General features: G+C 35.3%; 1 protein-coding gene and 1 non-coding gene across 6 annotated transcripts; one reads left to right on the top strand and one right to left on the bottom strand.

The window, feature by feature from the left end:
• The first annotated feature begins 8,510 nt into the window (after window positions 1–8,510).
• LOC105381510 (rho GTPase-activating protein 7) lies at window positions 8,511–206,769 on the top strand. Of its 5 annotated transcripts, XM_048622183.1 has the most exons (22): window positions 8,511–8,809; window positions 13,664–14,070; window positions 167,769–167,840; window positions 178,955–179,103; window positions 188,301–188,414; window positions 188,836–188,978; window positions 195,669–196,278; window positions 196,580–196,722; window positions 198,858–198,998; window positions 199,263–199,372; window positions 199,827–199,994; window positions 200,295–200,407; window positions 200,514–200,766; window positions 201,140–201,243; window positions 201,481–201,608; window positions 201,942–202,101; window positions 202,505–202,599; window positions 202,771–202,794; window positions 203,545–203,682; window positions 203,955–204,095; window positions 204,350–204,526; window positions 205,919–206,769. In XM_048622183.1, exons 2-22 carry the CDS (start codon window positions 13,875–13,877, stop codon window positions 206,031–206,033), a joined length of 3,294 nt encoding a protein of 1,097 aa, XP_048478140.1. In that variant the 5' UTR covers window positions 8,511–8,809; window positions 13,664–13,874; the 3' UTR covers window positions 206,034–206,769. The 5 variants fall into 5 exon arrangements, with proteins under 5 accessions (XP_048478140.1, XP_037962573.1, XP_048478141.1 ...); XM_038106645.2 differs by lacking the exon at window positions 202,771–202,794; XM_048622184.1 differs by lacking the exons at window positions 8,511–8,809; window positions 13,664–14,070 and adding an exon at window positions 25,919–26,428.
• LOC119690916 lies at window positions 24,441–24,559 on the bottom strand. The gene has a single exon (XR_005253767.1). It is a non-coding gene; the product is annotated as a 5S ribosomal RNA (ribosomal RNA).
• Window positions 206,770–212,321: the final 5,552 nt, after the last annotated feature.

Below are 212,321 nucleotides of genomic sequence, written 5' to 3'. Positions count from 1 at the left end.
CCTAGCGTAGTATTGGTGGAAACGGTCACATATTTTCGTAGCGTAGATATCACATCTTCGCAGCATAGCTGCATAGCACATCTCTGGTGGAAAAGCACCCTAAAAATGATTTGTTTAGACAGTCTATCTTCCTGTTCAACCGCAGCCTGAGTGCCAGTGACTCAATGACTGAAAGGAGGCCATTAGTGCTCCTAAATAAATAAAGCAGGCCTGTAGATTATCTTTCAGTGTACCGACACATCTGATTGCTGTAAGAGCCTGATAAGCTCTTTGAACGAGTCATACCTCTGTGGTGGTACGGTTTCGACCTTTCGGACAGTCAGTTTGGCATCCGAAATGCGGATTCGAATAGTGGGTACAATACTTTGCGTTCGTTCACTGTCGGAACAGGATAAGAACCACGGGCAAGTTGTTGCGCTGGCTGTTTGCTTAAAAATAGTAACCGCGTTCAACTCTATCCCCTAGAGGGCGAACCTTTAGGGCGGCTCTTGTATACCATCACTTGTCTTCTCTATCTCGTCATCTGCAGAAAATTGACAGAGGTCATACGTGTCTAACAAGTACATTAAGGATGCGAAAAGAGAGGGTTTGTTTTCACTGAAGAAGTTCAGTTGCGGAGTTCCACAGCGGTAGGTCTTGGACCCCTCTGCTGTGGAACTTGGCATACAACGCGGTCCTGCAAATCAAGCTCGCAAACGGCGTTAGCACAGTGCATTTTTCTAATGTCACACAGGTCGTGAGGTAGGCTGAGAGCCTCCTTCGGGGATGACATCCCAATGATTCATTACGAAAAAATTGCTGCAGCTGTGCTCGCCATGCAGTGCATGGGCTACTTCCGAATCTGGGGGGCTGTTGCAAAGGAGTCCGTTGCCTCTATACGGTACGGGTTCCGTGCGATCTATGATCCTTCCGGGAGCACCTGTCTTGTCAAGTCGAAGAGAATGGCTCGTATTCGACGCAACCTGCAGTACTGGTGGGATTGGTTGGAGGACAGGACAGCAGGAAGCTGCAGCAGCCGTCATGCTGTGATTCGACGCATAGATGCAAAAAAAAGTTGAAAGTAACTTCATGTTAATAAAATATTAGATCTTAATTTAACAACATAACATTGCAAAAAAAAATTAACATTGTTGAGTATGTTATTGTAATTTACTAAAGTAGTAATAAAAACAAAGGCTTATTGCATAGTTTTCGTTCACGTTCGCCTACATCGCACGTTGTATATGAGAATAAAGGGTATAATTACTAAGTTTTCTTGTTTAAAAATCACGGTTTGGGGTTTAGAGGAAAACAAATGGTAAAATGCGGAATACAGTTTTTTTTTTTCGAATAAAGAGGAAAACATGTGAATTCAAAAAACGTTTCTATTGACACCAAAGAGTACTTTTCGCCGAGAAAAGTGGAGTAACAATGTTTGCGATCTAAAGTGATGATAGAACTAGAACTTATTTTTTCAGTTCACCTGCTGTTGAGTGAAATCGTAATTAGGTAAATGGCTCCTTGACATGAAAATAACTTTTTTTTTATAATCGTTATAACAAAACCGTTTTTTTTAATACAGCAATATTTGTAGGTGTACTTACAGTGAGCAAAAAAGCGCAGCAAGGTGTAAATTTTTTGGTTTTTAAGAAACAAAAATATTATTTCTATCATATCCCAAATACACATAAGTACTTAAAAAAAATACACACTCTCGCCTTGTACTAATGTACTCCCTTGCGGGGGTACTTACATGTTATTATTTTTCTGGTGACCTCTCCATATCCCTTTGCCAGCTACGTAACCTTTTGTGACACCCTGTATATGCAGAGTTCTGCAAACTACTGTTCTGCTTTTGAAACACCAAAAAAAAACAGGTCGTCTAACTAAAAGGTCACGTGACCAAAAAAAAATTATATGAAGAAGCGTTTTTTTCATGAATATAAAAAATTACGTAGGATAAAAGTTTTTCAGAGTGACGCCTGAGTAACGCCCTTTCGGCTAACTATACTTTTTTTATTACACGGGGGCAGAGTTTAATACAACACCCTGAACTATTAAACTCTGATAATATTTTCGCGATTTTTTTACATTCTGATTTCATTTCCTGGCTTAGAAATAACATCAATAACATGCTGCACACGTAGGTTTCGGCATAGTATTAAACCCTTTTTGCAACAACCTGTATAAATATCGGCACGGGTACGACTTTATATATAATTAATTATTAAATATTAAAAATACTTTCAAATAAAAATAAATATTTTCGTATCACAAAACAATATTACTTACTTAGTATATTTTTAACAAAGTGGCATGTCTTCACTTTTATGTTTTCGAGTACTATGTTAAAATTTCATGTCATTGTCCGTAGAACGCCCCGCATACCTCAACCCCCCCTCACTAGATTTGACAGATTCTGATTTTCTTCCAGCTTTAGTGACAGCCTTAAACCGGTTTTTGCAACAAAAACTTGAAGGACATAGCTATGACAGGTAAAATTTGCGCACGGGATGAGAGAGATAGCAAACTTGGGTATCATGCGTTATTGTTATAGGTCACATCCCCTTTTGCCTCATTCCGCACTTCCAACATAGGCTTTATTGTATCTTTATCGCGAAATCAAAGCATCTTCTTTAATGGCGACTGTCTAGTCGGTACCTTCTTATGCTAATCAGCCAGGGAGACAATATTTAACTATATTTTTTAGTTTCAATTCGTTTGCATCTGACCGTACTTTACATGGGCTCGCGAGTTGATGATATAAAAAAACAGAAGATGCCAACTCGCGTGGCGCGCGACTTGACGAGTGGGGAGTGGTTGATCTTGATCCGTTCCCAGTTGACGCACTGCTGCTGCTACACGGGTTCGTTATCGACGTAGCTAAGCATCACCATATAGCGATTCATCATAAATACGGCGCTGTGATATGTGGAACGTGCATTAAATGAGTGTAACGATGTCGATAACGAACCACGCGCTAGTATGACTTGCGTAGCCCTTTGAAAAGTCTTGCAAAGTATAGAATACAAAGTCAAAAATTATAAAAAGTCAGCATTTGTTTGGTTGTTGGTGTAACACTCTATTTCCGTGGCACACGAACAGAAAACCCAAATCCGACTCATATAAAAATGATTGATTAACGAATATAAATTATGACAAACTGTCTCCTTTGAATTTTAGTTCTTTTTATTTATAAACGACACACATTTTCCTGTTTCTTCACACTCGGGATTCTGGATTTAATATTTTTTCCTTGATCGTCATAGGCTGCTGCTGCTACTGCTAGTCCCCATCATTACCTCTTTTCAAGGCGATCGAAACTTACGGACAATAGCTAGTATCAATAACCTTATGCCTAGTTTCACCATAGTCTGTTAGATCATTAACACCCATGTTACATTGTAATGTCATCAATTATACGTCATCTCCATATTACATTCTTGACAAATGTGTCAAAAGTCAATAACTAATCCCTTGTTATTATGTATCTAACAGTTAGGTGAAACTGGGGCTTATCATATGGTATAACATGCAGCATACTAAAATAAACAAAAATTAACCAAGGATTACCTACATTACTCTGGCTTCACTCACATACTATAAATATAAACGAGAACTTACCACTTTTTTTTGTATTCAAATAACTAACTTTTCTTCCACCACATTTTGCCTTCATAGCCTGTCTTGAAAATCTCCTTTTGGCAAACACGCATAATATCAGGAAACGTTTATTACTAAGCCCCTGTTTCACAATGTCTGGTTAGTCGCTACCTGTCGGATAAAATACATGCTGTCACTGTCTAAAAAATAATAACAGAGAGTGACAGCATGTATTTTATCCGTCAGGTAGCCACTAACCAGACATTGTGAAACAGACCCTAAGTGTTACATCAGAGAATTATCTTTTTATCCCTGAAACAACTTTTAAATCTACGTCCGGTGTTTAAATATATCGCGTTAGTACAGTGAGGCGAGAGTGTGGTTCAACGTTGACTATCTTAGTTAACGTTTTGAGCTATAAGCTCAAAAACTATCGTAAAGCTAAGAGCCGATAGTATCGATATTCAGTATAGGTAACTATAAAAGCAATATCGCTGTCTGACAAAAGAAGACGTCTAGTGGATATTTTTGTTAAATCGGATATGAGAAATCAGAGAACGGGCATCTGAATAGTCTGAATACAGTAAGAAACTCAATAATAAATAGGTAATAACTATTGACTTCCGATTTTTAGAATAAAGGTTTATATTTGTAATAAAGTGTTGAAAGTTTTGGTGGGTTAGATATTTGTATTACTTATACTATATTATTATATGGGTGTTTTAATATAATAAATGCACCTGGCTCTCTCGAATGGAACCTTTGTACAATATGCATAATCCCTTAAGGTCTAAATATGCATATTCCCTTAAGGTCCTTAGCTTGGACCATTTCCCACCACGCAGGTCCACTGTGCAGGTTTCCTCACGATATATATATTCCTTCACCATAACAGCTCGTGGTATAGTTTTGCTGTACTTACTTTATTTCTTTAACCTATTCGCATATATTTCGTTAGGGCTTTTACCAACACGATTTTTTAAAGGTCCAATTGAAGTACTTTAGGTTTATTTCAGATGCCTGGCTTTTTTACACTCAGCATTCCGAAATTCCCTCTCAAAGGCTGAGCGTAATGTACATAAAATGTGTAACGAAACGAAAATCCTAAATACATTACGTCACACCTTCAAAGTAATCAGCTGGGACTTCAAAAATGTTCACTCTTGATCGTCATCCTCAATATACGCTCGTAATAAACACTCAAAACTAATTTAGGTTCTGATTAAATGGGTCAAAAAGCAGCTTTAATCGACCATGATAAGGTATAAAATGTATTGGGGTTTATACCCAAACATTATTCCAATCATCACTTCAGTTAGAGCCAGGAATAAAGCGTCCGATATAATTCGGTCCGCGGTTCCGTTTAAAATTGTTTCGTTCTAAAGAATTAAGACGGAAGAGGCGTAACATAAATTTTATTATTAAAGTGAAAATGAAAATGGAAAAATTCATTATACAATTGTTACAAATTTTATGATGCACATTAGGTTGCCCTGTGTCGTAAAAGACAGACTCCTCTTAGCATTAATGTAAAGTCATCGATATGAGTTTTAGTTTTTCCAAAGTAAGTAGAAATCCTTGTGGGTTGATACTTTTGAAGTGCGATGGTGAAAACTCGAAATAAGGAATGAAAATGAGAGTTTTTCGTTCTTCTCGATTAACAATATTATTATTTAGTACACCTGACCCCTCTTTGATCATATAAATATTCTTCCACCCTAAGGTTGTCTTGAAAAAATCGCTTTAAGCGATAAGGCCGCCATTTTTGTACATATGTGTTAGTATTTAAGTTATGTAACTTTATTTCATGTGTGTTGTGTACAAATAAAGGATATTCTATCTTTCTATCTATAATACGCACGCGAGCAATGAAAATGTTCCAATTTGGTGCTTTTCTGGAACACACTGGGACTTTTTCATTGCTCGTTATTAATGATATTTATTGTGAATGTATTAATGCGTGATGAATACATATAAAATTACATACCTACATCTACCCAACTCTTGAGAAGCATCGTAGTCAGAATTCAGAATTGATTCATATCACTATGAACCTTCTGTCTAAATATAAACACTCATACCAAATTGTATGTTAACATTATTTAAGATTTGTAAACATTGTTGTACTTCTAGTCTTCAATCGATATTTATAGTTTTAAAGTTGAACTATAATTTTAGAATCGGTATCTCTTGCCGTTAATTTACGTTCATAGTTGGGGTCATTCAACACTTTGTCCTCAACTCTCCTCATCCAGACACAGTCAGCCAAGGTCAAGTGTGTTTAACCCATCACATCCCCAGGAAATCAGAGACAATTAAAAGTATCTTCACTGGGACGTAAGCGGGTGCCACAAACTTATCTGTTCCGGTGACAGCTCAAATAAATCTCTAATATTTCTTAATTCTATAAGATATTAAGTTTGCTCGTATTGTTATTTCACTCTTGCGGTGTTAATAAACCCATCTAATGTTTTAAAATATACAATTCATTATTAAGTAATGAGATATGGATCAATTTAGTTCGCTGGCACCGGAACAGGTAAGTTTGTGGCACTATAAATACATCAAACAATAAAGTTGCTTTACAGGTGATGCAGAAGTGATATAATGAGTGGAAAAAGAGTGCTGACTCGCGCAAAAAAAGGTTTTCCATAGAACCTTGATTTGATTGATGGTCTAGTTAGACTTCTTACATACTTGCCTACTATGAGAAGTTAAATTTTATTTCGGTGATTTTCAAGAGTCGTTAAACAAAAGATGTTTACCCCCTGAAGATTTTTCGGCTACACTTCAGCTAAAATTTATATTTATTCAAAAGTACATCATTTCTCATTCTCCTACTGTGAAAAGGTTATTTTCTCCTAAAATTTCCAAAGCTAACAACAAAGTGGATACACTTATGTACATGTTATTGCCAATTCGTCATACTAATAAGATTTTTCGACAATTTATTGTTACCGTTACAACCTTATGTCGCAAGAGCGAGATTTCCACGTATTATTATTCTGAGAAATAAGTAATTTTCATGCGAAATTGAAAAGTAAGACGATGTGAAAAAGCATTTATGTTGGTTTAGGGTTATTTGGCTTTTACCTGCGACCAACAAAAGGGGTATTAAGTATGAGTTTTATGTATTGGTATGCAATATATGTATAATAATTATACTTTACTCGTTTTGAATTTGGGACACCGATCTACAAAAGGGTAGTTATCATTGAGAAGAGGGTACACCCGAGTCCGCGTTGTTCTATAGGTAGATTCCATAGTATGAAAATCAAAATTAAATTTAATCCGCATTTTATAGAATAGAAACATGGCCGAAACGTATTTTTCCCATTTCAATTAAAAACCACTTTACACTTAGATAAAGTGCATTAATAATGTTTCGTGGTGGGGGCCAGTGACGTCAGTCCTTCTATTATTTTTCACACAATATTTCAACTTATAATATAGGTAAGTATAATATCTTTATAATTTTTCACTTATAAGTAGTTAAGTAGGTACCTATTTTAAATGTTTCTCATATTATTATCTTTTTTTTAAATTTAATTTAGGAAACAGGCTTTTTGTTGGACAATTTCAGTAGGTTTGTTACCACAAAACTATATGTACACCAATACAGAGTCATGTAGGCAAACTTTATCAATTACCAAAAAATTTGTGAAGTACTTAATAACTTACACGTAGATTTATCATCATCCATCTACTAACTGTCCTATTAAAATTCAGAAAATGTCCTTATTCCGCTGGTATTTTAACGAAATTCAAAGTTTACGAATACTTTTAATTAAAATTCCTAGGTTACAACTTTGTTGGCACAGATGGAAATTTACAAGTGGTAGTATTATAAGTTTCATTGTGTGTGTGGCTGTTACCTTGTTACCATTCTGTGGGGTTCTTCTTGGTTGTTGTCAGGTCTTGTTGTGGTCCACCAACCCGCACTAGGCCATCGGGGTGGACTAGGTCTAAAATCTTTCCTACATATATACATATACGCAGATGCTGTTGGTTATCCATGAACAATAATTATAAATAAAAAAGTAACCTCCCAAAGCAGAAACGTAAATTTTAAGGGAACATAAATATTGTTAATATGTATCGATAAAATATTACTTGGTTTTTATACAGGCTGTGGCATAAGTGGTAAACTAAGCCAAATAACCCTGTCGGCTTTGTATACCCCTCTGCAACACCGTGTATAAAATATCTTCTATTATACCTATGAGTCTTATATAGGATGACACTATTTGCGCCGCGGGGGTGGGTCTTGGTCTTTTGGTTGACTATACCTACAAGGTAATCATAATGTTTGTACATCATCCGTAGCTCCATCCGTAGGAGGTCCCAGGAGGGGTAATCAAATGAATAATAATGGGTCAATTACCTTCATTAGGGTTCATACCTAACGTAGTTATAATAAATAGGTACTTAAGTATGTACGATTGTACGTATAGAGGTTAGAAACGTATTAGGTACTTACATACTTACATTTTAACAATAAGGTCTCTAGGGTTTTCCATGTACATTATAGATAATCTTTATTTACAAATAATTTAATGAAAGCGATATACAATAAAGGAAAACATGTCCTTGTAAAACATAAGGGTGTTTTTTACCCTCAGTCTTTTAACTCGTAAAAAGTTTACATGCTAAGAATATGGTTTACAAAATTTACATTGTATTCAGTTAACCATCGATTGCATATTATGTCATAATTAAACACCCATCATTCATACACCTGTAAACTCACACATGCAATACACTGAGCTTTCATATTTTCTACTCTTTAAACGTTGAATCATAAAAATATGGCTTGCTCTTTCTTTCAGCTGGTATAAAGCATTCAGTGATGTGTAGCTATCTCGCTCCCCCATTGACGCGCGGGAAATTCAGCAGTGCGGTTCGGAAATTTAGACCTGTAGATTCGCACGGCCCGATCAGACGCTTTTCTCGGGTTTTCCGACGAATTTCGGACGCATTTATTGAATGTAGCATTTCTAAACTTTTAAAAACTCTTGTCTCGTGAGAATGTGGAAATGTATAAATAGTTGTGCAATAAAATTTGTGTCATGAAGTCGAGAATTTGTGCGTAAATTTGACAGTGCAACGCGTGAAGTTTTTCCATAGTGTAAATAAACAATAAAAACATTGTGGGTGTGTGTTAAAATTATGTGTTAAGTTGAATGTGTTATTGTTAGTTTTTGCGAAAAAAAACGTTGGTTATAAGGTATGTATTTCAGCTATTAGTGTAGTATTCGTACTTATTTATTATTTTATGTTAATTCCTGTAGGTTAGTGACAACACTCATCTCACGAATTTAGAAAGGATTTTTATATAGATTTTCATCACTTTTACTTGAACAAGGTAGGTACACTAAGTACCCACTTACCCATTTAGGTACCTCAATTTGATGACGAAACAATAGCGTTGTGTAGGTAAATAGAACGGTAGCTAGGTACTTAGTACACGCATTAAACTATTTCTATACTGGCTGTTGTGATGAACGATCCTAAATAATGTTTATTGGTGATTAATAACCTAATCTTAGTACATGAACGTTGAACGTAGTGCTAGTGTAGTGACTGATTTTCTCCTATATTTGGTAATGTAAAACCTGTACTAGGCCTTTTGTACTCAGTATGTATGTATATGTAGGGCTCGCAAAAATTTGCTCGTTCTCTATAAATTTTTTATTTGTATGCTTCAGGATCCGTTTAAACACCGACGCGATTAAATTTTAATTAGGTAAGTTTTTTTAGAAAGGTTTTAACTAAAACAGTCCTAAAACATTTGACAACAGCCTATGTTACAAAAAACTTAAACATTTAATAATTAATTATGTCTTGATTAGGAATACCAAAATAAGTAACTATTGTACTTTTAAATGAGATCAGAAAATATCTAAGAAAAACTGTAAATAAACAGATGTGATACTTACATACTTATTTTGGTGGTATTATTTTTATTCTTATTAACAATTCTAGGATTCAAAAACTGTTCACTCTACTTATTTCAAATAGTCTCTATTGACTGAAATAGTTCCCAACAATAATATAAATGTAATAATTCCAAGAAGCACTCTATCGTAAATACTCAATATTGTTAATTTCAATTTCGATATTAAACAGCATCGGAATTATTAATTGGAAACTGAAGGCGTAGATTTCCGATACATTCATTTGAGCACTTTGTCTACAGGGCAGTTCTTCTTTTTAACCTACATAACTGTGTCTCCACCAGTTGTGAGGAAAATATCATGAGTTTTACAAATATTTATTTATTTATTTATATTTCAACGTGCATTGAACTAAAAACACAACGGCTGTAAACGTTTACAAAAATATAAATTTATATTTTTGTATTTAAAATTACGTTACAGAGTGGTAAATCCGCGTGACAGAGGTGTATTTCATACGAATCTTGGCTGTCTCCTGCCACTTCATCCTGCGTATATTTCATAATGTTAGAAAAAAAATATATGACGAGATAAAATATAAAGTTTTATTTAAACTCCAGAAGGTATTACTTATTTAGTAAAACAAAATATATATTTTTAAAATATTTCTGAAATATTTAAAAAAAATTTGAAAAATTGTCTCTCACTACCCAATGTTTTAGTAGTTACACTCTGTCACGTATGTTGCCATTTAAAATATTTGTTTGAGCCACTCGTCCTTATTGCCATCGATCAGAGTTTAAGATCTCCTTTTCCCCCTTGGTAAGATTTCCCCTTAGAGATCCAGACACCGCGTATCGGCCACCCGCAAAGTGTGACAGGAGGTGCGTGTGTTTATTCGGCGACAGCTTCGTCACGTAGATAATTGTTAAAATAAAATATATTTAAATTATTATTTTGTTATTTACTCATTGGTAATAACGATTACTTTGCAATCAACATGTGAATAATACATTTTATGTTACTGTTTAAATACTATTCGACTTTGCAATACATTTTACCCCTCTGTCACACGACAAATCTGTCACATTCTTACCAAACACTCCAACCTGAGGATATTCATCAACGAAAAATTGAAGAGAAACTACACGTTTTGGTTAAAGTACGAAGCGAAAGGAACGTCCAATACACTTGCGCTGCGGTAATAAAAAGTTTCGTTAGTGAAAAAGGTGATTTCGTGCTATTGTTCTCAAGAACAGACGATGAATGTGGTAGACTGTTTAATATGGTGGAGATTGATTTATCGGATGTTTGATGATTACATTAAAGTCCTTCCAGCTTCTAAGGTATTAAAAAAGTAAAAAAAATAGTTTTTCAAGTTCTAAGAGCCACTTCTGTACTTTCGAAATATGGCTGATTAAAACTTTAAGAAATTACGTAATTTTTCGTTATATTACTTAAATTTTAGTTTGTCGAAAATATTATTTGTGCAGATAAACATTAATTTATGTAGTTGGAACAAATTTGTCCTTTAAGTTCCTGAAATACGGATATTTCAGTCTCCAGAGGTTCTCAAGTGTGATTTTAATTAGTTATACTAATTATAAAGATATCTCCAGTTAATTCTTTGACTAAATTGAAACCATAATGATTTATATGTAAGTTACTAAATTATTCTTATTAAATAAAACTGTTTTATTCTAAAACCCTGCCTAATATTTAATAGAATAACAATTCTGTCACATCGTTTACCACTTTGTAACGATTGGTGTCTCCTGGTAGTCAACTTATTTTTGGTCGTTTATATGTTATGTTATAAATAGTACAACTTTGGAAAAATCATATTAAATTTAGTCATTGATGTTAACGTCTATGCTGTTAATTTTTTACTGTAATTAGCAGTGAAAAAATATTTATAACAAAAACAAGCTTCATTTTAGCTGAAATTGTGACAGAGTGGTAATAACTACTTAATAAATATTTTGTTATTACTAAAAATCCATTCCTTCATATGTTTTCTAAAATGGTATTTTGTTTATTAGCGTAACATAAAAGTTTCATTTAAAACGACGAAGACTATCTCGTTAAAAAAAAATAAAAGATAATGTGACGAAGGTGTAATTTTTTGTGCCTTATCCACGTATTATGTCCTTAAAATATTGAAAAAATTGGTAAACTACGCGGCCAACCACCTTTTTCGATAGAATAGACATGAAGCTATCATAAAAATTATAAGAGTTCACCAAAAAGCTATAGTTTTTTTTTTCGAATTTGGGATAATTTTTTACTCATTATGTAGGTTAAAAAGAAGAACTGCCCTACATCGAAAATATAAAAGTTATGATAATTATATACAAGTCTTAGTAATACATACATATTAGGTACATACTGGCTGGAAAGTATGCCTCCGTATATTATATTATAGCATACAGGTTGGTTTGAAGAAATTGCTTTTTGGCAGCCCGTCTTTGTATACCTACATACCTTATTTCTAACTTTATAATTTCTATACAATAGGTGTTGTAAATTAAATAAATAATGGATTCGAACCTGAGACTTATCACAACAGTCACTAATATCGATGCCATAGATTCATTGTGTAATACAGTCATTTGTGATACTAAAATACTAAAATATTTCAAAACATATTCGTAGCTGAATTGGCGCCAGAAGACGTATTGGAAAAAAAACTAAACGAAAAGCCTTTTAAATAAGAGCGTAAACCTTTTGTAAACTCCAAATCTAATATACTTTTCTGATGAATTGAATTCTGTCCCTTTCTGAGCGTATTTTGCACAATTACCTTTAATAAAGGATCCCAGTTCCACACATAAGAGAAAATAGCCCTTATTTATGCAATACCTAGACTTTGAATTTATTGTTAACTACCTGACCCGCGAGCTTCGCTTCTCCTTAAAAAGTTTACCCGTGGGAATTCCGGGATGAAAAGTAGCCTATGTTCTTTATCAGGGTCTAGACCATATGTATACCAAATTTCATTTAAATCCGCTCAGTAGTTTTGGCGTGAAAGAGTAAAAGACAGACAGACAGACACAGTTACTTTCGCATTTATAATATAAGTTAGGATAGAATTAGGATTAGTTAGGATGATTAAGCTTTTTCTTTGTCTACAGTGAACTTACGCTTTGGAATTGTAATCGTTCTTAATTTGAGGGTCATAAATATCATAACTGGACTGTAAATTTTAATACAGGTACATTGAAAATTAGTGACTTAATTTACACTCACGAGCAGTTAAAAAAACAAATGACAATAGCACCGAATTATTCCTAAATGGAGAATATTTCAACAATATTGAAATACATTTAACAACTCATCACAATATTACCAACTAAAAACGTAAATATATTGATCAAACTCAAAATTTAATAATTTATTTAAGAAATGGGGTCATTTTGGTGTCGACATTTTGTGAGTGGAACTTATTCATTGGTCGTGAGTGTACTTTCCATACTCTCAGTTGTCTCAGTGATCGATTCAAAAAGATACTGTTCATATTTGCGTGTAAACTGTAGGGTACTTCTCGTCCATTTAGCTTATCTAAGCCATACCCATACATTGCTATCAGCCATTCAAAAAGATCTGTCAAGGATCACCGACAAAAAAGCTCTACAAATATTCAACGTAAAGTAGTATTGTGTTTTAGAAACCGGCTACCGTATCACCACCGACACATTAGTAAAAAACAATACATAAGCAGCGTCACTCTGCTATCAAAAATCTGTCAGATCCATTCAAGTTATGTCTATATGCTGTCAGATCCATTCAAGTTATGTCAGATGTTACAAGCGAGCGAGCGAGGATTGCTAATGTTTGGTGGTGGTAACATGTTATATGAAGATTTAATTTGGCAACAAACAGTCATACTGCATAAGATGAATAAAATATTGATTTCGAACATGTTAAGGCTATATTTCTTCAGACAGCCTCAGCAGTTTACACAAAAGTACCTACTATTGTAATAAGTCAGACAGACTGACTAGACAGACAAGAAAAAAAAGACACTTTATTCTTTAAAATAATTAAATACCATCTGGGATTAGTCTGCGATCATTCTGCGATATAAACTTTATTCATTTCGTTTCAAAGATTTGTTATTTACTATTTCATCTTTAGACTCAATTTTATTAAACACAAACATTAATGCAAACTTTTATTTTCAGGTCAAAAGTTGTTGATACAACTAGTGTGCAAGTACTGAACACGCAGAAACATTATTATTTACGATTAAAACAGTAGCTATGAAAAAGAATGTGCCAGCTAAGTGAATTAAAAATCAAATCGCTGGTAAAGTGGAAATTTAAAGGCCAATAAGAAAAAGAAACAAAAGATTTGAAATTTGAAATTTCGAATTCGAATTTTGAACAATCCAAAATGGCGTCTCCATCGGCGGGAGCTGTCAAACCGCCATCGCCACCGCCGCCCGGACACACCCCGAGCAAGATGGAGCGACGAATGTCTCATTTTAAAGAGTACAAGTTCTTCAGGAGTTTCAGCGCCAAGGTTGAGAACTGGCCCATGAGAAAAGCTGAACAACTATGGAGGAAAATGAGGGAGAGGAAGATTGCAGGTGAGTTTTTTAGAGTATTTATTTGTATTTGTAACTTTAAGGATTACTGTTAAAGGATGATTCTCAAGGGAGTTACCAAATGATGAGCAGGTGATATTACCTATATTATGCTTGGTGCTTGCCCGGTCTTATACGAGTATAAGACCTTATATGGCATTATAAGTAACCATTTTAATTTATTCCGCCTTACCTACTCTTAAACTTAGCGTACGTAATGCAATCTTTTCCATACAGTTTTTTTGTAGAGAAGAGTTGGGCCTTTTTACCGTAGGAGGAAATGTTGCCATCATCATAAAATACTTTAGGGACAGCTTTTGTCGCTTGTATTATATTTTTAGGTGTGAATATTTTAGTAGGTATACATATTATCATATTATTTTATATATACCAGTTAGCTATTACTTTTTTAATCTACGTAAATTTAAATTGACCATCAGTTTATAATGGTGTCAGTAGTTTCGTGTTAACTTATTTTTTATTTTTCCATTTCATATAGGTACACTAGTAAATCTGTATATTAAACGATTAAAAAACTAGCTACCAAAATAAAATACTCCATAAAGGGCTCTACAGCAATAAAGTCCAGTGAAAATAATTTAATCTCGAACCCGTTAACCCTCCGAGTTGGTTTATACTTTATACGGCCATCAAACTGAAATTGAGATTTTTCAGCGTTTTCATAAACGACAACTGGGAATTATTGTTATGAACAAGCTAGAGACATTAAAAATTTCAACTCGAAATATTTTATATTATTTTTTAATTCTACAGGATAAAATTTTATCAGTGATTATAATGACCTGCCAACGGGAATAACCTACACTGATAAAACTATACCTGCCCCGAACAGAAAATTTACATAAATGTGAAAGCACCAGAAATAGGAAGGGAGCTTTGACTAGTTAACCTCTGTTACACCTTCTACTAGATTATAGCAACACTCAATTAAAAAAATACCTAATAATAACTTTTTTTTTCTAATTTTTGAACAGTTTTAAAAGTGGAGTTTGTAATTTTTTTATGTAAAAATAAAGCAGGTTGGTACTTTTGTATACTTATCTTAAAATAAGTCTTTTAACCTGATCAAAAGCTTTCAGTATCTATCCTCTCTTCCTGAATTAAGTAAAATCTCCCGGAAAACATCTGGCTTACTTAAGATAATGAAATTGATTTCCCACCCATTACGTTGTTATTAGGGGGAAAATATTAAGATTTAAGTAATTATAAAGGAAATTGATAAGTTTAGTATACAATGTATACGATCCATCGAAGAAAAATCTTGTGCTTATGCGACTGGAAAATGGTATGAAATTCTGAATATAATAAATGATATATAGACCGCTACCAGCGGTGCAGTATCAGTGGCCCAGTTCTGGGCATGTATTATTTAGCGACTTTGTTGGTTTGCCATCGACACGATAAGAAGAAGAAGACAGAGCTGGGAATTGAGATTCGTCTCCGAGTCCGTCTCTACTAACTTCAGCTACATAGTCAGAATTTTCGCTATAACTGCTATAAGATTAGATTGAGGGTCCACCTATAAAGTCAGTAATAAAACTGCGTGCTAAAACTTATCCTAGATAACAGCTCAGTTTAATCGTAAATGTGCTGAATAGTTCTGTTCCTCAACCAAAAAGTGTTGAAATAAAATACATAGTTTAGGTATCTTTGTATTGTTTAGGTATCTTTGTATTGCAGGGTAACCTGCAGTAATATAAGAATATAACCAAATACATAAAAAAATTGTACGAAATATAAGTAAATTTGTTATTTCTTGTGCGAGTCATATCTGAATATTCTTTGGAGATAGCAGAAGTGAAAATGTTGCATGCTGTTTAAAATAATAAATGAATCATAATATCGTAATTGTATTTTAGATATTATAAAACCTGTCATCTAAAGACATTAAACACTGACGGTGGATGTATTTACGATTATTACGAACTCATTCATTATAATAATAATTATTAACGATAAAATTTATCACTATTAAGGCCAAGGTAAATCCATATGCTACTGAGAAAACAATGATTAAACCTGAAAATAATAAAACACATTAGACTTTAAATTAGTTTCTATATTATTAGGTTATTATATAGGTAATATAGGTATACGTCCACCAACCCGCAGTCCACCAACCCGCACTAGGCCAGCGTGGTGGACTAGGCCTAAACCCTTCCTTCATTGGAAGGAGACCCGTGCCCCAGCAGTGGGGACATGATGGGTCGTGATGATGATGATATACTTAGGTATAGATAGGTTGTTGCAAATTGCTATATTAAGCCGAAAAGGCACTTCACTCTGAACCTCTGTCGTTCTAGGACTTTTGGAAATCCGCGACTTAACCTTTAAAGGAATAACGAATCTCGTAAAATCGAATCTCGTCTATTGTTTACAATATTTTGACAAAGAAAGTTTTCCATTGAAGCCTGAACCAGCAAATGGGTATGAAGTATTTTTTTTATGAATCATCAATCATTACGAAAGCTTTGCGGTAAACAGCAGATTAGCCAATATAAACATAAATAAAAACACAACATACAAACATCATCAAAGAAATAATTGGACACAAGCCAAGGCTTCTGGAGCTGGAATCTACATATTGGAAAGAAAACTGTGGGGTTACCACCACAGAACATTAGCAATTAACAATCCTTGCAACGACGCTTGCTAGCCAAATGCTGTTCACCACAATACTGCTTACTGGCGTAACTTGTATGGATCTTGCTGATGCTTGACAGGCTAGCGACGCTGCTTATGGATTTTTAATTGCTAATGTGACGGTGGTGGTACGGTAGCAGATATTATATCCATTATTATTATATTCAGTCGATCATTTTTATACTTTTTGTGGTTGATTTTATATGCTCCTATATGTTGGGTACCTTTCGAGATATGAATAAAACAGCATTTAGAATTATGAATAGGTATCATGAAAAGTTTAGGTGTCGGACTTTTTCCAATCATCTTGTCCCAATTTAATAAAATATGATAAGAAACTTAATAATAAAGGTGATTTCTACACATTCAGTCCGAATAACGGGAATTTTTTATCTAAGAAGTAAGGAGACTTCACAAAAAAGGTATTGTTTTAAACCCCAAGGAAAATTAAAAATAAAAATTAAATAATTGTACTCCCTAACGCCCTCTGTCCAACATCACATCATCAGCTGATCGAACATGTAAAAACAGTTCCAACGGTTGCCGAGAGATGGCTGTACTAGGCAAAAAATACTCTTATGTTTTATTTGTATTTTACGATCCGGAAAAAACATACAAAGAACCCGAATGACTGCTAAACAGATTTTGATAATCAGGGAAAATATCCGTTTCGGACATAATTAAAATCCTTCATGCTACTACTCTAATCACTTTGTTGTACTTACCTACTTCATCACGACCCATCAAGTCCCAACTGCTGGGGCACGGGTCTCCTTCCAATGAAGGAAGGGTCTAGGCCGTCCAACACGCTGTACCACTTTGTTGTACTTAATTTTGGTTTTTGTAAGGTTCTTATTAGTTATAAATATTTAAAAGAAAAACGTTTGATAAAAAAATACGTCTACACACCATTAAAGGATATGTTACTGAATGTAAGACCAGATATCAGCCCGTAATCGTCCACTGCTGGACATAGGCCTCTTCAGCAGCGCCACGCCACGATACTCTTTACCTCCCTGTATTTATCTGGAGGGCGTCCCAAGCTTAATTCAAAGCCACTCGAGAACCCTACGCGAGTCGTAAAACTCGAAAACCTGCAAATAGCTCTTCAGTAATGGAGTAATGGATGAGTAACATGGAGGTCAGCACACACAGACACACAGACACATGGATAAACAGCGGGGTGATCGACCGAGTATCCCGCCGCTCGGTGTGGGGTGACCATGAAGACGGCTCTAGCTGGGAATTGGTGACGTTTTTGCTGTAGAAAAATCGGAGTGGTCAAAGTTATTCTCAGTGGAAAAGCTTTTATAATTTTTAGCTCCAGAAGCTGTAATGTGATTAGACGAATTCATGGTTAATGGTTGTATAGTTAACTATGGATCAAAAAACTGGCCTATAATTTGAATTTTAAACGACCTGCTGTGATTAACTTTTATTATTATTTTATGTTACTCACTATGGGTTTATGTATTATTATGTACGGGACGATGATGCCTTGTACAGTAAATGTGTTTGTAAAGAGCCGACCTATGTATATACCCAGGCACTCCCACTCGGAACCTTCAGCATAGCAGTACAGTATAAATACGGAAATACTTAAATGTAACAAAGTAAAAACATCAAAGGTGACTTGCACCAAACATTTAAACAAACTTGCTGTCCTGCTCAATCAGTATATTATCAAAGCAAGAGAGCAATAGATTTATTTTGTTTTAATGTCCACCTTAAATTCAGAAACACGTAAATCATGGTTACCGCGCGTTCCCCATTGATGCTTGCGCGCACGCACTCGCATTGTATGGTAATTGTCATCACGAGTTGACATGCTCGAGGAAATACATGCTTCTTTACTAAATAATGTACTAAATAAGTGAGTAAGCGTATGCAGTAGTGACGTTTCCTTGGGGTGCTTTGTTTGTATCGGTTGTAGGTAAATAAGCTGCTTTTAGGTCTTCGCTTCTCAACTTGTCATAAAAGTTTATATTTCGCTATATTAGTATAAGGTACTTTTTAGTAAAAAAATTATACACGGGCATTATAATATCTATTAAGAACATACAAAATATACAAACTACCTACCTACTTAAAGATGGTTCTAATTGAGAATTAAGTAGAAACTATAAAGAGTGTAGTTGTCGCAGTAAGATAGTTATAGCCGTAATATAGTTATATCCCTAGGGATATGATTATATATATACGAAAGCGATTCATTACTATCTCACTAGGAATATAGTTATAAAACGGACTAAGTTTAGTGATATAGTTATATTACTAGATTAAGTTCATCGATACTGTAGTTTAGATTAAGATTTAAGTACATTTGAAGATAAGACGGGGTATCGCGAAGTCAAAACGAAGTAACATTGACGAAGTAATTAATGTCAAATTCAAAATTTTGAGTCCGGAAGTAGGTAGTTGTCAAAACAAGTTTGCGATATGAAGGAAACACATCATTGCATGACGTGAAATTCATGTTCAAAACTCTGCTCCAAAATCCAATTAAATATCCTGTCCAATGCACAAAAATAACAAAAGCATGTTCCATTTTACTCCGGTAACAAACTTCTGTAAATATTTCGTAAATGAAAACATTGTTGTGTTTCCAAACAAACTGAAAACGGTACGTTATGAATAGCAAATACCATCAGTGTTTATTTTTTTAAAGTTAAAGGTTTAATTTTAAAAAAGTGCTCGCTTAAATAATGCTTGAACAAAATTAGAATTTATGAATTTAGTCCAAAAAATACCTTCTGTAATAATAAGATTAATTTATTAATTATGCTTGTTAAGATTATTATTATTACAAAATTGTTGCCTAAAAAACACTCGTTTAACCCTATGCAAGCTTCTGAGCTAAAACTTTTTTAAATATACTTACATACTCCAGTAATGACAATTTGTAAATAATATATTTCCGCTGTTAGTAGACTCATCAAGAAAAACGGATTTTTCGGAAATCCAAAGAAGCTATAATTCGAAGCTCGAGTGAAAAAGCTGTATGATAAAGTTACAAAATAACAAACACAATATGATACTGTAGTTTGATAATAATTAATAACATTACCTAAGTGTTTATAAATAACTACCTACTTGATACTGACGTGAAACGACTATTGTAGTTTGTGACCTTATCTTACGCAATAATCAATAAAACAAAAAACATATTAAGTATAGATATCAATAAACGATCATTGATTAATAGAAAGCACAATCAATAAGACATTAATCGAGCAATCGAAAAATCTTTATACGACAACTTGACATGCCACTTTCTAGATAACGACCCCCCAGTCCCAACTGATCATTAAATAGGATCACTATTTTATGTAACGGATTTCCTGGCTTAAGTAAGTATAATGTTTTATTTGTCACTCAACTGTCACGAACTTTATGTCCGTGATTTTTTATCGTTTTACAGTAACTGTAGTTACTCTAACTCTTATCAAATAAAGTAACAGAGCTTTAGTGTAGTAAAAACTACACTCCCAAGCAATGAATAAGAACCACCCACAAAATGCCACTATTGCCCCAATTTGTTTTAAACTTGTAGTATTCTGATTCGCTTTTAAATGTACCTAATTCAATATTTCAAACTACAGATTTATTACTATTTAGTTACCACTGGTAGTTCGTAATCCTTATAATTATGTAGATCAGTTGTGCTTGATATTTTCAGGCTAAACCCCCCCAACAGGTGACCCAACACAGCATACCTACCCATTACCCAAACCATATTATGATTATGATCAGAAAGGAAAAAACTACAAGTAAATTGAATGATCAGTTAGTCAGAGGTCGGATGGTTGCGAATTTAAAATTAATTTAATTAAACTAGTCATTATTTATCAAATACATTCAAGACACGGCCATTTAATAAACTAAGACAAAGATTTATGGATTTTCGATTACAATTTATATAATTTGAAAATCGCAAAGTGAATGTCTAAATTAATTGTCAATTTCTATACTGGTTACGACATATATTTCTTTATCTTGGTCTCACAACAAACTGATGAATTTATTATGCATAGGTAAGTACGTTTATGTAAAATTAAAGTAAGAATATTTTTTGTATTTATAAAAAACGTAGTTTAGTCAGAGAAATTTAAAAAAAAAAAAAATCGGAAAGTGTGCACAATGTTATATTTAAGTACTTAAGTACTTGATGTCTTTTACATACGAAAAACGAATATTACTTATAATTTTTTTATCCTCTAGTCAATCACGAAACTGTTAAATTAATTTTAACATCAAATGCCAGCCGTCTAGATTCGCGCCTAAGTCGATCTTGATTGACAGAAACGACTATAAACTTACCGTATCAACATAAAATATAAAATCAACACTTTTAAGTGGGATAAAGGCGTTCTGTATAATCAAACATTAGCCAAATCTGGTTTGGTCACATTTTTTCGCGAAATTCCATCGGTCCCCTTAATGAGTCACGCACGCGAGCATTTCTGAAGGTCACTCGTTTTATTGGTTTTAAAGCAGGACTAGCTTTTCCATGACATGCTTTATTGACATTCATCAGAAAATTTTATATTTTTACGATGAATAAAAATATTTGACTTTGACTTTGACTTCCATCTACCTACCTAACTATAATTATATTTAAAACGCTTGAAATGTATTTTTTAACATTTACTATGTACTACTGAATTAGATTACCCTCTTTTTAAGAATTCATAAAAGTCATTGGTAGATCAGAAGTGGTTCAAAATGTGCTCCATAGTAACAGACTCTTACCTTCGCTTTACTACACCACATTTGCAACAACCTATGTACTCCGCTCAGAAATCGACCAACAAAACCCCTATTCAGTCTCACTTAATTAAAACCCCGCATTCAGTATCGGCTCGGGACTGCACAGTGGGTCGACTGTTTGTATAAAAATATCCTTCTAGGCCGGAAGTGAGTTTTTTTTTCGTCGACACAGTGACCCGGCCCACTGTGTGCGCTGTAACATGAGTACAAACATGAAAATGTTTTGTTTTTAACTCTTATAGAGTATGGAGTGTAGTTTTTAATGAAAATTTGTGCTGTAAAAGTGCTTGTCGCGGGATGAGATTGCATTTAATGAGTTCAAGATTTACTCCATAATAACCAATAGATGATGTATCTCTATCTTGTTTTATCAAATACTCTCGTTCGTTAGTTTTTTGTAAGATAAAGTAGCCCTCCTGAAAAAGTTGGCGTACACGAAATGAGGCCTACACCTAATAATAGTGAGCGATAGAAAGCTGATGATTATTATGATAATTGTAGATAGATAGATAGAGTACTTATTCTTTATTTGTACCTACACCAAGACATAATTATTATCAATTTTACGTTATAAGTAGTCATAACTGAATTAGGGTACAAAAGGCGGTCTTAGCGATCTCCAAGGAATGCTTGCAAGGATAGGCTAAAAGAGACACCAAAAATACTTAAAATAATAGTTTATTTTGCGTTCTTGTAACAATACACATTTTAATAAGAATTTTAATTAATATAAACAATATTATTTAATATGTAATAGATATTGATATAGGTACAGCGCACGCGTCCCGTCCATCCGTTTCCTGCAGTTATTTGATATTACAATGTCCATGATTGATTAACCGACGCACACAAAATGACTAACGCCGGATATTAACAATCAAACTAAATCTGCAATTCATAAATTTAAGTCTAACACTTGCAACTTCTGCAGCACAGTGTACCGATAATTTCTGAATAATTGCAGTTTTTAACTTATCTGCCGAATAGCCTAAAAATTGTTATGAAACTGTGTCAAATATAGGCTCTTTAGGCCAAATTCCAAACATTGTGTAAGAGGCACTTAGGGCCTGTTTCACAATGTCTGGATAATGGCTAACTGTGGGATAAAAGACATGGTGTCACTGTCTAAAACATAATTACAGAGAGTGACAGCATGTCTTTTATCCTACAGGTAGTCATTATCCAGACAGTCATAGTGAAACAGGCCTGAGAGTTTTATGGTATACAGAAGGGCTAGTACGGGGCGCATTTAAGACGTGATAAGAGTTTTGCATTGCGCTCACTCGCATCGCGCAGCCTCAAGAGCGAGCGCGACGGAGAACTCTTATCACGTCTTAATAGCGCCCCGTGCTATAGGGCCAGGTTGTAAAAGTGTACGGTCCGGACACATATAAACCACATATTGTACCCATCAAACTGAACGACTTTGCCAAAGAAACATCCCCTCACAAATGAACTTTTTCTTTAGGTAACTACACACAAGGTTTATACCTAATCCCTTCTGTAGAATTTTCTTACGGGGATCAGGGTAATGATTTTTTTACGGGGAATACGGGGTTACCATCATTAAATTTAGCAATTATCAATCCTTAGCAGCTTCACTCGCTGTCTGATCCGATGCCAATTGCAACCTTTAAAATATTAAATTAAGTTCACACAACATACTCAATTGTTTTTGACATTTTCAATTACTGTGCACAGCGGGTTTTCTGATTTAAAGCTCATTCTAACGCATTGTTATAATGTTCATAAATTATTATTTGTTTGGTTAAACCATAAACACTTTTTTACTACATGATGAATATAAAATGTACCTACTGGTATCTTATCATTATCTGTGTTTCTTAGTAACAAAAACAATTGTAAATTGGTATTAACTAAGTATACATTAAACTTTCGAGGCGGGTAAAAAAATGTCGTAAAACATTATTTAATAAATTTATAATTCACCTAACATTCAGTAATTTCACACAACATTTCTTCTCACTACACACATTACACCTTGAATATATCTTCATCAATCATGAGAAGAAAATAGCACCCCAAAGGAAATTATCTCTAATAATATCCTGAGAAAGTGTCATCTCTTTACTTGGACATATTGCTCACATCGCTCGTAAAAACAGAGCTGGGTAGGGCTGCCACTAATGAAAGTTAAGTAAAGTAAGAAAGTTCCAAAATAAATTCGTTTGTTCTTTAAAATTATAAGTTATAAGTTTTTTTTTAGGTAGCGCAACTAAATCAAAATGATAATCAATGTTAACAAAAAATATATGATAAAACCATAAAGTTTTAGTATTCTGCTACAGAACTAGGTACTTATCGGTTATGGGTTCCGTGCTATGCTATTCAGCTATGGGACCCTAAAAATCTGTTGAAATGGGTACTTGGACAGTTATGAGGTTTTTGGATGCCCTAGCCGTGTGTCAGCTGTCAGTGACATTATTTAAATCTTATTTTAATGTTTCCGATATGAAAGAAGTAGGATTTGATGTGGTTTTACGGGTTTTAGGCTAAATTATAGAAGTCAAGTAAAGGAATACTTTTTAATAAAAATAAAATACAATACAATATAAATATAGCTAAGTAAAGTAACCTAGTAGTCGCTGGACTGACGACCTTAGGCGGATAGCCGGTAGTGGTTGGATGAGGAAGGCCGAGGACTGAGTGTTGTGGCGCTCCTTGGAAGAGGCCTATGTTCAGCAGTGGATGATTATTGGCTGATGATGGTGAAGTAAAGTAAGTAGGTGTGGGAATTCCGTCTCCAAACGAAGTCATAGCTTCAGGTCTCAATATGCTTTTCACTCCTACACAGCACATAGGTATTGTAAGGACACTGAACAGCTGTTGTTTTACACTCGTATATTATGGTGAGATTTTGATGTTAAATATCAAAGTTATAAAATAAAATGGTCTTATTCTATTAGGAAAAAATAAAAAGCCAACGACACGTGGTGTTCCCAGGCGGTCACCCATCCAAGTACTGACCACGCCCGATGTTGCTTAACTTCGGTGATCGGACGAGAACCGGTGTATTCAACATGGTATGGACGTTGGCGATATAATGGTGCCAATATCGAAAGTAGATACTTGTGCTCGGTAGCTGAGTGGCTGGCTATGTTCTGCCGTATGTTATATCTATTTTAAGTACCTATTAAACTCGCCGGATTATACCTGCCCACTTCCCCGCAAAAGCTTGCTTGTGTTGGGGTCCACCAACCCGCACTAGGCCAGCGTGGGGGACTAGTCCTAACACTAAAACCCTTCCTTCTTACACGGAAGGAGACCCGTGCCCCAACTGTGGGGACGTGATAAGCTGTGATGATGATGACACCTAGTTACCCATTTTAAATTACTGTTACGAGTACATTACGTATCCAAAGAAATAGGTCGCAGTGCTCGTATAAAGTTGTTGTTGGCCATTGTTGTAAAGTGTAAACAAACTATTACAGTTGGGCTCTAATTAAACTATTCTAATTAATTCACCGGAAGTACCTAGTGGTAATAGTAGAGTTCACTATACTGTTTACGACTAAAAAGTTAATTTATTTTAAGTGTTTTAATTACATGTGGTGGTGATAGTTGGCAACATACCATTAAGTTTGCAATTTCAATGAAAATATTATTTACCATGCTTGTGCCCATAATAAGATGCCTAATATTAATTCTATTTTATGCTAAACTTTCAAAAGGCAAAATATTGGTTTTCATTCAACACAAAATGTTATAGGTACTTAAATAAGTTATTTAAGAAATATAACTTACATAATTACTGTATCATTATTTAAACACGTGATTGATAGTAATAATGCCTACTTGATACGGTTTTGAAGTAAAATTTAATGAACTTTAAATCATCTTGTCGTGTCACTAATTTTTATCTGTGATAGTACTTATTATTATGTATGATAACTGTATATTCATGAATTTACTTACTTTTATCTAAACACATTAAACGTAAGATAACAATACATTATAATGAACCCGTTCAAGATTATAATTAGACACTTTGTACACAATTAACTTCTATGATAGCCACATTATCACCCATACCCATGTTTATTTCGTCAACTTTGCCTTAAAGACCTCAAAAGCACTTCACTCTTTTAAAAAGCAGCAGCACGTTACTTTAAACATTTTATGGCTCACTTTACCAAAGCAACAAAGTTGTGCGACAAAAAATATCGAATAAATATATTTCATTGCATAATTGCCGGCAATACTTGCGGCACTCAATCGTGTCGTAAAAAGCCCAATTTCGGGTTCACCTTTACATTTAAAACGCAAGGTAGCGACTTTAGTGCCGTTAAATTGTCGATTTTTCGGCTCGAGAACAGAAGTCATCGATAACGTATCGCTGTGAGTAGGCCCCCCCGCCTTGTTGTGTAGTCGGTACTGCTAGCTACGCCATGCTGGCTCGCGCGGTAACCTCAGTCAGCTCCGAGCATGCGCAGAGAGTGCGTGCCCCCGCGTGCGCCCGCGCAACCTCGCTCACGATCCCGACAACTGTCAAAATTTGACGTTTCGTAACAGATCACGAACGATTAAAGCGTGAAATCAAAACGGAATCGCCACAGAAACACGTGCGGTATTGTTTGAAGTGTATCCGCCGCTGCGTTTCGGACGGTAAACAAAACCAGCCAGTTATGCACATAATGTTATGGCGCGAGATTTTTTATGAATAAAACTCCGAGTGTGTTTTGACGTTCGCTGTTTCTCGAGTTTTTGTAGTGATGTGATCATCTAGTGGTGCTGTGCGTGTTGGAATGATCTATTGAATTGTTTGGCCTTATTTGGTGAATATTGTGTTTGTGGAGTTGTTATCATGTCGCCGCTACATTAATGTCTTTCGACGCTGATATGTCTATAATTAGCGAGTTGCGATGGCTGCAGGACGACGAGTTATTCGCGCTTTCGATACAAAACGGTAAGTTTCAATAGCCTTTGCGACTGATTAGATTGCCCAAGTTCTTCTTACGTTCCTTTATCTGGTGTACAGCCTTATTTGTAAGCTATTACACTGAACACGATTTCGCATTTAGGAGAAGAATCATGTTACACTTCATCATCTCATCATCACTTCTAAAAACTGTGTTCATCCGTTGCATAATCTCAATCCTTATTAAACTCACAATCAAGCTCTTTAATTGCAAGTTCAATGCACTCTTAGTCATCAAGGTCATTTTACTCAACTCCTCCGTATTCGATTCCTAAAGCGAATACTGGATTATCACTTGAAATATCGGCAACGCGAATTGTTATCCCAGCCTCAAGTGCGAAATTCCATCTATTTTCAATTCTAAAGATCATGTGGTGACCGCTCCTTGCAAACCGGTGCGCAGTCAGCAAGCAAGGTAGGTGAGTTCAGTAGGAAATAATGTCCAAGGCAAGCGAGATTCCTTGCTTTTTGCCGCGATCTCGCTCGTTTGGTTAAGTGCGACGTAATCATATAATTTGGATGGTCGGTTCGAAGACTTTGTTTGTTTATCAAGGTTTCATCTCTGGGGAGAAGCATTTGACTTATTAATAAGTTAAGTATGGACTTACCTACCTATTTATTATTAGAATTGAGTTTTCCATAAATTTTAATCAACATTATTAAAATTTTAATCCTGATGGAAATCTTAATCTTCCCTTCATTTAAATGAGAAGTATTATTAAATCTTTTCTTAGGAGATTACTCCTTTGAAGTTTGTAAGTAGTGGAAATTAGATACTCTTTTGGGACGGTTCGATGTTATAAAACGTGTTGCTTATTTTGGAATGGGTACCTTTTTAAATGTAACTGCTACATTGGGTATTATGACACTTACATGACATTTGGGCTCGTAGGATTATATTAACTATCGAATACACAAGATTTTACGAATATGGTGTAAAATACTCTTAACAAAATGTTTATAAAAATGCTGACTTTAAAAATTTGAGCTGAATCGATGTGAATTAAGCATGTAAATTTAATAGTTAATGTTACAAGGGATAAAAATAAAATAAGTAAAGATAAAATAGCAGAACAAATTGAAACAAATCACACACAGCCTTCATGAAGCCATCAAATGTATATTTAAATAGTTGAAGCAGACGAAATTACGGAAGATGATAATTTATTTAATGACAACACTAATCAGCAAACTGCACTAATAAATAACATAACGTTTCCCCCAGACGGGTTCTCAGTGCCCAGGGGGGTCACTCTACATAGACGAACGAACGAATCAGAATTGTCACGCAATCGACACGCTTAATGCAACAAGATATAGCCGTGGCGTGTTTTGAAACTATACAAGGCCAGAATGCACCCATAGTGTACTAGCACTGTATAGTTTCAAGTGAAAAAAAATAATATTTTACTTGAAAATATACACGATTTGTGCGTACTAATCGCGTATACTTTCAAGTTGGGATTTTCTGAATCGTTCTTGAAAATATACATTGCTATTACGCATATTGCTTGATTGGCGTATACTTGTCGCATATAATTTATACTACATGCTGATTCTGATTTACTTAACTATTAAGGTAAATGTACATGACTATAATTTACTTGTTCTGCCTGTCATACCTATAGAATGTTTATAAATAAAGATGAAAAAGCTCTAATTTGATTGATAAATTGATATTTATAACAATCATACTTGCAAGCAAGAATACTAATCTCTTATTATTTATATGAATTAAGAGTAATACCTACTACACTCACGAGCAATGAAAAAGTTCCAGTGACGATAGCTCCTGAACGGAAAAGACTAGCTTAATGAAGCCATCGGCAATATTACATTACATTTAACAACGCATCAAAATATTATAACCAACTAAAAACGTAAATTTTGATCAAATTCTAATATAAATGTTTTAGTCATTTTGTGTTGACTTTTTGCTACTTGGACTAATTCATTGCTCGTGAGTGTAGTAGGTATTAACTCTATAGACCTATTACAAACATATTTTTCATCAAGTTTTGAATTCACCGTAAGTAATTGTCTTTTATGAATTGTTCAACACCCTCTTCTGAGATAATTTTGACTATTAAAAACAGTTTAATTTATATCAATTTACTTTTAAACTATACGATGTAAACAAAAAAAAAAAGTTACGAAAACAATGCCAAGTGCGGAATGATGATGCAATGTTTAGAAAGCAATAGACTTATTACTATTTCGCATGAAAGAAAGAGAGAGCAACAATTCAAAAGGGCTACCTGGTAACTAATCACGTATAGTTTCAAGTGCTCGCATTGTCGCTTGGCACTTGAAAATATACACGATTAGTACGCAGTGGTAACTGCTGCAGTATATTTTCAAGCCATAATTTTGGCCCAACTTACTTGAAAATATACGCGATTAGTGCGTAATGGCCTTGTATACTTTCAAGTAAATCATGGCACCATTTTAATTTGAAAATATACGCGAGCAGTCCCAACCTCTGCGTTCTGGCCTTGTATAGTTTCAAAACACGCATAGCCGTGGTTAGCGCAGCGCTCCGTAGCTTAAGAAAAAGGAAACTGCTGTGAGATATAAAGTGACCCCCAGGTCTAATGATGATGATAATGACCACCACACTTCAGGAGTTCGCGATGAACCGACCACCGTCGACAACCTAATACTTACAGGGTGTTTCAAATATGTACATAAGAATACAATACATAAACAGTAAGCCGCGTATCGTGGCAAAAAAGGTTTCTATCTATGCAGAAAACAAACCTTTTTCTGTCATGTTTTAAAAGTTCTACAACAAAAATTGATTAGAATAACCCCCTGTGTAACCCTTTTCGGATTACTATACCTTTGTGACACCCTGTATAAAACTGGCTATGCGGACGTACCCACTTGCAGGGCAGACCACACTGGGTGAATGTGGGAAATAGTAATATAATAATACCCATTGAATCATACGGGTGTAGAGTTACTTAGACATCCATTACCGCGCCTTTTGAAATTAAATTCGCGTCTGCATAATCATGTTACTGGATTTGCCACTTGCTTTCTGTATCTTTTACAACTTTCATTGGTTTTACATATATTTTTTTAAATATACATGAAAATAGCTAAAGTACGAGTAGCATAAATATGACATATATAACAAAATTTATAATTTAACAGTGCACCTGAATTAATCTATATATTTTATTTATATCTTTAGTTACGTAGGTGTATTATAAATTATCTAGGTTCATGAAGTGAAGAATGCAATAGAAAATTTTAATTGACGTTGGATATTTTAAACGTTAACCGTCATTATTTATGACGAAAACGTATCTCATTCAAAAAATGAATAACTAAAACAAACTACCTAATTCAAATTAATTGACTAAGACGTCATAATATAGTTATTAATTGAATTAGAGTACAGCAGTTAGCAATTGAATCACCAGGAAGATGCTTGTTGGTTTGTTTTGCGATAGCGCGTTTGATGTAGGTCAGCACTGCTAAAGTATTTGCTTTGCTATGTATTTTATGTTATTTATACTCACTATTGTCTCATACATTGTCATCGAAAACGTGCTTATAAATGCTGAGATTTTTCGTGATGAAGTTTTCAACGTCATGGTAGTTAAAATTTGTTTTTTTTATTATTTAGGTTTTTTACTATATGAGGGCAAGATATTAGTATTCATATTACACATTTCCAAAGATGTGTGAAAATTCAATAAAAGGAGTCTCGTAAGATTTTGATTGAATTATTTGATAGTAATTATTCGTAATATTTTTTGATTTTAAAGCGAGATACCAATTTAATTTTAAACCAACTTAATGTTGTTTTCATTATTATTCAGTGAGTCAGAGTGGTCATCACAATTCATAACCATTAGGTACTACTACTACTTAATGGATGAGATCATTGTGTTGTGAATCTATGTACTTATGTACATATTTATTAAATGTAATAATTAAATACGCGAGTTTCGTTTCCCGTTTAAAGGTTTTCTTGATAATTTCGTAATGCTAAAATAGATAGAAGTCTCTATTTTGTAATGTAGGGTTTCAGCTTTCTGCATGGCTAATTGTATAAAAATCCGTAGGTATAATAAATAGTCTTTACTTGAAAGCATACAAATTACACACATCTATTCGTCCTTACCAACTTTCGCGTTTAACTCTCTTCCATCCAAAGGTTCCGGTTGTCCGGTAGACATTGCTATAAGCAATATCTCTCTAGCTTCTAGCCTAGCTATATAGCCTCTTTGTACTGTTTTATTTTTAGTTTTTGTAATTTATATTCTTGGTGCAAATACACTGTACTTATAAATAAATAAATAAATAAATAAATATGTGGGGACATCTCACACACGGCCATCCGACCCCAAGCTAGGCAGAACCTGTGTTATGGGTGTCGGACAGCTGATATATTTACACAAATACATAGATAGATAGATACTAAATATAAATATCAACAACCAAGACCCGAGAACAAATATCTGTGTTTAAACAAATATCTGCCCCAGCCGGGAATCGAACCCGGGACCTTCGGCTCAGTAGTCAGGGTCACTAACCACTACGCCATTCGGTCGTCCAAACTTATGTATTGTATTATGGTGGTAGGATGAGATGAGATGTTTTTTAGGTGTCTAACATTGTAGCGAGTACCCGTTATTATTACGTAAGAGCATTATCAATCAAGTTTGTACGGAATGCGTCCACGATAACGTACACACTGCACTGGGGGGTTGCTCTATACTGACGAAAAATGAAAGAACAAGAGCTGTGTAATGGACACGTTTAATACAACGAGATGGAGTCGTGGCTCGCGCAATAGCGCTGCGAAACTTTTTCGGCATGTACGGTGGCCTGCGCCTAAAAGTATACAGGCGGAGTTTTTAAAATAGCGATCTCAAGCTCACATGCTGCTCAAGCACATACACATAAACACCACTGCTACACATATCACACACAACACGTCCCCGGATTTGTGACAGATTTAGCTGGTCCCTTCATCATCAGGGATCGCTATTTTAAAAACTCCGCCTGTATACTTTTAGGCGCAGGCCACCGTACATAGAGTGACCCCCAAAAATGGGTCTGCGCTGTCGGTAGTTTTAAGTTTGTAATAATAATTGTAAAGTTTAATTACCTAAGGGTGTTTCGTTTTGTTGACTTGTTACGCCTAATATTGAAAATCTAAACACTTATCGAAAATCAGTATATTCGATATAAATCTCATTCGATATAAATCTCGACGTTTTGTATTAAGATTTAACGTAATTACCTAGATTTCCGATATTGTTGATTTAGATAATTGTCGAACCTGTCTGTTAAGGCTATTCAATATTACTTATACCTTTACCTATCCCTTCCAGCAAAACAGAAGGTGTGAGTAACAAGCGCTAGGGTGACCATCAATCATTGCTGGCTTGTGTTTACAACGGAATGTGACACGATAACGGATGTTATTTATTTATATACACTTTATTGCACACAAAAAACAATTTTTACACAGAAGCATTTTAAAAACATAGCTTATAATTTGCGCACAAAGGCGGACTTATTGCTAAAAAGCAATTTCTACCAGCCAACCTTTGATTGGTGGTTATCGAAAGTATGTAATGTAAGCTCTTAAAATGTACAATAATAAATTTAGGTATGTAAACAATAACAAAAATAACAACTTTAATTTAAACTAAACAAAATGGGATATCTACCTATAATTTACAAACATTGATCTACCTACCTACCTACCTACAACATCTGCATCTTAGCTCTCCTCATTTGTAATGTATTGTTTGATTATGATAGTTTTCATTAAGATATTTTTGTTTTGATTCTTCTTGTTATTGAGTTGGTAAATAATCATATAAGACGACCGAATGGCGTAGTGGTTAGTGACCCTGACTACTGAGCCGATGGTCCCGGGTTCGATTCCCGGCTGGGGCAGATATTTGTTTAAACACAGATATTTGTTCTCGGGTCTTGGATGTGCCCGTAAAATGGCAATAGGCCCGCCACCTATTACATTGGGACTAACATAACACTCTGGCGAAAAGTGGGTGCAGCAATGCACCTCTGCCTACCCCGCAAGGGAGTACATTAGTGCAAGGCGTGAGTGCGTGTTTTTTTTTTTTTTTTTTTTAATAATCATAAGAGGACGACTAGCGTTTGTCACCGTGGTGAAAGATTCGACAGTCAGATTAGTTGTCGGTTGCTGACTGCCCTGCACTAAAAGTATATTAGGAACAGTTGTTAATACGTCGCTCGGGGAGGCTTATTTCGTACAGCTCACGGTTTACAACACAAATTCTTTCAAACTTACGTTTTTGCCATTAAGTTTCAAAATAAAGGCAAAAAAAAACGAAAAAAAAATCGCGATAATTTACCAATGCAAAAGTCAAACACTTAACAAAATTATTTTAGTAATTAAAACAAACTCGATTTTTTTACATAATACGGTTCGGATTGTCATGTGCGAAATATAATATAACCCGGCAGATTTTAAAGGCCGTAACTGGACGCCAATTAAACCGTACGTATATTAAAGTGTAATATTGTTATACGGTATCTGTTTCATTTTAACGAGATTCCTCCATACGTTTTATCTAATTAAGAGCAGGGTTCACTGACCTAGCTAATAAATAAAACATACACGAAGTAACGTACACAGAAGATAGCGTTGCTTAGTGTGAAGCGTGACTTATGAAAAGTATTCTTGCTACTGGAAGGTTACTCTTCCTTGACAAAAAATAAACAATTAGAGCTGTGAAGCAATCTGTACATTTAATGCAATAAGATAAATGAATATGTGGGGACATTTCATACCCGGCCATCCGATCCCAAACTAGGCAGAACCTGTAATATGGGTGTCGAACAGCTGATATACCTACACAAATGCTTACTTAATAGATAAACCATACACAAGGTAGGCACAAATGCTCATCACACAGATGTTTGCCCTGGGCGGGATTCGAACCCGCGGCCTCCAGCTTCGGAAGCAGCTTCACCACCGCCTTAGGCAACGGTGCCGTCGCGATAGAGTCGTGGTCCTGAACTGTATTTTCGTAAGGCACAGTGACCCCCTGAGTCTGTGGCTTCCAACATTTTATAACATAAGTAAGTGCCTACTTAAACATAGTATGAACAATATAGTGGTAGTTGGTAGGACTACTAAGTAAGGGCGGGAGTTCAATAATGTGACACATGTTTTTTTCTTTGTGTAATAAACAAAAATAATTAATTAAAAGTTTCAGTAAGGTTTATAGTGAAGTGTCGGACTTTAAGCAAATCATAAAAAGATCGTTAACTTAAAACAATTTTAAATTAAGCAACAATTTAATATATTTTTTTAGGGAGGAGAAGGTGGTCATTATATTTTTTTTTATGGTTTGAAACGTGATTTATAACGTATCATAATATTATTAATAAAACATTCCAAAAAAATGACTCAAAAGTTTTCAGAATTTTATTTGATTGCGTTATGAATTCGTACACATTTTATGGAAAACATGTTGTCTGTAGTAAAACACTTGAAAATAATGAACACAGTTTTACCATTTGTTATAATATAGGTAAGTATTATGAATGTAAAAAGTTTATATCTTCCCATCCCACATACTAAATCAGTGCAATATCCAAATTCAAACTAAGTAGGTTGACCACAAAGACTTGCCATAAAAGCCGGGACAGTTATACTTCACCTCTGACCGCTCTCAATAAGGCCGGTTGCACACCACCCGTCGCGATGTCGTGAAGCCAACTGTTCTTCTTAGGGCTTATTTTTCAATAGTCAGATAGATAGAATATTCTGTATTTGTACACACACATGAATTAAACCTACACTTATAACTTAAATACTAACACATAATTATGTTATGTTATTGGGCAATAGGCCCGCCCCCTATTACATTGGGACTAACATAACACTCTGGCGAAAAGTGGGTGCAGCAATGCACCTCTGCCTACCCCGCAAGGGAGCCCAAGTAACATTTTTGGTTTTAGAAAGGTTTTGAAAAGGTTCTAGAACCTTTGTATGGAAATCTACTCGTAAGTCTTAGAAGGCTCCATAACGTTATATTAACCTTATATTAACCTCCTGAGTGCAAAAAGGGCCCACGTTTTAGAACCTTTCTGAGAGCTACAGCAAAACCTATAGCTCAAACCTAGAACCTTTTGAACTACTAACACAGAACCTAAATATAACCTTCACAACCTTAATTTAACGTTAACCTAACCTTGGAAGACAGCTTTTAAGTTCTAAATTAGTCCTGGATGTAACTCTATAATGCCTTTCCAGGACTCTCGGGTTCTAAAATGTTTCTGTGTAAGATTTTTCCACAGAAAATCAATGGTATAGAATATTAATAAATGGCGCCATTACCTGACACTTTCCAAGATTCAAAATGGCTAACATTTAAGTTTTGTATTCATACAAAATAATAAGTAAGTAGTTAGGCTGAAGTCAGGAAATATGAAAAACTTGTGCGACTAGCACTTTATTGTGATACTTTAGGAAAATAGTGCTGTATACGTGAGGGGCCTTCTGTAAATAATAAATTTGAAGATATTTTAATTTAAAAAAATTTATAAAATTTTATGTTTGGTGGAAAGTTATATTAAAAATAAAAGTACTGTTTATATAAAAACACATAAATTTGGAATTGTATAGCACACGCTACTGATTGTTGCCCTAATTCATTAAAATGTATCATTTTCTAAGTTTTTTTTTTTTATTTAAGTGAAAAAATATGGCGGACGTTAGGGAATTACCAAATAGCATTAAACATATTTTGAGGATGCCTCTAAAGCTTTAAAATATTCTTGAAGGACTTAAATCATGCCTTTAGCTCATAGCCAGTGACTTAATGCTTTTGGTTTTCACCACGTAGTCCTAATTTGTTTGCCTGGACAACTCTCATCAGCCTAAAGGTTTTAAAAATTACTTATAAGTAATTTCAACATACCAATAACTTTATGGTTGTATCGAGGTTGAAAATTTAACCTTAAACTCTCACTTTAGCATAATGCTAGCTTTTCTAGAACTTAATCAGGAGTCTACGACAACTACAAGATCCTAGAACTATATGCTCTTGAAATACAAGTTAAAATAACGTTAATTTAAACTCTTATCAGCAGCTTCAAGGTTGTATTAATAAACAATTAGTTTTAGGACTTATTAATCATTCTCAAGTACTCAATATGACCAAATAGCAAAGCATTAACCTTTTCACGACCCTTATAAAACCTAAAGGCATTTCTTACAACCTAAGCTCGAATGAAATGTTACTTGGGAGTACATTAGTACAAGGCGTGAGTGCGTGTTTTTTTTTTATATATGTTATCTGACGAATAAAATTGATGCTGTCACTGTCCACTACATACATTTAGATGCGACAGCATCAGAATTATTCCTCAGATAACTTTTATCTGGCTATTGAAAAATCATCCCCTATTCTAGTTTATAACCCAAAGAAACAATTTAGAATTTGATTTCCAAGTTTCGAGCGGTTTTTAACATGAGTGCTAATAAATTATGATAACAAAAAGCGGGTTTCTTGAAAACCCTTTTGAGTCTGTGGTGGTAATAAATATTGGCGCAAAATTAACAAAAACTGCAGGTAACATGCAAACGCAAAACTTATAACTGGCCTCGTAATTTAAAATAAATGTTTCATATGAATTGTTTATTTATGATATTTTTATTAATGTTTTTAATTTGATAAGTATTTCCTCTATATACACACTCACGGGCGTTGAAAAGTGCTACCTGTAATTGCATATGGTCTATGGTCCTTATTAATTGCTCGTGAGTGTAAATTGTGTACTTACACAAAAATCAGACACCGAACGTATAACACCCTCTTTACGGGTCAAACGGCGGCACACATCGTGTGCCCTTCTCCTTACGAGTCCTAAACAGAATCACACGAAGCGATGCCGTACGGCGGCACAGCGCCCTCACGATCTGACAATAACGTTGCCTTTTTGAAGGAAAGTCCGCTGGTTGCCTCAAAGTATGGTCACCGCAAATGACAATCTATTTGCCATTCGTTCTGTTTGTTTTGACACCGAGAAAAGGGATGGTTTTATGTTGAATTTGGAATCCGTTTTTTTTTATTGATTTTGCAATTGGTAGGGTTATAATCAGTGCGTTATAATTTTGTAATCGGTAAACCTGTTAAGGATTGATTCGCTAATCATTAATTAGAAGTTCTTAATTATTTTTTTAATGTAAGAAATTATTATTAACATCAGCCAACAATCGTTTATTCGATAATTATAATACGTGTCAATGAATCTCAGCAAAATGTGCCCCTTTAATCAGTAACACTGGTTATGAAATAATAACAAAGAGTCTTACAATAGATGTGCTATCTCGAATGATATAATTCGAACTCCGATGGCAAATTCATCAGTTATTCTGACCTAATAATAATAGTTACAGATAAGGCAGTTAGATCTAATTTATAACATTCGTATAAAATGAACTTCTTACTAACGATAAAATATGCCAAAATAACGAAGAAAGTTTGTATGTAGTATAAGTAAATTATCTATCTTAAAAAAGCATTTAAGGGTGATATTCATTATTTCTTATTGTACGGTCGCCTGCGCCTAAAAGAATACAGGCGGAGTTTTTAAAATAGCGATCCCTGATGATGAAGAGACCAGCTACATCTGTTATAAATCCGGGGACGTGTTGTGTGTGATGTGTGTAGCAGTGGTGTTTATGTGGATGTGCTTGAGCAGCATGTGAGCTTGAGATCGCTATTTTAAAAACCCCGCATGTATACTTTTAGGCGCAGGCCACCGTACATTAATTCTCTAGTTGTAAGTACCTACATAATTTTGTTAATGTAAGTAGGTAGGTACATATACTCTGAATAGGCTGTTGAACGTCGGAACTAGAGTAGTGTTATGAATAATCAAATGTTTCCAGCTATTGTTGTTCAAAATAAAACTATGCCTCATATTTTTCCAGTTCCCAATTAAGATAACACTGTAGACTCATTGTTCCCAAGATATTATAACAAAAAGTCCTTCACATGACTAGAAGATTTAACTGTTTCATTGTTCTTAACACAAACTGACTGTAAAAAAATATTTCTAATCAAGCCCGGTTTCTCATTTGAAGCATGAATCCGTATGAATACGTAAGTCGTCCTTGGTGACAATACAGTCGGTAAAAGCTCTGCCTTTCATACCTTAGTCCTGCTTAATTTAAGGTTCTCAGCGCAGAAACTGGCTGCCAAACACAGTACTTATAGAAGGCATAAGATAATACTCGTAGTCATAAGTGTAAGATCTTAAATCAATATGTACCAAACTAAAAATGGCTCGAGTTTTTGCTCATTTTCAAACGAAATCCTTCTCCAATATGGTGCTCTCTTCGTGATCATTGTATTATGGGCTTCAATCAGTTATAACATTCTTATTATTTTAGGGTTCCGCAGAGGAATATGTTAGTTTTTGATTGAGGCCTTTTAGATGGATGTATGAATGTTAGATGTTTTTAAAAATAAGTTAGACAACTGTATCTAAATTTTTGGCCTTAGTAAATATATTTTTTAAATTTGAATTAACTTTAACTTCAATTAGAACAAAAGTACTGAACCACAATGATTAATAAGTATTCACAACTGTTTTTATAGCCATCTATTCAACCTAGGCAGTTTTTATAGCCATACATCTTATTAGTTGTTTTATACCTATTATAATTTATGTTATATATAGTTTTTTTCGTGAACTTTGAATGTTGATAACATCGAACAATCGAGTTTTTCAACCGATTAAGTATCGTGACAACATTAATCTATATAATATAGTTGATCAGTTTGATCACTTCACAATATGACAGTAATACTGTCTTGTCTCATTTGCATGAGATTAAGTATGACTAAGTATTATTATGCCTTCAGATAAATAATAATAATGTTACATAGTAGCAATGTTCTTTGATTATAAATAGATTTTTTGAATTACACTGTAAAGATAGTCTATCATAGCATGGATTCATTATATTATCATTACGGGTCTCAATACTCTCATCATCACGACCCATTACGTCCCCACTGCTGGGGCACGGGTCTCCTTCCAATGAAGGAAGGGTTTAGGCCTAGTCCACCACGCTGGCCAAGTGCGGGTTGGTGGACCCCAACACAAGCAAGCTTGTGCTGAGAGAGTCGCTGTGTTGTCGGGTAAGTGGGCAACCTGACTGTCAGATGTTTTCAAGCCGCCCGAAGGCCTCTGACTAGGCTTAACGACGATACTCTCAATACAATACAATACATTTTTGGCAGATAGTGTGTGGGCGATGGGGGGTCACTGTACCTTACGAAAAACTATGCTTCCAATAGCTGCTGTGCTAACCACCACTCTATCTTGTTGCATTAAACGTACCGATTATATGACAGCAGATATAAACAATTACAATAACAGGATTCATTTAAAATTTTACACAGTTGAGCCTTATCACAGCAGCAGTAGGTATCTTCCAATTCCAACATTTAGTAGGAAAACGCGAAATAAAACGTCACACGTCACAGATTTGTCAAAGTTGACATATTCTTACCGGATAAACCGTCAACTGTGACAGTTGAGCTGTCAGTGCTCAAAGCAGAGTGAGACAGGTGATCGGATAGTCGTGTTTCACGCCTCGTTAACTCTTTGCAACTGTCTTTGCGATACTCGTATCCGGATTATTGCGAATTGATTGTCAAATTTGGAGGCGGTCATTTACCTTGGTCTTATCTAGTAGGTTAGTATAAATAGACTAGCTGTTCCCGCGAGCTTCACTTCGTCTTAAAAAGTTTTCCCGTGGGAATTCCGCAATAAAAAGTAACCTATGTTCTTTCTCAGGGTCTAGACTATCTGTATACCAAATTTTATTCACATCCATTCAGCAGTTTTGGCGTGAGAGAGTAACAGACAGACACAGTTACTTTTGTTTTTATAATATTAGGAAGGATACCTCACTTGACTGACAGCACTATAACAGTTATAACTATTACTAACATATAACTATTACTTGTGTTACGGTACTTTTTAACTTAAGTTACATTTATTACGTAATAGACAATAATTATTACTTACTGAAGTTGATATACCTAATTTGCTTAAGAATACCAACAGTTCTAGGTATTTCAAGCTTTAGTCATCATCTGTGTTCTCGGAATTTGCCTTTAATTTAAACATATTGGTTGTATACGCTCAAATACCAACACTTAATATTCAAGGTTATGAGGTACAATACATTGGAACGTCAAATTTGACTTTATTTGACATGCATTGTTATAATATTCAATGGCTTTTCAAACTAAATACAACGTAAGTACTTTACGTACCTATATTTAAATGTGAAAAAAAGTTTAATTTTCCGTGTACATTTTCTCGAGTGTCTCACATTTAAGATATGAATACTAAAACATAAGGAAGGCGCGCTTCTTTGTCGCCGCCGCCTCGACTCCGCCTCGGCTCTAGCAGTAATAGAAGCGCCTTAGAAGTTAGCTTTGCGTTTGCTAAGTCACAATTTATATAAAAATAACAGCTACATTAATCTATATACAGGGTGTTGCAAAAAGAGTATACTAAGCCGAAATCGACATGTGCAGCATGTTTGTTGGTCACGTGACTTTTTACTATGGAGATTTTTTTTTTTCGCGAATTTTGAAATTCTGATTTCAGTTTCGTGCTATATATGCCTTGCTGCACATGTAGGTTTCGGCTTGGTACACCCTTTTTGCAATGCCTGTATATTGATCTGACTGGCTATAAAATCTCTCACCAGCACGTTGAAAAACTTTTTTACTTAGTGTTTGTCACCGACATGGTAGCAGAAGAAGGTTAGGAGGGAAAGAACGGAATTTGCAAGTGCAGAAACACATTACAAAGGAACAGGGGGTCACTACCAAAGTCGAATTAACGAACGAACGAACAAGAGCTGTCATGCAATTGGTACGCTTAATACAACTCGATAGAGTCGTGGTTCGTGCGTTTCGAAGCTTACGACTCTTTCCTGTTGCATTAACCGTATCGTCATTGTCATCATCATTAGCCTATAGCAGTCGACTGCTGGACGTAGGGCTTTCCCAAAGCACGCCACTGGATCCGATCTTTTCCGCATCCAATCATAACCAGCCACCTTTCGCAAGTCAATCAATCAATCAATCAATCAAAGCAATATCGGTTGGTCTATAAATCATGAGTGTCTTGATCTGCAGCCGTCTAACCTATGTGGTGACAGTCAACGTAATTTTGTGGACACACTAAATGCTTGCCTTTTATCACAATATAACCACGTTCCGAATACCAACAACCGAATACTAGATTTAATTATTTCTGACCTACCATTGGATATCTCACATTGCGATGACCCATTGACTAAAGAAGATTCACACCACCCCTCACTAATAATTTCTGCGCCCTACTCTCTACCCAAGATGGCCGAGGTTAAACCTAGACTTAAGTTCTTTTATAATAGTGCTGACTGGGACTCTATAAATTTTGAATTAAATGAAATCGATTGGAATACTGAGATTGTTTCTAGATCCCTAGAAGATGCAGTAAACTTTTTCTATCAGTCAATTTACAATATACGCCTCAAATTTGTACCCTCCAAGGCAATCTCCCCATCAAAATTTCCTCCCTGGTATAGTAAGCCTCTTATTAAAATTTTAAAAGAAAAGTCTAAGTTTTTTAGAAAATATCGAGTTTATGGTAACTTGAGTGACTTACTCACATATACGCTGTTAAAGGAACGTGCAACGAAGTTGGAAACTGAGTGCTATACAGCTTATGTAGCGCGAGCAGAAGAGGCTATATCAATTAACCCTAAGGCCTTCTGGACTTATGTTAAGTCCAAGAATAAGGGGTCATCTTTACCTTCAGCTATGTCTTACAATGGGATAACTGTAGAGTCCACAGATAAAATATGTAGTCTCTTTTCCGACTACTTTAATTCCACTTTTCTTCCTCCAACTAATGCTATTTTTAATAACCACGGCTGTGACTTTTCCTCAGTAAACTCAAGAGATACCCTAAGCTCCATCGAGGTCTCTGAATTGAAACTTCTCAAGCTATTAAAGACTCTCGATATATCAGTCTCGGCTGGACCTGACGATATTCCTCCTTCTTTCGTTTCCAACTGTGCATCAAGCTTAGTTTTACCATTAACTTTACTCTTTAGACGGTCTCTGAGTGAAGGAACAGTTCCTAGTCTATGGAAAATGGCTTTTATTACACCGATTCATAAGAAAGGAAGCAAGTCCAATGTTGAAAATTATAGGCCCATTTCCAAATTATGCGTTATTGCAAAGGTCTTCGAGAAACTAGTGTATGACCAGGTTTACTCCTCTCTAAAATCCTCTTTTTCCACTCATCAGCACGGTTTTCTGCGTGGTAGATCCACAGTATCAAATTTACTGTTATTTAACGAGTTTTTGACGAGGAATATGGATGGAGGTGGTCAAGTGGATTGTATTTATACTGACTACAGTAAGGCTTTCGATAGAATAGACCACTCTTTACTTTTGTGCAAGTTACATAGGTTGGGAATTCATGGCGACCTTTTTCGTTGGTTTTCATCTTACGTTACCCGACATTCTCAGGCTGTTGCTGTAAATGGATTTTTATCTCCGTTTACTGAAATATCCTCAGGAGTTCCCCAGGGGTCCCTTCTCGGGCCTCTCCTCTTTGTAATCTTCATTAATGATATAACATCTTGCTTTCAGCACTCTCAGCTTTTCCTTTTTGCTGATGATATGAAGATTGCAAAGAGGATCTGTAGCGCAGACGACCAAACTGACTTGCAGTCTGATCTATGTAGATTAGATAGTTATTGCTTGGCCAACAAATTGGATCTTAATGTTTCCAAGTGCTATCTGATCACATTTACTCGCAAAATCCACCCTCCTCAGTTTGGTTACTCGCTGAAAAACACCGATTTAATAAGGGTCAATCAGGTCAGAGATCTGGGAGTTGTTCATGATGAAAAACTCTTATTTGATCATCACATTGATCAACTTATATCAAAGGCTAATAAATCGATGGGGTTCCTAATTAGAATATCTAGGAATTTCACTAAAATCAAAACTATAAAAATAATTTACTGTGCATACGTTCGGAGCATACTCGAGTATGCCTCACAAGTGTGGAATCCTAGGTATCATGAATACATTGACAGGGTCGAAAAAATACAAAAAAGATTTTTACGATACTTGTCCTACAGGACCGGTATAGCTGATCCCAGCTATGATGATCGCTGCAAGCGTCATCACCTACTTCCATTATCCAACCGCCGTCAAATAGCTGATATCATATTCTTTTTAAAAATTATTCACGGCTTAGTAGACAGCCCTGAGTTGCTTTCCTTAATTAAATTTTTCACTCCATCCAAGCAAATTCGTCAGCCGTCTTTGTTCTATGTCCCCCTTGTATCAAGTAACTACAGGCAGAACTCTTTCTTCTGGCGTGTACCTAATCTTTTAAATAATATATTGCGTGACCACAGTGACGTAGACATTTTTATCAATAGCATAGCATCTATTTCCAATGAGCTGGTTTCTGACTACTTTGGTTCTCATAAACCTAGTTAGTTTAATTTAGTTTGATTTCTTTGTAAGTCTTTGTTTTTTGTTTTATAATTTAACTCCCTCTATTTGTTATAAAGTTATGTGTATTTTTTAGATTAAGTCTAATTATAGCTTTAGTTAACTCTCTCTATACTACCTAACTAATCTACCTAGAGGTGGAAACTTGTGAAACATAAGCTACCCTGACATTGTTATCTACAAAATAAATTAGTTAAGTTTTCCTAATATAGTAAAATAAAAAAAATAAAAAAAATAAATAAATAAGTCGGCGCCCCATCTAGCCGGAGGGCGTCCCACACTACGTTTGTCTAGTCGCGGCCTCCACTCCAGAACATCGGTCATCATGAACCGTATCGATTGCGTGACAACTCTTCGTCGATTCAGAGAGTGACCCCACAGTAGATAGTAAAGCTAGTACAGATATACGTACAACGTTTCAATAAGGCGCGGCGCACAATGCGCTCATTGATTTGTGCACTAGAACGCCTTGACTCGGCGCGTGGGTGTCGCATCCTGTGGTAGGGTCACCGCGAGTACTGCAACTAGTAAGTACCTAGTTCATCGGCTAGGGTATATAATAATATATTGCACCCTTCATAATATTTAACACAAAAAAACATACATACAGACGAATTGAGAACCTCCTCCTTTTTTCGAAGTCGGTTAAAAATAAGAACACCTAGGTGGAGACGGGTGGGATGACGTCGACAAGTTCCTACACTTCAGTGGTCCAAAGTTGCGGAGGATCGCGATCGTTGGACTAAATGTAAGGAGGCTTTTGCCTAGCAGTAGGATATGCTTTAGGCTATTAAAAAAAAGTGGTTTGGAATGTTTATGGTTGATTCAATAATTATTGAACTAAAATCACTAAAATTACAAACCTCAGATTTTTGAGTTGTGTGTATAGCATGAAAAGTCGATATAGTCTGATACTTTTAAATGATTTGCTCTAAGCCTCATTATTTGCTATAAAGAGTATGAAACATCCTACGTTTCCAATTGCCGACTAATTAGCGTAAAGGATTCGACAGAAGAACAAGTCCATTTGTAAGTTTATGTATGGAAATTAGCAAGTTAATTTACCTATGTATGTAATTCTATACTACGAGTATACTATGGCCCCCGCACCTATTACTTACGACAATAACTAGAATGAGTCATCAGTCATTCGCACGCGCAGATGGCAATCTCGTGGTAATTATTGAACGCTCACTAAACTTGTGCAATACTAACTAAACATCATTTCGACACTAAGGTACTACGCATTCTAGATTTCTAGCTAGAATATGTACGTTTGTACGTATATTTATATCTGTAAGGTATATATGAAAGTGATGTCGAGGTTAGCAGCTTACAAGTTACTTTGCAAGTATAAAATTTGACAAAAAAAGCATGATAATGAAGTGTCAATATCTATGTACATTATGTACTCAAACAAATTGTATAATAATGCTTCGGATTTTGGTGCCTGGAAGGAACAATCTCATTAAGTATGAAGAAAGTGTAGTGCCATGAAATAGAAATCATAATGTTTCACACACACGCACGCACTCACGCCTTGTACTAATGTACTCCCTTGCGGGGTAGGCAGATGTGCATTGCTGCACCCACTTTTCGCCAGAGTGTTATGTTAGTCCCAATGTAATAGGGGGCGGGCCTATTGCCATTTTACGGGCACATCCAAGACCCGAGAACAAATATCTGAGTTTAAACAAATATCTGCCCCAGCCGGGAATCGAACCCGGGACCATCGGCTCAGTAGTCAGGTCACTAACTAATGTTTCACCCGCGATCAAATTTGATGGGATAGATGGGCATATGTGTTAATATCAGTAAACCGTTGAAAACTTTGCTAAGACAGGGATGTGTAACACGAAACGATTAGTTAAGCAAACGCAAAGGCGTTAAGTTTGATGTGTTAAAATTAATTGCTTTTGTACAAACTTTCATAACAATGTCAAGCGGTTTTTAAACTGCCTTCTTATAATGTAGGCAAAAACATATAAATTCTAAATACATATTTATCGAATCATCTCCGAATTATTTACATAAATTGACTCTTATATATTCAGTTAGCGTCGCGTTATCGTTTCAGAAACGGCGTCATAAGCAGGAAATTTAATATTTTTATTGGCATTTAAAATTAAATGTTTTATTTACAACATCACACCCGTATATTGTGGGAACTAGAAACGTTATTTGACCTAAATTCTTAAGTCAATTGACACTTGAGACCCATAAACTTCGTTCGTAGCGGCTCAATGCCGTCAAATGTAAGTCAGAGCCATGTCTAGTGGCTCCTTGATATTGTATTTCCGTTCTTAAGAATACGAGGATAGGGAATTGAAACGAGAAACAGTTTTATGGCTGATGTGTCCTTGAGTTTACTATGCTGAAGTTAGATATTCATGAAGAATAATAGCCTGCTTAATATTTTCTCAATTTCATTGCCCGTGCCAATAAAATAAGCCACGTTAGGAATTCTATCTGCAAACATACGGCGAATGCCGACCCATTTGTTATGAATAAAACTTAGTTAGTGCCCATTTTTGTTTACGCTATTTCTGTAGATGTGCGGTGTTTTATGCTTTGATTTTGACATTAGCATTATCAATTATCGTTATAATGTGACAGGTACCTACTCTATATTGGGTAGGTAATATGAGGTATGAAAACGCACGACAACGTATCTATATGCCAATAAGTATAACGTTCGCTGTGCACACCAAACGTATTAGTACAACGAAAGTATAACGTTTATACTTAAAAAATACATTTATATGTGGTTCTACCTAAAAATTACATAATAAAAAATCCGGGTAGGTAGGTAGGGTTATCAGGGTATTATGGTCAATTTGTGCAAAAGACGTGGAATAGATTACGATACGATACCCAGTTTACTGAGACAACTAGTGTCTGATAAAGGTACATATATTATCTTAATAGTTGTTAGCATTACTTAATCCTCACCCGCCTACGTTCATCCTACGGAAAATAATTGTTCGGAATAATTTGTCCTCCCACAGGTTACACTAGCTTACAAAAAGCGAAGTTTCGAACATTGCTGCGTTAAAAACGTCTCTATCTCGTTGTAGTAAACGTACCGATTATATGGCAGCTCTTGTGATTCCGTTTTTCATCAAGTTAGAGTAACTCTAGATAGAGACGACCTTATCAAGACATTTTTACCACACACGGAGTGGGTTCGAGATTTGGAATTAATCACTCTTTAAGTTTTATCTACACCATCTACATACATCTCGGGATGATGGCCTGAAGTTTATAGTGATATCTACTTTTATTATAAATATAAGTATGATTAAGGAACATCTCTCAGCACAAGCTTGCTTGTGTTGGGGTCCACTAGGCCAGCGTGGTGGTCTAAAACCTTCCTTGGAGGGAGACCCGTGCCCCAGCAGTGGGGACGTGATGGGTCGTGATGATGAAAGGAACATTACTTATTACTATTTTAAGCGTCCATATGATTTTCTTAAAGGTTAAGTTTTAGGCTAGTTTAACAAAAACAAAGTATTACGATTATTTTTTTTAACTTTTAGACAGAGTTGACACATCTACAGCATCAAAAAAAAAATTATTTAGCTTTTTTAAAATCAAACGGCTTGTTACTCAGAATTCTGCCATTCACTTTCAATAATGTAATTTCCTTTCGAAGGAGCCCCTCGGCCACTCTCGTCGCCTCCTCTCAAAATTACTCGAGAACGCATTTAAATAAATCTGCCGGACAAAAGTTTTGTTACACAAAAAATGAATAAAAAATCTGTAAGCACGAATATTATTATCATCACGGCAAAAGCTCTGAGCTTTTATTTAGCGGACTTTAACTTTGTATGTTGAACTTGGATTCTTTTATTTTGGGTGTGGCCCGTCGTAAAACAACAGGTAGGACGCAGATCTTTTGGCGGTTTACTCTTAACATCAGTTCATCAGGCTTAATTTAATCAGCAGGTACAGTCAAAATTTCATACTAAAAAACCTTAGGTAAATTGTTAGTTAAATTTCACAAGTATAAGTATGTAAAATAAAAAAATTAAAAACCGACTTCAAAAAAACCACTAAAAAGTAAGAAATAATTTAAGGTTCACCAATTCTATGTGACAGTACAAATATACCTAAGCAGGAACTGTGCTTTTATTGATGTTGGTGCGGTGACAAAGTAATCCTTAAATTATTTCTTACTTTTTAGTGGTTTTTTTGAAGTCGGTTTTTAATTTTTTTATTTTACATACTTATACTTGTGAAATTTAAGTAACAATTTACCTAAGGTTTTTTAGTATGAAATTTTGGCTGTACTGCTGATTAAATTATGCCTGATGATTTCCCTATTTTACTTTATTATTTTTAGTTTATTTTCAATCAAAAGTAAGATGCAAATGATATCAATAAGTCCTACTAGTCAATACGAATCATTCAAGCCTAAACACGAGGTAGTTGCCTTGTAGTAGTACCGTTGAGGAGTTCCCTTGACTGCCTTCCGTTTCCATCATCAGATCAGCTCAAGGTCACTATCATATTTTTTTGTTATAAGAAGTATATTTATGTTCTAAATTTCATTAGAATCGGTTAATAGGTGCCGAAAATGGAAATTCATACCCAGTTTTTACCCCTTTACCAACCCTTGGGGGTGGAATAAAATTCTGAAAAAAAAATGGGACCACCCCTGAGCTCAACCCAATACAACAAAAAATAATTTTCAAAATCGGATATTATAAATGGCGGAGTAATTGGTGAACATACATAAAAAAATACACACAGACGAATTGAGCACCTCCTCCTTTTTTCGAAGTCAGTTAATTAAAATTATTTTATAAACATTCTGTAAGTACTTAATGTAAATAATATACACACTACCGCTACATAACATGTTATTTATTATGCATGTGTATTATATGTATATTTTATCTTAGCTAACTCATTCTTATTGTGATCAATTTGACTATGTACCTACACCATCAACAATGGGCTAAGATTAGTTTACCTAAAGATGTGCGATATTATCTACAATTGATTCCACGAGTAATCCTTTATTTCCCAGAATATTTCTGCAACTTTTAAGTAATGAGAGAAACACAAATTAAGTTTTAAATATTAGTCGTTGACAGACATGATTATTGTTTTTGGGACCTCTTATGATCTGTGAGACTTGTATCTTTAGGTATCTTTAGTTTAATGGCTAATCTGGGGGCACGGCAGTAAAACGGGCACGGCCGTACCATCTTTTCTCGAAGCGATTCGTAGCTGTTTCGCCGCCTCACATCGAAGATATAGGCAGCAAGCAGCATTTAGTTTGTGCTCATTGCCAAGTCACTGTAATCATAATATAAAGAAAACTGTAGATAAAATTACTAAATTTCGTTTTATAACTACAAAATAATTTGAGTATGACTTGGCTTCTATGACATCTCATAACTTTTTACGATGGAAAGACTGCATCAAGAGATTAGAGTAACACCTTATCAATCAATATTTTCACCTAAAAACGCAAATAGTGTGTGCGTTCCTCTTATACCTATAACGTACATATTGGTTATCATAATACTGATCCTGAAATACGGATTAGTGGGTAATTGAGATTAGCATATTGATTGAAATCTGTCCGTGATACACGATGTGAAATTGTGATTACACAGGATCGGTCGCACAAGCTATTACCTGCTATTTTGAACCCACAAAATGAGATTTAGGGTGGCTTGCACCATCCTCAAAACGAGGCATATTTTTGTATTGCACTCATGCTTTGGAAGTAAGAAGATGCCAGTAATACATTTAGTGTTGATATGGAGCCAGCTAAGACGCTTGTTCGTGGTATTTTTTTAACTATTTGCATGTCGCTGTATGCATGTGGAATAAAAAATCGTATATTATGTTTGTAAGTTCCTTTTTATTTTTACATGAAAACAATGAAAAATATTGTGTAGAAGTACCTTAGTCAGCACAAAAATGGCTACCACTTTAATCAGCCATCTGACACATCCTAGTTAGAAAAACCTGGCATACGGTGATAAATAATTCAAATGCCTTAACATTGAACTTCCAGTCTTCTCTATAAAGTCTTACGCCTTGACGCCAGTCGTGTTAGCACAGATGTGCCGACTTCTGAAGGTCTCCACAGATGTATGCCGAGCCTTGTTGACAATAGAACAACATGAACATTGTTCAATAGAAAATTAAGTGAGAGAATTACGTAGGTATTGTTTTCCAAGTTATGGTGACTGAAATCCATGCGGTCTTTCTGTTATGGCTTCCATTTGAGCTCGTTAATGTACAAAATGATCGTAAAAGAATGTCCCATCATGTTTCTAGCGTATTTTTCTCGGACCATAAAATTTAAAAATATTTTCTTTCGATGTCATTTTCAGTTAAATTTTTACTATGATGCGCAGCTATTTTAAATATTAAAAATCAAATTTACGTTTCATTGGGTAATTTTGGTTACGTCTGAAAAACGTACCTAATCATATCTATGAATACAATTGTATTGTATTGGATCTGCACAATTGTATTGGCGGTAATTGGCAATGCGGTCCGAAAAAAAAACAATGATAATTATTATACACTTTTCCGAATAGTAATCCTCAAATTCATAGACCGTATTGTAAATTTACAACAAGGTTAAAATTTACTTAGATATACATGAGTTTCGACTTCGACTCTTTACAGTGCCACAAACTTATCTGTTCCTGTGAGAGCTCACTTAAATGTCTAATATTTCTTAATTCTTTAAGATGTTAAGTTTTCCCGTAATGGTAATTTACCCTTGGTTTTAATAAACCCATCTAATTTATATCAATATTTAATTTATTAGTAATTAATGAGATATGGACCAATTTAGTGAACTGTCACCGGAACAGATAAGTTTGTCGCACTATATAGTGCCACAATCTTATCTGTTCCGGTGGTCAAAATGTGCAACTAACGAGACGTCATTGTCAAACGTCATTTCATACTCTGTGCGTTATTTCAGTTGTCAATTTCTGCGAAGAGGCTGACGCTACGTTATTTAATTTGTTTTGTGATTTTCTGCGTGAACATATTGCCGAAAGCGCTAAAATGTGATGCAAGAAAAGTAATACTAGATATATTGGCTTTTATGCAGGAAGAATAACGTATTCAGACGCCTTTAATTCCGTTTGAAAAAATTGGAAGAACGAGTTGCAGCGGCTACAGGTTAGTGTTGCCAAATATGACAAATAATTTTACCCATGTACTCACTTGTAATTTTATTAATATTTCCACCCCATCCCGTGCCCCCCCAGCAGTGGGGATAGAATGGGTCATAATGAAAATTAATATAATCTTTATTTTTCTTTGATTACAGGTGGACATGTCACTTTAAATCTTAGGGAGTATACCAAGAAGAATTTCGCGCACCTGCAGCGATTTTGGACGAAATAATTATGATTAATGACATCTTCTCCCAACCTATCAAGGGTTAGCTGGAAGAAATTGCTTTTTGGCAATTAGCCTTTGTACATTGTCTGAATTTCTTTTAATTTTATGCTCTTATTTCTTATTACTTTAGAAAATGTAAAATAAAGTGTTCATAAATAAATAAATAATAATTAATAGTTTTTTTTAAGTCTGTCTATCTCGGTATTCCACGACCCACAGATCTGATATTACCTATACCTACCATTGTAATTTAGATTTAATCTCCTATATCAGAACATAATTAGAGCTTATTTTATTTCTGTTCGCCGTGTACAAATTTTCCATACAACAAAATGTCGTTTGTTAGTTTAGTTAGTTCGTTTAATATCCTCTTTCATTTACTATCGACCCAATATTTTGATTTACCTATACTTATGAATGTACCTAATTATAAAATAGGCAATAGCAGGAATGCATTATCGTTTAAACCGCAAATAGGCAAAATTTAATCGATGGCAACACTGGATTCATCACAGCGACGTCGCCACCGGAACAGATAAGATTGTGGCACTATACGTCACTTAAAAAGTTGAAATCTTAACGTCATTTTAAGCCTATTGTAAAATGTCAAAAAACTCTATGAATTTGTAGGTTAATCTCGATTTACCTATCAACGATATTATTACGAGAAAAGTATTATTATATTAAACGTTAAGATAACCTAGAAACCTAGCTTCACGACAGTTACGCTCAACGGCTGGAAAAGCCCAGTCAACTGAAACATACAAAGCATCACAGTGCAAGACTTGTACATAATACATGCAGGAGGTAGAAATGTGAGTGAGATACCTGCCACGAGTATATGAGCACATGCTTACGAACTGTCGTGTATTCTGTACAGCTATTCAGTTCAAATGTTATTATATAAGTTACCTAAATTTTATTGGTAGTAATTTCCTATTTATTTATTTAGTAGGTAGGTACTGTGTTGAGACACGTCGCCAAATATGAAAACACGTTTCATGAAATAAATTAAGTTTTGTTTTTGTCTATACTCTGCCCATTATATTATTGGTTTATTGACATTCGAAATCCCATACATATTCGACGAATGCGAAGGAAACCAAATTTTGGACACAATATCGTTAAGAACCGACTAGCTCTTTCGGTTTATCCTTTCCTAAACCATAGAATAACGAGATGATAAAACTCTCTACTTATTAGATATCAAATAATAATTTATTATTATCTTTTTAGGATTTAGTTTCTTTCCAGAATTCGGAAAGAGCTTTGCTGTGTGATGTCCTTAGTGACTTTGTACGAAAGTATCTTTAACTTGAAGCACCTCTTAGCTTTTGGCAAGGGAATTCAGTGTAAGTCATGAGATTCTGTAGAAAATATTGTAATTTACAGCTACTACATACACTATTATAATTGACACTTTAATTTAGTTTAGAAATGTGTTTGACATTTCATTAAAATGACTTATTAACTTTCTAACTAATGAAATTAGTGATAATGTAAAGGTGAAACTAAAACGTAATTATAATACCTATACGTTATCTTTAAACCATAATTGTATGTATTTTGACGATTTTCAATATACTTTCATTTTTTAGAATATCTACAGTATTTAGTAAATAGACTAAATAGTAACACAACTTTTTACCTCTAGTACCTACGTAAAAGAATTACACTTTTTTCTTGGTAACTCCATACATTGGTAACCCTAGATTTTTTTTCCACTTTTCTAGTCCCCTTACCTTTTAGTAACATGCTGTGCATTTAAACGCTTCCGCAGCCACCATACAATGCATTTTAATCTCAAAATATCCATTGTCGCTGGCACAAAATACAAAAGGAAATGGATTCATGTACCAAATTAATTATTACCACAAACTGTACCTCGGTAGCGGCCATTGTGTTGAAAAAACAATGATAAGAGAGAGACAGGAAGAAGAATGAGGTAAAATTACGTTGCGCCTAAATCTCGGATGCTTTGTTTGTCTATGGTGCAATGGTGCGAAGGAATGCAATGTTCCTGTACTGTTGGGGACACATCTACATAGCATAATTATACGCTCACGAGCAATGAAAAAACGCTGACACTAAATACAAAACGCTGACACTAAATAGTCCCAATTTATTCAAACATTTAATTGAAAATATTAACAAAATATTTTGCGTTTCATTGGTTATATTCTGATGCGCTGTTATTCAATACTTCAATATTGCGGATGGCGTCATTAATATTTTCCGCTAAGGAGTAATTTGGTGCTTTTGTCACTGAAACTTTTTCATTACACGCGGGTGTACTTAAAAAAAAACTTTTGATGTTTGAGATGTCACATTTGTGAATAATTTAGCAACTCTAGGTACTTTACAATCTGTACATTTGTCACAACATATACGTAGGTAAATAATTGCTCTGGCTTCAACAATACCATCAGTTACCTCAATCTCAGGAACCCGATTCATTAATAAACCCAAGAGACGAACAGAGCAGATTTCCTTTTTTCTGCAAATTGATCATTATTGTCTATAAATCAAGGATCTATTCACCTCGGCTTTAATCCTCGGCCTGTCCGTGGCCACATTGAGTGTCAAGGTTCTTTTTAATCCGAGATATTTTTTCTTGCTTTTTCTGAACAGGGGTCACTCTATGTAAAGAAAAACTATGACTAGCGACTCTTTCTCATATTAAACGTGCCGATTGCACGACAGCTCTCGTTCGTTCTTTTTTCGTGAGTATAGATTAACCCTTCTGTACCTAGTATTACGGTGAATAGGATGGTTACAAAACAGTTATTACCTACTTCACGTTTATAATCATTATTCTTATTTATTTTCAGGTAAGACATTTCATTGCTAGCACACAAAAAACAATGAAAAGTACGAAAAGCTACGTGAGTACAAACTTTTTTCTTTTATATTATTACGCCATTTACGTGCCTCAGCTGAACCCCATTTTCAGGAAAAATTGCTGTTACTACCAGAATAACCTATTCATTCACGTTGAAAGCCCTTCATTGAAGAACCGTGGTGCTATTCTGGTAGATTCACCAATAAGCGAACGATTTTAAAACGATCGATTCAATTTCATGGCTAATTAACAGAAAAGCATCAATGCTGGAGTGTGCAGGTACAGCAAGCCAAGGCCTTGTAAAAAAATAACTAATAATCATTACCTTATAAGGAATTTTGGTGAAACCATTAAAATTGAGAAGAAAACGGGATTAAAATAATAATAATTTAAAAGAAAATGGGATTAAAATCCAGATAACTTTTACACAGACTCGACTCTTCCATCAATAGTTCATCCAGAATCAGCTTCCAGCATTTTAAAAGCTTTTTTCTATTTATGTTCGTAACCACCAACGTATCTCTGACCTATATAGGGGTGCATTACGTACATATAAACATGCACATATGTGCCGTGGATATTTCACTTCCTTATGAATGCTGAATGGGAACTTATAGTGTATGAAATGAAAACTCATTTTGACATAATTACTGCAGCAGCGCCATTCTAAAACTTCTTCTTAGCGTATCGGTGACTGTAGGTATAGGGTATATGGCCGTGGACGCCCGTGGTTTAAGGATTAGGAAGTCAGATTAGCGTCAGTGGCTGCCTGCTCTGGGTGAGCTGCGGGGTTGCCACCATCGAACATAAGCAATCGACAATCCATAAGCAGAGCCGTACGTTTTTTAAATCTGACATAACTTGTAGTGTGGATCTACACGACCGAATGGCGTAGTGGTTAGTGACCCTGACTACTGAGCCGGAGGTCCCGGGTTCGATTCCCGGCTGGGGCAGATATTTGTTTAAACACAGATATTTGTTCTCGGGTCTTGAATGTGCCCGTAAAATGGCAATAGGCCCGCCCCCTATTACATTGGTACTAACATAACACTCTGGCGAAAAGTGGGTGCAGCAATGCACCTCTGCCTACCCCGCAAGGGAGTACATTAGTACAAGGCGTGAGTGTGTCTGTGTGTGTGTGTGTGTGTGTGTGGATCTAACGGATGTTTGACAGGTGAGGGACGCTGCTTATGGATTGTGAATTGCTAATGTGTCGGTGGTGATACACCAGCTGAACAGTTAGACATGGGTCGCTTGCGTACACCCTATTCTAAAACTAAGAAAAGCGGTAAATTAAGATAAAAGATAGAGATTATCTGCCCGTAAATCGTCTCTTCCAAGGAATTCCTTCCATGTTGATGATTGTGATACTTAATAATATGGGTTTTCTCATTAAAACTTATTTCTAAGTTGACCATACTAGATAGATATAAGAAATAAATTATATGATAATCTGCCCTTAAAAAATCTGATAAACTCAAACTCACCGAAAAATTACGGTTTAAAAAACTGCAGTGAAAACTTTAATATAATCACGCTAAAGAGATGGTATTTAGGACAAGTTGAATTTATAAACACAACAATTACATTTCATAACTTCCTTGTTTCTTTTAAAATGAAGTCAAAACAAAAATGTATCTGGTAATGTTAAAATTCAATTTTCTCCCAAAATGCAGTATACTTAAAGCCAATTTTAGGTGATTTTCAAAGTTAATTCCACATATTTGTGAACATAATTCGAGCATCAGTCAAATTACGATTCGTTTATTTTACTTCTTTCCGAAAATGAAAGCGATTTTACTACCTTTACTTCAAAAAAAAAATTTGTTCAGTTCAGCAAAAATCTTTTTATCATGTACTCCTTAGCAATGCTGCTTGTTTGTTAAAAACTAAATAACGAATATAACAGTAAGCACTAGTTCTATTAAAATATGTATATAATTTTAATGTCAATCATATCAATAGCAATTTCCAAAACAACACACTGTTTAAGTTGTTCAGTACTCAAATAAGAACTTATTATGAAAACAAATTAAATACTTCAAATACGATGGTACACTTTAAATGGCCTATGTAAATTCGACTTAGGCTTCGAATCCCCTATTAACACGAGAATAGGAGTGAAAATCCACTAAACTTTTTGATAGCTTTAATTACCCAATTGAAATTTTCGGGTCTAAACGTTTTCCAATAACTGCGAGCGCTTACAATGAACCAAGATGTATGCAAATTAACGAATAATACTTATACTCTATAACCTACAAATAATCACATTATCTACCTATATAATGTACCTATAGTTAACAAATAAAATAAATAAGTATCTCAAACAGTGTCAAGCTATAGATACATTCTTGCACATTTATACTCTTTTTATGAACTACCCTACAAACCTTTAACTCATTACGATACACATCTAAGTTTCTTGTTTAAATGTAATAGTACTCCAAAAACAGTTGCATCTCTTTTGTTTTCTAAAGTGTTGGGTGTAGATAATTTATTTGCAAATTATGTATATAGGTACTTTAATATCCCTTGAATTTTAATTCTTCAAACATCAACTTCCTCAAGTGAGCATTGTCTAACGAAACACTCCACCCATCAGAATTCTGACTACACACTCACATACACACATTACAACACCTCTATGTTAGCATTGGGATGTAAATTGACAGATTCAAAGAAGCGATAATTGACACCGTGAATGCAAGTTGTATCATCGTATGACCTTCGCTCGTGTTTTGACTTCACACAATTTTTGGCCATTTTTGATAGATTAGACATGCTTAACCGATCACCATCGATCATAAGCATAATGCTGGATTGCTATTGCTACAGCGTGAGATGAATAGACTATAGTTGATGGAGGATTTATTGATTTATTTAACTACTAGCTGTTCCCGCGAGCTTCACTTCGCCTTTAAAAGTTTTCCCTTGGGAATTCCGGGATAAAAAGTAGCCTATGTTCTTTCTCAGTGTTTAGACCATATGTATACCAAATTTCATTCAAATCCGTTCAGTAGTTTTTGCGTGAAAGAGTAACAGACGGACAGACAGATACAGTTACTTTCGCATTTATAATATTAGTTAGGATACTATTGGCTATAGGCAGTTGTTGATTGTGTATACTATGAATGTGCCATCACGTTGCTTTGAAAGGTTTTTATACCAATCTTGATTTCAGGCCTTGAGGGTAAGGAGCATTTGATGAATTTACCTCTTTGATGTTCTTGACTTGACAAGTTGACATTGCACAATAAGAACAGGCCTCTTCTAAAACAGGTTTATACTTACCTGGAGAGTCCCAACCCGTGTACAACTCTAAATTCCCAATCTACAATTTGTTTTCTGAATTAAAAATTATGAATTATGAAATCTTTATACTGTTTGCAATATGTGGCTTTCTATTTCTTTTATGTGCTTACTCGCATGTTTTGCTCCAACCATTTATTTTATTTCAACGAATACCTACCTACCATATCTCAAATTTAGAACCTAAATCAGGAAATCATAACTTTTAGCTTGAAATTTTTGATCAAGTACGAAAAATATAAAAAATAAAGACAATGGGAAATGTGCGGAATTTACACAAAACATACAAAAATATTATATTTTGTAAAGAAAAATGTACAATTTGTTACTAAACGTATACGGTCAAACACTCTATAAATCTATACATTCGACAAGTGACCGTTGCGTTGTCAGTTTGATGGAGTTACAAGGTTAGACCAACAAAGGTCTCGATGGTCAGCGTACATTGAAATATGGCTTTAACCTCAAAATGTTATGTTTATCTGCGATTCGAATTGTGTTCTTGTGTGGGATTGTTTGTCTATGGCTGAGTCTAAAATATTGTGATGTTATTTTTCAATCTTGATTATTTCAGACAGGCACTCTATCGATGAGATATCTTACAGAATTAACTATTGCTGTTGAGTAAAATTATGTTTGTAAAGAGCCATTCTGTTCTAGTGTAAATTATTTTAATGCATTGTTTAAAAACATAAAAATGTTTTTATAGACTTCCAAAAGACTAAAAAGGAATCTTCAGTTTGACCTGTACTTATGATTGTCGGCTATTATCTCGCTTCGCTAAACCTATTTTAAAGCATCAAAATGGTTGAAGCCTCAGTTTTTGTAACTTCCTGCCTGTTGCTAAGCTAAACAATTAGTGACGCCTCAAGATTACCGTGACGAGGCTCAACATTGCATAAAATGACACGCTTCCGTAGCACACTGTGTAATGTAAACAAATTATTACCGAAACATACTGGTCTTGTAGAAACTTTGTGATGTGTTTTATCAAGACGCGTCAGGGTAGCTTGTAATTGGAAACACAATCACACTAAAATTGTAAAGGTGCATGATTAGACGTGTGTTTGTATTTACATTCATACTCATACTTTCACTTTAAAACGACAAAACTATTTAGATTAAATTTGGTATGTCACATGCCATCCTGGACCTAAGTCCTGAAATTCCCGAGGTAAAACTTTTAAGGGCTCTGGGCAAAGCTCGCGGAAATAGCTAGTATTGGCTGCCTTCTGCTGTTTTACCATCAGAGTGTCATGGTGATTGGCAATAGCTATTGGTAGTGTTATGTTATGTGACAACAACTTGACACTATTCACTCGCAATGCGCACGCGCTAACGATGGTAGTATGCCCTCATACTTAATGTTATTGTGATTTCAATTGCATTTATTAAGTTTGTTTTGGTTATATATGTAGATTGGCAAGAATTTTTTCTACAACTCCGAAGTAGTTTGCCAAGACTTATGTAGTAAGTAGAAAAAAATTAAAGATGGATGAGACATTCTAAAATGTTCATTCGTACTAAATTAACAAAGTTTCAATAATTGATCTTTTCTTTGATGTATAATTCAAGATTATTATTGTTTCGAATCACTCTCACTCCAGCTCATAATATTATAAACTTGTGGACATAACAGGGCTACAATCTCCACATTTGACTGAAATGACCAATCACAGGTATTCAAAGGTCAGTGAGGTTGCTGCATGGAGTAGTTACATGCTCCAGTCGGCCATGTGATTGTCTCTGAGTCATGTTGCTAGCAAATTGTACGAGATTATTCGTGTATGTGTAATAGTTCAAGATGCTAGATTAGCTACAAATAACCAAGCGAAACTGTCGGCTTACGTAGGTCTGTAGGTTCTATTATTGAATTCTCCAGCATATTTAAGTTGAAAAAATGTATATCTATATTTGAGTATTAAAATAAATTTAGTTTTCAAGCTGAAATTAATTATTTTTCTCACTTAGATCTCGATTATATTCTAGCGAAGTACTTAATCTAAACTACGCATAATTTCTAATTGAGATAAAGTGGCGTGTAAATGAAGTCTCAACAAATTGAATGAAATTACGCAGCGGCCTTGAATTTCAGGATCAGCCGTATAAGGTTCATTACGTATGCAAAACACGCTTTTGAATTTCTTACACAAACGGCGACGTAATTTCTCGGTAATATTTAAAATTTGACACGTTCAAGTGACTTCACAAAAAGGCGCTATCAAATTCTTTTAAAAGTCCCTCGCCAGCGGCATTCTTCGCTCCCGATACACTTATTTTTTAATTTTATTACCAAGTCCTTTTTAACCGAAGTACACTATTCAATTAAGTTTTATGGCTGCGAAGTGGCAACGTAGGTCGCGGAATTTGCGCTTTGATTTATTACTTCGTTTATTCTTATGGTTAAGCAAATTTCTCCTTGTTGTGATTATGATCCAGTAAGATTGACTGCTATTTTTGATTGTTTGGTTGGATCTACGTACTAAGTTTAGAATAGAATAGAAACGAATAGAATAATATTTATTTCAGACATAAGTCCATAGTTGTGTTAGTAACAATTTGGCTTATTATCTAGGTTAGTTACATTATTAAATTGAAAACAATAATATTATTACATTATTAAATTATTAAGTTAAAAACAATAAAATTATTAAATACACATTTAATCCAAATGCTCTTTGCAAACAAGTATTATAAATACTTATTTACAAAAAACATTTGGATTTTTAGGGCTATGGATTTTTACCCAGTGACACAAAACAGGGCCATCAACCCTCTCACTAATTACCTTCAGGGCTCGACAGGAGCCGCCCCGGATCCTGCGCATCAGGGATTAGATCACATAGTCACTCCATACACTTTTCACTCCATGCAATTATAAAAAAAATACTGGGTTTGCTCAAACATGCCAATTTATTCTTGAAGTGGAGTTATTTTGTCTAAGTAACTTTCTATTCATTTTTATAAAGTTTCTTTTGTATGGTTTTCATCTTATTAAAGCTTTCATTGAAACTCTTAATAATATGAATATGTTCCTACTACTACTTTTTGTTTTCGAGTCTTTCCACTTACATAGATAACATTTAAAGAACATTACATAAAACACCCTTTTAACACAAGAGAACTTGAGGAAGGTTTTAAGGCTCTTTGATAACTTTGAAGGTTAATAGATTACTCGTATGTAGGAGAGTATAATCGCTTAAGTAAACATAGGTACATATACATGACGACCATATGTTTGTAACGTCAATATCATGTTCTGACCATCTGTGAAACCAAATATTTGTTGGCATGTTCATGGCAATAATTCAGATGAAATACCTCAAAATTTACCTTTATTGAGAAATCCCAGCCACCACATGCATAGTAGTCACGATCGTATGCATTCTGAATGTTAATAAAACAAAACCGATGCATTTGGAATAGTATCCATAAAATTAGTCATCTAACCTTTTATGCTATTTTGAAAATGTAGCGACTTCCATATGAAGTAGCGAGCTTAGAGCACTTATGCATTCCTTTTGGCTTTATCTTTTAGTTTGAGGCATAAGTGGAAAGCGATTTCAATGAAAATATCTGTAGAAAATATTTAAGTATGTACCTATTTATATTTTTCAATTAATAGACACAATTATAATTTATTGACCAATATTGATGTAAAATGTTGTCTTCTGTAAAAACGTTAAATATAATAAAATTCATAAATCAACGATATAAAATCAATACATGACTTTGTCACAATCCAATTAAATTGGTATTAGCGATGAGCTTACCATGATTTTATTTAATTCATTAGTTTCATAATTGTGTACAGCTTTTTAAACACTCACGTGCAATGAAAAAGTTCCAGTGAAAGAACGGCAATGGCAGGTCGAACTTCTTCATTGCTCGTAAGTTTATTTCCTCTAATTCCTTTTCCGCCTGCGCCCATGCCCCAACTCGACGCGTCACGTCCGCGGTGCGTTGGCCGGCGGCGCGTCTGCAGACAAATGTACCGAACATGGCTGCCATGACGTCACGCGCTATTCAAGTGACACACATCTGTTTACATCTGCCGCGGCAGGATTATTGACTTTAGCAATAGTGTTTGTTTCTTGAGGTTCTGCGGGATGTTTTGCTTTTGTATCTTCGTTTGTGGCTTTATTTGTTTCTGTGTAATTGCTTTTGTTGCTAGTGTTATAGAATACATGTTTATTAATACCTGTAACAGTAGTTTGTCCATTATGATGGTGAGGACATGTCAACAGAAAAACACGTGACTATGTTGGAAACGAAACACTACTGTCTGTTTTCCCCGGTTCGAGATTTCGATTAAGACCTGAAACCAGGTGGATAGACGTAGTGCTAAAAGACCTACGACGCCAAAGTCTCTGAAGACGACGTTGGTGTTGGAGACGGGGCGAAATGGAGAGAGAATACAAGGAAGGCAGACCCCACCTACATATGGGATGCATAGGTTAGTGACCGACGACCGAATGGTGTAGTGGTTTAAAGCCGATGGTCCCGGGTTCGATTCCCGGCTGGGGTTGATATTTGTTTAAACACAGATATTTGTTCTCGGGTCTTGGATGTGCCCGTAAAATGGCAATAGGCCCGCCCCCTACATTGGGACTAACATAACGCTCTGGCGAAAAGTGGGTGCAGCAATGCACCTCTGCCTACCCCGCAAGGGAGTACATTAGCACAAGGCGTGAGTGATTGTGTTGTGTTGTGTGTTTTATTTATAGCTAGTAGTTTTTTTGATTTTGTTCTGTAGCTGGTTTTGGTGATGCGGGACTTGTTTATATTAATAATAAATATTTTGTGAATGATTCCTCAAAAAACGTGACTCACTCCTTTAAAGATGATTTGAATGTAAACACGTGTGAATGTAAAAAATATGCTAAATTTTAAAACGTCTTTTATTACCTTTCTGTTTCGGATAAAAAAGCAGACAAAAACTTTACTGTTATTTAAATTTCTATTCCGAATAAATTCAGGAAGGGAATTTTAAGCTATTATGTTTGGTCACAAGAACCTATTTTTGACTCTGCTTTGGTTTGTTCTTTGATTTTATGCCATTTATAATTATGTATAATTCATATTTTCAACTAATTTATACGACTTAAGTATGGGCTCACATCATCATCATCACATAAAGTCACATACACGATTACACTTAAATAAAAATATCCCGACGAATTGAGAACCTCCTCCTTTTTTTGAAGTCGGTTAAAAATATATTTTATTGACGTTTTCTGTTGCTACATTAACATAAAGCATCCAAACAAATAAAAACAAAAAAACTACTTTTATATTATTAATCAGGGTCGTAACCTCAAACACAACGGGCCCACCACCACCTCAGGACGATCCACAAAAGACCGTCAAGTCGGAATGTGACAACTGTTGAATTTTAATTCACATTCAAATCTGTTGATCGCCGTGTCGGCGCTCGGTGGAATCTGCTCTAGACGTGTTTACGTGTTTAGAGGGTAAATGCCGTGTTAAGTGTTCGCAGCTGTGTGTATGTGGCTGCATGCAAATGCGTTTGTTTTTTTTTGTTGTCGAGATGTTTCCTTGCCACTTCCGTTGGTTCTAAATTTTTAACGTATGATCTCTAACTCGGGTTTAAGTTTACACTTTTTGGATGAATCAGTTCATTGACATAAAATACCTATTATGTAATTTTGCAACGCCTAAAGAGGAGTGTAATAAACTTTACGTGTCTGTGTAGCTTCTAAGCAGCTGAACCGATTTTTGATTTGTTTGTTTTTGGGTCATAGGTAATGTTACCTCGAGTGTTCTCAGCCATTGGTATTTCATCAAAATCGCCTTAGCCGTTCCAAACTTATGCGACTTTAACTGTCGAATATCGTTTTTTTTTAACGTCGGTTAGGTTATTCTCTACAAAGGACCGCCAGCTGTACCTACATGTTCAATATGCCCACAATATACTTACTGTCGGCTACTAGTCTCACTAACGGCACGTAACACAAACGGTTGTATATTGATTCGATCGTGCCCTAAAACTAAATAACAATGGCAAGATGCAGACATATGTTATATAGAGGGTGTTGCAAAAAGGGTATACTAAGCCGAAAGCAGCATGTGCAGAATTTCAAAATTCGCTAAAAAAAAACATTCTCCATAGTAAAAAGTCACGTGACCAACTAAGTTTCTATGGAAAATGTTTTTTTTTTCACGAATTTTGAAATTCTGATTTCAGTTTCGAGCTTAGATATAACATGCTGCACATGCTGGTTTCGGCTTAGTATACCCTTTTTGCAACTCCCTGTATATATATGCGCGTGCGCCAGGCAGGAGAGAAGTTGGGGCTCGGCTATTTATACTTCAGTATTTTTTTCTTCTATTTGACCCATGGAAGTTCTTAACCTACAATAGGTCGTTTGCGGGTGGGTTCATTGTGTCAATTTCAATAGTATGGATGTCGGATAAGGGGTCTGGTTTGTCTGTTTTTTTAAGTTTTGTGGTTGAATATATAGGTAAGAGATCTTGCTAGAATGGAGTATTGCATGATTATTAACATTTTACGTTTTAGTATTTTGATTTTCATTGCGATGATTTTACATAGGTACAAACTAGTCAGTGTATTATACTATTTTAATAATAATATTAAAATAACAAATTCAAAATATATTTTCATCCGACCAACCGAACTCGATAAAACACACTTTGCCAAATTTATTATACGGATTGCCATTTATCATACGGCAACAACTCAGGACTTGTGGATTTAGCAACCTCAATAAACAATGCGTTACTCACTTGTAATCTTACTAGAAAGTTATTAGTTTGAACGGGATGTTTAATACACACCGATCCAGTGTAACAATAATAATATCCGAATAGGTATAACCTCTTTAAAATAAATACCGAGAAATCATAATAAAACTAGCTATAGTTTTGTAAGGAATGGTGAACAGAATTTCATGATATATTTATTTACTTAACTAGAACATGCTCGATCACTACCCATTCTTAATTCATCCATTATTATATCTGAGATCCGGTGCAACAGAAGGACACACACATTTAGGACTTATAACACCAAAAATGAGAACATGAGATGGCAAAACAGCGATGCAACCGAAGTGATAATCTTAAAGTTATTTTTACTGAATATATTATTAAACACTAGATTATTGTTATAATTAAGTACCTATTAGAGATATATTATGGAAGAGCGGGGCCTCCTGTCACAGGTTATTACATAGCCTACTAGGTTGGTCTCAGCACTTGATTATAGATTGTGTAAACCATTACTGTTAACAAAATAAACATTTTTTTTTATTAAATAATTGATCGTAGGTGTTCAGAGGCGCGAGCATAGGATTCGATACTATTTTCGAATCTACACGAAGGGTCGCTTTTACCAAACGCTAAACTATTTAAATCATATTTTAAATACATTTTGTACTAACTGACAGACTGTATGACAGGCTACTAAGTACGTTTAGCGTTTGGTGAAATTCAACTTAACATGGAAAAAACAAATGCCACTTTTGGGACTAACACATTTTTGCATTTGCCTTACATTTTGACAGTGACATTTGACGATATTCAACGTAAACGGAGGTTTCGAATCCTGTGCTCGGGCAACAGGAGTCACATTGTAGGTAATACCAATAAGATTATGTGTAAATGTGGCGCCAAATACATAGATTCCTACACAGTTACAGAGGTCATAACCCGGCGTTGACATCCATTTTTCTCAGGTATAACTCCCGAAAGACCACATTACAAAGATACCCATGAAGCCTTTATATACAAGTGCGTAAAGAGCATTTTGTGTTGTCCCGAGATCTACATTGAACTGCCACAGTGTATTGTAGATCAGTTGCTTAACGGACAAAAATGAAACTGCATCTTTTAAGTTTTGAGAGCAAGCGTTAAAGTTAAATTAAAAGACTTGTAAAGTTTCTAGAAAATAGTTCTTTTTTTAACACACTAACTACCTACTTACTACAAATATACCTCTGCTGGAAATGTTGTAACAAAAATGTCGCTGCTCGTAGGGAGATCTTATTTTAGATATTGTGATCTCGTTTTGTGTAAATAAACAGTCCAAGTCAAAATATATCATAAAACTCACTGCGTCAGCACTTTTTCGTTACAACTACCTATGTATAATCTTAATCTCTTATTCCTTCCATCCAAAGGTTGTCTGGCAGAGATCGCTTTTAGTGATAAGACCGCTTTTTTACCCTTATTATTATTGTTATTATTGTTTGTTGGTGTACAAATAAAGTGTATTCTATCTATCTATATACTACATAATAATACTAGTGATAAGACCGCCTTTTGTACCCTTGTGAAGTTGCAATTTGTTAATCTTATTATTCTTTGTTAGTGTACAAATAAATTGTATTCTATCTATCTATCTACATATATAAGTACCTATATACTACATAATAATACTTAACAATAATAAATGTATTCATGCCGTTTTAGTTTAAACAAATACTATCTTAGCTTGGGCCATAGATCAAAAGCCACTTTGCTTTGATTCTTTACATGAACGAGTAACGGTAACGTTATTGCGTAACTGTTTTTATCGTTTTTTTTTTCTTATTCGCTTCAAAACGGTTTGTCGGCATCTTTGTTATTTGAGCGATTCTCTAAAATACCTTTATTCATTGTACTGAGATCATTGAAACGTTTGTTTGTTGTTGTTATTGCTAAATACTTATTGGTTTTGGGTTGGTAGTATTGTTTTTGCTGAAGGCAAATATACTTAGTAGAGAATTACTCGCTAGTAATAATTAGTTTAGTTTTTAGGTAAGGAGTCTTAGATAAACCTGTCTTATATCCCTTGCTTTAAACAAAAAATTATTTGAGTGGCCGTAAAACGAAATTGTTTTATATTAAATTTATATTGTATTGAAGATTTTTTTGAACAGTTTTTTTGTATCATCCATAATGTTGTAATGGCCTCTATGAAAATACTGACTACAACAACACAATCCTAACTAATATTATAAATGCGAAAGTAACTGTGTCTGTCTGTCTGTCTGTCTGTCTGTCTGTCTGTCTGTCTGTCTGTCTGTTACTCTTTCACGCCAAAACTACTGAACGGATTTGAATGAAATTTGGTATACATATGGTCTAGACACTGGGAAAGAACATAGGCTACTTTTTATCCCGGAATTCCCACGGGAAAACTTTATAAGGCGAAGCGAAGCTCGCGGGAACAGCTAGTTAACTATAACTACAAACAATAACAAGAACTAATCTACACGATACATGTCGTGTTTAATTTCATACAACATCAAAGAATTACAACTAACGAAAATAATTTACTGCCATTGTATTTTCGTTCATATTTCAATCGCTGTAAAGCATAGTTAAGTATTTCTAGTTTTCTTACTAAATCCGTACGACGGGCCACACGCGTTGGAGACACACTTATAGTTTCTTTGGATTGTATTTGTGGTGCGTTTGAACCGATCGGTGTTGTTTTCTCTTAATTTTTAGGGATGCTTTGGAAAAAGTTTACATTTGGGTATCCTTTTTCGCTGTACAATTATACTCAAGTGATAAGTCGCGAGCCGGATCACCGTTTTGAATAAGTACAATGTACTTCACAATAAAATTATATCCATGATATCCATGGTAAACATTTTTTGAACTAGGAAAACAGAAAATAAGAATTATGCCATGTATATTGTACATACAGTCACACCTTCGTGATCGCATCCATATTGCTCCCGTGGGTTACATTGCGTCCCACCATTTTCACCAGTGTGAAGAAAGCGAGTTATCCTAGTCCCAATTTTATGGGTAGCTTTTGGGCACATTAAGAGACCAACAAAAATATCCTTATAAGGCGGTTTTCACACTGCCTTGCACGACGCTGCATTTTGAGGCAACTGTATGAACTCACTTAGATGCATTTTGTGTGTGTTTTAATGTGCGTGTTTTCTAAACAAACGTAGACACTTACGTGCAACGTTCGGACATGCATTCACGCAACATACATCGTAATGCGTGGCAGTGTGTGAACTACCTAACCGTCCCCGCCGGGAATAGAATCTGAGCCCTCAGCTCCAATAGATAAATACGTACGGAACTCAAAAAACAAAACAGTTGCTCTTACTTTGTTTTAAACTTTTAGAAATAAACATCAGTAAAGGTTATGATAAGTTTATTTATTTCGGATGTTATAAGGATTCAACAGTTTGTTTTGATTGTAGCTATTTTTCATTTGATTATTTTAGAGTATAATAAGTACTGCGGGGAAAGCGTTTTAAATCATCATAAATTAAAAATGTATGTACTTAATATATTTTTTTGCTGAAGAACCCTTGCCGGTTAAGTATTTAACTACATTAACATAATCTCTCATCTAAAAAACCATTTAAGTATTATAGGTACGCATGGTAGGTAGTATAAAAAGAAATAAGTTAAAATATCAAAACGAACAATTTTAAACTCATATTATCCAAGCGACATTAACCTCACAGTTGGGTACTCGCCATTTCTGAAAAAGTCGCAACAGTAGTTTTTAAACAAACATAAATGCAAGTAACATATCGGAGCTTACACAAAGAAACTCCGCAGTAACTTAACCCATTACAGTTAAGTGAATCTCCCGCGAAGAACCTTTTAGCAAACCGCAGGGTACTTTGTCAACTTTAGTTGAAATAACTTCGCTGCTAGATTCAATAACATTTAATAAGGCGGTAGTAGAGAAAGTCATACTTAGTTTAAATATTTGAACGCAACATCGTAAGAAGGCATTTTAATAAACATTGATAATCAATCAGCAGATTTTTTCAAATTTGTGCAAAACAGACGTCAAATAATTCTAAACCGCTTTTTTGGTGGTATAGAAGTGGCAATGTAATTTGGGGAGCAATGCTAAACGAAGACTCGAAAACAATGAAAATAATCTGTGTTCGTGAAAAAGCCATGAAATCGAACCCAGGATTTGCCTCTTTCGTCGAAGTACACCTTGTGCTTCATCTTGTTGAAATAAAGTAAACATCACAAAACTTTACTGATCCTCGTACGCACGTACACTTTAACACAACTCATTTCCATTTCATTACTCGAATCCTAAAGCAATTTCTAACTTTGCCCCTAAAAAGTTTTATAATTTTCACAAACCCACCGTGTTATACCATCTACTTCGTTATACCAAAACAGGTACTCCATATTACCATATAAAAGTGACGAAATTTGAATAAAATCGCTGCACATCCAAATACGCTGCGATTCTGTAACAACAACCACAGTATTTAGAAATACGATTGTCCATATTTGTCTCTCGCGACCATTACGTAAACACACAAAAGAACAATAAAACAAACAGATAGAGACTTGTGTGGCATGCCCTGCAGGGCTGCAGCCTTACAAAGCCTTTCGACAGTTCGCGTTTTATTATCAACGCCCACATTTTCAACAACAAACGAGGTTACCTTACCTTATGGGCCCTTTGAATAATAGCAAGCCCTGAGTTCTTCGAAGCTACTGAACCTTGGTTATAGCTAGCGATTTGTTATCCGCTAAAAGATCTAAACTGTGAGTGCAATAAAAGTGGTCCTAGGTACCTGGCCTTGCGGTACTCCTATTGATAAACATGATTTTATAGACAATTTAAGTTACAATTGCAAAAGTTTAATATATTATAGATATCTTAAAATGAAAAGAAATAAATTCAGTGATATTGGTGTCTAATAAAATAAAGGAAGAATCTATTAAAATTCCAATTTCTATTGAACCAAACAATACTCCATCCAATAAAATACTAATTTTAATTATCCAACGGCATGACATCGCTAAGTCTTGTCATCCTTATTATGTTTCCCTGCGGGATGCGCCGCCGGCCCTTTGCCCTTTCTATTAGCTGGTCCCCGATAGACCTCAAGCACTATTGAAATATGGCACTATTAATAACTTTACAATGTTTAAAGCATCAATAAATTAATGCCTCAGTAACTAATTTTGTGTAATTAATAAACAATTTGTTGCTCATTTAGCCCGGCAACATTGAACGGAATTTGTACATTTTGTTTGAATGAGTATTTCAATTTTGAATTTTATTACTGAGTTAAGTATATTTTGATTTAATTAATTATTCTCTTTGAATCCCATAATTATTCGTGACTATGAACAAAATATATTCCGTAATAAATGAGAAAAATAATTATTTTCCTGGGCTTATAAACAGCCTGCATTAGTCCCACTAATTATATAATTAACTAAACAAACGGTAGACCTTGTACCTTTCTCTACGGGGGCTCAAATTCCATGACGTATAAAAAAAACTATTTACCTATGTTGCATTTTAATTAACTCACACTTTTGAGTAATGATGTTTTTCTAAAGCAGCTGCTTTCATGATCCGTATCCTGATTAACAGACGAAACCCGTTTATTAATTAAAAATAATGATTTTATCTCTGTGTCACTAGTTGTGTCTTTATTAATAGTTAACAAGCTACTAGATTGTTAGTGTTGTTACATCATTATCGTATGCAAGAAAACATGTCTTCCTTTTAAACTAATGTATTTGAATCAGAAATTAAGAAGCATAATTATCTACCAAAATATACCGATCGTTCTTTAAACAGTACAACCATGGCCTTGCAAAAGGGGACAATAAAATTATTCTCCATTTACCAGGATGTTCGTAATCAATATGAATGACAATAATAGCGGTGATGTAACAAAACATTATACTTAATATAACAAGAATTTATAACAAAATGCACCACGATAGGCCCACATCCATAAGAATTACACGGACTCTGAATCATTTCTAATTCTAAGCAAATGTCTCAAAGCCCATAAACCATTCCGTCTTAATGCCAAGAGTAATCTGCTCTTGACCGTAGTACATTACGACATTGAGGTCGCAGCTTACAACCGATTTTACAGTTCGGACCGTTTTTGGTACCACATCATATAGTGGAGTATTGTCCTCAGAGGAATGAATAGCGGACTTTGTTTTGTTAAGGTTAGGAAACGTTTTCGGTCCAATTTTTGGGCCAAGAATTTGGGTTTTGGTAACGGGAACTGTTCTGGTTTTTTGTCAAATGTACTGGTGTACATACCATAAGGACTTTGAATGCAAGCCACATTATGTTATTCTACATTTTTAGAAACAATGAAGACAATATTATATTATACCCCAGCCAGTATGACTTTATTTCATATTTCACATCGGAAGACACGGCAAACATCCACAAAGTTTTCCTTTCCCGGTTTCCCGCATCAGTTTTTGCCAGCAATGGAATCCACAACTTTTACATAACTTAATTAGTTATTCAAAAATACTTTCACATGACAAATTATTATTTTATAACAGCTGCGGCCGTGACCAATCGATGTAGAGGCAATTTATTGTTATGGTTATTTAGTTATTAATATATTTGACTGTTAAAACTTGTCGTGTGCAATCAATTTATATTAATGAGAATAGAGGACCATTTAGATGATAGTGATGTTTAATGTTCAGTTTTCTTATAAGCGAAACCATTTCGAGAAGTTATTGAGAAAGTGTCTATTTAAATTACGATTGAGGCATTTTATAACCTGCAGATTATTAAATAAATAAATAATCGATTCCGAGATAAGCAGTACAGCTGGGCTAGATTCAGTAAGAAATTTATGGTAGGCTTCATTCAATTTATTTTACTGAATTTCAACTATGAGCTTACGATGATTTGATAAAATTTATATATTTTATCGGTTGCAACGAGTTATATTTTTCTGAAACCAAATCTAGAGATACCTACATAGAAGGAGTTGTTGATTTATTTCACCAGTAATAGAACGCTGCTCCAAATGACTCTCAATTTGGGTCACCAACGTTTTCGGAATTGTTTTTAATTTACATTTTCATCTATGACATCAGAAAAAGAAGGTATGTACGCTCAATGATGAAGAACTGACTCCGCAAACTTATTTGGCCCATGAAATTTGTACAATAATCAGCCGAAAATGGCCCTAATAATTAAACACAAATTAGACTTCATCTAAAGTCTATTCTTTTTTCTCAGATACTGCTTAAATTGACTAGTGGAAATGAAAATTCGTGAAATATTAGTACCTACCAGATTTTATTGAACTTATCAATTTAGTATCTGTCGGAGATAAAAGGATAGACTTTAAGGTGACTGTAATTCATGGCTCTATATGTACCGGATAAACGGATAAGAATTTTTTTTAACGAAGCGCAAAAAGAGACGGTAGTTCCTTTTCCTTTTTGCAAAAAAGTGCAGGAAGCTAATAGTGAAAGGCTTCGATGCACGTGTCGCTAATCAGACAATAGAGGAGCCTCAATAAGGTTTCTTGATCAATTTACTGTAGCTGCACTCATTTCCGTTTCATAAAGGGTTTCATTGATAGTTGAATCAATAGGTTTCTAGTATATCTTTGATGATGATAAAATCGAATCGCCTGTCAGAGGCGCGTTACATAATAAATAACGCAATAATAATAATACCTATTACCCATTTTGCAATGATGAACTCGAAAGTCAAGTGGTTGAGAATTGATTTGATTCTAAACTTAAATTTTATTTATGTACCTCGGTACAAGGTCTAAACTACCACACAAAGGTAATCCGCAAATATTATTACTTATACATTATTCCATAGTGTAATGGCCTATGGTATTGCTATGACGAAAAATGGCAATCATTCTGAAGTAGATAAAAAACAGCTGTTCCATAGTTAAGTAAATTCATGAAATCTGACTTAATGCATCAGCTGTGTTTTTTTGGCGATTCCAGAAGTCGGAAGTTATCTAACGAAATATAAAGCTACCACCCTATAAAGTAGTCAGTTAAACAACATTACAAAAACAACCAGATGCTTTAAAAATAATCTCTAAAATTATTGTATTGATCTCTAACACCCTCTCTAAGCAACGTTTTTTTTCTGTTCCAGGTGAGTTCACCATCCTCATACTAATCCGACCAGCGCTATTGTAAGTACATACATCTCTCCATCTGTTCTGTGGAATCTCTTTATTAAGGAACTTGACCCACTTTGCCACGCAATTCTGTGCCTTTATCATTGACAACAAAGATTAACCTTTCACACAGTAGAATAGACTTTGCCGTAAAATTTGCCATCGATCATTTGTTTTGTCCAGGCTCACTATCTGATGGACCATCGATGCATTCTGTTCCTTTATATTTTCACTCTACTGGTACAGATTTTTGAATTGATTTTCGCGGTACGCCTTCTGTTCCTTAGGCTTTTTTTATTTTAAGTGTGGTGCTTGCAATTGGAATGAAAGCGCCACAGTCCCATCGGCACGTGGTTCGAAAAACATCTGCCTTCCTAATTAAGGTTCCTTTGAAAGCGGCTTTTGTAAGATGTTAGCAGCCGTATTTGTTTTTATTTTATTGTTCCGTTTCGGGTTCTGTTGAATGAAAGGAAGTAACTGGAGCACGGATAAGGATCTTGATACTATTTGGGGCATTTATGCGGGTGGTTGTTTATAGGGGTTTAGGGGCAGCTAAACCCCTGAAATTTTTGAAGGTCGCAAAGAATTGGCGACAATGGCGAAAGGTGCTGTTATTTTTTAGGACCCTCTTAACGCGTGGTGATTTCATAATAACACACTGCATGACGACTTTAAGTTTGATAAAGTGACCCTAAATTTTTCATTTAAAGTACAAAATAATATGATATCTGCAACATAGTCCAAGTGCCGGGTATATAAAAAATATGTAATATATAATGTACCTACTTATAGTAAAGTTGACCCTAACGCTATCCGAGACACGCACAATGACACGACTTTCGTACTAATTAAATATACCTATTCTGTAAGGATGTGCTGTGTAATTCTCTATCCTTATATTAATAATAAGACTGTATGTATTGTGTTGTGTGAGAGTGTTATACGCGTGGGCCTCGAAACAACGGATAGTTAATATGGTTGTTTTATTGTTATCGATATAATACAAACGTTATTTGATTTCTGGTGCATGAATAGCAAGTTATTTTACATTTTAGGTACAGGATTGTTTTAGAAAGTAGGGAGGTTCTAAAAATTTTAATTAACTAGCATGAAGAGCACTTACAAACGAAAGTTATGCTTTTTTTTAATTAGCGATGTTATAGTTGGCCTTACACTTCACTATTCTATTCTATTCTCTGTGGGGGTGAAGTACCTGCATCTGGCTCACTCGAATGTAACCGTTGCTTACACTTCACTTTATAGATAAATATTTTTATAAATTGGTTATTATACCTCCCTTATACCTGAATATTTATACTACTTGATAACTGAACAGAACTGATCTGTAATTTACAGAATGATAGCATAACCTGTGTTGGACAATTCATCAGAATATATTCCCAAAAAGTTATATTTATTGCCAAAATCATTTGCAAATTATCTATCGATAAAACTGCATAAGATCGCACCACTAAGGTATTTGTACACATAAATACACAGTATGTAGTAAATATCGCGTTTCATTTCACAGCGTGGGTGAAACATTGAACTTCTTCCACCGATTTTATACAAAGTTTATCGAAGAAAACTGTTTTCTCAATACTGGTATAACCTAATGTATATTATATAGGTGTAACCTCTGCAGAGGATCATGTTTCATCTAGAGGTAATCTTAGGCGCTCCACCCACTACTAGAGTCGAGGCGGTGTCGCGGTGGTGTCGCTTCGGCTTTCCTGTCTGCACAGCGAATATTTCGCCGCACGAAATTAATTAGCACGAATTATATTCCGCGCTCAAAGTTCGCCTGTACACACCGCGAATAAAATTTCGCACGATTTTTGCCACTTCTATGCAGATTCCGGCTGAGACGAACGTCTAATTTTTTTTCGCCGATTATTTTTTCTGCGCCAATTTTAGTTTGGAATAATCCTAATAGGTGTCGCAATGTGATACAGAATTGCTTAAAACAAATTCGCGCGGTGAAATATTCGCGGTGCAGACAGGGCCTAAGGCGTAGGGAAAGCGAATTATGTCTCATTTACAATGTCAAGTTCTCGCCTCGTGTGCACCTCGCCCGCGCCGCGACTCCACCGCGCCTCCGCCTCGACTTCTTCAGTAAGCGTCGCCCTGCGCTTGCATATAGAACTTATAAAAAAATAAAATATTATCTGTAAGTACACCTAAAGGCCCTTTTTATGTTTAGTTCTTTTTTTACAACGGTTGTCTGGAAGAGATTGCTTTTAGCGATAAGACCGCCATTCGTGCATCACTGTTATTTAAGTTTTTTTATGGTGTGCAAATACAGATTATGGTATTGTACCTTTTCTCTACAGCCCAGAATTAACAAACAAAAGGAGAGTAGATAAAGTTTGCACAATAAAAACAACCAAACATGCATTAACATCTAGGTTTTACTTGTTCTTGGGACCAATCCTTTACAATAGGTTAAATGCTAAATTGGTCCTTTACCCGTTAACTTACACCAAGTGTAAGAACGCTCTCCAGAAATCTCTACAAGAGATGTCCTACGAAGATACAGAGAACTTATTAACTATTGTCAAGTGAGAATTGTTACCGTTTAATTTAACTTATTATTATTAATGTATAACTAAACAATACTTTTAACCTATATAATTACCTACACCTAACATAAATTGCCTTGTTTATAATAAATCTAACATAAAACATTTAGAAAGTAAGATTACTTAATATTTTCTGTTCTAAGAGTATTTAATTTAGATTCTAAAATTGTTTAATTTAGAGCTTTTCCATCTGAAATACAGGAAAAACTCTGTTATTTCCTAGTTCAGATCAGCATTTTAAACTACCTTAGCATTAAGAGTTGACCTATTATTGTAAATAACATTTAGCATTAAGTATTTTCTGAATAAATATTCTATTCTATTCTATTCTATTCTACCTATTGTATAGAGAAGGCGCGCCTCTCTAAATCACGATAGTTTTCACTAGAGGCGCCACTTTATATGTTAGAAAACGTATTTTTTTTGTAGTTTCAACTACCAAACCTGTTCTAGACTTACTTTAAAATAACACCCTGTGCACAATGGCTGATTAGAAATGCAGTCACAAATCTTGCGGCCCTCTAGTATATATTATAAATTATGCAAATCTATAAAAAGCCCGTGTTTAACTAAAATCTCACGTTGTTGTCATTTTACGTTATCAGCGCGCGTCGCTGTTATGTGCTATAAAATGTTTATTTACTAAGTGCCCAGCTTTTTATTGGGCAATATACTTCCACTTGATATCCTAGTATTAGATTACCTAGGTGGCCGGGAATTTTTAAAAGGTTATGGGAATATTAACTTGAGGGTAAAATTGGATTATGTTGGCATAAAATAAGAGGATCGAGCTTGGTTATGCAAAGTTCAGTGCTTGCCTTAAATAGTTAGATAGTACAGAATATGTAGGGTGTTAAAATAACCGGTGAATTAAGTCTAGACTAGGTACTCAGGAGGGCAGAAATTTCGAGAATATTTTTTTGTTCCTTCCTTTTATCCTTTAAAACTAACACTAGTATAAGAACATTGTTTTACTAACACATCTATGAACTATGTTGTTTGATTTAATAAAGATATAATAATATAGTGGTAGAAAGAAATTTTGTTGGTGGAGTGAGTTATTACAATAGGAAATTGTAATATTTTATCACGAATATGCAAAATTGATTGAACAAAAGTTAATAAATACTATATACCGTAACTTAGACAGTGTGGTGTGGACGTTGGGGATATGCACATAATGTTCATTATTTGAGAGAGCCAGGTGCAGGTACGGTCAGGTGCAGAGAAACCTGACCCCCCTCTCATAGTAACAATGCTTCTGAGGGGGGTCAGGTTTCTCTGATTCTTACTGTACTCACACTCTAACAGAGAATAGAATAGAATATCGTCACGTAACGACGCAGTAGGCCTATCCCAATGCACGCCACTGGATGCGATCTATAGCTATCCGCATCCAATCATTAGTAGCAACCTTGCTCAAGTGGTCACCCCATCAAGCTGGAGGGCATCCCACACTACGTTTGTTACAAGGTTAATCCTTAGTGAAGCTTAAGGATTCCAATTTTATTTATTTTAATGCTAGTACCTAACTCCCAACCGAATGTTTGAGAGAATTTTTCCTTTTACATTTTTCTTTAATTTCGTAAGCTTTCCGAGTCTTGGGAATGAGAAGTCTTTTGATGAAAACGAGACTAGTTGGGTACGTAAGTACTTTTAAGTACTATGTTTGACTTTAATACTTTTTAACTTACTGTGTCGGATTTTATATTATTTATAATGGTAGGAGATAGTCCTTTGTTCGATAATACAGTGTTTACGATATATTTTTCTAGTCATTTTAGGTATTTTAAAATTACGATTTCTGCACTATATGATTATTCTTTATAAGTTAAGTAAATATTAATTCATTACTATCTAATCAATGATACTGTAACAATGCGTATAATTTAGCATAAATACTGTTTCGCAATGTCTGGTTAGTGGCTACCTGTGAGATAAAAGACAAGCTGTCACCCTCTGTTATTATTTTTTAGACAGTGACAGCATGTATTTTATCCCACAGGTAGCCACTAACCAGGCATTGTGAAACAGGCCCTTAGTATTGTAAATACCTATTATACCTATAATCGACACTTCGTAAGGCTCGTAATACCTTTAGCTTTGAAACAAACTGAATTGGTTTTGAGGTCAATTCCACAGCGTTTAATTAATTAATATGCCTGTAATTATTTCTGCGGTAACTTTGGTTAGTTTGACGGACACAAACGTGCTAATTTGATATATCTACAGGGTGTCCGTTTGACCACGTCGTGATTCTAATAAATTAGTTGTATTGGTACCTACATGGGGCAATTGGGTTAAAACCCACTATACTAAGATGTATATAGATATGGGATTATAAATAATTAAATATAATATAATTGAAAAAAAAAACTAATTCTTGTGATTCATCAATTAATTAACACTAACATCATCGTATCTAACATCAGATCAGATCAGATCTGACTGAATCATGCACATTTTAATCAAACGCAAAATCAGACCATACTGAGCATATTATTTGATTACCGATTTGTTAGAAACACCGTTTTATCATAATGAAAATCACTCGTCTCTTTTTTTTTTATCACCATTCATAGCTTATTACGTATTTATTTGTAATCTGTGTAAAAAGCCTGCTAATCAGTTAGGTATAAGACATAGGCACATTACTTACGATTAGGGAATACAAGCCCGGGATCCCGCTCCCCGGGATCCCGGGATCCCGGTCATTTTCCAGTCCCGAAATTTTTGGGATTAAAATTTGCCAATCCCGGGATTTTCGGGATTGACAAAAAAGCGTAAATTTGGATGTAAGCATTGACATATATATTACTAGCGTAAGGACAGGGCCTCCCACTCAAAAAAATGGCACCCGCGCGTTGGCCCTAAAATCGTAATTTTAGGGCCAACGCTCCTCAGTCGACAGTTGTCTGTGGCCGAGAGATGGTCTTGTGAATCTTGTGATAAATATGTAGTTGTGTTGTGAAAGGCTGCAAAAACCATTATACGAAGGTCAAAAAGAAACATCGAATATCGTATCATCGGTAATTACCATTAAATTAAGTAATAAACACATTATAAAGTGATAATTATTTTACTACCAAAGTCTACAATGGCCGCGCGCTGTAACCTGTAACCTTGTGCGGACGTCATTTTTTGTTGACTATCCTCCGAGAACATTTTCTTGTTGCACACACTTACGTTTTGGAGCGTGATTTTTAGTCCATTTGTACGGGACGCTCTACAGGCCTACAGCCCAAAACAGTTTTAATTTTAGTAGTTGGATTTGTCTTAAATTATTGATATGGCGCCTGCAAATAATAAAACAATGTTCGGGATGGTAAATTATTAACGCACATACAAGGTTACGTCGTCAAGATAGTTGCTAGGCACTGACATAGTTCAAACAAATTATGACAGATACGAGTAACAGTTATTTTGCTTGAGTAAAATGTTCTGAAGGGCCTATAGAAATCCTTCTTTTTGAAATCATTCAAATTCAAAATTTCAAAATTCAAAATTTATTTATTTAAAAAACACATGCAACACATATTACACATAATTATGTTAGTTTACATTTACCTTAATACTGCGTTATTAACATAATTTAAAACAATTAGAAATCTATAGGCAGGTACTTACTACAATTTTTTATGAAACGCTGATAGGTACACAATTTAAGACTTAACTTAAGTAAAGTAGGTACGTGTAATGGTTAGAATATGTTGGATACAATTTTTATTCCACCTAAACTAGGTCTAGCCTGTACTATAGGAGGAAATATGTTTTTAGTCCAGTCAGGTTACATGAAGTGTTGACAATAAATATATTATGTGAGCTAGTATCACTTGATTATATTAGATGATAAGTTTTGAAATTTATAAAAGCCTCATTGGATGTAAGGGTATTCTCGTAGCTTTGTTGTCATTAGTTAAATGTCAAATGATTGTTTTTTACCCGTGTGACGTACGTCACAGATGTGATAAATTATAAACAAATATGGCTGACACCGTTTTCGCCTGTTTATGAAAAGTAGAGCTTTTAAGTTAAAGTTTTGCAATTGGCAAGGTCCAAAAAAATTATAGATTATTTTGTTTGGTCTAATGGAGCAATTATTAATCATATTAGACCTACTTTAAAAAGAGTCAAGTAGCCTATTGTTTATTTTAGGGTTCCGTAGCCAAAATGGCAAAAACGGAACCCTTATAGTTTCGTCATGTCCGTCTGTCCGTCTGTCCGTCTGTCCGTCTGTCACAGCCGATTTACTCGGAAACTATAAGTACTACAGTGATGAAATTTGATGGGAATATGTGTTGTATGAACCGCTACAAAAATATGACACTAAATAGTAAAAAAAAGAATTGGGGGTGGGGCCCCCCATACATGTAACTGAGGGATGAAATTTTTTTTTTCGATGTACATACCCGTGTGGGGTATCAATGGAAAGGTCTTTTAAAATGATATAAAGTTTTCTAATAAACATTTTTCTTAAAGTGAACGGTTTTTGAGATATCAGCTCTCAAAGTCGTAAAAAGTATGTCCCCCCCCTCTATTTTTATAACTACGGGGTATAAAATTCTAAAAAAAATAGAGGTGATGCATGCTAATTAACTCTTTCAACGATTTTTGGTTTGATCAAAGTATCTCTTATAGTTTTTGAGATAGGTTGATTTAACTGTAATATTATATTTGCTGCTACGGAACCCTTTGTGCGCGAGCCCGACTCGCACTTGGCCGGTTTTTTATTATTTAAGAAGTAATTTTATTTAACTAAGTATGGTCTGACAAAGTTAAATTATAAATACTGTGTCTCCAATAAACCTAAAAACTTTGATTCGTTAGACGTGTTTTTGTTTGTGACCTTAATCCCGGGACTATCCCGGGATCCCGGGATTGTCTTCATCCAGTCCCGAAATCCCGGGATCCCAAATAAAGGCCGGGATTGTATTCCCTACTTACGATCCGCATGACCGATTTTTGTTTTGAAATACTCACCTCGAACTCAACATCGCCTTCTCGGTCAGTAAAATACTAGACCAACCTTAGATTAACAATACACCAACAGGATGGTATGTCATCTACAAAAAGAAAGCGAAAAGCTGTCTGCATTTTTTCATTTTCTAACCGTTGCATTGTAAGTTCCTAATGCCATTGTTCCAATGAATAAAGTCACAAATCTTTTAACCGAACTAATTCATAATCTCAGAGCTCATTGGTAGAATTTGGGTATTATTTAAAATAAAAAAATAATATATGTGGGGACATCTCACACACGGCCATCCGACCCCAAGCTAGGCAGAACCTGTGTTATGGATGTCGGACAGCTGATATATCTACACAAATACATAGATAGATAGATACTAAATATAAATATCAACACCCAAGACCCGAGTACAAATATCTGTCTTTAAACAAATATCTGCCCCAGCCGGGAATCGAACCCGGGACCTTCCGCTCAGTAGTCAGGGTTACTAACCACTACGCCATTCGGTCGTCGCCATTTGAATCGTTTCTTTAGCACAGACACTCCATCTAGTCCGTATAAAAATATCGTTGAGACCGACACAAGAACTCCAATGAGATTCTTCAGCCTGCAATGGCGGTTGTCGCTATTCTACGAGTATTGACCGATCGGTATAGCCATGTCAAGGTGAGCCAGTAGGTGTATAGCGATACAGTTTGCCAATAGTTCACCTCAATAGCTCAGTAGTAAACATTGCCAATGAGCTATAAGTCTTAGCTTCGAGGTTGGGTAGGTACCTATGTGAAGTTTATAGGCTGGAAGTTTATCAGTGGCATTCCCGTTGGCAGCACTTGAGGGTTATGATGACATCAAACTGTAAATGATTTTACCTCCGAAAATCCATCTTATCTTTGCGATCGTTAATTATTACCATTACCATATTTTTTGTGAAAGACAAACGACGCAGAAAATTTTAACCACAGAGTTTTTTTCCTCCATATAACTGCAGGCCTCACAGCCATACCATAAATGTTATCAGGCACGCTAATATACAGCTTTATATTCGAAAACATGCTCCCTTATCTCAGAACACAACCTAAAGGAGCATTTAAACGTGAATGTGGGAAAATTGTCGTGCGCGATCAAGGAAATCGACATACGCATCAACATCGGTAGCATGAGTAGCATTATAGACGGCTCATCATCATCATCATTAGCCTATAACAGTCCACTGCTGGACGTAGGCCTATCAAAAGTACGCCACTGGATGCGATATTTAGCTTTCCGCATCCAATCATAACCTGCCACCTTTCGCAAGTCGTCACCCCATCTAGCCGGAGGGCGTCCCACACTACGTTTGGCTAGTCACGGCCTCCACTCCAGAACACGTTTGCCCCATCGACTGCTCAGGTTATAAAAAAATAAAAGTATTTACATAAACAATACCTAAGTCTGAAAAGTTCACGCTTAGCATAAGGTCTTCATCGCCGTCTATCATTATAACTCCCATTTTGTGTGGTCACACTCTTAATAAATTGAACTCTTCCAGTTCAAATTAAACACATCAATCACGGATTCACTACAAAATAAAATTTACAACATCATCAATGCAAATTTACCATTATAAATTAAACTAATAAAAAGCTTGATAAAAACTTGTCTGCTAAATTATTGAACAAATTAAAATCTAATAAAGTGTCTATCAATAAATTTTATGAACCGGTTAGGGGTTTGCTACTTTTCAATCAATTATGTAGCTTACTAAATGTTTAAGTCTTGTCCACTTTAGATTTTGCTATAAAAACTGCTGATATTGATAATAACGGGTGTAGGTACTAGGAAGGCAAAAGAACTAGTTTTTGAACTGGACTGGAGAGTGTTAAGGGCCCATATCCATAATTTTCGCGTTAGCGACGTTGTAAATACCAAATACGATAACCGAGCTTTTAGTAAAGCGTCATTGGGAGTTGTAAGAAATTGTTAATTTTGAAACAAATTGTTTTTTTTATCAGGAAACAGTATTCCATCTTCTTTATATTAAGTACCTACTAATACCTACTTTAAATTTAATATTACTTTAAATTATCTAATTACTATTAAATAATTGATTATTAGAATGTAAAAAATATGAATGAACACACATTGTGCAATACAAGAAATAATTAGGAGATTTATCATACCTAATTATTTTATTATTTAAAATTTCCTTTCTACCATACAGACCTTGAATTTAAGCCAATAAACCTGCCAAAAATTTCAGAAATATCACGATAAAAGTAAAAAAATCAGATCCCTTTACCATCTTTTGGTCCAGTGACACGATTTTGCGTAAAAAATGCCGTCCGGGCATCCGCCTTTTAAGGCATAATATGCGCTTTCGATAGTTATCGCCCAGTTTAAGGGCTCCCACACACGGGCCACCGGCCACAACCACAAAACGCCGCCACTGGCATATTTCCTGTAATTTTCGTATATTTTATAAGGACTCCCACCGTTGGCGCCGGTGGCGGCCACACGCTACAAATCGTTTTCCTACAAAAGCTTCTCGTGGCGGCGTTTGTGGCTGTGGGCGGTGGCCCGTGTGTGGCGACACTAAAGTAATTTGTGGTCACTGGGTGATGTCACTCGCCGGGTAATGGGCAAGGAGTGGACCTTGCACTTGTTACGGACGTTTTGCGACCTCCACAGTGTCGGTTGCATATTTTATGAATATAAATAGGTGTATCAGGACAGGTTGAATTTTATTTTATTGCAATAAGAATGGAAAAACTTTTCGGTCGGTATCATAACCACAATCGTTTAAATACTCAGAAAGGTTCTAATATAAAAAGCGTAACACCAAATGGCCCATTTTTTTATATATTTTGATTTAAATTTTGACTAGAATACCTATAATTTGCTACAGGAATGTTAAACGAGTGTGATAGTGCCGACATTGGTCAATAATAAAAACATATTCTATAATATCCGTCAATAAAGTAGGTACTTACTATCGTTTAAGTATGTTTGTCTTGAATAATCATATTCCGTATTATTAAATGAATATCCATAATTATGTAAACAGTTTCCTTTTTGGGGTGAATTGTCCGTAGCCCGAGCGTGCGTGTAAAATTGGCTCACAATCACGATTTTAACAACATATTCAATTAGGAAAAATATCTGTATGGTTGCCGCACTTCCATTTTGGTATCCATAATTCAAAATCATTCAGGGTTGTCAGTATTTTATATAGATAGATAGAATATTCTTTATTTGTACACACACACATAAAAGAAACTTACATAAATTAAATATTATATCTTTGGTTTGTTGTAGCGAATATATATTTTTTCACTACAAACATAATATCTACTTATATGCTTTTAAATTTTGGAATTAGTTGTAAAAATTAATTTCATCCATTAATGTCTAGATGTAAAATGTATTTTCAAAAATAACAAAGAAGGAAGTACCTATCATCATTGCATTCATTGCATTACTAGTAGCAACCAAAACTGAGGTAAAAGGGTTATTTTCCGTAAAATATCAGTAATAATAATTATGTTGTGAAGCATTTAATGTAAATGAGGGATGATATTTCGACATAAAAGGGATTCAGGCAGTGCCAACCCTTAAAACCCTTCCGCACGAATTTTCGTCGACAATCTCAGGTACGCCAGTGAAAGTATATTTCGCGCGAAATGAGTTAAATATACTTCTTGCCTGGGGTATTCTTTTTGGGATGCCAGATGTTTGAATTTTCTTACATTAAAATATGTGACGGAAGCTATGCGGAATGCTGTAATTAAAGTACTTTACTTAACAAAATTTTGTTACTAATAACAATTTTTTTCAAAGGCACATGTTTATTACTCTTTTGAAGATGTAAACTGTCTTCTAAGGTGAAATTTCACCAAACGCTAAACGTATTTAGTAGCCTGTCAAACGTCTGTCAGTAAAAAATGTGTTTACATTTTTATTTAAATACAATTTTAAATACGTTTAGCGTTTGGTAAAAGTGACCCTAGGTCTGCGTGTAATGTTATAAAAAAATAAGTCAATGTAACATAGGTACCTACCTAGTAGCTTCAAAAAAATCCAAACAAATTATGAATGAATTAGAGGTACTTGTTTACTTAATATTAAATTTGTTACTTCCAGAAAATAAATAATATGATCGCCTAGGACTCAATTTGAGAGGATTACGACCTCAATTACCTCAAAAGTGTTTGAAAAATGGAGGCCTTTTTTGTATTGGCCATCTTTTTTTCCATCTAGTAACACAGGTTGAGCGGCGTACCTTGTTATTACAGTGGAAGCGATATCTGCGCGACGCCATCCGTGCGGCATACCGTCGTAAATTGAGTAGTCTGAACTGTTATTATTGCATATTGTAGCCGAGACCTTGCCCATTGATGGATCGTGTTTGATGTTGATGACGGGAGGTTCACAGGATTTATTAAAAACCTTAGCTCCAATTTCACAATAGTCGGTTAAATCGTAACCAGGGAAAGGTCGATCAATTATACGTCATCTCCATATTAAATTCTTGACAGATGTATCAAAAGTCAAGCAATAATCCCTAGTTATGCTCTCACCCACTATGGAGAAATTGGCACTTAGTGTGATTATGAAGTCAAGTGAATAAGAAATGTCAATTTTCACGCACAGAAACGCACATGATTTCCATGACTGCAATTTAGAGTAGGAAAACTAATTGGTGATCCTTGGGGGTTGAACCAGAACCTCTGCCGCTAGACCACAGAGGCACTTTACTAAGCAACATTATAAATTATGTTATATTAAATCAACGCGATGATTTAAACTGCTTCGCGATCAAACCAGATCGCAATCAACAAGTAAACAAGTCAAATGTAAGCAGAGATTTACATAAACACGGAGTTCCGCAATCAGTCGCGGCCGCCGCTGACAACTACACGCTAAATATGAATAAAATCCAAGATAAGCTCAGGTACAAATTACAGGGAGATAAGTAAACAACCAATAATGATAATGATAAGGAACTTGTTAGTGAAGAATGTTGCGAAATATTGTTTAGTAATGCCACTTAATCGTGAGAGATTTTAATCGACTTGTTTTTTACATAAAGGTTTATTGGTAATATTTAAAGTAGAATACTCAGTTTGTAACTATATATGTACAGTAACTGTACAAAAATAGAAAAACCATTTCCAATTATGGTGAATGATGATTGAAATAATTTTTGCACGTATTTTATGTGATCCAATAACATTTAAAAACTTTCAATTCGCAACTAACGGACACTTCTACAGATGTTTGTTGGCAATTAGCGTAACAAGAAGTTTCAAGGAGCAACTTTTATTCGATTTCGAATCGCGATTGCAATGAGACCGACGATTCGATTAATGAATCAACGATTTGTTAACGGACAAATTGCCCGCAGCCATCCGGCCACCATTTTTTGATAAATTTCATCCAATATTTTTGTGTCATCGATCGACGGAAACAACGTATCTTTTTCCTGTGTTAATTTTTCATGTCAAACATGAATTTTGTTTTCCTTGCTGTCTGTGTGTTGAAATAAAATTAATAACAGTTTTTTTGAAAAATTATTGTACTGTCTTCGTATCTTGGGAAAGGCAAAGAAATTACACGATCGGAGTTGATAGCCGTGAGGTACGATCAAGAGATTGTAACTTTTATATTGTGATTAATTATTTCTTTAAATACACTGTCACATACGTCGTTAACTACAAGAATGTCACTACTGACGTAAGAAAATAATGTTTTGTTTACAAATAATATATTATGTAAATAAATGTTTTTGGAATGGGTAAAATTCCATTCAAACATCATTGTGGATGATGAACCACATCGAAATTTGTAGTAACAAAATATTAATTACTTTAACTTCTATCGAAAACATTGAAGATTGCCATTCCGTATTGATATTCGGTGTTTGAGCGTCACTCTAGTTAATTTAATGAACTAATTTTTCGAGCGCTGCTGCAGTCACCTCATTCTTGCTTATAAAATGTATTGATTTATATATACATGTTATGACAACTCCAATTTCAGTTTAAGATTTAGTAAGTCGTTTAAGTTTTTCGTGAATCTACTAGAGACTACCCTCCAAATTCATAGAGCTTTTTGACACTTTATAATAGGCTTAAAATTGACATTGTGATATACGAATTTCAACTTTTTCATCGACGTAAAGAGTCGAATGTCGTGTGTTTCGAAGTAAATTTTAACCTTGTTGTAAATTTACAATACGGTCTATGAATTTGAGGGTACTACTACTAGAGTAAACTGGAGTAGCCCTTCTGATATGAGGCCGCGAGCATGCAATCAGGCAGTTCGATAACCATAGCGTATTCTCGTCAGAGGCAGTAACCTGGTGCGATCACAGGATTCGATACTATTTTCGAAACTACACTAAGGGTCACTTTTAACAAACGCTAAGCGTATAAAATAGTATTTAAATCAAAATTTTAAATACATTTTAGACTGTGACGTATGACAGGCTACTAAATATTTTTAGCGTTTAGTTAAATTCCACTTAACATGGAAAAAACAAATGTCACTTTTGGAACTAACAAGAGTAACAAGTTTGCCTTACATTTTGACAGTGACAGTTGACGATAGGCAACGTAAACGGAGGTTTCGAATCTTATAATCGCTGCACTGCTAGAGGTGGCTGGAACCAGCCGGATCGCGTCGATACATATTCAATAACAATTATCCAGAATTAGCAGTTCATTATGATTATTTATTTTGCAAACATTCGGCCTGCAACGGGTTTATTTATACCTTTTCTTTTGCATGTTTGCTTTGGTTATTGTATCTTGTAAAGTCTATTATTTTATTTCAGATACCAAATTTACAAGTGCAAATGTTTTTTTTTATATTAGTACAGTGCGACTAACTTATCTGTTCCAGTGAGAGCGAACTAAATTGATCCATATATAATTACTTACTAATGAATAAATTATATGTTTATAGGTATAAGTTAGATGGGTTTATTAAAACCGCAAGGGCGAATTACCACTATAGGCCAACTTAAAATCTTATATAATTAAGAGATATTAGACATTTCCGTGAGCTCTCACCGGAACAGATAAGTTTGTGGCACTGAACCAGGTTCTATTCAACTTGACATTTTGTACTTGTCAATTTAGTATCTGAGATTAAAAAATAGACTTTAGTTCTATTTTGGTTTGGATTAAGTTTTATGTAAGAACTCAAGAGGAGGCAATGACCGATTGACCCTTTAAAATGGGTTATTTATTCATGACAAAACACGCGGCTGTGTTCATTAAAGTTTCTGTTCCGTTAATGCAAGCTTCATTTGCATTGCTTAATAACTTAATTTTCTTACCTGTTTACTGTAAGACCGCACAAGCAGTCTTTCTTATAAGGATGTGTATAAATAAAAAATGTTCCATCCATCGATTATAATATTAAATCTTTTGTTCTCGAGACGTTTTGAGGCGGGTCTCAAAGATGAGCGAAGAAATTTCCGTTCGGGGAAAGTTGGCTGTTTATTTAATTTACACACAAAAGACGTTGTATAACTTTACTGGATATTCTAGTTGAGAAGTTGCATCATAGTTTTTACACCTCTCCTTTGCATATAAACTATCGTTTTTCAAACAATCCGCTACTTCCTTACTTGCATAACTTTTACTGGCTGTAAATAAATAATCAATATTCAACCAACTGCCAAGCCATAAAGCCTATAATAAATTTCTACAAACTGATAAGTTCTCACACTGTACAATTAAAACACCTTTTAATTTAAACCTGTGGCTGTCAATAAATCTAATCAATTCTAGGTTAACACGTTGCTAGCCAAAATACCAATTATAAAGCTTTATTTCATATATATCTCCAGTCAAAACTATAAATCTGTCCCTTTTAACGCCAATTACGTAGCAACAGTCGACCTAAATCATTAGGCCAATGTATTTAATGATTTAATGACAACTGGTGAGGCTAGTTGAAGATGTGATGAATTATACATATATAGGTGCGGTTGTGGTGAAGGTACTTTGAACAGGGGGGTCAATTTATCCTAACTATAATATTATTATAAATGCGAAAGTAACTGTGTCTGTCTGTCTTTCTGTTACTCTTTCACGCCAAAACTACTGGACGGATTTGAATGAAATTTGGTATACATATGGTATAGACCCTGGGAAAGATCATAGGCTACTTTTTATCCCGGAATTCCTACGGGAAAAATGAGAAGCGAAGCGCGCGGGAACAGCTATTATAAACTAAGTTTTGAAGCGCTGCTGCGCGAGCCACGACTCTATCTTGTTGTATTAAACTTGCCGATTGCACGACAGTAGAGAGTGATTTTCGTCAGTATAGAGTAACCCTCCAGAAGGACAGACTGCATCGCCACTTACTGTGACCAATAACGGTAGAGGCGGGCACGATACGTGTGAAAAATGACAGTATAAGTTTGAATTGTCTTTGGAATGTGTTTCATTCTAGACTTCTAGATTCTATTATCTAGGCATACCTATAATATTATATGTATTTATAACATAAAATATTGCAAGTTTTTTAAGTATATATAACGTTACATGAAGTTGTATAACAATCTGACACAAGGCAACGATTGCTTGTGTCCCATGAGGTAGGTAGGTAATTAGTGAAAATATTTTAATCGACCATTTCCCCCCATTGGTTCTTGCGTCAAATACTTTCCCACCGCCGTCACTGGTCGAGTCACATTGCACGGCAGAAAACGGCCGAATTGCCACATTCGATTTATGATGAACTAATTAATTTAATTAAAACGTCTTAGTTTATTTTAATTAGGGTTAAACAGACTGCAAAAAGTACAAGACCACCAAGTAGGGTCAGCGGTTGTCGAGTTCTGAGAATTTCAAAACATAAATTTGTCTGGCCTTGTTTATAGATTGCAATTCTAAGAAATGTCTACATGTAAGTCTATATATTTCTTATTATCACCAGCTTTTTAGGTATTTATGGTCATATAGAATATAGAATCCAAATAATTTTAACCAAATATTGATAATATCATGGGAGTGATAATATACTGTATATTTTTTTCTTTTCACACAGCAAAACCATATATACAATGACTTGACACTTCAAAACGACTATTGTTGTCAAAATCACTAAAGTTGTCCAGTCATCAACCCATCGTCCGCCCATGATCCTGATTTGGTCAGTAACAAACACGACTAGATCAACTGCTCATTCACAATCAGTGCATCAATCAATCAGTCAATAAAAGAACCGGTTCAAGTATGTAGGTCACACGACACCTCTAATCTTGATGCCAGAACTACAATAATAAAAGAATACACGTTTTATGTACGTATGCAGTTGCAGCAATAGACAAAACCCTTCATGATAGGTAATTTGCAGCTTGGTAATTTTATTGTGACCTCGGGCCACTTGCACCAACATGTTAAATCTAGATTTAGTGTTAAATTTCGATTTAGTGACAAATTTTATATGGACTGACGTTTCTTAAATCGAGATTTGACACTAAATCTAGATTTAATATGTTGGTGCAAGTGGCACTTAATGTTAGATAAACAATATACGAACGACATCATGGTGTATCTGTGTCACATACAAAATCATATGCGGGTTGTTACTTTTCGACATCTTATTCGACCAATAAAATGAATAGATAACAAATTAACACCATAGTTGAAAATTGTTAGCTGTTACGAAATTGAAAGAAACTTGTTAGGTATGCATAAACCATTTACACAAACTTATTATCAATGTGATTTGATAACTTTATACATTATTTTCATCATCAGCTAAACTGAAATGACTGTATATTCAACATAATAATTGAAATATAAACAATACTTGCTTGCGCAGCTTGCACTAAGCTCCACAAGCTAATAGCCAATCAGCGTTCCCCGAGAAACAATAGTGGCCTGTGATTGGCTATTAAAATTTAAGCTAAGCCTACGTATTCATTAGGGTTGAGACTGTCAGTTCCAACGTGTAATAAACAATATTGTTACAATAATGGACTACGTTTTAATTTAATTTTACTTTATTTTATACAACTGTGTGCCACCTATCCTATCCTAATCCTAATCCTAACTAATATTATAAATGCGAAAGTAACTGTGTCTGTCTGTCTGTTACTCTTTCACGCCAAAACTACTGAACGGATTTGAATGAAATTTGGTATACATACGGTTTAGACCCTGGGAAAGAACATAGGCTACTTTTTAACCCGGAATTCCCACGGGAAAACTTTTTAAGGCGAAGCGAAGCGCGCGGGAACAGCTAGTTACAAATAACTTTAGTTTTTTTGATTCATTTCATTTATTTATAATACAATACCTACATTTATTGGTTAGCTGTATAAAATCAGTTATATCTGCTTACTGAAGTACATGACACAGGCTCAGTGTAGTGTAGACTTTACTGAAATTTCGCGTGCCCTACGATAAAAGGCCGTTAAGCGAAATTCAGTCAATTCATTCAAACTATTGATAAGGGAAAAACAATCAACTGAATCAACATCTATTACAAAATCATCGATATAAAAAAACACGCTCATATAATAATAATATCACTATTACGAAGACTACCTATTCAAGTATTCGACCGAATGAAATAACTCAACGAAAAATCGATTCACTCGATCTACTACATGAAATCAATTTGCATATTACGATGTATCGGCATCGGATCAAAAGAGCTGACTCGATTTTACCGATATATCGACATTGTGGAACGTTATTCTTAGATCAAAGAGCAGTAGAAGTCGAAAGTAATAATATACTGAACGTTGTTAGTCGAGTTTTAGGTTATTGAACTCATTATTAATAATCGCTCACAGTCAAAAGGATAAAAGACTAGTTAACTCAACTAACAAGGGCGTTTTGCTGTTTAGCATAAATTGAATCTTTCGGTATTTCTGGCTGCATTCTTATTGTTCTTTTTAATTTTTTTATAGGAGATACATATTTTTTGTCCGTTCAGTTAAAACGTATTATATTTAGATTTAAACATCGTCTAAAACTTAACAATGTCTTTATTTATTATATACTAGCTGTTCCCGCGCGCTGCGCTTCGCCTTAAAAAGTTTTCCCGTGGGAATTCCGGGATAAAAAGTAGCCATGTTCTTTCCCAGGGTATTGGTATTTCCAGGTATTTCCCATGTTCTTTCCTAGACCGTATTTATACCAAATTCCATTCAAATCCAGTAGTTTTGGCGTGAAAGAGTAACAGACAGACAGACAGATAACACAGTTACTTTCGCATTTATAATATGTATTAGGATTTAAATTGAAACACCAGCAGCTTAAACAGCTAACATTAATGAGACAGTCTTTAAGTATTTCCGATTACTCCACTCTTAAGACAATGAAACAAATATATTACATCACAAAAAACTATCAGTAGCTATATGTATAATATTTTCGCACTTCATACAATATGAAAGAAAAATCAAAGAAATATGTAGAAGCGGAAGCAAATGAAAATACGTGTCTTTAAATTATAACAATAAACTGCAACAAAGAAAATGCTACAAAAACACTAAAGCAGTTCCGGGAACATAATATCCTAACTAATATAATAAATGCGAAAGTAACTGTGTCTGTCTGTCTGTCTGTTACGCTTTCACGCCAAAAATACTGAACGGATTTGAATGAAATTTGTTATACAGATGGTATAGAACCTGAGAAAGAACAAAGGCTACTTTTTATCGCGGTATTCCCACGGGAAAACTTTTTAAGGCGAAGCGAAGCTCGCGGGAACAGCTAGTATAACATAAAACTAGCTTCAGAGAAAGTCTTGGAAGCTGACTCATTGGCGTCAAACAAAATAATGCTATGAAATAGATGATCGCCATTAATATTATTTTTAAAGTGAAAACGGTCTAATATTTTAAAAGTTGGGAAATATAACATATCTACCTACCTGCTAGTGAATTATCAAACTGAAATGATGAGATTTATGCGGTAACAGCTATAAAATAAGACAAATAATAAAATAATGTTTTACTAAAATTTTAAGGGGTAGATTTTTTTTATAATTCCGTAAATCTGTCCCATAACTTTTACAAAGGAATGCTGTTATTGAATTCATTGCTCGTAGGTATAATTAAGTTTACTATTATTTCGCTTGGCCATTATACACCACTATACAGGATATATATAAATTTAAAGAGTTATACAGGGTGTTGCAAAAAGGGTATACTAAGCCGAAACCTACATGTGCAGTATGTTATATCTAAGCTCGAAAATAACACACTGTATACAAGTTTAAGAAAAAATAAAGTTTTAAGAGTGAGTAAATAAGATATTTCTACAAACCAAACAATTTTAAGATTGGATCGTATTTCTGTGAAAGCGTTTCACTCTTAATACGTCTATCAGATTTTGACAAGAAAATTGTGTTGTCGATCTCTCACGCAGATACAACAAGTTCAAGTTCAAAGTCAATGTTAACAACACCTCGGGATTGTTATCAGTTGACCTTCTCTTGTGTAATGGGTTAGAGGGAGACGCGACAGACATCTGATTCCATTGTCGGAGGGAGTATTTGATTATGTGATAGTATTTGATTTTAACATTTGTTTGGTTATTAAGGTGGGTACTGACCAACGTTACGAGGTGTAATGTAACATGTTACACAGCGAGCATTCGTGCAGTAACAACGTAGTGTTACGGAAAAATCAGCGATCAACGATCCGCTCGTTGCTTACTCCACCTTTAGAAGTATATCTAAACTGTTGAATAATTTCAGAATCAGCATCTTTCAATTTAATGTGCTTTTCTTGAGATAAAGATTAGCGTTATTGTTTTCACTACCCCTATTCTATTCTATTCTCATAGGGGGTGAAGTTCCTGTACGTAGCTCTCTCGAGTGGAACCTTTGTACATATCTCCTTGATTTCAGCTCAGCCAGCCTAGCTCCCGAGTAAACTGGAGCAGCAAGCCTGGGTGTTGTAATAGCTGAGGTAGGCGCTCTGTTGGTCCAAGAATAGATAATCTTGTTTCTGTAGTAGGTGGACAAGCTAACAGAATATGTTCAACCGTCTCATCTACTTCCTTACATGTCCTACATAAGTGACTTCACTACCCCTATTTTATACGAGTATCTGCTGGTGAACTACACTCGTTGATCTTTTCTCCAAATACAACTCACAACTCAACTCAAACCCTCAACTTAGAAGCAATGTTTACATCTGTTATTTAACTTGCCAGTACTCTTAGATCCCACAGCAAAATAAACATGACAATAGACATGGACGTGATGGCTGAAACAAAGCCTATCCTCGCCCATCAGCCGCAGGCGAGAACAAAAATAATATGCTTAAATACTCACCTTTGCAAATATCCCGCGAATGTCCAGTGTATCAGGAAGGCCTCTCTATATTACGAAAAACAAAGTTTTGAAGTGCTGCTGCTCGAGCCACGACACTATCTTAATATAATATAATAATATACCTATAATATAATTTTTATTTGCACACCAAAAAGAAAAACACATTACAGATCAAACTTAATTTAACAAAATGTACAAATGACGGTCTTATCGCTAAGAGCGATCTCTTCCGGACAACCTTTGGGTGGACGGAGAGAAGACGTTGGATAGGGCATTCTGGTGTTATCTTGTCGTAATAAAGGTGCCGATTGTACGAAAGCTTGGTTTGTCCGTTGTTTGGTCAGTATAGAGTGACCCCCCATAACAATGCACGAGCTAGCTCGCGGCTGCGAGAAATAATCAACGGAGATACGACCTGTCCAGGTCAGATTTGTAAGCAAATAAAGGAAACCCGGAGATATTGTTGTTTTAATGTATGCAAATGAAAATTGATGCTGACAATGAGAATGGAAATTCAGCCAAACCGACAGGATCTGGTGGATATTTTTGAGCTTGTAGTGGATTTGCAGTGTGATGATGAAGTTGTACCCATAAAATTTTAATGAATTTGCCAGCCAGTGGGTGTAAATGATATAATAATAATAATAATATAATATGTGGGGACATCTCACACACGGCCATCCGACCTCAAGCTAGGCAGAGCCTGTGTTATGGGTATCGGACAGCTGATATGTACACAAATAGATAGACAGATGCATATAAAATATATACATAAACATCAACACCCAAGACCCGAGTACAAATATCTGTCTTTAAACAAATTTCAGCATCAAATTCTGTAAACAGTGAAGTTTTTCCTTTCTATTAAGGTGAAGGTATAAACGCTCAACTAGCGCCGCCAATTGAAAATATATTTCACCTCCCAAAACTGCCACGTTTCAAGCCCTCTTCGTGCCAATTCCAATTTGTATACCTACCTCCTAATACCCAGTGCCTGGAATGTATCTACCACAAAAAACTTAAAACACTGTTTAACAAGTGTTTAAAACGAAATTTGAGGTGTTTTAAACAGATTTTGCAGGCATTTGACAGCTCTAAACTCCTGTTAAATACTGTCTAAGTTTTTGTGGTAAGGCCCTAGAAGTTTACATCGTTTCCGCCAGAAACGGACGTTTAGCGTTATTTACATGAACTTGTAGTCCCTAATAAAAATAAAACTATATGATAAATTTCTTTCTTCTAAAATAAACTTACAGGAAAGTACGAACTGTGATACCATCAGATTCAGATAAAAAACACGAAAAAGTTACTAAGAAATAAAGCTATTTACTTCTATTATGATACCAGATCAAACAATTCCGATTACACAGTAATAATTGGTAAGCTCGATGTAATATCATATCGAAAGCGAAAGTTGATTGAAACAATAGCCATGTATTTTGACAGGCGGCATTCGATACTGATCTCTTTGTTAAATATTTATCGTGCTTAGGATGACTTAGGGTGCTTACATAGAGAATCGGGTTCCCTGTATCTACCTCTACCGGTAACCTGATTATGACAAGCGCTCTTGACATTTAAAAATCCGGGAAATGCTCCGTGAGTGAGCGCTTTCGCATAATCAGGTTACCAGTACAAGTAGATACAGGGAACCCGATTCTCTATGTAAGCACCCTTACTTAGTTATGTAGCGGTGGTGGTGGCGGCGCTCAGTCGGGTAAGCGCAGATTCTCAAAGAAGAGATGCGGGTTCAAATCCCGAAGGTGAAGTATCAATGAGTTATTTTTAATTTTTGTATAATGTACTTGTACCATTGCTCTTTCAGGGGGGAAACCTTAGGAACCTGAGGAAACCTGAAAATATAAAGACACATCTAGGTGGTATGTGGAAATGACTCAAGTCCAGGATGGGATTTCTGACTTTGGGGACATGCACAAAAGGTTCCATTATTTTTGTGTAGTACTTATTTACTACCATACCATTATATCACTGGTAGACTTCTGGTAGAGGTGAACAAATGAGCATAAACCTCTTTTATTTACTTGAGCACTTAATAACTATTTGAAGCGGTTAATTAAATGATACATTTTTGACCCCACCAACACCTTTTACATAGTCCTGGCATAATACATTGTCTGGGCTATTTTTAGAGAAAGTTCCTTAAATAGGGCAATTTGTTACATAGCTTGTCTTCCATGAAGGGTGAGTATCCAATATATCTTTGAGGGCCAATCTTCTTACAATTATTTATTATTGTATTATATCTACGAACGGATATTAAAAACATTGAGACATATTGTTTTTTTAACTATTATTAGATGTTTGGATTCTTTCTTGCTATGGCTTTTGGTATAGAAATAGTATAAAATACTAAGGTGGAATTCCACCAAACGCTAAACGTATTTAGTGGCCTGTCAAACGTCTGTCAGTTAGTACAAAACGTGTTTAAAATTTAATTTAAATACAATTTTAAATACGTTTAGCGTTTGGTAAAAGTGACCCTAAATGTCATGAAAAAGAACAACAAATTAATATTTAAAGTAATTAGAATTTGTCATTCGTTCAAATGTGTTACGATCTTCTTTTAATGATACCGTACATTATAAATAATTGCATGTTTGCTTGTGTATTAGTTTTAAGTTTTAATTCGTATATGAAAAATGAAATTGAAATTGAAATTAGTAATAATTATTGCGGTAACTTTCTTTGTTTTTAAATTGTAATTTTATATCTATCAATCCTGTAACTAAATCCATGCCTTAACAATTTTATTCTGTTACGAAAATAATGCCTTTAAAATGTTAAAAAGGTTTTAGTGAAGTCATTATCTGCATTTACGCCAACAACCATTACTCCATTAAACAGATCAATTTATTTGCCATTGAAGCGGTCTAGTTGTGTATGTTCGACTGATTGCAAATAGCTGCTGGTCAATTTTCTTGTCAGAGATAGCATTGTTCACTATATTACCTTTGTGGTTGTGTAAATCTGGAATCAGATCTATTAGATTATCTATATTGTCTTGTTTGTTTCGGCCTTCATTACAATTTCGTAAGCTTGATTGCTTATTGTGCAATCTTAATAAAGTTCTGCGATTGTATTTTGTATTGATCACGTAAGTATTTCAAGTTCGGCAGCTTTTCTTGTTACTTATCGATGAGTACAACTTAACTTTTGGCACTAAAGTTGTCTAGCTGTTATTTCGCCGCTTTTTATGTTTATTTTTTTTAGTAATTGATGCTAAGAGAGCGTTATGTATTGGATTGTATTGTATTATGTGTTGAATATAATAACTATCTGATTAAAACTTGAGTGTATCAAAAGTACTCACAACATCATAATTAGCTGTTTAGTTTACATGTAAATAAGCTATTATCCACGCCCCATTTAGATAAGAACAGATTAGTTCTTACGCTTCATTGAGTGTACTATCTATCTCTGTTTTATTCTTAATGTTGCTTTGAGTTCATCATTAACATTTAGGTATGTACTGTATTTCTGTTTGTGTGCAATAAAGAGTATTTTATCTTTTATCTTATGTATTTTGATAATTATGTTATTTATTTCGGACCTATCTAAGTTTGCGTTAACTGTGAGAAACTTTACTTTATCACTAGCTTTTCCTTCTAGATGTAAGTATCTAATTTCTACAGTCTGTAGTTAATTTGCTGCCACTTTACCTATAGTCTTTCTTTATTTCAGGTAAGTTTCACCTTCACCACACCCAATAGGAGAAACTAAAAGATAATTATTTATCTCCTTCGTTGCTGCATAAAGTTTACAGGCAAGTAACTATGTACGTACATATTTTTAAAATTCTTAAACATAAAGTCACATCAGTATACATAAAGTCTGTATATAAATAATAATTGAGCCGTAAAAGAAATTACTGACTTCGTTTTACACCCCATTCATAGGAAATCCAATCATAAAAATTACGCTATCGTCGTCTGTTGTAACAGATCCATCAACTGCTTCACTTGCAATGCATTAATCGGACTACATAGTGGGGCAGCCATGAATGGTGTACTCAGCAATTCAGCTGCAGGATAGATAAGTAGTTTAAAGTCTACTTACGTTGTTGATGGACAAGTCTATACGGGGACTGGTTTTTGCCGCAAAAGAGTGATTTGCCAGTGACGCGCGTATTAACACTTGTGGAGTTTTAAAGTAATGACAACTTGGCGTAACCAGTGGTTAGAGTAAGTGGTATCTCTTAAATGTTAACGGGTATTTTCTACTGCGTGAGCCGTCATTTTGATAATCGTTAGACCTTTAAGTAGATTCTCGTATCTACCGCTGGTAGGTTGGTTGAGCATGCCACTTATCGTAACCATGTTTCCAGTTGGGAATTATCTGGAGTATTGTTGGTCTAGTCTAATGTAGATTACAGTGTATTGATTTTTGCAACTACTCGGTGTTATGACTCGAACTTACGCACATAAAATGTAACTTTATTTCTTTAATGACCAGGCCAGGCAAAAATTGATTAGTTTCATCATTGATTCAAAGCCCAAATACAACCTAGATCATAAACTCAAACTCAAAATTTTTTATTCATCGAAATATATAAAATTTTCTGATGAACGTCAATTTTTACAAACTACTCTCCGTTCGGATAAGGGGGGCTCTCATAATTATGTACTTAGTAAAATATTACATCTATCCAACATTATAGGTGTTTTTAAGTGATTATTTTTTTATCAAATAGAAAATGCTTTCAAAAATGAGTCTATTTTTTTAATTATCACATTTTCAGCCTTTATATGAAACTTATCATCATAAATAAAATTGGAACTTTGTTTTGAATATAAATTAAGTTTTCATACTTGTTGTTGTACGTAGACAATCGAGTTCGGCTAAATTTCCCAAGAGAAAGGAGGTGATTGACGAAATATTACGATTGCCTTAATCCACTTAAGTAATTAGAACTTAGCACTCATGGAAGTTATATATTAATTATTGCGTTCATTTCGTGCTATGTTAGGCTGTTCAATTTATTAGAATACTTTGGAAAGGGAAATTTTAGTGCCGGTTTCATCACATATAAAAAGTCGGAAGGTTAGAGAATGTGAGCTTTATTTCTGACAATCACAACCTTATCCGTTAATAACTAGGCACGATATCATAGGTTTGGCCACAAAAAAGCTACTTTTTATTAAGAGCCTATGTATTTTGTATACAATAAACTGTTTTAAAAATACACTATAATTTTTATACTACGTTAATGTCTAATTTTTAAGCAATCAGTGCTCATTAGTAGTTTTTATCGACCTTTTTCGTTGACGTTTGAAGAGTCTTCACGTAACGCGTGAGGTCAAACTTGAGGTGGTTGAGACTACTTAAGTTTCGCAACATAATTTTGGTTACTATTGTAGTTTGATGTGTGGGAATATTAAATCGTCTATTAGCGCCTACAGGCCTTCCATGCAATTACTTACTCTAAGAAAACGCGATAAAGTAGTAGTTACCGTATGCTATATCCGTATTTGTAAAGTGTAAGAATGGGCTTCCGAAATCTTCGCTTAAAATTCCACTCTATATTTCGTTTCTGCTGACTCATTGTTATTTATAAAGTTATACCTTTTGTATGCAGACAATTAATTTATTTCAAGTGCTTCATAATGAGTCTTGACTTAATTGAAACCGAATTAGAGTGGAAACCGTTGTTACATTGCGCGGGACTAAATTAAATTATTAAACGTTTCTGAGATTATTTACGGTTTAGTACTTACATTAAAAGCGTAAATATTCTTGACAAAGGTACTTTCCCTTGTCTAATATTTTATTAAATAATATTTATACATATATACCTAGGTAGTACCGAGAGCGGTGGTAGCTCAGTCGGGTAAGCGCCCGCTTCTCACGCCAGAGATGCGGGTTCGAATCCCGGCGCTGACATGTACCAATGAGTTCTTTGAATTTAAGTGCAATGTATACCATCGCTTTTACGGTGAAGGAAAACATCGTGAGGAAACAGCACATATATCTAGATACGTGAACCCACCAACCCGCAGTGGACCAGCGTGGTGGGAAATGGTCCAAGCTTAGGGAGGCAGTTTAGACCCTGGGGATATGCACAACGGTTCCACTCGAGAGAGCCAAGTGCAGGTACTTACACCCCCACATAGAATAGAATAGAATTAGGTAGTACCTATCCAGTGTGTCCAGTACAGCAAATTGCGTTGGGTTAAATATTTAAATTGATAGCCTACGTTAAGGCCTACCTAAACAATATAAATAAAGTATGTTCCGTAAATATTAGGGGTTCTCCATCTACAGGGTCACCCTGTGTATACCTACAAGTATTATAAAAAAAAGATAAATTATGTCACATCACTAGTGCTACAACGAAATTCCAAAGCATCATGGCCTCAGCTCGCTGGTCAGATACAACGGTAAAGGCATCTTCTTTGAAGTTCTTTCACGTACATAGTTTAAACCTTCTACTGCAACAGGCTCACTTTAGCTTGCGAAAAACTAACTTTCTGAGAGCAGCTGCGATAAACACGACTTTGTCACGTTCTTGTCTACAGGGTGTTGCAAAAAGGGTAAAGGTACTAAGTCGAAAGGGGGTGACTCAGGGGGCTATTCTGAACAACTTTTGTTCTACGAGTTTTGGATATTCACGAAAATAAAAAAACATTTTCCATTGAAACTTTGTTGGTCACGTGACTTTTTACTATGGAGAACGAATATTTTTTTTCGCGAATTCCCACAACTCGTAGAACATAAGTTGTTGAGAATGACCCCCTAAGCCCCTTTCGGCTTAGTATACTCTTTTTGCAACATCCTGTACATATGGAGATTGAATGACAGCTGCCGTTTAGTGTGTTATTGCCAAGGTAGAGAAACCCCCCTGTTCCGTGTGTAAACTGACTTTATGTGTAAGTAGTACCTACACATACACACATATTCAATTACATTTGCAGATATTTAAGGCATATTGCTTATTCTTCCTCACAGCTCAGTAAGTACTTGATTGAAATCAGATAAGTATACCTAAACACATTTTTGTAGAAAGATTGTTATGGGACTTTATTGTAGTCATCTCACGTTATGTAATACGTATCTGAAAATGATAAACATACCTAATCAAAACTGACATCTCACATTAAACTTACAGCAGCAGTTTTAATCAATAAGAAATAATAAGTATTTTCTTATTCCGGATGTGGTAATATAAAGGCTCTTTTTATAATTTTTTCTTTCCATGAGACCTAACTCTTTTTGTTTATGACCTAATTTGCCTTTAAATCATGCTACGATTCAGCAAACAAGATTTAAAATCATACAAAATAATGAGAAAATATTATTATTATACTCAGATATTAGCCCTGCCCTTAGAAATACTACGTTGTGATTGCAAAGAAAACGCTTAATAAATATGAAAAGTAGGTCAAGTTTCCAAGGAGAAATATAAAAAGAAAATATGAATAATGAAACCTGGGAATTAATGAGATTATCTGGACAAAGAAATATATTGTAGGTCAATCTTCATTCCAGTGAGAATGGCATTCTCATATTAATTATTATTCTACTGGGATTTTTTTATCCCAAACAATTTATCTAATAGGTACCTATTACCTGGTGATAAGAAAGCACTACCTCTGCTTGAAAAATCTGATTGAAGTATTTTAATCCTTTCAGTCTTGCAAAATCTAACAGGTATCCGGTGGAAAGATGTTTGTGAAAAGGTAGAATTTTATCAAATATATAAGTATAAAAAGAAAAAAAAAGGTTTGAAGATCCGCAAAGCCTACGTCCGTTCCAGTTTGATAGATGAGCAGTGGTTTACGACCACAAGCGCTAGTCTCACTCATATTTTTCAAATTATTCAGTTTTTTTAACTGTATTTTTTAAAATATTTAATAAGTGTCAGCCTTGACACAGCTACGTGATGTTGAATAAATGACACTTAATTTGTTTTTTCGTGAAATACGACTGCGTGTTTTGAATTAAGAACATACCCGGAAAACCCAATGAAAATATGCTGTTTTTATTAAAATAAATATATTTTTTAAAAGGGTAGGAATAGTTCACTTTCGGTGAGAAATTTCTAACTTTATGAAGGAAAACATAAATAAGACCATCCACATGTCATTTTCCATTTTTAAAATCTGAATAAAGACTATAAAATTTTGCAGACTTTCGGACCAGTTGTTAGTCGCCGATTATCTAGGGTGCGCCGGTCGTATAAAAATTACCGATGATACGTCACGCCTTCCATTCAAGCTACCGTAACCGAACCAGGTGGGCTCGTAGATTTGGATATTATAAAGCCGTCAATAAAGTCAAGGTCATTCCTCAAAATCGCGTCATCTCATAAAGAACGCACTGCATTGATAGTAGGTATGAGCTGGTAATTAGCCGTAGTGATGTTTACGACTGACCTCGGCCCTGCGCCTGCGAGGCAATCTGCGCGCACCGGTGTAGTGTTTGCGCTGCACCATTATAGCCTTTGTAGTAGAGCAAGCTTCAGTCATCGTAACCTGATAATTAAAGCAAAGAAGAAAGAAAGAAAACATTTATTTGACACATTGAACAAAGTAACACATATGAGTGATTTCAAGTGGGGTTTCTGGGCGCTTCCGTGCTTCGGACGGCACGTGGGTCCCGGTTGCTGTTTCTACAGTATCAAAGTCTAGTCAGAGGATTTCGGGCAGCTTGAAAACAAATGACAGTCGGATTGACCCGACAACTGTCTCAGCACAAGCTTGCTTATGTTGGATTCCACCAACCCGCACCACGGCAGTATATGGTACCATCTATGTTTTGCATTTCCTTGTGTAATTTCTGTTTGTGTGCAATAAAGAATTATCAATCTATCTTTTTATGATGTGGTATTTTCGTGCACCACAAGTGATTGTAGGTAGCACAAACTATGTTCGTAGGCAGATATACTAAAACTAAATAGTGTGCACTTACCTTAGGAGTGAGTTGATTCATTATAATTGTTGTTTAGTTCAATAGGCTTCGATGCGTAAATGGTAAACTATTATTTTATTACACTGAAAATAATATCTGTGAGGAAGCACTTTACTAGTAGCGTCTACATGAAAAGTTCTATCATTTTGAAGACTTAAATTTCACCAATGATCGATTCAATGGTGGTCAATGTACTAAACATAATGATCAATATAATGAATGATCATATAATAACTATCGTCCTTTCTTTCAAGACTATCGTAGATAAAACCCCGCCCTATCAAGCTGTTAACTATTCTGACATTAACCTATTTCGTAAAACCCCTTTTACGCTTTAATGCATTTTGTTCCACCTTTCTTTTACCCCTGGATTTTTAATGTATAATCTGGTCAATTTGAATTTCATGAATAAATTTATTCAAGTAGAAAGCTAAGCTTTTTAAGCTGTTGAAAATTGAGAAAACAGCTTCACTTTATTCATACATTAATGAAATTACACATAGATACGCTCTCTGCCTGGCCTGCTGAACCGACGACCTTAGTCAGGTAGCCGTTAGTGGCTGGATGAGGAAAGCCTAAGTCAGAATGTTGTGAAGGGAGGCCTATGTCCAGCAGTGGATGATAACGGGCTGATGATGATAACATACACGTACACAAACTCACACTTTGTGCTACTGCTTTGTGAAAGCAGAGGTGCATTGCTTCACGCACCAGCGTTGCCCTTAAGTCCAGTGTGATAGGAAGGAGGTGAGCCTACTGCACGATAATAAATACTTACTTACTTACTTATTCCCAATCTCCGCTGGGGAGCAAAGGGCCGAAGTGAAGCGCCGCCATTCTTTACGATCTTGGGCCAGCTCAGAGACATCCGCCCAAGACATCCCCGCCTGGCCCATTTCCTTTTTCACAGAGCGCTGCCATGTCTCTCGCGGTCTGCCGAGTCTTCGTTTACCGTCCTCGGGGTGCCATGTCAGCGCTTCCTTTGGGACGTCTTCAGTACGCCTTGCACGATAATAAATAACTGTATTTAAACAAATATTTGCCCAGCCGGGGACTAAACCCGGAACCTTGAGTACAGCGGTCAGAGTTGTTAGCCACTGCGCCAACCGGCCGTCTAACATGCTTGGACAAATAAACACATAGTAACAAATATACCTACACATAATAAACACATATCCGCATTGCTCTGTTATCGACCCATCGGTTTTCACTGCAATACTTCTACATCGCTAGTGGTGCGATGATGAGGCGTCGATTTACAATATCGATAAACTCAATAATGTAAGATATACTCGTATGTTCACTAATTTAATACAAACAAGTTATTACAGTTACAGAAGTTATTTACGTACACAATATGATAAGACATATCGATTGAAGCATTTTTTTTTTCAGAGATAGCCATGTGGTGAGCTAGAGAGAGAACCATAGGGTGGAAAGTTATTTTGATATTGTAATTTGAGACTGTTGACATTGATCTACCATATTATACCTATATTTTTTAAAATACAGCTATACTGATTATGATAAAATAAGTCGATCATACTCGTTATTAATTTTGGACGATAAAACACAGCAAAAAAGTCGTACCTAAACCTAACCCTACTTATCCATTCCTCCTTTATGTTTCACACAATCCTAAGAGCATATTATTACACGCGAGTGTCCCTAATTTGCTGAACGCCACTGCGCATAATTCAATCGGCTCAGATATCGATGAAGACAACAAAATGGAAATGGAAAAGGCTATCGGACTGTATCGGTGGCGATGCAATAAGGTTGTTGAGGCTTTGGACGCCTGATAAAAATAAGGAGAGTTGTAAGTTTAATCACAAATCTATTTTTTTCGCAAATTTTCAAATATTTTACAGAATCGATTTTCAGCTTACTACCTCTTTAAGTACATGCTTTATAAATAAATTTGCTTTATATTTAAATGCTTTAAAAGTTTTACTAATAGTCGTAGGTACCTATTTCGCAACTTCATTTCTTTATTTATATAAGGCACATCAACAGTACATGTTACAATTACAATACACTTACAAATTCATTTCCAGCACTTGTTGTGTAAATAACCGGAGGGTTACTCTATACTGACGAAACACTAACGAACGAGAGCTGTCGTGCGATCGGCACGTTTAATACAACGAGATAGAGTCGAGGCTCGCACAGCAGGACTCCGAAACTTAGTTTTTCGTCTTAGAGAGTAACCCCATGGACAGAGGGGACATGGCTACCGGATATTAGTTTTTTTGCTCTTATCTATACGTATGTCAATGGAATATTATTTATATTGAATGCTATGAGCTAAGGTGAAAGTGGCATGTGGTACAATTAATGATCGGTACGACTGTTATGTTGATTCATAGCGATGAAATATGTAATAGGTAAATACCTAACTACTACAAGTTCATTCATAATCAAATGATAAGTATTGGATTGGCATTTCCTTGCAAGCGTAGCTAAGCGTAGTTAATATTGTTAATTTTTAACAATGCTGCAATGCACCTAATGACGCTTTATAATTTTTTATCACCTTTGAGGAATAGAAGTGCCGTTTACTAACTAAAAAGTACTTAACGAAGGTCTAAATAATTTATACAACGAAGGTACAAAACAAGCTCTCGGATTTTTAAAACACAGTAACAATGCCAACTTATCTGTAAAACTAATTGTTGCCAACGTACTATGTTGGCCGCATACAAAACAGCATTGAAAAACCCTTGACATACTAAATGAAAGAGAATCAAATGCGAAATCGGGACGCCGGTGTCGTTACAATAGAAACCTAGTTTCATTCATCCGACTACCGACATTTTCTCTTCACATGAATAAAATTGGCATTACTGTGTGACTGATGGTTTATGTGCGATAGACATTACTGTGGAAGAATGTACTCGTATTTATATTGCGTTTGTTTCCCTCAAGAAGGAAGGTTATTGCGAATTACAGGGGACGTCTTCTGGAATTATAATAATTATTGTATTATTACAATACAGGGTTTAGGGCAGACAATAAATAGATGCGTATCGAAAAGAAAATTCACAAAAATATATTCTACTAAATACAACATATGTTGTTCACGTGACGTGATGTGTTCAGTATGATGTAGGTTAGGTGTAGGTGCACGGTCATTTAGCAAATGTTTAGCGGAATGGCGGTTTAAACAGTAGTCGGATGAACACCTAATCACCCTGTATATTGAAATTTTGGCACTGTCTCCTTGACCTTTTATACATATTACGTACATATAACTTATGTGTGTAATAAATGTCGACTCACATTACAAAGTTAAAGAGAAATTTCAAATACGCGGCTGAGCATAACTTACTCGACCTTTTATAATTAATTTAAGGCCTTTAATATCCGTTAGATCCGCCCAATTTTCACTGGAATGATTTCAAGTAATTAATTTTAGTTGTAAATCGAAAGCTGACCGATGCTATCGATATATTATGTAGTTACTAATTTTCTAATAGGTACAACACTACTTTGTTTGACGTGTCATTCTTGTCGGAAATTATGTAGAGCAGTCATAGCGTTGAAGTATCGATACAATATTCATATCGATATATTGGCGATGTCGACGTCGCGACGAGTTTCATATTACATGTCCTTTATTATACTGAGACAATCTTGTAACATGTTTCAAATTCATAAACCAGTATGATATTGTTATCATAGTATTAATGCTGCGATGTGGCTCGAGTTTGTTTATACACGTACTTTACTTTACTTTGATAGCAATTTTGTTCAAGGTATCGTAGGTTTTTAGAATATTGCTTAGGCATATTTTTACATAATATGGAGTACTTACTTACATTTTATATTTTAAAACTATTTTTTTTATTCTGTGTGTCGGTGACAAATTGTAGAACTATTTACACAAATCCTAGAACAGTAATTATTGTAGCTAAGGCTAATACACATTAAGCTTTATTACTTTTAATATTCATCAGTTCAAATATATTTCACGTGTAGCTCTATTCTATCTATTCGACCGAATGGCGTAGTGGTTAGTGACCCTGACTACTGAGCCGATGGTCCCGGGGTCGATTCCCGGCTGGGGCAGATATTTGTTTAAACACAGATACTTGTTCTCGGGTCTTGGATGTGACCGTAAAATGGCAATAGGCCCGCCTCCTATTACATTGGGACTAACATAACGCTCTGGCGAAAAGTGGGTGCAGCAATGCACCTCTGTCTACCCCGCAAGGGAGTACATTAGTACAAGGCGTGAGTGTATGTATGTTTTTTTTTTCTCTATTCTTTTTCTGTGGGGGTGTAAGTACATACACCTGGCTCTCTCGAAGGGAACCTTTGTTCATATTCCCAAAGTCCAAACTCCCTTCCTAACCTTTGACAATCTCCCACCACGCTGGTCCACTGTGGGTTCACATAATGTGTTGACTGTACCGCGTTTGAATGCAGCCTGCAGCGATGCTACTACTATTCCAAAGTGAATGTAAGAAGAGCGATCCTGTTTTGTTTCGATCGCGTGATACTTCAACGTTATTCCACCAACGTCGCGCTATCTCGCACTATTTATCTTATACTCGTCGCCAATTACAACGAAGTTATGGCAACGTTGGCAACGTTGGAAATAGAATAGGACCGTTTGTTTTATTGTTGGCAACACTGGCGCTGTTTGGAAAGGCTTCCGTTGCGTTTGAATTTATTGTTGGTTCAGTTGTATCTGCTTTGTGAAGTGCATTGTTTCTTTCTTATCGCGTACAGTTGGCTGGCGATTCCTGCAGCAAGAAAATTGTTAAGGCGTCTACAAAATAACTTTTTAGGGAAAATGAAAACTGGAGATTAAAAAATACTAGGTACTTCTACTTAAGTCAAATAGATATAAATTTAGGTACCTACCTCCATTTAAAAAGTACTTGAAACAACTTTTACACGAACCCTAACTATAAATAGGTAACATTCTTTAAACTGTAAGAATAAATAAGTTTGTAAGTAGAACTAATAAACTTTAGTTATCATGAAATAAGACAGACATTTTAATTTCATACTTTCTACTCTATTCTAGATAAACGAATAACAGCAACTTCAATCAATTTCATTGTTATTGTTTTCATAAATCAACAGCTCTTACCGTCCGTAATAGAAACATTAATTTATTTTCGCGCCTTTAATGGACCTCTGTAGTAAATAATTTCCTTGAGAGAATCTAGGATCTAGGGGTAATCAAGAAAACATTCATCATTCTACTTAAGGTAGGTTTTGGGTTCCTGTTTAGGGCATAGAAAGCAGAGCCTTAAGTCTTTTAGGGTCACTACTGACGTGGCTTTGTCTCCATCTTATAACGTCATCACAGTTAAGTGGACATAGACGATTCAAGGAATAAAATATTTTAATAAAATTATGCACAAGTCTAACATAAATTTGAAAAAACAAAAACTAAATTTACGTAGCCAATAAAAATACCTCATTAGTTAATTTGCCTAATCCTTTCAACAAGGTGACAAACCTAGTTTATAGTTCTAGTATTTATCACTTTAAGATGATAAATTTAAAGTTGGTGTCTTCAAAATCGCTGCCCCTATAACACACCATTGTAGACGTCGACACACAAACATTGCTTAAACTTACAACACCCCTCTTCCTCAGTTGAGGGGTAATAAACAAGCTAGACTAATAGTAAAGCCTCGAAGTAGAAATGCGAAGCGTACCCGTGAGAGGTTTAATATCCTGTGTTAGATGTCTCTGTTTGTTCGTAGCCAACGTCATGCTTAGATTATCAATATTCGAACAAGATGGATGGTTGATAGATGGAAGATTTTTAAAATAAAAATGTATGTACTCCATATTATGTTCTCGAGTGGAGACCACGAACAGGCAAACGCAGCGTGGGACGCCCTCCTGCCCGCTGGACTGACGACCTTAGGCGGGTAGCCGGTAGTGTTGCCCAAATGCAAGAACAAGACGAGACTTAGCCAGTCTTGGTCTTGGTCTTGCGCCAATACACCTGGTCTTGGTCTTGGTCTTGGTCTTGCGCCAATACACCTGGTCTTGGTCTTGGTCTTGGTCTTGCGCTCCCAGTCTTGGTCTTGGTCTTGGTCTTGCAGCAAGAGTCTTGCAAGTCTTGCAATTACCTATTAGTCTATTACTATTTATTAAAGTTTACTTTTTGATTTTAAGAGATATTTTTTTATTCGCTATGTTTATGGTATTAGTCGTAATGCGCATAGGTCCAGTTTTTCATTTTCTTTGATACAGTTTTTTGCATCTCATAGAATTCCTAAGCGTACTTACCTATACACCGAACTGTTACACCTAACTACTCAGTGAAATAGCGCTCTGCAAGACGCAAGAGTCTTGCAGGCTATGTCTTGTTCTTGCTCAAGTCTTGCACGGTCAGTCTTGGTCTTGGTCTTGCTAAAAATACGCGGTCTTGTTCTTGGTCTTGGTCTTGCAAAAACGCAAGAACAAGACCAAGACTGCAAGACCAAGACTGAATTTGGGCAACACTAGTAGCCGGTAGTGGTTGGATGAGGAAGGCCGAGGACCGAGTGTTGTGGCGCTCCTTGGGAGAGGCTTATGTCCAGCAGTGGATGATTATTGGCTGAGGATGAACAAGATGGTGTGTCACATAAAAAAACCAAGCAAATAACTTTTCGCGTTTTAAGTTCAACCTAATGACAACCATTTTACTAATAAATCAAAACAACTCACAGTTGGGTGTTATTTGTAAAGACATTTCTTTTGCACTGACACTCCATCTAGTTTGTAGTAAAATATCGTAGACGTCATGTCATGAAAAAGGGATGCGGTGATTTGTATAGTACCTATGTAGTAGGTAGGCACATTTTATGTGGTGATTTCTGATTTGTTTGAAGCTTTCCTTTGTGTGAGCTTTTTATTCCCGTGATTGGGTAATATTATGGAGAGGCAATATTGGACAAGTTATCGATTTTTTTCGATGCGATACGTTGAAAGAGTCAATCTTTTTCAGTTCACAATCAAATTGTGTCCATCCGGTAAAGATACTTTACCTTGCATTATTTATTTATTTAATACTTTATTGCACAAATATGAGATATGAGTGTACAAAAGGTGGACTTAATTTTACATTTTCTACCAGCTAACCTACAGGAGGTACCTACAAGTAAAAAAGTTGACTCTACAATCTACATTCACAAAATAAACCCAATTATTTAATCTACACACACGCGGCCTTGCAAAATCACCACTCTCACCTTTATGCCTCAAGTAATTAGGAACAGCTTCCAACATGTTGAATATTTCAAACAAGTTTCAATCTAAATCCAATGGGAATAAGGGTTAAATTCAAGCGACAGGGTTTGCACGTGCTTTTGATTTTCGTGGAGCCCGAATTTAGTTAAGAGTACGCCAAAAGGACTCGAATTTCTGTGTAGTTGTATGTACTGCATGTGTTTATTAGTATGTAGAGTCTTAATGAGTGGCATAAGACTAGGAATCTGAAGTATTATATTTGCTGAAAGAAGCAGACAACCGAATGGCGTAGTGGTTAGTGACCCTGACTACTGAGCCGATGGTCCCGGGTTCGATTCCCGGCTGGGGCAGATATTTGTATAAACACAGATATTTGTTCTCAGGTCTTGGATGTGCCCGTAAAATGGCAATAGGCCCGCCCCCTATTACGTTGGGACTAACATAACACTCTGGCGAAAAGTGGGTGGTGCAGCAATGCACCTCTGCCTACCCCGCAAGGGAGTACATTAGTACAAGGCGTGAGTGCGTGTTTTTTTTTTTTTTTAAGCAGTGAACTGCGATAACGAAACTTTTGTCACATATCGCATATATACTGGATGAGTCTGTTATAGGTGCACATCCGGAGGTATGTCACACAGCTTTTCATTCTGAACAACTTATGTTATGATGTCCTTGGGATATTCCCGAATAAATATATTTACTCCTCACACACAGTGCATCATGCAGCCTCAAGATCGAGCGCGACTGAGAACTTTTGTCACGTCTTAAATGAGCCCCGTGCTAGCCCTTCTGGTGAGCTTATATGTCACAAATGCTTAAATAAACAGATGGATAACAGATAGATGGGGTGTTGGTGGTGCAAAAGAAACGTCTCAAGCTCACCTTCAAAGTGAGCTTGGAAGGTGAGCTTTGCATGGAAATAAAAGCTCTCTTAAAAGGTCACTTAAAAGGTGAGCTTTGTAAGAAAATAAAGGAGAAAGGAAATAAGGGGTGAGCTTTTATTTTAATGTACAATTGAATCCCGCATGCCCGCACCGACTGACTCGTTTAAAACAAACTTAAACAAATCATCAGATTCCCTACGTCAAACGTATAACACCTTACTTTGTGAGGCCTTTCTCCCTCGAATGAGACCCCGCTTCAGATAAGGATCCTGGAGATAGCCCCGCGATTGCGAGGTGTCACGGGTGCCGGAAGGTGCCTTATCTCCGTCAACCTTATCTCCAAGTGCAGTGCGCTCATGTTCGCTTGGCTTTTTGGTGTTTGATTTGAGTGAACTTTGTTGCGTTTTAGGATGTGGTATAATTAGAATGGCATAGGGCTTTTTCATCATGTTTTCCACTGAAATCCAGCGCTGCCGCTGTGCTGTGCCCTTTTGGTCACACGCATAGCAAATGTTGAGCCTATCCCTTTTATCATAACTAAGGCAAAAATATTGTGACCTCGTTATCGACGTCAATAAACTCACAGCGCCGTATCTATGGCGATACGAGATAGGGTATATGAACGTTTATCTACTTCGATAAGAACCCGTATAGTATCAGCAGTGTACTAATCCTTCAAATGTTGAATCCAGATAAAAATTAAAATAAAAGTTGAGTCAATTCGTACCAAATATTTCCACATTCCCAGGTCAAAATGTAATCTGAAGGTGACAAGCGGCAGTGCTCGGACTGTACGTGGTCACACGGAGAATGGTGACAGAGGCTGAGTATTTTCCTACTATTGTGTCGCGGCGGCTGCCTACCAGTATAGTACCTAGTAAATAACTACAATTTTCGCCATTGTCCATTGACTTGAAAGTTTATAGAGGTACTTGCTGGCGGGACGGGTCTAGTAAATTTAATTTTGTTTTTTTTTACTATTTCGAAGCCTGATAATAGGTACCTAATACATAATAATGTATGCAAAACGACAGTCATACAAAATAGTTCCATATAAAAACTTACGTAGAAATGTATCGAGCATTGATTTGAATATCTACCTACCTATTTAACTTTTTTCTCCACCGACAAATTTGCGTTATGTTATAAAGCTGTAGCCTAGCTTGCTACCATATATTTGTTCTCGAGATTTATTTTCATAAGAACATCTTAACAATTTCATTTCATAAAGTTAAAAATACCTCAACATTTTTCAGACTTCATAATATAATACAATATATGAAAGCATTAAACTTCAAAAGATAATATTACACGTATAAACCCGGTTTAAGCTATTTCAAAGACTCTAGCCTCACTAAATGAAATTTTTCAGCGGTTCATATACAGTATGCTCTTGTGAAGCTAACTTGTAACTAAATTGCAATACGGAATCGTGGAATATCAAAGGAAATTCAAAATCACGGCTCCTGCTTCGCTCTTTGACAGTCTTTACTCATTTGCTTTACTTTGTACGAGCATTCAATCATGAACTAGGTATTACCTTGGTGGACCTTCACCAAATGGTAAACGTATTTAGTCGTCTGTCAAATATCTGTCAGTTTCAAACACGTTGAGCGTTTCTTGGAATGTGATTTCTATTGAATAAAGTAGTAGTAGAAGAGATAGCAGTAAATTCAACGATTAACTTTTCAATAAATTTGAGAAGTCATGTCTTAAACAGTAGGTATAGTACCTCAATGGCCGAAGGAAGCACATGATCGGGAACCGTAGTTATAGTTTATAAGGAGACCTTTTCCCAGCAGTGGGGAACTAAACAGGCTAAATAAAAAAAAGTATTTACTTACATTCAATTCAGTTAGGCTGTCTAAATAGGTATACTGTACAGTAAATACTAATGCGTTTGCGCAACATAAATCGCGTGGCCGAAGCACTTTATTTATCCGCCGCGGTAGCCACTTGTCGACAATCCGTAGCGCAGACATCGGCCACCATTCTACTAATTCATTTTATTATATATTTAGCTATGACTGTATACACGACACAGAATATAACACAAGGTACACACGTGGTGTACTAAAGCCTCTGTATTACATATACGAGTATGTAAGTGTGTCCCTGACGATAATAAATTATTATCTTTATACAATCTTGTCACTAGACGGTTACAAACCGCTATGTAGATTTTGTTTTTCTCAGCGACACGATAAGAAGTACAAAAATATACCTATGTATTTAGGTACTATTTATGATATAAGCGACTCCCAAGAAGCGCCACAACCTGTCCTAGCCACTAGCGGCTACTTGTCGAAACTACACTCACCAGCAATGAAAAAGTTCCACTGACAATTAATAACACCAAATTTAAACGGAAAAGACTAGCGTTATGACGCCGTCTACAATATTGAAGTACATTTAACACCGCATCATTATATTACCAACTAAAAACGTAGAATTTTAATGAAATTCTACTTATAATGTTTTTAAAAATTGGCTTCATTTGGTGTGATCATTTGGTATGTGGAAATTTTTCACTGCCCGTGATTGTACATATTGGTCGATTACGCACGAGAGCTCCCGCCAAGCAAATCTATTTACCAGAAGCGGAGCTCTTTTCAATAATAACTGACAGTTCCCACAATCATCGCGTGAAATCGCATGCTCGACTCAGAATGCCGTCTGGATCACTTTCTTGCCATACACAGCCGCCGACGGACAATCGAGCCCCTTTCTCGATTTAACCCGTGAATCGATCGATTTGTAAAATTACACAGCCGCTTAAACACCTCTGTTGGAAGGGAAATTCAGTAGGGATTTGACTTGGCTGTGATTTCACGAAAAATGCCTCGGGCACCTCGGGCATCTATGTTTAAATGACTTAATATACGCTTTTTGAATGCGATCTCAATGACTTGATTGACTTGACAATCTCTTGATTCGACACTATTATACCTACCTACCATAATTTGGTGAATGATTCAGGAATCTCCTTTGGTTGATAAATTTTCAATGTGGTTTTTACTTAGAAGCTTATTAAATGTGTTTTTTAGGGTTCCGTAGCCAAAATGGCAAAAACGGAACCCTTATAGTTTCGTCATGTCCGTCTGTCCGTCTGTCCGTCTGTCCGTCTGTCACAGCCGATTTACTCGGAAACTATAAGTACTACAGTGATGAAATTTGATGGGAATATGTGTTGTATGAACCGCTACAAAAATATGACACTAAATAGTAAAAAAAAGAATTGGGGGTGGGGCCCCCCATACATGTAACTGAGGGATGAAATTTTTTTTTTTCGATGTACATACCCGTGTGGGGTATCAATGGAAAGGTCTTTTAAAATGATATAAAGTTTTCTAAAAAACATTTTTCTTAAAGTGAACGGTTTTTGAGATATCAGCTCTCAAAGTCGTATAAAGTATGTCCCCCCCCCCTCTATTTTTATAACTACGGGGTATAAAATTCTAAAAAAAATAGAGGTGATGCATGCTAATTAACTCTTTCAACGATTTTTGGTTTGATCAAAGTATCTCTTATAGTTTTTGAGATAGGTTGATTTAACTGTAATTTTGATTTGCTGCTACGGAACCCTTTGTGCGCGAGCCCGACTCGCACTTGGCCGGTTTTTACTATATGTATAATAGAAAAAAACCTCAATTGTAGCTTTACAAAAAAAGTAAATAATCCATCGTATTTGTAGAACACAATTTGTTCAGCATACCTAACTGGTTCACCCCTTTTCGGCCTACCACTTTTGAAACACCCTATATAACAAATTATCGATATTTTTTATATGTGTATCCATATTTATCGATAATCGGTGTCCCATCACTATTTGTTCTCCGCACGACTGATTGATACAGATGGCAATCGCGGGCGGCGCGCTGTCTATCGCATCAACATCGTACTTTTTAACCCCGACGAAAAAGAGTGGTGTTATAAGATCAACGTGTCTGTGTATCTGTCTATGGTAGGGTAGTTAACAAACGTCTAAACCGATTTTCGTTTTTTTAGGATCGTAAGTTATGTTACTCTTAGTGTTCATGGTCATGTTTCATGAAAATCGGTTCAGCAGTTCAAAAGTAAAGCGACTTGTAGTGTTGAATGTCTACTTGGGGTTTATGTTGCCCGCTATACATAGTGTTGCAAAACAAGTACTTATAGTAAGCCGAAAAGAAACCCAAGTAGGCAGGCTGAACAACTTTATTTCTAAAAAAAAAAAATTGCCAAAAAAATCTGCCCCATGGTAAAAAGTAACGTGACTAACAAAGTTTATAAATGGAGAAGCAAAATATAAAAATTCGTAGAACAAAAGTTGTGTGCAGGATGACCACCTGAGCTAATTACTTTTTTTGGGCTTACTGTAGCACTTTTGCAACTTCCTGCATTTGTGTGGGGAACTACAGGGTAACTACAACTAGACGACCGAATGGCGTAGTGGTTAGTGACCCTGACTACTGAGCCGATGGTCCCGGGTTCGATTCCCGGCTGGGGCAGATATTTGTTTAAACACAGATATTTGTTCTCGGGTCTTGGATGTGCCCGTAAAATGGCAATAGGCCCGCCCCCTATTACATTGGGACTAACATACACTCTGGCGAAAAGTGGGTGCAGCAATGCACCTCTGCCTACCCCGCAACGGAGTACATTAGTACAAGGCGTGAGTGCGTGTTTTTTTTTTTTTTTTTTAACTACAGGATCGTCGTTTAAACGACCTATTCATTCCTCAGTAATTGTTCATAGCATAGTTTCCTCAACTCGCATACTTGTCCATAAATAACTGCTTTGACTGAATAGTTAAGATGGTCGTTCAATTACCGGCTACCTTTTCTAGGAAATATCGTCTCTTCTTCAACACTCAAACCCCTTTCTAGTGGGTATTGCCATAAACATGAATTAAAATTAACTAGACTCTGTACACAGAACATAGAGTATATAATTCTAACGAAGGTTTTTAAAATGACTGTACATAATATACACTTACGAGCAATAAAAAAGTTCCAGTGACGCCTTATTCCATCCCAGTATACAATATTCTTATCACATAATACAGTGTGTTGTTTTTCGGACCCGACAAACTTTAAGGGTGTATCTACGAGTAATTTCATCGAGAAAAAACCCCCATATGTGGGGTCAAATCTCAATATTCTAGAAATGGCGGCCATTTTAAAGTTGCTTTGAACTTTTTTATGTAACTTTTAAGCAGTTGTGGATATTGACCCTGTATATACTAACATAACATCTATTTTAACTATCTGGCTCTAGAGATTCTTGACCCCGTTCTTCTACGTAGAATATAAGAGCCCTTTTTTCCAAATGGGACTCTACTTAACTTTCGATGGGAATGTTTTCATTCTACAAGGAATAAAATATTTAATTTTTCTAGCCCCTCTGTAGCACTGACAACTCTGTGCTGTTTGGTGTTCCCATCATGCACATGACTTAATAGGCACTTCCTCATTTATCGCACTTCTGTATGGAGCAAGAGGGTTACTCTATACTGACGAAAAATTTCGAACGAAATCTGTCGTGCAATCGGCACGTTTAATACAACGAAATTGAGTCGTGGCTCGAAACTTAGTTTTTCGTCATGTAGACTGACCCTTCAAGTGTTTATGGCAACATTATTCTGTTACGCCGCATTAATTTTATGTTTGCCTACAAAGGCAATTACTAATTTACTATAAATAGCCGTGTCCTCCTTGTTACTGATAGTTGATAAGGGGACATCCTGTGAAGGGTTTTAAGCTGGTTTGAAGATATACGACTCAAACTTAGAGACATTAATCACTACTCTCTCACGAGCAATGAAAAAAATCCACTTACCCTGAAAAGCCCCCAAGATTTTGAAACATTTAATTTGGAATTTCATAAAAATATGTTTGCTTTTAGTTGTTAATATTTTGATGCGCTGTTAAATGTACTTTAATATTGCAGGCGGGTCATTAAGCTAGGCTTTTCCGCTTAGGAGTAATTTGGTGTTAGTTTCACTGGAACCAAGACTGGAGAGTTATTGCCATAATCTCCACTGGCAGGTGGGTTGACACCACACAATACAAACATTTAACGCCCAAGACCTCCTCAGTACTAATATCTTTCTTTACACGAATGTCAGCCCCGGCCGGGTATCGAAGCCGATACATACGGTATAGCAGTCAGGGTCACTAACCACTACACCATCTAGTCGTTCTTTCCCATCGCCATATTGCGAAAGTATGATACAATTTGTGTGGGAGGGCGGTTAATCTGAATGATAAAAATAGACGATGTGAAGACACGAAGCCCGCATACGGAGCTTGCAATATAGGGATGTGTTTGTGTCGATAGAATTTACGACAGTAACTTGCAGTTTGGCCAGACTTAATGAGTATACATATAAAAGCAAAAGTCATATTAGACAGAATATTTATTAAAGAACACCATTTAGGTAGGTACCATAGATTAAGTAGGTACCTACATCATCACAACCCATTACGTCCGCCCTCCTCTGCTGGGACACAGGTCTCCAAAGTACTTTCAATGAAGAGAGGGATTTTAGATTAAGTACATACTACACTGCTGATTCTATTTCCTATCAATATGGTTGTCTGGAAGAGATTACTTTTAGTAACAAGGCCGCCGACTGTACTATTTATTTTCATTTCATGTTTGTAACACTGTTTCTGTTTGTGTGCAATAAAGAGTTTTTATCTTCATACTACACTGCTGATCCATTGATCTTGTTAATGTATAGATGCATATTAGGTATTAGAGGTAATTTATGACAACGTCTGATTACGTGTGTAATTCAAAAATTACACCAAACTATAATTTTTAACCATACCTACAATTTAGTCATACCTACCTTCATACTTTTTATAAGAAAGGAATGCTATTTTCAGTTCCTTTTCATATTTCCTTATTGTGAGAGTAACACAGATTATTCCCACTCCGAGTAGAGCAGACCTGTTGCAATGAAACCTGTTGATCTGAAAAGTCAAACGATGAACGACGATAAAAGACTTTCGTCCGAGTAACTTCGTCTTTGAAACTTGAAGAGAGATTCTTTGCCCGTACTGTACCTAGTATTAAAACTATGTATTACTTATGTACTGAATGGCTATTCTATTCTATTCTCTGTGAAGGTGTAAGTGCCTGCACCTGGCTCTCTCGAGTGGAACCTTTGTGCATATCCCCAAGGTCTAAACTGCCTTCCTAAGCTTGGACCATTTCCCACCATGCTGGTGCACTGCGGGTTTGTGGGTTCACATATCTACATGTACTAAATCTAGATATGCAGGTTTCCTCACGATGTTTTCCTTCACCGTAAGCGCGATGGTATACATTGTACTTAAGTTAAAAGAACTCATTGGTACATGTCAGCGCCGGGATTCGAACCCGCATCTGTTGCATGAGAAGCGGGCGCTTACCCGACTGAGCTACCACCGCTCCTAGATGGATAAAATGAATGGCCATTTTACTTTCCAGTATGAATTGCGAGTTCATAAGATTACACTGGAGTCCGCGTTGAATTATTGGTTTTGAAACATCGATGTTTGTTCTCCCATCACTAGTTCATACAACAACAGTGGGATAGTCCACTGCCCCCTATAAATTAAATAATAGGGCGAAAGATAAAATTATGAAATAATCATAGCGCACAGCTGTAAATCATGACATGGAGGTAGTACTAAAGCTCGTAGTTGACACGAATAATACACTCCCGGGCAATGAAAAGTTTCCACTGATAAAAGCACCAAATTACTCGTAAACGGAAAAGGATAGCTTAATGACGCCTTCTGTAACATTAAAGTACATTTATCTAAGTATTAGGATATTAACAACTAAAAACGATAATATTTCGTTCACATTTTAATTTAAATATTTGACAAAATTGGGGCTGTTTGGTGTCGACATTTTGTGTGTGGAACTGTTTCTTTGCACGTGAGTGTATTAGGCGTATATCGGAAAATTTGTTGAGCATGTTAAGCTGCAATTTCGCCAGAGTCGGTCGGATCGTAACCAGGGATTGGTTGATCAATTATACGTCATCTCCATATTAAATTCTTAACAGATGTGTCAAAAATCAACCAGTAATCCCAGGTTATGTTCTAACCCACTGTGGCGAAATTGGCACTAAGTAAGTTACTATGTCAAGGAAAAACTACGGTTAAAATGTCACTTAACAATAATATTGCAACGTAATTAGGTACCTACTTATACCACGTTAAATATCCTCCTACAAAAATCCATCCATACTAACAAAATTTCATTTTTATAACCTTAAGTAATATCTAATATAATTATTTTCTTCTCAACTCGATGTTCATTGCGCAAGCGCATGTCGGCAGACACGGCGGCGAGTTACGACCGATTACTAATAACTAAATTTATGAGTTCTCGATTCTAGTTCTCGACCGAGAATCGAGTAGCATCCCGCATTGGTGCATGAAAGTAAAAGCTATACTTGGAACAGTCTATATATCAAACATATGAGATAATAATGAACGCTTGTATTTCTTTACTATGTATAGTTATACATTATGAAATGAGTCATGGTCATGGCATGGTTTAGTAGTATACAGAGAGTTGCAAAATCTGTAGAATACTTAGTAAGTATGATGTGTTTGATAAAATAAGTAAAAAAAGCTCTGTAAATAATATGGTTGGTCAATCGACTTTTTAATAATTATGATCATGATCATCCTTCTTTCCCTTTTACCCTGTATAAATGTGTGTGTAAGTATATATGTCGCAGGCAACTGGTTTAATCTCCTGTTTGATTGAACCACTAGCCCGTTCATTGGATGGCGCTGTTCAGTTGTATGACTAGGCCGAACGTTGATTGTACAAGCGTCACAAAACGTCTAACTAGTTAGCTGACTTAAAATCAGTCAGGTGGTGAATAAAACAAATATGGCGTCTAACAGCTAACAGCTGACACAAAAAGCACCTATATTGTTAGTTTTTTGCAAATAAATTAGCTTTAAGGTGCGTTGTTTGTGTTAAAATAGTGTGACAACATGGATTTACCTATTATGCTGCGGGCGGATAGTTTCAAAGAAAAAAAGTGGCGAAACTGGATAATTATGAACAACAATATGAAGGTACGTTTATTGTTATTGTTTAGTTAATTTGTGAGATAAGAGCTTTGTAACATAGTCTTTTTGTTGACTCTTGTCTGGTGATGTTCACCCTAACCAGACATTACAAAGTTGCTATACTATATCCCATTCAACGACTTCGCTGAATGACGTTCAGTCAAGACGTCGAACGTTACAATCAACGACTTGACGAGTTGTCCTTTAGTCATACAACTGAATAGCGCCATCCAATGAACGGGCTAGTGGTTCAATCAAACAGGAGATTAAACCAGTTGCCTGGGACATATACACTAGAAGCGCCATTTAGGTAACATAGGGTTCTCAAGAATTAATAAAACTGATCAAACAAAAAAGGCCACAGATCTATAAGTTGAAATTAGGGCCACTATAATTATAATATTTTTTTACTATACAATCATTTCAATTCATGCTTTTTTGCACAACATCACCGGTGTATGATTAATTGATGTTTTAGTGTTAGATTTATGCTCAGTAATTATATACTCCGAAGGCGTATTGTATGGTTTCAGATGGTGTTATTAGACGTAATATGTATTGTTAAGCCTGGGGTGAACGGCCAGTGTTAATAAGCAAGGCTGAATTATTTTATTGCTGTCTATTTCAATATATTCATTCTATGAGCGCTTTTGGCGTAGTTATAAATAATTTTAAAGTGCCTACTTACGTAATTATATACCTACCTATATACAAGGGAATACATAGTAAGCCAAAAAGGAGTGACTCAAACTTGCAAAAAAAAAAGAGCTAGGTATTTCCCATAGTAAAAATTAACGTGTCCCACAAAGTTTCTATAGAGAGGCAAACTTTGCGATATAAACTTTTATTTTTTAAAGAACCCGGTCAACAAATACCTACATGATTTGTAGTACTCGTTGTTCATTTCATCGACCTTCAATTATAGTTTGGACACAAGAAACGTAATCATAATCACACAAACAACAACAAACCAGCAATTTTAGTCTAGAAAGCTACACCCACAGTCAATTTGCAATTTAGCTTTTTTTCTTCGTACCATTCTGGGCACTTATGCCATTACTTAGAAAACCGATTCTAACTTTAGAATAAATAGAAAGTTACCGGCATAATAACTATGCGCTTTTGGGAAGTGTAAGGGAATGCAGCGATTTCTAACGAACACATTCTTTTCCACAGCCTTTGCTTGTGGCTAGGCATAATCAGATAATTTTAAACAAAGAAGCACAGGATTGGGAACGGTGGTCATTTTTTAAGGAGGCCTTTGCCCAGCAGTGGGACACTATCCTGAAGGGCTAGTACGGGGAGTATTTAAGACGTGACAAAAGTTTTGTATCGCCGTCACTCACATCGCGTAGCTTCAAGAGTGAGCGCGACGGAGAACTTTTTTCACGTCTTATTAGCGCCCTGTGCTACAGGGCCAGGCTACATAAAAAAGTGTTGTTAGGTTGAAGGGCACAAGGCCGTGTATAATGTTACTGAAGTAGGTATATACTAGTAGAACATAATAGGTACTATATAATGGAAATTATAAAGGTAAAAATTTAATATGAGACACCTTTTTTATACCAAGGAAAGCCCCTCATTCCAAAATTAGTAACCCTTCTAGAAAGACTTGGTAATATTTATTAATAAGCGGCTAACTGTTCACATAACTTTACACCACAAAAGAAAATCAGACGTATTGGAGTGTGTCAGATCGAATGCGCAAAGACAATGGCTCGCCATATGCACCGAGATTGGATTCTGACGCAGCCGCGCGGTTCAATGGGAATATTGAATGTGATGGGTTGTTGGTTGTCTGTCAATAACTTGGCTGAGGGAGCCAGTTCTCGCCCGCACGCCTACAATATTGATTGTCTAGTAACTTTTCACTTACTAGATTTTTTTGATTGGCGGCGCTTTATATAGTATTTAGAGTAATAGATATATGATAATAATAATAAAATATAACGATGATGAAGTCCTGTTATCCCTCATCAGGGACATAGGGAGGGCTCGAATACTATCGAATAAATATAATGATATGGGGACATAGTTATACATTTATAACGCAGTAGTAATATTTAGTAACCATTTTGCAATAACTTTTGGCACACGCCTCCAAAGCCGTGTGCCGGAATGTGTGTAGGCAGACTATAGGCACTTAAACAAACCCTACATTCATGAACACATCTTCAATACAGCCGGTAACATTACTCATACACTATCTTATATCACGATAGCACGAAAGAGTAGTAAAAAATCACATCAACCAACAGTACCGACGACAAAAAATAATAACAGTCTATTGTGAATCTTCAATAGACGGCGCATCTCTTGCGCAGAAAATCTGTACACAGAGATCGTTCGAAACGATTTGCATAAAACCATTTGGTAACAATTGATTACTTCCCGTCATTTGAACAATGTAAGTACATAAAGTATTACCTTTTGTTCAAAACTACGAACGATCTATCAATTTGCTTAATCGACTATGTCTTATTTCTTCTGTCAGGTATGAAATAAGTGTTACGAGAAAATTATGGATCTGTAATGTATGTCTATGGCTATATTAAGACATTGCTATTGGACACGATACGCTTGAAATACTGTAATTATTTACTATTTAATGTGTTATTATGATTACGCTCCTTAAAAAAAGTAGGTGGTTTTTGGATGAGTAAGGCCAATATCAGAGTTTTGTGGCGCTCTTTTGGAGAGGCGCTTTGAGGTAAGAGTCAACCTATCGGTATCGTAGGTACGTATCGGAGCCGACAGATTTTCGATAAATTTTTATTATATTTAGATAAATGTATGGAGAAACGGCATCGGCAATGCCGTGAAGTGGACACACTTGTGTGAACTCTATACAAATAATACTGAATGCGATGCGTCCGTTGCGTAAAATGCCGAAATGTTGTCGCATACCTTTATACAGCAGTCGATTACTGTTTAATTATGATAACTATGGATCTTCTCAATTTGGCTGCTTAATCCCTGAACCACTAGTCCTTGAAAACTTCTTTGCAATAGGGTTCAAGTTGCTCTGAATGCGCCATGTGCACTGGAGCCCGATGTTTTCGACGACATTAAGGTTGAGCATTGTTAGTGCGCTCTGTACGTGCAGTCAGCGAACCGAAGCGTAGTAATTACATGGCAGCCAGCAGCCCTGGCTGGTAGGGTTGCCACCCGCGGTATTGGCTTATTATTTACCTAACATTGTGTCATTATATCTTATGCTTCGATTGTGTAAATAAAATAAATAAATTATCACTGCTCAACATTTATCTACGCTTCCACAGAACCGATGATCTTATACAGGGTGGCCAGAAGTAGTTGGATGGGGACCAAGGACACAGTAATAATTTGAGTGGGCGTGAATTTGATGCTTAACACAAAATGCACAGCCTCTGTCAAAACAATCTGCTAGTAATAACAAATTATTGTTAATAAAGCGATATCTTTGTTTAATAAAATACCCGCTATCGATCTGTTTCTCCGGAGGAAAAACAGATAATTATATTTTGTTTTTTATCATTATGGGTGGCAACCCTACCCCAGCAGCTACTGACAACCAACTAAAGGACGTGCGAACACCGCTGCACCGTGATTGGTGCTCCGTAACTTTGCACCAACCGAAGGGTTACTCTATACTGACAAAAAACGAACGAAACAAAAGCTATCGTGTTATCGGGCACGTTTAATACGACGGAGTAGAGTCGTGGCTTGAGCAGCAGCGCTCAGAAACTTAGTTTTTGTAGTGTAGAGTGACCCCCAACTGTTGCTATGTTAGCGGTGCTGCCATTTGTCCTCAGCTATGTTAGGGTTACGAGCATGTGTTTGCTGTGAGATACTGTTGGTTTTGCCAGAACGCTCAAAACTATATTTCTAATGAATATGAACGACTTTGATACTAAATCCTGCTAATATTATAATTAAGCTCGCCGGAACCGCTAGTAACTCAAAATGATTATACTACTAGCTTAGCTATACCCGCGAGCTTCTTTTCGCCTTTTTCCTTGGGAATTCCGGGATAAAAAGTAGCCAGTAGTATGTCAGCTAACTCCATACCAAATTTCATTACAATCGGTTTATCCGTTTTGACATGAAGAAGTAACAGAAATACATTGACACACACAATACTTACCAACTTTAGTATTTATACTATTAGTAGGATTAAGACAGTCAGTCATTACTAGTAATTACACTGCTTAAAATACTTAAAGCCACATAATATTATGGCTCAGGTATTCGTTTTCTATGGAAATGTTTTCTGTTTGTGATGACTTTTTTTACATACCTAATTTACGTCTTTTTCATTACAGGTAAGACCAAAATGAAATGCCTGCATAGATTCGAAAATCTTCAAAAATCCGTAAGTTAAAACTAAAAGAAATAGGTAGGTACTACTGATTTTAGAAACTGTATTTATTACTTGCCTACTTAACAGTTTGATCCAATTTCTATTTAGGTACCTACTACTTAGTTAGTTTATAATTTTCTAATTAATTTATTACTATGTATAACATCTATATTGACTTGTTAAGGGCACTTGATTTTCTTGTTTAGAAATCTTATTTCCCTGCAATAAAATAGTTAATTGGAATTCAATTCAGTTGCTCGCATACATTAAGCTTTATAATTATAACCAGCTTTATATATTATAATATTTAATGATAAGATATAACGAATTCATTTTAAGAAGATATTAGGGATTTTAATTTTTATCAGTAAGTACCTAAGTAATTAAAAAAATACTTTTCTACAAACAAAAAGAAACAAGGAAGTATTTCTCTTCATAATTCTTATAATAAGTAACAATTATTATGTAAGTTAGGTAGGTAATTGGTGATTAAGTTATAAAATTGTAAAAATTACTTAATTTTTTTGTAGCTTCTCAGCGCGTTATAAAACGTTGGATAACCATTATTCTTTCAAAATTGTAGCAATAAACAACTGTTATGAGGCAATTCCTTCTATGAATGGACGAATGTGTGAAAATTTTCACTCTCAATAGGATTTCTATTAGAAAACTAGGAAAGTGACAACTTTTACTTGTTTCTATAACTACATATATGTACATAATGTTACGTAGGTCGTATTTTGTACTTCAAATGTTTGCCTATTACTTAGTGGATTTGCCTCACAAAAATGTTTGTTTGCACGCTGAAGTGCGCTCTTCTTGTATTTGCAGAGATTTTGTGCTAAACTATTGATAGATTTTACATAAGCTGATTATTTGCTTTTTCTGTGTTAAACCTTTTACTTTAGATAATACAAAGTGTGCTATCATGTGCTTTTTCTTTTTTGTATGAAACAGCTTCATCGTGATAATTGTATGAATGCATTCTACTTTCATAATATGTACATTCATAGCTTGATGTATATCGTGCTAACATTTATAGCCACGGTATTGTTTAATAAGAGTATGTGTGATAAAAGTCACGCTATCACAGTCTAAAACGTTACATGAACGAGTGCCAATATAACTTTTATCATATATACAAATAACGCTTGTTTAGACATTGTGAAAAAGAGAGCTAATAATGTATCTATCTATACATCTACCCTAATCTCCACCAACGGCTGAATAATAATATTCATCAGTTATCTAAAGTATGTATATCTTATGGCCGGATGCATATGTCAATATAAATGTCGTAAGTTTCCATTTTGAAAGAGAAAAATCTAGAACAAACATTTTAAATATCGATCAACATCTTTATCTTATCTTTAAACGGTGCATTTGAATTATTATGTATGTGTTTTAACTGTTTAGTATTAGCGTATTCGCATACGAATTGGCCATTTAATCGGCTTTTACTAGTGTTGCCGATCGATAGGCCAATATAATAATTCGATATAATTTATCGATAGAAAAAGAGTACATGATAGTATAGATACCAGTCTTAAACAGCAATAGTATAATATCTATAGTATCGTCGCTGCCAACCATTGAACAATCGATTGAACTTTTTTTATTAAATAAACTATTTATACATCGATAGTTCATTGATTGTAGTCGATGATAATATCGTCAGTGTTGCGATATTTCATCGTAAACGTATGGATAATACCGACCAGCTACCGTGCCACCACTGACACATTAGTGCATCGTTGCTGGGCTTGCAAACATCTGTCAGCTCCATATACAAGTTCAGTAAGATTTGACAAGCGAGCGACTCTGCTTAAACAGGCTAACGTAAAACTAAAGACCTGAAAACGGAAGTGGATAATTGTTGAACACCATATTTAATCGATCTATTATACCTATTTATTAAAGGACAAATCCGCCAAAAAGCCATTATCAATCGGTAGGTATTTTGTTTTTGATATGTATGTAAAAGTAAATAAATATCTAACAATGATAAAAAGTCTTAGCATAATCGCATTATTTATTGTCAGGACTTAATAGTTCGGCTGTAAGTGGCGTTTACCAGTCAATTGCAAAACTATCGACTATTCCCAACACTACTAGCAGCACAGCTAGATATCTCAATGATAGTCACATTTCCACACGTGGGCAGTATACGCAACAGTTACTGTATGTTCAAGCGAAACATGTGAAACTCGAGCTTGTTTGTATAGGATTAATGGAAGGCATGAGTTAGGTCTCGGAAGTTGGAATAGATCGCTAAGTTAGTAGACCTATCTCTGGGTTTCGCAGTGAATCTTGAATGCAAATATTTGTGGAATTTTGTGGAATTCCAATAGGTAGTTGAAGTAAAGATTTCTACTGTTACAAACTTACAAACGATACATGATCGAAAGTGAAACTACAATATAGAACCTCGATTATCCGAACAAGCGGGGTTCGCATAATAACAGACATTCGGTTATCCGGACTTAGTTCACTATTGGTTTACGACGACGGTCAGCATTTTTCGGTGTGTTCTTTTTCCATAAAAGTAACTTCAAATTAAAAAGTTATTTGGAACATCCTATTTTGTGGAGAATCTGAAAAGATCCGTAGATATTTACCAAAATCCCTCCAACACTTTGTTCTTTTTTGCTAAATCCCTTTCCCTAAGGCTCTTGGAACAAATTGAGATTTATTTTTTGTTCTTACCTAGCGCTTTTATATTTTTACATGTCTTTCGTTAATAGCGGCATTTGTTTAGAGATGTAAGTCGGTTAGAGGTTACTTAAGCTTCAAAACGCCTTTAGCTAATGATGTTACTTAAATCCTATTTGGGATATTCAAAGAAAGCCTTAGTAAGTTCAGAAAAAAATTAACCACCGTTAAAATATTCGCACATGATTTTATCGCACCAGTTTAAAAACACGCGACCTGCAAGCGGCATTGCTCAGTAACCATTACCACTTACCATCACCCTTATAAGACCCTTATAGAGCTATAAGAGGTAGCTGCCAGGAAGCTTCGTGTCCACATTTAGTTGTCACGATGGGGATTCCAACTAGCTCTGCGTATCGATATCCGCTGTCGATGTGTCGATAAACACGCTCGATGGTCTTTCGAGAAACGGTAGCTTCAGATCTCAGAACAAAATGTGAAAATGCTTACCTTGTTTCCCATGCATCTATAGTATTATGTAGGTACATTTATACTAGGGAACTAGGTAAATAAGTAAAAATGAGTGGATCTTAATGACTTATATAATATTAATATTTTGAAATCATTGATCTACTCTTCTTGTTTGGCGTAAAACTCAGTTACAGTGAGTTAGCGTGGCAGTGTCTCTCTATCTTACAAACAACGAAGTAAAGTGACTACGGATATAAATTTTGATTTCGACACTTTCAACTCTATTCAATATTCTGTTCACCGTTTAACACCTCCGTTTTCTAGCAGGCAAATAAACTTCTAATGAAACCATTCAACTATTTTACCACGTACGCGCTCACGGTCGGCTAGTATACAGGGTTATTGGCAAGTAGACCTGATCCTTTCAGGAGGGGATAGATGATCCTTTCAGGAGGTGATAGAGGAAGGCATTACCAGTCGATTGAACCCTATAATGCTTTATGCGAAACTTAACCATTTCTAAGATATTTAATGTTTAAGTTATTTTAAATTTTTTGCCAAAATTTTATGTTTAAAACCGAAAATAAAAAAAACTAGTCATATTTCAATAACTTTTCTGATTGTTTTGCACAAGTAACACCTTAATAATGTAATTAAAATAATCAAATGTACATTATTTGACTTAAATTAGACACAATACCTACCTCAAAATAGTTAAACATTTTTAAAACGTAAAACAAATAAGTTAAATTAAAAAAGAATGTCATATGACAATTTTTTGTGCACTTTAGCTTAAAAACATGGTCAACTTATAAGCTTTCAAATAAGATAATTCAAATATTAATATAAATAAGATGTTTTCACCGCCTTCTCTGGTTGTTTTGGCCATATCTTGGTGATACCTAACCGAAGCCGAAACAAATTTATTCTTTTACATAGAAAGTTTGTTGGTCACGTGACTTTTTACTATGGAGAATGTCATTTTTATTTCGGGAATTTTGAAATTCTGATTTTATTTTCGGGCTTAGATAAACCATGCTGCATATGTAGGTTTCGGCTTAGTATACCCTTTTTGCAACACCCTGTATAATACGATACACATACACGGTGGCCCTGGTTAAAGTGCACAACCGATAGTCACACAACTCGACATTCTGAACAACTTAGGCTGTTGGAAAAACAATATCATTAAGTATTATATTTTTTCGCTGGATTTCTGGGATAAATAGTCCACCTCCTGTCCATACTTATAAACGTTAAATTTTATATTATTAATAGGATTGCTGATCTAAATAAGTCTCTTCCAAGAAACGTCGCACTTTATCCGTCTTGAATTATTTATAGGTACTATTTATAAGCTTTTCCAATCGGAGTTGAATCCAAAAATAGATAAAACTTTCCTATTAGGTATTAGCTATTTATAATTTATTCGTAATTTAACCAAAATGAATTCCTTGAAGTGAAGCAACTCACCTTAAGGGTAAATAGGTACATTGTGCCATTGCATACTTTATAGACCTGCATAATATACATTATGACTAAAACCTCATTCACTTTGACCCATCACTCACCGTTTCATACCATTCATTAGAAGAACCTTTGTTACTGCAGCAGAATAGAAGCTACTGTGGAAATACGAGTAACATAGTTAAGGGACAAAGTTAAAATGAATGGTCAATAGTTATTGCCGCTTGATAAAACACTATCTATAGGCTATCTATAGTTGAATGAATTTCGATAGTCCAATATAATAAATTTCATCGATACTTGAGCAAGCTTATGCTGAGAGAATTGTCGGGTAAGTGGTCAACCCGACTGTCAGATGTCTCCAAGCTGCCCGAAGGCAATAATCTTAACGACTGCTGCCGAAGCATCAACAGGGGCCCACATCTTAACGTGCCGTCCGAAGCACGGAAGCACCCAGAAAACAACCACTAGAAATCCGTCACCCATCCAATGAGTGACCGTGCTTCAATGATCAGTTAAGATCACTGGAGCTAGCTCGACTGCGTACGACGAAGTATTGGTGATAACTATAGATAGATAGTTAGATAGATAAATATTCATTATTTGTACACAAAAACATGGACAACATTACAAAAAACTTAATCTAACACATAATATGTACAAATGGCGGTCTTATCGCTTAAAGCGATTTTTTCCAGACAACCTTGGGTGGAAGGATATTTAGATTAGGTACTATAATATTACAGAAAATGAGATATCGCTTCGGTACAGTACGCTGATGGGGTCAAATAATCGATTGTTCGTGCGATCGATTTAGCGGCAAAACTTAGTCAGTAAAATGTTATGAAATCGAAACCGCTACCTTCGCGCAAATGGGCAGCTTGTGACCTCTTGATCTATCGACGCCCACCGCCCATTGTCTATACTAGGAATGGCGGTATAATCCGTACTTGGTTTCATTTCGTTAAGGCTTGAGCTGCATTGTTGGTTGGTAAATAAATTATTTATTTGACAAATATTACTAGGTAGGTATTATATTAACTGTATTATATTAACTGATTTACAAAGAAGGTTCTTAATAAAATTCGTCTGTACCTACCTAACTATGTTTTTAGCAAAATTTTAAATATGAAATTTAATGCTTTTGGTAAATAAAGCATTAAAACTTTCCATGAACCTTTAACTAAAACTGTTAAACTGTATTGTTGACAGTAAACTTTATTCATTTAATATTTTGCAGCATCTGTTTGTCCTGCCGTCTGCCCCGAAGAGAAATGCATTTATTTAAATTTAGTTTCCTCTATTTTGATCTAAATTCAAATAACCTCTTATATTTATTTAAAGATAGGTGTAAGTACAGCCCACCCCATAAATATGTTTACAGTTTGATACTACCTAGTTCTTTTTAAAATATTATTATGGGACTTAGCTTTGGTTTTTTGTTAAACGTTAAGCTCATTTGATTATATTTGGCCAAATAATTCACTGTTCAACTTGCTATAGGTACCTACATCTGTTATAGGCACTTTGATCTCACATCGTAAGAAAATAATTGTACGTACGTATCGCAAAATATTATTATATTTCACAAACAGAGAACGAGTTCCTTTTGATCAACAACATAATTGGAACGGCATAGCTTTTATTACAATGTTTCTTGTTATAAGTCAGCATTTCCATAATTGGGTAATATCATTCGGCCCTATTTGATTTATAAATGTACAATCGAAGGCAGAGCAACCTGCTAGCCTAGCACAGTGCGCAAGTTTTACACCGCTCTCGCTCTCGAAGCGCGAAGTGAGTGAGTACGACGTAAAGCTTCACGTCTTGGGATACGCTTCTAGTTCCCCGTGCTAAGTCTTGACCATTCTCAGAGTGACATAGCTACCTAAGCCAGGGGTCAGGTTTGTTTGTCCCGCGTTACACACATAAAAAGTTATAAAGTACCTGTATGAAAATCACTTTACAATCATAAACAGCCTTCGGCCCTCTGTAGGATACCGATGTCCTTATCTGTTTCCACTTTTTTCTGTTCAGTTACGCTCCGAAAATTCATCAATTTCTTAACCATATCAAACTAAACAAAAAACCTGTCTTGGAGTAAAACCTGACTTACCAACACCGTCTAAGATTTTATTACCATAAGAATCATACGCACGAGAAAAGAAACAATAAGAGCAAAACAAAAGACGGTCGATCGCACGATGCGCAGAAACCGTGACGCGGGTTGCGCAACCGCTCCGCTAGTGACGCCGGCGCATGCAGGTTTCATATGTACAGAAGGTACAGCATCATACTATATTTTAAATAAAATAAATAAATAAACACTCACACCTTGTTGGTAGGCAGAGGTGCATTGCTGCACCCACTTTTCGCCAGTGTTATGTTAGTCCCAGTGTAATAGGGGACGGGCCTATTGCAATACTATATTTTATACAATACAAAACAGCAGACGAGATCCACATTTTGAGATATACGGCCTTACTCTGCTATGTCTTCATTTGGGTCTTATTTTAAACATTTTCCTTGTAATATAGTCTTCTATCAGGTCTTTAGTCGAGCTAACTGCTGTGATCGTAACTGGTCATTGAAGTATAAAATATTATGGGATTGGATGGGTGACCGATTTCAAGTGGTTGTTTTCAGGGCGCTTTCGTGATTACGTTAACCGTCTCGGTTGCTGTTCCAACAGCAGTTATAAAGCCTAGCCTTCGGGCAGCTTGAAAACATCTGACAGTCGGGTTGCACACTTACCCGACAACTCTCTCAGCACAAGCTTGCTCGTGTTGAGGTCCATCAACCCGCACGAGGCTTGCGTAGTGGACTAAGCCTGAATGAATGCAGCAATGGGTACCTGATGGGTTGGGACATAGACTAATTCTATGGTTGTAATGATGTACAGATAGCACGTACATTTTCGGGTCCTATCTATATTCAATTTATATTTTGTTTCTACTATGGGTACGCACTAGCAGTACCTTCTCTATACTGTACCAATTTGATCAACAAGATTTGAAGCACATTACAGTTGTTCAACTACCGCTTACTTTTATCGGGCATAAAAAATAAACATTATCACAGAGCTTTATCCATTAGAAATAAAATGATTAGGTATTGCATAATATGAAATATAATTTTGTATGTACTTATGTGTAGTTAGTTATGCTGTAGTTGCTGTGTAGTAACTGCATTTTCACGTGAGGAAATGTATTTTAAGTTATTTATCCGCTTTTGAGAAAGACAGTTACTTATTAAAAATATAATTTTTACACTTTAATAAATTCGAGGGGGTTACTATTTCTAATCGTAGCAAATAGCAAATTAATTTATTTTGTGCAATTTAAGGTTAAACTAAACATCTCATGAGGAAACTGTACAACCGACATGTGAGTGCAGCAATGTACCTCCGCCTACCTCGCAAGTCTCATTAGTTTAATACAGGTTTGATTTTTATGTTTATGTATTTACACTGTTATTAGTAATCTTACGGAATTCTGACAGTTATCAATTTTAGACAAATCAGAGATCACAAACCTTTTTGGGCTGGGCACTTTTTCAATACGAGTCTGGACATCTGAGACTATAATATATTTTTTTTAGTCCCTGTATCCATTTTATTAAGTGCGGCGCTCCAAATTAAAAGGGGATTTACCTACGGTGAGAAATAATTACCGTACCTACCTAAATATATTACAAACAGTGAAAAATACAATTAAAGATAATCTCAATTATCTTATATAATTATCGCTGTCGTAGAAAATATATCTAAAAACAACTAGTAATTATTTTTGAAACGGTAGCCGCGCCGATGTCAGGGCGATGTTGCGTTCGTATTTGAATAGAGGTAAAAAAAAGAGATGTCGCTCTATAAAATTGTATTGTGTGCACTGACTGGCTTGCGTGTCGTCACAGCAAACTGTGAGTCTAAAATGTGCGGTGGAGGTACCAAATTAGCGATACAGGTGAAATTGTGTCAGCGACTCATCGCTGGGAGTAAGACAGCAGAACACGTTTACCCCATCGGTCATCGGTTCTTCGACAGATGTGACCAGCCCATTGCCACTTAAGCTTACTAACTCGGTGAGCTATGTCGGTGACTTTAGTTCTCTGTCAGATTACTTCGTTCCGGATGCGATCTTTCAAGCATAGCTCCAAGCATAGCTCTTTCCATAGCTCGCTGAGTGACCTTCAGTTTGTGAACCAGTCCCACAGTAAGTGTCCACGTTTTAGCCCCATAGGTCATAACCGGTAGGACACACTGATCAAAGACTTTCGTCTTGAGACTTTGTGGTATGGGCGACGAGAAGACTTGACGAAGTTTGCCAAATGCTGCCCATAGCCCAATTGTATTCTTCTATTGACCTCTGATTGGAAGTTGTTTCTACCCAGCTGCAGAGTCTGTCCAATCCAGTGGCGTGCTTTGGGAGGGAATACGTCCAGCAGTGAACTGCTATAGGTATGATGATGGATGGATGATGATGGATTTGTTTATTAAAATCTCTACCTAATCATCACTATTATCATCATCATCATCAGTATCTTCATCACAGATGTTTTCCTTCTCCGTAAGAGCGATGGTATACATTGTACTTAAATTCAAAGAACTCATTGTTACCTACATGTCAGCGCCGAGATTCGAACCCGCATCTCTTGCTTGAGAAGCGGGCGCTTACCCGACTGAGCCAGTTGGACTCGCGCATTGAGTGTTCCGTACAAGTATACTTAATTACCTGAGGTAGTTTTCCTTTTAATTTCATCATAATTATGTACATCTATACGAAATATCAGCTTGATATCTTTACCCGTTTCCGAGAAAAAAGGTGGTGACAACAAAGTGTGATCATAAGGGTTCCTTTTTTTCCTTTTGAGGTACGGAACCCTCAAAAAGAATAGTGACAATCGGATCAATCGTTTCGGAGATATGCGTGGACAAACATACATACCAACAAGCATATAAACGTACATAGGTACATAAACATTTATAAAATTTTGAATATTTGTTTATTAGCCCTAATACTTGTATATTGTCATATGTCAATATGGTGCAGTTCCAATAATCTTACATACATACCGAACATATTATATGTACTTACCGAATAGACAATCTTTTTTTGAAATTGATTAAAAAGGTTTATTATCCCTGAATTTAGTAGGAAGTGATGCCATGCTAAAGAATAAAATAAAGCAATTAAAATTAATTCGATACATGGGTCGTGAGTCGTGATCCTACTTCATATTATAAATGCGAAAGTTTGTAAGTGTATATGTGTATGTATGTATGTATGTATGTGTGTATGTTTGTTATTTCTTCACGTCAAAACGGCTGAACCGATTTTAATGAAATTTGGAATGAAGTTAGCTAACACCCTGGATTAACACATATGTTACTTTTTATCGCGGAATTCCCACGGGAAAACTTATTAAGGCGAAGCGAAGCTCGCGGGAACAGCTATTATATTGAAATATTTGTTATTTTTGTATTAGTTTACTTGAGCAAGTAAATATTTAGATTTATCTTTTTGTATAAAAATATTAAGAAAAAATTATTGCCCAGAAATGGATCGCAATTTTTCATTTTTTCGGTAAAGAACTTTTTTAGTAGCATCACTTATAAAATGTCAGAATTCTTTCCAATTAAAAATCAGTAAGTAAGTACTTATATCAATATTTTATTGTTTAACAAAGTAAAGACGCACACCTACCATGTAACGTATGATAAATGAGTAGGTTTCCAATATTAACGTATGATTTATTACTGTAATACATTTTACTGACGTAGCGTAGTAGGGGCTGAGGAAATTATACATAGTAAAGTAGACAGTAGAACCTTGTCGCATTACAGTGGTAAGTATCCGCAGTTTTAGCTGCAATGCGGTATTAATACACTCGCTAGCAATGAAAAAGTTCCACTGACAAAAGCACCAAATTACTCCTACGGAAAGGGCTAGTTAAATGACGCAATATTGAAGTACGTACCTATATTTCATAGCGCATAAGAATGTTACCAACTAAACACGTAAATAGTGTGGTCTTTTAATAAAATATTTTGATGAAATGGAAAATTCAGGCCATTTATTGATTCTTATTTTGTTAGAGGATCTTTTTGAGAAACAAAACAGTTAACCCTGAAAAAAATATATGTACTTACAAATAAAAAAAATAAAAAACCCATAAAAAAGAATGAAGCCATCATCATAATTCATAACAAAGAGTGTTGATGTTGATATATTCAGAGCACATAAAGGTGATTACACACCTGCGCCCAGCCATTGTGACAGTCCGGAAATGGCTTATACCGACTGTAATTACATACAGATGGATACGCATCCATCAATATTGCTTTTCCGGTGACAATTATACAGGGTGCTTTATAACAATGATCGACCCGAAGCAATTCGAATTTACCTCAAATATTTATTGATCTTATAAAACTTATACTATCATTACAGAGTAACCTAATTCGATAGCAAACTCAATTGACAAAACACATACACAATAATAGAATAAAAATTACATCTAATCAATAAAATAAATCTATACTTTAATTTTTATTTTATTTTTTTGTATGGGAGCGTATCATGGGACGCCCTCCGGCCCGCTTGTATTTACGACCTTCTACTAGTAGACGGTGGTGGCTGGATGACGAAGGCTGAGGACAGAGTGTTGTGGCGCTCCTAAGGCCTATATCCAGCTGTGAACGATTGGCTGATGATGATGGTGGTGAAAGATGAATCAGGCACATATTACCTACAGATACACCTATGCTGTGGATTGCATACTACTATAGTCTATATAGTATCAAAATTATTTCCACCCCAAATCGTAAGTGTTCAGTGATACCTTTAAAAAAATTAATAATAAATATTGAATGTAACGAAACTGTAATTTTTATGTACGGTTAAAATATTGCTTTTCAGATGAAGGTTTGATAAATAAGATGGATATTTTTTTTAATAATTATAGAGTTACATAAAATATTTGACCGTTACTTTTAACGCTATCGCATTTCTTGGGAAGTTTCATATGTAAGTATATTTAAATATTTAAATACAGAGGGCCTATCGCGAAGTCTAAACGAAGTAATGGTCAAGTAAAGTTTTAAATTCAATAAATTTTGATTACCAGCCAGAGTGCCAGATACTTGACATCAGAGCTTTTAACTAACCGACTTCATGTAAGTGCCAGTTTCACGACGTCTAGATAAAGTTATTAGTGTGATTGCTGCCTTGCATTGAGAGTATACGTACAGAAAAAGACAGGCATAGATCTTATACCGAAATAAGCTTCATTAATATATTTTTACAGCCTCTAAGGGCCTGTTACATAGTGTCTGGATAAATGCTTCACATCTGGATGTCACCTAGGTTCTAGATAAAAGACATGCTGTCACTGTCAGAAACATAAGTTATACATTGTGAGTGACAGCATGTCCTTTATCCCACAGGTAGCAATACTCAGACATTGTGAAACAGGGCCTAAATAGATCCTATAGAGCCTATAATATATCAAGCGTAAAAGAACCAACCAGGGCTGAAGAAGTTTATAATAAACTTTGTTGCTGAACTGAAAGTTATTGAAGAGCCTAAGTAAAGTACAAAGCGAAGGGTATGATCGGTGGACCTTTCAGTTTACATTAAATTACTCAAACTTTATAAGGAAATCCTAAGTAAATTTGATGTTTATATTCTGATGCATCGATAACGGTATTAAACACGATCAGAAGGGCTAGCACGGGACGCATTTAAGACGAAGATAAAATATTGTTGTCGGTGGGAGATTGAGAACTGCCTTAGATATTTTTTTACGTTTAATTTTACAAAACCTTATGACACATAATTGCTATGTAGAACAGAGTAAATAATCCAATAACCTGCTATGAAGAAGATCAAAGGGTATACTTCATACGGCTACTATGCACATGAACAACACAGCCCAAGGCCAGGTTTTAATTGAACTCTACATGGCGTTACAATGAAGAGGTAATGCAGTTCAAAGCATATTGGTTATATACCTGAGGTTAGAGTCCATTAATTGATTCAAAATGATGAAATGATTGAAAATTTATAAAATGAAGAATAACTTGGAGCCGAATAGAAATAAAAAAAAGAAATATGCGACTCTCTTCAAATAACTTCTAGCAAAGAGTATAAGTGTGAATTTTATCCAAACCTGAAGATATGACCTGGCTACTATAGTCCCATTTCGACACATGGGAAGGACAAAGTGTTATATTGTTTATGTGTCTCTGAAATAAATGCGTTAGTAACATACCCACGTTTTGTTTCATGTAAAAGGTTACCTACAAGCATCATAGCTAGCTAGATCCAATAGCAATTTTAACATGAAGGGAGTAATAACCAGCGAAGTGAGTGCACCCTTTGATCTGGCTATAAATAGCGCCGCTTGTTATCAAATTAGGTGGCTCGTATAAAATGTTCTGCCCACGGAGTATTTTGAGCTTATTTGCTCATTGAAGCACTATTGATCAGTTTCTAGGTACTTGATATTTGGGGAAGTTCGTTTTATACGTAAATAAGTGTGAAAATAAATTGACACCGGTTAGATAAATTTAATGCAGTGGTATGTTAATGTACTACATTATGTATGATAAATGGTTTAGATAAATGGTAATTATGTAATAGTTTTCCCGCATTTTCCCTTGCCATTTTCGGGTTTTATTATTTTATAAGAACTTTCTCCTTGATTTTACAACTGATTTGTAAATATGCCCACAGGTTTACACTAAACGGCAGTAAACCGTTGCCATCAGACGTGGTCGAACAGTCGTATCCAGGAAACGTAGTAATTAAACGGCTGTTTAGACATTTGCAGTCTAATTACCCAGCTACGTGGACAGTTAATTGGATTCTAGTAATGGACATAAATGGGACACATGTCAGAAGTAATGATACTAGTGCTGAATTCCCAGATTCGGGTCTCGGCCGGCGCTGATTGTGAGATCTGAGATCTACAGTCCATCTATAATGTATTGAAAATAATGTGGGCGTTTTGCAAAGACTTATTATATTCTATTCTCCATTTGTATTTCATACCGGCTTAAACAATTAGGAGCCATTGTCGTCTTCATGATTTTATAGAAATCGGGCTGCACATGACTAGATAAAACATTTTTCTGTAGGAAATTATTTTTAATATTTTTATTGTAACGATTTCAGTTAAGTATATTTTCAATAAGGTATAATTCATTAAAGGCATAAGCCACTAGCTTTAATTTAAATTTCGTGATTTAAGATTGGGTCACAATATTTCAGACTGGGTTTGCCATTGCCTTACCAATGACTATGAAGAGATTGAGAGATTATTGAGTTTCAGAAGTCATGTCAACCATTATTTTAATCAATAGGAAACATTCCATTCCACCGCTAAGTGACTTTCTCAGTTAAAGTGTCTGTTACCGAAACAAGTTGACCCTAATTAAATCAATTAATTATTTTTAAAACTAGTTCAAAATGCAATTGGCTGGTTTAATAAATAATTATGTAAGTGTGTTATAAAAAAATAACTTTGATAAAACATTAATGTTGACCTGCGAATACAGTTATGTGAGTCGCTTGTTCTGTCTAAACTAAATTATGCGGACACTGTATATGGCCCATGTCTTTTACGGAAAACGGAAAAGCTACTGCAAAGGGTACAAAACGCCTGTATTAGATTCTGTATAGATATCCCTCCCCGCTCCCATGTTACCCCTTATCTCAACTCCTGCGGGCTACTGAAGGTAGCCGCCAGACAGCGGCTGCACCTTGCCGCGCTCCTGTTTGGCGTTATAAAGTTCAAATCACCCCAGTACCTTTACAATAAACTTGAATGGTCTCGTAACCATCATACAATAAATACTAGGGCGTCCACTTATCTTATGGTCACTCCGAAGCACAAAACCGCACTGTTTCGCAACTCGTTCCGTTATGCAGCCAGCTTCATATGGAACACCTTGAGACCACCCCTCCGTGACCTGAAATCAATATCGACTTTTAAATTTCATTACAAAATGATCCTACTTGATGATCAAAGAAAAGGGCTTTAAGAAGTTATACCTACTTCGAATGTATTCACGTGCAGTATTGGCTCCGTGTTCCGTGGTTGGCTGCATAGTGCCGGCTGCACGCTGTAGTTCATTATAATCCATCACCTCAACATCTTAAACTCTGGTGCGTGCAGCCATGCTGCTTAATTTGTCCCTGAAACAAAATATAATGTATAGTTATAGTTTATTCACTTAATTATTATAAATTTGATAACCTGTAATAACGGTATTACATATCTATTGTCCCACCCATAGTCGTCCACACGTACCTAGTTAATATACTTTATAATATCTATGTATGTTTTTTATCGCAGTAGAAATATAATACCTAATAAGAAAAAACACTTACCTTTTTTTATCGTAATGCTGACTTTGTGACAATACGAACATTATGCATCACTTTTGCTGCTGATAGTGGTTGTTATTGTGATCACTGCACGCACTGTACGAACTAGGTGTTCGTGGGGTGCTTCATTTCGTATCCGGGCGTGGGTGCGCGGGCGCCGCCTCGTCCCGTTATCTATGAATGGCTTGCGGGATGACGCGGGTACACTGAACGGATCGCGCCCGGTTACTGAAATTTATTTTAGGCTGCAGGTTGTGGGTGCGTTCGCCGTTTCATTATGGCTACCCACTACTTTTTCGCATCGCACTATTACTATATTTATTTTGCTCTGTATTTAGTATTTATGTTACTGATACCTTTTGTAATATTTATGTATTATTAATGGAATTAGTATATATATTATTATTATTTTTTAACAAGTACTATTTATTTTTTACAGATTTTACACACACATACTTATATATTTTTAATGTAAGCTGCATTATTTATTTACTTACCATACACACTCATAACAGTAATTCACACAACACACACGTCCCATATACCTATACTTATATATTATTATTTTTTATTTTTTTGTTTGTACATAGTTAAGTAGGTACTCGTGTACGTGACTGAGGTCACTTAAAAGGGCCAGCTGAAAATCAGCGCTGTGGCCTTACTGTCCACAGCTCATGCTGAGCTGGTGCCGTTTCGACACTCCGGACAGCAACCCGTTGTGTTATTGTTTTATATTTTGCCTGTATTTTTTGCCTCATGTTCATTTTTTATTATTATTTTTTTGGCCTTGTTATCTTGTATATGTATTTCTTTCTTTTCTTTAAGTCTGTATTTTTCTTTTTGTTGTTGTTGCTGTCTATGTGTCGAATAAATGTTTCTTTATCTTTATCTTTAAAACCGCGTTAGTTGTTATCAAATGGCCGCCATTTTTGTACCCATTCGTTAGTATATTATTTATGTAAATTCTGTTCTTGTCTGTGTACAAAATAAAGAATATTCTATCTATTGTTTCTAATTTTTTTCTCAAAATTTTCTTAATTATCTTAATAATTGGATTACAATGTAAGTTTATTATTATCTGTTTATAAGAGCACACCTTGCTCGCACTCTCAATTCTTCACGATCAGAATCGGATCGACCCGACTCGTTGGAAATTAATAATTTATTGATCAAGTGCATTGTAATTGACACCTTCCGTCGTCTAGTGGACGCGCGGGACGCAACGAAGACAGTTATTGTGGGAACTTGATAAGAAACGTTATAATAACCATCGTAACTGGATATTTTTTTGTTCGTAACGATAATAGACAGCCGTCCAATCTTATTTGTGATTAATTATGTAACTTTTATTGGCATCTAGAACAATTTTAGAGATTAATCCCCTTTTTCATAGAAAAGTTATAGGATGATTTAGCTATTAAACTATTTTGTCCCTCTCTAACTCAGAACAAATTTTTCTTTGACAGAGAGGGATAAAACAGTTCAATAGCTAAAACTTCCTGTAACTTTTTTATTAATAAGAGGTTAAGGCTATAATAGTAAATAATTCGTTAAAAAAACGTGCAGAAAGTCTATTCAGAAAGTCAAGCAACATGCAATTTTGGTACGCACTGTAACCAGTTACTTACAAAATATCACAGAGTACCATGCCACTAAGCAGCATCAGAGACGTTTTATTTTTCTCCCACAGACTAGCAAAGCCACATTTACACAGACTCATTTCAATCACAAAGTGCCGCAGGTGTGACTTGGTCAGCTAATTTACTGTCGTATATTAAAGTGTGCTTTAAAAAGACCTAGGGCCCCTTGCACCAACAAATTAAATCTAGATTTAGTGTCAAATGTCGATTTAAGAAACGTCAGTCCATATAAATTTTGACACTAAATCGAGATTTAACACTAAATCTAGATTTAATATGTTGGTGCAAGTGGCCCCTAGTTGGTCAGTGGTTGAGGCTGTATAGTAGATCTACTCTTTGATCCGATCTCGTTGATTTAAAGAGGCCTAAAGTGAAGGGCCGCATCTAGGTTTTTATTGGTGCCGTGATTATCATAGTCGTAAATGCTGGAATCATTGTTTACTGATTTATGGTGTAGGTACAAACTAGTGTTGCCACGAATAGTGAATTGGCCGAATACCGAATACCGAATATTCGGCGACGCTGCCGGCCGAAGCGCCGAATATTCGGCCGCCGAATATTCGGCGCTACAACCTGTTATTTATGTTCCTGGAACTGCTTTGAAGAAGTCGCTACAGATTATATGAGAAATGCTAATTATTAGGAGGCAGAATGCTGTGGCAAACGAGTTGAATTTTTATTTGATAATAGTTCGCCTAGATCGGATGGCTGATCTTTACAAGTGGTGGTCAGCAAACAAAAAACAATACCCGAACCTTTTGAAATTTGCAAAAACTTATCTTTCTTCACCTGGAAGTAGCGTTTATAGTGAGAGGTTATTTTCTGAGGATGGTTACAATGAAAAGCGCAATCGTGGGCTACCAAAAAATGCTGAAATGCTCGTTTTTATCCAGCACAACTTACTACTGATTAATTTTAAGCACTAAAATGTTGTGATTTGGAAATAAATATACAATTTTGATTAAAATAACAAGTCATTTTTTACATCATTTACTATTCGGTATTCGGCCCGAATAGTACGCACTATTCGGCCTAATACCGAATACTGAAAAAACTGGCCGAATAGGCCGAATACCGAATAGTTGCCGAATATTCGTGGCATCTCTAGTACAAACCTTTGAATAGCTAAGAATCCGTCCTTAAATTATTGAAGAATTTTATCTCTTTCTTGCTAGAGATCGTCAAAACTGATAATCTGAGGCTTTAGCAAAAATACTGCATTTTAAATAACATACGCCGAAAATTCCTTTGGATCTGGCAATCCGATAAACTGGAAGGAATGCGTTTGCCTCGAACCAAATAAAACAAAAGCACACCCGTATATATGTGCAAGTGCTGGAATTAAATACAAATATTTTTCAATTAACACCAGATTAAAAAGAAACTCGTGCATCGATTAATGTTCAATTAAAAGTAGCAATTTACAATGATATAGACGGTCCAGGGACTTCACACACTGCTACGATTTGATTATAATATCACAAGTTACTCAAGTCCTTGAAAAAAATGATTTTATTTTGAAAAAATAAAATAAAAAACTTGTCTGGACGTGAGCATTATACTATATTTTATACCTACTTTCTATCTGTTTTCAAAAATATCGAGAATTATTAGACAAAGAACTTCAAAATACAGTGACTCGCTTTGAGGCTAAGTTTTGTCGGGTGTGGTCGCTCCTTAACTGATAACTGTGTTATAAAATTTAAGGCAGCCCTAAATTCGACTGGAGTTTAAGATAAAGTAATTTAAGGCGCATATCGTTGCATCTAGAGGCGAATTTACACCTTTTAGTCATCAACCATTAATTTGTCGGTTACGATTAAAGAAGTTTTATCGAGATTATTTAAATAACACATACGAGAATCGTGTGAAAGAAACCGTATCGAGAACTTTACTGGTCTTAATTAAAGTTCTGTATCAGGAGGTTTTAATGTATCATTACTTTGTATCTCAGAATTTCAGCTATTTTTATGTTACGGAAAGTGTGAATATGTTCTAAATTCTTTGCTAGAAAATGCTATTTTTTTTAAAAATAGAAACTAAATTAGTTTTATTTTTGTGCTTATTCCCTTTCTTATAATTGTAAAAAGATTCTAGGGGTACCGTAAGTGCAAAAGTATAAGCGTTCAGTTTTTGCCATGATGCCTGTCGGCTACAGAACCTAAAATCTTGAGGAGGCAAACATACAATGGATACTAGTACTCGTATTGATGCTTATAATTTTATCGAGGAACAAAGAAACTTATTTCCTGATGATGATTTTTTGTTAGTGGGTGATTTTAATATTGCACACGCGATCTGGGAACCGTCTCCAGATGGTGCTTGTAAATTAATTTTCGGTAATTTATCACCCCCCTTGGTCACAGAACTGAATCGTTTTATGAATTATACCAATTTATTACAATATAATACAATACCCAATAACAATTCCAGAATGTTAGATCTGATCTTGTCCTCTGTCAAGTGCACAGTATCTAGATGCCCTATGCCAGTAGTAAAGGAGGATGGACATCATCCATCTCTGGATATTTTAATTGATATCAATGTCAAACCCTCATTAAAATGCCCTAATAAAACTGTGAAACTATTTCACAAGGCTGATTACACTTCTGTAAGGTCCTGGCTGGCAGAAACAGACTGGCCCGACGCGTTAGCCTGTCTTGACCCGGACTCCGCCTGCACATATTTCTATAATAAGTTGTATGATGCTGTTGATCTCCACGTACCCACTAAAGTTATCAAAAAACCACAGAAATACCCTACTTGGTTTAACGAATCATTAAAAAAAATTATAAAAGAAAAACTAAAATATCATAAAAAATGGAAAAAATATAAGAACTTAAATGACTATCGCACCTTCTCCTTACTTCGTGAGCGTCAAAAGGCTATGCAGAATAAATGTTACTCAGAATATATTACCCACTGTGAAGAAAATATTAAATGTGACCCAAAATTTTTCTGGAACTTTATTAAGGATAAAAAGAGCAGCAATGGACTACCTAATAGTATGGTATATGGTGATCAATCAGCCGCCAATGTTCAAGGTATTTGTGATTTGTTTAACAATTTCTTTCAATCGGTTTATGAGAAACCTCCTCCATCGTCGATAGAACCGGACCTCACTCACATTGATTCAAAGTTAGATATATCGAAAGTCATCCTAAATGAGGATAAGGTTCTAATATATCTTAAAAACATTAATATTAACAAGGGTATGGGCCCTGATGGCATTCATCCCCTTTTTCTGGTCAACTGCGCTAGTGTTTTATACATACCTATAACTATTATATTCAATAAATCACTTTCACAAGGTATATTTCCCGCTATTTGGAAGAGAACGAACATAATTCCAATTTTTAAAACAGGTAGTAGGCATAAAGTCACTGATTATCGCCCAATTTCAAAATTATGTGTCCTTGGAAAATTGTTCGAAAAAATTATTTACGACATTATTTATCCCCTTATTCGTCCAACCATAATCAACAACCAGCACGGCTTCGTGTCTGGTCGATCAGTGGAAACTAATCTCTGCGAGTTGACCCATACTGTACTGAAGGCTATGGAGGATGGTCATCAAGTGGACGTTGTCTATACTGACTATTCCAAAGCGTTCGACAAACTATCACATTTTCATTTGTTGCGTAAACTGGAAGCAGTCGGTATACATGGGGACCTACTACGTTGGCTCGAATCTTACCTAAGTAATAGATGTCAGGCTGTAGCTATAAATGGATTTACTTCTGCGTTTGTGCCAGTCCACTCTGGTGTACCCCAGGGCTCACATTTGGGTCCTCTGTTATTTAATATATTTGTTAACGATATATTATATTATTTACATCATTCAGATTGCTTGCTCTATGCAGATTACAAAAAGATATTTAAAATAATCAGGGAGCCTCAGGATTGTACCAATTTGCAGAGTGATCTCAATAATTTATGTGTCTTTTGCTCGGTGAACCATTTGTCTCTGAATGTCTCCAAATGCAATGTTATATCCTTTTCTCGCAAAACTAACACCACGTTTACTACTTATTATCTAAATGGCCAAAATATACAAAGGGTAGATAGGGTTCGGGATTTGGGTGTCATTCTGGATGAGAAGATGTCTTTTGTTCCCCACATTGAGCATATAACCAACAAGGCTTATAGTATACTGGGCTTTGTGCTCCGATCATGTAGGGACTTCAGGAATCCAGCAACTTACAAAATTTTATTTTTTGCATACGTAAGGAGTGTGCTGGAATTTGCCTCTGTTATTTGGAGTCCTCAGTATCACATCTATATTAATATGATTGAAAAAATTCAAAATAAATTTATTAAATATGTTAACTTTAGATTATGTGGTGATGAAAAATTTAAGCTCACTTCACTTCAAACTCGAAGAATGCACAATGATATTATGTTCTTGCATAAGATTATTAACAATTTGTTGGATACACCTTTTCTATTGAGTAAGATTAACTTTAATTGTCCGGCTAAGTTAACTAGATCATGTTTAACGTTTTCAATACCAAATGCTAAAACGAATTATTCTCAGAATTCTTTTCTTATCAGAGCTAGTAAATTATGTAATAAAGTTTGTAAAGATTTAGATTTATTTATGCTATCAAGCAATGTTCTCAAAAATAGATTAAATAACTTACGTACTGACTGACATACCTAATTTAAGTTATTCTTAATGTTTTTTTTTTGTACATCGGTAGGTTAATTAAAATTAAAATATACTTATATATATATATATATACATGTTATAAACTGTCTTAACTATCTAAGTTATATTATAAGTGGAAACTGTTTTTGGTTTAAGTTATAATTTTCTGTCTAAATTTATTTTTTATATGTAACTGTTGGTTTTCCATAAATAAATAATAAATAAATAAATAAATAAATAAGTCAAAATATTTCATCTTTATAGTGTTCCTCTTAAGATTACCAATCGCACCTCAACATATTACATATATCCATTTGACTGTCCACAATAAGTCGGCAACAAGAAATATGTTATCAAAGTTCGTGAAGGTCCCATAACCCTTTGTGACGAGCTGACAAAGCATGAACGTTGAAGGGTGGGTTTTTGGGCCGCGTCATGTTATCCCAAACATGCGAGGGAAACCATGCTAGCTACATAATACTAATGTACTTACTATATACTTATACTTAATATTTTGGTTCAAGTCACCCAAAATGGTATAGTAAGCCGAAAGTTGGAAAGGGAAAAAATTACTCACCATAGTAAAACAGTCACGTCACCAAAAATGTTTCTATTTAGTTATTTTTTTGGGTTAGTTTTCAAAAATCGTTGAATAAAAGTGGTTCAGAATACTCCTTTTGGCTTACTGTATGTACTCCTAGCCGAATTTCGACTATTGCGGTCCATCTCATAGACATGAAAGTTGGAAAATGTGGTGGTGGATTGGATACGAAAAGTTTTTTGGTTTTTTATATACAGAATATTGCAAAATTGGGAAAAAAAAATACTTACCATAGTAATAAAACAGTCACTTTTGCAATATTCTGAATATGAAACTCTAAAAAACTTATCTTATCCAATCCACCACCTCATTATCCAACTTTCATGTCTTCAAAGGGGTGCGTTTATCCCCGATTAAGAAACAAAAAATCTTATAAAAAATGTGTATTGAAGAGTTTGATCTTTTTTTTCTTAACTTAAACGACGAAGGTGAAAGCCATTCATAGGGTCGACTGGTTTTAAAATAATTTATGATGAATTGTTAATGGAAGCTTTTATATTTTAAAAGCGTTTTTAACTTTAAACTTCACGTTTCATGATCGTTTTATTATTATTATTAAACATTTATTTCCAGATATATCATCCATAGTAAATTAGTAAAACATGTCAAAAAATTTGTTAGTCAAAATATAAAAATCATAAGTACATGCAAAAATTAAATTAAATCAGATCAGAAATAATAAATAAATATACTTCAATGTCATTTTAAATGTGAAATAAATTGGATTAAATAATATGAAATAATTAATTGAATAAATTATGTCTTTGAAAAAAGTCAAGAGTTTATGTTTATTCATCCGTATTGTTGGAAGCTTAGTTTATACAGGGTGCGTAACTTCAGGAATATCCGAATTAATCCTCTTTTTTCTCTTATTTTCAGGTATGAATTTGCTGAATACTCTTCATTCCTTATTGTCGTAAGCATAAACCTCATTATTTAAGTGTTACTTATGTTGTAATAATACAAATTATTACACATAAATATAATACAATTTTTATTCACTAAGCATAGAATGTAATAGAATATTTTATTGACAAAAACTTAGCCTATTACAACAACATTGTTTATGATCTAAATAAGGTAGATTAGACACAATTTACATTATACAAGGCTTCGCACTGCATGAAATGGCCCTGGCAACCTACACTAGGAGACCTGTATCGTAGGAGCCAGTGTCTTTCGTTCATCGCTTGAGTTTCCTACTTGTATCATTATGGTATTATAAACTCCATATCATTATGGTGTTTAGTTCTAATCTGCCCATTTAACTTGTGAGAAAGTATTTGAAATACCATTAAGACACGTCCCACGCACACACAGCATAAATAAACTATTTCACTTAATTGTTGAAATAGAAAAACGAAAGTTCTTTTATCTTGAAACAACGAATTATGACCACTATCGCTTTCTCGGCCGCATTTGGAAAGAGATATTCTGATATTAATTCAGTTAAAAAAAATACAATTCTACTAACCCTCAAATTCATACTCGTAGAACGTATTGTAAGTTTACAACAAGATTAAAATTGACTTTGAAACACACGATTTTCGACTCTTTACGTCAGTGAAAAAGTTGAAATTCAACGTCAATTTTAAACCTATTGTAAAGTGTCAAAAAGCTCAATGAATTCCCAACACAAAAACCTAAAAAACCTCCGGTTTTTCCGATTATAATATCTTTTGTCATATTATATCTTTTAAACATTTTAATATTCTAAAAATGACCACATACTCTAAAATGTAGTAGAGCCGAGAACTCTGAATAATATCAACTGAAGCTGCACATAATTATGCTAAAACCATACAAAATGTATCTAATAATAAATGAATATAACTTTTTACATACTTTTGCTCTCGACTGTGATCCCGAAAGGGTGATCAGAGGTGACTCGCAAGCGAACCTCCCTTTTTTCTTTACATTTTTGTACTCACGTGATAGGTCGCTAGCCGCATCGCCGGAATTTAGTTAAAACTACCTATTTATTATTTAACTTAGCCTTCGGGCGGCATCAAAACATCTGACAGTCGGGTTGCCCACTTGCCCGACAACTCTCTCACTAGCACAAGCTTGCTTGTGTTGGGGTCCACCAACCCGCACTTGGCCAGCGTGGTGGACTAGGCCTAAACCCTTCCTTCATTGGAAGGAGACCCGTGCCCCAGCAGTGGGAACGTGATGATTAAACTTTTTGTACAAAAAATAACATAAAAATCTCACTACATAATCCGAGAACAGAAAAGCGCTACCGGTTGTTATATTTGAAAGCCGATACAACTATTAATGTTTGAGAGACTCATGAATAAATAAACTGTCCCCGAGCTGTTTGTTGTATACAGGGGGATTCATTTTAAAAGTACACACGAATTTATTGCTCAATTTAAAATTAGACGAAAAATGTTTCAGTGACGTGTATTTTAAAACGAGTAGGTAAAGCCTACGATGTGTTTTTTTTTTTTTCATCACTACAATCCAGTTATAAAGTAACGTGATAAAATATGTGAGTTGTTTTATAAGTTTACGTGTGCTTATTTTGTAAGTAGTTTAAAAATTTATCAGAATTCGGATTTCCTTTTACACATAAAAAAAAATCGAACCGGTTCAGCCAAACAAAGGCAGCATCTTCAGATTCACGATTTTCAAATAGCACAGGTCTGTAAAGCCAGTACTAGCAAGAGTTTTAGTAAGTGTAAATTTTATTTTAAATAATTTCGAATTGTTCTAAGATCATTATTAAACATCCCTCTGTACATAAAGACCTGGACCATATACAACCTGCTTACGCATCGCAAGCAGGTAAGAAGATTATTCTAATATAAATAGGAAATCTTTGTTAAGCTCCAAGGAATGTTCCCGTGAGTATGAAGTTTGATTAACCCTCTCAAGGTAGATTAGCTAGGAAATTAATAGAGAGGAATACTTTAGAATTCCTCTTTGTGAGGCAGCGAACGTGTTAAAGGAACACTTTCTTAAGGAAGATTAAGTGAATACTCTAGTTACTAACTAGCTAGTTACTAACTAGAGTACTACTACTATAGTAACTTATTATTGAACTTTTTGATAGCATTACCAAAATATATTTGTTATTGTATACAATTATTAAGTTTTTGTCATGTTATACTTGCACAAATTTTGAATACTTTAGTATACTGTAACCGTACAAAAAAATATTAATTTCTGCTAGTGTATAAAAAATCAATACAAGTAAATAAAAATGATGAAATGGAGAAAACATACGTAGTGCATCAAAGCTGGCATGTGACACCATAAATTGGCTTCACAAAACCAACAAAAACGCAACCAGTTGAGGTCGATTTCGAAACATAAGCTCACTGGTCATTTATAAGCCATGTCTATTTCACACCGAATATAGAATGACAGACAAATGACTACACACAACTGCCACATCGAAACGATAAATTAAAGCGACCCTTTTTAAAAATCGAATTCCAAAAAAAACTTGCGGAAAGCATCAACGGTCCATTGAATTGCAATCTTAAGCATTCGATCGCTGTGCTCGATTATTCGATTCATTTTCCTTTTCGATTAAACGATTCGGTTAATCGATTACTATGTATTGATTATTAATACTGGCAAAAAGGATTTCAAAATTAGCCTCGTGTAAATAAAGCCAATTTTATCGTATTAAAAAATACACTGCAAAGCTATTAAGTATTATCGAATTCTGATAATTTTGTAGTTACTATTAATTTATCTGTATTTGAAGAATAAACCCGCCTAGTCTTGTTTCTAAGTTATGATTCCCCGAAAGATTAAAAACTAAAACTTCAACATAGTTAGAACGGTTTAGCAAGAAGAAAAAAAAAAATTATCAATATAACTCTAAGAATGAGGACTGAGATACAACCGTAAAATCAATAAAAAGTTGACCTGAATAACTATAGACCTTTGGAACCTTATGGATTCTTCATAGCTATGTCCAGGAAAATACAGTAGGTAGGCATTTTATTGCAATAAAGACGACTGCCCAAATTAAAGAGATATAATTATTATTTTTACTTACTTATGAAATGGGGAATTTGTACAAAATATTCTTTTCCGTACCTATTCATCAACACACACACTTTTCTTTATCCCAGTGTTGTAACATGGCCAAATGTCACAGGGGGATCCTATTGCCATCCTTCAGATACAACAAATATCTGTATTTAAATAAATATCTGCCCCGGCCTGGCATTGAACCTGGAACCCTCATTTACCTACTAATTTATCGATCCATATTCATTGGTCACTCAAAAAGATAAAGTTTATTTAAGTAGGCACTTACTTAAATAAGTTAAACGAAACCATACATTTTAACCGGTACAGAATTTTTTACCACTCCGTTGACTTGAGAAAATGCTGTACTGAATTTCATTTCCATTCATATACTTCTTTAACAATCTGAGAAACGGTACCTTTTTTGGTGTTCCATTCAGCAAGTGAAGTTAAAACTCTAGAGGGGGATCAAAATATTGAAAAATTCCTTATTAAAAAAACATAGTGAGTTGTCTTATATAACATGTAGGTATATACGATTGTGCGGTAAATACTTTTTAAATAAAATAATTATTTGTACAATTCAGAAAAGCTTGAAAGCAGCTTTAAATATGTTTTGAAAGCTTTTTATAAAATTGATCATTTTTACACTCGCGAGCAATGAAAAAGTATCACCTGCCATTGCCGTTCCATAATATGTCAATGGAACTTATTAATTGCACGTTACTGTATAGGTACCTACAGACCTCGATACATTCAAAGAGCTTTTAAATGTCAACACTAAACAAGTAAGCATCCTTTATTTGGATCTTCCATTCAGTAAGAATTCGAGGTAATATTTTTTAGGGAAGACACTTGTGGATTCATTCAGGTACTGTTTTAAACGGTTGCATTCAATTCAATGAGTGAGTTCGATTCAATGCGGTACGAATTTCTGTTGGAGGGTCTGCAATAAAAATATTGATAAAGGCAGGTAATTATTGTTCATTGTATTCATAAAAAATATTGTATAAATTACGAATTTGCCTGTCTGTAAACAAACCTGTAGGAGCGTTTACGATGAAAAAGAAACTACTTATCTTCAGCAAGCTTTTTAGAATTAAATAAGATTATGTGATTGGCTAGATAAAATTGCTTTTTGGAAAAAAGTCCGCCTTAGTCTGAGATTTAGATTTTAAACTACTGAAGTGCACAATACAATTTTTACAGGAGTCAAAACGTAAGCATACACAAAAGGCCTCCTGTACCTAGCAGTGTGCTTTATGATGAAACAAGCTGTTCCCGGAAGCTGCGCTTCGCCATCAAAACTTTTCCCGTGGGAAGATAAAAAGTAGCCTAGGTTCTTTCTCAGGGTCTAGACCATATGTATACCAAATTTAATTGAAATCTGTTCAGTAGTTTTGGCGTGAAAGAGTAACAGACAGACAGACACAGTTACTGATATGAGGATATAAAGGAAATATCCTCAAGTGTTTCCTCGCAAGTCAATACTTTTATTGCCGAGCTATCGTAGTCACCTCTTCGTCTACCGTTACAGGGCCTTCGAAATATTCTTTAATTCATTGTATTGGGTCTTCGCCTTGCGCGACGTGACACGCATCGCGCATGTGACATGGGGATTTCATTATGTCGTTATCGCGGCATTCGGTCTCTGCGTCGGCATAATTCTTACGTTTTTCCATGCGGGTGGCTGCGGCTTTGCAATCTGCGGGTGGGAATTAAACTTGTGGTCTTATTGATTTGAAAATACTTTTTAAAACATTGTTTTCTTTTTTATCTCATTCGCTGTCAATATGAGAATTTTTGTGTTTTTCGGCTGAGGGATATGGTCATCTTTGTGTGATGATGTCTCCTAACCATGTTTTGTCAACGTAACTCAAAGTTCTCTCGTGTGCTCTCTGGTGGCTATTGTAGCCATCTTTATGTTAAACAGCAATATTTTCTGTGAGTACAGAAAGAAGATTTTCTCATAAATACTTCTGAAATCGCTGTTTCACAGTCTCCATGCTGCCTCCTGCCGCAAATATAAAGGAGGTTTGCAATAGCAAAAAACAAACGGACAGGACACTCGCACAGAAAATGTTTCGACATCCCAACTGGTTTCCACCAGTTTTTGCACCCTCAACTAAGTGGATTTTAAAAGAATAATGACAGCAATTAAACCTTGCAATTTCTTGTGGGGTGAATGAAAGTCGCCATTGAAGTTATCCTTATGTTGGGTTAGAGTAAAGTATCAGGTTTTAATTGCGTTATAATTATACAGAATAGCCTCACATGGTTTTAAAGATAATGAAGTTTAAATTGGTGGAAATTGACATAGATTACAACTGAATAATTTGACAATATTAATAAATTGAAGTTGGTGCCAGTTTTATTATTGGAAGCAGAAGCCACTTCTTATTAAGTATGTGCCTTTTGGAGAGTTCTATTGATTGTTTTGGCCAGGGATTATCATAATAGGTATAACATAATTTTCTCCATTTCAATATCACTCCTAAACAAACAAGAAGATTAAACATTTCACATCATGTCACGAAGACGAAATATTTTATCGTCCAGGTAAGCATACCCATCAACTCTTTGATCTTCAATCCGTTTAACAAACTCAATAGAGAAACAAAAGAAAACCGCCAGTGATCATGATGTTTTTCCACTTCCACAACCCTCAATCCATTATAAAAGGAGAAACGGCCCCTCATCAGATGTCAGCCGACTCGACGTGGCCAATCAAAATAATTTTCGCACATTAGCATAGAGCCGTGATGTGTACACCCACTCACCCAGAATCTTGCTTAGAGTTTAGTTAAGAAAGCCCTGGGCGGTTGGCCAGTTGAAAATTATCTAAGGTAGCAGTAGATTGATTTTTAGTCCATCACATAAAAAAATAAAAATTATAGAAAATTCGGGTAGAACTGGAAGACATTGATTTAATTGTTTCAAAAGATTCATGATTTACCATGCCGTATAACCTAAAAATTAACCTACATTAATCCGTATTTTTTTTACAATCAAATGACAACGCAACAATATTTTCAGGGTCCTCATCATCATCCTCTCCTTTTAAATTCTAGCTGTAATTTTAGTTACTAATCCTTCTCAAATATGGTAGCAATATATCGCCAATACTCCCATAACTCCTTACATCTCGTTGTGAAACCGACTTTCCCAAAATCTTAGGCAAGTCATCGAACCCCCATGATCCCGCAAGTGGGCCCACGAGGCTGCACCATGTAATTGGCGAAAGTGAACACATTTGAATACAATGAGACAAAGCGTATATTTTGCGTTGAATAATACATAACTTTGGGTTTCTCTGCACTTTTTTATGCAACCGATCAACGGGTTGCTGACGGTCGTGATGCTTCGGGGATTGAATTTGGTCTAATATGTATAATATAAGGTTTTGCAAAAATTGAATTGCGTTACCTATGGACGGTGTTCACATTTCAGATTTAAAATCTGCAACATTATGTTCATCATATACTTACTTACCTAATTTGCAATAATAAGCTGGGGATTTTTAGATTTTCCTGTAAATTTTTGAGTTATACCTACCATAATTAAAAATATATATATATTTTGAAATATTACGAAATAACGACTAATACGTACAAAATGTGTAATGCGTGATATAAACCTATTTGTGTTGTGTCCCGACATTTCTTGCTGTGGCAATGAAGACACGTCTTGGCATAACCTAGTGAAATCTGTTTTGAATTAAACACCCATAAATCTCTGCATTGTATTCAATACACTTCGGCTTTCAATACTGCAATAAATATTATAATCCTGAGCACTTACACTAATACTAAATAAATAAATAAATAAAAATTCGTTTATTTGAAAACCAATAAAGACACATACAAATGTTTGCAACCTTGGTCCTCAAACTAGGATTCCCTGTGCTATGAGGACCAGGACCCGTCGTTGATTATTTATCTAATTTAAAAGTGCCTATTAGAAGCATATATATACTATGATTTGTAATATGCGTAGGAGACTATTATTTTGAAGACTGAATTATTTGGTAATGTTTTGTAAGAACTTTACGCTTGAGTAATGTACTTGATTGTAGTGTTGCCGAAAGAACGATAGTTTTTCTATCGATTATATAAGATTTACCCGAGCGACAGTATTAATGAATTATGGATACTTTTTAAAAAAGTATTGTATAATATATTACTATTGATAATGACCAACACTATCGATAGCGTTAAAGACAAATATGACCTCCTCTTCCAAGTTATAACCCAGGGGAAAATATAAGGCAGGATGAGGCCTGGGCAGCTAATTACATCATGGCTGCAAAATCTACGCCAGTGGTTCCAGCTGAGCACTGGATAATTGTTCCGTGAGGCGAGCTTCATGACGGAATTTAGCAGGATGATTGCCAACCTTCGCTAGGAGACGGCATTTGAAGAAGAAGAGAAGAAGATCGATGCTATCGATACAATCGTGCTTTCTCCAACTATCGATAGACAATCGATATTGGCCTATCGACAACACTACTTGATTGGTAAGAGTGTATTAATAAGCCTCCATCGCTGTTGCAAGTGGATGACTAAGAGCTCCGTTTGGAATACGTAATGTCTATTAAATGTGTGTCTAGAAAATTTTGTGAAATAGGTAGTTTTCCACAAATTAATTATTATAGAAAAAAGTAAACATTATTTATAGAAGTTTTTCTAATAGGAAGTTTGTTTGCAAAAATGATTTATGTATATGTTAGTTATAGCCGTTGATAAATTAAGTTAAAAATGGTAGTTTGGAATCAAAAGCCGAAAAAATAAAGAATAATAAATTTCCATGTACTGTAAAAAGTTTTGGAAACATTAAGAATATAAAAAATACATGTATATTATATGCTCTGTGTATGAATGAGTGACAAATTTGGTATTTTTAGACTTAGATGCATCTTTTTCCTTCTCAAAACTCTTTGCCTTACCTTTGTCGACAAAAACAATCATCCAGTGTCACCCGACTCTCACTTTAATATAAATAAATGTTGCGTAACTCTACTACCGTTCACATTATTATCCGACAAATTTTGACAAATGACTATCGCTCATCGGGCCGAGACAAATTGTGCCCTACGCCCTACTGTCACCAAAGAGTATTGTTTCGGTAAACGAATTGTGATAACAATGAATTGTTGGTTGATTTTCTTTTGGTGTTCCGTAGAGGTATCTTCCGTAGAGGAAAAGATATGACAGTAAAATTAAAATTTATTCAAATAACTTAAACCAAACATCTTCACTTAATCATTCTTGTGTGTGTGTGTGTGTGTGTAGCGAAATTAAATCTTACTGTAAGCTAAATCATAGAATATGATGTTTATTTAATTATGACGTATTAAGTCCAGAATTAATTTTTATACTATTTTTTTTCAATTCTTAACAAACTTAAGTTGTATAATGTCACTTTCGTTTTCTTAAGCTGCTTAGATATAGCTATTAACATACATTTTTAATTTTAAATCCTACAATGTATGTGTCAGCTACAGCCGTCTTGATGGCATGAATCAATGTGAAACTCTCATTAGCATAAATATACAATAACATTTATGTATCTAGGTCATATGAATCGATTGTGTAATCTTGCATCTTAATAAAACAATAACAAATCGACTTTGTTAGGGTCTGATTAAGATGCAATTTGATAAAACTTTCTTTAAGTATAACCTACTTATACTTTTTGTCTCCTAAACAAATGATTGAAGATAAATGCCTGAGAAATTTCTTCGTTGTTATTAGAAATAATCAGTTTAATAGTTTTAAGAAATTACATGTTACTCTTTACCGAGGTAGATCAGTACTTAGGTAACACTTTACTTAAACTAGAAATTCGAAAATAAAAACAATATATTATAATATTCATAATTTAGCTTACAATTGCTTAATAATTATAACATCAGCATTATAACATAACCCCCTTATTCATAAAAAGTTACTGGACGCTTTAGCTAATAAACTGTTTTGTCACTCTCTGACAGAGAACAATTTGTTCTTTGACAGAGAGTGACAAAACAGTTCAATAACTAAAGCGTCCAGTAACTTTTTTTTAAATAGGGGGTAAAACTGCTAGTCTACAAAAAAAGTGAAAAAAACCGACGGAACCAAAAATCACTTTTAATTAATTTTATGTTCTATATATTTATACTTACCTACATCCTCAAAGGCGTTTTATTTTATGAATGGACTTGGGCTGTCATCATCATATCAATAATCCGTATGGACATGTGATTTCCTAATGTGTACCACGGTGGGAACGTTCTAGAACAATAGCAAGAATTGTTATCGGTTCAGCTCAAATTGTTTTAGAAAGCGGCGTGTGAGCAGGGATCTGTGAGATTAAGGTGATGAAGTCTTTGATGACAGACGCTAGGGCTGCTACCGTACCAAGAACAACTCTTTAGCAATCAACAAGCATTAAAAAAAACATACATACTGACGAATTGAGAACCTCCCCCTTTTTACGAAGTCGGTTAAAAATAGTCCCAATTTTGCAATGAGTGTCAATCAACCCAACCTAAGATATAAAATATGTATATTGTTAAATTAAAATACCTATAATATAAATGCCCTATATAATTCAAGTTTTTAAAATCATTGATTATCTGTATATAGTGTTGCAAAAAGGTACTAAGCTGAAACCAGCATGTGCAGCATGTTATATGTAAGCCCGAATCTGAAATCAGAATTTTAATATTCGCGAAAAAAAAAAACAGTTTCGGGCTTAGATATAACATGCTGCACATGCTGGTTTCGCTTAGTATACCCTTTTTGCAACACCCTGTATACACAATGGTTATATTATTAAAGTAATATGCATACTTTTGTCACTCATTATTTTGATCTTATGCAAATAAAACGTATGAGTGTAGTGCCAATAAGCACCCGGCCGGTGTTTGTGCAAAAGCGTCAAATGCATGTTAATATTGGTTCCAATGTGCATACAAAATACTTACAATATACAGTGTGGAATTGGAATTCAAACCTTCGACAGATGTCCGGAATCGGTAGTGGCTGGCTGAGGAAGGTCAAGGTCAGAGTGTTGTGGCGCTCCATGGGAGAGGCTTATGTCCAACAGTGGACGATTAAGGTCAGATGATAATGATCAACATCATCCAGCAGTACTTAGATTTTAATATGAAACTTGAAAGTTTAAGGGTAGCCACTTATCTCTTTAGCTGACAGTACAAGCCACTCCTGTGGCGCAGTTTCTGTCAAATGTTTGCAGAAACACTTGAGTTTTATTTATTTTTTCACGTTGACGGTGGCAAGGAACTTTGTTCAGTCCCGGCTGCTTTGGAATTTTTATTATTATGCATTGAGGTATTTTCAGGGGAGGTATTTACTTACGGGGAATTGAATGCCTCGTAAAATAAACCTCCAGGAGGAAAATCCAGAGACCTTTCAAAATAAAAGTGTAATATTGAAATATAACAAATGAAATAAGTTACTCATTGTACCTACTTATATTAGGTAAACACAATTTATACATTCGAGAATCTAAAATGTAATTCATTGTAAATTGTAGTCTCGCAAGCAAGTCACATCTGACTACCCTTTTGACCACTGCCGTGAGCGTATGCAAACCTCATTAAACTTTAATTAGGCATAAAAACTTAAACATTTAAGTATTTGTACCTTATCATGTTACCTCAGAAACTGTCTTCGTCAAGATAACGAAAGTCCGTAAATAAACGGCTGCATTCCCTGGTGACTCTGTTGATTTACTACTGTAAATAAAACCCCCAATTAAAGTGACTAGAAAATCCTTGTTTTGGAACCAAATAAGTTTTGTCATTAAATGTTAAATGGTTGTTGATGGTAGATGTAGTGGTTGTATGATAGTATAGACACCAGTATTTGAAAAAAAGATTTTAAATGCACGAACAGATGGTCTAGAATTAAAATGCTCTCTCCAAGCTTTGATTCGTACGAAGTGATCAAATAAAAATGGATTGTACCTACATAGTTTTTAATCGTAAGCTATATGTTAAAAATTAAGAACGATTTCTGATCATTTATTGTTGAAAATCCATAAAATTACCTACATCCCTAATATTTGGTATTTAAATGTCCACCTTACAGTACCTACATCTATGAAATTGTGCACTAAAATTTCACCAAAGGCTAAACGTATATTTAGTAGTCTGTGAAACGGTTGTCAGTTAGTACAAAATGTATTTAAATTTGATTTAAATATAATTTTAAATACGTTTAGCGTTTGGTAAAAGTATAAGTAAATAAATAAAATTATCACCTCATATCGGTTCCATACAATGGCCTATATTTCCACACAGGCCGAGTATGTCTGTATATTACCCCCACATAGTTCACAGTTCACCGAACAATCTAGAAGAGCCGTTCCACTGAAAACCACTGAACCAAACACCCTGTATTGTCGGCCTGTTTCACCATAATTTGTTTTCAGAATAATCCCGGTAGCTATTGTTGAAAATATGTCACCCTTGCATTTAATTTATTTGCCACGTTCAATACATTTTCATTTCGTGAATTGGAAATTTAAGTAACTTGAGTGGTTAAGTATGTACCTAGCATTGTTCAAGAAAAAAATAGATTTTAAAATAATAATAAATTTAGAATTTTACTGTGCTACCACAAAAAACTTTAAACACCGTTTTACAAGTGTTTAAAACGAAATTTGACAAATTTTGTAGGCGTTTGACAGCGCTAAACACTTGTTAAATACTGTCTAAGTTTTTGTGGTAAGGCCCTTAATGTTTAATTTAATTGACACTTGACACTAGAGAGATTAGAAATTAAAAACGCCTAGGAATACATAAAAAGAACTGTCGGTTTACAAGAGGCTGGCAAGTTATACATGAATTTTGACTTTCTGCCTAACACAAAGAGTAAAGAGAGGAGGAAAGTAAATAGACGAAATCCAACTTCAATCTAATAACACACCGTCAAACAAATTAAAATCATTATCGCACCCTGCACCTTTAAAAAAACACATAAAGTGAACTGAAATACACTACAGGCTTGCATTGCAATTATGGCCGACATGCAAATAAATAAAACAGCAAACAGCTGTTATTTGGTGTCAGCATACTCATGGGAGGGTTAGTCTAGATTAAAAAAAACGAACGACCGAGAGCTGTCATGGAGTCGAGTCGAAGGGCTGATTTTTCAATAGTCCCATAAATGTTATCAGAGGAATAAAATTGTTGCTGTCACTGTCTAATACAAACATTCAGACGCGACAGCATCAGAATTATTCCTCAGATAACTTTTATCTGACTTCAAATCAGCCCTAATAGGTACAAGTCTTGGTAACCATAGCGGCGATCCGAACCATAGTTTTTTGTCATCATCATCATCATCATAATCAGCCTATAGCAGTCCACTGCTGGACGTAGGCCTCTCCCAAAGCACGCCACTGGATGCGATCTTTAGCTTTCCGCATCGAATCATAACCAGCCACCTTTCGCAAGTCGTCACCCCATCTAGCCGGAGCTAGATTTTAGTTTTTTTTTCAAACTAGAGTGAACCTCCAACCACAATTTCAAACGCCTTCACACACTCGTCTAACTCATCTTCGACTCATCTAAAATGGAAAATGGTGAACAGGTCATAAACACGGCTGCTTGGAGCGTCATCGGACAGGGTATTCGAAATCACTGAACTATTCTATTGCAATGTAGTTCTGCGTTGAATCAGCCAAAGCGCACGCATGCAGGTAGAGATCTATGATTCATTTCTACCTAATTGACGTTGGCCGATTGTAAAGGTACTAGCTTTAGGTGGAATTTCACCAAACGCTAAACGTATTTAGTCGCCTGTCAAATGTCTGTCAGTCGGTACAAAAAGTATTTAAAATTTGATTAAAATACAATTTTAAATTTACCTACTGCTAAAATCTTAAGTAGTGTTGTAGTAAAGAAGTCGTGGTGGTTCAAAAGTGGGCGGTTTAGATGGCTGGGCAACTGCCTACATACGGAACTCTGTTATGATTGCGCGATGTAGGACTTACAATTTGCTTTCTACCTCGCTTCCATGCCATCTGTAGGTCGTCTTCGCCGCAGGATCTATTATCTCGACTTCTAAGCTTTCGCGTAATCATTATAAATGTCACCATAAATACCTTAAGATTTCGACCTCACGTTTACTACCACCGACGTAGAATCATTTAATTTTCTCTGTCCAGAATAGTCCGCCACGCATGCGTGACTGGCCAGAGCGAGTCGTAAAACTGTCCACAAGACGTGGTTTAGTACTAACTATTTAAACTACTCGGAATGCCCGCCACGGGGTGGGATGGGATGGGATGGGATGTCAGGATTACGGGAGTAAGAAAAACTCAGTTCCGATTTTACTACTTCACATAGGCACTTTTGTGTCGTAAAGTTTTTTTTTTTCTTTTCGAACTGCGTAAAGTGGTGTTTTGTTAATGCCTATGTGTTTAGGATGCTCCAATACGTATGTAAGTCAATCTGTGATAGAAACCTTATTCTTATTTACTGTTTTATTTTTATTTGAAGGTATCACAAGGAAGGCTTGTAGCATTAAGTCCACCCTTTGTACACACTTATTTTTATATTTGTGCAATAAAGGATTAAAAACAAACACACACACACACACACACACTATAAAGGATTATTATTATCATAAAGGATTAAATAAATAAATAATAAATAAATATTACTGTTATTGTCCAAGCCCGTTGTTTAATTACGCTCACAAACAGAGTCGCTTCGAAACGTAAAACGCATCAGTTTTTTCTAGCTAAGATTTTCTCACGTGAACAAAAATATTCATGTCTACCCAACGGATGTGCTAATTATATTTCAATCTTTATGCAATATACAAGACAAGTATTAACAGAAAAATACGTCAACTTCGATTTCAATGTAGACCTCACACGAATGAAATCCTCTCCTCTCTTATTGGTTGGGATTGCGGATTCAGCTGTGAAGGTGGCACAAATCCTAATCCTAACTAATATTATAAATGCGAAAGTAACTGTGTCTGTCTGTCTGTCTGTCTGTCTGTCTGTCTGTCTGTCTGTCTGTTACTCTTTCACGCCAAAACTACTGAACGGATTTGAATGAAATTTGGTATACATATGGTCTAGACCCTGAGAAAGAACATAGGTTACTTTTTATCCCGGAATTCCCACGGGAAAACTTTTTAAGGCGAAGCGAAGCTCGCGGTAACAGCTAGTTGCTAATAAACTTTTTTCACACAACCTTATTGCTTGTAAATCGATGCATCGAGTATAACTGGCTGCGAATAAAATGTCCAGCAGTGAATTTACTTTTTAATATTACGATACTTCATGCAGATGCGATATTGTAAGCAGCGGTTTTATTGACATAAATTTATTATATTTATCATTTTATCGATAACAATTTTGATAAAACACGTTATAAAAAACCGTTTACGGACAATGAATTGGATCAAAACTTTTTCTTTTGTTTTTTAGTAAATCTGATTATTTTTTAAATAAGAATGATTCATAACAATTTAAGTAATGTTGCAATGTCTAGTCTTTCGTCTAGACTGCTGGAGCTATACAGGGTGGGACCTGAAAATTGAATGAAGGTCCAATTGTAAACGTATCATCAGTATTGTCAGTTAGTGCAATCGTTTCTATTTTGCAATGAATTATAACACTCGAATCGACAGACGAGTGGTTAAAAACCGACCTACCTAGTTGTCTTGAAACGTTAACTTATAAAAAAAAACCTGTTAAGATGCCAATAGAAATTTTAGTAAAGAGCGTAACAAAAATTTACTGCTCGCGATAATCAAGTGCATCGCAAATTTATGAATGAACTGACTTACGCAAACGATAAACTATTATACGAGTGTTATCTGTATCACAAAGTGTTATGTTATGCAATGATCCGAGCAAAAATAGGAATAAATGTGTACATAAACGATAACACTTATCAAGCAATTACTTATAATGAGGTGTTTATAATGAAGAGATACTAAAGTGTGTTAACAAGATGTCTTAGGTCAAAATATAAAAACTTTATTTATGACGGGTATATTTGTTACAATGTCTGTCTGATGAATGAAATCCACTTTTTATTACTACTGTTAGTAACAGGCAAGACTGTTATAGGAATTGATTAGAAGTATGATCGTGTAGTAATATTATGCAAGTTTTTTCATTAAGTGGACCACTGTGGCTAAGTTTCAGCAGTGCAACAGCGTTGTAGGAAATCGTCTAAGCTTAGGAAGGAAAGTTATAAATTAAGAGGATAAATTATGTACATACAAAGGTTGAATTTGAGTGAGTCAGGTGTAGGAACTAACACTCCACAAAGAATATAAGAGAATGACGAAATAGAAGAAATCTAAGCACCTAAGTTTGAGATAATTTGTAATGTAGACTTGTCCTGAATCTGACCAAATCCTAAACCGAATACTTAAGTTAATTTTAATATACTCTGTAGGCTGTAAAACGATGTGATAAGCATTACCAAAAAAGCTATAAACACAGCCGATCGTGATGACTTCTTATTTTTTACACAGTGCTGATGGCGTAACCAACTATTAGTGATATTTAAGTATCAAATTACGATGAAATATCAGATAAATTATACCTACGAACTCCCAAAATTGGCTTTAGGTAATGTCTTCTTCAAAATGACGTGCTTGTCCGAAATTTCTTCATCATTGGTAGGAGAAAATCATCAGGTTTATTATAAACATCTGGCTAAGAATTAACGGTATTTATTGATGACTTTATATTCGATCCCGCTTACGCTTCTTACTTTAAGAAAATACCTTTACAGTTTTGATTAGATATTTTACAAAACATCGCTCGTGTATGGGCACCTTTAAGTGTGAGCTAATCATGTTTTAACAAACTTAGTTAAGTATTCTTACGTGAACTGAGCACGTAGGTAGGTGTTTTCATGGCAAGGTCAGGACGATAGCAAAGTTTGCTATGACTCACCTCGTAAGGATCAACGATCGTAAATATTTTACAGTCTGAATTTTACACGGTCATTGAAGTAGCATGGCTATTGGTTAGTCATAGATAAAAAAAAAACATTATAAATTACCTGCCTTACAATTTGCCACTTATGTATAAATATTTATTATGAATTTCTTTTTTTTTCAAAAATAGCAGTTTTTTGAAATATGTTATTATGTCCACAAACTATTAAGTTTATTGGATCGATGGATGGATTGTAGTAGAAAGCGTATCTCCACCTTACTTATCCAGCCACCAACGGTTATTTACAGAACTTATGTAATATTATGTATACGAGTACATACAAAATATACAGAGGTTGACAGCAACTGATAAGAAAAATAAAAATATTTACCTTAATTTTAAAACCCATTGACGACATGAATGTAGTAAAGATAAAAATAATGAATGGATATTACAATAATATGATCTTATGATAGAGTACATAATTATTTTATTTTATATAAAACACTGTTGTCTTTTGTATAAGTATTGTAATTACCCTCTAAAATTATTCCTCGTAAATACACCAATAATTTCATTCGATAGATATTCAAAGTAAATATTTCCTTAACCCAAATTCTGCTAATTCTAAGCAGGTTGTGAGTAATCTCTCGATTCAATCTACACAGCACTACAAACACAAACGTAGATATCTTTAGTGACGTCATAATGAGTCATAAGACTACCGAATTGATACTACAAGTAGATAAAACGCTACTATGTAGTCTAAATGGCAATGTGACGACGCGTGGTATTATGAAAGTATGACATGTCACCGTGTTTACTTAACTTAGGGCATGTTTCACAATGTCTGATAATGACTACCTGTGGGATAAAAGACATGCTGTCACTGTCTAAAATATAATTAGGTACAGAGCGTGACAGCCTATCTTTTACCCCACGGGTAGTCATTATCCAGATATTGTGAAACAGGTCCTAAAACTATCTTATGTTTTATTAGAATTTCGTCCAACGGTAATAATAATAGAATAGTACAAGTACATAGTTCTAATTTTATAACATGGTACTTACTTAATTTACTTTAAATTGATAGTAAGTACTTCAATATGTTTGTAAGATCTCAGGTTTTCCGTTAGAATCTGCGGCTTATGTACTCAACTACAAAAACATGTGCAAAAACCAGTATATAATGTTATGTACTGGCACATAGCCGGTGCAACAAGGGCATCGCGTCAACAAGAATGCATGGCGGCCTCACAAATAACTCTATCTAAGTAAACCTGTTTCTCAGAATCTTTGTACATGGGTGCGTATCACGGATAATAAAGTCGGTGGAACATGGGTCGTAATCATCATCATCTATGACTTCAAAAAATGATTAACATCCTAAGATACCTATCACTGGACTGTCTGAGGAAATTAAAGGACTAAGTCCTGTTTGACTTATGTGCTACAAATTTTACTAATACAACTATTGAAATGAACTTTCCAGTTGGTAGTTTGGCAAAAGTTACATTTGTTTCGGCCGTGCTATTGTTGTCGATACCGCATCCAAAATAGTAAAAAAAAACGTATGACATCAACAATCCACTATCGGTGACGTGTCTAGTGATTAAAGGACGCACAACGCACATACTCGTAGCAAGGCGCTTGATAAACTACTGATAATCTCATTCTCAGGTTACTGCTCAAAGGCAAGACTGCCTAACGCCGATACAATACTTTTATTCCAATTTCAAAAACGTTCGCCCGCCAGTGTTTTTTCTCTAATATTTGTTTTGTTTTCATGTGGCCAGTATGTTTTGCTCCAAATTTGAAAAGCTAAAAAGCCTGGAATAATTCTAACAGTTGTGGAATTTCAGAATGTATCGTTCTCATTTCGAATGTTGTCAGTTTTCTTCTTTGTGTGCGGAAGCAGTTTGTGTCAAGTGAAATGATATACAACCTTATTTTGATCATAACTCATAATAAGCAAGAAATTATGCTAAGCGAGCGAAAGCGGCTCGAAATTCAAAAACCATAGCGCACTGTTTAAAAAAAAAACGAGCAGAACAAAATCAGAAGCGAGTCATTAACAGTCCAAGTTAACCGGTTGTTGCGTAAAGTACGATAAATAGTTGCACATCGTCGGTTTGTTAAAAAGTCATTAAGATTGATGAAAAACTTGTTAGTGTGTCAGTGATCGAATTTCTATGGAAAGTGGTGTGATTCAGTGCAGTCCAAGTTGAGTGTACGGATGGTTGCTCAGGAGTTTTGTGCAAAATGTGTTGAAAATGAGTGTCCCTAATTTGAGTGCGGTTAAGATCACAGGTAATGTTATGCTCTATGCTTTGATTGTTATGATAGTTTCTGCATTGTAAAGAGTTGGCTTGGTTATGATGTGCTAAATGAATGCGTTGCCGTTTTCGAATGATATGGCTCGTAAAAACATAGTGGTTTAGTACAAGATTAATTACCAGAATATTGCTGTTTATATTCGGTTTTAATTAAAAAGATTGAGATATGTTCTAACAACCAGCCTACATTATATTAAAATAGGATTTGTGTGTACCTAGGTATGTCCATCTTCTAGATGAGTACATAATTATTAGTATAGGTATTGTATTGAAACTGAAGACACCAAATTTGAAAAACAATAGTCGTTCAAAGTGTCTTCCCAAGTCATTCGGCTTACTATAAGTACCACCTTTAGAACACCCTATATTGGGTTTAGTTTAAATTTTCATTAATCGTTTCAAATAGAACTTCAATCCTAACTATCCTAACTAATATTATAAATGCGAAAGTAACTGTGTCTGTCTGTCTGTCTGTCTGTCTGTCTGTTACTCTTTCACGCCAAAACTACTGAACGGATTTAAATGAAATTTGGTACACATATGGTCTAGACCCTAGGAAAGAACATAGGCTACTTTTTTTCCCGAATTTCCACGGGAAAACTTTATAACGCGAAGCGAAGCGCGCGGGAACAGCTAGTGAAAAATAAACTTAAACAATTTGAGGCACGCCCGCGCCTGCGCATTACGTCAGCTACTATCGTTAGAGATTACACTAATTAGTTCAGCCTATTTACATTTAGATAAAGAACTTCGGAAGAAACAAACAAATGGTACAAACTGTTTGGTGAAGACCCGTTTTGGAGTCCGTTATTTTGTCTAGTTTAGAATAAGATTAACATTTAAAGCTTAGGCACCAAGCAAGTACATAAAATATTTTGTATTGGATCTATGGATATAGTAATGCTTTTTTCTTGTCTGGTTACGTGAAGTTCAATTATGAAATTTTACCCTATTGTATCATTAGGCTAATATTGCGATGGGCTATTGCAACATTTAGTAATTAGCATTATTTATGCCTTTTCTCCATGTAGCACTTACAATCTAAACCAAATTTAAGACTACAACACAGACCACCAACATTTTTTAAATTTCCCAGCACAAGCTACATAATTATAAGACCAATTTGTCACTTTAGCTGGCTATCGCTGTCAGAGAATAATGGCCCTTATTGCCCAATAAATCATTCGCTAAAAGGTTCCCAATGAGATATTGCTTCTGCATGTTTGTTCAACTATATTTGTTTGTATGCTACTTTTAAATCGGCCCTTTTGACCTTAGGAAGTAACTCGGTCGAAGATGTCAGAAAAATATGGATGGGTTAAATTCTAAATTAGATACGGGATTACAGTTTTGGGGTTAAGATTGGATTAACTGTTCCAAACTGATTTGAGACTAAAATTTAATTTTGAAGAGGAAAAGGCTTGAACTTTACGTTACTAAATGATTATTCATGAGCTTAATAAAATGAAATTACCGGGACCGCTGGACAAACGACTGGGTAGCCAATAACTATTGGTTAGATGAGGAAAGCCGAGGACTGAGTGTTGTGGCTTTATCTCTTAGGACAAGCCTATTTTGTGTAACAGACTTAGGTGCTAGTAACGAGAACGATGGTAATACCTCTATATTAATCTTTTGCGTCCCGAAGCCGCGATATAGCGTCTGACGACTGATTTCAAGGGATTCAAGCGGTTAAAATATCCTATTATGTTTCTTGTTTTCAACTGTGTGCCGCATCCACCTCATACCTGCCCGGATCCCGTGGCATCCGAACCATTGTTTGTATCTCGGTTTCTCTCCATTATTTAGACATTTGTTGGTGTCAGGGCAACAATAGAGCTGATTGGCCCTTTCACCCTGCACTGTGAGCCATTAGGTGCTGGAGGGTTACTCTATACTTACGAAAAACTTTTTTTGCACCCTTCTACCTTTTTTCTTGTACCTCCTGTAGGTTGGCTGGTAGAAAATTCTTTTAGTATTAAGTCCACCTTTTGTAAACTTATATCGCATATTTGTGCAATAAAATATTAAATAAATAAATAAAAACGAACAAAAGCTGTTGTGCAATCGGAAAGTTTTATACAACGAGATACAGTCGTTGCTATCGCGCAGCAGCGCTTCGAAACTTAGTTTTTGGTCATATAGAGTGACCCTCTGGAACCCACTTCCCAATGCACCTCTGGGAGCTTAAAGATGACTCTATGTTTGTTGAGATGGTTTACTTAGTTGATATTCATCAAACTGAGAAAATAGTCCGACCAATAAAAAGTTTCAACTATTACACTATGTTATTCCTGTTTATATAGAACATCTAATGCTCACAACTGCAATACCCCGAAGAGGTAGTCAGAGGTGACTCGCAAGCGAGACACCAACTTTTTGCAGTACCTACATTAATCTGTTTCCTCTCAGTCTTTCGCACTACCTATAACTTTCTCCACAACACCCAAGGTTAGCTGGAAGAGAATGCTGTTAGCATTAAGTTCGCCTATGTACTTATTTAGTATTGTGCAATAAAGTATTTAATAATAATAATAAAAAACTGTACTCACGTGCGGTCTCGAGCCATATCGCGCCGTTTTGGAATAAATACAATACAGTGAATATTAGATAATCGTTTATCACAGTTTAAAGAAAAGATAATAAATAATATACTATACCTGGCACAAAATGAGTCATGAGTATGAACACCTAATCTTTTTGAAGATCTAATCGGAAACAACATAATATAAACAAAATTTCGCAGGAATCAATACACATGAGTAAGAAACTTCTCTTGGAAGAAATGAAATTTATTTTACCATTAATGTAGTCATTTATAGCATTCTAGGAAAAGTATCGTGCACATTTCTTTGATGTTTTTATAATGGAAATGTTGAAAGCTAGCACTTAATATCTAAGGTATTTCATTACCTACTAGATTGGCTGCACTATAATGCAAATTTTTTACTTCCATTTCCCACCACGAAAGACCGTTGAGAGATCACATGTTATTTAGTTTCTAGGTAAAGTCTGTTTTTCAATGTCAGATACTAAATTGACAGATTCTGAACAGCTCATCAAAAGTCGATTGTATATTGGCGGGACAGTCGACTGTTGATTAACCGTTCAGAATCTGTCAATTTAGTATCTGTACTTACATGATTTTTCAAGATTAATTACATGCATAATATGTTTTCGGATGAAAATGTATTGTGAGACATACGGCATAGCAGCCAGCCTAACCAACATTGCACCATCTATACAAAATATCACAGAAAATGCTCATTTCAAATCCTACGTCGACTGACCTCAAGAGAAGCCGTTTTCTTTTGTTTTATCTGTTCTGTACTCGTATTCCGGCCCTTCTTCTTTTACGTAAGCATTCAAATTTCTAGGCTGGTTATGAGAGGAGCCGTGTTTTAATGCGGAAAGTTTTGTTGATAAAAAACTTATTTGAATTGCTAAGTGGGTATGAAAGGGTTTGGCTTCGTGGCTATTCTTTACTGCGGAGGTCTTTACGGACCACATAATACGGTGAACTTTTTAAATATTATCTTTCAAGTAAATTTCCTATTAGCATTTTACGTTACGGTTTTAAAGAAATGCTACCTATCGTCGCTCGCCTGTCAAACTGTCTGTCAGATCCTTACAATTTACGTCATATTTGACAAGCGAGCGACGCTGCTTAACTATTGTTTACCACCGAACATTAGTCTTATATTATATATTATATATAAGACTAATGTTTATAACTAATGAGCTAGCTAACCCCACAGGCAACCATGCAATATGACTGTAACTTATATTTTTCATGTAAATTAAAAAAATATATACTTTTCAAGTTAGTTTTAATGTGAACGTTTGTTTGTTACAGAGATAGAAGCAGGCGAGGCGTGCAAATGGCTGCGAGCGGCCGGCTTCCCGCAGTATGCGCAGATGTACGAAGGTAAGCGAGTAATACTGGCAGTTTTACACCTGAGGATAGCTAGTGGGGTTACCAGTTACCACCACCGAACATTAACAATAAGAAATCGAAAACTGATCAAATCTGCTTGTCAAATCTGATGTAACTTGTCGATCTGACTGACGTTTTAGAGGCGAGCCCATAGAACTAATTACTTCCATGGGCGAGCCACTGCTTATGTGTTTTTATTGGTATGGTAGGTACTAGACCGAGGGTCTTAAACATGTAGCTTCGGTAGTGGCTGGATGAGGAAGGCCTAAGACCACAGTTTTGTAGCGCTCTGAGTTTTGTATAAAGTCTATGCAAGTTTAAATTTACAGAAACACACTCGAAATTGTGAAAATTATTGGCGCAGCTTTATCTTGTTTTATTTATGAAAGTGGTATCGTGTTATGTGGTTTTAATTAAGCCGGCGAGCGGATTGTCACGAGCGACAGCTCACTTTGTTAGAGCGAGATCCGCCGAATGTGTGTACATTTTGTTTATTTAAATCGTTGCAACATAGATTGGATTTTCCGACACAACCTATTTTTCATTTTACCAAGCCTCAGAAAAAAAAAATTGGTGCATCATACTTGTAAAGTGTAATAGTGAGTTTACTTTTGTGTTCTAACGCTATAAATGTGGCCGATTTTCTTCGATTTGTGCCAACATAACAAAATAAACATTTGCCATACCCCTACAAAAATAAAGACACTGTAAGATCCCTACATTTTCTCGTTCTACAAAGGGAAAGCTTAAGAAATTTATTGTTATTTAGTTGAGGTTTTCTCTAAATGTATTTACCGATAGAATTCAGACTCTTTTTACTTTGGGTAACGCTAAAATATAATAGATAAGAATATTCTGTAACATTAATAGCTACATAAAGACCATAAGATACTATGTTGTTTATTTAATAAGGCATTTCCTCCAAATCCAGACAGCATCCACAACACAAGTGGTTTAATGAAACCATTAATTATGATTCTTACACCAATGCAATGACAATATGACCTAAATAACGAACATTCCAAGGACCAAAGGATCTTCGAGATATCCCCGTGCGATATAAAATATTCTATTATAGTCCTAAATATGGGTGGACGAAGGTTGACAACAACATTTTTTTTCTACTTGTTTTTATTTTGACGGGTTGGCTATGATTTATGACGTTTTGATGAATATTTATTGTTGGGGATTTTTAAATAGATCTTTGTTGGTAGCTCGGTAGGGTAGGGTTGAAGATTTAGAATCAATATTATGTATAGTTTTACTTTTAAGGTTACGAATATGTTTTGAACGAGTTTTAAATTATTCACCGAATTATAAGATGAATAAGTCAGAGCCAATTTTTTTCTTTATAGATAGTGATAAGACCCGCGCCTTTGTGATGCGTAAACTGTTATTATTTTATTGGAGTAACAATAAAGATTATATTCTATCTATCTTTAAGTATGGGCTTATTGAAACTCTTAGGAATATGTTATCATTTTACCTGCTTCTATTATTCGAGCCTTAGCTCCATCGATCCGTGTCAGTGCAAATATTTTCGTTGGTAGTGTTGTGAATGTAGCTGTGAGGTCCTTTTATAAAAAAAGTAGTATAAATAAGATAGCAGTTTAATGTTAAGTCCTCGTTTGTTTACACAAGCATTTTAAACGTACCTGTCATTTCCGGTTTTAAGTTATATCATTTTAGTAATCCGAGGGATTAGGTTAGGTAAAATATGATTTATTTACTCATACAGAGTGTTCCAAAACTTTATTAAGCGAAATGGGATGAAAGCTCATTCTGAACAACTTTCTTTGTGTGATTATCCGAATAATAAATAACTCATCCGAATCCAATTATTATAAAATAATATAGGTAGTAAAAAACACTAAAACGACAATGTTTATGATTCATAATCATGTTTATGATTCATGAGTGCACGACAAAAATCACAAACCATAAAATTCGTAAACTGCATAACGGATTAGTTACGTCAACACTAAACAATTGCCACGAAGCTAATAATTGCACTTACCCATAATCGGGTAAGTCACTATTCTTACAAAAACTGACTGCATTTTTCTGCACTTGCACTAGAATACCCACTTAGAACCTTAAACCTATTTCCTTTAGGTCAGTTATCCTTTGTGTTGTTTACTATCAGCGTGAGATCTGTAAGGCCGACCGTGTGGTATCGTATCTGTCAAAATACTTTTTTTAAAGATACGTGTTTAGGTTTGAAGGGATGGAATGTGAGATCAGTGGGCTATCGGTTAGTTTAACATTTTCTGTGGATGTGGACAGTTGTTGCGAATCGGGTATCCTGTAGTTTTTTGAATTACATTCCCAAAAAGTGAGAAAAATCAGGTACGGATCGGTTAAATTGTCAGCTGGATTGAACATTTTGTACTTGTACTTGAAACATTGTGACAAAAGTGAAGTGCTATTTTGAATTGTTGGGTAGGTAAATCTTTGGCTTTCTTATTAAGTAATTCTTACAGTAGGTACATAATCCTCGGTTAAAATAGATTGCAAAAAACCACCAAAGTTAATTTTGGTATAGCTTTACTTTAAAACTGTGAATCAATACAAATCATACCTACATAATAATAACGTTTTGTACAGATATTTTATGACAAACAATATTTTAAATCCTTGTGGGTAACATTTCACTATTCAGACAAATAATTAATTGGTTATTAGTTTATTTCGGTATTCAGTGGGCACTTAACCGATTCCTTAACAGCACTAACTTTTACTCCCAAGGAGCCCTTCAATAACTTGCCTAAGAAATTACCCAACATAATAGAGTTTACCCAAAATGTACACTTACAGGACCCTTATGTGTCCTCTGACCTCATTTATTTACAAAGTTTATGTGCTGTGTCACTTCCTTCCTACGACATTATAATACCCGTGCATCAAGAAAAAATATAAAAGTGGTGGATCAATTCATAATTGTGTCGCAGTGCTAGTATTTTCTACACCCTCTTATGGGTTACCGCTGGATCCTCTAAAAGCGTTAACCTACTAATCAGTATTGCTGTAAAAAACTCTACTTTATATTTTATTATTAAATTAAGAGATAAATAACAAACTTAAACGACCCTCAGATAACCCATTTATAAATAGTATCTACTTACGTTTATTATACCTACTATTTATTTTAATTCATGGAAATAAATTCTTTGCGAAAATATTAAAATCAATTAGCGGTATCAGGAATCGCGAGCTGTCCCCGGAATTCCACATTATGAAGTGCCCATTCAGAGGGAATTCCGCCGCAATTATGCCATTTCATACGATTCCGGGTTCAATTCAACCAAACCTCAACCATATTTTCACTATAAAAAGCCTTTAATTCCCTCCGGGCGTAGAACTGCTAAAAACTGTGAGTCATGAAAACAACTTCATTCATTATACTTTTCCATTCGTTCAATAGTAATCTGTATAGAAGGTCACATGTGGTGAGCCAGCCATGCGTGCGAGGTATTTCCAAGAACTCCTTTTTTTAAGATGCCGACTGATGATTACACCTCCACTTAATACAAAAAACGCACTCTTGTATTGAACAAAACTATGGTCTAATAATTATTCCCTATGGATTTTTGCGAAAAATAAATGCTAAACCACACTAAAAGGCCATCTCAAATTCCTTGTTATGGAATAGCTAATTTTACGAAAATCTCATAGCAATCCCTAAACTGCATGACAAGCTGTGTGACACATTGCCTATGAATTTAATTTTAATTTCCATAAATCGTAGAACAAAAGCTGAACAAAATTACAAGTTGTGTCTCACTATCTTTCGAATGTGCAATAATCAGGGACATCCTGTATCCACAAAGCATTTTAATCAATACAACACATAATTTAACTCACATATAGAGGTATCCAATATTAGTGTAGAGTTTAATTTATATTTACACAGTGGTTCACTGTCTGTTTGTGTGTGACCGTGACTTTGTATGGGGATCATGGCCGTAGCATCCACCCGTGCGCGGGTTGAGCCTTGAGCCTATATCCATCTATACAACACAAATAAAACGGAAGACGTACCTAATTATTGCAGTAACTCACTCTATATCACACAGTCATAATATAAGGGGCACAAAAATGCACGTTATTGAGTATTAGCCATAGTAAAAAAATATATACTTATTATAAACAAACAAAAAACCCGACTGCACGCTAAAAAGATGAAAACAAGCCCCAATGTTAATGGAAAGCATAGAAAATAGTTATTCTATGATGGAAAGTATCGCAGGCGGGGACCAACTTATGACCGCCACACAAGGTATCCTTATACCTATCTAAGTAACATTCAGCTATGGTGAACCCTCTGCCTGTCTAGGTATCCCAACGGTCTTTGGTTACTTAGCCGATACATGTGACCGAGACACTGAAACTTACTGAGCTTACAATTTTAAGAGCCATGGCGGTAACCTTATTTTGGATCGGTAAACTTACCCCCTTATTCATAGAAAAGTTACAATACTTTTTAACTAATAAACTGTTTTGTCCCTCTCTGCCAAAGAACAAATTGTTCTTGGTCGGAGAGGGACAAAACAGTTTATTAATTAAAACGTTTTGTAACTTCTCTATGAATAAGGGGGTTAGTTTATAGTATTATAGTATGGTGCATGCAAAATCACATTTCTTTAGAAGCATATTTATAATGCTTTCAATTTCATGTCACCGCGTGCATTAGTCGACTTCCGTAGTTGGTACAGTAATAGTATGTTTATTGGTTTTCTGTGTCTACTGTAGAATTTAATGTACTTACCTACCTTATGATTGTTATAATATTCTTCGGCATGTGACTGGCCAGCAACCACAAACGCACATGTAGTCGGTAACCTTTTATTTCTACATTTTTCCTTAAAGATTTTATTGAGACTGTGTGGGTCGAAGGTCGTTGCATTAGATCAATGTTGTGCATTATGATTCAACACTACCTCTCTTGTATATACAAAATACATGTGTATTTACAATATGTGTTTGTGTAGTATGTGTCTCTAAAATGAAAAAAATATTTTTTTACCGACTTGATAAATATATATTTTTTTATAAAATTACTCTCTATTACAAAATGTCACGAGAATGATCTCTTTTAAGTACCTAAAAGTAACAAACGCTGTATGAAAAACCAACAACATTTTCTTACTTTTACTGTATTAATATGACTTACCTACGTAAATAAAATAGAGTTAATAAGGCATTGTAACTACATAAAAAGAAAATTGACTTATTCCGTACATTTCCACATAAAAGATCCAGTCAGTATTCTGAGAAACTTAGTCACGGATCGGCATTGGGAATATAAATTATTTCTGTACAATATTAACACCCACGTGGGTGTTTTATTTGCGAGTATTTACTGCTTTTCTATGTGAACCCGACATCATCTGGTGTTCGTTTGTACTCGAGTGAACTATTATTATTATTAAATTATTTATTAACCACTTTTAGATGCACTAAAAAAAGTTCTCTGTGGTGTCGCAAATGCAGGGGTATTTAATAAGTCAAAGATATAAAAATACAGTTTGGTAGAAAAATATTCAGTTTTAAAAGAGCCCTCAAAAAGTATATAGGTACTTACTTAACTAAAAAATACTTTTAAAACAAATTCGATTTTAAAATTAAATCTAAAAAACCTAATAAAGTAGATTAAAGAATTCTATCCCTACTCTCCACAACCATACCAACTGGCTGCAAACAACACCTGAAAATTAAAACGAAAAAATCGTTCCATTTTCAACTGTCTGAGCTGCTATTCGTATTCTATTGACGTGAAGTTAATCAAATGTACGGTACAGTGAACGCGGGGTTTGTCTCGGGAACACTCGTGCCTTAATTCGCACCAGAGCATTGAAAATGGACTTAGCTTTTAGATTGCGGTACATAGCAACATATTTTTAGAAAATATTGAGTCTATATATATAGTTTCAGTAAAAACCACCTGCTAGAAGACCGTAGCACCAATATTATATGTTATAATAAAAAATAGACCTTAAATATGTCGAAAAGGTATAAGTAAAACTATGAATAATAATAATGAATCTTTTTTTCACAAAAAGCTAATACAGAATATTATGCTGATTAAAATAACTTTTGTTATGACATCTTGAGACACTACTTAACGTAAAATGTTCCTATGGTAGAAAACTAAATATTATTAATTATGTAATACAAAACGTATTTAAGTAACTAGAGTAAGTACTTACATAGAGGTAAGTACAACTTAAGCTGCGTACACACCGGGCCAACGAACGCCCAACGAACGCCAACGGTTATCCCAACGATGGATATTTATCATACATAATACAGGGCAGATTGCAGCAACGAAGGCCAACGTAACCCGTTCGTTGGCCTTCGTTGGCCCGGTGTGTACGCAGCTTTAACTGAACTGAACCGGATATATATACTGATACCGAGTAATTAGTGAAAGTGCATTTCAATACTATTACCCTTTTTCATTTTATTTTTCTTCTGTATTGCGTGCCCTTTGTGAAGTTAATAGAGAAAAACAGTGACACAAGATAAGAGGTGCCAATGGACTGTGTAATTGGACTATTTTTTTTGTTTTTTCTGCGTGACTGCATGACCTTATTTTTTACCTTCGATGAAAAAGAGGGGTGTTATATGTTTAAGGTGGCAATGTATCTGTCTGTGGCAGCATAGAAGCCAAACGACTGAACCGATTTTAGTTTTGTTTTTGTTAGATGATTGGTAGTGTTACCCCTACCCCAGGGTTTAAACACTTCAAACACTTGCAAATAAACTAAAATCAATAAAATAAAATAAATATTATAAAATAAAAACCGACTATAGTGGTTTTTTGAAGTCGGTTTGTTTTATTTTTATATTAAAGTTATACGACTTTTAGTGTTGAATTTCGGGGGTTTTAAACGTTGATTAGGTTATTTTCTGACTGCTTTGCGAAGTTTAATTCACCATAGGTAATTTTCCTTACTAAATTAATTCACCATTCATACAAATACACCATAATCCCTTATTAAAACACCATCTGGGTTAGTATGGTCTCGTCACTCTTCTATTAGGACAATACCCAAACCAACTCTATTAACACTTAAACATAGCCTGACAGCCGTTTGTGGCTTGTGGTCAAACTCTGGGCTCAGCTCTTAATTAAATTTTCATTAGCTACCTTTACTGCCTTGTAATACGGTCTATATACTGTGCATTTGGTGTGTCGTTTACCTTGTCACTGGTAACACTAACATTGTTTGCTAAACAATAATCGTTTCTATGGATGTGGATGAAGGATCAAAATACATTGCGTGCTAGGTATGGGTAGGTAAATGCAAAGCTTTGCGGATATAATGTATGTAAGGGATTATGCGTGTCCCCCTGTATATGAATAATACATGGTATTAGTATACAAGAGACTGTATTAAAGTAAAATGCTTTATTGTAAATCACGGATTAAGTTTTGAAAATTCAAATTCAAAAGGTATTTATTGCTACAAAATGCCCACAGAGAATCATTCAAATCTTTCGCATTCATATTTTCATGATTTTGCTATAAAAATATACCTAGAAGGGATGATGATATAAGCCATCCTACATAATACTTATACCCGATAGTTCATTTTAATTAAAATAAAGTATATCTGACCAATCACATTATTGTGTCGAAAATATGGCGACTGAATCAAACAATTAGAACCGGGGAATCGGGTACAGTCGTTTAAGGCGCCATCTGTAATTAGCTTTTACTTTTTCTCCCCATTTTTGTTATGCAAAACAACTTTTGTTTGTAAATGAACGCAGCAAACCACCCGAAAAATGCAGATTTAAAATCCCGCAGCGATCGTTTTAATCATGAACTGGCAACCCAGGCTTTTGGGATGAAAGACTGGTCGCTGGACTGTGATGTTCCAGCTCGGTGGGTATTTAAATTTAGCTGGCAACATTATACCTACCTGTCTGTAGGGCGGGGTGTACTGTACCTATGTTGTGACGTGAGAATATGTGCATTGTGTGTCGGGATGGATTTAGAAAATATGGAATGTTGCAAAAGTAAACCGAAAGGGGTAGACTCAGTGCATCATTCTGAAAAACTTTAGTTGGGAAAAGTCTTTTAAGTTATTTTTTAGCTTCATAACAGACTCTTTTGACATGGTTGAAAGTAAGCCCTGAGTCATCCCTTGACTGAAAATGAGGTGTTTTATAAGTTTAACGTGTATGTGTAGCGTACCTGAACCAGCCAAACGGCTGAACCGATTATATTTTTTTTGGGGTGATACGTATTGTTATTGTCACCCGAGTGTCCTTAGCCATGTTTGCATCACTCTGTTGACGCCAAAGACTACTATAGATTAATGGTTGACGCTGCTGTATATCAATAAGTAAGTACTTAGTGAGAAATATGAAGACGATATGATACTCGATATTTACACACTCCAACGGATATCTTCATCGTTAAAGTACCAGTTTGACGAACACACGAGAAAGATCTTCAATAGTTGAGCTTAAACTTCCTTCCCGAACCGATGGATAGTTAAACTTCCGAACACAAACTTTCGTAGTTTGATACTACACGAACGCAGCTTCGGAAATTCTCACATATATCATATAGGTAGGTATTACTTACTATACGTCGTATACGTGTATTCCTTAATCTTATTGTTGAAAACTTTTAATGGAACCTTTTGATGAGTATCGTTATTGTGAGTTTATGAATTATAATAAAACAATCTGCTGAAAACTTTTCGTAATAAGCATAAGTTCGGACTTCTGCTTTCAACAGATAATATTGGCTTTTCCAGCGTCTGAGCTCTCTTCAAAATTAATTACTTACTCAGTAGGTACCTCTAGTCTGTCTTTATTATTTTAACTTTTAATGTTGTTTTGTATACTAACAGTACATTTAAATTATTACCCGTAGGCCTTTTGTTAACACAAAATATCTTTGTTATTACTAGGTATGTAAATAATGGTCAAAAATTTATCAGTGATCAACCCGCCGATAAAAGTACAAAAATTTACATAGTAGGTACAATGTTATTACATAAATACCGCATTTAATAAAAAAAACAGGGTTTATATAACCACGCCATTTGATATTTTTTTCTAAAAAAACTATAAAATAAATAACCTAGCTCTTGATTAAAAGTGTAGATAAAACTACCAAGGCGGCAGTCGGCACGCGTCCTACATCTTTGACAGGCAGCGCTCGACTGCGGGAAGTGAACGGACCGCCCGAGTGATGTTTCCGCCACCCCCGCCCGCTTCCTGCGCGCCTGGTACCTAGTTGTGATTGTGTTATGAAAATTGTTGGTTTATTTTTTATATTTTAAAAGTTTAGTATCTATTTTCATTATAAATTATAACGATGTTTTGATATTAAGAGTACTTTATTGAAGTAATAAATCTGATTTATCTTTAACCAGCAGACTAATTGAATGGAGGTCTCTCCAAACCACGCTGTAAGGAACACAGATTATAGTTTCAGAACAGAATTCTACGGGAAAACAAAAGGTTTGCAGCCTAAACCCCTACATTTTATGAGATGACGTTTCGACCAAACCCATTTTCATCTCTCCCCCGTGTGTTTAGTGAGTACAAAGTCTTGCACTTACTCCCCGATACGGCTTCTGTAAGAGGTGATACAGCCTTAGGGCCCATTTAACCGGCAGGTTTAAATCTGTTGACCTACCTGTGAGATTGGAAATAAACGGGATTAAACTTGCTACCTGCGGGGTGAACCTTTCGCAGGCTTCTGTAAACTAGTCAACTTGGGAACTTTGCAGTTTGCCGATAATTTCAACAGTTTCTTAGTTTATTTATGATTTTAACAAATCAACATAAATATAAATTCCTAGCACATCATAATAGAGTTCAATCTCATACACTTATTGAAAGTAAACATAACAGGCCACTTTTTGTATAAGTTGTTGACATTATTTTTCAAAGTGAAATCTTTTCTTCTAAAATATATTTTTTTTTTTTTTCTTATTTAATGGCCAAATATATAAATATATAATAAATGGTAAAATAAATGTCTGGACAAAAATTCCAAAAGCATATAATACAATACAATTCATATAATAGTAAAAGTCCAGAAACACAGAGAGCGAACTAGCTCAAGTGTAGAGCCCTCTAGTAAATAAGTTTACCCAGACTGCCCGGCGCTCTACACAGGCTTTTGGCAATTAATCGAATTCTGCTCGCTGTGTGTGAATTTTCGACTGGCACTCTGTAGATTGGCGGTGGACGAGGATGCTGCCTAGCGGATCAATGTAGCACACTGGTGTAAACCACAGTATTTGGAAACATGCGATTTAAAATGTTCGAAACACTGAGAATTTTGGTTTGAATTTTATGTTGTACTCGTATACTTTCGGCATAGTAACACCCTGTATAGTACTCTCAATAACTGTGTCTTGTGTGTTAATAGAATTTGAGAATTAAGTGCTCATGTTTGAAGGTAACAAAGTCTAAACTATAAATTAGTAGACGAAACATTATTCTTGAAACAGACGAGATGCGTACAAGGTAACTGTCCGTTTAGTGACTGACATTTCCTACCCTTGATTTGTGTACGTTTTGATTTGGGTTATAAATGTGGCAGCATAACAGGTAAAGACGAGTGGAACTATGATATAGTCTGTAATAAATCATTTAACCAAACTGTAAATATCTATGTACACAATACAATCTAAATAACTTACAATACAATCTAAATAACTTATTCTAAACCTTAGATAAACTTATGAGTATAGGTACCTAGCCTAACTATAAACAAAAAAAAACTTGATATAGTTAGATATTCGGACTATCAATAGTTAAGTCTCTTCCGAAATCGTTATCATAATGTGACCTGTGAAAAGCACCACTGAATGTTGATTGGTGATTTACAATCCTTAAGTTACATTGCCTATTGGTCAAATCTGACGTAACTTGTATATTTTATGTATGGATCTAGAATTTTCCCAGATAAGCGATGCTGCTTCATGATAACTAATATCTCAATAACCCTTACTCCCATTGTTTCAGATCTGCAATTCCCGATCGACATAATTATCAGGGTTGCAGAACCACCATTCCTTCTCGGACGAACCGTTCAATTCTAAAACTCACCTCCATTGTTACAGATCTGCAATTCCCGATCGACATATCGGGGGTGCAAAACGACCACCCCTTCTTGGACGCAGACTCACTGCAGTCCTTGTTCCGACGGCTGACCACACTCAACCGCTGCGCCACCATGAAGCTGGAGCATCATCATCATCAGAAGAGATCGGTGAGTGAACTTGGCTTTTGAAACCCTTCCATTGTTGAGCATTATATGCTTTTTAACTGTATAAACGGCAATTTTAACGCATTTAATCTATAAAATAAAATAATGCATTGAACCATGATTATTGAAAATAAATAAACTTATATGAGGTCGTCCTATCGTGGGAGTGGTAGATAGGAAACAAACTCAGGGAATACACTATGTTCACAGTATATTTCAGGTTCTACAGACACGAATAGGTTAGCAGTCTTGTTACACTTATTATTATTCAGTTAAACATGAAGTATATAGAAATACATTTAAAACAGTTTTTTTTTAAAGTAAATGATTTTTCCTTTAAGTAAAATTAGCTGTCTTGAAGATTTAAGGTAGTTTCACTCCAGGGCCCGTCCAATCTATCCACCTATAGCGTGGCTCTGTATAGAATATACGTACCTAAGTTGCGCGAAAATAAAAGACCACCACAATTCCACACACTCAGTCTTCAAATAATTGCCCGACTCAGCTTAATTGAAAAACTTTGATTGTTATCGGGGACTTTCTTGTAAAAACTATTTTCGACCTCTTCAGACTCACTCCAGTCACCCCAAATTGTTTTTCTTTTTCTGCTTCGCACATTATTTGGTGATATTTATTGCTGACATCGAAAACGTTAGCTCGTAATTTGACAGGCACAAAATCTGTAATAGACGTAGGTAATCTCAAAATTAAATTAAATTTCTTATTTAAATACTTGTGTACTTACCGCATCCGTCTACAACGCAGAGGCATACCAGCCTGCATCATCCAAGTGATACGCTCGCTATACGAGGGCAGTACATGTAGGGTCGTACACGAAAAAGAGCTTGGGGCCCCAATACGCATTTCAGCTGGCGTCAAGCAGGGATGTCTCCTGTCACCGCTCCTATTTGTTATTCTCCTTGACGATGTGATGAGGAACGTGGTTACTATCCCGAGAGGTATAAGCTGGGCTTCAGGTGTCCTAGAGGACCTAGACTACGCGGACGACATCGTGCTTATTTCGCCAACTCTCGACCTATTACAAGAGAAACTCGCACACCTGCAGGAGGAAGCCAGAGTAATGGGTCTGCGAATAAACCGACGCAAAACAGTCGATATGCGTATCAAGGCTAAAACCTCGGACGCCTTAACACTCGATGACCAACGCCTGGACTCGGTCGATGCATTTACTTACCTCGGAAGCACGGTCACCTGTCAGGGAGGAGCAGATGAGGATATAGAGAGCAGGATCAAGAAGGCGAAGGCTGCGTTTGCCCAGCTCAAACCTGTTTGGGACTCGAATGTGCTCACAAGGCGGATAAAAATCTCCCTCTTCGACTCCATCGTGAAGTCCGTATTGCTCTTTGGTTGCGAAACGTGGAGAGTGACGAAAGGGCTGACGAACAAACTGCAAGTGTTCGTCAATAAGTCCCTCAGGTCGATCCTACGCGTTTTCTGGCCGAAGACAATACGTAACGAAGATCTGTCCAAACATGGCGCCGAAGCGTCGAAAACGAGCTACGAGCCGCTGGACTAAGCTGGAGTGAGGCCAAAAGTACAGCCGAAGATAGGCGGAAGTGGCGGACGTTAGTGGAGACCCTCTGCACCTCTGGGGTGCCATAGGACTGCAACAACAACAACTTACCGCATAGATATACTGCAATAACTGGAAATCGTCTGGTAGCTAAAATCGACGAATCTATTTTAATGGGTTTGTTACATGTATAAAAATAATACAAAACAAACACTCACACCTTGTACTAATGTACTCCCTTGCGGGGTAGGCAGAGGTGCATTGCTGCACCCACTTTTCGCCAGTGTCATGTTAATCCCAATTTAATAGGGGGCGGGCCTATTGCCTTTTTACGGGCACATCCAAGGCCCGAAAACAAATATATATCTGTGTTTAAATAAATATCTGCCCCAGCCGGGAATCGAACCCGGGACCTTCGCCTCAGTAGTCAGGGTCACTAACCACTACGCCATTCGGTGGTTTAATGCGTTTGTTAATAGGTGAAAAGGGTATTTATATTTTATATTGTTTATAATAAAATATCCATGGTTTATGCAATTCCTAAAGAACAGCAGACGCGAGTTTAGATATTTCAATTACCATAGCATAATGTTATTCAAACGGAACAATTTCAAACATGTTGATGAAGACATAAAATATTTATAATTACATTTTATACCTTCTTAATTATAAAACCAAATGGACCGGAAAATGCACTAGACCTATAAAAGTACTATCTGAATTAAAATATTAAATGAATCGTGAAAGTTGATAGGTTCTCATTGATTCATCTTCGTAATTAATAGATATTTATAGTGCAGGTAATATTTTCATTTATCATAGGGAACAGACAGTAATAAAGATAAGGGCCCTACTCTGACATTTCGATTATAAATCGGATATTATCACCGCCGTTTTCTGGTTGACATAGGCGTTCCTAAAATTTCTACTCTTTCCCCCAAATTCATAGAACGAAACCTAATTAATATTTGCCAAAAAGCCTAATTCATATTTTCTTAAACCTATAGGTCACCCTAACAATTCTATAATTTCGATAAAGCGAACTGTTGAACTTTAGGTCAACTATTTCGTACTTTATTGTACTTACATTCTATCATTTTACTTTCTATTAAAATAATGGTTATTTATCTATGTACGCATAGTAAATAAGCTGGCTATTTATTAGCTCTAATGATGTCAAGATATTCACTAATGGGCATGTTATGTGATAGGGAAAGTCGTTTGTGATGTTAGTTCCAAATAAGATGGCGGAAAAGGCATTTTTATTTACTTTTCCGATTGGCACCGTGCTGTTTAACGATAGTGGGTTCATACTAGCTAAGGAGAATGGTGCACGGAGCCAAATTGCGTACAAAGATATATAACCATTGTTTTAATAGAAAGTAAAATTATTAAGGGCCACTTGCACCAACATATTAAATCTAGATTTAGTGTTAAATTTTATATAGATTAACGTTTCTTAAATCGAGATTTGACACTAAATCTAGATTTAATGTTTGTGCAAGTGGCCCTAAATGTACAATAAAGTACGAAAGAGTCGACCTAAAGTTCAACAGTTCGCTTTATCGAAATTATACACTGCCGGGCAATGAAAAAGTTCCACTCACAAAATGCCAACTACAGACGACCCCAATTTTTTCAAAGATTTTATTTAAGATTGGTACAAAATATTACCGATTTTAGTTGGTAATATTCTAATGTTCTGTTAAATGTACTTCAATGTTGCAGAAGACGGCATTAAGATAGCCTTTTCCGGTTAGAAGTATATTGGTGCTTTTCTCAGTGGAACCTTTTCATTGCCCGTGAGTGTAGAATTGTTAGGGTGACCTATACTATAGGTTTAAAATACGATAGTCGGGGGTTATTCTAGTTTACGAGAAACTATGTTTCGATTATTCGTTAATTGAGCCAGCCCTGATATTGCGTAAAAAATACAGCTGTTATACATTTTAGTTGATCATGGACAGCGATTTTTCATCTACCTTCAGTAAAATCATAGGTTTAACTCAATCTTGTAAATTCATAATACTTAAAATAAATAAAAAGCAAATAAGTAGGTACAAAAATACCGTATTATTTCTGGTAGGATATAAGCAAAATAAAATCTAAGTAAGTACTTACTTAAAATGTTTTTTTTTTACAATTTTGAAACTAATTTAAAACACTGTAGATTAATATCCACTAGGAAGCTTGTCAGTTAAGTTTGTGTTCAGAAACTCGTGGTATAATAAAAGTGTGGACTTCTAACACCACTACATTAGGCGTGTTTACTTTCGCACTCGACTGTACTTGAGAGACACTCACTTTTGTTCTCACCATTACACTATTCTTTGCGACATGCTTGTTTTAGCTAACTAAACTCATTCATACCGTTATAGTTATAATCATAATAATATTTATTTATTTTATTTTATTTTAGGAAAACTTACAGCACGGAGTAATGTAAACTCTAATTAATAGCTTTTAAGAACCATATCACAATGAAACCTCGTATTTTAGAATAAAGTCGTTTATTGGTTGTTTTCAAGGACCTTACTACAAACTCATACACAAATATAAAGACATCAGCTAAAACGAAACCATACCGCGATCTAGATGACTACCTACAGCGCCATCTATGAGCACTATATATATGAGACTTAGTAACTATGAACTTATTAAAATGAACATTACGCCCACCGAGGACCATGTCACATTCATTCACTCACACACACCTATATGTAAGTATATCATACCTACTTATTCTCTTCTTAACAGAAATAGTATTTTGAAAAATAGCTAGATATACACTCATGGCCAATTAAAAGGTTCCACTGAGAAAAACACGAAATTACTTCTAAACAGAAAAGGCTAGCTTAATGACGCGTTCTGCGACATTGGAGTATATTTAACAGAGCATCAGGATATTACCAACTAAAATCGGTAAATTTTTGTTCCAATTTTAAACTAAATCTTTGAAAAAAATGGGTTCGTTTGTTATCGGCAGTTTGTGAGTGGAACTTTTTCATCTTATCCGGGTTTTATTTTTACGATTAAAAGCAATAAAATTAATACATAACGGGAACGGGGTATTCCACATAACTTAGAAAGAACCTTGAAGTCCTAAGTAAAGTTAAACTCTCGCACTTACAGGTTCCATTTAGTCTATAAAATATTCAAGCTCGATTGCCAGCTCGCTCACAAAGATTAAGCAACTGTAGTGCAGTAATAATTGACAGGCTTGTAGGTTTGCTAATAAGTAGCTGTATAATTAAGGATCTGTCAAACTTTACCTCGTAACGGCTTGCCATAAAATGGTGGTCGACTGTCACGATTTTGCCGCCTACTTAATAGGGTGTTAAATACGACTGTATAATTTTAATATAACAAGCTCTATATTAAGTTATTATTGAACATGTTAATTAAGGTTGCATTTTTTTGTAAGTTATTTATTACAGATTTGCTGGTGATAGTTGATCAGTTGGAAGTATTTCTATTAATATCTATAAAACACTGCTGCCGTTTTCGTTATTTATGCACAAAAATTAGGTTCAATCGCGGGATGGATGAGCCATTCTTAAAGGTTATACAAATTTAGAGAGATCGATTGAATGGTTATGTACTGTAAGGATATACAATTTATAACTAAAAGGTTTGAATATTTATAAGTATGTATATAATACCTAGATTATACATATCTTACAAAATGCCTCGCCAGATTAGATCTCAAACACTACATGTGTTACGGACAATCAAACAAAGAAAAAAATACCACCATAATATTATTTTTTTATTGAACACGGTGTCAGTTTGATATGCCTGTATACATGGTGGTCATATTTGCTTTTGGTGGGTGCTTTTATATTTTGAAATTAAAACTTCAATTTCTTGGTTTTGATCAACGCGAATTTTAAGTAACACAAAAATATTGTCGACTCATAAGCAAAGTGATTATTCATTATTCCCTAAAGCCATACTTTAATGACCAACATATAACTACAATAACAAAATGTTACTGAAGAAAAAAAAAACATGTAGCTCATTACCATTATTCAAAGACCCCACACGAAGTATGTGGGACCTATTAACATAATAACATAAGCTTTTTAGAATGTTGCCAAAAAGGTTTTTGGGGTTAAAAAAGTATGATAATTTCTAAATAAAGGACTACAAATAATCTAAAGTACCTACAAAGTGGTGGATTTAAGATTGAAGGTTGTAAATTTTTTAAAGTAGGTACACGCTTTTATCACCCTTACAGGTATGGGTCTATGTAAGTGAACTTCTATTGCACAACTAACTACAGAGTTGTTAAGTTTGATCTTTCATCGAGGAACATGATACTGTGATGAAATGGAGATAATAATATGCTCTAAAGATCATAAAGTCATGGAAGATATCATGTGGGCTTTTCTCTGACATAATCTTGATTTCATCCACTTATGCGAACTACAAGAGCTTATATCATCTTAATTTTAGGTACCAAATTAGATACCTAATTTGACTGAAAATTTAATCGATTTAATGAAATTGAGTTAGCCGACACCCCGAATTAACACATAAGCTACTTTTTATCCCGTAATTCCCACGGGATTATTTTAAAGCGAAGCGAATCTCGCAACAGGAACAGCTAGTTTATAGTCTATAAAGACGTTTTCTATAAGTACCCTATTCAGTGATGGATTTGCTTATTTGCTTACTGTGAAGAGTTTTTTGACTGACATAACCTGTCAAAATTACTACCTTCGTAAGCAAATACAAAAAACGGCGGTTATAATGTCAAGAAATCAATTCTAAAAAATTAACGACTTATGCTTCCACGAATTCGAAGGAAACCGTTCATACAGGTATTCTATTAGAATCAAAAATGAAAGTCAAAAAACAGATAATACAACTTATAAATCTTAAAAATACTCATTGTGATGAATGATTAACCTGTCAACATGTATTTATCCCAATAATGGTCACTTTAGTGCCGTCATGCTCCATACTAGTTGGTTAACTAGCCATTTGATAGTACTATATTGAATTTATTCACTTAGCGAGCTTTTATTATTGAATATCTACGTCGTTTATAAGGATGACGAGAAGAAACGTATGAGATCATATCGCGCTGAATACTTTGCTCATCAAAGTACTGATGCATACAAAAGTGCTAGCTGGTACTAATGCTATCTTACCTCAGTACTGCTTCACGTACTCATTTTAACTTTAGTGTCAATTTCTCCATTGTCGGTTAGAACATAACCAGGTATGGTTGACTTTTGACACATCTGTCAAGAATTTTATATGGAGATGACGTATAATTGATGAACGGTCCCTGGTTGGTAAGATAACCGACAATGGAGAAATTGTCATTTAACATTCGATATGCCAAAATTATACGAATAACGTCATCTTTACCGTTGTGAACCAACATTTATGCAAGAGTTCAAACCAGACTGAATAACCTATTTACTACCTAATGATTTTATTGTTACAATATGCCTGACCAATATAAAGTTTTTATTTTACCCTTGACAAGTAAATCTAAACGCATTATTTACGGGTATAAACTATATAAACATTACTAATATCACTCTTGATCAGAAGTGTACTTTAGTGTACAGTATGACGGGGCAAAAATTACTAAAATTGTTCAACCGTAGGAAGTTACTGCAGAAGTGAGGAGTATTTTGAATTGTTTATTTTTTGCCGATGAATTGCAGGCCATTGAACCCAGAGAAGACAAATTAGGTGGGTGTAGTTACAAGAAAAACAAAACATTGTTTTACGTTGTACGTGTGGGTGCTGTGGTTACAGAACAAAAAGAATCAATGAAAATCGTCTAGACGTTTTCCTATTTTTCCTAATGGCCGTTCATTCTCCCGTCTACCGTTTACCTCTCCACTAGATGTGGTGTTAATTTCATATTATAAAATGAAAATATAATATTTTTTATAAAAGTTTGTTAAGTTGTTTTTGTGTGAAACGTACAAACATAACACATAGTCTCAAACTTTTGCTTTAAAAACGTTAAATCATTATCACCTGAAAAACTTTTCAAGAACGCCATGACCTCACTTAACTTCGTGAGTACGTTATAAGCATCACATCATATAGGTATCTACTACTTAGTTAATATTACGACCTGTAAGTCGTCATCTTAGCACTGATCCCGTCCCGAACAGTACAAGGCCACATCAGCTCAATGATTGAAGCATGACGTTCCATAACGAAGGAGAAGAGGTTAAACCAATTATTAATTACAAAGGAGGCCGCGATGACCTTGCAATTTTGATTGGGATTCAAACTTAGGTACAGTCAGGCTCATAAGCAACTTTACACTTTTGTAGGTACCTTTTCAAACTCACTTTAATTCTTTCAAACGATTGTTAGTTTTAAAAATTAAAAAGTGTAAAACTTTATATGATGCTGACCATGCCTCAAGCTCTGAGCTAAGTAAAGCGAAATATTCGTTCATCACCAATCATTCGAATAAGTTTTAAGAATCTACACAAAAGGAAATTGGAATTCCATGCTGTGTTGAGAAGCAAAGAAAAAAAATAAGCAGAAATACCTACTTACCCAAAACAGTTCTGATTAATTGTGAATTTGATTTGTATGTTTTTCTCAATAAATCAAAAAGTGTTTTTGATTTTATTGGTGAGAACTTTGTTAATATCGCACCACCGACATGATGTAATGTTATAAATAAATACCTACACAACATTTCCTTTTGAAAAATGTAAATGCCATTATATTCTGTCACTATCACTCGACTTAACGAAATTTATATTTTTATTGAAACCGAGAAAGCTTTTCTTGGTAACAACAATATTATTAAAAAAGCGGGCTAATGTATCGGCATTGTCAACAAGGCATCAGTATCTTTTATATTTTTCAAGAAAAGCGTCCTCCTTGGCTTGTGGCTTTACATAATGTTTTCCTTTATGTGCTGCAGTGTCGTAAAATGTAAAGAGAGTCTTGAGAACGGACAACTATTTCCAGTGTCCTTTCACATTTAAGCCAATGTCATTTGATATTATCTTCTCCATGTTGGAAGGTGGTACTTACATCAGTTTTATTTAGATTTTATTACAATATGTCCTTGAAACTCGTGTGTTTAGTACCGCGTAAATGTAACGATCAATGTTACCAACTATCATGTTGAATGTTAGTTGTAGCGACTGCAGTCAAATAGGAACCTACTTTGTTGTTTGCAGATGTGAGCACGAAAATAAAATTTAATGTATCTCTTTATCCTTAGGGTGGTTCTTATATTAATATCTAAGTATGCAAGAGTTTCGACCATGATGGAAGGTTTCTCCAGTCAGTCAGATTATCATCACTCAATGACCCGTGCGCATCCGACGTAAATAAACAAAATGATGGATCTCTAGGATACTCTTTCGAACCTAACAAAATTATAGTCTTACATCATCCTCTACAACATTAATTATGCATATCCCCTCAAAGGCTCTCACACACACAGGGGTTGGTAGGATGTGTTGTGAGTACAACTCGAAAAGTCACACATCATCTTGTATTTTTTAATAATAGGAGGAGTGTCCGTGCAAAAGAAACGTCTGAAAATTGTCTGAAATGCGGACACTTTTTAGCTTTATTTCTGTATGTGCCACATCATCTTGTTCCTCTATCGTTAAGTTAAGACTTCTTACAGTAACAAGCTCTTTTTCTTCAACAGAACGACTCAGACGACGACCAGTGCGCGCTGAGCGACAAGTGGCAGTACGAGAGGAAGTCGCGCCGCTGGTCGCGCGTCGTCGAGATCACGCCGCAAGCGCAGCGCCGACTGCAGGTTTGTGATGAGCACTTGTTTCTTCAACAGAACAACTCAGATGACCACCAGCCGACTGCAAGTGTCTATTCTATTATCTGTGAGGGTGTAGTGTATAGGTACCTGCACGTGGCTCTCTCGAGTGGAACCTTTCTGCATATCCCCAAGGTTTAAACTGCCTTCCTAAACTTGGACTATTTCCCACCACGCTGGTTCACTATTCACATATCTAGATGCTCTAAATCTAGATAATATATGCAGGTGCCATCCATATCAAGGATTTCTCAATTACCTATAATTTTACAACTTCTAAGAGTACAAGAGTAAAACTTTTGCGAACTTTTGACGCTCAACCAAGCTTTTCCTATGCAACTCTCGCAAATCCATTTTCTATCAACAAATGCAATGCTCTGTTTAATAAACCAAGTTGTTTAATCAACAGGTGATAGCAGCCAGAGCAATAGCGGAACGGGAAGCCAGAGAGGCGAGAGGAGAGGTCGAGGATGATGAAGATGAGACGCTGCCCACGATCCGAGTGGGGCTGGTGGACGCGGACGGACGGTACACCGACGTAGAACCGGACTTGTAAGTACTGTAGAATCATCATCACGAACCATCACTTAATGAAGGAAGGGTTTTAGGGCTAGTACACCACACTGGCCTAGTGCGGGTTGGTGGACTAGTACTATAGAATGCTACTGATATTACACTCACGAGTAAAGAAAAATTTCCATTTGTCATTGATGTTCCATATGTACCTAACTGAAACTTTTTCATTGTTCGTGAATGTATTCTAAACGTGAAAATTTCAAAATATGGTTGGATGTTTGTTACACATGAAAATGGCTAAACTATTGTTGATGAAATTTTACATTGACTTGGATAGTAAGTGACCTTGTAGACTATGTAGGCTATTTTTACATTTTAATAATGCTCACAATGTTGTTAATTCCTTTTGATTTATTCAACAAAGAAATGAGTCGTGTCACAAAATTATCTTTTACTAAAAAGTCCGGATCTCAATTATTATAATTATTTTAACCACAACATAACAATGATTCACAAAGAACAAACGTTCGGAAGTATGTATTTAGGCACCGAACAAAGAAAATTATAATCGCATTATAATTTTCTCTCGTTATTATCCCAAAAATATATTTACTCTGTACCTACCTACCGGCTAACTTCATACAAAGCCCCATTTTATAATAATGTCCCTGTATCCGTGAAAAAAATCGTGATATTTTTTGTGCCAATCTAGATTTTTAGTATGAAGTCTGGTATTTTAATGAATTTAAAAGAACTTATTGGATTTTTCTGGAATATTTTCATAATTTTTAGATGAGGTTGTAGGTAGGTATGTATCTTTACCGATACCTTAAGCTTGGTCCAAGCAACACAATATAATTTACCAAACCCAAGGACTTCATACAATTGTATACAGCTATTATATTATCTTGAGTGTAACGCCCTTGAATACACCAAACAATGGCTTGTACCTTGAACTTACATCATAATGATTATGACGTGACGTAGCCACGAGTAAGACGTACACCTATGGCCTTTGAAATAATTATTGTACGTTCCTAAATGCAAAGGAAATTCTCTGTACATTGGATACGTTTGTTGGAAACCATTTCAGTTTCCACACGTAAGGCTTTGAGGGTCCCCTTTCGCATGCTGGCGACGGGATACAAAGGAGTTGTAACTCGGTGTTTCGTGTTTAACCCCTCACCGAAGGGGTGTTGTAAGTTTTGAAGTGTGTATTGCAAGGCGGGATTATATCTTTGTGCTTTCTTCTGTTGATTTAGTACATAATTTTAATGTGTTTCAGGATCAAAGCTACCAAACATTATTTTTAATGAAATTCTTTTTCCGTTTTTCCAAAAAATCTAAAATCAGAATCAAAAAATATTTATAATTACAAACAAATAATGAAAAAAATTGCGAGGGCCCTTGTCCTAGTAGTGTCTTATACCCCGCTCTTTCAACGTCTTGCATTTTTTTTACTACTGAATATTTTTAAATTTGTGACTTAAATAGTGGTACCTATACTCGAAAATCGGAATGAGAAGTCCATTTAACATACATACCGAGGCAATATAACTAACTTCTCAAATATTCGTTACTCCCAAATATCAAGCCTCCTTGACAAAATACCCATCGGGTCAAACTACTCAGATATTCAGTAGATTAGATACTCGTAGCTCAGTTTGACAAAGTTGCAAGAGCCAAGGGTTTAGTACACATTACAAATGCAGTGGCAACTTTGCCTAATTAGTTTGCTGAGCCTCTACAAAGTGAGCTCGAAGTTTGCGAACTCCAGTGGGACAAGCATTTGTGTTGATAGTGCTTGAGCTACCTACCGAAAAAGAGGGGTGGTGTAAGTTTTGATGGTGGTATGGTTTTTGTATAAATTGAACGAAAGGAAAGATTTGGAGATCTATCTATCCCTTTTTTTGGCACCAAGTGTGCCCATTTCCTTCCTTCAGTGGGTACTTACGGTAAACTCTATAACTACAAGTTAAAAAAAAAAACATAAAAAGAAGTCATGTTGATTGTAAACGAAATTTTAATACTTACATAATTTTGTTCACATCTGAATTTCTCACCATCATGCATTTTAATATTATACATATATTGCGATAAGGCCGCCATTTTTGTACATATGTGTTAGTTTAAGTTTTGTAAGTTTATTTTATGTGTGTGTGCAAATAAAGAATATTCTATCTATCTATCTATTATACTTACTCGTATAACAAATAAGCTACTGCAGTTCTATGCACAACACAAAAATCTGCTACTGCTAGTTATCATTTTTAAGTTCTATATTATTTTACACATTACCTACTGACTGTCTGGAATATAAGGAAAAGACAGTGTACATAAATTCTTCAACAAAACTAAACACTTACGCCACAACCCGGCACGCCATTAACCCATCTCCTATCACCGATAAACATCTCAAATGACAGACATTGCTCATAAAATCCATTATACCAACGTTATCTTAACGGCGTCAATAGTTAAGACTTTAAAAGCATTAATAATAGTAAAACAAACATACAAAGCGATTGGTAACAAGCGTTTCGAAGCGAGGAATCGACACCTCTGGGCATTTTGGTAGTAAGCGGTTTAGAATAATCTTGCATCTGACATAGTCTTTTGGTTTATCAATAATTCAATCAGAATGTAAAAGGTGATGTCTTTTGAATGGTTCTACCTTTTTTGGCATAAGATTTATTTGCCTAATCTCGTATTGCATAGTAACGTTTGGTCAAAGTCTCGTTACGCCGAAAATCGTATGGCATAAATCTCGTTTAGTAAAAAGTTATTTCGCATAACATTGTTTAGCCTAATAATGGTATGGCCAAATCTTGAATAGCCTAATAATGCTATGGCATAGGTTTATTAGGTTTATACAAAGTAATAGTATTCGTTTGCCTTTAACTTTGACGGAGCGTCTCCCTACATAGCGCAAACTGGTGCTTTGTATTGTTTCCGCTGTTTGGAAAACGCTCCGCTCCGCTTCGCTGCGCTCCGCTTAGGTTTTGATGAACATGTGCACCTAACACGCTCCTCCTCGCTTTGCTCGTCGTCGCACCTATTTTTAGGTTTCGATCTCATGGGATTTGTAATAATTATATTGGTCGTTAACTTTCGATTTTTTTGATCATACAATATCGTGATTTTCGGGATGTAGGAGAAAAATAGCACAATTTGTACATTTACTATATACTTAATAAATTATTTATTAAGATAACATTACGAGAAACAAGATTATACATAGGTATAGACGAACATAAATTTGAGCAAACGAAACTTAGGTGTTTAAAGATTGTGCCTAAAGAGTTTTAGACGAAACGAGCCTTATGCCACATAAGTCTTGGCAAAGTGATGGTTCGGCCAAAAAAGTTTAGACCATACGAGTTATGCGAAATGAGTTTTGGTCAATAAAGATTATGCGAGATGAGCGGAACCCCTTTTGAATACCTTCATAGAAACAGTAGGTAGCTTGGTTCCTGTTCCTGTGCCAACAAACGCAGCTTCAAAATTGAATTGAATATTTATGCAGGTATCAGTTATAAGTTAAATAATGTTGCTAAGCCAAATGTGTGAATGGGTGTTTCTTATTAGGTAACTTTTTATGTTTTTAATTTTAATGAGTGTTTCTTATTAGGTAACTTTTTATGTTTTTAATTTTATATCGCGGCGAATTCGTAACTTCAGATATGAGATGGCATAATAGAGTTATTACAATAGTTTTGAGCGAACTAACGGAAAGAAAGTTGGGCATCCATTGTATCAGACATTTCAATCAGTTGTATAATAATCACTAAACATAATCTGAAACCAATTTTATTTGTACGGATAGCCCTTTGGGTACAATCAACGCGACCTACGTGTAACAGCAACTTTTTCGCTACATAATGGACTCTTTGATAATGGTATTAGGAACCAAAAAAGGAAAAAAAAACACGCTGAGCGAGTCTTCTACTGTATGGGTTGCCTCATTATCATGTGCCAGAGTGAGTTGAGTGACGGCATTGTTACACAATTTATTAATACAGTGTTAACGGGCTAGCCGAATTCATCTGTAAATTATGTTGAAGTGAAGGCATGAAACTTAACTTTTAACTTGGATTTCGCAGAGAAATCAAGCACAATGTTGAAAATAGGTAGGTAAATGAAAAATTAATTAAACACATTTTTCAAAATTGATTGTTGAGGTTAGATATGATACGAGTATTATAGCATTTGAGGTATTTTATTCAGTAATACTAAAACTCGAAGGTATGACGCTATAACCTTGCCACCATGTCCATGCAAAGATCACAGCCATTATACAGCTAATACAATTTAACATTGTAGCCAACACCCGCATCAAAATTGTGAATTTCATGACCACGCGTGTTAAACGTGCTGTTTAACATTCATAAAGTGCTAGTAGACACAAGTATAATTTTACTCTTATGAAGTACAACTTAAGGACTTTACAGATATTCATTCTTTGCTCAGTATCGGCTAGCAATAAATTATTTATTGGTTCAATTTTATTGTTCATTTAAATTTATAAATTTATTCGTCTCTATGATCCTGTCTTGTAATGTGATTGCACGTCTTTAAAGACCTCAGGTGTTCAGTTTGTATTACTATTTTTTTTTTGTCTGCATAGTAATCAGGTAGGTAAATCATCCAGGACTTAGAATTTTCATACCAGCTTTGTACTTTAATTTTATTTTTTTAGAACCCTTATTTTCAATTCCACTGTAGGAGGATATTCAACTTTCTATGTAGGATCGAAACAAACCTATTTCTGGTATAATACCTACTTCTACGGAAACTTGTGTTAATTTTGACCAGTAGATCAAAAGGTCAAGTATTTCGGACGCATGGCATTTACACAAATAGACTGTGTAAACTTCGCATGCAATAGCAACTGCATACATAATATACAAAGATACGGTTCCATTGTTTGCAAGTTACGTACATCTAATAGGTTTCCCCAGTTCTCAGTGCTCCCACACAAACACTAATTGGAGTAGATTAGACGCAGACGTCTGCATAATGTTTCCATCTGGAATTAGTTCATAACTTCATTGCTGGAATTGTAGTGCACTTTGCAGATAAATTATTTATGGCGTCCTCGTTGAGTGCATTAGTAAGTGAAACTTAGTAAGTATGTTTTCAAATTAAATTGGGATAATAAATAATTAATAGAAGTTTTTTCTATTGCTTTTTTACAATTTGCAGTATAGTTATGTAAAAAGGTCACACATATCTTTCAATTTCAGAACAAAATGAGTTTTGTGAATAAGTTATTTCGTGTTAAAATGACAAAAACTTGTTAGACAAAAAAATATTGAGATATTTTGATAAATGAATGGGCAGGAGTGAGGAGTCTAAATATGAAAACGGATTGGAAAGCAGAAACGTTGTTTAGTAAATAATAAGGTTAGGCGTTTATGACTTCATTTACATAAGTATATTATTATCTAATTTGAATATCAAGTAGGTAAGTGTCTATGTGGCTAACATTATTATCTCTATAATAGGCTAGGGCCTCTCCATTTCAAATAACCATGATTAGAGTCGGTTCGAAACCGTAATTGGACTTTCACACATTTTCTCTCGAAAAACCTTTGTCGACCTACAAGTGTGTCAGTGGGGCCCTAACAAAAGTAAGACAAGACACATAAGAGACAAGGCTCATTATTGCCCATTACTCTTAGAAGGTTTGAAATACTACAGAAGAGCCGTTTGAAATGCTTCGCAAAATGTCTAGAATTTGATTGGTTTATGTTTTTTAGTACCTAGATTGGTGTAATCTTGGAAAGTAGGCATTTGCAAAACAGATATTTTTAGCCAACGCTGCCACGTATCGTGTAATGCAGCGAGTTTTTTAAAGTACACCAGGGCCCGAAGTCTACCAAATTTTATAGATGCCAATAGCATGGCAATTGGATTTAAATGCGAGCAAATTACATAAGCGCCTAAAACTTACTGTCAAATATGAAATTTCCTGGTGTTTTTAATATTGCAATGTACTTAATTTCAATGTACCTATGCTCTTTCTGGATCTATTCTTATTCTTAGTCATTACTCTAACTATCGTTTCGTTTTGCAATCCGAAATGGAAGCGTGATAGGTGAAGGGCTTTAGTACCTTTAATACGAAGTAGAACAAATAGTAATGCAATCATAATTACAGCTATTGTGCGGAGAGAGTTTTAGGCACCGAAGGTCGTTTCGGCAACAGATAAAAAAAAGATCAATGGACGAATTTCTAACTCATAAAGGTACCAGCTAACTTGATTTATGCTGATACTAAATGTTGGTAGTTCATGGCTATCTATTGTTATTTTACTATATTAGAATAGTGTGTGTAACGATGACTGTTGAAAGAGAAGTTTTGTTGGTATCCTTATTTTAACAGCCCATAAATCACTATAACATTACCTACCTATATTCTAATTAGAATGGACTGTTTTCATAAAACAGAGGGTACGAAATTAATGAATTTATTAGTTACGGCGATCATTAAAAGTTTATAGCGCTAACTAGGTTGCTAATTAATTACAAAGTTAGTATAGAAATGAAACAGGAAACTAAGCACTAAGTTAGTGCTAATAATAAAATTGAAAGTAAATTTGGCTTTAGCTCTAAGGTTTACAGCAGTTTTTTTTTTAGCACGCTAAAACGTAAAAATATAGCTTACAATGTAACCTTGTTTCCCTTCTTTCTAATTTTAAATGTGCTTTACTTTTCTTTGCAGGCTAACAGTACCTGGCCAGCCAGTGATCCAGCTGCCGAGTGACAAGGAGGATGACGAGGACTCCGGCGGCCGCTTCCGCAGAACCGGATCGGAGAGACTCCGGGACGGCGCCAAAGCCCTTCTTCGACGCGTCGAGTCACTCAAGACGAGGAGAAGAAAACGGCAGAATCGGACCGAAGTCATCGTCTCCTCTCCCCACTTTCTCGACGTGTCTCAAGACAAATATCCAGATCTGAGTTACATAGACATGACGCCTACTACGCCTACAGCTTTCCCGTTCCCGGATTTCGGGTCTTCGCCGCTGCACGCTCCGGCTATTCGGACGCAACCGCCGTCTCCCATGACAGTACTGCCTCCGTCTCCTATTGGAGCGTTGGAGCAGTCATTTGTTTTGAACCCACCGTTCGGTGATGACAGTTCGAGCTACGCCTCAGATGGCAGCATGGGATCGAGCAATAAAAGTTCTAAGTCGAAGTTGGGTCGCGCGAAGAAGATTTTTCATAGGGGGATCAAGAATGAGGATTCGAGTGCGTTGAGTGACTCGGAGTGTCAGCCGGCCAGCTGGAGACACAATTATTATAGGGATCATAATACTCATCATAATACTGAGGTAAATATTTTGTGGCTTGATTTTATGTTCTTCAGTCAGTTAGATGTTAGATTTTTTCTTAGCCTGTTCGTGTCAAAGACTAGATTAGGGTTTGCCACCTTGGTGAAAGGATTAGCCACACACAGACTGCTGGGTCTGCGCGCGTATACGTTATTGTTGATGCGTCACTAGGGAAGGCATTCATTTACACAAAAAAATATAATTTCAGCCATAGACACAAAAATGTTGATTCCCCGAATATTACACAATCATATATTTTGTAGATAGTTTTTTTTTTATCAGCAATTTTTTTCCTCTACAGCTGTACGTGGAACCGCGGTCCCCAATAGAGCTGAAGCCAGATCCCGAGGTCCTGAAGGAGGTACAGAAGTCGCCAGGACACACGGTGCACCGGAGACAGGCCATCCGGACCAGCTCGCTCAATTTGGGCAAGGAGGGACAGAAGTAAGGGAACGGATACCGTACAAGCGGCAGAGAAACCTGACCCCACTCAGAAGCATTGTTACTATGAGAGGAGGGTCAGGTTTCTCTGTTCCTGACCGTACCACCACCGCACATTACAGTTAACAATATTACTAAAGCACCATTGCTTACCTGTCAAAACAGAGACTGATCATTTGTATGGATCTGACGTATCAGTGGTATTAAGTCTTCATTGCATCATCACAACCCAACACTCCCCCACTACTGTTGCACGGGTGTCCTTTCAATGAAGGAAGGGTTTTAGGCCTTGTTCACCGCGGTGTCCTACTACAGGTTGGCGGACAGAGGCATTTATTACGTAATTTGGACGTAAATTCAATTCAATATTATTTCATACAAAATATCCTTAGCTGTGTGTGTACTACGTAAAGGATTTTTTTTTTAATTTCCATAAGTTAACGCACAATAATTTGGATTTGCGTGACTTTTTCACATAAAAAATATAAGTACTGTTTTTGCATCGCACTGTATAATTGTGATGAATTTACTAACAAATAAGAATTATTATGATAGAAGCAAAAAAATGCGTACTCCTAGTGTACTCATTACGACGCAAAAACGACCCTACCCTCTATATGCGGTTGTTAGAACGCAAAAAGTTGGTCCGTCCATCATTAAGCTCACCTAATTTAACTTGGCTTACTGCGGGACCTACAGAGTATTCACAATGTAGAATATTCCCAGGATTTTTATCCTGGGAATTGGGATATTTTTATCGAATAGAAACTTAAACTATTACACTACAGATTAAGCAGAGGTAAGTACATTACTGCACCTTTTTACGCAGGTATTATTTTATACTTATTAGTTATATATAAAGCTTATACACTAAAATTGTAAAAGAGGCTTTGCGATCTATCGGTCATAACCATGTCACTTAGGTCATAAGCTATATCACATACCGTCACTCACGTGCACATAGTCTTCAAATTATCATTTTCATTTACAATTAGTTTCAATAGTATTATTAATTTGTACTATTCTTTCGGGTCATCTTCAAAAATATTAAAAGTCACTGGCAGTTTTCTGCTCTATTTTAATGGCCCATTGCGTTCAACAACTCACTAAAGTCGCTAAGTAGACAACATACGCACAGCACTTTAGAGTTATGGCCCATGCAAATTTACAACAGAACAGAAAATTTTCGCTTATTAACACAAATGGACCGTGGTATAATTATTGTGGGAACTGTATTTGTGTATTGTTCTTCCGAGTCACGATGGTGTGTGAACTTTACATGTTTTAAGTACTTGTTTGTAGGGTACCGACCCTTCCTTGTGTAGTTCTTGAAAAACCCACTAACATGTTGGAAATAGTGAAAATATCTTATTGAAGCAGTCAGCAATTAATCCATCAGACTAGATATTGGTTCATGGCTATATAATCATATTTTGTTTTGAAATCTTGGATATGCCCGTGCAAATATATTTGACCAACCCTCTGTTACATTAGGACTAACATAACACTGACAAAGTGGCAAATCATGTTTATTGCCTTTGCCTTACCCGCAAGGCGTTAATATTTTTACGATATGTACCTATTCTATTCTATTCTATGTATGTTTCTTTATCTGATGAACTGATACTTTAACCAACCTGTCAAGGGTGGACTCATCTCTCGAATGCTACAAGAGGTCTTAGTTAAACTGAGGACTGTTACGAATTGTTAGTGCAATTGCTTTCCTAAGTCCCGTGTGCCTTAGCAAGAGAGATTTAGCAATGTTATAAGATTGATTGGTATCATTAGAGCCTTAGCACGATTGTGTTGCTACACAAGAGCGGTACGTGCGTAGTTACTTCTTATTAGAGTACCCCAAATGGTCTTATAACAAGGCTCTCGAAGCATTAACCAGAAACTATTAACGTTTATGCTGAAGCTACAATATAACGGATCACGAAGGTGATTAACGTGTTCAATTTAAAATAATAAACAAAACAACATTAATAAACACTAATGACCACCCGTTCTCTGCTTTCTTGCACTGTGTTTATTGCCGTATTGATGTTTTGAAACAAATTACTACCTGTGTTAATGACAAATGCGGAAGGGTCTGATGCTAATGAGAGTAAGAATACAGTTCAGTATTTCCCGTGCAGGTTTCGAGACAGGAGTCTGAAGAGGGACAAGTCTGCGTCGAGGAGCTCTGAACTGGAAGGCAGCCCCAACTCTGCCGGATCCAGATCTCATGATGGAGACAATGATGATGACGACGACAGCGTTGATATGAAGACTAAGAAGTGAGTAGAAATAAAGCAGAATCATTAACAGTGAAGTTCCCGAAGAGAACCGATAGGTACTATTCGTATAAAACAGATTCTTCTAGCGTAAGATAAGAGTGATAGTATGTATAAATTGTAAGGATTCAAGACTTCTGCCGGCCCCTAATAACCGTGAAAGTTCAGTGAGCAATTTTTTGTCTGGTGATAACGGCTTCATACTTCTTTAAGATGTTATTATTATTATTATTATTCTTGTAACGTATGTGAATATATTTATTACAGAAGCAGCATCCAAAGATGGTATTCATTTCGGACCAGTGGACTCAATGGTGGGCCGAAAGCTAATAATACCTTGCAGCCGACTATTAACCAGAAAGACCCAGAAGCGTATTGTGAGTATTTACCCATTTTTTCTAAATTATTATTATCAAATAAAGGCAGCTTTTTCAATGGTCAGATAAAAGTTATCTGGGGAATAACTCTAATGCTGTTGCGTCTAAATTTCTGTATTAAGACCGTTGTGAACACTACGCGCATGAATAGAGCGTTTTAACTATGCGAATTCTTTAAATTGCGTGCAATGTATTGCATGCTACTTTACACCAGTGTATATCCGCCTTAATACAGTGACAGCAACCATTTCATTCGTCAGATACAGTTACAATTTATCTGGCTATTAAAAACAATATACTGTATTGAATAGGTATACAAGTCCTCAGAATCCTCTTCTAAAACCTACGTAAAGCCTACGTCCTATATGATTTATATGACGTCATCACATTTACCTTTGCCAGATATACTCGACTACTCGTAGGTACTCAACATAACAACGTTGTCACATTCCAGTGTCCCGCCCGATGTCCTCCCTATCCTGCGGCCAGCTCCACATCCTCAGGAAGCTGGCTCTGCTGCGGCTGACAGCGTGTATGGAACGCTACTGTCCCTCGCACAAGTCAGGGTGGAACTGGGAACTGCCCAAGCTGATTAGGAAGATCAAGACTCCTGATTATAAAGGTATGCTGTTAAGCCTAGTCAGAGCCCTTCGGGCAGCTTGAAAACATCCGACAGTCGGATTGCCCACTTACCCGACAATCTCGGTTGTGTTGGTGTCCACCAACCCGCACTAGGCCAGCATGATATAATAGGCCTCAAATCCTTCCTTCATTGGAAGGAAAGGTCTCTTGATGATCGGGACATGATGGGTCATGAATTTATTTTAAGTGGCCTATATTCTTGAATTAAATTTGTCTATATTTATCAGTATCAGTAGTAGAACATGTTAGATGTACTAAAAACATTCAATGCCTTTTCCAGATAAAACTGTGTTCGGTGTACCACTGACAGTGTCGTTACAAAGAAGTGGACACTCCTTGCCGAAACCTATACAGTCTGCCCTCAACTGGCTGAAAGGCAATGCTTTGGATCAGGTATTTTATCCATCATTCTATGCAAAGCCTACACTAAAAAATTACTGCTATTGTTTCATGGTTTAATCTTCTGTTGATATTAACATTGTACAATTCAACTCTGCAGATGGGAATATTCAGAAAAGCCGGTGTAAAGTCAAGGATAGCAAAACTGCGCGCGGTAGTCGAAGCGGCGGGGGCAGGCAACGCACCTTTTGCTATAGAAAATATGAACACCATCGACCCAACACTTTCTGCCTTGAACTTCGACGGAGCCCAAGCTCACGACGTAGCAGATATGGTGAAACAGTACTTCAGAGAACTGCCTGATGCGTTACTGACGAATAAGTTGAGCGAGACGTTTATAGCCATCTTTCAACGTAAGTTAAAATATTTTTGTATTGTTCTATCTTGGTACAGTTATGATTATGATATTAAGTTTTGTAGGCTTTTGTTTCGTTAGTTCACACCAACGGAAGATTACTCGTCTATGAATGTAGGTTTATGTAACTGTGAGGCACACTTGGGTATTTTATTTTGATGTCAAAATATTTTCAATTTATGATGAGAGGATTCAGTTCTCCAAATAAAACTAACAATGAACAAAGCGCATTCTCATAATATATAGGTATTAAATCCTGTTTTAAACCAAATCGATAATTATTATAAATATTATATTCAAGCAACAATTTTGTTAAAAAATGATTCATTTTATAATTTAATTTAACAATAAATTTCCATGTCTATTCCCAGATGTTCCTGAACCGCTAAGACCTGACGCAGTTCAATGCGCGCTGCTTCTGTTGCCCGAAGAGCACTTGGAAGCTCTACAGTCACTACTTATATTTTTGGCTGATGTAAGTTTAAATCAGATTTAATGTTTGTTTCCTTTCTACCCGCTTTTACGGTCGGTTTTAAATTGAGCTTCTTCATCTGTAAGGTGCGGTGATATGACACTACCATAGCAAAGTTTTTTTAATATCCTTTCGCTCTCTTTATTTCCTTTTGCTCTGCTTTTTAAGTGAATTTTTGCTGGAAGAGGTTATAAACCGTTTATTTCAGAAAATAAATGTTACTTAATTGTGATATTTCAGGTGGCAGAACATTCGGCAGTAAACCAAATGACCGCCTCCAACCTGGCCGTTTGCCTCGCGCCCACACTGCTGCGGTTACATCATGCACCCTTACAGACTGGAAGCACCAAAGAAGGCAACTCTAATAGGTAGGGTTACTGTAATACTTATTGCTATAAAAGTAGGGACTATAGAGTAATATGCGTCTTATCCAGAACCAACATTTTTGGGAGACTTGTTTTTATAATAACAATCCAACTCTGTAAAATCTGAGAAAAAACTAATGTTATTACAATCCTAAAGGTGTGTTTTAGCGTTAATAAGTTCGGTTTAAAGGCTCTAAAAGGTTATCAATAAAAGTTGACTAAAGCTGTAATATGATACTCACAATTTTTTTTTAAGACTAATTTTGTTTCTGAAATCTAGCTCTGACAAAACATTCTATTTCCACACTGCTAAAACCAACAACCAAATCCTTCCAGAATGGTGATCGAGAGCGTGGCCGACCAGCGGCAGATCAGTGAGAGCCGCGCGGCGCACGCCTGTCTCCTACTGCTGATACAGAAGCACCAGCAGCTGTTCCTGGCGCCGGCTGACATGCTGGCCAGGTGCAAGTTCAACTACTTCGAGGAGAGCGTGCCGGTAAGAAAGCCGTGTTGTGTCTTTTGCAAAAGTGATTTACTAAGCCGAAAGGGAGTCATGAACACCATTTGTTCTACGACTTTTGGAAATTCGCAAAAAAAAATGGCCTCCATGGTAAAAAGTCACTTGACCAACAATAATTCTATGACTAAGGGCTAATTTTTCAATGGGCAGATAAACGTTATCTGAGGAATAATTCTGATGCTGTTACATCTGAATATTTGTATTAGACAGTGACAGCAACAATTTTATTCCACAGATAAGATTTATCTGACTATTGAAAAATCGGCCCTAAGTAATAAAGTTGGCTGCCTAAAATCAGAAACTTCATTTATTCGTCGACTATTTTTTTTTTCAAAAACGAACTCACATTTTTATTTATCACGTGTTTACTAATTTTCAGGTGGCACTTGAAGAATTAGGTGCAGACTTCAATCAAGACTGGAAAGGTTTCCAGCAGGCCTGCATCAAAGCTTTACTGAAAGAAGCCAAAGAAAAGTAAGTTATGTTCAGACAACAAAATCTAAACTTCTCCACACTTTCACTTTCAGTACCAAAACTATACCTCCTCTTAACATGGTGTAATGTAATATGTCACTTTAGATAACCATTCTCTTGTTTCTATAAACTGGTGTTTCTTATAGAATTAACTTTTTTCATGCTTTTTAGAGTCTGTGGCCGTTCAGGAAAGAGGTGAGACGTTGGTGTCTTAGTGCGGATCATCATCGCTCATTCTTATATCCATTGTGATCTGTCCTCTTCTTTTATAAACTTTGAGCATACACGAGCTCGACGTGAATCATTTTCTTGAGTACATTTTCTAGTCTTATGTGTTTTAAAAATTTCCTTTCTAAATGATCATACCTACTGTACTCTTGAAAATATGTACCTATTTTGATTTGACAGATTTTGAAGTTTTGCATTGATTTTTATTGATAACTATTGATTTAATGAGAACAGATTACAAATCATCCGAATCAAATAACCTCTCTGACAATGAGTTCAATTCATCGCTTAGTTAGAAGTCACAGCGCACTATCATTGTGAATACTAGGTGTTGTTAGTACACTAAAATAGAATGACCTAGATGTTTTAACACTGACTTGAAATAATTATGTGATACTTAAATATTTGTTGATAGTGTTGAATAAATAAACAAATGAAATTTAAAGATACCTACACGTTAAAATGTCTTCGCGATAGCATATATTTTTTAAAGTGATAAGACCAATAGTAACAATTTTAAAGTGAACATTAATCGCGAAGACATTCAATTTGATATTTTAGATTTTATAAAAGCATGTCTAGAAAGAACATAAAGTAAAAAACTTTACTCCAGTTACAGCTCTTAATGGTTTTACAACATTAAGACCTGAGTCAAGCTTTTTACCAGATAGAAATTAATATTTTTCCCCAATCTAAACGGGACTGGTTGTGTTTCAGAACGCGAGGTTGGATGTCGGTGTCGGGAGCGGCCCCACACGTCGAGTTGTGCTGCAAGAAGGTCGGAGATGGACATCCTCTAAGGCTCTGGAGGGCTACCACGGATGTTGAGGCTCCACCTCAAGAAGTTATGCAACGGTAATATTTTTTCTTCTACTTCAGCATATACTAGTCCAGATCTATAGCTTTCCTCATCCAATCTTTACCAGGCACCTTTTGAAACTCGTCACCTCATCTAGCCAGAAGGCGTCCTACACTATGTTTGTCTAATCGCAATCTCCAATCACGAATACGTTTACACCAATCTTCCTCAGACAGATGTGACTAGCCCACTCATTATTTTGCGAATTATTGATAAATTGATAATACATTTTAGTAAACTAATTTAACTTTTAATTATTGCTTTCCAGGATTTTGCGAGAACGTCACATTTGGGATGACTCGTTGATCAAGTGGCGCGTGGCGGAGAAACTCGGAACTAACGCTGAAGTATTCCAGTTCATCACTGCTTCCAGCATCAATCTACCTCCAAGAGATTATTGTGTGTTACGGTAAGAATTGTCACTTCTACAAGTTTTTTTTTCTGATATGCATTCGCTTGAACTTTATTTGGTCCATTATGTATTTTTATTCCTATACGCTGGACTTATTCCTTTCCCATAGCACACTAGTTAATGTAGCACTGAAAGTTTATTTCCGTCAGTCCTTATCATCCTCCCATATATCATTGTCCACCCTTTTCTTTCACAATGTGTTCACAACTCCATTATTACGTCATCTAAATATACCCAATTATTTCCCCCAGCTCATGGCAGCAAGGCGGCGGCGGCGGCGGCTGGTGCGCCGTGGCTGAGACCTCCGTGGCTCACGGCACCAACCCTTCAGAAGGTTCTAGAGGCGTCGTTCTGGCCTCTAGATATCTGGCGCAGCCGGCTGGCAAGGGCCGGAGTAGACTCGTGCATCTGGCGAGAGTTGATACTATGTAAGTTTTTGGATGACGTTTTAGAGTTATAGCGATGGGTTTAATTGTATAACGATTGTGGTCAAGGCAGTTCATCATTTTAATCACCTTCCTAGTTAGACCACCAATTCCCTATTCATTAATTCAAATATTTATTTATTTATTTATATAAGGCACATCAACAGTACCGTTACAATACATTTACAAAAGAAAGGTTCGAGATGTACGTATCTATAACATGTACCAAAACATAAAAATTATAAAATGATAAACATAAAAATAAACATAATATTGATAGCTTGACCGTAGGGGAGACCGGGGACAAAAGTAACAGTTTGTAGATTCTGTCTGATTTCTCGTTATTAATAACATTTACGATAAAATAAATATAGTCACATAAAACTTTCGTATATAGTCTACAAATATCCATTATTACTTTACTTAATACATCTCGAATTTTAGCATTTCTAAAGCCTCAAAAAAAAAAAGGAAATCGTTACTTTCGACCCCATGGTCAGGACGAAAGTAACAAGGCATGGGTCGAAAGTAACAACCCGTAAATTCTGCCCAATGTTATAAATACGATACAAAAGAAAGAACAAAAAAAACAATCAAATTATTTAGTTAAGGAAACTTCTTAAAAAACTATCGAAACTAAAAAAAACTTATAAATGACTTATTGACAAAACATAAAAAAACTTCTTAATATAAACTGTAAATGAGATCCATCATTAAAACAGACTAACTGATAAGAAGTTGTTTTATTTGTGCTATAATATACAATATTATGACACAAATATCTAATCAAAACAACAAAAAATAAAAATTTATAATGTGACATGGAAAACTAACGTAAGTAATTCGTTACTTTTGTCCTGCCGCGAGCTGTTACTTTTGTACCCATCCCCATTTTTGAAATATCAGGTGACATAACTTTAAAAAATTCGAAAACAATTTATGACATGCTACAGACAATCTTATAATTAATCAATGAACAAATAGTCATATGGTTCTTGGCATCTTAATTCTACGTAAACACTAAATGAATAAACACCAAAAAACGTACTTTTGGTGTGTAAAATCACGAAATGCTCACTTAAACAACCTTGCACCGCGGCACGGGCGCGGAAAATGATATCATGCGCGGGGGGCATCGCATGCTGACTACCAGCTGTCGCTTGGGACGTTAAGGCTATTGGGGAAGTCCACAGAGTCTTTGTTACTTTCTACCCGCTGTTACTTTTGTCCCCGGTCTCCCCTACTTGTGCCCAATTGATGTTCTGCGATGTTCCATCTAAATTGATTAAACATCGATCGTCATTTTTAGCAATCGTTGTGGATTTGCTAAGTTAGCTTGATAACCAAAGTTTCCCTGAGCTAGCTTGTGCTAAATATTATTAACATTGTTTTCAGGGGGCGAACCACAGAGTGGTATAACAAATGCTACGGACACATTTGCGCGCTGTACCTGGCTCGCATTCGGGCCTCTTTCAAGCACAACACGGAAGGACCTGAGTCGAATGTATGATCCAAGCATTCCACTTAAGACGGTATTAGATCGTCTTAAGTTGGAGCTTGTTTATTTTACTGGCTCGCTTGGGTCAGGCTATATTTTTGATCTGGCAATCTTATTGCTTCACGTCGAATATTATACGGCTCTAGCAATTTTGTTAGTGGCAATTTTTACTTAGTTGTGTGTGAGTGTCATTGGCAGTTGTGCCAAATAATACCAACTGATATTAATATTGATAAACATTTTAGGAGGGTAAGTCTTTATTCTTCGTCCAGTTGTAGAAAAATTTCCAGTTGTAAATAATTGTTGTTTGACCAAAATGAAACATAGATAGGTGGTAATTTAAGGATTGTTATTGTTAAAGAATTGTATCTTTTATCTATTGAGATGGGTTTATTAAAATAAGGATGATGAATTGCGTCAAGCATAAAAATATATTGAAAAACAAGATTTTAAAGACATATTTTTAAGCATGCTATTATTCACTATGTATGGCATAATATAGGATAATCCATATCGATGTGTAATTAATAAAGCAATTTAATAAAATGCTTGAATGAATATATATTATGTATATTACATTATATAATATACAATACTACAATTTAAAAATAATAAAAATATACTCTTTATTATTTTATCTATTTATTAAATACTATCCACGAATGCAACGTTGTCATTAAAAAGTCGTATACATAGCAAATATTGATTAGAATAACCAACTACGAACTTTAAACTTCTGACTACAACATACGAGGGCTACACCGAAAAGATCGGGATTAGAATACTTAGGAATAAATTAGAGTGAAACCTTTTTGGTGTATCAAATGTAGTGTTTTTTCAAACATAATTCCATTTTCGAATTTTAAAAAAAGTAAAAAATAAAAGAGTATTGACCATTTGAATTTGACAAGTCGGTGTAAAAAATGGAGCTTACGCGGGAACATTTCCGTGCAATAATTTTTCACAACTTTCGTCGAGGTTTATCTCAAGAACAATGTCTCGCCGAGCTTGTTTCTATTTATAAACTTGAAGCACCAAGTAAAACGACTATATATCGTTGGTATTCTGAGTTTCGCCGTGGACGTTCCTCTCTTACCACAGTCCCTTCTACTGGTCGGCCAAAAACAGCGGTAACACAAGATAACATCGATGCTGTACGCCAGTTAATAAAAGAAGATAGACATGTGACATACGAGCAGATTCGGGCCTCTCTCAGCATTGGTATGACAGCCATTCAAACCATTTTACATGAAGAACTGGGTGTCTAGAAGTTAGTTTCGCGCTGGGTGTCCCACCGTTTGACCGAGGAACAAAAGTCGGCTCGTGTTAATTGGTGTCGATCTGCTCTGCAACGGTTCAATGGAGGCAGTTCAAATGCTGTCTACAATATCGTCTCTGGTGACGAATCGTGGATTTATTCATATGAGCCCGAAAGAAAACATCAATCGGCAGTATGGGTCTTCGAAGGTGAGGTCAAGCCAACAAAAGTTATTCGCTCACGCAGCGTGTCGAAAAAAATGGTCGCTTCGTTTGTATCGAAAACTGGCCATGTGGCTACGATTCCATTACAAGAACAAAGGACGGTTACTGCTGATTGGTACACAACAGTTTGTTTGCCGGAAGTCGTAAGAGAACTTCGTAAAACTAACCCGAATCGTCGTATAATCCTTCACCACGATAATGCAAGCTCTCATACCGCTCGCAAAACAAGAACGTTTTTAAATATGGAAAACGTGGAGTTGATGGACCATCCTCCGTATAGCCCTGATCGGAGCCCCAATGATTATTTTACATTCCCAAGAATTAAAGATATGCTACGTGGTCAACGGTTTAGCGGCCCAGAAGAGGCGGTCGAAGCTTACAAATCAGCTGTTTTGACAGTATCCACTTCAGACTGGAATTACTGTTTCAATGATTGGTTTAATCGAATGAAAAAGTGCATTGAATGTCACGGAGACTACTTTGAAAAACAATAAAAGTAAATAATATTATGATATCTTTGTATTTTTTTCTATTCCCGATCATTTCGGTATCGCCCTTACTTACCTAATATTTTATGTATAAGTAGTAGTAGTAGTAGTTAACGGATAATTGAGTGTGCCCCTTGCATGATATACCTTCATAATTAATATTCTTACCTCTATATTCTATAAATAAACACATTGTTTAACACTTAATGATAATGTCTGAAATAAAATCTGTAAATCGTTAATCGTGAAAATTGAGTCTAACAATATATTATACTTAATGTATTTAAATTACGACTACTGTTGAATATATAATATAATATAATTACTGTAATTAGATGAAATTTAAAATCGAAAATTCACATTATTTACTTCTATTTGCATTAACTACAATTTTGTGCACCCAATATTAAATTTTAGATGTTATAATAAATATAATATACACATAAGCTTAGCCTATTTTTGGTAAACGTCTTTCATGTAAAGACTAAATATAAATATTTATATTACAATAATATTATAATATGTAAAAAAAACTTACCACGCATAAAGAGTTATCGTTGCATATCACTAGTCATACATAAATTATATTGTATAACTTACGGACAAACAAATATAATAACCGTACCTGTCCTGTGTTCAGGAAATAGTTTAAAATTTTGCATTAATATTAATAAATATCTTTATTTTAATTAGATATATTTTATATAATTTGTGTATTTATATCATTTTACTAATAAGATTATTAGGACCATTATAAGTTTAAACTACCAAATTTTTATGAATAATCGGTGAAAATATTATAAGTAATTATGTATCGTTATGGTATTAATTAACACAAAACACCAATATAAACTTAAAAACTCCTCATTAGATAAATATAAAGTATGCCTGTAGTACCGACTTATATTTTAAGATGTTGAAACATCTGACAAAACATCAAATTATTATATTAAACATTAATCTCATAGATAGGTATTATATATACAGTATTGTGCAAATTAATGTGAACACGAGTGAAAATTTGAAAAAAATACATTTATTAGTTCTAAAATAAAAAAACAGAGATGTATTAATACAATTTAGGTAATTTTAATAAAAAATGTGTCCTCCTTGGCTTTTATACTTCTTCAACACGTTTTGGCATAGAATCGATATGATTTTAACAGTTTTCTGATATTTTTTTTTTTGTTTTTTTCTGATATTTACTGGTCTAAAAAAACTTGTATGGATTACAGCGTCAATCATTTTAGTTTTTCTTGTGCAATCCGTTTTACGAAGTCTAATTTTCACGATGGCCCACTTATTTTCAATGGGATTAAGTGCCGGTGAGTTTTCTGGCCATCCAAAGGCATGATGTCTTGTTGTCCTTGAAATATTTAAGCATAATCTTAGTCTAAGAATCGTGGCATGGAGCCGAATTTTGTCGAAAAACTTATCGACCGTTATCATCAAATTTTCTTAGTTTTACTTCTAATCTCCGTTCTAGCAAGTCACTGTAATGTAGCCAGTCCATCCTGCCTTTGATGGGAACAAGTCATCCGGTACCTATATAAGAAAAACAGCCCCAACTAAGAAAAGTTGATGCTATAACGGTCAATAAGTTTTTCATCAAAATTCGGCTCCATGCCACGTGATTATGCTTGAATATTTCACGGAAAACAAGATATCATGCCTTTGGATGGCCAGAGAACTCACCGGTACTTAATCCCATCGAAAATAAGTGGGCCATCGTGAAAGTTAGACTTCGTAAAACGGATTGCACAAGAAAATCTAAAATGATTGAGGCTGTAATTCATACAAGTTTTTTAGACCAGTAAATATCAGAAAACTGTTAAAACCTTGTCGATTCTATGCCAAAACGTTTTGATGAAGTTATACGAGCCAAGGAAGACACATTTTCTATTAAAACAACTTAAATTGTATTAATATATCTCTGTTTTTTTTTATTCTAGAACTAATAAATGTATTTTTTTCAAATTTTTACTTGTGTTCACATTAATTTGCACAATACTGTACGTACTAACTCATATTTTCACTAAGTATATGAAATATATAATAATGAAATATATATCTATTATGTTATGGTATTAATTAACACAAAACACCAATATAAACTTAAAAACTCCTCATTAGATAAATATAAAGAATGCCTGTAGTACCGACTTATATTTTAATATGTTGAAACATCTGACAAAACATAAAATTATTATATTAAACATTAATCTCATAGATAGGTATTATATATACGTACTAACTCATATTTTCACTAAGTATATGAAATATATATCTTTAAAAATATTTATAATAAAGTGAAACAAACTTGACATTAAATTTTCACTTGTGAATTTATTTAGTGTCTGAAATAAAAAAAAAACTTCTCTAAAGATTAACCAAATAAGTTACATTCGTTCACGTCAGCTATTAAATATTCAGATTTGCTTATTATCCCGTTTTAATATAAAGTCTGATTGTAAATACGAGTAAATACATTAGCTATATTTAACTACATTATCTAAAATGAACATCACAATTTGTATAGGTATACCTAAAATAAAAATATAATACTTATAATTATTTTGCTGATCTTGAGAAATATTGTTAACAATAGATAAATACTGTGTTTAATTGGAATCATTATTTAAATCACCATCTATAAAGTAATATATACCTACTTACTTTGATGATGATGATGATAATGTAAAAATTAGTTTTAGCCTAAACCTAATGTTTGCATAGTACCTTAGTATACATTTCCCAAGTGGGGAAATATTCAAAGCCAAATATATAAGAAATACGATAAATCTGTAAATAATGTAATAGTTTAAGTATATTTTATTCGATGGATATTTTAATCTCAATATAATAGATTAACTGTTAGTTACCTACAATCATCACAAAATATTTTGGTGCCCTCTTTATTTTTATGATTACTTTATGAAATATTTTTGTACTACATCACAATTAGTTATAAAATCCAGTAACTATATTTTTTACTTCACTTTTAAAGAGGTATGGATATTTTTTCTTAAAATACATATTGAAATGTTATATCTTTAAATAAATAATATTGATTGGGATCATTCCATAGTCATTCCATTATTCAATGTGTGGTGTTAAAATAGCATTTTAAATAACTGAAGTTCAATGATGATATTTAATCTAATCTAATTAATTACATAATATTAAAAATGTAAGATTTTTGTCGTGAATGTTGTTGTTCGAAATCCCAAAAATCAGTATTAACCATAGAAAAATATTATCGCTATGGAAATGTCAAAATTTTAGTTAAGATATATTATCATGTTGTTAGCAAGTATCATGTTAAGTATACAACATGTACACCCACGCCCGCGAGCAATGAAAAAGTACCAGTTACTAGTATATATGTAGCACCAAATTACTCCTAAACGGAACAGGCTAGCTTTGAAGCTTTATTGAAAGAAGAAAGAAACATACATTTATTTGGGCATTCAACCTGATATGTTCGCATTTTGAACTTGAACTTTAACCACTCAAAGGTTTACAGTGATCATTAGAAGACGTAGATTGGATTTCCTAAGTTGGAACATTTAGCTCTCACAACATAGGCTGTACGTAAGATACGAAAAAATAGGAAAACTCTAATTTTACGTGTCAATTTTTGTTATAGCTGGAGTACCAGCTATAACAAAAATACAGTAGTACGATAATTTTGACATTTCTATATTTAAAAATGAGTTATTTTATATCACGTTACATTGCTATGGTATGTAGATAAAATGTTAACAAACCCAAATATTAATTAATACTCCAAATGACTGTTTACCTATGTGAAATGTTGAATAAAAAAAATGCATTGTGATTTTACCCTTGATAAAATATATGGACCATTATATTTATGTGACAATTTGTTTTGTTTTTCTTAAAATTATTATAGTATACTCGTAGTTCCCAAACTAAAGTAGAATTTGTATTTGTCAAAGTATGAAGTCATAATACGTAAAGTACGTAATTTAACTAACTAAACCCATACCTATTATGTGACTGAGACTTCTAAACCTTGCAACGTAAAGATGATAGGTCAATTGCCTTTCAGCATTTAATAAATATGCGCGTTTAAAAAAAATATAAATAGGTAGGTACTCTTAATGATATACTTAATTTAGCAAAAGCTTTGTCTGCGTATTGTTTTTTTTTTCTCTGTGCTTAGTGTAAGGTAGACCAAAACTTACATCAGACACCCTACAGCCAATAAGGTAAGTTTATTTTGACATGAGTTTTATCTCGTCAAAACGGTGTTGCCATTGAAAAAAAAAATATCTTTAAACACCCCGATTCACGCAGTTAGAAT

The sequence above is a fragment of the Plutella xylostella genome, chromosome 7, assembly GCF_932276165.1.
Source record: "Plutella xylostella chromosome 7, ilPluXylo3.1, whole genome shotgun sequence".
Taxonomy (NCBI): Eukaryota; Metazoa; Arthropoda; class Insecta; order Lepidoptera; family Plutellidae; genus Plutella; species Plutella xylostella.
Note: the sequence above shows the minus strand (reverse complement) of the source record. Positions and strands in the feature narration are given on the sequence as shown.

Coding starts and splice junctions, on each gene's coding strand:
- LOC105381510 (XM_048622183.1), top strand. CDS start 13,875: ATGGCGTCTCCATCGGCGGGAGCTGTCAAACCGCCATCGCCACCGCCG. Junction 188,979..195,668: donor ACCGACGTAGAACCGGACTT/GTAAGTACTGTA, acceptor TTTTCTTTGCAG/GCTAACAGTACCTGGCCAGC. Junction 200,408..200,513: donor AAGGCAATGCTTTGGATCAG/GTATTTTATCCA, acceptor TCAACTCTGCAG/ATGGGAATATTCAGAAAAGC.